The 288,358-nt window shown below is 40.4% G+C and overlaps 3 protein-coding genes, 1 non-coding gene and 2 pseudogenes across 7 annotated transcripts; 4 read left to right on the top strand and 2 right to left on the bottom strand.

The window, feature by feature from the left end:
* Window positions 1–3,390: 3,390 nt before the first annotated feature.
* On the bottom strand, window positions 3,391–34,854 carry Rp2 (RP2 activator of ARL3 GTPase). 2 transcript variants are annotated; one of them, XM_090325999.1, is made up of 6 exons: window positions 34,581–34,854; window positions 18,874–19,539; window positions 14,747–14,861; window positions 11,290–11,375; window positions 8,247–8,369; window positions 3,391–3,475 (listed from the first exon to the last, which is right to left on the bottom strand). In XM_090325999.1, the coding sequence occupies exons 1-5, from the start codon at window positions 34,851–34,853 to the stop codon at window positions 8,286–8,288; spliced, it is 1,224 nt and encodes a 407-aa protein (XP_090182125.1). In that variant the 5' UTR covers window position 34,854; the 3' UTR covers window positions 3,391–3,475; window positions 8,247–8,285. The 2 variants fall into 2 exon arrangements, with proteins under 2 accessions (XP_090182125.1, XP_090182124.1); XM_090325998.1 differs by having other exon boundaries at window positions 8,266–8,369.
* Window positions 34,855–44,637: 9,783 nt separating this feature from the next.
* Window positions 44,638–44,847, top strand: LOC150040648 (small nucleolar RNA U3). The gene has a single exon (XR_016533928.1). It is a non-coding gene; the product is annotated as a small nucleolar RNA U3 (small nucleolar RNA).
* A 46,611-nt stretch (window positions 44,848–91,458) lies between these two features.
* Window positions 91,459–225,606, top strand: Slc9a7 (solute carrier family 9 member A7). 2 transcript variants are annotated; one of them, XM_090326674.1, is made up of 17 exons: window positions 91,459–91,789; window positions 155,916–156,115; window positions 158,513–158,590; window positions 162,999–163,075; window positions 166,664–166,776; window positions 175,378–175,483; window positions 177,383–177,524; window positions 178,785–178,890; window positions 180,179–180,267; window positions 180,357–180,470; window positions 182,755–182,866; window positions 186,260–186,413; window positions 193,067–193,126; window positions 199,311–199,374; window positions 209,676–209,758; window positions 213,914–214,019; window positions 219,669–225,606. In XM_090326674.1, exons 1-17 carry the CDS (start codon window positions 91,459–91,461, stop codon window positions 219,918–219,920), a joined length of 2,187 nt encoding a protein of 728 aa, XP_090182800.1. In that variant the 3' UTR covers window positions 219,921–225,606. The 2 variants fall into 2 exon arrangements, with proteins under 2 accessions (XP_090182800.1, XP_090182799.1); XM_090326673.1 differs by lacking the exon at window positions 193,067–193,126.
* LOC150040647 (small ribosomal subunit protein eS27 pseudogene) lies at window positions 191,584–191,902 on the top strand (annotated as a pseudogene).
* A 1,968-nt stretch (window positions 225,607–227,574) lies between the features above and the next one.
* On the bottom strand, window positions 227,575–250,121 carry Chst7 (carbohydrate sulfotransferase 7). Of its 2 annotated transcripts, XR_016533800.1 has the most exons (3): window positions 248,440–250,121; window positions 237,238–237,324; window positions 227,575–227,992 (listed from the first exon to the last, which is right to left on the bottom strand). XR_016533800.1 is itself a non-coding variant. In XM_090326377.1 (2 exons), exon 1 carries the CDS (start codon window positions 249,926–249,928, stop codon window positions 248,474–248,476), a length of 1,455 nt encoding a protein of 484 aa, XP_090182503.1. In that variant the 5' UTR covers window positions 249,929–250,121; the 3' UTR covers window positions 227,575–227,992; window positions 248,440–248,473. The 2 variants fall into 2 exon arrangements, 1 of the variants encoding a protein (XP_090182503.1); XM_090326377.1 differs by lacking the exon at window positions 237,238–237,324.
* A 28,289-nt stretch (window positions 250,122–278,410) lies between these two features.
* On the top strand, window positions 278,411–278,764 carry LOC150040644 (small ubiquitin-related modifier 2 pseudogene; annotated as a pseudogene).
* Window positions 278,765–288,358: the final 9,594 nt, after the last annotated feature.

The raw sequence follows: 288,358 nt of genomic DNA, 5'->3' as shown, positions 1-288,358 counted from the left end.
TATAGAATTCAGCTGTGAATCCATCTGGCCCTGGGCTTTTCTTAGGTGGAAGTTCTCTTATTGCCATTTCTATTTCAGTGCTTGAACTAGGCCTTTACGATATGTGTTAAGAATAGATACACATTTTTATAATTTTAAATATTGTAGTCATAGACAAATTTTACAGGGGTGAAAGAAGGGCATTTTAAACTGAGTCCCTACTATGTGTCTTATGATTGGCAATTGTATATGTTAAATACTGGTATAAAGCAATCAGAACAGCACTTACCATAGTGCTGTCACACTTAATAGGAAGGGAACTATATAGGCCTTAAATACTGCCATATTTACAATATTCTCGTGTTTATTTTTTATTTCATTTTTTTTGTCAGTCATGGGGCTTGAACTCTGGGCCTGGGCATTGTCCCTGAGCTCTTCAGCTCAAGGCTACCGCCCTACCCTTGAAGCCTCAGCGCCACTGCCGTTTTTTTAGTGGTTAAGTAGAGATAAGAGTCTCTCGGTTTTTAGTGCCTGGGCTGGATTTGAACCATGATCTTCAGATCTCAGCCTCCTGAGTAGCTAGGATTACAGGTGTGAGCCACTGCACTCAGCATAAGTTTATTTTTCTACAAATATTTCTTTTACTGTAAAATGTATTATAAAAATGGATAAAGAAAGGTTGTCATATTTTCATTCAAGGGGTTGAGCCCTGGTCCAGTTCAGAAACATCTGAGTCTTCAAGTCTAAGCACATTTATACACATGGGTTTCTCTTTTGTTTCTGCTACCTTTAAAATTATAATGGGAACAGGAGTGGTCATAAGCCACAAGAATCCTGGTTTCCTTCTGCTACTGACTAAATGCCAAGAATGACCTCATGGGATAGAAATAAGTTTCATCTAAAGACATCAATGTAGTTTTGCACAGCTACTTGGGAGACTAAGAATGGGAGAATCATGGCTCAAGTCCAGGGTATACCCCAGAACAGTACATAACTCCTTGAAACATGTAGCTGGGCACAATGTTAGATGTCTAACATCCTATGGTGGATGAGCAGCTGAGATTAGGACTATGGCAGTTATGGGTTGGCCCAAAAGGAAAGGTCTGTGAGATGTCATCTCAATAGAGGGAAGCCTAAAATTCATTGTGCTTCAGGGACCTGATCTGAAAGAGAACTAGGACATGAGAGGTCTGGAGGGTTGGTTGATTCAGCAGTAGAGTGCTTGCCTAAAAGCATAGGATCCTGAATTCAAAACCACATTTTTGCCAACCAAAGGAAATAACAATATATTTATACTGAGGAAACCGAAAGAAAATCTAAATGAAGAGGGTGAATTTAGGATTTTACTTTTAAATTATATTTTTTCATGGAAAGAAAAATAGTCATATTTATCATCAAATATATAACTCCAAAGAACACACTCCCACAATGAAAGTTCATTGAAGCTTCAGGGAACACTTTTAAGGCCAATACTACATGATTTATTGGTAGTACTTAAGTTTGAATTAAATGTACAAAAAAAGGTATGATATCTGAGTTGATTGAGGGACCCAAATAGCTCACATTCCTTCCCACAAACCCATAGCAATCAGCTATCTGATTTTTATTTTACTTCTGTTCTTGCATGAATATATTTTGGTTTGGTGCAATGTGTTTTCTAAGTGGAAGAAAACAAGCTTATATATGAAAACACACCAAATGAGAATTTAAGTGAGAAAAAAAAGAAAAAAACCTTCTGTGATTTTACTTGTTTCCAGTGACCACCACCAGATGTTCCTAAGTTACCCCAGAGGCTTAGTGGGCAAATTGCTACTTCAATAGAAAATACAGAAAAAGAAGTTTCATATTTAAAATGGTTTTTTTTCATTCTAAACCCAATCAAGGAAAATATATGAAGGGAGGAATTCTACAAGTTTAAAGTCTTATTTAGTATAATGAAGCACTGGATTTAAAATATATATATAATATAGATATTACTAGACCCTAATCTCAGGGATATTGATCTCTGAACCCTGATTCTAGAGTTTTGAGACTAATAGAGGATGGAATTCTCACCCTTTCAATGTACACATAATTTAACTATGTTTCAGTAAATGCATAGTCAACAGATTGGAGTGGGGCACAAGGGTCCAATCAGTTTGTAGGTGATGCTAATGATGCAGGTCCTACTGTACAGGAAATGGGCCTTTCATCCTCTGCTCAAAAAAAAAGAATGCACAGAAATAGGACCCAGTTGGGGCCAGGAGTTTGGCCTAGTGGTTAAAGTGCTTGCCTAGCATGCATGAAGACCTGGGTTCGATTCCTCGGTACCACATATAGAAAAAAGCCGGAAGTGGTGCTGAGGCTCAAGTGGTAGAGCTCTAGCCTTGAGAAAGTCCAAGGACAGTGCTCAGGCCCTGAGCTCAAGCCCAGGACTGGCAAAAAAAAAAAAAAAAACAAAGAAATAGGACCCAGTGGTTCATGCATTTAATCCTAGTTACTTGTGAGGCTGGACCTGAGGATGGTGATTTCAAGCCAGCCTGGACAGGAAAATCTATGAGAATCTTATCACTAATTACCCAGCCACAGACTACAATTGTAGTTATAGCTCAAGTGGTAGAGTGCTAGCCTTGAGTGAACCAGGCAAAGGACAACAATCAGGAGCTGTTTGGGAGGAAAAATTTCTGTTGAGCTACTGTTTCTGAGGACTCAGTTTCCACTTGATCATCAGCCCACTGCTTTGTGAGATTTTTGCAGGTTAGTTGGAGATACAAATCTCATGGACTTTTTTGCAGGGTGAGGCAGTGTGGCTCAAAATAGATTCAGGCATGAAGAGCACACTACCAATGAGCTACCTCCTCATAAGACCCAGCTCCTGAAGATTCCCCACTTCCCAACAGTCCACTCTCTGGTGACCATGCTTTAACACATGGGCCTTTGCAGACCATCCTAGATCCAAACTATTGCACAATATTGTGCTTTGCATGAGCATTAGCTTTTCTATTTTTCTATTTTGAATGGAAAACTGCTTCTAGAATGGCTTGCTTCTGGATTTTGAAGACTTAACAGAATAGGATAAGCCTCTCAAACAAATGTATTAGCCAGATGCAGGTGGCTCCCACCTCTGAATCCTAACTACTCAGGAGGCTAAAATCTGAGTAGTCTGATTCTAATGCATTCCAAGCAGGGAAGTACATGAGACTCCTATGTCCAATAGACCAGCAAAAGGCCAGAAGTGGAGTTGTGGCTAACTGGTAAATTACTAGCCTTGAGCAAAAAAGCTGAAAGACAGTTCCCAGGGCCCAAGTTCAGGAACAGCACCAAACAAAAACCCCAAAGTGCCTTTTCATGTGTACATATGTCCCCTTCTCTTTCTATAAGAGAACCGTTGAAATATCCCTTCTGAGAAAAATAAATTGTAGACACCAAGAATTATCCAATAAGGAGTAATTTTATTATTGTGCTGTGAGTTCCGTTTTTTCCAGTGCTCCAAATGCTCTCAATGTACATGTAGAACCTTTATAAGCAGAAATAAAAACAATCCATGTTATTTACAAAGCATAAAACTTCTGCACTTTCAATACATTTGCTTTATGGGCTCAGAGAGTGAGAAGTTGGATACAAATTTTCTCAGAGCAGTTCTTGTTTTTAATATGGAGAAGATGCCTAATCTTCCTCATCTTGGCAAGTATTCCCTCAAAGAGAAATGTGACTCCTTTTGCAATGGAAATCTCATATTGGAAGTCTCTTAGGTTCAAATCTCTTTTTGTGTAGCAATACTGGGAAGCATGTAGATTGTTAGGCAAGTCCTCAACTCCCTAAGCCCTAAGGTTTTCTCTCACATTATTAGTAGCACATATTAATTGAACTGTGTATGGGGTTTCCTCTGAGATGTGGGGTGTGTGTGTGTGTGTGTGTGTGTGTGTGTGTGTGTGTGTGTGTGTGTTTGCGTGTGGGGGGACTATTGCTTGACTTAGGATCTGGGTGCTATCCTTTACCTTTTTAGCTTAAGGCTAGCACTATCACTTGAGCTATGACTTCACCTACTGCTTTGTTCTTAACTGGAGATAAGAATCTCCTGGACTTTTCTGTCTAGACTGGCTTCAAACCCCAGTCCTCAGATCCCTCCTGAGTAGCTAGGATTACAGGTATGAGTCATCAGTGCTTAGAAATAGATGTTTATTTTTTTTTTACTTGGTACCTCTTCAATCTCTCTTTTTCACTCTCTCTCAAACACATACACATACATACATAGAAAGCAAATAGCTCATTTCTCATAAGTAGAAGCATTTCTCATAAATAGAGCATTTTATTATTTTAACGTTAAAAGGAATCACATCATGAAGCCTTGGAATATTTTCCAGGTGCTGGTGGCTTGTGCCTGTAATGATAGTTACGGAAGAGACAGATCTGTGGGATGGGGATTTGAAGCCTGGAAAGTCTACAAGATTTCTATATCCAATAAAATACCCCTAGGGAAAAAAAAGCTGAAAATGGATCTGTGTATTAAGTAGTAGAGCTCTAGCCTTAAGGAAAATAAGCTCAGGGACAGTACTTAGTAGTGAGTTCAAGCCCCAGAACCAGCATACACACACACACACACACACACACACACAAAAAACTATCAAATTTTGGCACATACTATAGTCAATGTATGTCATAGAAGTACTGTTCAGAAATTAGAACTAAGCCATTTTCATTTTTTATATTTATTACAAATTACATTTTATAAACACTATATAATTTACATATGAAAGCTACACATTCATACATGGACATATAATTAAAAAACAGCAATCCTATTGTAAAAGAACAAAACAGGATTTTAAACATGTATATCATTATAAAAATCATTATTCATTGCTAATAATTTTTCATGAATTCAAAAGCTATTCAGAAATGTCATACATTCTGATTTTTACTACAGACATATAGAATTACAGAAACCATCATCACAGCATTACTTAATTTTAAAAAATCTACTGAACTTTTATCAGCCAAATGACTAACTATAAAGACAACTCACACTTGGGTTTAACTCATTCTAACTAAAGAATAGAAAATTTTATGCTTTGATTAATAGATACGAAATTTAGTGAACAAATTGGAACTCAATGTTTCTTATTCCTGAGTTTTTGTTAAAATACCATAGGAAAAATTAAAAACTCAATGTATAGCTTTGCATAACATTGTATTTTGGTTTGCAAAACAATTACTCTGATTATTTCAGCTGGCATCAGTGGTATTCATTAATATAATTTAGAAAGGAAGGCATATTGCTTAATTAAGAGAAAAGTCTACTCTGGCCATTATCATGTGCACAAATTACACAAAACCTGTCAGCACTATTTATTTGCACTTCAGGAAATCATATAGACTTTATAGAACAGAATTCTTTTCTGAACGTAATGGTGTAATGCTAACAGTGAATCCAAAGCCAGGCTCAGTGAAGTTGCTCAATGTCACAAGCCTTACCAAGGATGATTCTGTCCATGAATCTACAATTTAATGTAACAGTTACAGGTCTGATTCTAAATAACCACGGAACAATTTAACTAGGAAAATACATTTTAAATAACCATCATAAAAAGAAGTTTTAAAAGTGCCCACTTTCAGTGCTAGTTGTCAAAATAGAATTGCAGACTCCTTTAAAAATAGTCAGTCTCTAAAAGCTGTTTTCCCTATTAGCTTTCAGAATGGCATGCATAGTACCTGCGCACATGATCAACCTAGTGACATCTTCCAAATAGTTTACTTGGGATCACTCTGCTGGCCCCTTCCCCACCTCCGTTAGGCAGTTTCCCCTGCACACTGAGTGAGAGCAGGCCAGGGAGCAGCTTTAAAAATGGACAGGTGTTCTGTGCTTTCTTGTTTTTGTTTTTGTTTTTTTTGTCAGTCGTGGGGCTTGGACTCTGGATGTGGGCACTGTCCCTGAGCTCTTCAGCTCAAGGCTACCACCCTACCCTTTGAGCCACAGCACCACTTCTGGTTTTCTAATGGTTAACTGGAGATAAGAGTCTCATCGACTTTAGTGCCCGGGCTGGCTTTGAACCACGATCCTCAGATCTCAACCTCCTGAATAGCTAGGATTACAGGCGTGAGCCACTGCACCCGGCAAAATTGGACAGTTTTGAACAAGTAGTTCTCTCTCCTCTGACTCTGGCAAATTGCTGTCATTGTATAGATTTGAGAAAATAATTCCTTGAAAAAAATCAAAATCGTATACCAGAAATATATTTGATATAAATGAAAAATCTGATGATAATCAGAACTGATTATTTACTTATCATGTTTAACAAACTTCAGGTACTTTTAACCTAAAAGTCACAAGGTTTTGTCTAATTATCCAGTGTGTGTGTGTGTGTGTGTGTGTGTGTGTGTTGTGTGTGAGAGAGAGAGAGAGAGACAGAGAGAGAGAGAGACAGAGAGAGAGACAGAGAGAGAGAGAGAGAGAGAGAGAGACAGAGAGAGACAGAGAGAGAGACAGAGAGACAGAGAGAGAGAGAGAGAGAGAGAGAGAGAGAGAGAGAGAGAGAGAGAGAGAGAGAGAGAGAGAGAGAGAGCGTTTGAATTCACGACCAGGGTGCAGTCCCTTAGCTGTTTTGCTTAAGTCAGATATTCTACCCCTTGAGCCACACCTCCATTTATGGACTTTTGCTGATTAATTAGAAATAAGGAGTGTTAGGAATTTTTTCACCTGGGCTGTCTTGGATCTGATCCTCCAATCACAGCCTTCTTTGTACCTAGGATTATTGGTATAAGCCACGAGTGCCTGGCTCTATTCCTTTTGATAGCCACAAAAGTTGATGAAACAATAATCACTTTTGGAAAAAACTTTTGGTGATGGGTCTTCTGATGTTTTCATGTTGCATTCACTTTCCCTTTCCAGGAAGCAGAAGAGCCACCTGGTATTTTTTTTGCCAGTCCTGGGGCTTGAACTCAGGGGTTGATCACTGTTCCTGGGCTTTCTCAAGCCTAGAGCTCTACCACTTGAGCCACAGCACCATTTCCAGCTTTTTTCTATGTATATGGTACTAAGGAATCAAACCCAGGTCCTCATGCATGCTAGGCAAGCACTCTACCACTAGGCTAAACGCCCAGTCCCAATCTGGTATTTTTTTTAAAGAACTAAAACTAAATAGTGGCATGCACTGTTGGCTCGCCTCTATAATCCTAGCTAATTGGGAAGCTGAAATGGGGAGGATCACAGGCCAACTGAGGCAGAAAAATTTGCAAGATCCCTTCTCAATGAAGTGCTACATGTGGTTCTGTGAACCTGTTATCCTAGCTACACTGGGAAGACTAGCAGGGGTACATCATGCCCAAGTGCACATCCAGCCAGAACATGACATCTATCTCAAATAAGGTGTCTTGAACCTTGAAAATAGCCAGCAGAACACTGGGCTGGAGGCTTGGCTCTGCAGCAAGAACATCAACCTGGAAAGTATGAGTCCCAGAGTTCAAATTCCAGTACCACCAAAACAAATCTAAATAATGTGCAATGTATTCAAATAGCCATAGACTTCCGAAGTGGTCTTTACATAGCTACATCAGTAGAGGTATTTGCAAAACTCCCTGTCAAATGCTTATTTCTTCTTTCTTTTGAGATGTGGTTTACTTTGTTGCTCAGGCCGGCCCTGGACTTCTGGGCTCAAGTGCCCACCTGCCTTTACCTCAAAAGTAGCTGGAATGACAGGTGGATACCATCACAGCCAGCTGTCAACTACCTAAAAATTCCATTAATGGTGTGAGGTGTGGCTCAAGTGGTAACGTGTCTGCCTGGTAAACATGAGATCATGAGTTACATCCCTAGTGTAGCCCCCCAAAATTAGAGGTATGAAGCATGTCAACTCCATGTCTAAAATCTCATTAGTTATACAATAATGCAAGCAGGAAGCCATGATTACATATTCCTGACAAAGGTTGCATAGGTTTTCATTCTGATTATAATAAACCCAAGGAAAAAATAAGCAATGAGATGGATCCTCAAACAAACATGGAGAACTGCGGACAATTTGAAAGACCAAATTTTTAGATTTGAAAGACTATTTAATTAGGTTTAAACTCTTGAAGTGGCAGTCACTTCTATTTTCTATGAGTGTCCAATGAAAAGCAACAAAACTGTAAGCTAATTGGAAGTGGATTCAATAGTTTGTAAACTGAATGAAACTACTAAATTTAAATGAACTATTTTAATCAAAAATTTATTAAAATACCCTTTAATGACTTTAGCACTAGCAAAAAGTCAATGACGCACAAAAGCATATCATTAAACTGGTCATACAAACATTGAAAATAGCTGTGTACCAAGTCCTTGGTCCACTGTTTCACACTCCCATCTGAATATCTGCAAAGTTGTAGAAGCTGTCCACGTCTCCACATGCTGTGTCCTTCTTTTCCGACACAAACATCTATTTTAAATAGGAAACACATATTAACTTTTGGAACTCAGTAATGCCAAAGCCCATGTCTCTAGGCCAGAGCATTGTCACAAGCTTATTTATTTTTTATTTTCTATGTTTTTTGGTGGGTCATGGAGTTTGGACTCCAGGCCTGGGCACTATCCCTGAGCTCTTCAACTTAAGGCTAGCACTCTACCATTTGAGTCACAGCACCACTTCTGGTTTTCTGATGGTTAATTGGAGATAAGACTCTCATGGACTAGTGTGCCTGGGCTGGCTTTGAACTGTGGTTCTCAAATCTCAGCCTCCTGAGTAGGTAGGATTAGAGGCATGAGCCACTGGTGCCTGGCTTATTACAAGCTTATTTTTTTTAAAGAATTTCAAGTATATCATTTATACTATTTAATCTGTAGGATACAGGATTTTCTCATTTTCCCTACTCCCCCTGACCCTTTCTAATCAACAGCTTTCAGAGGTTCTTTATCTTCTTTTCATATGTGTTTGCAATGTTCTTAAATTTTTTTCACTCTCGCCAGGCGCCGTGGCTCATGCCTGTAATCCCAGCTATTCAGGAGGCTGAGATCTGAGGACTAAGGTTCAAAGGCAGCCTGAGCACAAAAGAACCTGAGACTCATCTCCAATTAACCTCTAGAAAACTAGAAATGGGGCTTGGCTCAAGTGTAGGGTGGTAGCCTTGAGCTGAAGAGCTCAGGGATAGCGCCCAGGTGAAGTTGAAAGCCCGATGACCCACAAACACAGAAACTCACTCTCAATCTTTTTGCTTTCCTTCCTCATTTCCCCTTCTCGTCCTGTGTTGTCTCTTCGATTCATGTTGTACTTATCCATGCATGCATTATGTATATGGATATTGTGCACACATAGGTTTTCCATAAATCAACATTTATAATGCAAATTGAGTTCTTTTTATTGGGGTTTTATTTTGTGATAGAATAGATGCCTGGAAAATGCAAAGGCCTAAATTCAAATGCCAACCCCGCTAAAAACAAAAAACTTTTTTTTTATTGTTGGGATACAAAAAAAAAACTTTTTCATGTGTGAACCAGGAATTAGAGGAGCACTGATTACTAGTCTAGCTTGATCATATACTAACTCTATGATGTTGACAACTTAATGAATCTCTTGGGGCTCAGGTTCTATGCTTGTAAAGTGAGGAAGTTGGGTTAGATAATCTTTTAATCAACTGTACGAAGTCTGAAGTGTACAATAATTTATGTCCCAATATCCTTTTCTACTGAATCTTATATTTGGCTTCTCAGTACAGTTGTGATAAAATGAGACAGAATATCATGTGATTTAAAAATCTGCAAATTAAGCTGGGTGCAGTGGCTCACACCTGTAATCCTAGCTATTCAAGAGGCTGAGAGTTAAGGATTGTGGTTCAAAGCCAGCCCGGGCATTAAAGTCTGTGAGACTCTTATCTCCAATTAACCACCAGAAAACCAGAAGTGGCACTGTTGCACAAGGGGTAGTGCGATAGCCTTGAGCAAAAGAGCTCAGGGGCAGTGCCCAGGCCCAGATATCAAGTCCCACAAAAAAAAAATCTGCAAAGTACGGCCAGTAGTGTGGCCTAGTGGTAGAGTGCTCGCCTAGCATGCATTGAAGCCCTGGGTTTGATTCCTTGGTACCACATACACAGAAAAAGCCAGAAGTGGTGCTGTGGTTCAAGAGGCATAGTGCTACATGCGCAAAAAGTGTCCAAAGGGGCCGGGAGTTTGGCCTAGTGGTAGAGTGCTTGCCTAGCATGCATGAAGACCCAGGTTTGACTCCTTGGTACCACATACATAGAAAAAGGCTGGAAGTGGTGCTGTGGCTCAAGTGGTAGAGCTCTAACCTTGAGAAAAGTCCAAGGACAATGCTCAGGCCCTGAGTTTAAGCTCCGTGACTGGAAAAAAAATGATCTAACTTATGGAGAAGTAATGAAACCAAATAAAACCTTACAGTGTATCATTTTTTAAAAAAGTGTCCAAGGACAGTGTTCAGGCCCTGAGTTCAAGCCCCAGAACTGGCAAAAAATCTGCAAATTTAACAGGCTACACTGATACAAGATAGATGGATAGATATCCTGTTTTTTTTAATTATTTATTTATTTTTTTTTGGCCAGTCCTGGGCCTTGAGCTCAGGGCCTGAGCACTGTCCTTGGACTTTTCTCAAGGTTAGAGCTCTACCACTTGAGGCACAGCACCACTTCTGGCTTTTTTTCTATGATGTGGTACTGAGGAACCGAACCCGGGCCTTCGTGCATGCTAGGCAAGCACTCTACCACTAGGCCAAACTCCCAGCCCAGAGATATCTTATTTTTAATAAACATAAACCAAATATGTTTTAATAAATATATTCTAATTTTCTAATTGTGTGTGTTTGTGTTTGTGTGTGTGTGTGTGTGTGTGTGTGTGTGTGTGTGTGTGTCTGTGTGTCCGTGTGTCTGTGTGTTAGTTTCAGTCCCTGGGGCTTAGAGATAAGCGTCTCATAAACTTACCTGCTGCCTATTTGTTTTTATTTTATTTATTTTTGTCATTTCTGGGGCTTGAATTCAGGGCCTAAGCACTGTCCTTAGGCTTTCTCAAGGTTAGTGCTCTACCATTTGAACCACAACATCACTTCTGGCTATTTCTTTGTATGTGGTACCAAGGAATCAAACCCAGGTCTTTGGGAATGCTAGGCAAGCACTCTATAACTAGGCCAAACTCCTGGCCTCCTAATTGTTTTTAAATAATTAAAAAAATGTTCATCTGGCAAGAAAAAAAAATCAAAGCTTTGTCTTCAACTACATACCAAATGTTTTAAAATCATGATGTGCTGGGTTAAGTAAAGGACACAGCCGAGATAAAAGTAGAAGTTGATGGTAAGGAAAAACAAAAGAGTAAGTAAATGAAAAGTGAGATTGAGATACATTGATACAATCTTATACCTTTGTCCCATTGAATGTCTCATTTATAATATATTGGCATCCTTCCACAGCACCATCGCCGTTAAACTCCAAGGCAATCACAGGACCTAGAAGCAAAATGAAGAAGTATTGATTTAGTATGGTCATGAATATCTTCTAAAAGTAACCTTTGTGTTCTCCCTGAAGAATAGGGTGCATCTTTACCTGGGGTGGGGGCAAGAACATAGAGAAAAAGTTAGAAGGCATATAGACTGGAAACAGCATCTCAGCTACTGCTTCTCATTATAACCACAAACAGATTCCTATCCTATGAGAAGACTTCAGGGCTATTGTATGGACTAGTGACATATTTTTAGAGTGCTGTAAATAGTCTGGCATTTCTAGCTTTTTTTTTCTATGAAACTCAAGGAATCTGTATTCATTTAGAAGTAAAAAGAATACTTGACAAAACAGCAAAATCAAAAGCAATCCACATCAGAAGTAGGGCTTGCCAGCCAGACAACCTGGTTTCCAAGTCATCTACTTACCAGCCAAATTCTGAACCAGCCACAATGGATCTGAGTCAACTAGGCCAGGAACCAAAGTCAGGCCTATCTTAAAGTATTTGCCTTGAGTGTGTCTTAAAGCTAGTTTCTATTAAGTCTTTTTTTTAGTCCTCCAAACAGAAGTATTTGTGACTCCTTTCCCATAAACTAACTTTAACACAAATTAAGGTGTAAATACTGATTTTTTAATTTTGTATTCAAATGTAATTTTGAACAGGAATTACAGGTGTGGGGAGCAAAACTGGATTGCAATTTTAAATCAGCCTGGGCATAGAAAGCTGGGTTAGTTATATGTGCAAGTGATAAAGTGCTAGTTGTAAGCAAAAGAGCTGAATAGACGACTGAGTTCAAGCCTTGCTACTGACAAAACAAAGACAAAGAGAAGAGAGTCTTGAAAAAATTATCTATGCATTTAACTTGGATTGTATTCTTTGACTAGAATATGATAAACTTCTGAAAAGTTTTATAAACATAAACAAAGCAAGTGGAAAAGTGCATCAGTTTAGACTAAAATAGGGATAATTCTAAATTTTGAAAATTTCAATATTAAAGATTCACACATTGTTTTTTTTGCCAGTGTGGGGGCTTGAACTCGGAGTCTGGGCACCGTTCTTGAGCTTTCTCAAGGCTATCACTCTACCACTTGAGCCACAGCAACACTTTCAGCTTTTTCTGTGTATGTGATACTGAGGAATCAATCCTAGGGCTTCTCAAATGCTAGGCAAGCACTCTACCACTAGGTCAAGCTCCTGGCTTGAAGATGCAGTTATTCTTTTAAACAGGATGTTGCTATATAGACAGGTTGACCTCAAACTCTCTACATAGCCCAGGCTGACCACAAACTTCAGATTGCCTTGCCTCTACTACCCACATAGTGGAATTACATGTGTATATGTCCATGCTCAACCTCAGATATATTTTATTTTTACATTTATTTTCATTAACATAGTAGCTATACAAGGGAGTGGAGTTTCACTGTGACATTTTCACACATGTACACATGTATTCCAATCTCATTCTCTGTCACTTTCTCTTATACCCTCCTACTCTCTTCTTAAAGGAAATTCACTAGGTTTCATTATTTTATTTTCATACATATAAACTTCTTAGAGCATATTCATCCTCATTTACTCCCTTGTTGGCCCAATTACTTGCTACAGGTACCTCCCTACCAACAGAACCCACTAAATGTATTTTTAGCTAAGTCAAAGACCAATATAACTTGTAAAGAGCATAACAGATATATTTTAGACTTGTGGTTTATACAATGTCTGTCCTAATCACCAACTAATCAAATCTGCTGCTATAGCCCAAAGAAGCAAAATATAATAGGTGAAAGAATGAGTATGGGCATGCTCCAATAAAACCTCATTTCCCACCTGGGAAACTATTGGAAATGCAGACTTTAAGAGCACATCATTTTTGTGCCAGTCCTGGGGGCATAGAAGTAGGCTCAGTGATGTGCATGCGTAAGCATGTGCACACAGAAACATATGCGCATACACCCACATACACCCAATAGCTGGCCTCTTGTGACTTGAACTCAGGGCCTGGGTACTGTCCTTGAGGTGTTTTTTTTCCTCAAGGCTAGTGCTCTACCACTTGAGCCACAGCTTCATTTCTGGCTTTTGGGTGGGTAATTAGAGATAATAGTTTCATAGGCTTTCCTGCTTGGACTGGCTTCAAATTGCAATCCTCAAATCTCAGCCTCTTAAGTAGCTATGATTACAATTGTGAGCCACTGGTATCTAGCAGTCATCACACTTTTTGAATCATTCCTTTGAGGATAGTACTTGGAAAATTATGTTTAAAGGGTGAACCAATGTAACCAATTGTGCAATACTCACAAGACAATATGTCGGAAATGAACTTGAACTTGACAACTTGGGGTGGGGAGAGAGATTAGGGGGGAGGGAATGTGAGAGAAAAACGTGGGAGGGGGTAACAATGTTGGAGAAGAAATGTACTCACTACCTAACTTATGAAACTGTAACCCCTCTGTACGTCACCCTGACAATAAAATTAGATTTAAAGAAAATAAGCACCCTAGATGAACTAGTCAGGTTTGGAAGTCTCAGAATGGAAATCAGTGGGTCCTCTCGCTAAGCAATCCAGTGGCTTCATTAAAAAACTGTGACTAGATTAACTGAAAGGAAAAATTTGGAAATCAGTTTCAAGCTGTAATAAAAGTAAATTTTCAAAAGGTAAGTCTACTCTTAGCATGATGGTTTGCAACCGGGAGAAATTTTGCCCGGTAGAAAATGCCTGGCAATATGTGAAAACTACCATTGGAGCAACTGGTCAGAAATGCTGCCCAACACTTTCAAATGCGCCCATAACATCAAATTCTCTGGCTTAAAATGTCAGTAGTGCCAAGATTGATGAATTCTGACTTAGAATGACTGGTGGCTGTCTTCGGACAAGGACTAAATCCTGCTAGGGGATCTCTACCTAAGTGCCTACTTATTAATCCACATAAGCCCATCTGGTAGGATATGCCTCATTACTCATAATCCTCGTTATTCATGAAGCTGAGATCTATCTGAGGATTGCAGTTCAAAGCCAGCCTGGTCAGGAAAGTCTTTAAGACTCTTATCTCCAATTAGCCCAAAATAATTCCCAAAGTGCAACTGTGGACAAGTGGTAAGAGTGCCAGCCTTGAGCAGGAAAAGCTCAGGGACAGCATCCAGGCCCTGAGTTCAAACCCTAGAAATGACATAAATTTAAAAAGAGCCAAAACTTAATAAAATACATAATAATGACAGGTGACTCTAAGTAACTAGAATACAGAACATGTAAATAACTAATACCCAATTTCTATATGGTTCTATATGACTTCTTGAATGATGTGAAATATTTGTATTTCTACCCAGTAACAAATGATATACAGATGATATAGAGAAATAGAAGTAAACCAGTCATTTAGAAGGTACCTTTGTTCAGAAGAGGAAGGAAATCAGAAGCTTTCTCTTGAAAAACCCTTTGAGCATCCTCAGGTTTCATGGACACTTCCTTTGTTTGAACTAGGGAAAATCCTTTACCAACCATCTGTTGAAAATAAAATTTCATTGAGATATTTAAATGAGCAACAAAATTAACATCTTCCTATTTGAGCACTTTTCTGTACAAAATTCAAAATAGCACCTTGAGTTTTATTTAGTTATGATTCTAATTCAGGACACTATAACACATTCTCACATACACAAGGTTCTTCCAGCTGGGTACTTCTGGTTAAGAATTAGTTCTATAAGCCAAGAATGTGGCCTAATGGTAGAGTGTTTACCTAGCATGCACGAAGCCATGGGTTCAATTCCTTGGTACCACAAACACAGAAAAAGCCAGAAGTTGTGCTCTGGATCAAGTGGTAGGTGTTAGTCTTGAGAAAGTTCAAGGACAGTGTTCAGGCCCTGCCAGATAACAGTCAAAAGTATAGGTATGGTTCCAATGGTATAGAGCCAGCCTTCAACATAAAAGCTCAGGGATAAGCCAAGGTTCTGAGTTCAAGCCCCAGGACACTCCACAGATTGAGCCAAATAGACCTTGGCATGGCGGTACATGCTAGGCAGTACATGGTGGACATGCTAGGATTCTAGCTCTCATGAGTCTAAGATAGGAGGATCACATGTTCCAGGCTACTTGGGTTATATAGGAAGACTTTGTCTCAGAAAGATCAAATAAATGTGATTTTTTTTGCCAGTTGTGGAGCTTAAACTCAGGGCCTGTGCACTGTCCTTGGACTTTCTCAAGGCTGGAGCTCTACCACTTGAGCCACAGCACCACTTCCAGCTTTTTCTATGCATGTGGTACCGAGGAATTGAACCTAGGCCTTTGTGCATGCTAGGCAAGCACTCTATCACTAGGCCTATAAATGTGAATTATTACTCAATTCAGAACATTCCTCAATTTTGTTTCCATGAAACTACCTGATAGAAGCTGGAAAGCGCTGAGTCTATGTGCTTTATAGTACATTTCCTCTCCACCAGGCTTCCCTGGCTATTTCTTCATCATAGAGACAGCCCGAGGGCCCCATGTTCAAGGTCAAGGCAGCCAGATACCCTGGGTATGAATCTGCACTATGCTGTTTACAAGGCTAGTAACCCTTTGTGAGTTAATTACCCTCTCTGTGCTTTATTTTTATCTGTAAATGGCACATCATTTATGAGGTTGTTTAAAACACTGAGTGACTCCATTTAAATTCTATTAACTGTGATTGACATATAGTAGACACTATTATGTGTTCACTGTTACTATTATCACTGTGGGGTGTTTACTTTCACATATCACACATCAAAGATCAAATGAAGACTGTCTGATGATTCATAAAAAGAGACTGTCTTCATGCTTTTCTCCATTAAACATGTTAAATATTTTTATGTCCATTCTAAATTATCCACCAAAAGAGTTTAACTGGAATAGTTAATTTCTTGAAATATTTTTGAAAATATGTATATTTTTAAAAGAAAAAAACCCTCCCTATTTATCTCCCAGTTATTGAGTTAATATCTCACTATATATAGCTCAAGAGCTAAAAATTCATTTTGCCAGATTTTTTTCATGGCAAGCTATTATGAGACTGGCATAATTCCAAAAGAAAATACCAAAGTCTTTGACTTTTGTTGTTTTGAAAACTGTACCTCAGATAGTCTTTGTAGATTTCAGGAGTGGAGATTTTTGACTGTAGATTCACAGCTGTAAAGAAGCAGGCATTTTCGTTTTTCCCTCAAATCTTCCCCTTTAATATGTCCTAACTGTGTATGTGTGTGTATTGATATATGTGCATGTGTGTGTGGTTATATATGTATGTGTGCCAGTCCTAGTGCCTGAACTCGGTGCCTGGGCAGTGTCTCTGAGCTATTTTGCTCAAGTCTAATATTCTATCACTTGAGCTAACGGGCCACTTCTGGCCTTTTGCTGTTTAAATGGAGATAAGAGTCCCATGGACTCTTCAGCTGGGGCTGGTTACAAACCACAATTCTCAGATCTCATCCACCTTGGTACCTAGGATTACAGGTATGAGCCATTGGTACCTGGCCCTGGCCCAACTTTTTTTGTGTGTGTGGGTCACGGAGCTTGAACTCAGCCTGGGCATTGTCCCAGAGCATTTCATCCCAATGCTACCACCCTACCTTTGAGCCAAGCCCTACTTCCCATTTTCTAGAGGTTAATCAGAGATAAGAGTCTCAGGTCCTTTTGTGCCCGGGCTGGCTTTGAACCTTGATCCTCAGATCTCAGCCTCCTGAATAGCTAGGATTATAGGAGTGAGCCATCATGCCTGGCCCAAAAAGTCCCTTCAAGCTAGGTAAGATGGCTTATACATATCATCCAAGCTACCTGAGAGGCAGAGATCAGGAAGTCTGAATTTCAAAGCCATCCCAAGCAAGAAGTTAGCAGAACTCTCATTTCAACCAATAGCTGGGCATGGTGGTGTGCACTTGTCATCCTAGCTATGTAGGACACAGAAATAGGAGGATCTTAGTCCAAGCTGGCCTCACAGGGAAAAATGATCTTACAATGCAAGTAAAATGGGTTGTGGAGTGTGGTTTAAGTGGCATAGCACCTGTTTAACAAGTGTTCAACTCCTAGTACTGCATAAACAGATAAACTGATAAAACTAACAAAATAAAGGATTAAATCCCATCAAAAAGACACTTGATACATTTTCCATTTACTTCTTCTGGGAACTTGATTTTAATCTTCAAGAAGATTTTTCCTGAAGAAATACTGGTTAATAGAGATCCAATATGTCCTGCTGCAGCTTGTGATCAAAACACCCCCCAACAAAGAAATTGATGCTGGTGGAGCCAGCAAGAATTATTTTTCAAGCAGAAGCTGCTACTAAGAGAACTCTTCTCTACTCATGAGCTCTCTAAGAGCTGTTACTCATAGCCCTGTAACTTTTACCATCTTGATTCACCCTCATTCCTTGGTTGTAACCTCTGACCCACAGCAACATGAAAATAGAAAATAAATTGCACAGTGGAGACAAGGCTCACAGTCATAACTTCTTTAAAAGCTGCATCTGGCATTCTTTCCATCCTTTAAGCAGTTAAAATGCCAAAGACATTTGTGTGGTAAATTATTATAAAAAGCTATGCTTTTTTTTTTTGCCAGTCCTGGGCTTGAGCTCAGGGCCTGAGCACTGTCCTTGGACTTTCTCAAGGCTAGAGCTCTACTACTTGAGCCTCAGCACCACTTCCGGCCTTTTTGTATGTATGTGGTACCGAGGAATCGAACCTGGGTCTTCGTGCATGCTAGGCAAGCACTTTAACCACTAGGCCAAACTCCCGGCCGAAAGCTATGCTTTACTATATAGTTCTGTTGTTGTGAGTTCCTCTGAAAGTCCTTCCTTATAGACAATGAAAAGTCTTAAGAAGGCAAAGAATTTTGTCTATGTGTCTCCATTTCTAGCAACATTGTTTTTTCTATTATTTCCAAGATGCAATTGATTACAAGCTATCTGTAAGATAAACAAAGGTGGGCACTGGCAGTTCAGGCCTGTAATCTTATCTACTCAGTAGGCTATGGTCTGATGATCCTGGTTTGAAACCAGCTGGGGCAGACAAATCTATTAGACCTTTATCTCTAGTTATCCAGCAAAAAGCTGGAAGTGGAGCTGAGACTCAAGTAGTAGAATGCCAGCGTTGAGCAGAAAAAGCTAAGGGACAGCAACTAGGCTCTGATTTCAAGCCTCAGGACCAGGGCATGTACATACATGCATGGGCACGCACGTGCATGCGAGCGCAGACACACACGCACACAGACACACAGACACTGTGTGAGAAACAAATAGGAATCATCTCGTAATCACTAAGATATATTAAGAGTAACTTGCATATAATCACTAGTTAATAAATGCCTACTGAGTGGAATTCTATTTTTTAAAGGATTCTTTGGGAAAATATTTTAAAGCCTGAGCATCCTGCTTCCAGATAAGTCTTGTGGGTTGAGGAGACAGAGGGTTACCAATATTTCTAACAGGCAATTTACAAAGAATAAATGCTCTCTAGAATACCATGTTTCTATACAGTTTCATGTCTGTTTCCCTCCTCTTTCTCCTTACCTCATCAATTAATTTCCTGGCATTTGCAATAGTATAATCCCCAGCAAATAACACCACCAAACATGATTCATCACTGTTCTTCTGTCTCTGACCCCGGGAGATTGGAACGATGCTTCTACTGGCTTCTGTGGAAATTCGAACAGCTTTGAACTCTTCCGTTGTAGGGACAGGAACAAAGTCCTGGACCATGGCATTTTCTGGAAGAAGGCTCCAGTTAAGCTCTCCTGCCACAGGGGTAAAGTCATGAACGTTACTCCATGTGTTATTGAAGATACTCAGCCCTGCATCTTTAAACTGGAATGCTAATTCAGGGTAGTACCACTGAAAGCAGCCAAACTTGATGTTTGTGGAAGACTCGATGATAGGTTGAGTAGCACAGCACAAAAAGACTTCCAGCTTTCTACAATCACGCACACGGAATTGTTGGCAGGCTAACAGGCACCTGCAATCTCTACAATTCCGGAAAAACACACTGGTTTTCACCGGCCCCAGAAAAATGACACAGTTTGTACAGTCATCAATGGTAACTGTAGCACTGTGATCAAAAATATAGATATTACAGTTCTCACAGTCTTGAATGAGAAATTGTTGTCCTGCCACCTTTCCAGGTAAACGACCCACTGTTTCATCCTTTAGCCCACTGAACATGTAGTCTTTCAGGTCAACCTGCAAGGACAAAACACAGATCTTGAGTATTATTAACAATAATCAGCAAACATAGGTGCTGGAAACAGTTCTCGGGGCTAAAATAGAAGTTCCTAATCTCGTTGAGTTTGTAACATAAGAAAATAACCCAGGACACTTTGTTTTTCTCCCAATAAACAGGAGGAAGGAACAGAAAAGGGAGCTATTCAGGATTCAAGGACATATCCAACAACTTTGTCTAAATTATGTTTTAAATGCCCAACTAGAATCATAATTTTTCCCCTGGCTGTTGGTAGCTCATGCCACCAGCTAATCAGGAGGCTGACATTTGATCATTTAAAGCCATTCTAATATGGAAAGTCATCTCTAAATAGCTGTACTGGAAATATGGCTTGAGCATCCAGTTCCTCTGGCAATTACAGCTCATGATAATAAAAAAAATGAGGATGTGAAAATACCTACCCACTTCACAGGAGACCTCACCCTGGACAAGTAACATCTTCGCAACAGTCACAGCCTTGGACAACTCTGGCATAGTGATAATCTGTTTTGGGTGTGGCTCTAGGAAATGCAGCCCCACCAGACTGGCTCTGGTCGCATTAAATATTGGTAAGTCTGAGATATATCTTCTACATCTCCTTCTATCTCTTCTTGTGCTTACTACAAGGGAGTTTCCAACAGTGGCTATAAATTCTTTACTGTACCAGGCTATAATTTTTTGCTTGCTTCCACTAAGCACTTGTGTAGTACAACATGAAGGATCCTCTCCGGAATCCTTACAGGATCACAATGTGTTACATTACCTGGGCTGCGCCTCGCCTAAATTACTAATAGCTCTAACTTTTGACTAGAACAGGAATTAAAATTAGGACATGTGTTTGGGGTCTTCCTTACTCCCCATATGCAAATCTCCATTAGATATACAAAACTGAACTATTACCTCCTCCAGCCAAATTAATAAACTTAATAAACCTCATACTATTGCTGCTGTACTCCCTCATCTAGTACCGTGACTATAAAAATGTCCCCGAACAAAGACATGTGTCACTTCTCCCTCTCCCATGAGAGAATTGGCCATGTCAACCCCACTGGCAATAAATTCCCTTTGCTCTATGTGCCTATGTCTGTGTGGTCTTCTGGGCTGGTTACTTTCTTTGTTGTTTTTATTATTGTATAGAGGGGTTACAGTTATATTCCCCAGATAGTAGGTGCATTACTTCTCACAATTCATACCCCTTCTCATGTTTTTGTCCCCATTTCCCTCTCCCCATGGGCTAGTTGCTTTCATTTAAAGTTTCCTCTCTCTCTCTCTTCCTCCCTCTCTCTGTCCCTCCCTCCCTCCCTCCCTGCTCTCTCTCTCTCTCTCTCTCTCTCTCTCTCTCTCTCTCTCTCTCTCTCTCTCTCTCTCTCTCTCTCTCTCTCACCTAAGACCTATTTTTAAAAAATAATTATTCTAGGCCGAGCACTGGTGACTCATGCCTGTAATCTTAGCTACTCAAGAGTCTAAGATCTGAGGACCAGGGTTCAAAGTCAGCACAGGCACAGTCCATGAGACTCATCTCAGCCTAACCATATATATCAGTCCTAATCTAAGAATGTATTATTGCAAGGGAGGTATAGTTCAGTGGTACAGTGTTTGCATAGCATGTGCAAAAATGTACTGTTCCAGGACCAGGAGTTTGGCCTAGTGGTAGAGTGCTTGCCTAGCATGCATGAGGACCCGGGTTTGATCCCTCGGTACCATATACATTTTAAAAGCCAAAAGTGGTGCTGAGGCTGAGGTGGTAGAGTTCTAGCGTTGAGAAAGCCCAAGGACAGTGCTCAGACCCTGAGCTCAAGCCCAGGACTGGCAAAAAATGTGCTGTTCCAGTCTTCTAATGCTTTTGCTTTCTCTAATATTACATATTCCTTTTTTTTGAGGGCTTGAACTCAGGACCTTATTGTTGCTCGGTAGGCACTCTACCATTTGATCCATATACTCAGCCCTTTTGTTTTAGTTTTTGTGTGTGTGTGTATGATAGGGCCTCATATTTTTGCTTGAGCTCATCCTGAATCTTCATCCTCCTACCTATGCTTCCTAATGCTGGGATTACATCCATATACAACCACACCTAGTTGCTGATAAATCACCTTTAATTCTCCTTTAGAGTCAAGCATGGTGGCTCACTCCAGTAATCCCAGCTGTGTGTGTGGTCTGAGGCGCCTACATGCAAAAGTATGAAATGCTATCTGACTAGAAACAAAAGCAATAAAAGAAAGCCCTGGGGGTGTGGCTCAAATGGCTCAGTTCTTGCCGCCTGAAGCAAGGGCCCTGAGGTCAATTACTAGTAAAGCAAAATAAATTCTAACCTGGCCTGTAAGCATTTGTGAATATATGTGTGTGTGTGTGTGTGTGTGTGTGTGTGTGTGTATTTTTAAAAAGTATCACAAAGCAAAAACAATGCATATGTATACTTTGTGCCATGCTCCACAGGTTTGATAAGACACTACTTTCACTTATGTGATTGGATATTGGGAGTGCCATGAACAAAAATGACAAATACAGGAGGCAAAACAGTCCTATGTAGGAAGAGCTACTTAAGAATTTCCATGTAGGGCCGGGAGTTTGGCCTAGTGGTAGAGTGCATGCCTAGCGTGCACGAAGACCCGGGTTCGATTCCTCGATACCACATACATAGCAAAAAGCCGGAAGTGGTGCTGAGGCTCAAGTGGTAGAGTGCTAGCCTTGAGAAAGTCCAAGGACAGTGCTCAATCCCTGAGCCCAAGCCCAGGACTGGCAAAAAAAATTCCATGTATAGGACTTTATGATTCCTAGACATAGAACACAAAGGAACAGTTTTCTCATTTGATCTCCACTGAGACAGTGAACCAGCACAACTGCTAGCTCCATTGTTTTGGATCAAGTCTAAGTGAACCAAATAAGAAAAGGACCAAGAAGAGACTGATTGGAATCTACTGTAAGTGTGTGGGGAACTGTAGCAACAAAACCTTGTTCTATATAACTCTATCATGTAGCCTAAATATAAAATGCTAAAAAAGAGGAAAAACACTAGAAAAGGAGGAAACTGTGACCAATCAGTGTGATAATGTGGAGGAGGATAAAACATAAAAGAAAGCCCTAGGATTTCTTTTTTTTTTTTGCCAGTCCTGGGCTTGAGCTCAGGGCCTGAGCACTGTCCTTGGACTTTCTCAAGGCTAGAGCTCTACCACTTGAGCCTCAGCACCACTTCCAGCTTTTTCTATATATGTGGTACCAAGGAATCGAACCCGGGTCTTTGTGCATGCTAGGCAAGCACTTTAACCACTAGGCCAAACTCCTGGCCCCATGCCCTAGGATTTCTGATTTTCCTTCTCCCTCAAATCTGGAGACAGTGTGTCGTTCACATTTTCTGTGATTCAGAACTATGGTCCAGGACAGTGAAGAAATATGTGCTGGTGGTGAGCTAAGTAGGTAAACACCAAGCAGGGGAACTGTTTATCCTCCATGAACTCTCCATGCACAGGCCCTGAATTAGATCTTGAGTTCTAAAAAAAAAAATGGAGGCAATGGAAGACTATAAGGAAAGGAAATGTATTCATTACCTGACTCATGTAATTGCAATCTATCTGTACATAATCTTTATAACAACGGTAAATTCTAAAAATAATTCATGACTACTAACATTCAAAAAACAAAATAAAACAAAATCTAAAATAAAAAAAGTAAATGTTTTTTTTTAAGTACTAGGATTTAAATACTGGGCTTCACACTTGTGCCCTACAGCCAGTCTTTTTTTTAAAATGGTTTTGAGCCGGGCACGGTAGCTCATGCCTGTAATTCTAGCTACTCAGGAGGCTGAGATCTGAGGATTGTGGTTCAAAGCCAGACCAGACACTAAAGTAGGTGAGACACTTATCTCCAATTAAATACCAGAAAACCAGGAGTGGTGTTGGGAGCCAGAGTGGAATCAAACTGTACCTTGATTTGCATCAGAGAATGGCTTTATTGTCTTATTGTTTTCTGGCCTTATTCTGTTTAAATGACCTGAGATTTACCATATGAATGTAACACCTGGAGGTTCCCTGGTTTCAAGAAGGGATAGAAGCCTGGAGTTGACAATAAATGAGGCGGCAGTTTTTACCTGGGCGGCAGACCTCCTGGACCCGGTGTGTTTGTCTCTCTTCTATTTTTTCCAGTCCCTGCCCCCTATTTCAGGAACCCCAATTTGCTGCTGGTACGCCCCGGCAGAGTGGCACTGTGGCTCATGGGGTAGGGTGTCAGCTTTGAGCTGAAGAGCTCAGGGCCAACACCCAGGCCCAGAGTGCAAGCCCCACAACAGACAACAAAAATCTTGAAGGCAGGTGGTGGTGGTTAACACCTGCAATCCTGACTACTAAGGAGGCTGAGAGGCTCAGATCTGAGAATCACACTCCAAGTCAGCCAGGGCAGGAAAGTCTGTGAGACTCTTATCTCCAATAAACTACTCAGATAAAGCCAGAAGTGGCACTGCAGCTCAAGTGGTAGAGCACTAGCTTTGAGCATAAAGAGGCTTAGGAACACAGCTTAGGCTCTGCGTTCAAGCCCCAGGTTGGGCAAAACCAAAACAAAACAAAACAAAAAAATACTAAAGCTGGGTGCTGGTGGCTCTTGCTTGTAAACCTAGCTACTAAAAAGGATCTGAGGAACCTGGTTCAAAGCCAGTCCAGGAAGGAAAATCTTTGAGAAAGTCTTATCTCCAATTAACCACCAAAAAGCTGGAAGTAGAGTTTTGGCTCAAGTGATAAGAGTGCCACCCTTGAGCAAAAAATGTCAGCACCAGGACTGGCACCAAAAAAAAAAAAACCTTCATCATCCATCTGAAAATATCAAATGTAATGCTGAATAACTCACAGGCTAAGGAAGAAATCACAAAAGCTAAAAATACCTTCAATTAAATGTTAAGATATCACATAAGAGATTCAGGGTTTACAAATAAAATGTAATACAAAAGATCAGAAAATCACAAAAATGTTCCAATAAAAAAAATCCAGCAAAAGGTTAAAAAGCAAGAAAACACAACGATATAATGAGGGAAAAGATGAATACAATTACAAATAGAGATTTTTTTAAAAAAAGATGGACAGTAACAAGTCAGTCACTAGTGGTTTACACATCTAATCTTAGAAACACGAGAAGTAGAGCTTGGAAGGATTGTAGTTCAAGGCAAAAAGAAATCTATCCCCATCTCAGCAATAAACAGCTGGGTGTGCACCTATGATTCAAGCTATGCAAGAAGTGTAACTAAGAAGATCATGGTTCATGGTCTATTCCAGCCTGGGCAAAATGTGAGACCCTATTTGAAAAATAATAAGGCAAAAAGAACTAGAATGGCTCAAGTGGTAAAGCACTTGACTAGTAAACTCAAAGCCTTAAGTCAAAACCATATGAACATACACACACGCACGCGTGCGTGTGTGTGTGTGCGTGCGTGCACATGCACACACACACACACACACACACACACAGAAAATATAGAATGTGGGAAACAGCTAGGCTCTTATGCCTCTAATCTAAACTACTCAGGAGGATCACTGAATCCAGTCTGTGCAGGAAAATTTGTGACACTTAGCTCCAGTCAACCACCAAATAGATGAAAGGGGAACTGTGGCCCAAGTGGTAGAGTACCATGCCTGAGTAAAAACAGTAAGGGACAGACAGGTTCCTGGCCCTGAGGTCAAGCTCCAAAACTGGCACCAAAAACAAAACCAAACCAGAGTATGAATACTATATACTGATATTTTTGAAAATATTTTGTTCATGAACAAATTCCTTAAAAATAACTTACCACACACCAGGAGTTTGGCCTAGTGGTAGAGTGCTTGCCTAGCATGCACAAAGACCCAGGTTCGATTCCTCGGTACCACATACATAGAAAAGGCTGGAGGTGGTGCTGTGGCTCAATTGGTAGAGCTCTAACCTTGAGAAAGCCCAAGGACAGTGCTCAGGCCCTGAGTTTAAACCCCACAACTGGCAAAAATAAATAAATTACTAAAATAACTTACTTCATATAGCTCCAGAAAAAATTAAAAGCTTAAATGAAAAGTTAATGAAAATTGAATATTTCTTGCTTTTCCAGTCCTGGGGCTTGAACTCAGGGCCTGATCACTGTCCTTGGGGTTTCTCAAGGATAGAGCTCTGCCACTTGAGCCACAGCACTACTTCCAGCTTTTTCTATGTATGTGGTACCGAGGAATTGAACCCGAGTCTTCGTGCATGCTAGACAAGCACACTACCACTAGGCCACGCTTCTGGCCCACAAATTCCATATTTTTTATCTGAAACTTTGGGGATACTGGGTGTTTTAAATTTCAGCATTTTTCAGGTTTAAGAATAATTGTATCATCTCACACTGGTGGCTCACACCTGTTGTCCTAGCTAATCAGGAGGCTGAGATCTGAGGATCAAGATTTGAAGCCTGCAAAGGCAGAAAAGTATAAAGACTCTAATATCTAATTAATCAGCAAAAGGCCAGAAATGAAGCTGTGGCCCAAGTAATAGAGCACTAGCCATAAGAAAATATGCTCAGTGACAGTGCTCTAGCCTTTACTTAGTTCAAGCCTTAGGACAGCCACCAAAGAAGAGGAAAAAGACACAAAAAAGGAAACAATTCTAACCCATGCTACTATCCTCCCTAAGAGAGAAAAGAAGAAGAATTTCTGCCTAGTTTGATGCATGGTCGTACATGGGGGAAAAACAAATTAAATTAATCCTTTTTGAAAGAAAATACCACACCAATTTGGACATATCCGAGATTGAGTGAAAATGGTTCAGGATTGAAAAATCTCTCAATGTAATTATCACTGTGTGATAGTTACTTAACCTACCTAGCCCTTATGAAAATATCATTGTTCAATCAATATGGAAAACTTGCTGAGACATACATGCTCTCTGATTCCTTTTTCCAGAAGGCCTCTCTTAGCTCTATTCTAATTGTCCAATATTTTCGGATTCCATCAACCAAAAACCACGTCCCTTTTCAGAATTACCTGTGGTATATTAAGTATGGTCACTCCGTAACAGCACTGTAAATGTTTGGCTGGAATCCTGTACCCAGTCTGTTGGAAACCAAAACATTTCTCCCAACATAATCTCTTTGCCTTATTTTTCACCAAAACACCTAGCTTTCTTAAAACTTACCCAGGTATGATTCAGTTTAGTCTGTCTATCCTCTCCACAAAGGAATCTACAACAGTGCCTGCCATCCCAGAGCACAATAAACGTGCCTGTAATCCAATCCTGGTTACCTATGGCAGATGGCTACAATTGTTTCGTGAATAATAACTAAGTTTGATAATCATTCATTCCATTAGGGAGAACTTGAGGCTTCTCTTTAGCCCCTTCTCCACCCAATCCCCAAAGAAATGGGACTCTGATAATGATCAAGAACAACATGCAAGCTGGACAGCATGTGCTCATATTCCCAGCTTCGTGTGAGTCTGAGATTGCATGCATCACTGTTTGAGGTGGGCCTAGGCAGAAAAGGTCATGAAATCTTTTCTGAAGTAAGAGCTGGACATGGTGGTATGTAGCCCTTTAGCTACACAGGAAGTCTATATGTGGATCATGCCCAGACAACCCTATCCCACAAATAATAAGGAAAAATCAGGGTTGGAGTAGTGACTCAGAAGTAAGAACATCTACCTAGCTTCCCAGGGACACAAATAAAATAACAAAATAGCACTGTGAGTAAAACCAAGTGGCAGAGCACTTGCCTGCCACACCCAAGGCTCTAGATTTGATAGCACTAAAACCAAAATTGTCTTCTTAGAGATATATGGATGCTGGCACTATTCAAGTTGGCCAACTTCTGAGTAGGAAAATAAAACAAATGAATATAAAGTCTGGCAGATGAATTCCTTTTCATCTGTGTTCTCAGTCATTTTGTTTGTTAATGGTACTGGAGTTTGAACACAGGACCCCTGAGGGGCTAGGCAGGTTCCACCATTTCAGCCTTGCCAAGCCCTCCATTTTTTCCCATATATTTTTTATTGTAATTAATAGAAGGGTTACATTATATTTACCAGATAGAAGGTGCATTACTTCACAAACATTGATACCCTTTTTCATGTCATGGTCCCCATTTCCCTCCCCTCCTCCCCCGCTCATCTTGATTACCCCCCTTCCCTATCCGATTTCAAATAACCAATTAAGCATATATACAATATATCCGATAACAAGATGAAATATTGTAACAATATGAGATAACCAAGGGACAGCAAAAGAGATGAGAGATAACATAGTACATTAAGGAAAACAATCACTCATTATATCCAAACCCTCCATTTTATATCATCTTCTTTCCCACTAATGAACTAGAAGGAGGCTAAGGCTCTCTCTTCCACTTGGAAAAGTCAGCTGAGGGGGATGGGAACGTAGTGACAGAATAGGCCATTAGGATCTTCATCTACTCCAGAACTTCAAGTTGGAAAAAGGAACAGGAAAGAGTGGTTTCAAGTCAGTTCTGCTTTAGACCTTAAAGAGGATAAAAAACATCTTCTGGTCATTTTCTGCTTGTCTTCCTGGCACCAATCCATGCCCCATAGTATGGGTGGTAAGATCAAAACTACTGTGAACAGGAGTAGGAGAGAGAAGCCTTGGCATTGACCTGTATCTACAAATGCCTTGTTCTGTGGTCTATCTCACTGTATCAAAAATTCTTTAAACTTTTTTTGTGCAATTCCTGGGGCTTGATTTCAGGAGCTGGGCATTGTCCTAGATTATTTTTGCTCAATGCTAATGTTCTACCACTTTGGCCACAACTTTGGTTTTTTGATGGTTAATTGACCATTAGAGTCTCATGGACTTTCCTTCCCTGGCTGGTTTTGAACTTTGATTCTCAGATCTCAGCCTCCTGAGTAAGTAGGATTACTTACAGGTATAGGCCACTGGTGCCTGGCTTCTTAAAACTTTGAAGCAAAATTATATGTCTATGTTCCTGGTGTTTGATTTGGGATTCAAGATTCTGGCTAAATTATCTTTGCCTAAAGCACATATAAATTTGAACATTTGTATGCATATTTATCTAAGAAGTGGGTAAAGAAATAATGTTTGAATAAAAATTAATCATTTATATTCTTAGCAGGGAATCACAATAGCCAAATCGCTAAGTGCATACGACTATATGTAATGAAGCATAGCAAAATGAATTGGAAACAAAAGATTCTAATTATGTCCTGTTTGCAGGACATAATTTCTATTTTTTGCTGTTTTAGTTTTCTGTACCCTTTGTCTTATATATAAATTTATCTGATCTGTGGAAGGGAAAGGGGATCACAGAAACAGCAAGACAAAAGCTGAACTAATGCAACAGTGATACTCAACACACTATAGACACTATGTTGGAAATGAACTGAACTTTACAACTTAGTGGGGAGAGGAGTAGGAAGTGGTAAGCAGGAGAAAATGAGAGAGGAGGTAACAGTGTTCAAAAAGAAATGTACTCATTTACTTTACTTATAGAAATGTAACCCCCTACTCATCACCTTTACAATAAATTTAAACAAAATTCTCAAAAAGTCATTTAATAGTTGTTACATATAAGAATTTAGCAAATATCAACATAGCAATTGATATAAACTATATTGTAAGATATATAATATTTAACTGATAAATTTCAACTATAGAAATTACTGGAAGTTAAGGCTTTTTGTTTCAAATACTAAAATAAAATTTATTACTTTTTCAATTATCCTCAAATAGTGGTACAAAGGAGTTTCAATGTAATACATCATTCAAGTCTACAATGTATCTTGACACATCTCACCCTAAAATCTATTGTGACCTTACTGAGCTGAGTTGTGTTATGGGTTAGTATTCTTACAAAATGCATAAAAGACGTGAGATTGTCTCTCTCTCTTCTTCTCCTTCCCCTAGAGCAACAGAACACTCATATAGAGGAAAGGTCATCAGAAGACACAGCTCACACCAGGAAGTCTGGTTCATTCGATTTGGTGGCATCCTGATCTTGGGATTTCCAGACTCTAGAACTCTGAGAACTCACCTTCTGCTATTTAAATTATCTGGTTCATGGTATTTCATTATGGCAGCCTATGTTAGCTCTGACTGTAGAAGTCTTCTCTTTGTCTTCACCACGACTTTCCTCTGTATATGTGTGTTCGAACTCTGGTGAGCCTTCTTACACAGACACTAGTCCTATCAGATCAATGCCCTATCCTATGACCTCATTTAATCTTAACTACTTCCTTGAAAGGCTTATCTCCAAATCCAACCACAGAAGAGATAAGACTTTCAACATATGAATTTGACGTCCATTACCTAATAGCTGCCAATGCTGAAGTTTCATGTAATGCACTATTCTCCCTGTTTTCTCTAGACATTCCAGTGTTCTTAGATCATAGGGAAAAATGACATACACAGTAAAAGATTCTACAGTTAACAGTTTTGTAATATAAAGTTATTTGGATTTTCAACCTAGCCTTCAAAGGAGAAAATCAGGATTTATGTTGCTCTAATTTCTCAACAATTCCTAAGAGTTCTTCAAAACAAAAAATAAGAAGCAATCTAAAACTTAGATCCATGACAATTCTGCAAAAGTTTATCATGATTAAAATTACAAGAAGGGAAAGTCATGATGGCTTCTTTTACACAAGAGCCATTAATGAAGTAAACTTAGTTTAGGCTGCATTTGGCTGGTTTTTTGTTTGTTTGTTTGATTGATTGATTTTTTTTGTGGTACAGAGGTACTACAAGGCCTTGTTTTTGCTAGAGCAATTCTCTAGCATTTGGGCCATGCGTTCAGCCTTCAGCCATGCCTTCAAGCAGCTTTTTTCCCAGTTACATTGGAGGTGGACTTTTCCATCTTTTCTGCTCAAGCTGACCTCAAACGGATCTTCTCCAGATCTCAGGCTTTTGAGTGAGTAGGATAACACAGGGGGACTTATTACAATTCTTATAAGGTGACGGATATATTTCAAAATTTAAAAAAATGTAGGGACTGGAATTCATCTGGCATTAACTTAATGTCCTACAGCTACTAAACTATGTTATGTTCCTAACAGAAGAAAAAAAAATAATCCCATATTCTATGGCTGAGCAGCAGTGCAAATTTATTTTATTAAAATTTATCTCCACAGTATGACTTCTATGAAAACAAGATAAAATCATGAAATTTATTCTTTGTAATAAAAGAAAGAAGCTGCTATTGCAGCTTCTGCCAAACTTCTTGGGGCCACTTAAACTTGGACTCTAGCCATAAGGCTGTAAGGAGGCCCAGTTACATGGACAGCCTGTAGCTCTCAGCTCCAGATGAGCTCTAAGCTGCAAGCTAGCATCCACTTGCCAGCTAGCTCTGTGTTTAAGCCATCTTGAAGATAGGGTCTTGTGTCTCCAGGTAAGCTACCTCCATGCCATATTGAGCTCTCACTCTTACTTAGCCTTACACAAAATATAGAGTTCTGAACACAATAAATACTTGCCATTGTTTCACAGGTTTTTTTATTAACTGACATTAGTTATACAGGGAGAATTTCATCATTACATTTCCACATATGCCATTGTTTTACACTATTAAGCTCTGGAGTGGTTTAGTATTCAACAATAAATAGATAACTTGACTATCTTGTATACCTAAAAAAATTAATGTAACATCTTGCCTCCTTCTCAGTGCAGATACTTTTTTTTTCCTAACAGGTTACTGTCTTAACCTTTGGACATTCTAACACAGAGATCAGTTCCTCACAAAGTTACCCCTTCTGTTGATGAACAACTCTGGGATTTCTTTGTGCCAGGGCTTGAACTCAGGGCCTTGTGTTCTCGCTTGGCTTTTTCAATCACAGCTGGAGTTCTACTGCTTGAGCCACGCCTCCAGTCCGGCATTTTGCTTGTTAATTGGAGATGGAATCACACAGACTTTTCTGTCCGGGCTGGCTTCAAACTGTGATCCTTCAAATATCAGCCTCCTGAATAGCTAGGATTATGGATGTGAGCCACTACACCCAGCTAATTCTGGGAAATAAAACCTGGTTAAAGCTCTGTCCTTGAAGATGAACATGGCCGTCTAAACTCTCCGCTTCAGGACAGGCCTTTACCTTATTCAACAGTGAAGAATTCTTTAGCACAGCCTCACTTGGTAGGCAAGGAACCTGAAATGCACAAATTTGTGGCTTTACCCAAAGTTAAACAATAGACAATTATATGTCCAGTACAAGATTTTTGTTAACTATTGTTTATAAAGTATAAGGTAAAAATTCAAGTATGAGACATAGATACAATTACATAGAAAATACAATTGTATCCTTCATACTCATATCACAACCTTCATAAATTAAGCCATCATTTAGAAAATCCTCATTTCTATTATTGAGGAAGAGGATTGGGATGAAGAACTTCACTTTAACTTAAATGTTTATGTGTGTGTGTGCATTTGTGAGTGGGTGCGTGTGTGTGGTGTGTGTGTGTGTATTGGTACCGGGACTCCAGGAATTGAACTCAGAGCCTCGTACTCTTGCCTGGCTTTTTGTTCCTTATTAGTGCTCTACCAATTGCGCCAATCCAGCATTTTGCTGGTTAAGTGGAAAAACTCTAACAGACTTTTTCTGCCCAGCTGGATTTGAACCTTGGACTTCAGGTTTCAACCTCCTAAGTAACTAAATATAGGTATGAGCACTGGTACGTGGTGAATATTTCTTACTTTAACTTTAAAACTCCAGTAAGCTCTTAGAGGGCTGGAACACGTTCTACAATTTTAGATTTTCCTTGGTGTTTGAATACACACATGTTAAATAAATTCTTAACAAATAAATGTGGAATATAAATACCAAGGATTAGAATATTTTCTCAAATGATTCAGTACAATAACCTTTTTTATTACTGTTGTTTGAACTCAAGTATTCTACCACTTGAGCCACACACCTACAGCCCTCCAAATGGTTTCAACACTAATCCAACATCTAAATGTACTTCTCATCATGTCAGTATAGTAATTGTAGAGTAAAGCTCTTTTCTTTTTGGAAGTTAGGAGCAACAAAAAATGAACTGCTTCCACTGTTGACAACAGTATATCAGTTGCCATGACAACACATGTCCCCAAACATTCTTTCTAATTGAGGCTTTTTCTCCTTCCTTCAGTCCCCTAAGGCTGACCCAATTACTCAACTGAAAAGCCAAAACCCAAGGGATTTCCCTTAATAAAGTTACTCTGGTAAAACCACATCAGGAATATTTAAACACTACTTTTCCAAGTTGCAAGGAATTTCATTTTGTTTTTACATCTAAAGTTTTATGGTTAAATGGTAACTGTCTGGTCTAGCTTTAAAACTGTATATGTTGGGCTATAAACGTAGCTCAGTGGTAAAGTACTTGCCTAGCACAGAGCACTGAGTTTGATCCTGAATACCACACACACACACACAAGACTATAACTTTTATTATACATACACTTAGAAAGGTGAGCTTTTTTTTTTATCTATTCAGTAACATCTCCTATGTCTCTACAACTTCAGTTCCTAGTGGTGTTCTCAAAAATGTTCCATATTTATAATAGAGAGTTTACTGTACACTCATATGGGGGAGAAAAAACTTGGTAGAGTACTCTATTTCTTTCAATGTTTCCTGTTAGAGGGAAAAAGAAATCACAGAACACATCCATTAATCTAAAAGACAGATTAATATGAAAGACTTCAAACTATACGGCCATCTATTGTAAAAAAAAATGAATCAGAGGCTTTAAAAATCACTTTAGCTTTAGCCTGCGATTTTTAAAACTAAAACTAAAACTAAAATGAAAACAGAACTTTCTCTGTGGCAGACAATGCATGTTTAAAGAGCATTGTCAGAAATCCTGAGGCTGAGTAAATAAAATTTTTCAAAACTCACCTGCTCAATAACTTTGACAGGTACAATCTCATACAACACAGTCATTTTCTTTCCTACTTTAAAAAGTTAAGCTACCAAGCTTGGCTAAGGGAGATTAAGTATCTCACATGACCTAAGAAGGGTCTGAGAATCAGAGATAGCTAGGCCTGAGAATTCTGCAGAAACGATCCAATTTATTAAATCCACACTTGGAGAAAGTCGTTTACACAAATAAATGTGCTGGGGCTTGGAATTCAGGTAGAGAGGTCTACAGGATTCAGTATTAGTAACAAACTTACTACAAAATTTTTTGGTTCAATATACACTGCATTAAGCAAGAGTTCAGTGTTCCTCTGCACTCGCTAGAAAATAAATCTCTCATTTTGTTTGGGAAAGAAAAATAGCTAAGTCTGTTTTTTAAAAAAAAGTAAACTGCAATTTTTACAAAGCTCAACTGAAGAACTATGTAGAAAGCGGAACCATTATGAAATGTATGACTAAGTATGTTTTGTGCAAGACTATGGGCTGTTTTTTAAAAAGGCTGTTTTTTTTCCCGAATAAAAGTAAAAATAAGGGCGTTTTCATTCATTCAAAGCAATAATAAAACATTGCCTTGTTTATGCTGGCTAATTAGACCGTACAGTCTTAACACAAATTTTAAGACTTGATTCTTTCATTATTCCTTTCGTGAAACTGGAGGAAGAGGGAGAGCAAAAGTGTACATTGAACAATCCACTTAGTAGCTGAGAAAATTCAGCATTGGAATCGACCACGAGGCAGCAAAGAGATTTGCCGAGGAGAGCAGACAAAAGAGAAAGAGTCACAGAAGAGAAGTGGCAGAAAAGATGTGAATCGGTCCCAATGGGTAATTCGACTACTGGACCAAACCCCGCTGGGCGCAGCCTGTGTGAAAAGAAGGTGATTTGAGATCCAGCTCATTCTCTCGGCTCCCTCCCTCCCTTCCTCTCGCCCGATCCATGGACAGGAAGTCAGCTCAAGTCTTGGTGCAGAGCTCAGGGAAAGCCTCCAGGATTCATGTACCTGGACAAGGTCCTGTTCACTACTGAAAAGTCCCCTAAAACGCCCCCCAAAGTCGTGCACCCCAACTTGAGCTACTCGCGTTGGAGAGAGAGAGAAAAGCCGTGTTACGTGGGCTACCTCGGCGATCGCCAGTCCGTAAGGTCCCGCACCTGGCAGCTAGAGAAGGCTGAGATTTTGGATGGGAGTTTACCTTCTCACGGTGGTCCCAGCTGTACTGCCTGGGCCGCTCATCCTCGCTCTCAGCTTGTGATTCCTTCTCAGCCTTCCGCCTCTTGGAAAAAAAGCAGCCCATGGTCCTGTCTAGCGGGTGTTGCTGATCGACACACTCTGTTAGACACTTTGAGGAGTGTGTAGTGAACCCCGGGTGCCTCAAACCCGCGGTTCTCCCGTCAGCCCAGCAAAGCTTCCCAGCCGCCCGCAGTCTGGGTTTGCCCGCCAGGCCTAACACCCCTCCTTTTCTCATCGGTCGCCCTGACAACCAATGATCGCTTAACAGCCACATAGCCAATCAAAAGCCAGAGAGCTGCTCTGCGTAATCCACTAACAGAGGCCTACGTAGTCTTACACCAATCACACCTACATCTATGTCAGCTCTTAGAGGCGGGGCTGCTGGGCAGGAACGAGAGCTGGGCTAGCCCCGCCCCAGTTCTGTTCTGTCCCTTTGCTAGCCCCGCCTCTCCTGGAACTTGGTGAGAAGTTAGACTTATCTGCTTGGCTATTTGCCCCTGGCTCTGTTTCCAAGCTTTAGTCCCGGAAAGAATGTCCAGTTGAATCTTAGACATATTTTGTGATGTCTGTCATGAGGGAACCGGAATGGCTGCAGATACTGTATGGCCTTGAAGTCCGTGTTCTTCCCTCCTTCTCCCTGTTATCACTTCTCTGGTTCGCATTGTATTTCCTGGCTTCAGAGCCCTTCCACAACCTTTCAGCCATAGCGTGTCTCATCTACTTCTATGCTTTCTTAAAGTTTTTACCTATAGATCTGAAGTTGCACAAGTACATAGTCAAATAATTAATTGGCACGGTCTCCATATTAGAAATGTGATTTTAATTCTTATTTTATGAACATACATTGCGCAAGTCCAATTCCAAATCGCATATGTACACGTGTATCCAGATCAACCATACTTTTGTGTCACTCTCCCTTAGCCCCTCTCCCTTCTTAAAACATTCCAACATGTATCAATATTTTGTTTTCATACATGAAAACAAACTAGATCATATTCATCCTCATTCACCCCTTTGTTAAAGCCCTCCTGCAGTTACCTTCCAGAGCCTGTTTTACTTTCCTGTCACTCATTTTAATGTGTATTAATTGCTCCAAAGGTGTTTTGTCATTGTTTTTCATAAATGCATATGTTATATTTTATTCAGAATAACTCTATTGTTTTCTTAAAACTGTGATTCCTCAAGACCAAAAAGCATACATTAAAATGGTATGTAACTTTAAGTCTCCTATTCTGTCTCAAATCCTTGATGTGTGCTTAATAAAATGTCAGGTAAATGAATGAATAAGATAATTTTTCCCCATCCCCCTTCCCTGAGGGGTGAGAGAACAGAGTTGTGGCAAAAGAGTTTTCAAAACTCAAGTTAGTTGTAGCCTAAAGGAAAGCATAACCATTTCCACATCAGATCTGTTCAAAGCAAGTGATATGATGTAAGGTTTGTCTGAGAATATTTTAAAAAATTACCCCAAACATTAATATGTATTCTACTGGAGCAAATGTTACTACAGCATGAATGTATTCCTTCCACAACAGAAAAAATAAGTTGGTGTTTCTGCAGCACAGTATTTTGATATTTCAGGATAATATTGAATACAGATTGTTTAAGCTTCAATTTTTTACTTTCCTACACTTATTCCCATCTACTGTGAATCCTAAATAACACTATTTTGAGCATTAAGAATGTACCCTTTTTTCCTTGGGAGGTTGAGATCTAAGGATCACAATTCAAAGCCATCCCTGGCAGAAATGTCCATGAAACTATTATTTCCAATTAACCACCTGAAAACCAGAAGTGGTCTTGTGGCTTAAAGTGATACAGAGATAGCCTTGAGCAAAAAGAGCTCAGGGACAGCACCCAGACCCCCCAATTCAAGTCCTATGACCAAAAACAAAACAAAACAAAACAAAAAGAAATGTTCCCCTTTTCACTTCTGGTGCTTTATTACACAACCAGGAAGTTCCATATATTAGGCAATAAAACATTTTCTTCTTTAAAGTGAGATGAAAGTTCTATAAGAGGATACATTGGGATTTTATCTCCATTCGACTTATACTTGTAGAATTTTGACATTTGATCACTACATACTGCAGCAAAGATTCAGAGAGGTCCAGAGAATAATCTGTGGTTACAATGCAAGTGACTGAGCGGGAACTAGGGGGCGGAAACAGAGCCAAATATTGGTGGTTCATGCTACTCAGCAGGCTGAGATCTGAGGATCATGGCTTGAAGCCAGCCTGGGAAGGAAAGTCCAAAAAACTTCTGTCTCCAATAAACTACTCAGAAGAAGCTGGAAGTAATGCTGTGACTCAAGTGATAGAGCACTATCCTTGAACAACATAAAGCTCAGGGACAATGCCCAAGCCCTAAGTTCAAGCCCTAGGACTGTATACACACACACACACACACACACACACACACACACACACACACACACACACACACACACACACACACACACACCCCTACCTTAGCCATTGTTGCCTAGTGCAACTTCCCTACTTTTAAGTTATTTATTCTTCTTTAATTCATCACAGATAATGAGATGGCTTTGGTTTTCTGATGCATAGGGGAGTTTTTTCCACAGTTGATAATGCTCTTCATTATGAACAAAGAATACAACATATTTGTGACCACCTTGAAAACTCTCATTGTTTTGAAATGGGTATTAATAAAGAAATCAAACCTGAAACAAACTTATACACAGCACTGATATTTTCAGGAATTCTTAAAGAGAAGATCAAGTCCCTTTCTGTTAATTACCATGTTAACATGTACACAAAATTAAATAAGAAAAAGCATAGCTAAAATTTTAAAGGGTAGAAAGTCCATGTATTTTCTCTCCCTCCTAACTTCCCCCTCATATGTTTTTCTCTCTTTTGATCTTCCCCCCATAAATTCTCCTTATTACTTTTTCCAAACTAGCTCTCTATTTCCTGGTCCACAAAGCTGGCAGCTGCTACACAACTTTAACTCTTCTTGGTTTTCGAGCCAAGTGCTTATACTACAGATCCTTTATATGTTAATTCAGACTCTCAAGGGACATAGTCAAATGGATTGTTGGTCAGTGGATATTGATAGCAACTTCAAGAGTGAGTTTCAACCATATACAATGAAGCATAGCAACATGAATCCAAGAACTGGAAACAAGAGGTTGTTTTTATGTCCCGTATGTATTCATTTCTTTTTTTCTGTTTTAGTTTTCTGTAGCCTTGTCTTACATATAAGTTTATGTGATCCATGGAAGGGAAAGGGAATGAGAGAAACAGCAGGACAAAGGGTGAACTAATGCAACAATGATTCTCACTAGACACTATTTTGGAAATTAACTTTACAACTTGAGAGAGGGAGGGGAGTGAGGAGAGGTAAGGGAGAAAATGAGGGAGGGAGGAGCAATGTTTAAAAAATGTATTCATTGCTTTTATAACTGTAACCCCCTGTTAATCACTTTTACAATAAATAAAAAAGGGGGGAAAAGAGTGGGTTTTAGATTGCAAAAGCAGGTTAAGAACAGGTCTTGAAAAAACAACAACAACAACAAAAAAAAACACTGTGCTAGCGGCATACTTCTGCAAACTCTAGGCAGTAGTGGGCAGATCCTTTTGCCCCCTTCTGACTACCCTCTCTTGCTACTTGTACTATGTGACGTCTTTACCATAGAAGAGTACCTTTCATGTCCAGTTTAATGGATTCAATTGGTGAGTTGTGGGTTTATGCCTGGTCACAAGCTTTCCAGGTGGTTCTAGAGTCCTTATATCTTGACCACATAATCAGTTCTCAGAAGGAAGTCCCAAAGCAGTATATCACTATAGTATAAATGAGTCAATTGCCATGCAACATAGGCTAAAATGTTTCCCATGCATGAGCTGGCCCAGCATGTCTTTGTGCACTTAGTAATCAGCAAGGGATGAGTGTTTTCTCAATTATCTATTGCTGCAAAATCACCAGAAACTTAAAATGGCCTAAAATGTACTCATGATTCTGCATTTTGAGTGTAGCTTGGAAGTATCAATTTAACTGTGTTCTATCCAGAGCCTCAGCTGGGTCCAGTGAAATAGCTGGGAGGGAATGCTATACAGCCTGTCATCTTTTCAGGGCAGTAGACACCATATGCTGTTCTCAGGAATCTAAGAGTAAATGTTTCAAAAGACAAGGCAGATCTGTGAGGCCTCTCATGGTGTAGGCTTCTGAAGCTACACATCACTTTCTCTGCATTGCATTGGCCATTGGGGACCACTCAGACTTAATGTGAGATCAAACAAGGATAATAAACAAGGTAAGTACAGACCTCCAAGACCATGACAGTCAGTTCTGCTAATATTAGTTACTTTCACACCAAAGCAGTTCAATGGAAGCTATACCAAATGGATAATTTCTGAACTACAACTTTTTTTCAATTAAAATTTCCATTTCTAAATACTTTTTCAGGAAAGGGATAATCAAAATAAAGCTCACAGAGTCAATCAGAAAGTGTTATTAAAATCTGTTTTGACCTTCAGGATTTTACTAAACAAGGAGCTTACCATTTCAGTCATTATAAATGATTCAGCTACTTCCATCATTCCCTATGTACCAAAAATTAGTGCCCCATCTTACATCTACAAGATCCCAAGTCACATAATCGAAACTCATTAACATTTATATAATATAAAAATAATTTCAAGGGCCAGGAGTTTGACTTAGTGGTAGAGTGCTTGTTTAGCATGCATGAAAACCTGGGTTTGGTTCCTTTGTACCACATACATAGGAAAAGCCAGAAGTGATGCTGTGGCTCAAGCAGTAGAGCTCTAGCCTTGAGAAAACCCAAGGACAGTGCTCAGGCCCTGAGCTCAAGCCCAGGACTGGCAAAAAGAAATAATTTAGAAATAGTATTGTAAGCTAGGCACCAGTGACTCATATCTATAGTATTAGCTATTTGGGAGGCTGAGTTCTGTGGACTGTGGCTCAAAGCCAGCCTGGACAGGAAAGTTCATGAGACTCTTATCTCAAATTAGCCAGCAAAAAAAACTAGTAGAGATGTGGCTCAGGTGGTGGTGCACCAGTGAAAAAGCTAAGGGATAGAGCCCTTCCACATAGCCCTTAGAATGAGCCAACTTGATCTTGACTTTCTAAACTTTAGACTTGGGAGGCACACCTTTCTGTGGTCTAAGCCACTTATTCTTTTGGGAAGCCCTAGCAAATGACCCCAGGCTATAGATGGGGGGGTGCTTTCCTTCATTCATACAGAATGATGGTTGAATTTTGTTCAGCTTGTGGTCACATTGCAACATCTTCATGGATGAAAAGCATTGTATACAGTTATCAAAGGAGCCTAAGACCCTTGAGATTAGACTTCTGTGTTTAACAACTTGCCCAGGGGACACAGGATATTTTCACAGTGGCTTTCAGCTTGACAAAACAGGGCCGGAACAAAACCTATCTAATAAGGACTCTATCTTTACTTTAACATATTTTTTTCTCTTTTGTAATAAAGAAATGTTTCCACAGTATATCAGCACTCTGTGTTCCTTGTGCCACCTCCAACAAGATAAGCTCATTTTTCTCAATGGACACCACTAATGAGATGACACGGGCCTTTGTAAGGCTGACAGAATATGATAATCTTAGTGTCGACTCGTGTTCCTGTTCCTGGGCCACTTTATGGCTAGGTGCCAGTGGCTCGTGCCTGTAATCCTAGCTACTCAGAAGGCTGAAATCTGAAGATCACGGTTCAGAGCCAGCCCAGGCAGGAAGTCTGTGAAACTGTTACCTTCAATTAATCACAGAAAAAGCCACAAAGGGTACTGTGGCTTAAGTGGTAGAGTGCTAACCTTGAACAAAAGAACTCGGGAGAGCACCCAGAGTTCAAGCTCCAGGATAGGCAAAAAAAAAAAATCTGATGCATAATGTTCAAGATATCCCTGACAACAAAGTAGTTGCAATTTTTATGAGGTTTATGTTGGTTTTCTTGTATATAGTGAAGAAAATGGCTTGTTGGATACTTAATAAAGTTTTCATAAGATTCCCAAGTTGAACAGAAAGGTCTATACAGAATTCTAAGACTTCTTCCCTTGAAGAGCAAATCAGGAGGGAATCACTCCACCATGATGAGCTAGAAATTTTGCATGAACCTAAGTTTTGACAGAATAGACAAGTATCCTTCCAGAACCTGGGAGCATGGGAGTTGTGGGAGGAGACATTCCTAAAAAGCTATCTCCTACTCATCTCTTTATTTTTTCTGGAAAGTTATCATGACACAAATACTTATAGATTTCTGGATTTTGATGAGGTAGTTGGTTTTCTTCCTCACTTCGTAGTTTTAGGCATTAAAACCATGGTGCTGTACTCTGGAATGGGCTCCACATACATAGGGTTTGGGGAAATTGGCATGTTTGGTTACCTTTCTTTTTTTTCCAGTCTCAGGGCTTGAACTCAGGGCCTGAGCTCTGTCCTTGGGCTTTCTCAAGGCTAGCACTCTACCATTTGAGCCACAGCACCATTTCTGGGTTTTTCTATGTATGTGATAATGAGGAATTGAACCCCGGTCTTCATGCATGTTAGGCAAGCACTCTACCACTAGGCCAAACTCTCAGCCATATTCTTCTTTATTTCTATTGGTAACCAACAACAGTCTGAATCTTAAAAGGGGTTGTTATTCTTCTGCCAATGAAATCTGACAGGCTGTGTCTGGCCATGGGCTTGTTATGTGTTTGAGCTGCTGTTTTGGTAGACACAAAGGTCAAATTTTTGAAAGAAGAAAGAGCATGGAAAGTTTCTCTGCAGAAAATCATAGTGTATTCTCCGAAAGGTTCTAGATCCAAAGCACTTCAAATCTACTTCCATTCAGTTCTTTAATGCTTTGTTTGGGTGTTAATTTACTAAAATTAGAAGCAATTACACAGGCCAAGGAAGTGAAGAAACAATTCACAACCGTGGAAATGTGCAGAACTAGTAAATGTTTTAAACATGATAATCTCCCTAGTGAGGAGAAAAAATAAGGCATATTAACATCATTTAGCATCACAATTTAGCAAAATCCTGGCAAGATATAAGGTGGAGCAAATAAGTAATACTTTGGTGAAAATAAAATGATGATATGTGCTAAGAACAATCCTTAAAAGTGTGTATTCTGCCAACGCCAATGGATCATGCCTGTAATCCTAGCTACTCAGGAAGCTGATATCTGAGGACTGCAGTTTGAAGCCAGCCGTGGCAGTAAAGTCCAAGAGACTACAAAAAAGCTAGAAGTGGAGTGTAGTAAAGCACTAGCCTTGAGCAGCAAGGAACAGTGCCCAGGCGCTGTGTTCAAGCTTCAGGTCTCTCTCTCTCTCTCTCTCTCTCTCTCTCTCTCTCTCTCTCTCTCTCTCATCTCTCTCTCTCTCTCTCTCTCTCTCTCTCTCTCTCTCTCTCTCCCTCTCTCCCTCTCTCCCTCTCTCCCTCTCTCCCTCTCTCCCTCTCTCCCTCTCTCCCTCTCTCCCTCTCTCCCTCTCTCCCTCTCTCCCTCTCTCCCTCTCTCCCTCTCTCCCTCTCTCCCTCTCTCCCTCTCTCCCTCTCTCCCTCTCTCCCTCTCTCCCTCTCTCCCTCTCTCCCTCTCTCCCTCTCTCTCTCTCTCTCTCTCTCTCTCTCTCTCTCTCTCTCTCTCTCTCTCTCTCTCTCTCTCTCTCTCTCTCTCTCATCTATTCCCCGACTGGAAGCAGTGATAGATTGTCTCATGACAGTACTATGAAAAAACGAATCCCTTCCTATTCCCTTTTAGAATTCATTGTTAACAGACAACTATAATTGCATACACTTATGGGGTGATAGTGTGATACTATGTGATACTATGTATACATGTATACTGTGTATACACATGTATATGTGTGTGTGAATGATTAAGTCAAACTGGCAACTCAACTTGTTTTAGTTTATTTTCTGAATCTCACACACAGGATGGTTTGGCTTCAGTAAAGACACTTGCACACCCATGTCCATTATGTGGGTAATCTGGAAGAGTATAACAGAGCTCCAGTTCCTTTGTCTTTCTTCTTTTTTTGCTTCCTGTCAAGACAGAGCAGCTGCCTTAGTCATGTGTTCCCACCACAATGATGTTCTGCCTTGTCCTAATTCTTAAAGCAATGGAGCTAGGCCAGCCATACACGGAACCCTCTGAAATCATGGACCAAAATGAATCTTCCTCCTTCTAAGTTGTTTCTGTCATGTATTTTGTTATAGCATTGAAAATCTGACTGACATGGGAATAGGTAGTAGAAATGGAGTTTTACTTGGTTGAAAATGTAATTGACATGTCCCTTGTATAAGCTGTGGGAAGAGTTTGGAAAAGCTAGTTAGAAAAAGCTTAGAATGTCATGTACACACACCTTAATGGGTGATTCTGCCAGGAACTTAGAAGACTAGAATGCTGATAGGATGTAAACGGTACAAACAAAACAAAAAAGACTGTGCACGTGGGATATCAAATGGAAAGGAGAAATTTATTGGATATTAGACTAGAGACCATTTATTTCACATTCTAGCAAAGAATTTGTCTAAATTTTGTCTGTGTTCTGAGTCTATGTGCAGTTACATAGGTTAAATTTAAAGGTGGTAGACTAGTTTATCTCACAGGAAATTTCAAAGGAACACAATGTTCAGGCTGTGGTATGGATAATGCTAGATGCTTTTAGATAGATTTACAGTGAGAAATAGGAACAAAAAAAGAAAGAAAACTGAGAAAATATTTCAAAAATGTGCTGTTTGGCTAGAAATCACATTTAAAAATAGGAACCAAGAAGATATGGTTATTAAACCTATTAGTACATTTTAAAAGAATTCAAGGCCAGGTACTAGGAGCTTGCTTTTGTAATCCTAGCTACTTAGGAACCTAGGATCTGAGGAATAAAGATCAAAAGCAGCTTGCATACCAATCTAAGAGACTCTCATCTCTAGTGAACCAGCCGAGGTATGGTTTAAGAGGTAAAACACTAGCCAGCCTTAAGATAAAAAGCCTGGTTCAACGCCCTTTCCTCCTCAAAATTTAAGTACTTTTTATAGTAGGGAAGATGCCTTGAGAGTATCTTAGAAATCAGTAAAACTTTGCATGCTCAGTCTAAAATGTAAAAGTGTAAACTTTTTATTTGAGAAGAGAGCCCCTGAGAGCCCCATTCCCACAGGAAGTTGTTTCGCCAGTAGTCATGTCATCATGTTTGGCTACATGAGCACTCAGAGGTCACTGTAGCCATAGATAAAGTAGGCCTTGCCAACCAGATTGTCGTATTATCTGCATGATACTGGTTTTGTAGGCATGTAGAATACAAGACTTGGGAAATTATTGAAGCCTCCATCCTGATTTTTAAAAAGGCCTAAGAGAGGCCGGGAGGTTGACCTATTGGTAGTGCTGGCCTAGCATGCACGAAGACCCAGGTTTGATTCCTCAGTACCACGTACATAGAAAAAGCCAGAAATGGTGCTGTGGTGCAAGTGGCAGAGTGCTAGCCTTGAGGAAAAGCCCAAGGACAGTGCTCAGGCCCTGAGTTCAAGCCCCAGGACTGGCAAAAAAAAGACCTAAGAGACCAGGCTGTATGACTAATTACTTACTCATTGTCACACAAATAGCCATGTCTTTTTGGTTTTGGCTTTCATGAATTGTTTTAGAAATTCTGGGACCAGGTGAAATGTTAGGAATAAAGAGGGACTGTAACCGGCAATAAAAAAGTTTCCTTTTGAATCTGAAGATATCTTCCTGAAGAACAGCTTTGGTTGTTGCCATAGGCAATACTTTTTCCTAGTCCAAAGACCTCCAATGACTCCATCTCTCTACTTTCTTGGTTCATGTTTTCCACCACAAGTAACATCTGTAAATTTCTCTTTGTAATTACAGCTGTATAATACAACCTTAGACCAAATGTCAGCAGAGCATAGCAATTACCATTTAGAGGTTTTGTTGGCAATATAGATAACTTTATTTTAATATATAACAACCATTTCATTTCATTTTATTTTTTTGGATTACTGAATTCCACTTTATTATATATAGTACAGTATGCAGACAAAAATTTCCTTGGAAGACTATACTTTCAGGGATCATTTCTATAGTATGTTACTAGAGAAACTCCACTGATTGTGTAGAGTACCGGAAACCATGAGGAGGATATACAGTGTCCTCTCCTGAGCGTGAAGCTGACATTTGGTGTTGCTTTGAGGTATCTAATGTTATCTCTCATCTCTTTTGCTGTCCCTTGGTTATCTTATATTGTTACAGTATCTCACTTTGTTATCTGATATATTGGATATGTTTGTATTTGGTTATTTGAAATTGGATAGGGAAGGGAGGAAAACCAAGATAGGGGATGGGGGTGGGCGGAGGGAAATGGGGACCAAGACATGAGAAAGGGTATCAATGTATGTGAATTAATGCACCTTCTATCTGGTGAATATAATGTAATCCTTCTATTAATTACAATAAAAATATATGAAAAAAATTTCCTTGGGCCAATTTTCTTCAAGTGGGATCCTTTGATTGACACTCAAGTACAGTAGGGGCAAAACACTCATCTTTCTGAAAACTGTTGGTAGAAATCCAGACAGATACAACTGAAATCCAGTCAGTACTTATTTGTTTCACTAAATATAGTTCTTTAGGGATACAATACATTGTATAAAATAGTGATTTACATGCTGCAAGAATTTTAGCATTTATTTAAAATAACTTATTGGCCTATGAAACTTATTTTAAGCATTTTTTAAATCACTCATTTTGCTATTGATTTGTCCTATTAGTGCTGTTGCTCGCATAAGTCATTTTATCACTATAGCCAACTACTGGAAATTTGGTAACATTTAGCTGAAAGCCAGAAGCACCTAATGAAAAGTAAACAAAATAACTACGAAGTGATTTCCTGGCTCATAATCATCTACCATGAATAGTTTCAAAACTGTAGGGCTATTATTATTCCTAAATTATTTTTCTATTTTAGAATCCATTGATTAGAATTCATTGATGGAATCCATTTTTAAGGTACTTTAGGTACATTTTAAGTTTAGGCTTTGGGTGTTTATTTGAACAGTGGCAGTTATCAGGCAAAAGAGATTTTAAATATTTGCTTGATCTATGTTATTGTCTGGGAAAGAGTTGAGAATTCAATAGAAATTAAATTTCTTCATTAAGGTTTCTATAAGTTTTCACTAAGCTGGGCACTGGTGGCTTACACCTGTAATCAAAGCCAGCCTAGGTACAAAAGTCTGTGACTTTTATCTCCAATTAATCACCAGAAAACCGGAAGTAAGGCTATGGCTCAAGTGGTAGAGTACTAGTTAGATTTAAATTGAAGAGCTCAGAGACAGTGCCCAGGCTGAGTTTAAGCCGTGTGATGGACAAAAAAAGTATTTTCACTAGTTATGGTCTTTACTCTTTTTTTTTCAACCATTTCATTTTAAAGTAAAGAAGTATTGACATTCAACTCTTCAGCACAAGTTGTTAATGAAAGAGTAGGGCATCTAATATATGCTACATGCTGTTGTAAGTACTGGAAATATAACAGTGGGCTATCGAAAATGTCTCTTGGTTTCATGTATGTTAGCCCAGTGGTGGAATCACCTGTGAGGAATTCACAGGTGGTGACAAGTGCTGTGGTATATAATCTGCAAGTGCAGGCATGGCCATCATCAATCAGTTCCTTCCCTCTCACATGTGCATGCTGTCTTTCCACCAAGAGCTGAAATTAAGTTCTCTCTATGCAAGACTTACCTTGTTACTTTCTTTATCCAATAAAGTGTTGCAAGGGCTGGAGGTGGTAAAATGCGTTCTTAGCAAGTGCAATGCCCTGAATTCAAAATTCAGTATGGGGGGGAGAAAAGAGGGAAGGGGGAAGAGGAAGGGAGAAGGAGAGACAAAAGGAAAGAAACAGAAAGTTGCAGGGTGCTGCCCTATGAGCTCTGGACCCAACTATTTTTTGTTTAATTGTGTCTGCCCTGGCGCTAGAATTCAGAACTTAGGGTCTGTCCCTGAGCTGATTTTGTGCAAGGCTAGCATTCTACAACTCAAACCACAGTTCCACTTCAGGCTTTTCAGTAATAAGTGTCTCATAGACTTTCCTGTCCAGGCTGGAACTGTGATCCCCAGAGCTCAGCCTCTTGAGTAGCTAGGGTTATAAGCATGAGCAAGGGGCACCTGGCTAAGACCTAACAACTGTTTTTTAAAAGTCTGACAATTCCTACTTTTACCTAAGGGAGAAGATGCCCACTATCTAAGAAATCCAACACTTTGAGACTACCTGTGAGGGACTTGAATCCAGCCACATTATGGAGTCTGTCATGGAGGGAAACTGAGTTACCAAATGTGAGGCACTAAATGTGTGTGGCTCATCCCAGTTCTCAAATCCTCTTCAGATGCAGTTTCAGAATGCCTAAACTTCTAGCCCACAAAATGTTGGATAAATAAATTGATATTTAAAGCCACTATGTTTTGGGTTGATTTGTTCCACAACAATAGAAATTGTCAGGAGAAAATTTAAGGCAAAGAGACAGACAGCCGGAAGAATATAGTGAGCATGATCAGGAAGGACCTTTCTGATGACTTTGAGCATAGATATGAGGCCAATAAAGGACCAGACCACATGCAGAGAAAACTATATCTGAAATACTGTCACTGAAAGGCAGGAAATGTTGACTTGTTCAAAGAACAACACCAAGACCAGTGTGGGTAAAGCATAGTGGATAAAAAGGAGATCAGTAGGAAATCTAGACAAAGGATTGACAGAGCCAGGTCAAGGGTGGACATGTATTAGACTCCAGATGTTTATTTTTTGTGCCAGTACTGTGGTGTGAACCTGGGCCTAGCCATTGTTTCTTAGTTTTTCATTTAAGGCTTGAACCACAGTTCATGCCTGTAATCCTAACTACTCAGGAGATGGAAATCTAAGGACCTCAGTTTGAAGCCAGCCTGGGCAGGAAAATTCATGAGATTCTTATCTCCAATTTACCAGCAAAAGTTAAGTGGTATAGTACTAGACTTGAGCAAGAATGCTAAGGGACATTGTCTAGGCCCTGGGTTTGATCCCCAGCACAATCCTGGGTCAGGAGTATGGCCTAGTGGAACAGTGCTCGCCGAGCATGCACAAAGCCCTAGGTTCTATTCATCATATATAGAAAAAGCCGGAAATGGCTCTGTGGCTCAAGTGGCAGAGTGCTAGCCTTGAGCAAAAAATGTCCAAGGACAGTGCCCAGGCTTGCAAAAAAAGGGCAATACAGCTTGTCTAATACACTTAAAATAACAGATATTTTTAGTGTTAAGATCTGTAGTTTCATTAGGAGCATTGTGCCAATGTCAATTTCCTGGGTCTGAATATATACTATATGAGAACTTGAATCTCCCTCTCTCTCTCTAAATGTGTGTGTGTGTGTGTGAGCTAGCTTTACATACATAGAGGACATAGAAATTTGCTGTAGTATTTTTGTAGTTTCTTATGAGTTTTAAATTACTACAAATAAGTTTCATGTGTCTTATTTTTATTTGCCTATATTAATTGTATGGAGTTTCATTATACTATTTTCATATACGCATATAAATTTAAATAAAATTCATCCCCTCAAGTCCTCTTTCTTATCTCTCCTTTCAAAGACAATTTTAATAAGCTTTATTACTTTATTTTTATACATGCATATAAAGTACTTCAATTATGATTACCCTCCCCATCATAATATAAAGATGTTAAAAGAAAAATAGAACACAAAATAGCCAGGTGCTGGTGGCTCATGCCTATAAGCCTAGCTTTTCAGGAGGCTGATGCCTGAGGAAAACAAAAAAAGGAAGTGGCTCTGTGGCTCAAATGGTAGAGTGCTAGTCTTGAGCTGAAGAGCTCAGGGACATTGCCTAGGCCCAGAGTTCAATCCCCATGATCAACCAAAAAAAGTGTAAAAAAAAGAGTGAAGCAGAAGAAGCCTGAGGTGAAAGAAGTGTCTGTTATATACACTGAAGTGACATAGGCTTTGGCTATGTGGAAGTGTTTGAAGACTTAGACATGGCCAGTTCTCCTATAGAAGTAACAACTGGAACCTAAGTAGAATTTGTTAAAGAGAAACTGGAAGGAGAGGAACTAGAAACAATAAATACAGTGTGAAGCAGTTAAGGTTCTCTTCATAAAAATAACAAAAAAAATGAAAACAGAACAACTCAAGAATTTCTATCTCAGTATTTTCCCCTTATGTTTTACATACTCCATGTTAGCTTGCAAGTCACCATTAAACTGGCAGCAGAGTTGATTAACTTTATAAGTGAGTGTTATCAAATGAATGTTATCAGACATAGGCTACTTTCCTGCCTTGTTTTGTAGTTTTGAATTGTGTCACTCCAAGGGCCTCTGGGGGATCAATTATCTTAGTTGGCAATAATCAGAGTAGCGAGGGACTATGTTTGAAGACAAGATGGAAAAATAATGCAGTAGATTAATTAATAATGTGACACATCTGGATGTTTTCAGCTCTTGGACTGCAGTAATGACCCTATCTCCTTGACTACACATAGTTATTAATTCTTCTCATCAAAAACAAAAACAGATTCTTGTAGAAATTTAGAGTCATCCCAGCACAGAGAAAATGGCCTCTTCTCTGCAAAAATAACTAAATAAAAAAGTTTCACAAAATGTCTTCCCCATCAGAATAATGCTTACTACAGATAAGTAAAAATAAATCCCTGACAAATGACAAAATTAATAGTTGAATGTGTCACTTTTTTTGCCAGTCCTGGGCTTGAGCTCAGGGCCTGAGCACTGTCCTTGGACTTTCTCAAGGCTAGAGCTCTACCACTTGAGCCTAAGCACCACTTCTGGCTTTTTTCTATGTATGTGGTACCAAGGAATCAAACCCGGGTCTTCATGCATGCTAGGCAAGCACTTTAACCACTAGGCCAAACTCCCGGCCCGAATGTGTCACTTTTATAGTAAAAATTTACTCAAATGTCATTTACAACAGCTATATTGGAATAAAAATGTCAAGATTAAATTCTATAATTGAAGTCCAACACTACAACCCTATCTATTCTGTAGTAAAAGGAGCTGATAAATACCTATGTGTCCTTAAGGAATGAGGTTAACATCAACCTCATATGTTTAGGGTGTGTGTGTCATACTTGCTTACTTGCTCAGCTAGCATTCTACTAGTCAGGCATTTTGCTGGTTAGTTAGAAAATGGAGCCTTGCCATATAGTATGAAGCTAATTGAAAGGACCTCCAGGATATTGAAACAAAAGCCATATAACGAATGATTGTTGTCCTTAATGTACTATGTTGTCTCTCATCTCCTTTGCTGTCACTTGGTCATCTCATATTGTTACAGTATCTCACTTTGTTATCTGATATATTGAATTTAGTTGTACTTGGTTATTTGAAATTTGATAGGGAAGGGGGGAAAACCAAGACGGGTGGGGGGGCGGGGGGTAGGGTAATGGGTACCAAGACATGTGAAAGGGTATCAATGTATGTGAATTAATGCACCTTCTATCTGGCAAATATCATGTAACCCTTTTACTAATTACAATAAAAAATTTTTAAAAAAAAGAAAATGGAGCCTTGCCACTTTTTCTACCTGAGCTAGCTTCAAACCTTGATCTTCCAGGTGTTAGCCTCCTGGGTGGCTTGGGTTAGGCATGAGCCACCAGTGCCTAGCCATGAAGGAAGTTTTTATAGGGGTATGACTTACAGCTGCATGTGTCTATAAGTGTTTACAGAAATTGAGAGAAAATTAGTTACCATTTAAAAAATAGGGGAGCAGGGGATGAAGGTGATAGATTGTAGGATTGTGCTGTATCCTGAACTGGTTGGAGGGAGAGGTCAGGAATTGGACTCACTTCCATGCATGGGGTGCACCCTAAGTATGTGACAATCTCTCTCAGCAAGACTAAAAATACAAATAAAAATATGTAAAAATTCTATTGTCCAAGGCCTAAGAAATTTGCTAAAACTTGGGAGCAGCAGCAAAACTATGAAGTGGGAATAAGATCAAAGTATTCACACCCATGCATGAAAACAGAATAATGGAAAACATTAAAATTATATTAAAAGGCTAGAAAGGGATAAAGGAGAGTAATGGAGTGAATTCCATCCAAGAACATTATATGCATGTATGGAAATATCACAATGGAACTTTTTTGTACAAATAAGATACACTACTAAAAATGTATTCTAAAACCTACTACCACCACAGTAAAAAAAGATTATAGTGGGTGAAGAGTGAGCTGATGCTGGGGGCAAAAGCATAAGGCTTTACCAGAAAAATAACTAAATCCAAAAATGCTGGGATCTGGCCCAAATGGTAAAGCACTGCACTAGCAAGCTTAAAATACTGAGTTCAAAACCCCTTATCACCAAACAACACAAAAAACAACACAAAAAGCATGACAAGTTGGGAGCCAATTTACAGATATTGCTTTAAAAGGTGAAATAATAGGTAACTGTAAAAACAAAGTGATTATAAGGGGATGTGACTCAGTGGTAAAGTCGCTTGTTTAGGATGTATGAGACCCTGGAATGCATTTCCCAGCACCACAAGGAAAAGAACTTATTTATTTTTTTCTGGTGGAATCTTGTCCTTTTGCCTGCTGCACCAGCCTGGACCAAGATCCGTCTACCCTATCCTTCCCATGTAGCTAGAACTGTAGGTGTGTGTCACCATATCTACACCAAACCACTAGAATCTTTTTTTGTGTGCATCATGGGGCTTGAACTCAGCCTGGGTGCTGTCCCTGAGTTCTTCAGCTTAATGCTACTGCCCTACCCTTGAGCCAAGCCCCATTTCTCGTTTTCCAGACATTAATTGGAGATGAATCTCAGGTCTTTTTGTGCCCGGGCTGGCTTTGAACCTTCATTCTCAGATCTCAGCCTTCTGAGCAGCTAGGATTACAGGCTTGAGCCCTGGCACACAGCTTCTTCCTCTTCCTCTTCCTCTTCTTCTGTTGGTTGTGGGGCTTGAACTCTGAGCCCAGATGCTGTCCCTGATCTTTTCAGATCAAGGCTAGCACTCTACCACTTGGGCCACAGTGCCACTTCTGGTTTTTCTGGTGGTTAATTTGAGATAAGTGTCTCATGGACTTTAGTGACTGGGCTAGCTGTGAACCTGGGATCTCAGCCTCCTGAGTAGCTAGGATTACAGGTGTGAGCCAACGGTGCCTGGCTTATAATATTTTTACATTGTGATGGTGGTGCTTTAGAATATATTTTTACTCATGTATATTAAATGTGCAAAAAGTTTCCATGGCAGTATTTCTATGCATGCATTTAATATATTTGGATGAAATTCAGCCAGTATAGATTGGATAGCTTTCACATGGAGAAGGTCATGCAATGCATTCATCTATGGCCATGTAAGCAAATGTCTTTGTTCAACATCACACACACACACACACACACACACACACACACACACACACACACACACACTCACGCACACACGCACGCACGCACGCACGCAGGCACGCACGCACGCATGCACACACCTTTCTTAATTCCCTGATGGCTGACTTGGTAATGACTTTGGACACTTAGATGTACTCTGCTGCAGAATGTCTTTCTATGGAATCCTTCCAAAAATCCCAGGAAATCTGAAGCACATCAGTGAATTCTCTCCTTCCACAGGTAGTAAGTGATGTCCAGAAGTACAAACTTAGCTGCACTCACAGGTTCCTGGGATTCAAACACCAGTTAGACACTGTTGTACAATACCGCCCTTCTGTGGCTGCTTTTTTCATGTATAAAACTTTAATACTACTTTTTCAAGTGTATTTTTTATTATTTCTTCCCAGTCCTGGGGCTTGAACACAGGGCCTGAGCACTGTCCTTGGACTTTCTCAAGGCTAGCACTCTTCCACTTGAGCCACAACACCACTTCTGGCTTTTTTCTACGTATGTGGTACCGAGGAATTGAACCTGGGTCTTCGTGTATGCTAGGCAAGCACTCTACCACTAGGCCAAACTCCCAGCCCTCAAATGTATTTTTAACTTATCTTTAAGTATTTGTACAAGAGATTCAATTCAACGTATCAATTTATGAGTACTGTGCATCTTGATCAATGTCCCTCCTTTCATCATTTCCCCACCTCTCTCTAGTGTCCTGGTTCCATTTGTAACATTACTGACAAAGATTATTCCAATACACTTCCTCCTTACTAACCTCACTTTGAAATAAGGCTGCAAGGCCCCAGAAGCCAATCTAAAAACCGGAAGCAAAAGGCAATACCAGCACGCCTGCCAGGGTCAGTACCTTGACTTTGGCCTTCCCAGCCCTGAGCTCTTTGTAAATAACTCCGTTGCTGCAGCTTTTTAATGCCACAAATGGAGACCATTTTTAAATGGATGAAATAAAATTCAGAAGGAAAAATCTCACCTGGTTCTCCTGCTAGTAGGGAACTCGTATTACCAGTTTTATTTTTAGAGTCTATGCAAATGCAAGCAAGTTTACAGCTATTTGTTTTCCTTTATCTCTCTTGATATAAATGCTAGTACACTGTACACGTTGTTCTGCATCTTCCTTGAGGCATCAAACAATATTTTGAAGAAATCTTTTCAGATGGGGATATAGCTTAGTGGCAAAGTACATGCCTGATGTGCAAAGCCCTAGGATATTCCCAGCAAAAGCTCTCCCTTTGCAGAATATTACTTCTGTTCATTTAGATCACTTAAAGATCTATTGCTATCATGTACTGTATGGCTCAATTTGTATGAAACTTGAAATATTTTAAGCTGTCTAGTGATGATATAAAACAGATTAGTGATACCTTGAATATTGGACTTCTCCAATCCTTTGAAAGCAAAAGAACATTACACTTATCAAGTCACTGAATTGTGAGGTTCGATATGGTGGCACACCGCTATAATTCCAGCTAGCTGCCATCTTGTGCTATAGAGATAAAGCAGTGATCGAAATAGTCTGGTTTGTTCCCTCCTGAAGGCATTGAGTGAAGTAGGTGAGACAAATAACAAACAAATAAATAAGCAAGTGAATACGTTTTTTTAATGTCATGCTAAAATTATTCTTTCAAAAATCAAGCTAGGCGCTGGCGGCTCACACCTGTAATCCTAATTGTCTCACTGGAAGCATGAGTCAATTGGTAGAGCACCAAGCTTGAGCAAAAAAGTCAAGAGCAAAAAAGTCAAGAGGGCAAGTCTCTTGAGTTTAAGGCCCAGTCTTCTGCACACATGTAGGCATACACACACACACACACACACACACACACACACACACACACACACAACCCTACCTTCACCATGTGTGGCACTGTAAATAGACCTTTCCAGGAGGGCAAGTTCCAACGCCATTGTTATTTAACCCAGCTTCTTCCAGATTTTCTGTCTCTCTTGCCCCTAACCTCAAGAAAGCCACTATTTTCCCCAAGATGGATTACCTAAAAATACGATGGGGACTCTACCAATAACCTTTTAACATTTAATTTTATTGTCAGGGTGATGTACAGAGAGATTACAGTTACATATGTAAGGTAAAGAGTACATGCCTTGTTGGAGATTGTTACCCTCCCATGTTCTCCCACTTCCTCCCCCCCAGTAACCTTACCATTGACTTTTTTTTTCAACTAAAGTTTTTATAATCTTACAAATTACAATCAGTTGGCTAATAAGACAGTGAAATATATCAACTGGAAAAGATCTTGAATTTGGCTCAATTTAGAAATGGCATATTTTTCAAAGATTGATTTTATGAGTGGTTAATCAAGTTGAGTACTTCTTATGTTAAACACTAGGGAACAAAAATGTTTTGGACTTGTTATTTATGTATTTATATATTTATTTATTTTGCCGGCTTGAACTCTGGGCCTACGCACTGTTCCTAAGCTCTCCAGCTCAAGGATTTGCTCTACCACTTGAGCCACAGTGCCACTTCCAGTTTTCTGGTAGTTAGTTGGGGATAAAATTCTAACAGACTTTCATGCCCAGGCTGGCTTTGAACCGCAATCTCAGATCCCAGCCTCCTGAGTTGTTAGGATTACAGGCATAAGCCACTCCTTACCATTAACTTTTATAGTCCTCTTTCTACCCAACATTTACAATGCCCTTCAAAATATAATTTACAGTGCCCCTGACTGTGTCACCTGTCATGACAAGATGTCATGATGGGTGGATGCCTGTCAGACATGTGCTGGAGACAATGAATTTATTATGAACTGTGAAGGCAAAGCAGGTACTTGGGGAAGTGAAAGAAGCATGTAATGAAATATAAAGATGTGGTCATCAACACATGATTGTTTTTGGTTGTACTGGGATTTGGCTCAGAGGCCTGTGCTTCCCAGGTGCTCTTTCACTGGAGTCATATTCCAGCCCTTTTGGCTTTTTAAAAATTTTTCCATGGATAAAAGGTGCTGTAATTTTGGGCTCGAGGCCTCTGGTCTGCACTCTACTGTCAGTGTGCAGAGACCCGTGCTCGAGCTCGTCAATAAACGACTCGTCAATAAACGACTCATTGCTGTTTGCATTGAAAAAAATTTTTTTTCCAGATAGGGTCTCAAATTTTTGCCTGAGGCTGGCTTTGGACTATGGTCCTCCTATGTGGTCTCCCACATAGCTGGACCCACCACACCTGGCCTATCAATTGAGATGGGGTCTTACTGACTACTTCTCTTGGGCTGGCTTCTAACTGCTACTTGTCTTATCTAGATCTCCTAGGCAGTTGAAATTATAGACATGCACTACCATACTCAGCTTACAGTATATGGTTTGCTTTTTGGTACTGGTAGTGGGCTTGACCTCAGGACCTGGCTGTTGTCCTTGAGCTTTTGTGCACAAACCTCATACCGTATCACTTGAACAGCTCCACTTCTAGCTTTATGGTAGTTAATTGGAGACAAGAATCTCATACTCTCCTGCCCAGTCTGGTTTTGAATCACAATCCTCAGATCTCAGTCTCCTGAATAACTAGGATTACAGGCATGAGACACCAGTGTGTGGCTTCAACGATCATTTTTTACTCTGTTGCTTTGAACTGATAACAGCACAGCACATCCTAGCAGGAGCACATGGAAGAGGATGGGTAGGATTGCAGTATCCACATCAAGGGCCCAGCTCCCGAATCCAGTGGCCTAAATTCCTCTGACTAGGCCCCACAGTGTTCCACTGTCTCTCAATAGCACTACATCCTAGTGACTAAGCCTTTGGCAAATAGACTTTTGGGGAAACATTTCAACCCAAACCCTATTACCCCCAAAACCAAAATCTACTCTCCATTTTTGGCTTTCTTTATTTTAAAAGGATCCATGAATACTTAATAATTTTTAAATATTGCTTGATTTTGAAAGATTTTCAAAAGTTTTTCTTTTAATCAAGAGTTTCAAAACTGGTATCTTATGGTGTCTATTATCTAGAATTCAACTTATTTGAAATACAGTATAACTGTCAGAACTAACATGCATTTGGGTACTCTTGTCCAATTGCAAATTGTAATGCTCAAATACAAAGATTTTTCTTTGTCTTTCAACAAGTATTATGAGATAATTTGCTCACAGATCTGCTACAAAGTCTTCACCAAAAAAAGAATGTGAATGTGCTTTAAGGAAAAATTATTCAAATATGAAACCGAAAGTCTGATTCCATAAGACATGATGGGCCTTAAGAGCTACTTCTTTCCAGTGGGTCCCTTGAATAGACCCCTGGAAACATTGATGGCTATAACCAGCAGGTGGCAGCAGGGAGACATGCTGGGAATTCACTGACTAGGAAAGGCCCTAGTCACTGAAACCTGAGCCTGGAAACCAACATCTGTGGGGATATGGCAGAGAATATGGTGTTTCCAAGCAGAAAAAGAAACAGTGATAGGGTCTTCCAGAAAACCAGGATTGGAACTAGGTATGTGATTCTCATTGTAGAGTGCCTGCTTAACACACTTGAGGCCCTGAGTTCAAACCCTAATATAAAATAGCAACAACAACAATAACAATAATAATAACAAGTTGAATGGTATTTCCAAGATCTGGGATGTGAAAAGTGGAAATGTTTGATAGGCACAAACTCGCAGTTTTCCAAGTTGCAATCATTTGAAGATGGATCGTGCTGCTAATTGCACAGTGTGAATATACTTGACTAGACTATATGTTTAGAAATTATTAATGTGAGGGACCAGGAGTTTGGCCTAGTGGTAGAGTGCTTGCCTAGCATGCACAAAGACCTTGGTTTGGTTCCCCGGTACCTCATATGAAGAAAAAGCTGGAAGTAGTGCTGTGGTTCAAATGGTAGAGTGCTAGCCTTGAGAAGCCCAAGGACAGTGCTTAGGCCCTGAATTCAAGCTAGGACTGGCAAAAAAAAGAAATTGTTAATGTGAAAAGAATGTCTTTTATATCAGTAGTTTGCTTCTTTTCTGTTAAAATTGAGAGAATTGTTCCTCTGAAGAGTTCCTGCTTTGACTAGTTGGCTTGGCCTTTGCAATTACATTTTTATTTACATCCTTTTCCTGCTATTCCTTAGTTAAGACATTCTGTTAGAAGCTCCTTGAATTTTACTTACTTCCTGTTAATCAAACCATGTTCTTTTGCAGATTGTGAAACTAAATACTGCCAATGGGAGCAGAAGGTAAGGAAGTAGGGGGCTAAAGAGGGAACGGCCTGCCTACTCTTGGTGCTTGCTTGCCACAATTTTGGCTGATGGTACACCCTTTGCAAAAGTAAACTTTGCCTTGCCAAGTACCTTTATAGTTGGTGTCCTTACTCCCATGCAACGGCCCCAACATCCCAAGCCATTTCTAACATTAAGATGGTAAATTTTGTGTCAAATGTACTTTGCTATAATTTTTATGTGGGCACTGGTGGTGGCTCATGTCTGTAATCTTTGCTACTCAGGAAGCTGAGATTCAGAGGATCACAAATGGAGACCAGCCCAGGGAAAGAAGTTCATGAGACTCCAACTCTAACCAGCAAAAAAACTAGGCTGGAGATGTGGCTTAAATGGTAGAGAACACCATCAAGCAGGCTAAGCAAGAGCTCAAGACCCTGAGTTCAAGCCTTGAATTCAACACACACACACACACACACACACACACACACACACAACCCACTTGATGTCTTGAAGGATTCAAGAGAAAGTAATTCACTACAGTGAGGAGTTGGCAACTTGGCTGTTCCACAAAGCTTGCAAGAGGTTAAGTGGAAATCTTAAGATGTCTTTTTGGCAAGAATCCACGACAATTTCCCTAAAACGTATAATTACAATGGTTTGGATGACATTATGGGTAATAAGGTGCATAATTTCAGATTGCTACCTACAGAATTTTAGCTATATTGAACAGTAGGAAAATTAGGCTGCAAAATTTCCTGTGGCACTGCTTCTGCTTGGTAGTTACATTGGGCTCATTCTGACTCAGAAAGATGGCCAATTTTCATTCTTTCCACTAGATGAGTATTTACATTATAAGTAAAACTTAAAGGAGAATTCCTCACTTCTTCTGAATGCTAACAATAAAAATGATCTCAGTGGCAATAAAAATAAGAAAAGAACTTCTACCTTTGGATTTCTCACATGTTCTGAGTATAGAAACATCTAAAAGAGATTATTTTATTAGGAGAGAAAATTCTTGGCTTAAAAAAACTATTTAAGATGGGTTGGTGGCTCACACCTGTGATCCTAGGTATTCAGGAGAATGAGATTTGCAGAATGTGGTTGAAAGCCATCCCAGACAGAAAAGTTCATGAGACTCTTAATCTTCAATTAACCACCACAAAAACTGGAAGTAAAGGTGTAGCTCAAATGATAGAGCATCAGCCTTGAGCCTAAAACATAAGGGATAGCACCTGGGCCCCTTCCTTGAAGCCCCAGTAATATCAAGTATACACACACACACACACACACACACACACACACACACCTACTGAAACATGATGACGTGATATATTCTCCAACTGAGTAGACTTGTATATCATGTTTGGTCATTGCATAAATGAACAAAAACTTAGTGCCAGCCAGATTGTATTTACACAGCATTTAGGACCAAAAACGAGACTTGTAGGCTTGATGCCTCATTCTGCACTTTACCTTCCACGAAAACTCCACTTGTCTTTTCCTTTCCTTTACACCAAAGCATATGGCAGACTCATAAAAATGATACTTGAAATCCAAATATGCTGCTTATTCAATCCTCCTTGAGGGAGAATTTCGGTGAGTCATTTCCAGGTTCCTCAGAGCCAAAGGATGCATGAGGGAATACTTTCTAAGTGTGCACAGATGGTCTTCAGCATTTATCACAATCAGTTTGGAATTCTGGGTATTCTAGTAACTATTGTTCAGAAACAAGTAATTGTAGATTGGGTGGCTCATAATAAGCACTTTTGGGGGCCTACTAATTATTTTTATGCCAGTCCTAGGATTTGAGCTCAGAGCAAGAGTGCTGTCTTTTAGGATTTTTCTCCAGGCTAGCCGTCTACCACTTAAGCTACAGTGCACTTCCAGCTTTTGGGTGGCTGATTGGAGATAAGAATATCACCTGGGGGGCGGAGTTTGGCCTAGTGATAGAGTGCTTGCCTAGCAGGCATGAAAACCCATGTTCAATTCCTTGGTACCACATACATAGAAAAGAAAAGCTGGAAGTGGTGTTGAGGCTCAAGTGGTCGAGCTCTAGCCTTGAGAAAGTCCAAGGACAGTGCTCAAACCCTGAGCCCAAGCCCAGGACTGGCAAAAAAAAAGAAAAACAATATCATCCAGGCTGTGAGTGTGGCCTAGAAGTAGAGTGCTTGCCTGGTATCCACAAAGCCATGGGTGCAATTCCTCGGTAGCACATACACATAAAAAGCCAGAAGCAGTGCTATGGCTCAAGTGCTAGAGGGAAAACCTGAGAAAGCTCCAGGACAGTGCCCAAGTCCTGAGTGTAAGCCTCAGGACTAGCAAAACAAAAGAATATCCCATATTTTCCTGTCTGGGCTGAGCTTTGAACTGTAATCCTCAGATCTCAGCCTCTTGAGTAGCTATGATTATAGGTATGAGCAACTGGCGCCCTGCTACTGGACTACTAATTTTGTGGGTCAGGACTTGAGACTCAGAGTAGCAGGTTGCCCTTTGACCCTGCTCTTCGGGGACAACTTAAGCTGGGAAGACTTGCTAGATGGGATGACTCAGCTGCTTAGAGCTCAGCTGGGTACTTTGGCCAGAATTCCTTTCTAGGACATTTCCATGTGACCTAGGCTGCTCACAGGATGATAGCCTCAGGATAGATGGTAGATAAGTCAGTCCTTACAATTTAGCAGCTCTTCGAAGTTCTCTCTATTTATGGACTATTTTGAATTATCTGGATGTTTGAAATGATGTGTGTAGACACCAATTTTATTACAAATCATTTTCACATCACATACATATATTAAAACATCACAGTGCATTTCATAAATATAATGACTGTGTGCTAATTAGAGTATTTTTTGCCAGTCCAGGGCTTGAGCTCAGGGCCTGAGCACTGTCCTTGGGCTTTTTCAAGGCTAGAGCTCTACCACTTGAGCCTCAGCCCCACTCCAGCTTTTTTCTATGTATGTGGTACCGAGGAATCAACCCAGGCCTTTGTGCATGCTAGGCAAGCACTTTACCACTAGGCCAAACTCCTGGCCCCTAGAGTAATTTTTTTTTAAGGTCTGCCCATCTTTTTTTTTTGCCAGTCCTGGGCTTGAGCTCAGGGCCTGAGCACTGTCCTTGGACTTTCTCAAGGCTAGAGCTCTACCACTTGAGCCTCAGCACCACTTCCGGCTTTTTTTGCTATGTATGTGGTACCGAGGAATCAAACCCGGGTCTTCATGCATGCTAGGCAAGCACTTTAACCACTAGGCCAAACTCCCAGCCCCCCTAGAGTATTTTTTTAAAGTTAGCTCCCAAGGAATAAGATCTAAGTGAAATTGCTTTTTCGAAATTGCTTTTTCTGACTTAATTTTGGAAGTCACCTAGAGTCACTTTTGTAAGCATATTTGCCCCATCTTAAGGTAACAGCCTTCATCTTGGGCATCCATAGGCTAGGCCATGCCACAGTTGGCCATTCCCACCAAAACTGCATATACCCCCAGCCCCAGTGCTGTCTCTAGTGTCCAGATGTAAGGTGCCTGGACTTGACTATGTGCCCCAATCTAGAATGTTTTCCTGGTGATCAGCCAGCTATAGGATGTTTGGCCCTGGCCAGCTGTTATCTCCAGGGTCCTGCTGCAACTTCAAAGATTTCCTGCTCCCAGCTCCTTCTCTGGTCTCTAGTCCCTGGCATCCTATAATTACCTCCCATGCTTGAGAGCAATTCCCTCTTCCCTCTTCCCCCCTCCCCCCCGGGGGATCAACCTGTCTGCTTTGGTGGTCATTAAATCTTGCTTTCTTCTTCTACGTGACTTGTGTCCTTATAGTTTTCTGGGATAGTGCTTACAACTTTTGCCTCATTCTGTTGGCTACAAGCCAATCACAATCTTGTCCTAGTTCAAAGAAAAGGCATATAAGTCATACTGCTTCTTCCCCCACTCCCCCCTGTTTTTTGGCAATATTTCAGCTTCAACCTTTCTAGAAAAACCTCTACATGAGTTGAGTCATACCCCCAGGTGTTTGTTTTAATTTGTGTTTCAAATACAATCTCACATTAATTTAGCCTAGGTTGGTCTCAGACCACAATCCTCAGTATCTCTACCCTCTGAGTAGGTTGGATTACAGGCATGAGCCATCATGCCCTACCCTAGTCTTACATTTCCTTTTTTTTTCTTTTTTGCCAGTCGTAGGGCTTGAACTTAGGGCCTGAGCACTGTCCATGGACTTTTATCAAGGCTAGTGCTCTACCATTTGAGCCACAGCACCACTTCCAGCTTTTTTCTACATATGTGATACCGAGGAATCGAACCTGGGTCTTTGTGCATGTTAGGCAAGCACTCTACCAAACTCCTGGCCCCAGTCTTACATTTCATGATGAAAGACAATAAAATCATTTCTGGACATGTTGATAAATTTTTACAACATGCTAAGCATATGTTTTTTGAAGTAGGGAGTCTGAGTCTTAATAACTTCTTACAGGTGCCTCTTGCTGGGTGGAAGAAATTCTCCTGCCCGGTGCTGTAAAGCCTAGATATGAGAGAGGACATTCATTGAATGTGAATTCCAAGCTCAATGTGAGCTAGGAGGACTCTGCTTTAGAGAAACACCAATGTCATAGACTTAGGTAAGCTTTGTACATAGAGAATTCTCTGATTCTTCATTCCTTAAATGGCTTGAATCATCAGCTTCTGAGTAGCCTCTGAGTATAGCCTATATGGATGGTGACCCCTATCTTCCTTAGATGGAAAAGTTCTGCTGGTACTTGAGTATGTCCTTTTAACATCTGGCATTCTTTTCTTCATGATGGGGGAAGGTGAAGCCTCCTCCAACGCCAACTGCTGGGTGTGTGCCTGAATCCCTAGAGATCTGGGCAGACACTGGACTGATAAGTTACTCAAACTATCAGTCCAGTGCCTGGGATGGGGAGCTTCCTGTGACTCACCCCCTGCCCTGATTCTCCATAGGTCCAGACCAGCTCAGGTGCCATTGCGGCATATCACTTGTCTCCCTATTTGCATCCTGTGTCCTGTCTCCTGTCTGTTATCCAGTCACTATGGTGTCCCAATTCAGCTCTCCATTGGAGCTGCATTGGCCTGCTGATATTGTTTTTGTTGTTTCTGTCCTCTCTGGCCTGTTTCCTAACTGTATTGAGTGCATTTTCTGGCTGCTGTTCTTTGAGACAGGAAGTGACCATGCAGTTGCTGGTGCTCTAATACAAACTCCAAAATTTGACCTCTCAAAATGTGGCTTGTCTAGATTCTCACCTTAGTAACATTTTATCACCGCAGAATTATATCATGATTTTCAAGCATTCACTTGAATAAAAATGATAGAACTGAGAGAACTCAACTTTGGAGATGAATTTTTAAAAATTACAACACAATCATTGTCAGAGACTGGGTTTTGAGACTTGTGCTCTACATTAATTAGGTAAATCTACAGGGTCAGGCTCCAAAGCCTGTTAACGTCTCAGGATCACAAACTATGATGGACACTGTCATGTGCCTCCCAGATCTCCCCAAGGAAGACTACATCCCAATTGCTAGGAGAGCTATGTATAGGCAGCTTTCTGTTTTCAGTCCATTTAGAGTTAGCAAAATTTTCCAGGTCCCACTCCTCCTAATGGCTCATCCAGTGACTGGTAGATGCAGGGATAGAAGGCTGGGTTGTTCTAGCCTAACCCAAGAGCAGCAGCGGGGGTCATTTTCCCTTACATCATTCCTCAGTGAGCCCATTTTACAGTATGATTCTCTTCTATGCCTCATCTCGCTTCTTTATCACACATGCCTTTTAGAGAAGGTCCTGCATTCTGAACTTTGTCTTGGAGTCTACTGTTTAGGGCATCTGACATTTGACATTATCAGGGTCCTGACTTTTACTTCTATGTTCATTCCAATCAATTTGCATCTGACTAGGCTCTCATTTGTTTCATGCTTAGTTATGCTATCTTTCTGTGTTAGTTAAGATTGCATTTGCTTCAGTCTCCACTCAACCTCTATTTCATCCAGTGATCTGGGAGGTTTTTTTCCAGGTTGTGGGCCTTGAACCCCAGGCCTGGGCACTATCTCTGAGCCTCTTTGTGCTCAAGGCCCTACCAAGTGCTCTACCACTTGACAATTCCACTTCCAGTTTTCCAGTGGTTAATTCGAGATAAGAGCCTCACTGGGACTTTTCTGACCAGATTGGCTTTGAACTGCAATCTTCAGATCTCAGCCTCCTGAGTAGCTAGGATTGCAGGCGTGAGCCATTGGCACACTGCTCAGCATGCAATCTTTAGAATTGCTCAGTATGCACTTTGGATGTGCAACTTGGAACACAGCAATATCCAATGTTCACTACAGACTGCAAGTAGAACCAGTGGCTTAAGGTAAGTTAAATGGAACTATTTGTGCTAATTAAGAGGGTTTTTAAGACCACTTGGTGGAATCATAGCTATAAGACTGACAAAATAATTTGTTTCATCTGAAAAGAGAGAACACACAGCAGGTGACTAATGTTCAGAATCTGAAAAGAAATTAGCTTGGTCAGATGCACAGTTAGACATCAATACTGTTTTCCAATGGCAAGGAACTTATTTGATTCCAGATCCTCAAAAGGACTGTACCAGTGGAAACACAGTTGGGAATAATAAGTCTGGGGGCAGCAAGGGGCAGCAAGGTCATATCTAAGCTTCTGGAAACTCAGTAAATAGGGCAACAGTAAAATTCAGATCAGAGCACTCAGGCATGAACATAGCAGTTATTTCTTAACACTTAACTCAATAAACTTTCCTAGCAGGAGCTACATAGAGATGTGAAATTGGGGGGAAAAACCCAAACAAGTGATATGGAAGTGGAGCAGTGACTCAAAGTGTAGAGTGATAACCATGAGCAAAAACGCTCAGGGAGGGCCAGGAGTTTGGCCTAGCGGTAGAGTGCTTGCCTAGCATGCACGAAGACCCAGGCTCTATTCCTTGGTACCACATACATAGAGAAAGCTGGAAATGGTGCTGCAGCTCACATGGTAGAGCTCCAGCCTCAACAAATCCCAAGGACAATACTGAGACCCTGAATTCAAGCCTCAGCACTGGGACAGGACCCAGACCCTTAGTTCAAGCCCCATGACCACCACCAACAAAAACAAAAAACCATGTGGTCCAAGTTAAACACCGGTGACTTACACCTATAATCTTAACCATTCGGGAGGCTGAGATCTGTGGATCACAGTTCAAAGCTAGCTCAAGCAGGAAAGTTCATGGGATTTTTGTCTCCAATTAACCAACAAAAAGCCAGAAATGGGTCTGTGGCTCGGGGTAGGGTGATCACTGTGAGAAGAAGAAAGGCTGGTACAAAACTCAGGCCTTGAGATCAAAACTGAGTACTAGCACACAGATGCACATTTTAAAAAGTCTGACACAGTGGTAACATGTTTCCATTACTGGTTCTGTTATCTACATCTCTGTGTATTCACACCCTTTGACATAGAACATTGAGGCTCCTCTCACTGAGCACACAATATACTTCTCTGCCCTTGATTCTGATTTCACCCCCTGTGAATTTCTTTGGCCAATGGGATGTTAAGATATGTGATATATGGGGAAGATTTAGGAAGCACTTGGAAGCCTGGTGCTGGTGGCTCAAACCTTTAATCCTAGCTACTCAGGAGGCTGAAGTCTGAGGATCATGATTCAAAGCCAGCCCAAGCAGAAAAGTCCATGAAACTGTTATCTTCAACTAACTAGCACAAAGCTGTATGCAGAGCTGAAGTTTAAGTGGTAGAGTGGCAGATTTCAGTATAAAAGCTAAATAAAGACCAGAACCAAGGGCCTGTGGCTCACATTTGTAATACTAGCTATTTAGGAGGCTGAGATCTGAGGGTCACAGTTCAAAGCCCGCCTGGGCATGAAAGTCCCTGAGACTTTTACCGCCAATTAACCAGAAAACTGGAAGTGCCACTGCGGCTCAAATTGTAGAGCACTAACCTTGAGCTGAAGAGTTCAGGGTTAGCACCTTGAGTCTAAGCCATATGACCAAAAAAAAAAGAAACAAACAAACAAAACCAAACTAAAGGCCAGGACTCAGCAGGACTCAGGCTCTGAGTTCAAGCTCCATATTGGCACACACACACACAAAAGGGAAAGAACTTGCAAGTGTCCATTTCTGTTCTTACACCTCTGTCCTCACCAGAAGAATAGATCCAGCATATCTAACTGAAGGACATAACATATGCAGAACAGAGACAAATCATTCCATTTGCAGCCCAGATTACTTGTGATATATTGACAGCTAGCCCCCAGAAAGCAAAGTCCAGATAAATTCCTGCTAGCTGAGTCTTCATTGTTGAACCATGTATCTGTCAGCTAAATAGATTCCAGTTATTTTATGCCACAAAGTTCTAAGATCATTTGTTATGCAGTAATATTGCAGAATAGGTTACTTAGTATTCTAGACTGAATACATTCAGATTGTGGCCAGAGAACAAGAGTACAGATGAACACAAACAGAGATAACTGTCAGAGTAATATCCATGAGATATGCAAGGGAAAGAGTTCTTCCCAAGAGTAGTAGAGATGGTTTGACAGAGGCTCCATACCTCACTCCACCTCCACTGTTATTCTCTCCACGTCTGTTTTCCAATATAGTTGTCTAGTATGCATGTATTGCATGTGCTTTGTTAGATTTATGTCTCAGTATTCATTTTTTGAGATTATATTAATCAATTTCTTATTTATGTGACACAATAGATAAAAATGTAATTTCTGGGAGGCAGGATTTATTCTGGCTTCAGCATCATGGTGGAAATGGATTTTTGTTTGATGATTTTGTATTTTAAATCCTATACCCACTAAATATGCATAAATGCTTTTTTTGTCCAAAACAGGGATTTGGACTTGATCTGATGGTTTTTGCTTATTGGCTGGTGATGTACCAATTGAGTCACTCTCACACACTTATGCATATTTTGTGAGTGTAAGATAATATGCTTAAAATATATATGGGTGCCAGTCTTGGGGCTTTAACTCAAGGCCTGGACACTGTCCCTGAGCCTTACTGCTCAAGGCTAGCTCTCTATCACTTTGAGTCACAGCTCCACTTCCTGTTTTCTGGTTGTTAATTGAAGTTAAGAGTTTTACACTCAGACTTTCCTGCCCAGGCTGACTTTGAAAACTGATTCTCAGGTCTTAACCTCTTGAGTAGCTAGGATTACAGGAACGAGCCACTAGCACCTGGCTCCTTGCTAACCTTTTACCAGGTCTGGACTTGAACAGTAATCCTCTTTCCAGTTCTGGAGTAGTTGGAATGACAGGTATGGGTCACTCTATACAGCTTCATATAGACTTGAAAATATGAAGGTTTGAACTCAAGACCTTGTACTTGTTAGGCAGGCACTCTTTCCAGTGAGCCATTTCTCTAGCTCCTTCCATACAGGCTTTGTACACAACAGGTCAGCTGCAGTGTATTCCTGCTTTGTATAAAGGAGATATGGAGCAAGGACTTTCTTCTGCCTCATCAGGCATTTCCGTGCATGCTCTTTCTTTACACATGAAAGTAGCTCCCACTCTTTTAGGTATTAACAGTGCAGACATTTTAGTGCACTCAGAAAGCTTTATGTGCATTATCTCAGCCACCATCACTGATGAGCCTATTAATTTACACACTTAGTTGACTCTTATTGGACTCAATTGCCCCTCCAGACCTGCACCCTCTGTTACTTTTGAGACCCTGGGAGTGCATGTAGGTTGGGGTGCAGGAAAGCAGTTTGGAAGGGAAGGTCTTATCTTGGGTTGCAGCTGTAACAGAGACATCTTCAAGCATGCCCACATTCCTCCATATTCCATAAGCCTTTGCAAAGTACCATGGGTCTGCATGCTGATGGCTCATGCCTGTAATCCTCACTATTCAGAAGAATGAGACCTACAGGATTGAGATGCCAAGCCACTTGGGCAGAAAAAAACTATGAGACTTTTATCTCCAACTAACCATGAAAAAGCTGTGCTGAAATCATGGGGTAATTGGTAGAGAACCAGCCAAATAAGCAGAGGAAGTGAAGACCTTGAGTTCAAACCTGCAACTTTAGCAAAAAGAAAAGAAAAACACCTATGTGTTACAGATGTAGATTCTCTTTAAAGGTAGGTAGGAGTCACAAGAAGGAGAAGCAACATGTTCATTGCCAGTTAATCCTTCTTTCTATCTTTTCCCTTGAATTTCAAAAAGGTTGTACAAGGGGTGAATTACAATTTGATGTGTCCACTACTTCTGGATCAGGGTCATCCTTTCCATCATTTCCCTCCCCCCAAAAATTATTTCTGTTTCCTCTTCCAGATTCATTTTCCACTTCCCATTTTGAGTGTTCTGGTTTACTTTTTTCCCCGTTCTCTTTTTCACTCATCCCCTCCCCTCCCAGTATACTTTCCAGCCCATTACAATCTTATTTTAGCTCTTGTATTTATTTTGTCAAATGGGTAATTTTTCAGATGGCTTGCTCTATGGAAGTTCATCCCTGGGTGTACTATACTTTAGTCAAGTAATTGTTTATATAAACACATGCCTCTATGTATAACTACATTTCCTCTAAGAACTTGAGATCCAAATTTCTTTTCACTCCAAATGGGGAAGAAGCAGATTTAGTATCTGAAAAGATTTATTCAAATTTTATCATTCTGGTGGCTGGAGGTGGTGGAGCAGAGACACTAGTGCTCAGAATACTTAGAGGGACGAAGAGCCCAGAGGAATTGTGATGTGGATGGTGGAAGGAGGTGAATCTCACAACCCTATAATACAGTATTTCTGAGGGGAGAGTATGTTGGTCCAGCCAGGACCCCTAACAAATACCACTATAGCTCCTTAGGCTGGGAAGTCCACAGTCAATGAACACCTCTCTGTTCTCTACTTGCAAATCTTACCTTGCACATGATTTTCTCTGTGTTTTTCAATGTCTTTGCCTTTCTTATAACATCAATCCTATTGAATAGATGTAGATTAAATTTGTGTGTGTGTGTGTATGTGTGTGCGTGTGTGTACTTGGGCTTGAACTCTCAGTACTAGCACCTGTACTCTCAGCGTTTTTGATTTTGGCTACTGCTCTGCCACCTGTACCACCTGAGCCACACTCCAGACTTCCTATTAGATTACAGCCCCGATGCTTATGACCTCATTTAAGCCTATTACCTTCTTAAAGAACCTTAAAGATGGTTAGTGCTTGTATTTCTAGCTACTGGGGAAGCTGAGATCTAAGGATTAAGACTCTAAGCTATCCCATGACATATCTCTAGTTACCTATCAAAAGATCAGAAATGGGGCTATGGTCTAACTGGTAGAGCACTAGTCTTGAACAAAAAGATCTCAGAAATGATGCCTAGGCCCTGAATTGAAGCCCCAAGACTAGTACACACACACACACACACACACACACACACACACACACACACACACACACACACACACACACACAACCTATCTGCAAATATAGTCCCATGTTGTTAAGACTTAAAGATATAGATGGTGATATGTGAGTGTGTGGTGTGTGTGTGTATACAACTCATCAATAACAGATAATCCAATGAAAGAAAAGAAAATATTCATTACATTTGGTAAAAGTTCACAGTGATGCTGAAGAACAATTTCTATGAGGTGGTAGAAGAATCAAGAATCATGGAGAATTTAGTAATGGAAAATTAATTGAACACACTTAAGAAATTAAAAGTAGCCACTGTGATTTTAATAGGGTTCAACATTTTCAGAACATTTGGAAAACTAGAATGTGTAGGGGAAAATGGTGAACAAATTCAAGCTGGAATTTTGTTGGAACAGGGTAGGGCAATGCTGGTGTGCCTTCTATAATTTAGGGGGTTTTCTTTTGTAAAAAGCCTTAGAAGAGATTTCTGGGGAACCTCTTTGTAAAACATAGTCAACTTCGCTTTCTTTTTTTGTGGATCATGGGGCTTGAACTTGGCATGGGCCCTGTCCCAGAGCTCTTCAGCTCAAGGCTACCACCTTACCCTTAAGCCAAGCCCCACTTCCTGTTTTCTAGAGGGTAATTGGAGATAAGAGTCTCAGGTCCTTTTGTGCCTGGGCTGGCTTTGAACTTTGATCCTCAGATCTCAGACTCCCGAGTAACTGGGATTACAGGCGTGAGTCACCGCGTCCGGCTCAGGGTCAAATTTTTTAACTCATGTACTGTGATGATTTGTTCAACCACTGAAATGAATTTCTGTATACTCTAGTGGGGTGGGAAAATAAAAGGGAAAGAAAGAAAATTCTCACTTTGAACTTTTATAGCATGTGATATAAAAGTATTCATTATGCCATGCCCCAGTGGCTTATGCCTGTAATCCTAGCTACTCAGAAGGTTGACATCTGCATAGGAAAGTCCAAGAGACTCATTTCCAATTAACCACCAGAAAACAGAAAGTAGAGCAGTGGCTCAAAGAAGTAGAGCACTAGTTGTCACGAACCACCAGGAGTGCCTTATCCTGCCACAGGAAGCATAGAGAATGACACCAGACTCTTGAGTTGGTAAGGTCCCATTAACAGGGTATTTATTGATTATAAAACTGGGGAGCACTTGCAGGGACCAAGTTAGCAATCTCTTTCAAGTTAGGGATACAGATAAGCAAAACACTCTTAGGCTTCTTTATCTGAGGAAGCAGAGGAAAAATAAAATAAATAAAATGATCTGATTTGCTGTCCTGAATGAATTTGTTTGAGAAATGATTTGTTTAAATGAGTAGCCAACTTTCCCTTCTTGATCTTGGGCTCAACTATAATTCTCATTGGAGAACATTATACCATCCTTATCACTCAACAATGCAGTCAGTGAGGGCCACCTCATACACGGTATGGACTATGTAATTCCCTTCCATATGGTACTGCGAGGACTGCTTAGTGAGTCAATACACGGCAGTTTCATTCATCCCTTTTGACTCCCATTTCAGCATCTAATGCTCCTTATTATTATCTTAACTAAATCACCTAACAATTCTGTGAGAGAGCTAGTAGAAGCTTGGTATGTTGACAAACCACATCCAAGATATACAGGAAACATAAATAGGATGATAACTGTCCTTATGGTTCTAGGGATAAATTTGAGAACTTAAAAAAGATAGAGGTAAAGGTAACAAATAAGCCTGCTTACTGTCACCTCACTAGAGTCAGCTAAGTAGGTTTTAAACTAGCAGTTCCGGTCAGTAGGTATTTTTACTTCCGTCCGTGGGTGGGAGATTTCCAGAAAGTCTACTCTCACTTTATACCTATTGACACTTTATACCTGTTGACTCTATTTTGCAAGTGGCTATCATTGAATGAGTATCTATTCAATTACATTTTAAGTACCTTTAAAGTAAGATAGGGACTATCTTGGAATAATACCCTGTTTTGTGTTTTACACATGGCAAAACGGAGTGTTGCTGAAGTTGACATTTTACCAAGTTTTAATTTGAATAAAGCTAGGAGTGAAAGAGTGATCAAAGGGGCTATTTATGAGTATACTTTCACCTAGACACTGATCATATCCCTGGACACTCATTTGGCAAAGCATTCTCCTCTTATCCTGATATTCTCAAGGTAACATATGTGGCCTAGGCATAAAGCAATCAGCATCACCTTCTCCCATCACAATGATTGGTTCAGAGTTTGACAAATGAACAAAATGGCTCACTTAGTGAGAAATTTAGGAATTCTGGGAATACTAGGACAAAGATATTTGCTCCTAATTGGGCAGGGTGGCACATCCCTACAATCCCAGCTATATGAGGGGTATAGGTAGGAGGACCTAGTTCTAAGATCAGACTCTACCTAAAATAGGTATATATATATATATATATATATATATATATATATATATATATATATATAATGTCTGGAGTGTGTGGCTCCAGTAATAGGTCTTGAGTTCCCAAAGATATACTTTTTTCTTACTGGATATGCAATTGGACATATATCATCTTAGAACCTACTGGTAGTCACTTCCAAACCATGGCATAGCCTTTAATTAATGAATGACTCCATATATGGATGAGAACAGAGTATTACTGAGAGATGGGAAATAGGGCTTGACTGTGTCTTTATGCCTGAGTCTTCTCATGAAGTCATGTCCTAAGCTGCATGAGTCCTCCAGAGGCAAATGCAGAGATGGAGATTGTGGAACAAGGCATTTATAAAGGTGAGGGTGAGGCATTGGGCAAGGTGATAATGAAGCAGATCTGAGCAAGCCTTAATCCATGTAGCATGGATCTCTGGGGCAAGCATTTCCTGTCAGACTTGTCCCAAGACAGGCTTTTCTGACTCATCTTCTCATTGGATATGGGTGACATAGGGAAAAAGCCTTGAGGGAAGTGGCTGTATGTCCCTGTGGCTGTCCTAGGAGGAAGAGATGACAGGAGACTGCCTGCTGACTTCAGTCCCTGAGGCTGTGTATACCAAGCCTTTTCTGTTCAGGGGATTTGGCGGCTCCGTTCTGTAATGAGTACAGTTATATAAAAAAAAAAGTATTATCATGTTAAATTAGTTTGAGATGAGTGTTCTGACACTTGCAGCCTAGAAAGTTCAAACTACTAGAGTGATTGTTTTGATAGCTAAAATCCCACTGCATTTCTTTTGTGCCAGATCTGTCGCTTGAACTCAGAGACAGGGCAATGTCTGAGTATTTTTGCTCAAGGCTGGCTCTCTATCACATGAGCGCTCTGCCCACGGCAGTTACTTTTGCTTAAAAGGTCCCAGTATACAGCTGCTATGCCCATCTGGCTTCAGAATATAAAGAATGAATCTCTTAGAGTATTCTTTTTTTTTTTCAGGCAGATGGGCAGGGTTTAAACCTGAGGCTTTGAATTTTCTAGGCAATTACTTTACCACTTGAGCCACACCTTCCAGCTCTGTTTTGCTTTACTTTTCAATTATACTTGTGATTATGCCCTGGGACCATGATCTTCCTACTTATAGCTTCCCTCATAACTGGGATGATGGGATTGTACCACCATTCCCAACTTGTGGTTGAGATAGGATTTTGTTAACATTTGGTCCAGGCTGGGTTGAATGTTCAACTATTGTTTCAATATTCTTTATTTTGGGAAAAATCAAAACTAAGGATTTTTTTCTCTTTTTTCCTTGCTAGGCAAGCAAGTCTTCTACCACTGAATCCATACTCCTACTCTGGGAATAATTTTTTGCCAGTCCTGGGGGTTGAACTCGGGTCCTGAGCACTGTCTTTGGGCTTTCTCAAGGCTAGAGCTCTACCACTTGAGCCACAGCACCACTTCTGCCTTTTCTATGTATGTGGTTCTAAGGAATTAAACCTGGGTCTTCATGCATGCTAGACAAGCACTCTACCACTAGGCCAAACTCCCAGCCTTGAGAATATTTTCTTACAAGTGAAACTTTTTCTTTAAAGGACATAGACAATCTTATTGGAGCTTATGGTATATTAAAGGCAGACATAAAATATTTGTCAGCTTCAGCTGGAGTTGGTCTTCTCATTTTGTGAAAGTGTCTGACTGAGGCTTTGCCATCCCACAGAACTGGTAGAAATAATAATTATTTTAGAATTTTTAAACTGTGATAAGAAAACATAATCCTAAACTCACATTTGTAATCCTAGCTACTCAGAAGTCTGAGACCTGGAGATTGAGGTTTGAGGCCAGCCCAGGGAGAAAAGTCTGTAATACTCAATCTCCAGTTAACCAAGAAAAGACCAGGCTAACGGCATGGCTTAAGTAGTAGAGCTCCAGCTGAGAAAGCAGGTTGAGCAAGAATGTGAAACTCCAATATCAACTCGCACAAAAAATAAATCTAGAACAATTACAAAACTATTATTAAGCTTCAGACCTCCAGAAAATTTTCATCTTATAAAAATGAATCTGTATCTCCCTTGAAAAACTGCCCATTCCCTTTCTTTCCAGCCATCCATAGCTACCTTTTATGCTTATTGCTGTACAGAATTGGATTACTTTAAATACTTCCTGTAAACACATAGTACCTGCCCTTTTGCATAATTCACTTCACATAATGTCTTCAGGGTCCATATATATTGAACAAATACTTACTTGGAGTATTTTTTTTGCCAGTCTTGGGGCTTGAACTCAGAGTCTGAGCACTGTCATTGTGCTTTCTCAAGGCTAACACTCTACCATTTGAGCCATAGCACCACTTCTGGCTTTTTTTCGGTATATGTGGTACCAAGGAATCAAACCCAGGGCTTCATGCATACTAGGCAAGCACTCTACCACTAGACCACACTCCTGGCCTTGAGTATTCATTTAAAATAATTGCTTTAAGCTATTGAGCTTTGGAGTGATGCGTTTTCTACAACAATAGATAACTGCTACAGTTCCACATAGCAAGGCCCCTTTTCCAAGAAAAGTAAACATTTGTATTTATCCATTTTCAGTGCTGGACTTAAATGGTCACAGGAGGCTCATAGTGGTATGTTGCCTCGGCAACACAGCAAAACTTCATGTAGACAAAAAAGAGCAGAGAGAGCAAAGAAAAAAAATCACTGGGCACTGATGGTTCACAACTGTAATCTTAGCTACTCAGAAGGCTGAGCTCAGAGGATCATAGCGGAAAGCCAGCCCAGGCAGGAAAGTCTATGAGACTCTAGCACAAAAATGCCGGAAGTGGAGTTGTGGTTCAAGAGGTGGAACACTAGTCCTGAACAAAAATGCTCAGGGACAGTATCTCAAGGATCAGAACAAGAACAACAACAATGAAATCAAGTTTTTTTGCTGATGTTTTATGGTTTTAAGAACATTGTTTAACTAATTCAAACATTTGGCTTGAGCTTATAGTTAAATTTTTGGACCTGTGTCTACGAATAATTCAAATAGACTAGCTACACACACACACACACACACACACACACACACACACACACACACACCACAAGAAGTGATGTTCAAATTTATTATAGGTTTACAAAACCTTTTTTTCATTTTTTATTGTAATTAATAAAAGGGTTACATGATATTTGCCAGATAGAAGGTGCATTAATTCACATACATGATTTACAAAACCTTTTATGGGTGGCCACACATTTAACTGTTCCACACAGGTAGGAGGCAACGTGATGGAATATTTACTTATTTTTCCTTGCAGATTTTATTAGATGACAGGCCTTTTAAAGGAACTAATTAGATCATTTTAAAAGGAGCTATCGAGTAATAGGAGTTTGGGCTTTACAACTGATCTGGCAGAGTTTAAGTATGTTCTCTACCATATACTGTGTGTGGAACCAGAGACTATCTACTGTCTTCTGGTTTCCTGTTCCTCATCTGTAATATGACACCTGTCTCACTTCCTCATACCCTTGCAATGAAGACAAAATGAATTTCCACATACAAAGGCCAGTGTAACTCTCAGTGCATATTTACTGTATTAGTAATGATTCCGGTGTCTAATCATGAGTAAAGATCAAAAACTTCCCAATGCCTTCCAATATCTGTTTCTAAAGTCAATTAAAGCATCTGGGCACCAGTGGTTTACATCTGTAATTCTAGCTACTCAGGGTAAGATCTGAAGGATCATAGTTTGGAGCAACCCTGGGCAGAAAATTCTCTGAAACTTTCAAGTTTCTCTCATCTAAAGGAAATCTAGATATATGCTCCCCTCCGTGCCTCTCTCTGTCTGTCTGCCTTTCTCCACCTCCCCCCACTGTTTCTGGCTTTATTTTGGTGGTAAATGGAGATAAGAGTCTCACAGATTTCTCTACTTGGACTAGCTTAGAATTGTGAACCTCAGATCTCAGCCTCCTACATAGTAGGATTACAGGCATGAGCCACTGGCAGCCACCTGGGGTGCCATTTTTTTTACATCACCATCTTCAGTGCAGGGTTTCCATCTTCAAAGGGTGCCTCATATCCCAGATTGCTTGGTGGCGTTCCAGCCATCAAATGTTTTTCAGGCTAGAAGAAAGGAAACGTGAAGTGACCAAAGGTCTTAGACTCTTAAGGATTGTAGCTGCAAGACTTGCTCAATGCTCCCACTCACATTTCATTTACCAGAGAGAGCTTTGTCCAAGGCCATACTTTGCTGCAAGATATGGCTGGAAAAGGTAGGTTTTGTTTTTTTATGTTTGTTGGGAACACTGACTAGTTGCTAAGGAAGAAAGATATACAAGAAGGGGCTACTTGAAAGTGATTAGTTGCAGATACATGGCCCTTATTAAGGAGAAATTTAGATAGCATAGCATTAACCATTTTAAAAATATTTGAGTTTGAATCAGAGCCTTGAACATGCACTACAAAGGCATTGTACTTCTTGAGCCATTCTGCCAAACTTTTTATTGCATTGGTTATTTTTTTTTCAGATAGGATCTTATTTATTTTATTTTATTTTTGCCAATCCTGGGGAGTGAGATAAGGGCCTGAGCGCTGTTCTTGGGCTTTCCCAAGGCTAGAGCTCCACCACTTGAGCCACAGCACGACTTCCAGCTTTTGCTATATATATATGGTACTGAGGAATTGAACCTGGGTCTTCGTGCATGCTAGACAAGCACTCTCCCACTATGCCAAACGTTGGGTTCCCAGATAGGATCTTATTTTATACTCAGGTTGGCATGAGTTATTATCCTATTTGTGTTTCCTTGCATTGCTAGAGTGATAGGTGTATTTTGATATATACTAGAAAACATAGAGACAGACCGTCATTCAGTTAAAGTAGCTAGAAGTCTTTAAGAAGCCCTGCAGTGATTACACCCCACTAGATAGAGTGCAGTGCCGGCTTTCCACTCAGTAGCTTAAATCATGTGCAGGTCACGTGTATGTACAAGAAAGCAAGAAAGCAAATTAACAGAAGAAATTAGCAGATAGTGATAGCAATTACAACCCAGGTATATGTCAAAATCATTAAGCAAAACAATTTTGGTGACCATTGCCGATCATCAAGCAGAATAAGGTTCACATTCTAGACCGTTCAATTTTCTGTATTTCTGGAAGCTAAGTGTAGTAATAAGGTAGTTATTCTTAGTTTCCTTCATTACTCTCTTTTTCTACTTTTTTTTGCAAGCAATCTGAGTCACAGAAGCTAAATTTGCAGTTGCCTTATCGTGAACAAATTCATAAGCAATTTTCATGAGAACAATTTCATGAGGTTATCTGTTGGAGTCATTACGGGTGGGGGTCTTCTGCAGCTGTCTCTGGACATCAGAGTTTCCAGGTAGTTGGGGGGGGGTCAACAATTGTGATCAGACCTGGGTGGACAGTATTCTGCTGGTGCTGCTGGAGGCTAGAGGTACATGCAGTTTCAAAACCAGGGGTGGGGCTAACACAGGTTACATCATCTGATTTGGGGAAAGGGCCAAGGCTCTAAAAACTATACCTAAAACTGGGTTCTTACAATTTCATCTCACCTAGCCCTTGGTTTAGGTGGAGTCTTTCAATCTTTTTCCTAAATCACTAGGATTAGAGATTTAAGTCACCACAGGCCTAAAATTAACCATTTTAATATATACAAATTATAAGTCTTTGGTACATTCACGATGTGCACCATCATAAATTATATTTATCTCCAAAAAAGTATCTAAAACAAAGTATTTTCAGGATCTCCCAAAGAAACCTCAAACCTCCTTCCCTTTCCTTCAGTCCGTACTCTGTCTATATAGATTTCCCTATCCTTTACATATATACTCATATATATGTATGTAATTTATATATGTATTATATCATTTATATCCATCTATATCTATATATGTTATATCACATACACACATATAGGGGCTTTACCCTTATTAGGCAAGTGGTTGGCAACTTAGCATATCTCTGCCCCTTTTTGCATGAACTGGTTTTTTTTTTGGTAGGGTCTCATATTTTTACTCAGGGCTGACCTCAGACAGTTATCCTTCCAAGTAGCTGGAAGGTGTGTGCCATTACCACTTAGTACTGACCTCAACCCATGATCCTCTCAATCTCTGCCTTCAAAGTAGCTAGAATTACAGAATAAATCATTCCAACTGACCCTATTATGGATAGTTCATGTAAATAAGATCTTGAAATATATGATATTTGTATATGGCTTCTTTCACATAGCATAATGTTTTTGAGGTTCACTTACATCCTTTTGTAATGGCTAAGGACGGAGAATCTTTTCTGCAAGCACACTAGCATCCCGCTGTGGAATGTTCTAAACAAAGGCTCTGGCACAAATCAGTTGCTATGTAATCGAGAGCAATGCTCCTGAGAAGTCTTGCGGAGGCAGGTCTTCTCCCTTGCCTTCACAGCTAATGAATCTTTGATTTTCTTTGCAACAACAATGTGCACCGCCTAGGCAAAGCTCCTCCTAGGCAAAACTGTACTAAGACAATAATAACCAATTTGATCATTATTTTCCAAGCTTCTCCTGCAGCCTGAAGCGACTACTTAATCAAACTCTGGACAATAAGATTTAAGCAGAAATCACCTGGGCCCTAGGGAGATAGACTAGGGAAGGCTTTGTCATCTTGACAAGGAAAGGGAGCTCTGCAGGAGTCCTTCCTGCTTCTTCCAGCACTGAAATTGGACCTGTTGTTTCTAGCTGCAGTGCATGTCTTGCTACCATAAGGGCTCAGCTATAGAGTCTTAGAGTCACAGAGCTGGTCCTGGCAACTTCTTACTGAGCCAACCCCTGCTAAATGAGCAATCTAATCTCCTATTTGTTTCAGCTACAAGGTGCAGGTTTTGTGCTACCTACAGCAAAAATATTTCTAATAAATTTGCCAAGTTCTGTTTATTTATTTTTTCTTTTTTGCCAATTCTGGGGTTTTAACTCAGGGCCTCAGCACTGTCCTTGGGCTTTCTTAAGGGTAGAACTCTAGCACTTGAGCTGCAGCACCATTTCTGGTTTTTTCTATGTATGTGGTACCGAGGGATTGAACCCAAATCTTTGTGCATGCTAAGCAAGCACTCTACCACTGTCTAGGCCGAATTCCTGGCCCTAGTCAAGTTCAGTTTAAGTGATCAGTCTTCCCATATGAGTCAGAGACAAAAGTTCACAGCCCTCAAGGGGAGATGAATGATGTGTATGGAAGGAACTCCAAAGGTAGCCAGGTCATTGATCAGAAACCCTCTGGTTTGTGTGTGTTTGCACATGCATGAAGGCAATGGTTTGTAGATCTTCATCTAGTCGTTCTCTCTGGCTAACCTTACGAAAAGACCATCTGTTTGTACCTATATAGTAGTCAACACCTCCAGGAGAGTTCCCCAGGTGCTGTCTGATCTTGCCTATCTTCAAATCATTGCGTGGTACATTGCAGTCCAAGCTCTGGATAGAAGCCCAGTCAGGAGGAGACTGAAAGGAGCTTAAAAAACTTGTAATACTTACATTTTGCTTAACGAAGTGAGACAGAAGCAGGAAGACAGATGGGACAAACTTAAACTACTTGTAAAATCTTTAAGGATATTTTGAACTCCTAAGAGGCTCTTCTTGGTTTTAAAACGTGTTAAACCAGTATTCGCTCAAGCACTTGCTTAACTATTGTCCAATGACTTTTAGAAAATGAAAAAAGAATCTGGAAGGTCTCAAATTCTTTGCTTAAGTGATTCACAGTTAGAGGAATCTGGATTTTATAATGAAAAATATAAATCAAACTATGAGTGTCTAGAAACAACTTAGTACTTAGAAACTAGTTCTAGAAAATCTGAATTGAACTGGTATTTTGTAGTTGAGTCAGGAGGGGATTTTGGTCATTGGAAATGGAATACAAAAACAACAGTTCTGATTTGGAGATAGTAAAGCATCTGAAAAAAAAACTTTTGCTAAGTTCCCATGGCTCATGGCTATTATCTTAGAAGTTCAGTTGGCTGAGATCATGATGCAAAGCCCGCTGGGGCATTAAGTAGCAATATATGTATATATATATATATGTATATATATATATCACAAATATATGTGTATGCATACCTATATATGTACAAACATTACATATTTTTGCCAGTTCTGGGGCTTGAACTCAGGTGCTGAGCACTGTCCTTGAGGTTTCTCAAGGCTAGCGCTCTACCACTTGAACCACAGCATCACTTCCAGCTTTTTTCTGTGGGTATGGTACCAAGGAATTGAACTCAAGACTTCTTGTATGCTAGGCAAGCACTCTACCACTAGGCCATGATCCCGGCCCCTACATATGTTTGTTTACTTCCCTTAAGAATATCTATTTTTTCCAGATTCTTTTTCAGTTTTTTTCAAATTTTCATTGGAAAGATGATGTACAGAGGGGTTACAGTTACACAGGTCAGATACTGAGTACATTTCAATTTGAATAGCATCACCCCCTCCTTCATGTCTCCCAGTTTTTCTCTTCCAACACCCTTCCCCCTAAGTTGTATACTTTATTGCTGGTACTGGGGCTTGAACTCTGGGCCTGGGTGCTGCCACAGAGCTTTTGTGCTCAAAGCTAGCATGCTACCACTTGAGCTACAGCTCCACTTCTGACTTTTATGGAGGGGTACTAAATTGGAGATGAGTCTCAAGAACTTTCATGCCCAGGCTGGCTTTGAATCATGACCCTCAAATCTCAGCCTCCTGAGTAGCTAGGATTACAGGCATGAGCCACGGGCAGCTGGCTCACTATAGTATTTATAGAGATTGGAAGAGAGAGAGAGAGAGAGAGAGAGAGAGAGAGAGAGAGAGAGAGAGAGAGAGAGAGAGAGAGAGAGAGAGACAGAGAGAGAGAGACAGAGAGAGAGAGAGACAGAGACAGAGACAGAGACACAGAGACAGAGAGAGAACGAACTTCAGCATCAGAATCTCCTGCCTGTCTTATCTCCCTGTCTGTCACACATCTATGGACAAAGACTGCACTCAGTTTCAGTGTTTGTAAAGCTATTATACTCTATTGCTAAATTCACAATGCTGCTGAATTGTCAGGCTTGTTGCAACAGGGTGATTCCATGTGTCATGTTGCAGGGCAGAGTAGTAGTCAGGTTGCATAGGATTCTGGGGAAGGAAGACAGTTAAACAAGTATGTGGTTTTCCCTGAAAAGGGAAAGATGACCAAACCATAGGTGTCTGAACTCCTCCTTGCTCCATTTGTTGTGTAGAAAAACTACAGACAATATATAGACACTTTAGGGTGTCACTAAAACCTTACTCACAAAAAAAACCTAGAAATTAGGGGCTGAGAATTTGGCCTAGTGGTAGAGTATTTGCCTAGCATGCATGAAAACCCAGGCTCAAGTCCTCAGTACCACATACATAGAAAAATCCAGAAGTGGTGTTGTGGCTCAACTGGTAGAGCTCTAGCCTTGAGAAAACCCAAAGACAGTGCTCAGGCCCTGAGCCTAAGCCTAGGATTGGCAAAAATAAAAAAATAAATTAATTAATTTAAAAAACTACAGCAGCCTAGGGCTACTAATGGCCCTCTACAACCATTAGCTACTGGGCTTTAGGGATGGAGCAGCAGAGACAAGCTCCTTTTATACTTAAAAGTATCTTTTGTTTAATCTGAAACATATTACAGTAGTACTATAGTTTTAAATATATAAAATGTACATAAACATTTTCAGTTACCCGTGATCGTAATAAATTCCAACTGAATATATTAACCAATACAGGCTAAATAAGCAAATATTGACAGCTGATATTACATAGAAAATGTAAGAGAAGATATATTAGACAAAATCAAATGTTAACTAAGAACTAAGTAGACTACCATGCTTCATATTGTTACCTTGGGAAAATATAGAATTTCTCAAAGGAGTTTCAATTACATTGCTTTATGTGCTTATAGTTAAGCATTTAAAAAGTATGTCTTCTACTTTGCATACATTTAAGCAATCTTTCAACAGCTATTTCTTGAACATCTCTTATGTGCCAAGCATTATGTTGAATGGACTGTTCTGCTCCAACTAAACAAAATGTAACAGAAAGACATAATCTTTGCATTTGAGAAGCTTAATACAAAGTGAGGACTTCACAAATAATCAGAGAAGCCTGGTACATTGGTTCATATCTTTAGATCCAGGAACCAGAGAGGCATAGATTGTGAAGATTGTGGTTTGAGGACAGTGCAGGCAAAAAATTAGTGAGACTCCCATCACCATCAATAAGCCAAGAGCAATGATATGTGTCAGTGATCCTAGCTAGGGAGGAGGTTATAGGTAAGAGACTTACTGTCTAAGGCCAGCAAGGGCAAAACCTATCTGAAACATAGAGCAAGAAAAGGCTACGAGCATAGCTCAAGTAGTGTAACATCTGTCTACCAATTGTGAAGCTCTGAGTTCAAACCTCAATATTTCTATTTTAAAAAAAAAAATCAACAAGCCAGGTGCTACTGGCTCAAAGCTGCTATCCTAGCTACTTAGGAGGCTGAGATCTGAGGATTATGGTTCAAAGCCAGCCCGGCACGAAAGTCCGTGAGACTCTTATCTCCAATGAACTACTCAAAAAAGAAACTGAAAGTGGTGCTATGGATCAAGTGTTAAGAGTGCTACCCTTGAGCAAAAGAAGCTCAGGAACAGTGCCCAGGCCCTGAGTTCAAGGCCCAGAACTAGCAAAAAATCAGATAATATGATATAAATAAAAGAAATATTATATTAAAAGCAAACATAGGCTGTTGAGGGAAAATATAGGAAGCATCCCCAAATCAGTTTCAGCTTCAGTAGCTTCTTGGGGTCGTTAGCATTTGTATTTGGCTTCTTTGAACAGCTAGCAGCAGATTTTAGGTCAAAATGATTAGCCAGAAAATAAGGAGGAGCCTTTGCTGTTGCCCAGAGGTATAGAGATCTTGGTCAAATTAGAGAGAAGTAAGAGAGCAGGAGTAGTGGCTGGAGATGAATCTAGAGAGGTAAGCAGGAGAAATCACAAACATGTTAGCATAGACTGCACCGTCAACTCTCCACATACATGGTTTCTGTCTCCATGATTCAACCAACCATGGATTAAAAAAATGTGTGTGGGGGGCACGTCATGGGGCTTGAACTCTGGCCTGGGCGCTGTCCCTGAGCTCTTCAGCTCAAGGCTACCACCCTACTTATGAGCCTGGGTGTTGTCCCGAGCTCTTCAGCTCAAGGCTACCACTCTACCCATGAGCCTCAGCCCCATTTCTCATTTTCTAGTGATTAATTGAAGATAAGAGTCTCTTGGCTTTGTATTGCCTGGGCTGGCTTTGAGCTCTAATCATCAGATCTCAGCCTCCTGAGTAGCTAGGATTACAGGCATGAGCCACCAGTGCCTGGGTTGGTTATCTTCTTAAGTCTCCAGAGGCTAGACTATCTGTCAGGGTTCCAGTAAGGGAAAGAGAGTCTCTAGAAGCTTCCACAAAGGAAATTTTATATAGAAAATCTTTTACCTAGGGGGTCGGGGCTTGGCTCAGCAGAAGCGCCCTTCCCTGGCAACCGCAAGGCCCTGGGTTCGGGCTCCGGCCCTGGGAAAAAAAAAAGCTATAAAAGAAAATCTTTTACCTAGGTAGTGGAGAACTGTGAGAACATAAAGGCAACTGTAAGAGAACCCAGACAATAACTACAAAAAGCTGCTGCCACTACTACTACTCAAAGAAGTATTAGGGCTTACTAAATCCAGGAATTCAGAACAGAATAAAAGCCTTACAGAATTGACATCCTGGTCCCTCAGGAGCTTTAGCCATTAATGAGGGCAACTATGGAGGATCCAATTGAAGCTTCAGTTTGGAGTAACAAAGACAGGAAGAACAAGAACCAGGAAGGACTCTCTTCTCTCAGACTGTCTTATTCTCTCTTGAGTCCTTCCCATGGGTTAGCAACTAGCATAACAGTAAGTTGTGGTGCCAGCTTCCCTCATGTGACACTCATCTCTGGTTTAAGAGATGGAAAGCAGAACAATCATACCCTGCTGTCTTTCCAGACAAGGGCCTCCCAGGTGCTACTATCTAGTAGTGCATCGTGTTGTCCCCTGCTTAGTGTCTCAACTCTTTATGTCATTTTTGGAGTCCATTACCCACATTGAAGGTCCTTTGTTGGAAATCAACACCGTGATATTCGTTTCTCTTATAAAATACTGCTCATGGGCCGGGAGTTTAGCCTAGTGATAGAGTGCTTGCCTAGCTTGCACGAAGGCCTGGGTTTGATTCCTCAATACCATATCCATAGAAACAAAAGCCAGAAATGGTGCTGTGGCTCAAGTGGTAGAGCTCTAGCTTTGAGAAAGCCCAAGGACAGTGCCCAGGCCCTGAGTCAAGGCCCAGGACTGGCAAAAAAAATAAATCCTGCTCATATGTGAGACTCTATCAGAGAGCCCTCTTTGAATATTTGCTTTCCAATATTTTTTCTTAAAAGGCCCCTAAATAGGTTTCTATTACTTATGCCTACAGGTTTCCTAGCAACCTGGGGTATGCCTAATATTATTATTTCAATTCTCCTTTCTTCCTGCCACATTTCAGGGTAGCTGCAGTCAAGATATAGCTCTAAGGGAGTTTGTGGGGGGAGGGGGTGTGCCTGTCACAGATTTGGGACTCAAGGCCTCATCATGGTCCCTGAGCTTTTGTACTTAAGTCTAGAGTTCTACCATTTGAGCCATGGCTTCACTTCCAGCTTTTGTTTTTGGTAGTTAATTGGAGATAAAATTTTCAGGGGTTTTTCTGCACTATCCTAGATAGCTTTTCACCCAGATCCTCAGATCTCAGATGTTAGCCTCCTGACTAGCTAGAAGCATAGGCATGAACCACTTGTGCTCAGCCCAGGGATCTCTCTCTCTCTCTCTCTCTCTCTCTCTCTCTCTCTCTCTCTCTCTCTCTCTCTCTCTCTCTCTCTCTCTCTCTCTCTCTCTCTCTGTCTCTCTCTCTCTGTCTCTCTCTCTCTCTCTCTCTCTCTCTCTCTCTCTCTCTCTCTCTCTCTCTCTCTCTCTCTCTCTCTCTCTCTCTCTCTCTCTCTCTGTCTCTCTCTCTATGTGTGTGTGCCAGTAATAGGACTTGAATTCAGGGTTTTCAGCTCTTGATTAACTTTTATACTCAAGGCTGGTGCTCTGCCATTTCAGCCATGTCCTCACTTGTGGCCTTTTGGTAGTTAATTGGAGTTAAGTCTAGTGGATTTATTTATCTGTCTGGCTTGGTTTCAAACCTTAATTTCAGAGATCAGCTTCCTGAGTAGCTAGAATTATAAACATGAGCCACTGACCTCCTGGTGAAGGACTTCTTGAAGGCATCACTGCCTCTTTATACACATACAAAATTGGAAATTCCCAAGGGCAATAAAAAGAGTTTATTAACACATGGTGGGGGACTTATTTGAATTAACTTATAGTAAAATTTTTTCCAATATATATTTCTATGAATTTATCACATGTACAGATTCATATAACCACCTCCACTATCAGATTCCATCACCCCTAAAACCTATCACTTTATATTATGTCTTCCCCCATAAACATCAAAACTGCTGACCTATTCTGCATGACATACTTTTGTCTTTTCAAGAAGACATTCTTGGAAGGGCGAGTGTGAGGAGGGAGAGAGAAAACCATGACTAACAAAATGGGAAATATGATAAAAGTACTTTATATGCATGTATAAAAATACATAAAATACAAAAATAAAATAGTGATAGCAAAAAGAATGTGATTAAAAAGGAAACCATATTCTATGTAAGTTTTGAGACTCTTTGACATAGAATAATAGTTCTGTCAGGTGCAGTGGCTCATGCCTGTAACCTAGGTACTCAGGAGGCTGAAATCTGAGGATCAAGGTTCAAAGCTAGCCCAGTACAAAAGGACCTGGGACTCTTCAATTAAACTCTAGAAAATGAGAAGTGGGGATTGGCTCATGGGTAGGGTGGTAGCCTTGAGCTGAAGAGCTCAGGGACTGTGCCTAGGCCAAGTTCAAGCCTCATGACCCACAAAAAAAATGGTTCTGTGCTTGCGCGCCCACGTGTGTGTGTGTGTGTGTGTGTGTGTGTGTGTGTGTGTGTGTGTGTGTGCGCTTTACTGGAGCTGTTTTCATGCATAAAATACATTAATCACCTCACTCTCTAGTACACTTTCTTATTCTCCTCTCCTATTCTCTCATATCTTCGTTGCATTGTTTTTGCACAGAAATAACTGATATGCTTTTAAAACTTTCTTTTTGTCAGTTATGGGGTTTGAACTCAGGGTCTGGGTGCTGTCCCAGAGCTTTTTTTTGTTCTAGGGTGGTGCTTTACCACTTTGAGGTACAGCTCCATTTCTGGCTTTCTGATGGTTAATTGAAATTAAGAATCTTAAAGACTTTTTGCCTAGGCTGACTTTCAACTACAATCCTCAGACGTCAGTCTCCTGAATAGCGAGGATTATGTTTTCTTGAATATGATTGGTTTTATGGACTAATCTTGGATTATGAGACCTCACTTAATTCATGTATTGATTTCTATGATCTTATAGATTCCTTGAGATTTATCTAAGAAGAAAATTAAGTCATCTTGGAACAGAAAAAAATGTCAATTATTCCTAAAGATCCCTTGTTTATTTTTTGTTCCCTCTGTTATTTTTTGTTCTATTTTGCCAACATTCCGTTAAAATTTATATATGGTGACTTCACTAAATCTGTATGCCCTTACTTCACATTTTTGGCTTGTACAGTTATTAGGACTTCAAATATAATTCTGAATTTTTTGCCACTCCTGGGGCTTGAACTCAGGTCCTGAGCATTGTCCTTGGATTTTCTCAAGGCTAGAGCTCTCTACTACTTGAGCCACAGCACGCACCACTTCTGCTTGTTCTAAGTATGTGGTACTGAGGAATCGAACACAGGTCTTCATGCATGCTAGGCAAGCACTCTACCTCTAGGACAAACTCTCGGCCCTTTCAAATGCTTTTCTATTTTGATCAATATATGATCCTGCTTCTTCTTTAGATTTTTAATATGGTGGATTTACTTGTGGGAAATAGCCTTACAATCTCACAATAATTATCACTTGATTTGTCTGTAGTTTTCTTTCTATAGCTTTCCATCTAAGTTTGCTATCAAGGTAATGCTGACATCATAAAATAGGAAATATTGGCCAGGTGCAGTGGTTCACACTTGTACTTATATCTACTTGGCAGACTGGAAGACTGAGGCTCAAGACCAGCCTGGGCATAAAAGTCTACAAAACTCCATCTCCAATTTACTAGCCAAAAAACACATAGGAGGTGAAACTCAAGTGGTAGAGCATCATGAGAAGAAAGTCATTGGAGCCAAGTGATAGTGCAAGGTACTGATTTTTTTTGCCAGTCCTGGGGCTTGAGCTCAGCGCCTGAGCACTGTCCTTGGATTTTCTCAAGGCTAGAGCTCTACCACTTGAACCTCAACACCACTTCTGGCTTTTTTCTATGTATGTGGAACTGAGGAATTGAACCTGGGTTTTTGTGCATGCTAGGAAAAGCACTCTACCACTAGGCCAAACTCCCAGCCCAAGGTACTGATTTTTAAGCCTAGATACCAATACGGTAAGAAAGAAAACAGGGAGGTATTCATTTCTCCTATATTGTCTAGAAAAGATGATCATATTGATGTTATTGTTTTACTCAGAAAGCTATTTTGCTGGACGTATTATTTTGGACTTTGAGCACATTAAAATATTTTTCACTTCTTTATAAGTTGCTTGGTTTCTGGTGAGAGATTTGAATAGTCATTATATTACAAATTAATGTATTCTTCATATCTTTCTGATTTAAGGATGGTTTTTTTGTTTTCCTTTTTATAGTCATAACAGATTTACCTGAGCATTGGTTCTCTTGAGAATATCCTATTTGGAGTTTGCTCAGGTTCTTGAATCTGAAATTCATATTTCTTGCTAAATTTGGAATGTTTTCAGTCATTATTTCTTCACATTTTTTAATGCACAGCATTCTCCTTTCCTTTAGATACTCCAAAGACAAAAATGTTAGCTCTTGTTATCCTACAGGTTCTTATGGTACTGCTTATGTATTTATCTTTCTTTTGTGTGAGAGTGTTGGTCCTGGGGCTTGAAGTCAGTGTCTGAGCACTGTCTGTGAGCTTTCTGCTCAAGGCTAGCACTCTAAAACCTGGACCATCGCTCCATTTCTGGTTTTTTTGGTGGTTAATTGGAGATAAGAGTCTTATGAATTTTCCTGCCTAGCTGGCTTCAAACCTTGACCCTCAGATCTTGGCCTTCTGAGTACCTAGGATTACAGGAGTAATACCACTGGCTCCCTGCTTATTTCTCATTTTTTCCCTTCTCTGTTGTTCAGATTCAATTTCTATTGACATATCTTCAAATTTACTATCTTTATTATCTGCATTCTTCATTTATGCCCACCCTGACACTCTAACAGTTTCAAATATATAGTGTACTTTCCAGTCTTCAGATTTCAATTTGGTCTTTCTTTTATGCTTTACTCCTTTGATGAGATTTATAATCTTTGCATTCACTTAAAATTCGTTCATTTGTCCTTACTTGATGGGATATTAATGTAATAAATGCTTTAACCTTTCATCAGATAATTAACACTTTGTCTTCTTAGCATTGTTGTCTACAAATTCCTTTGTCTCATTGGAGTTGAGATGTTTCATGGTCGTGGGTGCTAACTAATATGGAGTCATATCCTGAACATTTTGAGTATTATGATATGGGGCTTTCTTTCCTCTCAAGGAATTCATACACTCTTCTTGTGCTCTTGCTGCTCTTTTTTGCTTACAGCTGATGCCCTACCACATTTGAACCATGCTTCCAGTGTGGCATTTGATGATTAATTGAGAGTATGAGTCTCTCAGAATTTTCTGCTTCAGCCAGCTTTGAATCTCTATACTGAGATCTCAGCCTCCTCAGTAGGTAGGACTGCAGGTATGGGCCACCAGCACTTGGTTCCACTTTTATTTTAGCCTATAATTAATTTTAGACCTGTCAGTTAGATGTACCTTTTAGTTCCGAAGCCAATTCAATTTTCATAACTTTTCAGCAACGCTATTCAGATCTATTTTCAGTGCTATTCAGACATATCCCACAGGTGTTTGATCCAGCAGCAGTGACATGTTTCTTAGTTAAATGCTCACAATTTAGGGTCAGGCATAGTTATATTTTTGCCAGTCCTGGTACTTAAACTCAAGGCCTGAGCACTGTCCTTGGGCTTTCTCAAGGCTAGAGCTCTACCACTTGAGCCATAGCACCACTTCCCGGCTTTTTCTATGTATGTGGTACTGAGGAATTGAACCCGGGTCTTCATGCATACTAGACAAGCACTCTACCACTAGGCTAAACTCCTGTCCAAGACATAGTTATATACGTAGGAGTTCATTCCAAGAATCAGGTTTTATTTTTTTTTCTGTGCTTCTGTCTTTCTACAATCTTTTGCAATTTCCTGGAATTCCCCATTTGATCTAATGGCAAGAAATCTGAATCTTTACTCTTCTCAGGCATGTATGTCCTGCGAGTTTGCCCTTGTCTGTGGCCAATAGGCAGGAAGTCTGAAAAAGGGAGAAAAAATATCATCAGGGATTTGCCTCCACTATGTAGCCACCCCAGAGAGGAAAGTTCATCTCATTCCTAATATTCTGAATACTTCAGGGCACTGTTTCCACCATTGTCGCTGACTTCCCTGTCTTACTGGGCTTCCTGAATTGCTAGGGTATGGAAGAGTGAAGGCAGAGAAAAAATAGTATCTCTTCTACTTTCTCTGAAGTTTGGGAGGCCTATTTCCTGTTCTTCCAGGAGCTCTCTCTACGCACACCAATGCCCGTTTAGGTTGTCTTGAATTCAGTGCAGAGGAGATTGAAAGAAACAAGGTCAGTTTATCACCATTTCAGTTTTACTTCAAATTCTAGTGTTCTTCATAATTTTATGTGGCATAATTTAGTTTTCAGATTCCTTAGTTAGCTATCTTATGCCTTATGTTCAGGTTTATTTATTTATTTTTCTGAGCTTAGATCTTACTATGTTGCTCAGGCTGGAACTCTCAGACTCAACTGATAGTTTCATCTCAGCCTCTTGAGGCTTCACCACTGTATCTGGAAAGAATGAGATGAGTGTAATTATTCTACATTAACTAGAATCAGAACCTATACGGGGTATGAGTTCATTTGCAAATTATAAATATTTATAGATAATGTAGCATTTTCTTGGGTTTATATTTGTGGATAGACAGTTGAACCTTTTTATGGTTTACCTGAAGCAAGTAGTTTATAAAATAATAGTGTTCAGATCATTTATTGTAATAGAAGTAATCATCTTCAGACTTATACCATAACTAAAACATCATCATTTTATTATCACAGGGATTCAGACATTGACAAAGATCATCTAGGCATGTATAAGGGTCTCCCTTATATTTAAAACAAGATGGTGACTAAGATAAAACTCTTTGCAGGGTCATTCTTGTGTGTGTATGCCACTGGTTTGTGACCATGCAAAAACTTAGGGCTCTGACAGCATCTGTCTCTATTGCAAAATGATCTCCCTAATGGTTTCTCATGTGTAACAGCTTTTAATAACCAAATTGCTTTTTGAAAAAAGAAAGAAAGAAACGAAAACCCTCAATGCTCCAAAGTCAGTGGAAACAAAGTGAAAAAAAAATGAAATCACACAGGACCTGTCAGGGCATAGTGTTAGTACAGTAATCCCAGCTATGTGGGAGGTGGATATGGGAATGTCATAGTCCATGGCCACTTTTGCAAAAGGGAGACCCTATCTGAAAAATAAACTAAAGCACAAAAGATCTGGGTGTATGGCTCAAGTGATAGATTACCTGGTAAAGTGAAGCCCTGAGTTGAAAACCAAGTAACAGTCAAAATCTTCAAGACTTGTAGGAATTACATATGAATTGCCTTTTCTACCACAGTCTTGCAAGTTATGTTCCCAATGGCCATATTCAGTTGTTTAAGACACTTAACAAGATCCATTAGTTTCAAGGGAAGGGGACACAGGGGCCATTTCTGGATGGCAGATGGCAAAGTTGTGGGATTAGAAAGCATTTCCATTTTTTAGGGGAAATAAAAGCAATCATCCATAGTATTAAGAAATCTGTACTTTGAAGGTAGTTCCCATGTTGTCCTCTCTGCGTTAAGAAGAGAAGTTTTGTCATTGATTTGTGGAAACTCTAGTGGGAGGTTATAATATTATCATCAATATGACCCACTTTCAGCAAGCGTGGCTTATAGTGAGTTATCTGAATTTGGATCAAGTTTTTTCATTGTATAACTTTCTCTAGGACTGTTCAGGTTTTTAGTATTTGCTATGTCATTGGGAACTTGTATGGAACTACAAGGAATATGGATTCTTTTGGCAGGAGTGGGTGACAGGCTGGAGGAGTAGGCAAAGACACTAACTAAAGTCTAGATTAGGACATTTTTATTGTAAAGAAGGCACTAATGGTCACCCAGAAGGAAATCAGGAAGATGGGTTTTCTGAATAGCTTTCCTGACTTCGTCAATAGGGACTTTTCTAGGAGATAAAACAGATTGTTGATGGGATCTCAGAATGATTCTGTAAATATAATTTCACCAGAAATTTGGTGATTAGGTTGAGCTCTTTCCTTCACCTGGACCAGAGGAATAAAGTCGATGGAAATAGTCTAATTCCTAAGTATGTGTTCCACGAAAATTTATTGTCCAGGTCATTTCATAATTAGGTTCCATGATAAATTTATACCTAAGGTTCAACCAAAAAGTCTCTGGACATCTAAGTATGCTCAGGACAATCCCTCACTCTACCAACCCTGCCTTAGGACAGACCACCTACTGCATCTCCTTCAATAGCAAATGTTTTATTTCCTCAAATTTAAACTCTTCCTCAAGCAGGTGAGTCGTTGCTTCCAGATTAAGAAGTGTGTGTATTGTCTGTGTGACGAAGAAGTAGCTATTTTTCCTCCATTCCTTGAATAGAGGTCTGACTAAACCCTAGCGGATTCTTCGGAGTTCTGATAGATGGAGGGCTATCAGCCAAGTGAAGAAAGAGAAAGATAATGGATGGCCTCCCGGCTCCTCAGTTCCTTCGGACTCCCATTTCACTGGGCCCAGGGTGGATACGAAGTGTCATGACATCAAACTCTTCTACACGGTGGCGTCAGAGACTAGACTCCAGACCCCAGTGAGTGACTCCCAGCTGATGTTCCTTGCAGTAGCAGGCGACCTCTACTGTCCCATTCAGGCAGCGTGGTGGTTTACTGCCTGGAAACTGGCTCAGCGCCCCCAGAAAGCCTGACCAGGTAGGGCCAGACCGGATGAGGAGCGCTGCGAGGCCAGGGGCAGCCGATCTCTAGGTTCCGGTTGGCCCCGCCTCAGCGGCCGGGTCTGTGGGGTGCGGCTCTGAGTAGTGGGGGGGGGGGAGGAAAGAGCTAGGGTGAACAGGTGCGCGGGCGGGGGGCGGTGCTTGGGGATCCTGCGCACTGCGCGCGCCCCTCCCCCACGCGCCTCCTGGCGAGATCCCTGCCCAGCGTGAGCAGGAGGAGGAGCTGCGGCGGCCCCGGCCACTCAAGCAGGTCGGTGGCGCCTTAGGGACCCGCCGAAGGCGCGGGCTGTTGGTCCCGCTAGGAGAAGGCGCAGCGGTCCGGTACTATGGATCCTGGTGACGCGGCGCGTCCTGGCCCTGGTTGGGCTGTCCGAGTGCTGCCACCAAAGCTGCTACTGCTGTCCCTGCTGCTGCCTCTGCTGCTGGGTCGGGGGCTGCGTGCTGGGGCTGGGGCCTCTTCTTCTGGGGCGGCGGCGGAGGACAGCAGCGCCATGGAGGAGCTCGCTACAGAGAAGGAGGCAGAGGAGAGCCACCGGCAAGACAGCGTGAGCCTGCTCACCTTCATCCTGCTGCTCACCCTCACCATCCTCACCATCTGGCTCTTCAAACACCGCCGGGTGCGCTTTCTGCACGAGACTGGGCTGGCCATGATCTATGGTGCGTACCCCCAATAGTATCCCCCACCCCCACATCACTCCGGCGGCGGGGACCGTGCACCCCTCCTGTCGCTGCTCCCCTTCGGGTGCTGTGCCATGGTCCCCCATTCACTTGCCGACGTGTATCTTTTGCGTTTCCCGCTGCCACTGGGTGGGTTCCCAAGGTCACCTGGCCTCATTTTCTAGCCTTCCACGATCATGAAAAAGCAGTCTACCACCAGGAACCCAGGAAAATGAAAGACACAGAGGTGGCCTGCTTCCTTCCGCCCTGTCAGGTCTCTCTCGCGCCCCTTTCCATCAGCATCGTTCTCTCCTTCATCTCCCCGCCCCCCTCCCACCTGCCCCAATTCAGCTATGTGAAGAGTGTTTGTGCAGGGGCTGGGTGCTTTCCCCAGGGGCCACACCACCCCAGGGGACAGGCCACAGTGGGGGGAAGGATGAGCACTGAAGACGTCTTGGTTAGGGTACGCCCTGGCCTCTTACTACCCATAAGCAGCCCAGGTGGGTGTCCACTTCTAAGGTCTCTGTGCCAGGTCTCTTGTGAATTAAGTCAGAGCATGAAAATCTGTGAAAGGCCAGCGTGGTCAGGTATCTAAAGTGGTGACACCACTGGACAAGCCTAGACAGGGAGACACATACACTTGTGTCCTGCTCTGATGTCCCAGTGGGAAGTTCTATCCAGTTACTTGCTTTCCTCAGGGGCAAGAAGAGGTTTTGTATTGCTAAAATGGTAACAGAGAAACTCTGAACATACATTTCTGCTTATGTGTAAAGCATGAATAGGGCACTTAATTCTGGAGCCAACCTTCTTTTGTTGTTAGAGGGACTGATGGCACTATCCTTTCTGGATTATATGGTACACAGTGTGTAACATGGATGGTGGTCAGTGCCAATCTCCTGTTAGTACATGAAGAATAACAGCCACAATCTGAGTCATCTCTCTCCTCCTCTGCTCCTCCTCTCACTCCTCCTACTCCCATGACTCTACATGGGGCCAAGTATTCTTTTGAATTCAGTTCAGTGGCATGAAAGCCCACATTGGCATCCTTCAGTGAAATACTCCGGCCACTACACAACTGTTCCCCAAGAGGGCATGTTTTACTCCATCATTTCTGCTGGAAGAATCTCTCCACTCAGTTTCCATCCAGGGCTTCCTGATAGAGAATGGAAAGCAGCCACTTTAATCTTTAATGTGAACATGACTCTTGGTCTTGGGCTTCTTGGGCAATTGTTGACAGGTGGAGTTCAGGGCCATCGGGCCCTGTCATACAAATTTGAGTAGGAACTCCCTAGTTTTGAAGTAATGGTGAAAACAACTTGATTTGAAACTATCAGTTCTAAAATGGAGTTGGTTATTGTAAATCATAGGTCTCAGCATAGACCTTAGGCTCCATACCTGGCTGTTCTTCAGCTCTGTGATTTTTGTCTGTTGGTGACAAATGACTGATTCCCCCATCAGGCAGGTAAGCTGGGGGGTTTCCTGAGTGGATAGTGAATTTGGAATCAAAGCATGTTGTTATTTCAGGCTAACTAACTCACAACCATGTAAATGAAGATTGCCTTTGCATATATGTACATAGTCTTGATAATATTTTACTTTGTATGTCCTGGACCCAACTCTTTCAATATGAAATAAGAGGTCAATTTGATAAGATCAAAAATGTGTGTAAACTAAATAGGGGTTTCATTTAGATTATTATTATTTATATCTGAGGAATACTCCGTATTCTTAGGAAAACAGTCACCTTTATTTTAAGGCTTATAAACAACATTTGAATTTCCTTTACTGACATATGTTTTAAAATTTCACCTCAACTTTTTAGCCATTGGGGCCATAATCCAGTATATGGTTTTATTTTGTGGAAAGTCATGTTATTATTTACTATTTTCTTATTGAATTGCTGACTAATCAGAAGAAACAATCCCATCTCCCAATTTTCCTGTGTAATTTTGTTCTATATCTTTGGGTCTTGGTGTTATTCTTAAACGTATGAAGAAGCACAGGTTGATGTCATAAGTTATGTCAAATATTAATATTTTGACGTAGATTGTAATGATGAGAAAAAATTTCTCTTTTTCTCTTGAGGAGATTTGGTTTTCTGTTTCATCTGAATTATAAAGTCATTTGATTACTTAATATTTATTATATACGGAAAATTATTGGTGTGGGGATTCTGATTAAAAATTCAACTTAATAATGTTTCAGAAATTGTCTCACAGGATTCCAGTGGCTCATGTCTTAATCTTAGTTAGGTGGCTGAGATCTGAGGTTTAGGGTTTGAAGCCACCCTAGGCAGAAAACTACATGAGACTCTTATCTCCAATTAATAACCAAAACGCCAGAAATAAAGCTGTGGCTCAAGTGGTAGAGCACTAGCCTTAAGGAAAAAAATATCTCAGGTATAGTGCTCAGGCACTGAGTTCAAGCCCTAGTACCAGAACACATAATGAACTTATATTGCCAAGGTCCCTGGTGGCTCACTCCTATAATCTTAGTTACTAGGGAGACTGAGATCTGAGGATCATAGTTCAAAGCTAGACCCTGCAGAAAAGCCCATGAGACTTTTATCCCCAGTTAACTAGCTAAAACCTGAAAGTGGAGAGGTACCTCAGGTTGTAGACTGCTGAGGGATAGCACCTGGGCCCTGAGTTCAAGCCCAGTATCAACATAAAATAATTGTCTCTAAGGTGTACAACATGATCTTTTGATGTACATAGTGCAATGATTTCTACAGTGTAACAAATCTTAGCATATTTCAGTGAATGTAGTTCTGATATTTTTCTCTTCAATAGTAAGAAATAAGATTTTATTCTTAATATCAGTAGACGAAGTGAGTAAGTGACCTCTTGGCTCTGAGTAATGAAGGACAGAAAAAGCAAAAAACAAAAAAACCACCAAAACTCATTTGGGAAGTCTGCTTTGTGCTGGCTGTATACCTCCCTTTCTGGGGGGCAATTCATGTAACTTAAATGTTGCTAATTTTTATGAATGAGATTCTAAGACATTATTTTGAAAATTTTTAAAGTTTCATGTCTGCCACTTTTTATATTGAAATATACTTTCATTGAAAGAATTATTATTTTTTCTTTTTGGCAGTGCTGTGGCTTAAATTCAGTGCTTCAAACTTGCCTAGCTTGCTCACTGGGCTAGCATTCTATCATTTGAACCATATGTTTTTGCTTCTTAATTGGATATAAAAAAATCTCATAGGCCAGGAACTGGTGGCTCTTACTCATGCCTGTGGCTTACACCTGTAATCCCATCTCCTCAGGAAGCTGAGATCTGAGGATCATGGTTCAAAGCCAGCCCAGGCACAAATCTATGAGATTCTTATCTCCAGTTAACCACTAGAAAACTGGATGTGGTGTTGTCGTTCAACATGGTACAGTACTAGCCTTGAGCTGAAGAACTCAGAGACTAGCACCCAGGCTCAGAGTTCAAGCTCTGAAAGAGGGAGGAGAAGAGGGAGAGGGAGAGGGGGAAGGGTATCCAGAGGGAGAGGGAGAAAGAAAATCACATGGACTTTCCTTCCTGAGCTGACTTCAAAACTCCTTAGGTCTCATCCTTCTGAGTACCTAGGATTACAGGTTTGAGCCACCAGAGCTTGGTGGCTAGTATAATCATAAAATTGTTCTGAAAGGACAAGCAATATACCAGAAACATTACTTCCCCTTAGGAACAAAACTAGCTGGCCATGATGTAGAAGTGGGAGAACATGTCACTCTTTTGTGCTATTTGAGTTTTTGAACTGTGGAAGTGGAATCACATAAGAGGATGTCTGTGCCTCCTTACCGGGTCGTCCATGAATTAATTTAAAGGTATCCCTCAAGTCACTCAAGATGACTTCTATGTCTCCCTATTTAAATCACATTATCAGTTTTGGTGACCTTTCCAATTTTTGACTACCCATGGAACTTCAGGAGCCCTGTACCAGAGCCAGACAAAATAGGGAAAAGGTAAGAGCTTTTCTTCCCTCCTTCCTCTCCTCCCTCTTTCCTTCTTTAATGCCATTGTCCCCAGGGAAGAGTTGATTGCATTTAGAGTTATGAATATTGCATACTGATAGCAAGTCCTTGCTTGGATGCAAAAAAAAACCTAAGGATAATAAGAAAGAAATAGTGTATGTTTCGCATTTAAATGGAAAGGGACTGCCCAAACCACCAAGGCACCCTTTTAAGCATTCCTCTCTGACTTGGGGCCCAGATCCAGATATCTATAAGAGAAGGTGGCCAGAGATCTGATCCTCCAAGGTTAAAAGCAGCCCCCAGACCCTGCCATGACAGCTGCAAGCATCAGTTTGACTTGTTTTGTCAGGCCAGGGAGATCCCAGCTGGCTTTGTTTGTGGTGAAGTGCCATCCTCATGTTACTAGGCTGTGCATGACTGTACAGCAGAAATAGCAAATGTTTGAGGAAGGGAAAGGTAGCATAAACAGAGTGTGCTGGCTAACTGTGGTTCTTTTTCATTTGTATAGCAGTTCTACTTCCCCATAGTGTTTTTTGTGCCAACTGACATAGATCCAAAATACCTAACTGGGCTATGCCAGCCCACTACCTGCCTCACACTTTTCCTGTTTCCTCCCTATAGCAACCTGAGGACTTGTTGGTCAGCCCCTTGAGGTTCTATGTATCATCCGTGGATCATGGCTCATTGCAGATCTGTTGGTGGATTAGTATGGCTTGCTAAACACAGCTAAGAGTGGGCTTATAGTTAATATAATAATCTTGTAGTAATATGAAATTAACATTTGAACCTGTGTGTTAGTGAAAATTTTCATTGCTATGACCAAATACTTGTGAGAACAGCTTGAGGAAAGTTTATAATCTTTCATGGTTTCAGTCCATCATGGTAGGGTGGATGATATGGAATAGAGCAGTTCACATCATGGCTTTAAGGAAGCAGAAAAGGAGAAGAGGAGAGGGAGAATGTCTGTGGCCTTCATCCCCTTTATTTCATCAGGGTCCAAGCGAATAGAATGGTGTGATGCACATTCAGGATAGATCTTCCTTCCTCAGTTAATTCACTCCAGAAACATTCTCTCAGTAGTGTGTTTTACTAATCTCCTAGGGGCTTCTCAACCCAACAAAGTTGATAATCAAAATTAACCATCCTCATATTTTTAGGTAAGCATAATAAACATATTGTTAACTTGATAGGTAAACACTTCTCCTTAAGCTATAACACCCTACCCCTATTCCTCCAAAAGCTCAGGTCCATCTCAGATGCACACACAATGTATTCAGCCTATTCAATAGTTCAAGGATTTCTGTTGCCTTAAGACAATTTTTAGATGTGAGGCCCTGAAGAATAAAAAACAAATATACACATGTCCAAAATAGCAGAGAGTAAATGTATCCTTTTCAAAAGAGAAGAAAGGAACCATAGAAAGCCAGTACTGGATTGAGAGAAAGACCAAAATTCACTAGGTAAAATAGTAAATTTGAACTCTGTGTGTGGCATCCAGAGCATATAGTGTTGTGATAAAACTCTTAAGAGCTTGGGCAGCCACACCCTTCAGCCTTGCCAGTTGTAGCCCACATATACTCAGTTTCCTGGATTCCTACAATTTTCCTTGGCAGAGGTTTTATGTTTCTGGCATCTCCAACTTTATGGAGTCTTCATTGCATCTCTCATAGCATCATGCATTACCCTCTGAAGAGTTACAGGAATTCCAACCCTGCCATACATTGCCTGGCATTACCTAGGCCTGCCTTTGAAATCTGGATGGGAGCCTCTATGACTATAACTTTTGTGTTCTATCTTTAAAACCACCATTAGTTGGATGAAGCCAAGGTATGCTACCTGCTTTGAAGCAGTAGCTGAACTCCTTTGGTCTGTGGCTGCAGTAGCCTCTGAGTTCCTATATGGTATAATGGCTGTGTGAGAGCATGTACACAGGTGATGTTCTATTCTCAAGGAAAGCCTCTCCAATGCATTTACACTTTTATAATTTTAGTCTATGCAGTGGATAGGGTCTGGCTAATTCCTAATATAACCTTCAGGCATCTTTCCTACTGTGCTTGTACAGAGTACTTGGTTTCCATTTAATGACTGTAATCTTTTCAGAAAACCTGTTTTCCTTAGTCCTAATTTCACACTATCTTTTCTAAACACACTGCACGTTTTGCAAATCTTCCTTTTCTACATTGTGTTTCCAGTTCTCCCCATAAACCTGGCTAAAAGCTGCTGGCAACATTCATGCTGCAGCCTGGGCTGCATTGCAAGTTCTTCCTGCACACTACTTAGTTGGTCAGTCAAGCTACAGAGTCTCAGGATAGGGACGAAATTATTTTTTGCCAGAATTTGACATGAATGGCTTCTAGTCTAGTTCCAACCGAGTCCTTGTTCCCATTTGAATCCTCACAAACACAGTCTTAACTGCTCATATTTCTGTTGGCATTCTGGTCTTCTAAACTCCTAAAGGGATTGCCCATTAAATTCTGCTTATACATTCTGTGCCTCTGTAGCCTACATGTCAAAACTTTTCCATAATCCTCCTGTGAACAAATTCAAAGGCCTCTGAACCCCATTTTCAGGTAATCACCGGCAATGTCCCCATACTCTGGTACCAATTAACTATGTTAGACTTTTTCTCATTGCTGTGACCAAATACCTTAGAAACAACTTAAGGGAGAGAAGATTTATTTTTTAATTTATCATAGCCGATGAGGCATGGTAGAGCTAGGAAGAAGAGAGAAGATGTCTGTACTCTCTGGCTTTCTTCTCCTTTTACCCTTTTCATTTTGTGATTGCAGGGAATATGAGGAGATAGGGTTCTTCCCACATTTAAGAGATTTACCCCCAAGCACCCTCACAGACACCCAGAGGAGTGTTTTCCTGATCTCGTAAAGTGAGTCTCATTCCAATCTATTTGAAAATATTAACCATCACAGTTTAAGAGCAAACATTTGGAACCACTTAATTCATGTTTTATTAGGAGCCCTTCATCTTTGTTCCAGTTCAGGGTGGTCTTACCTTGGCACAAATAATCCTGGGTTTAAAGCTATTATAAAACTGTATGACATTAGGGCCAGGAGTTTGGCCTAGTGGTAGAGTGCTTTCCTGGCATGTACAAAAACCGGTGTTCGATTCCTCAGTACTACATACATAGAAAAAGCTGGAAGTGGTGCTGTGGCTCAAATGGTAGAGCACTAGCCTTGAGAAAGCCCAAGAACAGTCCTCAGGCCCTGAGTTCAAGCCCCAGGACTGGCAAAATAACTGTATAACAATGGATAAAAATCTCTGAGGCATAATCTCCTCTTGGTGAAAATGAAAATAATGTTACTTACCTCACAAAAATTGTTGTACTGCCGAGCTATTTTAAAGGGTCACAGGGTCTGGCATTTGGTAAATATTAGTTCCTATTCTCACTTTAGAACTTGTGACATCTTTGGCAAGCTTTGCTACTTAAGATTTGTTTACTAAGGGCATGCTGTAAGTTCAAAATGCATTAAGACACAGTTAGTGGTTGTGAGGAGAATCATATTTGCTAATACCTAGGATATAAATGTGTAGCTATCCTTCCTATTTATCCAGCAGCACCAATTTAGTATATAACATTACAGAGACAGCAGTGTTTGTTTTGGCAGAAAAAAGATTTGTATAGTCATCAAGAAGGGACTGCTAGTCTGATGCCAATGTTTTCTGCCTATAATCATAGCTACCCAGTAGGCTGAGTTCTGAGGATCACAATTTGAAGCTAGCCCAGCCTGAGAAGTCTGAAAGACCAGTAAAAAGTGTGAACTACATGTGTGCTTAAGTGGTGTAGCATTGTAATTGAAAAAAAGGGGGGGGGCGGAGAACATGAGATTCTTGAGTTCAAGCTCCAGTACTGGGACACACAGAGAAAGAAAGAGAGAAACAGAGAAAGAAAGTACAAAAATTTCTTTGGATTGTATAATAGTTTTTTTTTTTATTTAAAAATCTCTGTTGCCAGACAGTGGTAATTCACACCTATAATCTAGTTACTCTGGAAGCTGAGATCTGAGGATCATAGGTCAAAGCAAGCCTGGGTGGGAAAGTACATGACACTTTTTATCTCCAATTAACTAGGCAAAAGCTGGAAGTGAAGCGGAGATGTGGAACAGTGGTAGAGCTTAAGGACCGGACAGTGCCCAGGCCTTCATTTGAGCCCAAGACTGTAACACTCTCTCTCTCTCTCTCTCTCTCTTTCTCTCTCTCTCTCTCTCTCTCGATATGATTAATAATTTTACTTATTTGAAAATTATAAATGAACATGAGATATTTGTTTCTTAGAAAAATATTTTAAATATTCTTATAAACGTTTAAAATTAATGCTTGTAGAATGTTGTCAGTTTGGAGATGAGATCACCAGGTCTTTGAGGCTAACATTGTAATTAAATTTTCAACTCCCAGATGAGCAAACTCTGTTAAGATCAAGTTAGTCCACCAATGTCATGGGATGTTACTGATGTTTTTGTGTCTCCTGGTCACTTAAGGGTTAAGGGAAGTCTTTATTCAAACTAAAATAGATCTGACAAGAAACTGAACCTGGAAAACCAGGTCTTTACCATAACAAAACAAAGACCTAACACCTTGAACTATACTATAAAGGTCTCTCCCTAGGACTAACAGAGGTCACCCTTGCCTCTTGACCCCTTGTGACATCTGTTGGTCCTGGGAAAGCAAGACTCTAAACCTCAATACAAGTCTGTGCTGGGGCAAAAATCATTGACATTATTCTTACCCTAGAGATAACCTGCTTTCAGTCTGTTGAAAGTGTACCTCTCTCCTAACAAGCTTTCCTGTCACTTCCACTATAGAACCTCTAATGATAACTGATTTCAAAATGAATTTTCAAAAAATTTCAGACCATTTGTTGAGCAATGTGGTATTGCATGGTGCTCAGTATGATTCTATAGATTACTTGCTTACTTCAAAGGAAAGAACGTATCTTCAATAAATAGGTTTGGCTGGAGGCATAGTTCAAGTGGTAAAGTCTTGCCTTGCACATGAAAGGCCCTGAGATTAAATCTTGGACTGCTAGTCACTATTTTATAACCAAGTCATTAGATTTAGCCTTACCTATCATACAGTATGATAGGAAACATAGTTTTGCCTATATAGTATTCTTCCCGTAATATTTAAATTAAGGGATTTAAACATATTTTCTGGTTTATAGGAATTATAGAAAAGCAAGTTCTAAAACACAACAAAAGTAATCAGACAAACTCAAAGTCTGGGACAATCTTCACACAATGTTTCCCACTCCCAGAAAAGAAAAACTGTCAAGGCAGACAGAAATGTACTGTGAGCTGGGTGAGGTGGCACACGCCTAGCTATTCAAGGCTAAGATCTGGGGATTTTGGTTCAATGCCAGCCTGGGCACGAAAGTCCATGAGACTCTTATCTCCATTTAATTACCAGAAAACTGGAAGTGGTGCTGTGGCTCTAGTGGTAGAGCACTGGACTTGAGCTGAAGTGCTCAGGGACAATGCCCAAGCCTAGAGTTCAAGCCCCATGATCAACCAAAACATAACAAACAAACAAACAAAAGAACTGTACTGTGAGTATCGTAGAGTGAGACTAAAGAAGCCTAAGTAAGTATAGCACAGGAAACTAAATTGGCTTCTGATCCATGATAATGGAAACGAAAATATTTTGGGGGGATAGTTAGGGATATTTAAATATGAATGAGTATTAGATGATACAATATTAAGTAATGACTGTTAGTTTTCCTAGAAAACATCTTTGGAGAGATGCAGGCTAACATTTAGGGGTGACGTATATGAATATGTAACTTTTTACAAAGTTCAGACAGCATACACATCATATATAGGGAAGATAAAACTATGGTAACATACTAGCAATTGTTAGATCTAGGTGGTGTATAAGTGTGCATTATTATATTCAAGGGGTAGGGCAGTAGCCTTGAGCTGAAGAGCTTAGAGGCAAAGCCCAGGCCCAGAGTTCTAGTCTCCTGACCCACACAAAAAAATTGCCTGTGCTACACTTTCAAGAGAATATATGTTGGGAGAATTTTCTCCTTTTGTTGGCTTTCAATCAGTATGGATATTTGTGTTAGTATTAGACTAATGCTAATTATTCAACCATATCAACTCCAGTTTTCCATGACCTAACAAGAGAAATTCATTTTTTTAGTGTCAGTCCTAGGGCTTGAACTTTGGGCTTCATACTCTCATTTAGCTCACTTAAGCGATACATCTAGTCTGCTTTTTCCTGGTTAATTGGAGATGGAGTCTTGAGTGCTTTCCTGGCTTCAAACCTTAAACCTCTAGTTTTTAGCCTCTTGAACCTCACATACTTTCCTTCTCAGAATGGCTTTGAATCTCAATCTTCAGATCTCAGACTCCTGAGTAGCTAGGATTACAGATATGAGCCAGCCACTGGCTGGCTCAAGAAGTTCCCTTTTCACTTACGTAATAGTACACGGTGGTTATCCACATTATAATTCAGGAAACAGGTGCCTTCTGTCTCTGGCCTTCCTACTCCTTGTAATTGATCCTTGAATTCTCCCAGCTCTCGCAGATAAACAGAGAAGGAAAAGAAGATGTTATGGTCAATATACATATGATAAACATGGAAATAGCACCTATTATCTTTGCCAACTTCCACTGGACAGAACTTGCTCATGGGGCCGAATCTAACTGGAAGAGAACTAGCTGGAAGAAGAAAAACCTGTTTGGAAAGCAGCCAACCACTCTGGTTGCAGGATTTGATAAGTACTCTGTCATAAGTATTTCAGAAAAAGATAAGTAGATGGTAGGAACTGTGTGTGTGTGTGTGTGTGTGTGTGTGTGTGTGTGTGTGTGTGTGTGTGTATGTGCACGCTCACGCAAGCGTTGTCCACTTGGAAGACAATACTTTTTTTGGAAGAAATATTTTATTTGAGTTTGTGACATTGCTTCCTGGCAAATTTACCTAGTGCTACTCAAAGCTGCTTCTCCTATAACTAGAAGCTAGTGTCACCTGATACATTCTTTCCTTCAAAGTTCATTGTTAGTGCTGTACATTCTATATGTTTGGATAATGTCATCATTGTACTTTTACTACCCTAAAAATCCACTATGTTACTACCCCTTCATCCTTGCTTCTTTCATACCCCACCTCCTGGCAACCATTCATCTTTTTACTGTCTCCATAGTCTGGGCTTTCCCAGAGTGTCATTTAGTTGAAATCATGCAATGTATATCTTTTATGTTTGCTTTCTTTCATTTAGTGATATGCATTTAAGCTTTCTCATGGCTTTTCATGGCTTCATAATTCACATTAGCCTACGATGTGAATATATCACACTTAACACTCAGCCTACACTAGGATATGTTGGTTGCCTTCAAGTTTCAGAAAATTTGAATAATAGTATTTAAACATTTGTCAAATAGTCTTACTGGGGGGAGCTGTTTTTGGCAGCACAAAGGTCTGAATTCAGGGCGTCATACTTGCTAGGCAGGTGCTTTTGAACACTTGAATCATGCCCCAGCCCTTTTTTTCTTTAGTTATTTTGGGGATAGGGTTTATCTAGTGTTTTTTCCTAGGCCATCCTGAACCATGAGCATCCTAGTTGTACTATTTGCTGTTATGCTATTATGCTATATTCTCTATTTCTCCTTTTGCTTGGATTGACCTTTGTATGATACTGTAATAGTCCAATATCGGCCTTTCAGGAAGCTGGTATTACAAGTGTTAGCGCTACCATGCCTGGACTATGTGGTGTGTGTGTGTGTGTGTGTGTGTGTGTGTGTGTGTGTGTGTGTAGAGAGAGACAGAGACAGAGAGAGAGAGACAGAGACAGACAGAGACAGACAGACAGAGAGACAGAGACAGAGTCTTGATATGCAGCCCAAACTGGCCTAGAATTGATAACCCACCTGCTTCCATGTACCAGATACAGGGATTACAGGTATATGTGTATACTGTGCACCATGTCTGACCTTTATTATTTTGTTGTAAAGTAACAGTAGGAAAATTAGCACCTGTTTACTAGGCATCTACTAGGATAACCAGGTATCGTGTTAGTGTTTTGCATACACCAAGTTACTCAACCTTCATATCAAATTGTGAAAACCTTATTATAGATCCTATTTTACAAGTTAAAGAAACTGGATCATAGTTGAAGTACTCTGTTCAGGGTCACCTGTTTGAAATTGAGCAGTGAGGATTTATTTAGGGATGGAGGTAGAGGTCGGGAGGAAAGGAGGGAAAGAGAGGAAGGAAGGAAGGAATGAAGGAAGGGGAAGCAGGCAAGCAAGCATTTCCTTATAAGCTTTTCCAACATACATAAAATGTGAGCCTGGATGTGCAGATTTTCTGTTTGGTAGGTGCATGGGTACACACACACACAAACTTTAAATCACCATTTGAACCATTTTTACTAGGATGCTTCACAACATATACAGCATTTGCAAAGCCATAGTATGGTAACTGTTATCATTATCCATACCTAAAATTTTCTTGCCAAACCAAATAGGAAATATATATACTTTAAGCAATAACTCCCCATTTCCCCGTTTTCCAGCCCCGATAGCCTCTGATATGATCTCTATAAACACCCCTATTCTAGGGACTTCATAGAATAGATTCCTGTAATGTTTTTCATATTGTTTTCAAGAATGGTTCCTGTTATGCAATATGTATATAAGCACCATTTGGTTTTTGCCCTCTTTTTGCCAGTCTTAGGGCTTGAACTCAGGGCCTAGGCACTGTCCCTGAGCCTCTTTGTGCTCTACCACTTGAGGCACAGCATCACTTCCTAAGAGTCTCATGGTCTTTCCTGCCTGGGATGGCTTTGAACTGTGATCCTTAGAAATCACTCTCTTGAGTAGGTAAGGATTACATGCTTGAGCCACTGGTGCCCAAGTAACACCAACCATTTCTATCACCTGATGGGTCCTTGGATTGCTATAAATTATTCTGCTAAGAATATTCTCATACAAGTGTCTGTTTTGAATCCCTATTTTTTATATCTTTAATTTTTTTAATTTCAATGTATAGAGGGGTTACAGTTATATTCGCCAGACAGAAGGTGCATTACTTCTCACACATTGATATCCCTATGTTTTTGTCTCCATTTCCCTCCCCCACCCCCTCCCCTCATTTTTCCCCTCCTATTTCAAATAAACAGGCAGACATCTATATAATATGCCAGGTAACAAAATGGGATACAGTAATAATATGAGATTAACCAAAGGGAAACACAAGAGAAGGGAGAAAAACATAACACATAAAGAATAACAGTCACTTATAATTAAGCTTTTGTTTCCATGTCTTGGAAGTCCATATTTTTAATTCTTTTGAGAATTTACCTAGGAATGGAATTGCTGGGTAACATGGTAATTCTTTGTTCGATTTTTCTTTTTACTGTGCTGGAAATGAAACCCAGGATCTTAAGCATGCTGGGCCAGTGCCCTACCACTTGTGCCACACCCCCAGCCCTTAAAAATAATGTATATTAATTGTATGGAAAGACTGTTGTGATATTTCTATAAAGGCAGATAATGTCCTTTAATTTTATATACCTATCTACACCTCTCCCTCTTTCGTGTGTGTGTGTGTGTGTGTGTGTGTGTGTGTGTGTGTACATATGCTGGTACTAGAGCTAGAAACTCAAGGCATTTCTTTGTCATTTGACTTTTTCACTTACCACGGTGCTCCACCACTTGAGCCACAGGTTCATTTTTGATATTTTCTTATTAAATTGATATAAGATTATCTCAAATTTCTCTCCCCCATTGGCTTTGAATTATGATTTTCAGTTCTCATCCTCCTGAGTACCTAGGATTACAGGCCTGAGCCACTGGCAGGTGGCTCTTACACAATGTTTAATGGGATTCGTTTTAGTCAAACATTCATATAATATACTCATGTCATATTCAGCTCCTCACCTCCTCTTACTGCCACCTGTTTTAATATTTATATATTTAATATTTTAATATTTTGTTTTTTTATTTTATTTTTTTTTATTTTTTTATTGTAATTAGTAAAAGGGTTACATGATATTTGCCAAATAGAAGGTGCATTAATTCGCATACATTGATACCCTTTCACATGTCTTGGTACCCATTTCCCTCCCCCCCCACACCCCCCACCCGTCTTGGTTTTCCCCCCTTCCCTATCAAATTTCAAATATCCAAATACAAATAAATTCAATATATCAGATAACAAAGTGAGATACTATACCAATATGAGATAACCAAGGGACAGCAAAGGAGATGAGAGACAACATAGTACATTAAGGACAACAATCATTCATTATATGGCTTTTGTTTCACTATCCTGGAGGTCCTTTCAATTAGCTTCACATTATACGGCCTTATGTATCAAGATTTTGCTCTATTGCAGATCTCTGTTAGTAGATCCCAAGGTTTCTACTGATTATGACGAATGAGGGAAACCATTGAGCCTAAGTTCCTTTGAGTCTGGCTTACTTCACTTAATATGATTTTTTCTAAGTCTTTCCATTTCCCAACAAATGGGGTGATGTCATTCTTTCTGACAGCAGCATAGAATTCCATTGTGTACAAATACCACAACTTGTTGATCCACTCATCAACTGAGTCATGAGTAGTAGAGTCATGTTAAATTTGTCTAGACTGGCCTCAAACTTTCCATCTCCCTACCTTTACCTCCCAAGTCACTGGGATTACATACCATATCACCAACTCTGATCTGTTTGGCTAAGTGAGGAACTAGCAAACTGTTTTCCAAACACCCATTGCACTTTGTCTTCCCAACACAAGGAACAGAGATTCCAATGTCTTCACAGCCTGTCCAACACTTCAAATATTCCATTCAGAAAGGAGAACTAAGCCAGCCACCAGTGGCTCACACCTGTAGTCATAGCTACATAGGAAGCTGAGTTGTGAGGATTGAAGGTTTGAAGCCAGCTTTAGCAAGAAAGTCTGTGAGCCTTTTATCTCCATTTAACCACCAGAAAGCCAGAAGTGGAGCTGTGGATGAAGTGGTAGAGCACTAGCCTTGAGGGGGAAAAAAAAGCTTAGAGATGGCACCCAGGCCCTGAATTCAAACCCCGGACTGGCACAAAAAATTAAGTCTAGCCTGATGCTAGTGGTTTACACATGTAATCCTAGCTATTGAAAACCCTGAGACTTGGAGAATCACAATTTGAAGCCAGCCCAGACAGAAAAACCCTTGTGTCTCTACTTTCAGACAACCAGCAATTTGGTAGACTGTAGGTGTGGCTCAAGAGGAAGAGCCTCAGCTGTGAGCAGAAAAGCTAATGGACAATACTCAGGGCCTGAGTTCAAACCCCAATACTGGTCCACACATACACACACATACATACACACATACGGGCACACACCTACCTTGTGAGTAGAAAGTGATGTCTTGTGGGTTTTTATTATTGGGAGAGATTTTGAAATTTAATAATGTTGAGCATCATTTGCATGCTTATCTATTTGCATATCATATTTATTAGTTTTTACTATTGTTATAAGATGTTGTACAGAGGAGTTACAGTTACATAAATCAGGCAAAGAGTACATTTCCTTCTCGGCAATGTCACCTTGCTCTTTCCCAGATTTTCCTTCACTGCATATCATATTTAAAGAAAGTCCTAATGGATTAATTTCTTGCTTTTGTTAAGTTGTAAGACTTACATATTCTACATATTAATCTCTTGCCCAATAATGTAATTTGCAAATATTTACCCACTTGGGGGGGGAGGGAACAGACCATTTACCTTGTTCTTGGTAGTCTTTAATGCATACTCCTATTGCAAGGAAAGATTCAACCCAGAACTGGACAGTCTATTAACTCTGCTCCTGGACATCTCTTCCCTTTTCCTTTATACTGTTGTGGCCAAAATTATATATTTTTTTCTTTTTTCTTAAAATTATATTTTTTATACCATGTGTAACTATTATCATATTTATATAATTAGTTTTTTGCATTTACCTTTCTAATCAGAATAAAAGTAGCGTTATAGGACCGGGAGTTTGGCCTAGTGGTAGAGTGCTTGCCTCGCATGCATGAAGACCCGGGTTCGATTCCTTGGTACCACATACATAGAAAAAAGCCAGAAATGGTGCCGAGGCTCTAACTTTGAGAAAGTCCAAGGACAGTGCTCAGGCCCTGAGCTCTAGCCCAGGACTGGCAAAAAAAATGGCATTACAAACCAAAATTTTCACATTTACCTGTTTTCAAAAACCCCAGTATTCTTTATTTCTTCAAATAATTTTGAGTGTACTCATTTCAACTGGAGAAATCACTAAGCATTTCTTTTTTTTTCCAGTTCTGTGGCTTGAACTCAGGGCCTAGGCACTGTCCCAGAGCTTCTTTTGCTCAAGGCTAGTGCTCTAGTACTTGAGCCACGGCACCACTTTTGACCTTTTTAAGGTATGTAGTACTAAGGAATCAAACCCAGGACTTTATGCATGCTAAGCAAGTACTCTACCACTAAGCCATATTCCCAGTCCTCAAAACATTTGTTATAGAGTAAGTCAGCTTGTAATTAACTGCCTTAAATTTTATTTTCTGGAAATTCTTCTTTCTTTAGGAGGTAGTTTTGTTAGATACCGATTTTTTCCCTCGCAGGCAAAAATGTGATTAAATATGTCATTGTACTTTCCTTCTGGCTTCAAGGTTTCTGCTGAGAGTTCTTTGATATGGCAAGTCACTCCACTTGCTGCTTACAAGATACTATATTTATCTTATCTTTGATCAGTTTGATCATAAAGTATTTCAGTGTCAACCCCTTTGAGTTCATCCTGTTTGGAGAAAATAGAGCTTTGTGGATATTTAGGTTCATGTATTTCATCCAATTTCCAAATTTTATGTCTTTCAGTAATGTTTTTTTTTGTTAGTCCTGGACTTAAGCTCAGGGCCTGAGCACTGTCCTTGGACTTTCTCAAGGCTAGAGCTCTACCACTTGAGCCTCAGCACCACTTCCGGCTTTTTCTAAGTATGTGGTACCAAGGAATGAAACCCAGGTCTTGGTGCATGCTAGGCAAGCACTCTACCACTAGGCCAAACTCCTGGCCCCTCTTTCAATATTCCTTCTAAACTCTTTTCTGACTCTTCTGGAAATTCCAAATGTGTGTATTAGACTACTTAATGTCATCCAGGTCCCTTAGGTACTGCTCTGTTCCTTTTGTTGTTGTTTTGTTATTGTTACAGTTCAGTGGCTTGAACTCAGCCTGGGTGCTGTCCTTGAGTTTTTTTGCTCAAGGCTAGGACTCTACCACTTGAGCCAGACTCCATTTTAATTTTCCTACCTTCCAGTTTATTCTCTCTACTGTCTGCTCACATGTGCTGATGAACCCCTTTAATCTGTATTTCATATGTTACACATTTCAGCTCCAGAATGTCAGTGCTTCCTTTTATCATTTCTTTGCTTTTGGTGGTACTGGGTTTGCACTCAGGACTTTTTATTACAAGCTAGTGCAGTACTACTGAGTCATACCCCCCAGCCCCATTTTTCACCAGTTATTTTTAGAAGAGGGTCTCACTTCCTACCCGAGTACATCTGAGCTAAGTAAGATCTGCCTAGTTTTAGGCTTCCTGTCATCGTTGGGATCACAGGTATGCACTTTCCTCGACAGAGTGGGAGTTACATGGATTCTTCTGTCCTGGCCAATCTCAGCCTCCCACAAAGTTTGGGACAACAGGTACACACCACTGTACACAGCTATGGGCTGGAAAAGGACTCTTGTGAACTGCTTTTTTGCTGGACTGCCCTTGAAATGTGATTCCCCCATCCTCAGCCTCCCAAGTAGCTAGGATTTTAGGTGTGAGCTGCTGGTGCTGATCTCCCCTCCCCTTTAAAAATAATTCCTACAGATATTCCCACTTTATCCATACCATGTTTTCTTTTTTAATTACTTTTATTGTAATTAATAGAAGGGTAACAGTTATATTCGCCAGATAGAAGTTGCATTACTTTACACACATTGATACCTCTTCACATGTTTTTGTCCCCATTTCCTTTACATTGTTTTCTTGACTTAATTTCCTTTATGGCTTTTTCCATGGTTTTCCTTAGTTCATTTAGTACATTTAAGACAGTTGATGTAGGGCTAGGGATGTAGCTTAGCTCAAGTGGTTAAGCACCTTCCCAGCAAGCATGACACCCTAAATTCATATCCCAGTACCACCAAAAAAAAGGGGGAAGAAACAATGTTTTACTGGGGACAGATGACTCATGCCTGTAATCCTAGCTACTCAATTCAGAGCCAGTCCAAGTAGGAAAGCCCTAAAGACATTTATTTCCAATTAACTACCAGAAAAATGGGAAGTGAAGCTGTGGCTCAAAGTGGTAGAGCACTACCCTTGAGCGAAAAAGCTCAGAGACAGTGTCTAGGCTGAGTTCAACTCAGGATCAACTAAAAACAAAGAAACAACAACAACAACAACAAAACAGTTGATTTTTTTTGCGTCAGTAATGGGGCTTAAACTCAGGATCTGGGTGCTATCCCTGTGCTTTTCTGCTCTAGGCTAGCGCTCTACCATTCTGAGCCACGGAGCCACTTCTGGTTTTCTGATGGTTAATTGTCGATAAGAATCTCACAGACTTTTGGTCTCTGATCCTCAAATCTCAACCTCCTGAGTAGCTAGGATTACAGGTGTGAGCAACCAGTGCCCGGTGATGTCAAAATTTAAAATCTAATATATGTAGCATCTTGGTCTCCTCAGGGATGATTTCTTTCAATTTTCTTTCTTTGTAAGGGCTGCAATATTTCTTCTGCTTAACTAGGTTTTATTTTTATTTTTTTCTGTTGTAAATTGTCTTCAAATAATAACTTCTGCTTCTCTTCTGTGAATGAAAGAGATGATCAACTTGAACCATTTCTCTACAAAATTCCCCCACGCAGAGAAACAGAAAACATTTCAATATGGTCTGTTGTACTAGTATACATTGGGAATGCAGACTGCTGATCAGGGGATGGCGAAGCAAGGATAAGTAAAATCCTACAGAGCTTTTCTATTTTTGCCTACTTTCCTTTGTTCCTGATTCAATATTCAGTTGGTTGCTTTAAACTCTTGACTCTTTTCCAGCCAAAGGCAAAATTGTTTCTGACATTTTCTGCTTGTTTCTTGAAGCTTCTGGGGAGTGATGGGAATTTGGAGCCCTTTTGCTTTATCACTCCTTTCCACAGGGTACTTTTCAAAAATGAAGAGTTCATGTATTATTTGAGACACTGTTTTCACGGGGAAAAACAGTGCTGAGCCTTGTGTTTGTTAAACTTGTTCAACATGGTACTAAGATAGTAAATGTCCTGGGGTTAGTCTATTACATTTTATTGTTGGCTCCTTTCGTGTATTTTTTTGAAAATTTGGAAAGTGAGAGGGAAACTTTTAGTTGCAGTGTGTATAATCATATTCAATAAAATTTCTCTTTGCATCTCCCTCTGTGTTTACACCTAAGACACATTTTAGGTAAAGATACTACGCGCGTGCACGCACGCGCGCGCTTGTGTGTGTGTGTGTGTGTGTGTGTGTGTGTGTGTGTGTGTGTGTGTTCTGTGGCTTGAATTTTTGGGCCTGGGCACTGTCCCTGGGCTTCTTTTGCTCAAGGAAAGCATTCTACCACTTGAGCCACAGTCACACTTCTGGATTTTTGGAGTAGTTTATTGGAGATAGGTCTCACAGAGTTTCTAGCCCAGGCTGGCTTCAAATCACAATCCTCAGATCTCAGCCTCCTGAGTAGCTAGTATTACAAGTGTGAGCCACTGGCACCCGTGTAGATAAAGATTTGTTCAAATTGTATCAGATAATCCTAAGGACTGACTCTTTGGTTACTTTGTACTGAGAGAACTAAGTAGCTATAACAGATTGCAGGTACCTTCCATCTTTCCTTTTCCTTTTCCTTATTCCAATAGAATTCAAACTTTTAGCTCAGTATATTAATGTGCAATGCAAACTCATTTCTTGGTTCTCTTATACCTAGGTAGTATTCATGTGGTCAATTTCTTGCCAGAGGCAGAAAGAAACATGTCATGCAAAGTTTGTATAAAGTTTCTTTAGGAAGTGGTGCTGTGGCTCAAGTGGTAGATCTCTAGCCTTAAGCTGAAGAGTTCAGGGACAGTGCCCAGGCCCAGAGTTCAAGTCTTCATGGCCAACAAAAAAAGTTTCTTTAAAAGGAGGAACATTTCGGGGCCGGGAGTTTGGCCTAGTGGTAGAGTGCTTGCCTAGCATGCACGAAGATCCAGGTTTGATTCCTTGGTATCCCACATACATATCAAAAAGCCAGAAGTGGTGCTGAGGCTCAAGTGGTAGAGTGCTAGCCTTGAGAAAGTCCAAGGACAGGGCTCAGGCCCTGAGCTCAAGCCCAGGACTGGCAAACATTTCTCTCTTCTATCATACCTCCTATCTATTTCTTGAGAGCGTAGGTAGGTCTAATAGCTAGAATTCTACGAGTCATATTGGATGAAGTGCTGAATTACCTTGGGAATGGAACACACTTCTGGTAATGCAATAAAACAAATTACACTAAAGGTTCCAACAAAATAGAGTTCTTGTTCCAGGCATGAATTGCATACTTCTGCTTTTCATTGCTACTGAGCCTAATTGTAACATTTATACCAGGCCTGAATTTCTTGGATTATAAATGTGAAACCCGGGGCTGTTTAGGCAACCTGATGCAGATAATCATACCTACTGTGGATATGGCACTACCTGAAAGTGTAAGGGAGATCAGAGAGTAGGCATTAAGAGCTAGAGAAAAAGTCTCATATTTTAAGTGCCACTTACGTTTGTTAAGTGTTTGAGAGTATCTGTAAACCACCTACATATGAGGTGAAAAGATAACAGAATTCAGAGATGGTTTTACTCATAGCTCTGGCTTATTACAGAGAAAACACACATAGCCAGATATGGAGGGGGAAAAAGATACAATAAATGGAGTCTGGAACAGTCTTTTTCTCACATCTTCCCTACCTCCTTCCCTTTCCACCTTTTCTCTGTTGGCTATGCTGGGGTTGGAACTTTGACTTTTCAGAAGGGTAGGGGTGTATTCTATTGCATCAGACCTCTTGCTAAACTAAATCATATTTGCAAACCAATCTAGCCAGGGCAGTATGGCAGCCTTCATTGTTCCAGGCAAAAAAGACAACCTTATCACGTAGTAGTATAGGGAATATCTCATAGGCCAAGGGTTCAGCAGATCAAGATTCTGATGATCAGTTTTGCAAGAAGTCTGTCATAGAGACAGTAACATCAGACCTGTTACAGAACTTTTTTTCCTTCAGAATAACATGTGACATCAACTTGCTGGTCACTTTTTGAGCCTTTTATTTTTGGTGCCAGTCATGGGGCTTGAACTCAGGGCCTGAACACTGTCCTTGGGCTTTCTTAAGGCTAGTACTCTACCACTTGAGCCTCAGCATCACTTCCAGCTTTTCTATGTATGTATGTATGTATGTATGTATGTATGTATGTATGTATGTATGTGTTACTGAGGAATCAAATCTGGGTCTGTGCATGCTAGGCAAGAACTCTACCACTAGTCCAAACTACTGGCTCACTTTTTGAGCTTTTGAGGCTTTCTTGGGTTTGTAGTTGCCATAAGGGCTTTTCTTTTAAAGAAGAATTATATAACTTTTAAAATTATTGCAAGCAAGATGGACATTTTCTGCTTTGATATATGGTTGTATGAATTTTAACATGTGTATACATATGTGTAACTACCAGAAGAAACATGAACATCTTAGCATTCTCAGTAGCTAGGATGGTAGTCATGAGCCATAGGTGTTTGTCCCTAACATTTTGACGTTATTTTTTAATGTCATATACATATGCTTATCTCTCCTGCATACCAGAGAGATTCTCTATGGTTCTCCAGGATTCCCTGTGGAGATCTTCTTCCAGGTCTTTTAAATTTTAGGTGCCTTTGTATGCAGACTCTCACCATTCTTTTTTTCATATAATTTTTATTGTAATTAATAGAGGGGTTACATTATATTCAAATTCAGGAAAGCAGCTGGGTTTTACTTGAGTTTTTTCCTGTTTTGTAGTCTGAAAACTCAATGTAGTAAGCTGGGACATCAAAGGGCTCACCTCATGTTTCCCCATCTTTCAGGAACCACTGACCTACATTTCTCAGTGTCTGCTCTCTTAAAACCAATTATTTCATGTATTTTTATTGTTGTTTTAGTGATGAGGATAAATTAAATCCAGTTTCCTTCTAGTCTGGGAGTGGAAGCTTTAATTCTATAAAGAAGTTTTGATTTTGTATATTTGTAATCCTCACACACATACACTCTGTCCTTTGATATTTATTTTTCTGAAACTGTGTATTTATGGAGCTAAGCATGTCCATATGCATACAGACACATTTAAGCAAGCCTACCCTGGGCTATTTTTCCAGTCTAGGAGTCTGTTGGCTGCTGTACATTTTCACTGCTGGGAGAACTGGGGAAATAAAAGACTACATTCATTAAAAGTGTAGCTATGAATAAGCCAGAATGATTCTCTACAGTAGTATGACTAAGAGAATCATCTCTTTTTGAAGGCAGTGTTGTGCAGATTGTTTATGATGGCATCAAATGGAACCCAGACAAGATGTTAATACGGTAGGGAGTTTTATGCTTTGGGGGGAAGTCTTACAGGGTGGAGGCCTGATGTGGCAGACGATGTTCTCTCAAGTCCAGTCAGGAAGAAAGGAGCAGGTAGTTTAGTATGAAGTAACTGTTAACTAAGGCATTGGGCAAGCTGAGAAAGCAGAGAGATTTGTTGAAGATACCTAGAAAGGCACAACAGTAGAAAGACACTATCACTCCTGGGCGGACACAAGAAGGCAGTGTGTGTTACTGGAATAAGCAACGTGGTTGTCTGACCGAAACTGAAATCTTCTTGGGGGCCTTCCAGTTAGGCACGGGACCTGTATGGAGAATTGTGTGGTGAGCGGTTTAGCTGTAGAGTGCCAGAGAAATAGAGAGAAAGAGAATGGAGAAGGGATAGTGAAAGGACACAGAGAGGGAGGAAGGAAAAGAAGAAAGAGAAGAGGAGAGGGAAGGGTGGAGAGACAGTTATAGAGGGTGTGGGAAGTAGGAAAAAAGAGGGAGAAGAGGTAAGAAGGGAGAGAAGGAGGGAGAGGTAGCTACTTTGGCTTTTTCTTTTCTCTCACTTTCTAATTTCCAACTTGTACCTCTCCTATTGATATAGTTTTCCTGAATTCATGTGTATTATTGGTGGTGGTAGTAAATAAGACAGAAAGAAGGGCCCTTTATAGTGCCACTGACATTGTAATTCAATGGACCACATTAATCTTTGTAAGCCTACTGGTATTTTTGTAACAATTCCCTTTTCACAGGACCATATTTATAGTGATATTCTGGCGTCTCCAGACCCTTGTTGACTGAATTAAGCCTGGGAAACTGTACCGGGGAAATGGCACAGTTCTATTTAGATCAGTATTATTTGGTTTTAAAGGTGTTTTTTTTTCCAATTTGGGCAACATTTGAATGTTTCCAATGTAAGAGGTATCTCCAACAAAGGAGGGAAACTAAGCCCTGGCTGTGGGCCCAGTGGAGTGGAGGGCTTGGCATAGGCAGTGATATAAGCTCAAGTTATCATACAGATTTTAACCATTTTTTCTTTTTTTTATTATTTTATTTTTTTATTGTAATTAGTAAAAGGGTTACATGATATTTGCCAGATAGAAGGTGCATTAATTCACATACATTGATACCCTTTCACATGTCTTGGTACCCGTTTCCCTCCCCCCCCACACCCCCCACCCGTCTTGGTTTTCCCCCCTTCCCTATCAAATTTCAAATATCCAAATACAAATAAATTCAATATATCAGATAACAAAGTGAGATACTATACCAATATGAGATAACCAAGGGACAGCAAAGGAGATGAGAGACAGCATAGTACATTAAGGACAACAATCATTCATTATATGGCTTTTGTTTCACTATCCTGGAGGTCCTTTCAATTAGCTTCACATTATATGGCCTTATGTATCAAGATTTTGCTCTATTGCAAATCTCTGCTAGTAGAGCCCAAGGTTTCTACTGATTATGACGAATGAGGGAAACCATTGAGCCTAAGTTCCTTTGAGTCTGGCTTACTTCACTTAATATGATTTTTTCTAAGTCTTTCCATTTCCTAACAAATGGCATTTTTTCATTTCACAAAACCAGCTAAACATAATGTATATACATATTGCAAGATCATACAAGTTATAAATTGCATTCACAAACTGCTTTGTTTAATGGCAACTTCTTTGTACAACTACTTAAAGACAATAATTTAAAGAGTGAAAAGATAGAATGTTAAAAAAAGGTTAATGAAAAAGGCGCATGATATCCTTAATATGTGGCTATTAGCTCCAAACAGTATAAGAGCAATGACTCAATATTTATGTACCCAATCCTATGGACATGGTATTGGAAATATAAACACAACTACATCGATATAAAAATTTATGGCTCTACAGACATAATGTTTTATTACATAGATTAATATGTATCTATGGCATACAAACCCTCAGCCTAATTTTAATAATGTTCTAAATTCTAAGTGCCAGTGATTGTATATAGAGATTCTCTTCTTGAATATTTGTTTGTTAAACACGTCATTTGAAATATAATGTAAAATCAATGTTAATAAATTCTTTCAATAAAAAAGGTTAATGAGGGCAGTTGCTATCTTTTTTGTTGCTGTTGTTGGTTGTGGGGTTTGGATTCTGTGCCTGGGCACTGACCCTGAGCTCTTCAGCTCAGGACTGCCCTACCTCGGGGCATGGGTGTTTTCCCTGAGCTCTTCAGCTCAAGGCTATGGCCCTACCTCTTGAGGCTCAGCGCCACTTCTGGTTTTCTATTGTTTAATTGGAGATAACTCACTTGGTCTTTAGTGCCCGGGCTGGCTTTGAACGGTGATACTCAGATCTCAGCCTCCTGAGTAGCTAGGATTATAGACATGACCTACCATGCCAGGCACAGGTGCTTTCTTTAATTGGTCAGAATCCTTGACTCATACTGTAGAGATTTCCAAATTTGCTGCCTATGTCTGATTAAGAAAGTTTCAGTAAACTTTTTCTTAATATAATTTTCTTGACACCAACTTTTAGAATTTGAAATATTCAGTCCTTATGGGAAAGGGCTACCTTTAGTATACTTTAGGTACCAAAGTATTTATATTATCTTTAGGTGCATTTGAGAAAGGAATAGACTCTTAGTTTCCACAAAGATGTGGCAAATAGAACTCCCTCCCATCCTTATCATGAGAAAAAGCTGGACAAATGACAATGTAATGACTTTTCTTAAATCAAAGAGAACACTGAGGTTTCAGGGCACACAACAAACCCCAAATCAGTGAAACATTCACTACTGCAGGAAGAAACAGGACTCAAGCCTTTGGTTACCTAGAACGGATGCTGTTGAATGGTTCATAATCCAATAGGAAGATCAAACTAGAAGTTACTAATGAATTTCCAAAATTTGAGGGCTTTAGGTTCCCACATCCTTGTAGCATTTCCCCCTAGGATTCCCATCAGATGTTCAAAGGGAAGATCACAGAATATCCTGAACAAGTTTCCCTCATGTGCTGGCTGGAATAGCGAGCTAGGAACCATTGCCCAATTCTGCCTGGAGATAATTCCCAGCACCCTAGTCCTAAGGAACAAATGTTTCCATCTGTGAAATGAAGAATAACAAAAACTGAGGGCATTGGTGGAAGCCATTGAGGATAGGACAAGGCCATAGAGAAAAGCAAAGATCTACTCTTTGTCTTTGGAAAATCTAGCATTGTATGTGGAAAAGCAGGATGCTTGTCTGCTTAATTTTTTTTTTGCCAGTCCTGGGCTTGAGCTCAGGGCCTGAGCACTGTCCTTGGACTTTCTCAAGGTTAGAGCTCTACCACTTGAGCCTCAGCACCACTTCCGGCTTTTTTCTATGTATGTGGTACCGAGGAATCGAACCCGGGTCTTCATGCATGCTAGGCAAGCACTTTAACCACTAGGCCAAACTCCCAGCCCTTGTCTGCTTAATTTTAAAGACCAGTGCGAACATCAAAGAATGGCCCATCCACTTCCCCACATACATGCTAACAAACAACAAGTGAAAATAGCCAAACACTCAAGAGAGCTAGCTGATGGTGAGATCCAAGACTGAAAGCCAAGTAAAGGATAATTGAGAAAAACACTGTGGCAAATTACCCTTCTTCACAAAGACAAGATATAACTAGAGGCTTTTGTAGGCACTTGTGCCCTGAAGGTTACCATAGAATCAAGGACCTGCAAACCAACTCGACCTCCTAATTATATCAACACAAAACACAAAAGAAATCCTGCAAATGTTGAGATAGTCTTTGAGGGTTTAGAATGCATGTGTGGACCTTAGTAATATATTATTTGGTTTTGCTTGTTTTGGCCCTTTTTTGAATGCTCTCTCTTCTTATTTCAAATTATTTCTTTTGAGACAGGCTTTCATCATGTGGTCCAGACTGGTCTAGACTACTCGGTTTAGGGATTCCTCCAACTTTAGCTTCCCAAGTACCTGAGACTTCAGGTGTGTGCAGCCCCAAGCTGTTTTTGTTGCTGTTGTTGCACTTTTCATTTTACTTTTCTGCTTGAACTAGAGATTGAACCTAGGGACTCATGTCCTTGCTTAGCTTTTTCCCCTCAAGGCTAGTGCTCTGTTGGTTGTTAATTGGAGATAGGAGTCTCTTTGATTTGTCTACTGGGCTGGCTTCAAACCTTGATACTCAGATTTCAGCCTCTTGAGTAGCAAGGCGTTCAGATTAAGCAACTGCACTTGGCACAATTAATTTTATTTTTTGAATAAGTAATACATTTGCATGATCCATGTATTAAAGGAAATTTTAAAGGGATATATTTCTCCATTTATCCTTCATTTTGTTTTTTATTGTTTGTTATTTCAGCAAATAGAAATATTTGTGCCAATTCCCACAATTTCTGTCACAAGCTTTTTTTCCAGCATGGAAGTTCTCTTGGAGTTGTTACCCCACTAGTAAAAGGAGTTGTTTCTTATTCCTTTCTTACTTTTTTCTAAATGTAAAAATTAAGCTCTTGGTAAGTTTAGAACACTATTTTGTGAGAATAAATTGCATTTGTTAGAGAAAAAAGAGATTACATGGAGCCTTGGAGCTGCAGAATAGCTTTGATTTGGGGTAGAATTTGTGAGTCCACAGCTTTCTTATCAAATTTGCACTGCTCTGTATCTTATATTTCTCCTTTTTTATGCATTAAAGATATCATCTTCCTGGTGTCTGGGCTTCTACAACTTCTTATTCTTGAAGTAATTGTCAGTGGATGCTTGGGTAGGATGATAGCTATGAGCTGAAGAGCTCAGGGATAGTACCCAGGCTCAGAGTTAAAATCCCACAACTGATCAAAACAATGTACGTGCGTGTGCGTGTGTGTGTGTGTGTGTGTGTGTGTGTGTGTGTGTGTGTGTATGATATGTATCAAATGGTTTCTCTGGATCCTAACAGTGAACTAAAAAAATCTGTGTTGATCACGTGTTTGGGATGCCTTTTCTCTCCTGTGGTCTAGTCCAATGGTATCTTTCTCATTTTTAAATCTATTCTTAAATCGATACTTCATCATTAACTGTTGCAGCCCTTAGACTAAAACTGAAGTAATGCACTTTTTATCTGATGAATATAATGTAAACCTTCTATTAATTACAGTAAAAATATGTGGAAAAAATAGACCAAAAAAAAAAGAACAACAATCACAAAAAAAAGAATAAAACATCAAACCTAGAAGGGACAGTGCCCTCATATTTTGGGGGGGGGGGAATCATGGGACTTGCACTCTAGGCCTGGGCTCTTGAGCTCAAGTCTACCACCCTACCCCTAGAGCCTCAACCCCACTTCCAGTGCCCCATATTTCTCATCCTCATTCCCTCTGATTTTCTGGTTCTTGTTTGCTTTGGTATTTGATTCTAGAATTCATTTGTCTAGTTGCTATCAAAATTCCTTTTGGTATTTTTATTATGATAACATTAAGTTTATAAGTCAACATGGAAAGGATCATTTCATGATGTTGAGTGTTTCTAGCCAAGGACTTCCTATGCCTTTTCTTTGGTTCACACCTTTCTATCTCTTGGAGTATTCTTCTGATTTGTCCTCTTAAGCTTTGCACACTTCGCAAATTTAATCCTAAATAAATAATACTTTGATTGCTATTTTATTTTTGGTAAAATTACAAATAATACCAAATAATACACAATAGACATATAAATAGTGTGTCCTTTTTGTATTTTTTTTTGCCTGTACCAGGGCTTGAATTCAAGGTCTCATGATCTTTATGGGCTTATACAGTGAGGTAGCATTGTTCTCCTTGAGCCATACATACACTTTCAGCTTTTTGCAGTTAAATTGCAGGTAAGAGAGTCTTGGAATTTTTTATTCAGGCTGGTTTTCAAACTGTGATCCTTTATGTCTCTGCTTCCTGAGTAGCTAGGATTATAGATATCAGCCTGGCACAGATACTTGCCTGTCACAGAATGATGGAAGAAGTAACATTAATTAATATGAATTGTATGTATAAACTGACATGTTGAATTGATGCCCCTTTGTGCAAATGCTTAAAAACAATAAAAACTTGTTTTTCTTTTTTAAAAAATTACTTTTACTGGGTGCAGTGGCTCATGTCTGTAATCCTAGCTACTCAGGAGGCTGAGATCTGAGGATTGTGGTAAAACCAGCCTGGGCAATAAAAATCCTGTGAGACTCTTATCTCCTATTAACCACCAGAAAACCACAAATGGCACTGTGGCTTAAGGAGAAGGGCAGTAACCTTGAGCTGAAGAGCTCAGGGACAGCGCCCAGGCCCAGAGTCCAAGGCCCACGACTGACAAAAAAAGTGAGCACTCTGCAACTTGAGCCACAGCACCACTTAGGGATTTTTGGTGATTAATTGGAGTTAAGAGTTATCACTGACTCACTGCCTGGGCTGGCTTCGAACCATGGTCCTCAGAACTTAGCCTCCTATGTAGCTAGGAATACAAGCATGAGCTATTGATACCTAGCTTAAGTTAAAATGTTTTAAAGCATATTTTAATATTTATTCAGAATCAATGTATGTGAAGTAATGCACCTTCTATCTGGTGAATATAATGTAACCCTTCTATTAATTACAATAAAAATATATGGAAAAAAAGATTTATTCAGTAGCAAGTATATCCTTAAATTACTATATATTTGGAGAGAAGCATCTCTTAGACTTTCTTGACCAAGATGGCTTTGAATCTTGATCCTCAAAGTTCAGCCTCCTGAGTAGCGAGAAATATAGGTATATGTGATTAAGTCTTTATGAACTTTCATAGACCAAGCCTTCCTTTTGTTCCCTGCCTCCTGGCTATTACAAATCTGCCTTCTGTCTCTATAGTCTTGCCTTTTAATTTGTATTTCATTTTTAATGTTATTACAATGGTGATGTACACAGGAGTTATCATTTCATAAGTCAGAGGTAAAGAGTACATTTTGGACAATGTCACCCATTCCCTTGCTCTCTTCCAGTTTTTTCCTCCCATCTCCATCACAAGTTATATAGCATGGTGTCTACTGAGTACCACTGCTGCATTTGTTCATCCTTTGTCCTTCCATTTCTGTGCCTCCCCTTATATTCCCAAAGACAGATAAATGAACAAACAAGATAAAAAGAAAAGAAAAGAAAAACAACAACAAAGAAAAAAATGTCATTTCCATTTCCTGGAGTTCATTTCAATAAATAATAATCAGAGGCATATCGACATTGTGACTTTGTGTTCCTCTTCTAAGAATATCCTCCTTGGCCTCACTGAGTAGGACTGCCTTAGAGTCCTGTATAATCAATCATGTGCTATTTGTCTCTCTGAGCTTGGCTTACCTCACTTAACATGATTTAACCTAAGTCCACCCATTTCCCTCAAAATGATATAATATTATTCTTTCTAAAGACTGTGTAAAATTCCATTATGTATAGGTATCCCATTTTTTGCCACTCATCTATTGTAGGGCATCTAGGCTGTTACCATAACTTGGCTATTGTGAATAGTACAGCAAAGAACATGAATATGCATGTGTCTTTACAGTATTCTGGGTTTTTTTGTAGTAGTTTTGCCTTTTTAAAAGAAGCTTATATGAATAATAGGTAAATAGTAGGTATATTTTTGTGTGTGACCTCTTTTGCATACAATAGTGCATCGGAGAATCATTCATGCTGTATATATCAATAGTTTGTTCCTTTTTTGTTGCTGAGTCCCACATTTTTCATTTGTTGACATTTGGGTTGTTTTTAGTCTTGGGGTATTATAAATAAAGCTGTTGTGAACACTTCCGTACACATCTTTGTGTGGGCATGTGTCTCAGTTCTGTTGGATATATACCCCAGAATGAAATTTCTAGGTTGCATGGTAAGTGTATATTTAACTTTGTAAAAACCTGGCAACCTTTTTTCAGAGGGTCTGAAGAGTTTGCTTTCCTACCAGCAGCCTAAAGTATTTCCTGCTGCTCTGCATCCATACCACTGTTTGTGATTAAGGAATTTTTAATTTTAACCATCATAATGTCAAGTTGTATCTTACTGTTTAATATACTTTTCCTACTAATGAAGGCCATGGAAAATCTTATGCTTTTTGTCATTGTATGATTTTATGAAGTCTATTTGCATTTGTATCCATTTTTATTTATTTGTTACTTTCTTAGTACCTGATATGGTTTATATATTCTGATTTCTGGTCCTTTATCAGGTATCTGAAGTTTGTCTTCTCATTTCCTTACCACTGCCTTTTTCAGAACAGATGTTTTAAATTTTGATAAAGTCAGAATTTTCAATTTCATTCCTTTATGTTTTGTCTTTTTATGCTTATCTATTGTATTCTTGACAAGTGAACTGTTTCATATCAAGTGCATTGGCTCACTATAATCTTAACTACTTAGGAGATGGAGACCAGGAGGATTGTGGCTCGAAGCCAGACCATGCAAAAAGTTAGTAAGCCAATCATCAGACAATAAGCTGGCATGCTTGTTAGGCAAGTTATTTACTCCTTGAGCCATATCCTCAACGCTTTCTGCTCTGATTTTTTTTTCTGAGTAGAGTCTCACTTTTTATCCAAGCTAGCCTATACTGTGATCCATATATATATATTATAATTTTCCACCCAACTAGGGTAACAGACATACAACACCATGTCCAACTTTTTCCTATTGAGACAAGGATCTCAGGAACGTTTTGTTCAGGCTGCCTTGGAACTACAACCCTCTCAATCATAGCCTCTGGCATAGCTGGGATAACAGGTACACACCACTGCTCCCAGCTTTCAGTTAAGATGAGTATCTTATAAATTTTGTCTGTGTTTTCATATTAATTAAAAAACATTCCCCAAGATTGCTTAATATACATGTTTTCCAAATTAAGATGTCCATATGACCTGCTATACCGATCAATTTGAAAAATAGTATAAATAGAAAATATATTGAACTGAATACCCTGACTTAGGCTCACAGAGTACTGTAGAGGCTAGTTGTTGCTTCCCTCAAACCCCCCTCCACCACCATGAACATAGAGCTGAGTTGTGGAAACTGTCACCCAATATCATCTAGCATTGGGAAAGAGTATTAGTTTCACTAGCCTGGGAAAAGATTCCATTAAAAATTAAAAGTATATTTTCTGCTAAATATATAACACTTTTTGCACTATGGTAGAGTGAAAAGTTGTAAGCAGAATCATTGTAAATCAGAGAGACTGATGGTGTCCAGCCCCCTTTTAGGCATCTTACAAAGATGAACACATTTGATTCTTCATGACAGCTCAAGACTATTTAGATTCCTGAGGAGAAAATTGAGGCCCAGAGAAACCAAAGGGCATGGCCAGATCATGTGGCTTACTAAATGGTGAAGCTGAGTTTTACATAAGACAGTCTAGCTCCAGCTTTCCGGCTCACAGTACTCCTAATTCTGCAAGCTTCTGCCCCTTCTTTCCAGGAAGGGAGAGAATTAATAACCTTTCATTGTCATTGTTTATAACTCAGTAAGAATGGTCCAGCAGGTTTCAGGGCCAGGGACAACATCATCAAACTGCCTGAGTGAGCATCAACTCTGGCTTGTGTCTGGCCTCACCTCCAGGAAAGGCCAACACTATGGTTTTTACTATGAAGAATGCCCCTCCAAAATTCTTGAAATTACAAAGCCTATTTCGGCTTTCTCCTGGCCTCCCTTTCAGGGCTCTGACAGTCTCACCCCTTGCGTTTTCTTCAGAGAGTGCAGTTTCCTAGGGAGGAAATCAAGCAAGATGTAAGCTATGGATGTGTGCTTGGGGCTGGCTCAGGGGTTTACACTTTGAGGGGATACATTTCAGGGATACATAGGCCATACTGTTTAGCAAGTCCAGTGAAGGAAGCTAAGCATTCATTTTTTTAAAGTAAGCTGAACAATACATGCATGATTACAATCCCCCTGATCTTAAGCCTGCCAGTTGTATGTGGTGGTCATTGGCTTTCATCCATCTTTGCTGTGCCCAGTGAGTAGATTAACTGCAGCTGTTCCATTGTGGTTTATAGTCCTTGCTAGCAAGGCTACATTTGGTTTCCAGATCTGCATGGTGAGCAGCCCAATGTTTGGCACAACTCCCTAGCAACTTATGATGTGAACTGAGCAGACACAATGGTAAAAGATTGAACAAGTGAATTTTTTTCATTGTCATATTTTACACCAAATACAATAATCCATATCTCACTCTGTGACACAAGCTAGGAGTGCCAATGGATTACATGTGGTGGTGTACAGTGACAAAAAATCACCTGCTTACAAAGCAGACATTTCTGCAGGTTATTTTTATGCTTGGGCTTTGAGGCCATACGGTAGAACATGTGTGAGGCCTGTATAAATTGCAGTCCCAGTGGTATAGTGACATGCAGACACAGAAAGCAATAAAGTTGTCACTTATGTTTTGGCACTTCTCAGCTCATAAGAATTTTTTTTGACCTTTTTGTCCCAGTTCTGGGACTTGAATCTCAGAGCTGGGTGTTCTCTACCATTTACTTGAGCCACAACTTCACTTCTGATTTTTTTTGGCAGTTAATAGAATGTAAGAGTCTCACAGACTTTCTTGCCTAGAATGGCTTTGAACAATGGTCTTCAGATCTCAACCTCCTGAGTGGCAAGGATTAGAGGTTTATTGACATTTTAAAACATTGGTCTCTCATATGGTTGTTCTATTTCTTACTCTGTTTCCTTGTATGTAACACAGAAACAAAATCACATCATAAAAAGGTTTGATGAAAGTCTTTCCTCATTTCATGGAGTTTTTGCTTTTTTTGTACTAGCTTTGAAGCTTGATGTCAGGGCCTTGAACTTTTACCTGGTTTTAGGCTAGCACTCTACCACTTATCCCACACCTACCTTTACTTCTGGACTTTCCTGTGTAGGCTATCTTCGAACTACAATCCTCAGATCTCAGCCTTCTTGGTAGCTGGGATTGCAGGTGTGATCCACCTGTAATCCTAGTTATTCAGGACGCTGAGATCTGAGGATAGTGGTTCAAAACCAGCCTAAGCAGGAAAGTATGTGAGACTTTTATCTCCAATTAACCACCAGAAAACCAGAAGTGGTTCTGTGGCTCAAGTGGTAGAGCCTTGAGCTGAAGAGCTCAGGGAGAGTGCCCAGGCCCAAAGTTCAGGCACCGTGACCAAAATAAAATAAAGAATAAAGAATTACTTCCTGGGCTAAAAATAAAAGGGAAACTATTAGGAATGTGGAAGGAGAAAGTAGGGGGTGTGGAATAAGAAAGGTTAATAAAGAAGGTGAATGTGATCAAAGTATATTTTACTTACATGTACGGAAATGTCAATATGAGCTTCCTTCTTTGTACATTAATATGTTATTTTTAAAATAATTATTTCTGAAAATTTGAAGTTAACTCCAGGATAAACCAAATTCTATCTTCCAGTAGGGCCACAAAAATAATGAGCACCTAGAAGAGGAGTATTTTAAATCTATTAATAGTATCATCATATGTATTTGGGCCAGAGGCGATCACTTTGTGGCAATGCTGACTTGAAGTCTTTTGTTCAGGCCCTTTGTTCTGGGAAGCAGCACCTTCAGTTTCTACTCATGATGACTTAGCAATTATTTTAGAAATGTTGTTCTGGGAATTCAGGATATACTATTCTTGGCAGTGTAAATATGTCAGTGGCTTTGCTGAGATACATCTCTCCAGGATCTTCTGGTTTGTTGAATGCTGGGCTCCATTAGCTGGAGAACAATATTGCCAGATAGAGGAGGACAGGAAGTCATTCTGGAGAGTGAACATGAAGGTGTTTACGTGTTGGGACAGATGGTAGAGGAAGTGAACTTGGAGAGGTCAAAGATGCTAAGTCTCTGAGTGTCTTGAATACCATGTTAAGGACCTTGAATTTTTTTCCCCCTAGGACAATGAAATCGTGGAGAGTTTTAGGCAGGGCCATGCATGACTAGCTGCATTTATGATTCTAAGAGATAATTGTTGGTAGCTGTTAGAGGAGGGAAGGTCGGGACCAGTAAGTACCAGAGACAGTAGTTTAAAGAGTTATAGTTATTTGGGGCTGGGAGGTTGGCCCAGTGGTAGAAAGCCCTGGGTTCGATTCTTTGGCACCACATACATAGAAAAAGCTGGAAGTGGTGCTGTGGTTCAAGTGGTAGAGCCCTAGCCTTGAGAAAGTCCAAGGACAGTGCTCAGGCCATGAGGTCAAGCCCCAGGACTAGCAAAAAAGAATTATTAGTTATTAGTTATAAGACCATAGTTTATAGAATTTAGGCCAAAAGAAAAGACTTGAACCAGAATAATAGTAGTAAGGAGAGGAGTGAATGGCAAGAAAAATACTTGTGAAATAAGCTGATAGGACCCAGAAATGACAGGACTGGGGGGTGAGGTGGGGTGGGAAATGAGGTATTGCTAAGTGGTACCAAGTATCTGTACTTGAATCAAATAATTGAACTCAAGTCCTTGAACTAGAGGTGCTTTCTGAATAAAAAGTGTTTTTTTTTAAAAAAATGATTTCAGAATCTCTCTCCAACAGGCAGGAATATTCTAATGAAGACCTTTTTAAAAAATTTCCAGTATTTTTATACTTGAGATATATTTCAACACACTTTGAAGCTGTACCTTATCAAGATCTCATTATTGGGATCTTCAGTTATGACCTTATTATGTTTGTCATTCATTTTGCTCTTATATGACACCTGTCTGAAAAGTATGGTATTAGAGAGAATAATGTTTGTAAGGAGTATATTACTTATTAGTTCTTTCAAATATTATGCCAAAGCACGAGGAAATGACAGGTTTCATCTATTTTTGTCCTCTTGCCTTTCAGCCCTGAATTGTCCTTATAGAACTAAGTTAACATATGTCTTTAGTTTTCTGCTCAGCATAATTACATTTGGAATGCCTATTGTTCTAGAGAAAACTACTGAGAAAAAGCATAAAGTCCCGATAAAGTTTCTTCTCAGTGTACAAGACCAATAAAACAAGTTTTGGATTTGTCACACATGAGGCTAGAATGGGAAATCTTTTTTAGTTCTAGTATTGTGCATTTTGTTCCCCAGTTTTAAGATTTTTTGTATTGTTTCCTGTGAGCAATTTTTAATTATTATTATAACTTATCTTCTGTTTATTCGCTCACCGTTGTTTTAATTGTATTTGTGTTTTTCCTTTTACTTGTCTTAATTACTTAGCCACATAATTAGTTTCTAAGGTAAATGAAGATTTTGGATGATTGTACATTAGTATTTAAAAGAGATATTTTTAAGAAAGGGATTACTCAAATATCCTTATATTTTATTTCATTTCACTTTTTTATTGAAACTGGAGCTTAAACTGAAGGCCTTGTGCTCTTATGTGGCCTTTTTATGGTACTTTACTGCTTGAGTTATATCTCTACTTCTTGCTTTTTGCTGGTTAATTGTAAACAAAAGTCTCTCATATGTGTCTGCAAGGAGGCTGGCTTCAAACTTTGATCTTCAGATGTCAGCTTCCTGAATAGATAGGTCAGACTTTTTCCCAGTAAATCTAACCTAATAACTTTAAAATAACTTATGAAACATGAGAGAAATAATTAGTAACAGAAACATTGGGGTGGTTCTGTGATATGATGTGGCATTTATGGTCACCTGGATCCTTATATAATTAATGTCTATAGATGTGTTCATGTGAAAGAGTGTGAACAAATTTTGTCTATCCTCCAGGAATATATAATGTAGCTGCTACTTTGCTTTTTTTTTTTTTTTGCCAGTCCTGGGCTTGAGCTCAGGGCCTGAGCACTGTCCTTGGACTTTCTCAAGGCTAGAGCTCTACCACTTGAGCCTCAGCACCACTTCCGGCTTTTTTCTATGTATGTGGTACCGAGGAATCGAACCCCGGTCTTCATGCATGCTAGGCAAGCACTTTAACCACTAGGCCAAACTCCCGGCCCGCTACTTTGCTTTTAATTTTTTTAGTGCCAGTCCTGGGGCTTGAACTCAGGGCCTGAGCACTGTCTTTGGGCTTTTTCCTCAAAGCTAGCTCTCTGCCACTTAAGCCACAGCACAACTTCTGGCTTTTTCTATGTATGTGGTACTGAGGTATCAAACCCTGGTCTTTGTGCATGCTAGGCAAGCACTCTACCACTGGGCCAAACTCCCGGCTCTGCTACTTTGCTTTTATGACAGTTCCTGTCTGCCATGCAGGCTACTTGCTCAACAGTAAGGATTCTCTTCCCAAATGTTCTATTATTTCTTTAGAAAACAGAGTGTTTATATGCCTCTTGGCATATCCACAATGGAGAACTAAGTGTAAGGTACTTGTTTTGGTTTTATCCTGACTATATCAGAATTCTAGCATTATCCATAAGTTAGTGAACTTTCAAGATGCTTTTCCCTTCTTGAGGCAACAGGTAAAGAACTGGAATCAGAAATGGAGAAGAAAGGAGGAAATTAATAACTAAATTATAATCAAATAGGTTCCAAAATTCAGGAGGCTGAGATCTGAGGATTGTGATCAAATCCAGTCTGGGCAGGAAAGTCTGTAAGAATCTTATCTCCAATTAACCAGCAAAAATCCAGAAGTGGAGCTGTTGCTAAAGTGGTAGAGGTCCAGCTTTGAGTGGAAAACCTAAGGAACAGTATCTAGGCCCTGAGTTCAATTCCTAGGAACAATATGCGCACAGAATCAGTTTCAAAGATAATTTTAAAGCCATGTGGATAGAATTTGCCTGTTTCTGTCAGGTTCATCCCTGTCTGTATGGGATATATATCCTTTGGCTCTCCAATTTGCTTGTGGTTATAATGCACATTTTGAAATGGAAGTGCATGTCTTCATGACAGATTTAGAGTCTACATACTCCTAGAAGATATTCTGGGGCTGAAGCTGTGGGGCGGGCAATGGATTGTAGATCTGTGCTGGAGTGGTCCTCTACTTGCTTTGCTGATGTATCTCAAAGCTCAAGAGCCCCAAGTAAATTACAGCTTCTGGTCATCTGAAGATGTCCATCAGTGTTCTCCCCAGCCTGTAGCATGTAGTGATGGGATAGGCCCGTCGAATGTGTATGAAATGAAGGCAGGCCACAGTATTTATCTAAAGAAACTGGCTGCTTTGTACTCTGTGTGCATGAACACAAACATGCAGACACACATGTGTGCATTGGTATTGAGATTTGAACTCAGAGCTTGGGTACTGTCCCTAATCCTTTTCACGTAGCTAGTACTCTGCTACTTGAGCCACACCTCCACTTCTGACTTTTTTGGTGCTTAATTGGAGATAAAAGTCTCACAGAGTGTCCTGCCCAGGCTAGCTTTGAACTATAATCCTCACCTCTCAGCCTCCTAAGTAGCCAGGATTACAGTGATTTCTACTCTAATGAGGTATACCTTTAGCCTATGTTACTGAACCTCGGCCTTGTAAGGCCTCATGACCTTGACAACATACTGTTTAGAACTCTTAAGTTGAAATCATGGCTTCACATGTCAGTAAGGATTTGTACTTGAGAAGAACATTTAATACCTCTGCATTTACATGTCTTCAGTTGAAAGATGAGGTTATTATGTGCCTTGCCTACATTTGAGAGTTTTTGCCAGGAATCTAATTAGTAATGCATGTATAAAGACGTGTCAACATTGAAAAATACACTGGGTGTGACATTTGTCATTTTCATCTATACTAAATGGGTATGCATTCCCAAAATAATTGATTAGATTCACTGGATTAATTTTCCTTTTCATATAAATCATCATAATTTTGTTATTTACAATATTGGGACTTGAAGAAGCTTGGCCAATTTGAGATAGTATGAAGAAATACCTATTCTATTATTGTCACCAATAAATATTTCGAATTGGTCAAGAGCTAAGTGATTGTATACTGTAGAATTAGTACTATGCTGGTCCTTGTGATAAATATAATAATTTTATTTGTGAGCCTATCTCCTTAAGGAGATAGAATGACTTAAGAACTTTACTATTCAGGCACAGGTTGCTAACTCCTGTAGTCCTAGCTGATCAGGAAGCTGAGATCTGAGAACTGGTGTTTGAAACCAGCCTAGTCAGGACAGTCTGTGAGGCTTTTTATTTCCGATTAACCATCCAAAAACCAGAAGTGGAGCTGTGGCTCAAGTGATGAAACACCTGCTTTGTGTGAAAAAAAAAAACTAAGGGGGAGTACCGATGCCCTGAGTTCAATCCCCAGTAGTGTCACACACATTAAAAAAGATACAAAAAGAACTTTAGCTGGACATCAGTGGCTTATGCCTATAATCCTAGCTACTCAAGGGACTGAGATATGAGGATCGCAGTTTGAAGATAGCTTGGGAAGGAAAGGTCATGAGCCTCTTACCTCCAATTACCACCCCTTTCCCCTCAAAAAAAAACATGAATTGGAGCTGTTGCTCAAATGAGAGAGTGCTAATTTTGAGGGGAAAAACTCAAGGATAGCATCAAGGCCTTGAGTTCAATCCCCAGATTTTACTAATCTGTGATGCAAGTAGATATTTATTCTTTAAAGATTCTATGTAGTATACTTGTTAAGAAGAATGAATGATTCATGTGACTAGAGGGTGAAAGTTAAAACTGAGACGGTGATGCAAGTGAAATGGAATTTTTTTTGTACTGGGGATCAAACCCAAGATGTTGCACTTGCTAGGCAAGTGCTTTGCCACTGAGTTACATCCCAGCCCTAAAATGGAATTTTTTTGAAGATATAAAGGTGATCATTGTATTTAGCACAAGGACTTATATATATTAGATTCTCAAACAAAGTAACTACCTGCTTGGTGAATGAATGTTTTCATAAATTTGTATCATCTAGTGTGCTATTTCTCTTTTAGTGTGTCTAGTCTATTATTGTGTCTGAAAATAGAGTTAAAATCCTAAAATCATGTTTTTCTTTATTCTAGAGTTTCTTTTCATTCTTTCCAAAATTCCAGCATTCTGCACCACAGTATTCTCCCTCACCCTTTCCTTCTTTATTTTGTGTTTACTAAAGTATATAATCTTACTTTGCTTTTTAAAATTTCTCCTCATACTAGAAATGTACTTAAATTCACCAATATATGTCTCCAAATGCTAGAGCAGTGCCTAGGACATAGTAGAAGCTCAAGAAATTGTTGAATAAATGTGTTTTCTGTAAATGTACAGGCAATGAAACTTGCAGATGAGATGGGGTCATAGTCCTTTACACTCCAGTAGGAAATACGGGGTTTTTTTTGCCAGTCCTGAGGCTTGAACTCAGGGCCTGAGCACTGTCCTTGGGCTTTCTCAAGGCCTAGTGCTCTACCACTTGAGCCTCAGCACCAATTCCAGCCTTTTCTATGGTACCAAGGAATTGAACCAGATCTTCATGCATGTTAGGTAAGCACTCTTAGCACTAGGCCAAACTCCTAGTCCAGAAATAAGATTTTTGAAGAGGGCTTCATTATGAGTAGATTATTCTTAGTAGCTTGTATTGGGTGGAGGAAGGTTTAGGGCTGAAGGGACCCCTTTCTTGACTTCCCCAAATCCATCCACTCTAGGCATTTCCCATCTTTATGACAAAGGAGAACTTGACCTGAGGAAGGGGCTGCAGAATCTCTGATAACAGCTCAGATTACAAGAGCAGCTAAACCAGGTGGAGTTACCAGAATTCCTCCCCACCCCACCCCCCTTGGCCTGCCAGGGAATTCCCTCCCCTTCCTTTGTCGTCAGAGCAGTGCGCCTGAAGCCCACCAAAATGATACGTCAGTTCAAACAGCAAAGGTGTCAGTGGTTGCCCCAGCCATCAATCAACCATGCGGAATTCCATTGGCCACCTGTATATGGCCAGCCCAACCACATGGCTGGGGCCTATAAAAGTAGCCTGTAAGATCAGGCGGGGTCGCTCTCTCCCACTCACATCTTAGAGGCGGCCCTGACCGGTCAATATAATTCTCGATGCTGGGCGCGGAATAAAACTCTGTTTAACTTAACTTCCAAATTCTGCTTTTGTGTCAGACTCGTTCCTTTGGTCACGGATCCTAACAAGGGCTTCAACATAGTGTACATGTGTATTATTTACAAAGGTGAATAAAATTATACCCATAATTTACTTGTTACCCAGAATGAACAGAAAGAGCTCTGACTTTAGTTTTGGTGAATTTGAATCCTAGCTTCACAGTTTATCAGCAATGTGATCTTAGGCAAGCTATTTACTCTTTTTTGGGGGGGGAGGGGAGGGGGGAATGGATCATGGGGCTTGAACTCTGGGGCTATTTAAAGATCCTGTTTTCTTAAGTGGATATGGTGTTAGTAATTCTTATCTCATGAAGTCATCTTAAAAATTTTGTGATGATATTGTAAGTAAAATCCTTAGTATAAGTGGTTATTCAGTATTTCTTAGGCTTCCCTGATTAACTTGAGATTCTTTTAAAATACTAAAACATACTTTTTCTATTTGAGGCAACTTACTTAGAGTAAAAGAAAGAAGCAGAAATGAGAGTAATATATTAGGTTGAATATTTTTATCTATGGTTTAATTAAATCTTAATAAAATTGAAGCGTTAGAAATGTTAACTATCCTGACTTGATTGTTACACATTGTATATATGCATCAAATTATCATAATTCTTATCATTAAAACAGTAGTATGTATAATAACTGCCAGATGCAAGTGAAAATGAAAATGGAGATGCTATTTTGGGGTGTTTTATTCTTATGGAAAACAGACATAAACAGTGTCTTTTCACTTATCTAAAGTGGATTAAAATCTTTAGTGAATTATAGAAGAGAAGGAAAAACCCCTAACATATCAGAATCACTAATAGACTTTTCTCTGAAAGTCCCATACCACAGAGAAACCACAAGGCTTTGGAGGAGACTTGGCTCTTCCTCATGGGTGGCCCCTTCTAGGCAGAACTTTTAAAGTGACATGAACCTAGGAAGCTAAACATCAATACCCACTCCATGTGAAGCCCTCTGTTTGCTGAGGGTCAGCCATGAATCATTCTTCTAGAGAAGCCTCTGTTCCTTTTCTATATAACTAGTTGTTATATACAGATGTTATCCTTTCTTGATAACTGAACCTTTGATAAGGACTAATATGAAAGCTTGAGTTTAGAATGTAGGATTACACAAACATTTGTTTCTGCTGACTGGTGTGTTTCTTTTTATCAGATGAGAATTAAATGGCATGTAATGTCTCCATTTTATTTCTCTTGTCAAGCAACTCAGAACAGCATGCAATGCTGATTAGAATTATAAACAGAAAGTCTAAGAGGACCATAGATTTATTTCCTCCTTGTGTGTTGTTCAGTACTGTCAGTTTCTGTTTTAATTGGTTTGCTGTAGAGCACTTTAAAAGCTCTATAAAACAAACCAGAGTGTACCTGAAACTCAACTATGTAATTTAGCATTTAACTAATTTACCATTTCTCCTGATTTGAGTCAAACATTTTGTAAATATATTGTTTTTAAAACACCCAGGTGTCTAGCAGTATGGGAATGGTTTAACAAATTATGGTGCATTCATCTAGTACATTTACAACTGAAATAATAGATTGTGTCTAAAGTGAATTTTCCACCCAAGCTGTTGTATACAACTCGGAATGGCGTATGAAGCTGAACAGCAATGTATATGTGTGGATTTATGAGCTTCAGTAGGGAGAACTCTAAAAACTAGCATTGATGGGGCCAAGAGTGTGGTCTAGCTGTAGAGTGTTTGCCTAGCATGCATGAAGCCTTTGGTTGGATTCCCAGGTACCACATACACAGAAAAAGCTGGAAGTAGTGCTGAGGCTCAGGTGGTAGTAGAGTTCTAGCCTTAAGAAAGCCCAAGGACAGTGCTCAGGCCCTGAGTTCAAGGCCCAGGGCTGGCAAAAAAAAACAACCCAGCATTGTGTAAATCAAAGGGAAATGCTGTAAAAATCTGTCAGAAAATAGGACAGTAAATACTCCTTTTTTTCTCCGCATCTGTACCCCATTTCTTCCATGGTAGTGGAGAGTCCTAGAGGGCAAAGTAAAGTGGCCTCCCAAAAATACAACTTTGTCTCTTGCCTCTTTTATAGCCAGATGTGACCACATGACCAAGTGCTAACCAATAGGATATGAGCAAAGTAGTGTATGCAGTTTAGAGGGTATACTCTTTTTTATGTTTTATTTTTTTATTGTAATTAATAAAAGGGTTACATGATATTTGCCAGATAGAAGGTGCATTAATTCACATACATTGATACCCTTTCACATGTCTTGGTACCCATTACCCTCCCCCCCACACCCCCCACCCTTCTTGGTTTTTCCCCCTTCCCTATCAAATTTCAAATAACCAAATACAAATAAATTCAATATATCAAGGGAAAGTAACATCTTCCCAGGCTGGGAGTTTGGCCTAGTGGTAGAGTGCTTGCCTAGCACTCACGAAGATCCAAGTTCAATTCCTTGGTATCATATACATAGAAAAAACTGGAAGTGGTGCTGTGACCCAAGTGGTAGAGCTCTATCCTAGAGAAAGCCCAAGGACAGTGTTCAGGCCCTGAGTTCAAGCCCCATGACTAGTTACAAAAAAAGTAACATCTTCCCTTATTCCCCCCTCATTTCTCTACCTAAAACTTATGTCTGATGTTCACATGGGGAGCCCCAATTTTACTCTAGGAATGCTTAGGCTCTTTTATCAGAGAGAGAAAGAAAGAAACCCTGTCTGCCACTGTTTGATCTTTTTTTCCATAACTAAACCTACTTCCTAGTTCTAGAAGATATTTTTATAAACAAACAGAAGAATACTATGTATTTCTAGATGTGTGTATTTAGTAAACATTTGGCTAATAATTGCTTCAGAGATAGAAGAGAGGCTTTAAGATTAGAGGGGGAAGATGTATCCCCCTCCCTATCTGCTCTCAGTCATTTGGATTCTCTTTCACACAGGAAGCCATGTCAAAAAGGGTCAGTTAATGAAGTAACAAATTATAGAGTATATTTTTGAGATTTTTGTGATAAGACAAGCTGTTTTCTGGTGGCTTTTAGCAGTGACGTTTACCCCATATGAAATGATCAACATAGGATAAAATAGTAACTTTGTAGGTTAATCTTTTAACCAACCCCAGATGATGGAGTTCTAGTTGTCATTATAGGAGGGAGCTGGGAAACAGAACCGGGAAAATCAATGCTATTGTAGCTTGCTTTATGGCCAGTGACAACAGACTGCAAAAAAACACATAAAACAGCCTGGTAGGCACCTCAGCCCAGTCTCCAAACAATGACATTGCTGTCTTAAAAGCTGAAATTGACTCTCAGGTTCAGAAAGCCTGAAACTAAACAACTCATTTCTGATAAGAGATTTGCTCATTGAGATTCATTTTCTGTATGTAGGCAAGCAGCAGGCTGCCCCAGGCTACTGATACAGTATTGCTTAGAGAGGAGACAGGAAATAACACAGTTGATTGGTTCTGGTGTGCTCTTCCATAAACTGAAAGAGACTGATGGGTCCATCACTTTGTCCATGACCTTTACTTCTTCCTACCCCAGACTGGCCAAGGCCAGGCCTTGTGTCCTTAGATGGATTGCCTCCCTCCAACCTACCTTTTGGAGATTGCTTTCCTTCCTCTGTTTCACAGTATTTTTCCAAACTGGACACCACACAGTGGACTGAATTCCCTATGCGAATCTCAGGTACCTTCCAGGTGAGTCACCATATGGTTTGGGGATTTCCAGGCTCTGAAGGCCACACAGACATTTAAGCTTTTGGTTGATTCCCACGTTTGTCACTCACAACCAGTTTGTGGCAATTTGGCTACTAACCTTGAAGAAAGCTTTTGTTTTCTTACCTTTAGGTCTATAGGGCCCTCTCATTGTCTATTCCCTTATTTTGTATTCACTCCCCAGTGAATTTACACATCATATATTTTCATGACAGTACTGGGGATTAAACTCAGGGCTTTGCCCTTGCTGGGCAGGTGCTCTACCACTTGAGCTATGCCCCTAGCCCTTTTTACTTTTGTTTTTCAGATAGGGTTTTGTGTTTTGCCCTAGCTGGGCCTAGACCATGGTCGACTGTTTATGCCTCCTAGTTAGCTGTGTGATAAGCAATTGCCACCATGCCCAGCTTTATTGGTTGAGATGGGGAGGTCTATTGTAACTTTTTGCCCAGGTTGGCATCAAACTGCAATCCACCCAAGCTATATCTCCAAAATAGCTGGGATCAGAGGCATAAGTCCCTGTGAATAGCCTGAATGTTCTTCTCGAGCACAGTAGTCATGTCTTCTCAGCCCGCTTTTAGTCCACTGGCCTAAATCATTGTATATAGATAGCTTCCAAGTCTTTATATTCATTCCTGAATGCCATCCTGCAATGTATCCTAAAAGTTACTAGTTCTAAATTTTTATTAATAAAATTTAAATATTTTAACAAATAATATTATTCAGAGGTGGACTCTCACTATGTAACCCACTCTGGACTTAAGCTCTTGAACTTTATCATCGGCTCAACCTCCCAAAAAGTTGAGACTACAGATACGTGGCATGGCTTTAAAATGATTCTTGACAAGATAATTTCATACTGTAGTACAAAATTCAAGTCACAAGATCAGATAAAAATCAGCCTATTTTTCTCCCTGGAGAGTGATAATCTCATTCCTGGAGACAGATAGTCTCTTTGGTTGGGCCTTTCCATCTGGATATACCATCCTCTAAAATGGTATCCACATCGTGCTGGTCATCTGAGACCAAAGCCTTGAATGTTTCTTTTTTTTTGCCAGTCCTGGGCTTGAGCTCAGGGCCTGAGCCCTGTCCTTGGACTTTCTCAAGGGTAAAGCTCTACCACTTGAGCCTCAGCACCACTTCCGGCTTTTTTCTATGTATGTGGTACCAAGGAATCGAACCCGGGTCTTCGTGCATGCTAAGCAAGCACTTTAACCACTAGGCCAAACTCTTGGCCCCAAATGTTTCTTATTTTTTTGTAATGGTACTGGTCCTTGAATTCTGAGTAGAGTGCTGTTTCTGTTTTCTCACTCAAGGCTCATGCTCTACCATTTGAGTCACTCCTCTTCTGGCTTTTTGCTAGTCATTGGAGATAAGAGTCTTACAGACTTTCCTGCCTAGGCTGGCTTCAAACCACAATCCTCAGATCTCAGCCTCTGGAGTTGCTAGGATTACAGGTATAAGCCATCATCTCTCAGCTTGATTTTTTCCTTATACTTTTCTACGTTCATTTGGCTTACTACTATCTTCTTGATAACTGTATTCCATATCATCCCTCCTGGTTTGTGTTTATTATATATTCCTTCTGTAGCAGTAGACTGTTGTTGCATGCAGCCAGATGGTGGAGTGCCCTCCCCACATAGAATTCAGCTGTCTGATAGTTCCCTTGAGAATTTTGAGCATCCCATTGCTGAAACATAAACTAGAATGATGGTAAATGGAAATTCTTGAATGCTTTTTGCTCTTTTGCATAATTGGCCTCCAATGGGCTGTGGGCCCTCAGACAATGGTATATTATTTTTGGCCTATCCCTCTTTTGTACCTTTACACAGTATTAGGTATAGAGTGGGTTGTCTCCCCACTTCTCCCCTTCCCTCCCTTTCTCTCTTTCTCCCATATGCATTTTTGCATATATAGTCTCTTGATCCTTCTGTGTGTGGAGTGATGAGATGAACACTATCCTTTGTTCAAGTAATAGGTATGGGCATATTAAGTATGAAAACAGGTGATTGTGGGCAGAGAATGACATGGCAAGGTAAGCAGCCTATTTGCTGTTCTTTCATGGTCTATTGCCTTCTTTCCTAATGAACTTCATCTTTCCTGGTTTTCTGGTATTAAACTACTATCCTACCCTAGCTTCTCTCCTGGCACTTGCCCCATTCCTTCCCCCTCTTTACTCCCTACCTTGCTGCTGAGAAATGTACTGTTTTACCTAACCATTTCAATTTAATGTAAGGCCTATAAAGAAAAGTGAGGACTTTTTTCCTTATCGTTGACTGGTATATTCCCAGATTACTGTCACTTGACCTGGATTTCTCTTTGTTTGGTTGAGCATTCCTGGTACCTTTTCTATGAAGCCATCTCTCTGCAAATAGAACCTTTAGTTTGGAGCTGAGGGACAAGAGACACTCAGAAGGAAGAAATAAGGAATTCAGTCAAAGGCATTGCTCTCAACAGCTCATGCATCCTCTACATACTTCCCACCTGTACTTTAATAACCTATTTTGAGTACCTGTCAGAAAGATGATTCATGCCCCTATTTGCAGTTCTCATCTCAAAAAATGTCTCTTTCTATGCATGGCATAATGTTTCTGGGGTTTTTTGGTATGCATTCTATTACTGGGGCTTGAATGCAGGTCCTTGAGCTCTTGCTCAGCTTTGTTGCTCATGGCTGTTGCTCTACTAGTTAAACCATTACTCCAGTCTTGCCTTTTGTTGGTTGATTGGACATTGAGTCTTGAGATCTTTTCTGCTGGGCTGGATTCAAAGTGCAATCCCAAGATCTCAGCCTCTTGAGTAGCTAGATTTACAAGTGTGAGCCACCATTGCCCTATTCGTTTTGTTCCTTTGGCTTGGATACTGCTTCTCTGATACTTAGGAAGAGGTTAATGGATTGAATTGAAGTTGGTGCCTTCAATCAGCCACTTATTCTCACAGAAAAACATCTCTTTCACCCAACAAGTCAGGCAATTGCTGTGAATGGAAAGGACATAGATTCAGTCGCTTGAGGGGGCAACCAGGTGCTCCTTGGCATGGACAGAGCACTGCAGGGTTGCTGGCTGGTGACATTTGCTTTCCAGTATAAATTACCTGGCCAGAGATTCCTTCCTGTGACTGTGGATCCAGTAGGCACATTGTGTGTGTGTGTGTGCGTGTGTGTGTGTGTGTGTGTGTGTGTGTGTGTGCACACGCACACTGATGCTGTGGCTTGAACATAGGGCTTGGGTACTGTCTCTGTCTTCATTCAAGGTGAGGACTATATGACTTGAGCCATAGCTCCACTTCTGGCTTTTTGCTAGTTAATTGGAGATAAGAGAGTCTCACAGACTTTCTTGCTGAGGCTGGCTTTGATCCTTAGATCTCAGCCTCCTGGGTAGCTAGGATTACAGGCATGAGTTGCCTATACCCACTTCCACTTTCTTAATTGGCTTAAAAATGGTTTTCATGTCTTTTGTGACAATTGGTTGACTCAGATGTTATCAGAAAAATCTCAGTCCCTTGTAGACAGGAAAAGATCAGCAGATTTTGCTTTGCTGAGTTGGGATTTGGTCCACCAACTGGCAAGCCTTCAGGAGCCTTTAGCCAAGCTAAGATGTTGCTTTCCTAATTCCTGTCATAGCAGTGGTTTTGAGGTAGATGGCTGTGGAGGGGTAGCTGGATGCCGGGAGAAGAAAAGGCTTATGTTAGAAGAATGGCTGTCATTGTACAGAACCTAGTGACACCTGGGGGTGTAAATAAGTGAAGGGTGACTCACAGGCAACTAAGCAGCTGGCACTAGCAGAGACAAGGAACAGCAGAGAGGAAGGGAGAGAGGGAGAGAAAAAGAGACCAAGAAAGAGAGAGAGACAGAAACAGAGACTGAGGGACAGAGAAGTGAGACAGAGAGACAGAGAGCTCTGGAAGGGAGAAATGAGCTACCCCTTGGATCTGCTAAGTGGGAAATATTGTGACCAAGGTTCTGGACCACTGGGGGAAGAGATTTGTGCTCAACTTGTGGTTAATGGTCCCAGTTTTTTAAAGCTTTGGTTTATTTGGGTGCTTTTTACAATTTCCCTTTTTATTATGGAAAGTTTGCAGAACATAACCTAATATAGTAAATCCTATATGTGCCCACCACTCTGCTTGGTAATTTGGTTGGTCCATTTTACTTCATCTGGTCCACTATTTTCCTCTGCCTCAAGCCAACATGATGCCTCATACAAATCCTAGGCATTACAGCATTTCAATTTGAACTGTTTCAATATTTGTCTCTGCAAACTAAGGAATATTTTTGTTTACATTTTTTCCAGTGCTGGGGTTTGGACTCAGGGCCTGGGCATTGTCCTTGAGCTTTCTCAAGGCTAGAGCTCTAGCTTGAACCACTGTATCACTTCTGGCTTTTTCTGTGTATGGGTATCAAGGACTCGTGTATCTAAGGAAGCTCTATACCACTAGGCCACATTCCCAGCCCAGAAATATTTTTTTTTGCCAGTCCTGGGCTTGAGCTCAGAGCCTGAGCACTGTCCTTGGACTTTCTCAAGTCTAGAGCTCTACCACTTAAGCCTCAGCGCCACTTCCGGCTTTTTTCTATGTATGTGGTGCCGAGGAGTTGAATCCGGGTCTTCGTGCCTACTAGGCAAGCACTCTACCACTAGGCCAAACTCCTGGCCCCCCCCAGAAATGTTTTTTAAGAATAGGTACTTGTGGCTTAGGCTAAGGTCTGGAAACTTGGTTCATAGTCAGCCTGGGCAGGAAAGACAGTGAGACTCTTTATCTTCAAATAACCAGCAAAAAGGCTGAAGTGGAGGTGTGGCTCACCCTTCATCACAAAAACAAAAAAGCACTCAGGCCCTGAGTTCAGTCCCTAGTACTGACCCCCAAAATAATAGAACTATAATACCTACCACCCAATAAAGATCAGAGTGAATTCTGTTGTATTTCTCATATCCACAGTGAGCTCACCTTTCCCCGACTCACTTTTTTTTTTAATTTAGTTGGACTGAAGATTCAAATAATGCCCTTCAACCTCATTTGGGTGATACAACTTGTTGGCTCATAAATCCTCCTTTGGGAGAACTGGGTGGGGAGTAACTTTTCAGACCATTCTGGGATCTCTTTGTGTGAATTTAAACAGAATCAGCACTTGAATGAAAGAGAGATCAATGAGGAGAGAGGCTATCAGAAATCTCTGTTGGCAGGATGATTTGAATCTCTGTGATGCTTTTATATAAATCTGTCCAAGCTCTTGAACTGTAACCTGTCCCCCACTCAGTTCCTTCTAAAAACTGCTGCTACAGTATCTTCCAGAAGTATCTTAGCTTTGCCCATTCCTTAGCCAAGAAGCCTTTGTGGTCTGTTTCCTCGATGGGTAAAGGCTGATTTTGTGAATCTGGCTTCTTCTGCCTGCCTGCCTCCCTCCTTCATTCCCTCCCTCCTTCTCTCCTTCTTTCCTTCCAACTTCCTTCCCCCCTTAAGTAGCTGTACCATACAAAGAAACTTCAGTTCAACTTAACAGTTTCTAACCAACTTAACTTTCTGAAACTTGGGCTCCACCACCTCCCCTCCACCGTGGGCCTACTCTAGTTATGCTACTGCCCCCTGCTGGTAACTGTCTGCCACCTGGTAAGTGAGAGCTCAGATCTAGTCCACATCACCTTCCTCTTTCCCTCACATACACTATCCTGGTTTTTGTTTTGGTGACCATGGCAGCTTAGTTGGCTTTATCCTGTTAGGTGTGCCTAGGAGGGACAGGTGTATGTGTCTGTGGTGTGTCAATTTCTATGTCCCCTTGGAAACACCCAGATCAGAGCTGTTCATTCCTGGCACACAGGAACTACCTGTTGGGAACAAGAGTTTTTAAAATTACAGCAAATGTGCCTCAGGTTTATTTGAAAATAATTTTATCAACCAGTCTATTCAATATGACATAGTTTAGAGTTAGGATGAATTAAAGCCATGGTGATATTACATTTTCTTCTGCCATTTTAAACATATGAAGGGTTTTGTTGGCTGTAGGATGACAAACATTTCTCCTTGTATCATTAGTATGGTTCTGATTGTTGACTTTGGCTGCTTCCCAGCCATCAATTTTATGACTCAGGAAATTGCAATAAGAACATAAAACTTGAATCTTCCCAGATACTGTTTGGTTTTCTGCCAAAACCTGGACATGAATTGTAGGGTGGGGGAGCATTATGTTTATAATTTAGAAAACTGGAGCTTCCACATATGTGTAATCTGTAATCTGTTAATTTTATTTGAGGCCAAACTAAAGTTTTTAATTTTTTGTACAAGTACTGGGGCTTGAACTCCAGGCCTGTGTACTGTCCCTAAGCTTTTTTTTTTCCTTTGCTCAAAGCTAGCACTTTACCGCTTGAGCCACACCTCCACTTCTCAATTTGGTGATTAATTGGAGAAAAGAATCTCATAGACTTTCTGTCTCAGGCTAGCTTTGACCCATTATCCTCAGATACCAGTCTCCCGAGAAGCTAGGATTTATAGATGTGAGCCACTGGCACCCAGCCAGTTTTTATTTTTTATGATTTCCTGCTTTCAGTAAATAATTTATCAAAAGATAGCCGTGTTCTAGCCATTGTGCTGGGTTGTAGGGTAAATGTGCAAGAATGTTCTAGGTTGGTGGCAGCACTCAAGGGTTGTTTTCTCTTTCAGCTGAATCCTGTACTGTGAATAGGAACTGATCAGGTAGACAGGAGCAAGAAAGGCTGGGGACTGAGGGACACACCTTATACAGAAGACCATGTTTGTCAACAGTGGACAGGTTTACTTTAGCATTTAGCTCTCATTTGCATTTTCAGTAGGAAATACATACCACATATGCTATCCAACTCAAGTGACATGACAACGAAAGTTAAGTCCTAGGATTCCTATGATCCCCATGCACACATGTCTCCCTAAAGACAGCTCTTGTTAGCTTTTCTTGGGAATATTTATCCAAAGCATTGTGATGCTTTTGCAGACTGGAAGCACCTTTTATTTTCTCATGTCCCATGCTGAAGAAAGGTAGCATGCTACAAAGTCTGTTCTACATCTTGACTACTCCCTCTCCCAACCTAGTACATACGCCATAGAGTTGTCACATTCTTTTTTAATATAGTGTTGCAGACTTTTTATGTGAATGAGTTTGTTTATCTGATACCTTTAGAGGAGACATTTGGGCCTTTCATAATAATGGTTTCTTACCTGTCCTATGCACTAGGTCAGGAAAGTGAGTAAAAGCAATACAGTACAGAGTTGAGGGTTGGAACTACATTACCACTGTCAATTCAGATTCTGTTAACAAACAGAAAGTCAGACATAATAGGTAAAGGACCAAATAGAATTTAAACAAATGACCATACACAAGCAGCTCATGCCTGTAATTCTACCTACTCAGGAAATTGAGACCCAGAGGATCATGGTTTGAAACCAAGTCCCTGTTTATATAGTGTATATAGTGTGTTGTGTGACGGATAATAAGACTTGTATCATTCCTTACAATCATGACAATTTATGGTAGCATGAGATTTGAGTAAAATGAGTGTGGGGCCAGCACAGCCATACCTTAGGCATGAAGGAAGCACAGGGCAGGACTTCTTGGAAAGCAGGACTGTGGCTCTGGTTGTGATGGGCTTTGGAACTCACCCTCTGATGGGTCAGCACCAATGTGAATCACAAGCAGTTCTGAAGACTTTCTCTGATCAATAAAGGACAGACCACCTAAATTTAAATGACCTGAGTGCATTGAAGAAATTGAACAAGATAACTGTACATTGGTATAATTATACTCAGTGGCTTGTTTTTGTCACATCAGGTTTAGCCTATTATATGGCTGATCCTTATTTTCCATGCAAATGGTACTTTTATGTTTTAAAATGTTATTGTGAAGATGACATACAGAGGGGTTTCGGTTACATAAGTCAGGTAATGAGTACATTTCTTTTTGAACAGTGTCACCTTTTCCTTTGTTTTCTCCCTGTTTATCCCTGCCATCTCCCCTCCACAAGTTGTAGAGATCATTTTCAACAAAGTGTGTAGTATCACTGCTGCATTTGTTTACACTTCATCCAACCCTCTCTGTGCTTCCCCTTCCCCTCCCCAAATTAGATAAAAGGCAAAAGGTATAGAAGTCAAAAGGTACAGCTATAATAGGAGAAAAACATAGTGTGATTATTGACTTCATAAAACTTGGCCTTTTGCTGGTAAATTGGAGATAAGAGTCTCATGGACTTTCCGTCCTAGGCTGGCTTTGAACCACAATCCTTGGAGCTCAGCCTCTTGCGTATCTAGAATTACAGACATGTGCCATTGGCAGTAGACTTTTAATTCTTTTTTTTAATTAGGAAAAATTGATCATAGAAAAGAGGTTTTCATTGTGATATTTATATACATGTGTATAATGTACTTTTGTCCCATCTTCCCCACATATATTGTGCTTTCTTAACCTCCTACATTCTCCTTCCTTTGAACAGTTTTTAGTAGATCTCATTATGCTGTTTTTATACATGTATGTGATGTACTTGATCACATTCACTCTCAATACCCTCTCCTTTCCCCTCCCACTGGTTGCTCTCCAATGTTCACCCCCTTATAATATGTAATATTTTCTCTATATAGGTAGAAACATACTTTATTTGTCTTTCTGGGTTTGGCTTATATTATTAAACATGATTATCTCCAGTTCAGTTTTCCTGAAATTATAACATACTTTTATTCTTTTATGGGCAAATAATAGTCAATTATGTATATGCCCATACATTCTTTTTTTGCTCAAGGCTGGAGCCACATCCTTCACTACCATACTTTATCAATTCTTTGGTTCTTGGGTTATTGGACTGATTCCATAGCTTGGCTCTTACATAAAATAGTGTCTTATTTACTATTCTGAGAAAACTGGTAAGGTTGTTTAATTTTTGTTTATGGTCCTAGGGGGTCATGTGATGATACATCACATGATTTTATTGTTTTATTATTGACTGTTATGTATTTGGGTAAATTTCTGGAAGAATCTTCTAAAGTACAAATTGGCATTTATAGATAGTATGAAATATGTGTATCCTTGAAATTTTCCTCTGGTTAAACACTCTGTAACTGTAAATGTTCACATAAATATTCATTTTACTTGTGCCCAGGAAGCTGCAAGAAAGACAAGAAGGAAATGATGGCATTCTATCTCTGTAGTATACAAGGTAACTTCAGTAACAGAGGGTCTATAGCAAAGTTTCTGGAATATTCTTCCTGCTTTGCTCTTGCCCACACATCACTTCGCTTTCTTAATTCCCAATCCCCAATATGTGCTATTTTTAGAGTTTACAGAAATCAAAATAATGCAAGGAAAAAGAACTTTTCTGAAGGGCTTATGAAAAGTAGCATGTGTGCAGTGTTTGACACTTTCAAAAGTTTATTCTCACGACAGCCTAATTTTAGAAATGAGCAGTGGAGAGCTAAATCTTGCTCCTCATCACAACTAAGAGGAAAGTGAACTTCTATACTGGGCAGAATATAAATTGGTCAGCCAAACCTGGTAGGAAATGAGAAATAGTGCATTAGAATTCATTAGGTACAATATGAAAACGTTTTTAATAAACACAGTAAACTAAGTATGCAAAGACTCAGTAGTTTATGTCTATGTATGCAGCAAGGTGGATGGTTTATGTGGGACTTCTGGAGTGGTCATGTGAGACCTCAAACACTTTCCTCACAATATAGCAATAAATGGGACAAAACCAGCCAGGTTCTGATAGCTCATTCCTATAATCCTAGCTACTTAACAGTCTTAGATATGAGGATCACAGTTTGAAGCCAGCCTAGTTTGAAAAGTTTGTGTGACTCCAGACTTATTTCCCCATCAAACAGCCAGAAAAAAGCTGGGGTAGAGTGGGGCTCAACTGTGAGTGAAAAAGCTAAGCAAGAGCATGAGGACCTGAGTCTAAGCCCCAGTACCAGCACAAACAAAAAGGACAAAACCATCAAAAAGAATAAAAGTATATAAAAAGGATGGTCAAACAGCACAATTAACTTTTTAGCTGTTTGTGTGGGCCAGACCTGGAACTTAAACTCAGAGCCTGAATGTTATCTCTGACCTTTAGTGCTCAAGGCTAGTGTTTTTATCACTTGAGCCACAGCTCCACTTCTAGCTTTTTGCTGGTTAAATGGAGATAAGAGTCTCAGAGACTTGATTATCTGGGATGGCTTTAAACCACTATCCTCAGATCTCTGTCTCCTGAGTATCTAAGATTACAGGCCTGAGCCACTAGTGCTTGGCCAAGTAGAACATTTATTAAGAAAATTATACTGAGATTTGCTAAGAACAGTGGGTAAGATGTGCAGTGGTGGTTAGATGAGGGCCTGCACTCTTGTCCTCAATCTGTGTTGCAACTGATGGAATAGGTAATGACAATTAGGGTGTCAAGTAAATTCATTTGAAAAAGAATAGGCTTGTTTCAACAGCTGATCTGGGACTATTGGATTGGATCTCCAAGTGCAAAAAAAAAAAAAAGACGAATCTGGCCCCTAGCCTGAAACCATCCTCAAAACAAGTGATATCAGAGATATAAAATCAATTTCATTGTATGATAGTAAAAAAGGTTAAAAAAATAAAGTCAGCATCACCGAGCTTACAAAGAAAAGGCAAACATAAGCCTTCCAGGCACAGCACAATAATTTCAATGCTTTCCTTTTTGCCAGTCCTGGGACTTGAACTTTGGGTCTTGGTGCTGTTTCTAAGCTTTTGTGCTCAAAGCTAGTGCTCAACCTCTTGAGCCACAATGGCTTTCTGTGATTAATGGAGATAAAAGTCTCATAGTTGTTCCTGCCTGGGCTGGCCTTGAACTGCTATCCTCAAATCTAAGCCTCATAAGTACTTAGGATTACAGGAATGAGCCTCTAGCATCTGGCTCAATCCTATTTTTATTTGTTTTTAATAAGAATACATAAAGATCTCTTACAATTTAATAGGTAACTCAATTGAAAACATAACTAAATTTTGATTGGATAGACATTTTAGCAAAAAAAAATTATATACACTATGACCGGTAGGCACATACAAGATCCTCAGCATTCTTGGGCATCAGGGAAATGCAAATTAAAACTCTACAGTAAGGCATCACTTATCACTAAGACAGATGCCATCATATTTGAGCCTGTTAGCAGGTTATAATTCCCATACATCACTAGTGGGAATGTAAAATGCTATAGTTTCCTAAATGGAAAAGTCTAGTCTAGCAGTTTCTCAAAATCCTAAGCATGGATTGCCCATCTGACACAGTATTTCCCCTCTTAGATTATCTTCCCTAGAGAAAAGAAAGTTACTGCTGTGGGATGTCCATAGTAGTGAGGAATGAAGTACTGCTATATGTTTTCAGTATGGATGAACTTCAGAAACACTGTATTTAATGAAAGAAGCCAGACACATAAGACCACATTATATGATGCCATTTATATGAAATCCAGAAGACTAAGGGCATTGGCTCAGGTGTTGTAGTGCCTGTTTAGCAAATCTGAAGCCCTGAGTTCAAAACTTAATGCCATAAAAAAGAAAGAAGAAAGGAGTAGATGGAAGGGAGGAAGGATAAACAGAGGGGGGAGAAAAAAAAGGAAGAGAAGGAAAAGAAGAGAATAGGAAAGTCCAGAAAGTTAACTTTATAGAGACAAAAAGCAAACTTGTAATTGTGTGGGAATAGTAGCAGGAAATGGAATGAACACAAATGAAAACATTCTTAAATCAGATTGTGATTAGGGGAACACAATCTTGTGAATATACTAACAAACATTATTTTGTGGTGTATAAGTTATTCTTTAATGACAAGCAATAAAATTTGAGTGAATTTTAATATATCACTGAGTTAGCACTGCTCTAGAATAAGCAGAATAAAGCATTGGAAAGACCTGTAACATTCATTGTCTATCCTAAATTCATATAAACATGTAAATGAACCCAAAACCTGAAAAGTAATTGTAACTATGGACTCCACTGTACTTTGTAATTTGTTGAGATAGCAAATGGGCATCCCTAATGTGAGCATCATGAAATCAGAAATGCTCCAAAAACTTGAGACTTTTGAAGACCCAACATGACATACAATATGATGGATTTTGGACTCCCAAATTAGAGAAGCTCAGTTTAGTGAACATCCCCAAACCCCCAAACCTCTGAAAATTAGAAACATTTCTGTTCCCAAGCATTTCAAATGAGACATTCTCCATCTGTAGTTATCATTACCTTCAAAAACCTCATGAAATAGATATTTTCTTTTCTTATTTCACATGGATCTCTAGAACCCAGAACAATCCTTTCTATGCTCTGAACAATAGCAAAGTGGTGGCCAATACGATCTGGTGACCTCTGCCCTCAGTGGCTTCCATCAAGAAGGTAGGTGGAGACATGGCTCAAGTGGTAGAGCACCTGCCTTGCAAGCCCAAGGCTTATTTCAAACCCCAGTACTACCAAAGGGGTAGAGGTAAGGTCTCACTAGAGAACAGTATATCCATGCACCTGTTTCCATCCAGCTAAACGAAGACTTAATAACATTTACATGTTGCAGCTGGTAGTTGGCTGTGTAGAATTACATCTCACCCTAAGTCCACTCGTTCCACTCCCCTCCCAAAAAACTCAGTTGCACAAGGGAACTTGGCACCAGACTAATGGAGGTTGGTCTCTTTAATGAACTTCTGTAGGTTGGTAAGCCACACTTGGCTCGTGATTCCTCATACTACTTATTTTTGTATGTGCACATATATAAACAATATTCAGATTTTTATTCCTTCTTTTTGGTCGTGCCTTTTAAAAAGTAGAAAAGCTGTGGGCTGGGAGTTTGGCCTAGTAGTAGAGTGCTTGCCTAGCATACACGAAGACCCAGGTTCAATTCCTCGGCACCACATACATAGAAAAAAGCCAGAAGTTGTGCTGAGGCTCAAGTGGTAGAGCTCTAGCCTTGAGAAAGTCCAAGGACAGTGCTTAGGCCCTGAGCTCAAGCCCAGGACTGGAAAAAAAAAGTAGAAAAGCTGACAATTATATACCGCTAGGGCACTATGTTAATACAGTTGGTAAGTTATTTTTTTTTCAAACCCAGAAGGTGAAAAAGACTCTTGAAATTTTTTGTGCCTTTAAGTTCATCATTTTGGTTTTAGCCACATGAAATGTCAAATAAATTTCATCCATATTTGCTTTCCATAAAGGTTTCAAACGCAAGTTATTTCCTGATGTTAATCATAGATCTGGGAAGTATAACTTTTGCTATTATTTCTGGCTTACAGACTTAGTGGGTTATTTCTGTTTGCACTCTGGAGCACTGCACCGCTGCTTCTTTGAAATCAGTGCCTCTGTGGCTACCTATTGTTTTTTTCTCATTTTTTTGTAATTACTGAACTTTGTGAGTCTTTAAAAAAACTTAAGCTGCACCTGTGGCTCATGCCTGTAATCATAGCAATTTGAAAATTGTGGTTCAAAGCCAGTCTGTTCAGGAAAGTTCATGAAACTTGTTTTTACCAGTCCTGGGGCTTGAACTCAGGGCCTGAGCTCTGTGGGTTTTCTCAAGCCTAGAGTTCTACCACTAGAGCCACAGCACCACTTCCGGCTTTTTCTAGGTATGTGGTACCGAGGAATCAATCCCAGGTCTTTGGGCACGCTAGGCAAGCACTCTACCACCAGGCCAAACTCCTGGCCCTCATGAAACTTTTATCTCCAATAAACTGCCAAAAAATTTGGAAATTGAGCAGTGGCTCAAGTGGGTAGAGCACAAGAAGCTCATGAGCAAAAGAACCTCATGGAGAATGCCCAGGCCCTGAGGTCAAGCCACAAGACTCTTCAAGCATGTATGAATTCTGTTTAGTTATAGTCTTATGATTTCCTGTCACAGGATGCTTTTATGTCTTTATTATTATAAAGGTGGTGTACGAAGGGGTTACAGTTACATAAGTCAGATAAGGCATACATTTTTGGACAGTGTCACCCAATGTCATCCCTTCCCCCTCTGCCCCCCCCTCTGTTTTTCCCTCCTGTCTCTACTCTACCCACAAGTTGTATAGTTCATTTTCAATATAGTGTCTAGTGATTACCACTGCTACATTTGTTCTCTCTTTGTCCCTCCATTCTTTGAGCATTCATCTTTACTGGGGTGTTTTGTGTTCACATGTTTAACCCCAAAAGGACAGCCACATTATAACCCTAACTGTCTCCCATCTGTAATAGAGTTGCTTTGGACCCATGGTGGAGACTGAAAGGTTTCCTTATTTTACAAAAACAATATTCATCTATTAATAATTCTAGATGGGGCTAGAGGCATGGCAAATTGATAGAGGGCCTGCATAGCAAATGCAAGGCCCTGAATTCAAAACCCAATACCACCAAAAAACAAAACAAAACAAAAACATTCCAACAAAGATGATCATGATGGTTTGATGGTTATTGAGAAGGATTATAAGAGTATACATACTACTTGAAGGATTTGTCTGTAAATGTTTGTATGATTTAGATTTCCAATAGCTCTGCTATTATTAAACTTTGTAAAGTCAAAAATGGTCATAGAGCTTGGAATAAGGTCCTAAGTACTGTTCCTGAGCTTTTTTGCCCAAGGCTAGTGTTCTACCACTTTGAGCCACAGCTCTACTTCCAATTTTCAGGTGGTTAATTGGAGATAATAGTCTCACAGACTTTTCTGTTCTGGATGGCTTTGAACTGTGATCTCAGTCTCATAAGTAACTAGGATTGCAGTTGTGATCCACTGACACCTAGCCTGGGATCCCTTTTGTCATGTAAACTCTCAGAATATAACTCCCTACAAGGGCATGAAATTAGAACAAGAAGCATTAGAGTGTTTAAGCCATGAGTTCAAGCCCCAGGACCAGTACCGAAAAAGAAGCAATAGAAGCTAGGTGCCTATGGCTCACACCTATACTCCTGGTTACTCAGGAGGTTGAGATCCAAAGATTGAGGTATGAAGCAAATCACAGCAGGAAAGTCCATGAGACTCTTATCTCTAACCAGTAAAAGCCAGAATTGGAAGTATGGCTCAGTAGTAGAGTGCCAGACTTGAGCAAAAAAGCTAAGGAACAGTGCCCAGGACCCTAGTTTTAGCCTCAAAACAAGCACTACACACACACATACACACACACAAATCATTAGCATTCCTTCTGGAGTGCAAAGTAAAGCCTGGACATCCCTAAGTAGCCCTGTTGCCAGAAGCAACAAAGCTGATACATTCAACATGGCACAACTGGCAGAGTGAGTAAGTGAGTGGCAGCCCTCAGAATGGAAAGAGACATTTTGTGCAATGGAAGTTTGGGAACAGTAAAGTGATTCAATGTAAGAAACAGATATGATTTCCCCAGAGGAATGACAGACACTCAAGCTAAATGTATTTGTACACCAGATTTCCACAGAGAAGAATAACCATCAGAAAATGCATTCATAAGGAATAGGAGATACACTAGGCCTCCTTGGCACAGGTTGAAACTTTCTTAATAAGGACCAAGAATCACAACAAATCAGAGAAAGGCTGGATAAGTGGGACTGCATTAAACTGCAGAGCTTTTGTATGGCAAAGGACATAGCTAGTAAATTAAATAGGAAGCCTACAGAGTAGGAGAAGATCTTCACCAACCAAACAACGGACAAAGGCCTCATTTCTAAAATATATCAACAGCTCAAAATATTGAATCACTCCAAAACTAATCTCCAAAGAAACAACCATCCCATTAAAAGATGGGCCAAAGACTTAAAGAGAGTCTTCTCTGAAGAAGAAACAAAAATGGCCTATAGACACATGAAGAAATGCTCAACATCTCTGGTCATAAAAGAAATGCAAATCAAAACAACTCTAAGATTCCACCTCACTCCAGTTAGAATGGCCAGGATCAGGAAAACTAATAACAACAGATGCTGGAGGGGCTGTGGCCAGGAGGGATCACTACTACACTGTTGCTGGGAGTGCAAACTCATTCAACCACTATGGAAAGCAGTGTGGCAGTGCCTCAAAAGGCTAAACATAGAACTCCCCTATGACCCAGCAATTCCACTACTTGGCATTTACCCAAAAATCCAGAAACTAGGGCATACTAAATCCACTAGCACAACAATGTTCATTGCAGCATTATTCACCATAGCAAAGATATGGAACCAACCTAGATGTCCCTCAGTTGATGAGTGGATCAACAAGTTGTGGTATTTGTACACAATGGAATTCTATGCTGCTGTCAGAAAAAAACGACATTGCCCCATTTGTTAGGAAATGGAAAGACTTAGAAAAAATCCTATTAAGTGAAGTAAGCCAGACTCAAAGGAACTTAGGCTCAATGGTTTCCCTCATTTGTCATAATCAGTAGAAACCTTGGGCTCTACTAGCAGAGACCTGCAACAGAGCAAAACCTTGATACATAAGGCCATATAGTATGAAGCTAATTGAAAGGACCTCCAGGATATTGAAACAAAAGCCATATAATGAATGATTGTTGTCCTTAATGTACTATGTTATCTCTCATCTCTTTTGCTGTCCCTTGGGTATCTCATATTGTTACAGTTATCTGATATATTTGTTATCTGATATATTGGATTTATTTGTATTTAGTTATTTGAAATTGGATAGGGTGGGGGGAAAACCAAGACAGGGGGGAGGGTAATGGGGACCAAGACATGTGAAAGGGTATCAATGCATGTGAATTAATGCACCCTCTATCTGGCAAATATCATGTAACCCTTTTATTAGTTACAATAAAAAATACTAAAAAAAAAAGAAAATGCCTTCATAGGACAGGAGATAGAAAATCTATGGCATTCCATGTTGTTGAAGGGAAAGTGGTCCAGGGATAGCAGTGCTTGCAGGCCCTGGTGGAGTTCCAATGGTAACGATAAAGCATACCATAATTGTTTGATGTTGGGCCAGGAGCATGGCCTAGTGGTAGAGAGCTTGCCTAGCATGTACCACATACACCAAAAAAGCTGGAAGTTGTACTGTGGCTAAAGTGGTCAAGTGCTAACCTTGAGAAAGCTCAAGGACAGTGCCCAGTCCCTAAATTCAAGCCCTAGGACTGACAAAAAAAGAATTTTTTGATGCTATCTGCATCACAGGGGCCTGTCACCAGAACAGCCAGTGTGGTGGCTCACAACTGTAATCCTAGCTACTCAGGAGGCTGAGATCTGAGAATCAAGGTTCAAAGCCAGCCTGGGCACAATGGGACCTGAGACTCTTATCTCCAATTGACCTCTAGAGAAGGGGAAGTGGGGCTTGGCTCAAGGGGTACGGTGGTAGCCTTGAGCTGTAAGAGCTCAGGGACAGCGCTCAGGCTAAGTTCAAGCCCCATGACCCACAAAAAGGAAGAAGAAGGAGGAGCATGAGGAGGAGGAGGAGGAGGAGGAGGAGGAGGAAGAGGAGGAGGAGGAGGAGGAAGAGGAGGAGGAGGAGGAGGAGGAAGAGGAGGAGGAGGAGAAGGAGAAGGAGAAGGAGAAGAGGAAGAGGAAGAAGAAGGAGAAAAAGAAGAACCACCACCCAAGAAGTGACACCAAGGCCAGCAGCCACCTCATTGTAGGTATCCCACAGCTTTCGTTATGAGCACAGATGCCCACATAGTCCTAAACTACCCAAGGTGGCCAAGGAGCTGGATTCAGGATAGGGCATTGTTGAAACAAAAGCAAGGCAGGGGTGAGTAAATGTCAGTTGCCTGTGTCTACTATCATCAGATTTGTCAACCCACAAAAAGAAAAGGAGTGGAAATTGCGGTAGGGAGACCTGAGCACACTTAAGGGCTTGTGTTTTGTATATTCACCAAACAACTAGAATCACATCTGGATTATGGCATTTTTTATTTTTCCCTAAACTTCTCATTTTGGTAATAACAAACGTATTTTTTAATGTCTGATTTTTAAAATGTACCTTTAAAATGTTTCTAAGTGTTTCTTATGTGGTCAGGTTGAACGATTTAGAACCTCATTTTAAATTCATAGTAAAACTTTTACTGCCAATATGGGGCTTGAACTCTGGGCCTGGTCACTATCCTTGAGCTTTTTAGCTCAAGGCTAGTGCTCTACCACTTGAGCCACAGTACCACTTCCAGCTTTTTTCTGTGTATGTGGTACCGTAGAATTGATCCCAGGGTTTTGTGCATGCTAGGCAAGCACTCTACCACTAGGCCATGCTCCTGGCCCCAATAATTAACTTTAAATGAGAAACAGTGTATTTGGGTGATGATTTTGAAGGTTTCCATCTATGGCTAATTGGCTCTATTGCTTTGGCTTGTGAAAGCACATCATAAAAGGCGTGGGTGTTAGGGTGACCTGTTTACTTCATAGCTGGGGATGGAACAAAGGAAGAGGAAGATGCTGGGGTCCCTGCGTCCCCTTTAAGGGCATACCTCTAGTGACCTACGTTGTCTCACTGGGCTTCCAACCTCTTGAAGGTTTCCATCACTTCCCAATAGTCCCAAACTGGGGGTTAGTCAAGATCCATATTTCTGTATTATAGCACATAGAATAAAGTAATCATTCTGTTGTTTTTTTCTGTTGTATACCTTTTGCCCATGCATGGCAAATGAGATGGGGATGAGTAAGTATGTTATTCTTTTATCCTATTTTATTTCTAGCTAGTAACTGTATTTCAAGAGAAATGTGAGCTTTTCATTGTAAGGGAGAGGAATCGTCATAGGAATTGTCTGGTATGCATTTATGTCTTGGTTTTGTTGTTGCTGTTTTTGTTCTTTAGACTTCAGTCACTTTTGCTTTGGTACATCTAACTCGCATCCAGGACTCAAGAGTGCAACCCTTCTTCCTCATTCAAGGAATTGAAAGCCTAAACAAGATTTTTTCCCTGATTAAAAAAGCCGTGCTAAGAAGTGACTGAGAGTATAGGACTTGAAGTTGATTATCTTAGCTGTCTCATAGCCCCAGCCCTAAGAAGCCAGCTCTCTAGCCCCTGAATCATCGTTGCTCAAATTTACTCTGCAGCATTTGGCTTCCCAAGGGGTGTAATTACTTTCTCCATGATACCCAGTGCTTGAAATGACCTACGCAAAAACATCTATTTTATTTTCCTCCTTCCCCTGGAGTGTGGCAAAACTTGTGGCATTTATAGTAACTTGAAATTCCAGTGGCCTGGTTCTTGCTACAAACAGCAGCAGGACAGGACTGGCTTGAGGGACACTTGTGGTGAAAATCAGTGATTCAGCAGTCCTGCCTTGTGCTGTCTTGGGCATTAAAAAAAAACTCTTTTGAGCTGGCTGTTCGTGGCTCATTCCTGTAATCCTAGAAATTCTAAAGCAGTTGAGATCTGAGAATTGCTGTTCAAATCCAATCTGGGCAGGAGAATTTTTGAAACTCTTATTTCCAATTAGCTACCAAAAAGCCAGATGCTGTTGGCTCATACCTGTAATCTTAGCTACTCAGCAGGCTGAGATTTGAAGAATAACAGTTCAAAGCCAGTCCAGGCAGAAATGTTCATGAGCTGCTTATCTTCAGTTATCCTTTGTGGTTAAGTCAGAAGTGGAGCTGTGGCTCAAGTGATAGAGTACCAGTCTTGAGCAAAGAAGCCAAGGGAGACTACCCAGGCCCAGAGCTCATTGCCTACCATTCCATAGTCCTCCACCAAAAGTCTCAGTCATGAGACTTGAGAGGGTGTCCAAACTGCTCGTGGTACCAGTATAGCCATCAAGGTATTGTTGCCTCTTGTCCTTTTAGTGACTTATGTAGGACCACAATGGGTGATGCTAATCCTTTCTAAAGGACTATATTCTCAAATATTTGGTTTTTAACTTTTCTACATTTTGTCTTTCTTTCCTTCCCTCCCTCTCTCCTTTCTTCCTTTCCTTTTCTTTCTTTTTTATCGGTCATGGGGCTTGAACTCTGGGCCTAGGTGCTGTCCTTGAGCTCAAGGCCAGCATTCTACTCCTTGAGCCACAGTACCACTGGTGGTCTTCTGATGGTTAATTGGAGATAAGAGTCTCATGGACTTTAGTGCCTGGGCTGGCTTTGAACCTTGATTCTCAGATCTCAGCCTCCTGAGCAGCTAGGATCACAGATGTGAGCCACGTGTCTGGCTCTCCATATTTCTTATTGCTAAAAATTGGTAGTGATCTTATTTCCACACCCTTGATTCTTCCTGATATCTTTTTCTTGTCACTCCATTTCAGGGCTCATCGTAGGGGTGATCCTGAGATATGGAACCCCTGCAACCAGTGGCCGGGACAAATCACTGAGCTGCACTCAGGAAGACAGGGCATTCAGCACTTTATTAGTGAATGTCAGTGGGAAGTTCTTCGAATACACTCTGAAGGGAGAAATCAGTCCGGGCAAGATCAACAGTGTAGAGCAGAATGACATGCTGCGGAAGGTGAGCAGGCACATGATCCATTACATCCTTGGCCATGACATGGTTGTCCATGTTAACTCCCGCATTCCATGGTGACCTTATAGACCGCAACCCTTCCAATTGCCAATTGCAGGAACATTCCTGGTTTACAGCTTTACAGGTTCTCTAGGAAGCTTTGTGTCCATGATGAGGAAAAGAAGGAATCTGATTTTAACAAGAGCATTCAAGCTTTCTGATCTAGGCTTATTTGAGATCTGTGAATAAGGTGATTACTGATTGTCCAGTGGTTTGTACATCCCCAGTCAGTTTGTTTCTCCAACCAGTATCTCTTCTTTACTGATTTCTCTTGTCCTTTCAGTGGTTTACAGATGAGATTGTTTCATTTTTTAAAATAACACTGATTTCACTTTTAGCATATTCATGCGATGTTCAGAAAGTAAATTCTTAGTGCTTAGTTGCTATATTGCCATACTCTACAGATATTTAATAATCATGGGGTTGGTAATTTTTGCCAGTAGTGGGGCTTGAACTCAGGGCCTAAGCACTGTCCTTGGACTTTCTCAAGGCTAGAGCTCTACCACGTGAGCCACAGCACCATTTCTGGCTTTTTCTATGTATTTGTGGTGCCAAGGAATCAAACCCGGGTCTTCATGCATGCTAGGCAAACCCCAAGCCCTTTTGGGTTTTTTGTTGTTGTTGTTCTACTATTTAAACCCATTTCCACTTCTGGCTTTCTGCTGGTTAATTAGATATAGGAGTTGACACACTTTTCTGACTAGGCTGGATTAAAATAATGTTTCTCATATGTCAGCCTCTTAGTAAGGATTACAGGTGTGAGCCACCAGCAGTCAGCTCATAATTGTTCTTGAACAAAAGCCTAACAGTTTCTAAGGGGAAAACGGGGGGGGGGGCTTGTTATATAATTTGCACTTTTAAATTAATTTAAATTTAAAGTTGAGACAATCTTCTGTAGCTCAGGCCAACTTCCATTTCACAATCTTCCTAGAATTACAACTATACATTGCCATGCCCAGATCAAGCATATTTTTCACTTGGTGTAGCAAAAATGTTCCAGATTAAAAAGATTATGCATACATACATACATACATACATACGGATAGATAGATAGATAGATAGATAGATAGATAGATAGATAGATAGATAGATAGATAGATAGACAGACAGATAGATAGATATCCTTATGTGGATGACTTTCAGGATGAACAAGATATCTGTATTGATTCCTTTATCTTACAAGTCAGAGCTTATTAGCAAAAGGCCTCTGTATAGCAGTCTGGGAGATCTACACTGTGAGGAGCCCCCTTAATCTTTTAAGGGTAGGGTGGTAGCCTTGAGCTGAAGAGCTCAGGGACAGCATCCAGGCAGAGTTCAAGCCCCATGACTCACAGAAAAAAGAATGAAAGTGGAAAGTGGGGATTATTCAATGCCCTTGAATGCCAGGCTCCATAGTACATGGCAACATGGCTCTTCCCTTGCTCCATGCAGCAGAGCCTATGGTTGTTGTCCAAAGAGGTACCCCACACTCCCCTGAAGGGAAATGGAGGACAGGTGAACCCATGAGACTGATATTTCATTGAGGTTATAGCCCCAGATTTACAGACCCTTTCCTTATTTAGTTCAAGGTGATTTTCCTCTGTCAACTCTGCAGATGATTTCAGTCTCTTTAGAGTGAGTTAATTTATGTTGTCAGGAAGGCATAAGACTCACTGATGGCTTAGGTAGGCCAATTCAAGTACACAGAAAGGTGGTCACTCGAAACAGATTTAAACCCAGTGCCTGTAATCCTAACTACCTAGGAGGCTGTGATATAAGGGTTCCAGTTCATTCCAGTTGAGGCAGACATCTAAGACTTTTATCTCCAGTTAACCAGCAGAAAGCTCGGGGTGGAGAGGTGTGGCTCAAGTCGTAAATCACCAGACTTGAGTGAGAAAAGTACAGAGGCCCCGAGTTTAAGGTCTAGTACCAGCACACAAAAAGAGACTTAAGTTCAGTAGTATTATATCTGTGAAGAATCATTTGAGATATCTAGGAAGAATCATGACAACATTTTTAGTGCAGATAAGCCTTACAAAACTGTGAGAAAAATCAGGTTGTTTCGGTTTCTAGATGAAAAACACATTGGCCAGAAGCTGTCTTTGAATTCTCAAAATTGTTGTTAACTGTTGTCTTAATGTGTATTAAATCAACTACTAAGATTTAAGCCAGAAATACTGTGGGGAGAACAGCTTGCCAGTCTGTGAGGAATTTATGGCTTTTCTCCTGGAATGATTTGTCACATTGATGTTATTTGTTTTGTATATTCAAATTTTAGTTGGTAGCTTCCAATATTAAACAAAAGTTATATCACTGATTGGCATAAAACTAATATTTGGCTTGTTTTCTCTTTTAAACATTTAGGTAACATTTGATCCAGAGGTATTTTTCAACATTCTGCTGCCCCCAATAATTTTCCATGCCGGATACAGTTTAAAGAAGGTATGAAAGCTTTGACAGTAAAAATTTAAAACACACATGAATCTGTGTTAATTTACCTATATAGTCCTTTAGTTTTGCCTTTCAGATCAAATGAGTGAGAATAGCTTTGTATTTTGAATAACTAATCAATATATAATCAAAACCATAGTTGCTTTAAAATGAAATCAGTCCATTGGTTGGGAAATCCACTCTATTGACAGAAACCCCTTATTTTGTAGAACTTTCCTTTTACGGAAAATTTTCTTGAAAGGAAACAAATTACAGACTTTGCCAGTTCCCAGTTTAGGTTGTTTTCTTACATTCTTACTCTCTTTCCTTATAAATTAGCCCTAATCAAAGGCTAATTGTTCACGCCTGTAATCCTGCCTATTTAGGAGGCTGAGATCCAGAGGATCATAGTTTGAAGCCAGCTTGTGCAAAAAAAAAAAAAAAAGAAAAGAAAAAGAAAGAAGAAAAGAAAAAAAAAGAAAGACTCCCATCTCCAATTAACCAGGAAAAAGAAAATTTAAAGAACTGGGCTGGAGGTGTGGCTCAAGTGCTAGAGGCCCAGCTGTGAGCAAGCAAGCTAAGTAAGACCACAAGGTCCTGAATTCAAGCCCTGGTACAGGCAGAAAAAATCATGCTTATAAGTGTACTAAATAAATGGTCCTTGCTATGGTTGTCATTTCTGATTAAACACATTGTCAATTATATGTGTAATAATATTTTTCACCATGTACCTAATGATTTACAAGCAGATGTATTCATACCATTTGATCCATGTCCATATAGTTACCATGGAAACATGGGTCATTTTTGTTGACTTGAAAAATTTGAACACTGAGATTAGCTTTGATTTGGGGTCACCACTCAAGGTTTACTTATAGGGCACTGGCAAAGGAAAAGAAATTGCCTAAAGGAGGCTCCATTTTGGGTGATGTCTTGGACAAAGGAAGAAGACCCATGAGAAGGAGAGAGTAATAGGGACAATGGGAGAAAGAGAACGTAAATGGGGGGAGGTGAAAATGATCCAAGCACACTATATACAAGTATGAAATGTCATAATGAAATCCACACAGAAGAAGTCATTTTTGGTGAACTTCTATACATATGTGTGTGCATGCACATGCAAGTGCACACATACATACCACATACACTGAACCTTGTCTATAGGGAATAGGACACATAATGGGTATCCAGAAGCAGGAACATAAAGCTTAGACTAGTACACTGGAATTGGGAAGCCAATTAGATTTTCACCAATAGCAAACTTTCTTTTTCTGAGTTTTCTTGATCTTAGATTCTTGAAGGCTTTACTAGGGCATTCTGCTAACATCTTCTGTCTCTTTCTGCCATCTGTACCCGGAAGTGACACCTAAGGGAAACTGTAGCAGCCATGGCTGCAACCAAGTCAGAATAGGCAAAGCAGTGCAGCATTACATTCTCTGTAAGGAAATGGTGGGGATAGAGGAACTGGCTAGAAGGTGGCTTGTGTTGAGTGTGCAATGTACTGGACTCTCCAGTTCTGGGGCTGTGGTTCGGTGAAGAGAAGACTTTAGAAAAACTTAGAAGCTATTCAGTTTGTCTCACATAAAATGGTTCAAATAACAGCTTTATATAGTATGAACATTATGAGAACTGAATAAGCAAATGACGGTAAAAGTAATCAATGTAGTATGAAGTATATATTTAAATGCTAAATATAGTACACAAACAAATGATCTATCTCTTCAAGATGCAGAAAAAAATCCCATTCTCGTCAGTAGATTATGAATGGAGGAAGGAGAAAATTGTGTATGGAGTTCTAGAATAAGTACTGAATGCATTTTTAGTGATAGATATACATTTCTAATTTTATGCTTTGGCTAATACTACAAATATGAATTTGTCATATATATTTACATTATTCATGGTGATGGCTACCCAAAAGAATGCTGAGTGACAAGGGAGGGAAAGTGCACCTGGGATTGAAATTTGTTCCTTGATACTTCATGAGTGGCACTGGTCTCATGACTCATCCTCATTCACTAATGCTCTCTGATTTAAGCCCCAATGGAATTTCCAGAGGGAAGTTGCTCCCAGCAATTTATTTTTCTACATAATACCCTTTTATTAGCATGTATTAGGTAATGGGTGTGGCTTGTTGTGACATTTCCACACGTATTCAATGTATCCCAGGTAATCTCACCCTCTTTATCATTCTCTCCTATTCCTTTATTCCTTTCTTAAAAGAATTTCATTTTTCTTTGTTTTTATTGTAAAGTTACAAAAGTAAGGTAATGAATACATTTCTTTTTAAACATTGTTACCTCTCCTTTTTTTTTCTCCTGCTTACACTTCCAGACTCCTTTCCCCCATCCCCAATGTAGAGTACATTTCCAACATAGTAGCTACTGAGTATCATTGTTGCATCAGTCCATCCATTGTCCTACTGTTTCTGTGATTCCCTTTCCCTTCTACCCATCAGATACAAGACAAAGAGTACAGAAAACTAAAACAGAAAGAAAAAAATAGAAATAACCTCATACAGGACATAAAAGAACCTCTTGTTTCTAAGTCTTGGATTTCATCAGTTTCTTCGTTGTAGTTTCATATATGCAAACAAACTAATTTGACCACATTTATCCTCATTCTTCCTTATTAGCCCAACTCCAATTTTTTAATCTTCCTCCCTAAATATTGGTGTATTGTAGAATTATCTTTAAAAAGCTAATGACTTAAAAACCTCTTTAGCTTAAAAAGACGGGATAAGCAAAATTTTACTATGTAAACATAAGTATGTGCCCGTAATGTGTCCAAGCAGCGCCCCCACTTGGTGACTGTAGGCATGGCAAACCCCTGAAGGATTCAGGTACTGGATGTTGCTTAACATTTTTGCAGCCTCAGACAAAGACAAGCACTGTAGAAGCCTGAAGCCAAAGTCTCAGCCCCTCTGTGACCCAGCTGACAGAATACCAGCAATCTTTTGTCTTGTCATAGTTCATGTTGACTCCTGATGCTAGCCTGACTGTCCTTCTTGTACTCTTGTCTTTTCCCTGATACTGTTCAGCTGATAACTTGGAGTTCTAATGACTTCTTAAAGCACAAATTCAAAACTTAAGTGAAGTAGGTTGAGAGGGATGGGTGAGAAGTTGAAAAGGGAGGTCATTAAAGAAGATGTGTTATTTTCATAAACTGCTCTGTTCCGTGGCAACTGTGTAAGTACTTAAAACTAATTTTTTAAAAAAATGTAGCTAAAAACTTAGCTTAAATGTTTCTGGCACCTATTTGATTAGGATATTTGTATCTGTTTTTGTTAAGTAGTTCTGAATTTCAAAGGAGAATAATCTGCCTAGAGAAGTGAGAACCGTGGCTCAGGATCTCAAAAACAGACATAAAATAGCTTCCTATGCTCAGCATGTCCTGCAGGCCTCACACTGGGAAAAGTAGATCTGTGTGTTTTCAAGTACCAGTGATTGCATAGAAACATCAAGGAGATTGTTGCTTTGACACTGCTTGATAAATGATTGCTGAATTTTATGTTCATTTTTCTTCTTCATTTAAACTTGACCCATCTTTCAAAATCTAACCTAGGCTAGCTAACTCGCAATCGTCTGACCCTATCTTTTTGTGTCACAGGCCAGCAGATGGCAATAAGTGCGTATTCCTATTTACATTGCCATCTCTATCTGTCCTTCTTTCCCAGGTTTCCTAAATCCAGATGGATATATGGAGATGGGTAGCACTGTTTTCTGATACTGAATTAAGCAGGAACCCCATTAGGCGGCATTTTCCTCCCCTATTTGTTTCAAAGTTATCTACAATGGTCTTCTAAGATTCCTCTAGAACTGGAGGCGACTGGTTGAATCATGGAGTAAAATGATGTTAGTCAAATCTATCAAAAGGATTTATCTGCTGGGTACCAGTAGTTCATACCTGTAATGCTAGCTTCAAGATGTTGAGATGTAAGGATCCTAGATAAAAGCCAGCTGAGCGCTCTCTCTCTCTCTCTCTCTGTCTCTCTCTGTCTCTGTCTCTCTGTCTCTCTGTCTCTCTCTCTCTCTCTCATACACACACACACACACACACACACACACACACATACTTAATAGTATAGCCAGCCAGAGTAATTTTATCTGAGAATTTAAGCCCTTAATTCCTCACTTGCTCAGTGATTGACAGTGTAGAGAATATTTTAAAACCATGATGTTTAGGGCATTATTTAGGAGTCATTCATTACTTGTGGTAATAGAAGCACTAGGTAGAGTTTCAGGTATTTTTTTGTAGTGTTAAGGATGCCACTCAGGGCCTTGTGCATGCCAAGCAAGCACTTTACCAGTTCAACTATAACCTCAGCTGAAATTTCAGGTTTTAGAAACTCATGTGTTTCTTATGCCCACTATCAAAATCACAATATAATTCCTGTTTTTTTTCTTTTTGTCTTATTCAGAGACATTTTTTCAGAAATCTTGGCTCTATTCTGGCCTATGCCTTTTTGGGAACTGCTGTTTCCTGCTTCATTATTGGGTAAGTGAATCTTGGTCATAATAGTCTATCTACTCAAATTCCAAAAGGGATAAGATCCATGTGATTGCCTAGAGTCTGGTGTCCAGATGTTTCTGTGCCCGTACTGGAGCTCTTAGGCATGTGTGGCTATTCTACTGACAATTAAAATTAACCTAAATTAAATTAAATAGCTCTAATTCCCAGATATTGGTTTCTAATGTCATTCTCCTATAAAAAGAATGAGAGCCTCTTGTGGAAATGGCATATTCTAGATCCAGGACAGGAAATGTACATACAAATGAGGCATCTTGTGATTCAGGAAAGAAATCAAGTACTCAGAAGACATTTAGACAAGTGGAAGGGCCTTACATTGGCTGAAAACCAATGAAATAAATAGCTTTCTAGTAGATCATCACCCAAAATATACAATAAATACCCTTGAGGCCACACCGATATAAATGGTTAGATGAATAAATGAGTGGAGAAGAGATAGATGTCCTGTGCCACATTCCAAATATGGAGTTATTTGAGAACTTATTCCCTCCACTCCAGCCCCTCACACAACCTAGTTTTGAGTGTGAGCTGTGCATAGTGATTTCTTCAAAGAATACAGAAGGAGAGTGGTTTTTAAATGGAGGAAGCTGATCAAAGTGAGTAAGGTCAACATTGGTATCAATGAACCATGTTGATACCATGTACTGGATTTTTGAGGGGGGAGATAATAGGCTTTGAACTCAGGGCCATATGCTTGCTAGACAGGTACACTAACCACTGAGCATTGTTTCAAGCCCAGATTTTGCTGAGTATTTTTTAGATAGAGTCTCACTTCCCTGAGTACATGTTGGGACATGAGCCACCTATTTTAGACTACTTTCCTACTTACCTAGGGTAGCAGACATGCTACTATGTCCAGCCATCCATTGAGAAGGGGTCTCTCACACTTTTCTGCCAGGCTAGCCTCATACCATGGTCCTCCCAATCTCAGCCTCTCAAGTAGCTCGGATCATAGTCATTGTAGTATAGTCATACTAGCCTTGCTAGTATGTGCTCTCAATATTTGTGATGAGAAGGGCATTTTACCTCTCTTGTTTTCTACCCTAGAACATCACTATTATTATCTATGAGGAAAAAACAACTAAGGGCATTCTACAAAGTATCTTACCAATACTCTTCAAAATTGCCAAGGTTGTTAAACACAGGCTTATAATTCAGGGGAGAATAAATTTAGAAATTGGATAACTAAAGTCATGTTATAGCCTAGATGGAACCCTGAAATAAAAAAGAGCATTAAGTAAAAACTAAGGAAATATGAAAACTTTTAAGGACTTTAATTTTTTGTAGTACTGAGCCTCTATTTATTGAGCCATTCCTCCAGCTCTTCTTTTTGCTATAGTTACTTTTCAGATAGGATCTCACACTTTCTGCTTGGGCTAGCCTAGACCATGGTCCTCATTTCTACCTCCCCCTTGTAGCTAGGACAATGGGCAAGTGCTACCATATTTGGCTTATTTGTTGAGATGAGGAGAATGTCATTACCTTTTTGCTTGGGTTGGCCTCAAACTACAGCCTCCTGATCTTTGCCTGTTGAATAGCTGAGCTATCATGCCCAACCCAGAACTTTCATGCAAAATAATAATAATAATCAGAAACTTTTAGAGATAAAACAAGGGATTTTTGTTTATTTATTTTAAGTGCTTTTTATTATTTATTTAGTCATGGGGCTTGAACTTGGGGCCTGGGAGCTGTCCCTGAGCTCTTCATCTCAAAGCTAGTGCTCTACCACTTGGGCCACAGCACCACTTCTAGTTTTCTAGTGATTAATTGGAGATAAGAATCTCACAAACTTCCCTACCTAGGCTGGCTTTGAACCACGATCCTCAGATCTTAGCCTCCTGAGTAGATAGGATTATAGGTGTGAGCCACTGGCGCCTGACCTTATTTTATTTTTTAAAAAGCAGAGATATAGAGTTTGTTGCTTACAAGGTGATGAGTCTTGGAAGAGAAACAGTCTACCCAGCACACATTAGTGACAAGGGGCTGCAAGATGGGGAAAGTCTGGCAGAGAAGTCTGTTACCCCAGGTCTTAGATTGTGATGAAAGGAATTGTAGGGGAAGATCTAATTTCTGGAAATATTTGCAAGGTAGGTGAAAGAGGCCTTTGAGGAGCAACAAAGGCCAAATCAAATCAATTACTGCAAAGTTGCTATGGACTGAAATTGGACTGGTTAAGTGTCTGCAAGAATGCCTGGCTAACATGAGGGAAACATTTAATTCTAGCCAGTTCTCTTCATAAGGATTCCATTCTGCAGATCATTCTTGGGTTCCTTCTAGCTTAGCTAATCTATGGTGCCAGCGTCCAGGATATAAAGGTACCCAGTGAATGGTCCTTCCTCATCACGAGTCTCAAATTATAAAGGCTTGGCCGGTGGATATTAGTAAATTCCACAGTTGTTTTTACTTTCCTAACCTCTGTAGCTGCTGTTACTACTGCTATTGCCAACATACACACACACACACACACACACACACACACACACACACACACACACACACACACACACACTTGTAATATGTGCTAGGCCTTTAAAAAAATTAGCATCCCTCACTGTTCCCAGTTTCTAAGCTGTCATGTTTGAGCTGAAAAATTGAACTTTTCCAGGCACTGGTGGGTCACGCCTGTAATTCTAGCTACTCAGGAGGCAGAGAATTGAAAATGAGACTCAGTGCCAGCCCATGTAGGGAAGTCTGTGGGATTCCTATTTCCAGTTAACTATCAGAATACTGGAGGTGGAGCTGTCACTCAAAGTGGTAGAGTGATAGCCTTGAGCGAAAACAAGCCCAGGTCAGGCCCCAAGTTCAATCCCCAGGACTGAAAAAAAAAATGATCTTGGTAGCCCCTGTTGTACCAGGTTGTATTCCACATAACACAAAAAAGGCTATTGTGGATGTGTGCCCCTCCCCAGCGAAAGCAATTGGCCATATGGGTTGGTGGAACTCAAGGTTTCAGTAGGAAACCTCCATTGCAATCATTCTTGGCAAGATGATAAATAGATCAGTTACTAGGATCTTTGTGACCAACACATTCATTTCTCTCCAGTTTCTTCCCGCCTATTTATTCCTGTGATTTGAAATATACTATTCTGTGTTTTCTAGCATTTTCTTTTTTTTTACCTTTCTTTTTTTTATTGTAATTAGTAAAAGGGTTACATGATATTTGCCAGATAGAAGGTGCATTAATTCACATACATTGATACCCTTTCACATGTCTTGGTACCCATTTCCCTCCCCCCCTAGCATTTTCTTACACATTATTTTGAGGTTGATATTTCCTATTCCTTCTATTATCCAGTGGCTTCAGAGACCTTACTTTTGTTGCTGATCAAACACTGTATGTACTTCAGTGCTGCACTGGTTAGTGAGCATCACGGTGAAACTGAGGTAGCTATGTGTTTCAGTGTAATGGTGTTAGCTACAAGCCTTACTAAAGTCCTATTTGCTTACAATCCTAGTTAAGTTTCTAGACATAGCCACTGCCTATTATTCTCACAGATCTCCTGCTTGCATGCTTGCAAACAGTTCTCATGATATTCTTCACCTTCTTCCTTATAGAAACCTCATGTATGGCGTGGTGAAGCTAATGAAGATTGTGGGCCAGCTCTCTGATAAATTTTACTACACAGATTGTCTCTTTTTTGGAGCAATTATCTCTGCTACTGACCCAGGTATTGGTGTATTTGGCTTAATCACTATGATTTTCTAGTATGTAAATCTTACAGAGTTCAGAACAGTCATGAACTTTTTTTGCAGTAAGAAAAATCGAACACTGACAGACTTTTTAGACTTATTATTTTGTTATTGGGATAAAAATTCTTTTTTTTTTGCCAGTCCTGGGACTGAGCAAGGCTAGAGCTCTACCACTTGAGCCTCAGCACCACTTCCGGCTTTTTTCTATGTATGTGGTGCCGAGGAATCAAACCCGGGTCTTCATGCATGCTAGGCAAGCACTTTAACCACTAGGCCAAACTCTCGGCCCCATGGGATAAAAATTGTTAACATGAGACAGGTGCTGGTGGCTCCCGCCTGTAATTCTAGCTATTCAGGAGGCTGAGATCTGAGAATCACAATTCAAAGCTAGCCCAGATACAAAAGTCCGTGAGACTCAATTCCAAATAACCACCAGAAAACTGGAAGTAGTGTTGTGGCTCAAGGGATAAGGCAGTAGCCTTGAGCTGAGGAGCTCAGGGACGGTGCCCAGGCCCAGAGTTCAAGTGCCATGACCAACAAAAAAAAAGAAAAATAAATGTTTTTGGGGTTTGTTTTTTTTTTGGAGTGGGGAAGTCATGGGGCTTGAACTCAGTCTGGGTGCTGACCCTGAGCTTTTCAGCTCAAGGCTAGCGCCCTACCCTTGAGCCAAGCCTCACTTCCCATTTTCTAGAGGTTACCTACCCTTGAGCCAAGCCTCACTTCCTATTTTCTAGAGGTTAATTGGAGATAAGAGTCTCAGGTCCTTTTGTGCATGGGCTGGCTTTGAACCTTGATCCTCAGCTAGGATTACAGGCGTGAGCCACTGGTGCCCAGCAGTAAATGCAATTTTATAAAGTACTTAGAGCTGTTCCTTTCTCTGTAGATTCCACACCCACCAATTTTCAACCAGCTGCAGATCAAACGTTTTTGTTTGTTTGTTTGTTTGTTTGTTTGTTTTTGCCAGTGCTGGGATTGAGCTCAGGGCCTGAGCACTGTCCTTGGGCTTTCTGAAGGCTAGAACTCTACCACTTGAGCCATAGCACCACTTTCCACTTTTTTCTATGTATGTGGTACCAAGGAATCAAACCTGGGTCTTCGTGCATGATACACAAGCACTCTACCACTAGGCCCAACTCCCGGCCCACATGGTTTTTTTAAATTGCAAAAATGTAGACATCTTTTTTCTTGTCATTATTCTCTAAACAATACACTATACCCCTTGTATAGGATTTATATTGTATTGAATTGTTATAAGTAATGAAGAGGTGATTTAAAGTATACAATAAGTCGTTCTATGCAAATCCTGTACCAATTTCTATAAGGGTCTTGGGCATCATGAGTCAAGGAGGGTCCTATAGAACTGACTGTTTACCTTGGGAAAGAATGTATGGAGAAAGGACTGGTCCTTCCTAACTGTAGAGAGGGAAAGTGCTTTGTGATGGCTGCAATGCTCAGTAACATTATATACAATGATAATCTTGAAGTTATCATTATTTTGCACTCACCCATGCCTCTTTGGGATCCACTGGATTTGTGTTATCTCGTAGATCTTCTGTAACATAGAAGATTGTATAATCGTCTCCATTTTGGCAACCACTAATCACAGGCCACTTTTTTAAACTTTTGTTACTTGTGGGGCTTAAACTCAGGGCCTGAGCACTGTCACTGAGCCATTTTACTCAAGGCTAGCACTCTACCAGATCCAGAGCTCCACTTCTGATTTTCTGGTAGTTAATTAGAGATAAGAGTCTCAAGGATTTTCCTGCCCAGGCTGGCTTTAAACCTCAATCTTCATATCTCAGGCTTCTAAGTATCTAGGATTACAGGTGTGATCCACTAGTGCCCAGTTTTCAGGCTGATACTAAACACTTGAAATGTGGTGTAGTACAAATGGAATTCTGATATTTAGGTTTCACTTAGTGCTAGACAATTTTAATTGTGATTGATGTCTCAACGTTGGACAACACAGCACTGAAACAGCTATATGGTCCTGAAGAATCTCGGTGTGCCAAAAAATGGACTTTTCTCACCTGTATATTTTCTGGCAAACACACCCAAATAAATTAGCATTCTGGAGGTGTGGTATTACCTGGGTAGACACTCTCTTTCATGAAAGAGGAAAGATAGAATGTGGAGTCATAGGTCTCAGTTTAAAAGACTAGCTCTTCTACTCACTGAACAGGTAATCCGGCCTTCTTTCTCTCCTCCTATCAGTTTTTTCCTAAGTAGGTATAATTGTCCCAGCTTCCTAATACTTTTGTGACAATCAAATGCCATATCACATGTAAAGCACTGGGCATGGCATCTGTTAGTTATGTTGGCCCTGGTATCTATCTGATGCAGGCAAAGGGGTTGTTTTGTTGTTTTTCTATGTTTCCTTAAAAGATAAATAACTGACCCTCACTATCCAAGCATGTTTCTAAACAGAACTCTGAAAAGTAGCTTTGTGATTTTAAGACTGTTCTGTGATTGTCTCCAGGTGAGAGTCTGTTGAGAAACAGATACTTCATAGGTGTGAGAAAGACATTTAATCTGCCTGAAAACTTACTAATTATGTTTTTCATTGGCTCCATTACTACCTTTTTAGTAGTAGTAAAGGGAGTTTCATGTCACAAAGATTATTTTTTTGCCAGTCATGGGAATTGAACTCAGGGCCTGAGCACTGTCCTTGGGATTTCCTCAAGGCTAGCGCTCTACCACATGAACCACAGCACCACTCCTGGCCTTTCTATGTGTGTGGAACTAAGGAATCGAACCCAGGTCTTCATGCATGCTAGGCAAGCACTCTACCACTAGGCCAAACTCCCGGCACAGATTACTAATACAGTTTTCTGAGCTATTAGTTGCTTCATTTAGTTGGATACAAATTCTTATTTTTTCAACCTTATCTGTGTAATTGTTTACTTCCCTTTATTGTGTCTATCCTATGAGAGAAAAGAATGGAAGACATTAACATGCTGCATCATTTTTATTTAGCCTGTAAAGTTTGACACAGTACAGCTTTTGTATAAATGAAGGTTCCAGAAAATTGAACATTTTAACTTGTTAGCCATCAGGACATTAACTTTAAGTGCTTTTTAAATGGAAATTTTTTTCTGAAATGTAAAATGTTTTTTTTGTTAAATTAAAAGTGTTTTACTAGCCTTCTTTAAAAAATTGTTATTTGAAAACATGGGTCATAAAATAGATTAAAACTTCAGTGTAGAATTGGAGGGTGTTACTAAACCAGGCCCATTCTGTCGGCAGCTAAGTATGTCAATCACTGAACAAGTTTTGGAAAATCAAAGAGTTTATTTACTAGACATCTGAATGTGGAGGTGGTAGACCTAGGTCTCGAATTTACCTCCCTCAGCATAGGGTTTGGAACTGTTTATGAGATTTAGAAAAGCATAGTGATTTAAGCTATGAAGTTAGATGATTGGATGCAATTAGTGGGTCTTCAAATGCAGGAAAATCTTCATGACTATTTGTGGTACATGTTCAGAAAATGATGGCATTATCAAGGAAATGGAAATGAAAACTTTACTGAGATTTGACCTTACTTTGCTCAAAATGGCTATCATCAAGGAAAACAAACAACAGCTAATGCTTGTAAGGGAAAAAATGAATCCTTAAACAAGGTTGGAGGAAATGTAAACTAGTGCATTCACTAGGGAAGTCAGTACGGATGTTCATCAGTAACAAAAACAAAAACAAAAAATTAAAAATATAAGCCAGGCACTGGAGGCTCACATCTGTAATCCTAGCTACTTAGAAGGCTGAGATCTGAAGATCATAGTTCAAAGCCATCCTGGGCAGGAAGGTCTGTAAGACTCTTATATCCATTTAATTCCCTGCGATTCCCCCCAAAAAAGAAAAAAAAAGCTGAAAGTGAAGGTTTGGCTCAAGTTGTGGAGCCAAAAGAAACAGCACCCAGGCTCTGAATTCAAGCCTCAGGAGCAGCGCGCGCGCGCGCACACACACACACACACACACACACACACACACACACACACACACACACGCACGCACGCACGCAAAACTAGACCTACTATACAATCATGCCATGCCAGGACTGGATGTACAGTCAAAGCCTAGTAAGTCCATATACAATTGCTATTTGTAATGGACAAATGCCTTCTGTGGCAACCTAAGATAGATACATGATAGGAGTGAGGAGTGAAACTTCTCTTTTTCCCAGCCACTGACTTTTGCTGTAGTATAGAGCCTGAACCTCTAAATTGGGAGAGGTAATAATACTACCCTCCTTATAGGCTTTCTTGTGGACTAATGAGATTTTAAACTACTAAAGATTTTTTAATATCAGAAGATACAAATATTTTTCGTGTACAAATAATCCAGAAAATAACTTTTTAAAAAGCTTCATTGCTACAGATTTGTCTCTGTTGTACAGTGTTTTAAATTGTATTTGAAGTTATCTTTCATTAATGCTGTGTTGTGAAAATGGCATATCCTGAAAGAATTATAGCTGATAGGTAAGCACCTTGTTGATGTCAGGTTATATTGTGATATAGCAAAAATGTTCCAAATCTATTTGGGGGGGTTGTTTTTGTTTTTTGTTTTCTCCAGTCCTGAGGCTTGAACTTTGGTCCTGGGTCCTGTCCCTGAACTCCTTTTGTTCAAAACTAGTGCTCTACCACTTGAGCCACAGTGCCACTCCAGCTTTTTCTGTGATTTAATTGGAGATAAGATTCGCTCATGCCCAGGCCAGCTTCAAACCATGACCCTCAGATTTCAGCCTCTTGAGTACCTAGTATTATAGGCATGAGCCACTGACACCATGCTTCAAATCTGTTTTTTGCAAATTCACAATAAATGTATTAAACTTTGAAAAGGAAGTCATGTTGGAGGCAGTGTCATTTTGAAGTCTTTCTTAACCCCTAGCAAATTTAGAAAAGCAGGACAGGATAAGAAAAAATGCAGACTTAAAACCATCTAATAGAGTATCTCAGTGGCAGCATGGGACCTGGAAAGAAGAATAGTGGCTGTGTAGGGAATAAAAGGGGGCAAGTGATAATTTTAATCATTTGACTGGTTGGAACCCCGAATGCCCCCAGCCTTTACAGCTTAAAGAAACAGTCTCTACTGGGAGTAGAGATCTGTGGGCCTATCTGGTTATAATTAAAAGTGAAAGGCAGTTTCCTTGCTCAAATTTATGGGTGAATGTAAGGAGACTATAGGTGGTTGGAAGCTACTTTAATGATCTGGGACTTCAGGGCTCTTAGAAACTTCCAATCAAGATCTCTCTGGTCAGTCACACTCTAAAGAGGAACTTCTCAGACTATAAACTTGATTGATGGCATTAAAAGGAGGAAAACAAATTACAGTAGATACTAATGGAGGAGCAGGCCTGGCAATCAACGACTCCCAGAAACTATTGGGAAGGAGCCCAGGTTTTCAATAGTTCCATTTAGAACCAGAAGAGGGCGCCCTAGAGCCACAAAAGTAGGAAATCCCTTTTGAACCTTTTTTTTTTTAACCTCTCACCTTAGATATAAATAACGTTTGAGATCAAACGTTATGTAAACATATCATAAGGAAAAAAATGAAGCAACTCCAAAGGAAGTTAAAACAAATGGAAGTTCTGGGGGAAAAAAGCCCACATGAATTAGGGTTAGAAAATTCAGAAATGAGACTACTGAACAATAGGCTATTCTGAGCAAAGTGTTGAGAGGAGAATGGACACATATATAATTGACCCCTTTTCTTTAAAAAAGGAAAACTTAGGGACCAGGAGTTTGGCCTAGTGGTAGAGTGCTTGCCTAGCATGCACAAAGACCCGGGTTCAATTCCTCGGTACCACATACATAGAAAAAAGCCAGAAATGGTGCTGTGGCACAAGTGGTAGAGCTCTAGCCTTGAGAAATCCCAAGGACAGTGTTTGGCCCTGAGTTACAGGCCCAGAACTGGCAAAAATAAAGGGAAAACTTAAATGATAGTATCCAGGGAATGTACATTTGGGCAATTAAACTAAGGAAAGGCAAATAGTTACTTTAAAATCCAGATGTGGTTCCTTTTGAGGAAGGGTTTGAGGTTGGGATGTGGCATACAAGGATGGGTGGCTATTGGGGAGGCTGGCTGATACTTAAACTAGGTGAGGCAACATGATTAACTGGCTTATAATAACTCAATTGCAAATGCTGATGGCTCATGCCTGAAGTCCCTGTGCTTGAACTCAGGGCCTGAGCACTGTCCTTGGGCTCTTACCACTTGAGCCACAGCACCACTTCCAGCTTTTTTTTGTACGTATGTAGTACCGAGGAATCAAACCAGGGTCTTCATGTATGCTAGGCAAGCACTCTATCACTAGGCCAAATTCCTGGCCTAGTCATAGATTATCTTCAATTAACCACCCAAAGGCTATAAGTGAAGGAATAGCTCAGTGGTCAAGTACTAGCCTTAAGTAGAAAAGCTAAGAGAAAGCTCTCTGGCCCTGAGTCAACTCACAATACAGGCTGGCACTTGCATGTGTGCATGCATGCGCACGCGCGCACGCACGCACGCGCACACACACACACACACACACACACACACACACACACACACCATCTCATTTACCTAAGCTTTAATTCGGTTTGGTTTTCTTATTATATCAGTTAGTTGTACTTTTGCTACAAATAACAGAAAAACCTAACAAATACCTGCTTCAACCAATAGATATTTATCTTGGTTCCCATTTGTGGGTTGGTACCAGAGTTTCCATTGCAATCAGGCATTTGAGTACTTGTTCTTTCTACTGTACTTCCTTTGGATTTCAAAGCATGTCAGTCATTCCAAGCTGCCTGCATATGTTGGCCCTTCTGCAATCCTCTGCATAGGAAGAGATGACATTCTTTTCAAGGGAATGTGAGTTTGTGGGGGTTGTTTGTTTGATTTTATGCCAGTACTAGGATTTGGAGTCAGGACCTCATGCTCTACCACTTGAGCCATGCATCCATTTCTGGCTTTTTTTTGCCAGTCCTGGGGCTTGAATTCAGAGCCTGAGCACTGTCCTTAGGCTTTCTCAAGTCTATGGCTCTACCACTTGAACCACAGCACCACTTCCAGCTTTTTTTTCTATGTATGTGGTACCAAGGAATGGAACCTGGGTCTTTGTGCCTGCTAGGCAAGCACTCTACCACTAGACCAAAATCCTGGCCCCCATTTCTGGCTTTTTTTACTGGTTATTTGGAGACAGAAGTCTGACATATTTGTCAGACTTGTATATTGAGCCACAATCCTTAGATATCAGCTTCCTGATTAGCTAGGATTATAGGAGTGAAACAATGGTGCCCAGCTGGGAACTTGAGCTTTTAACTTTTACTCTGCAAAATAACTTGTTAGCCATCAAGACATTAACTTTAACTGCTTTTGAAATGGAAATTTTTCTGAAATGTAAAATGCTTTTTGTTAAATTAAAAGTGTTTTACTAGCCTTCTTTTAAAAAAATCTGTTGTTTGAAAACGTGGGTCATAAAATAGATTAAAACTTCAGTGTAGCATTGGAGGGTGTTACTAAACCAGGCCCATTCTGTCGGCAGCCAAGTACGTCAATCACTGAACAAGTTTTGCAAAGTCAAAGAGTTTATTTACTAGACATCTGAATGTGGAGGTGGTAGACCTAGGTCTCGAATCTACCTCCCTCAGCATAGGGTTTGGAACTATTTATGAGATTTAGAAAAGCAGAGTGATTTAAGCTATGAAGTTAGATACATATCAATCTATATATCAACATATGTCTATAGACTATATATCCCATCATAAACTCAAATGTCTACATAGATATATTTATATCTCCAAATTCATGTCAATGACTTGGAGTGCCTGAGTATTGAGTCATCACTCTTGTATTGTTTAGATCTAATATCCGCTTATCAAGGAGATCAAGTACCTTTTGTTCCTTTGGTCTTGGCTTAGCTCAACAGGATTTGCTCTAGTTCCATCAACTCCCCAGAAATGCCATTTATCTTCTCTGTTGGCTATGTAGAATATATATATGTACCACATTTTTTATATCCATTTATCTGTAGTGGGTCATTTCAGTTGTTTCTATCCCTTGGCTAGTGTGAACATGGCTGAGAGCAGCTAATTTTTAAATACATAACAAATATTATCATTCTGAGAAGTATAGTTATGGCCCTGGCATAGTGGTGCACACCTATATATCCCAGCACTCAGGAGGCTGAGGCAGGAAGATGCAAAGTTCTAGGCCAGCCAGGGATTCATAGCAAGTTCCAGGCCAGCATGGACTACATAGTAAGACCATGACTCGAAAAACCAATTGCATATAATCTGTCACTGATGAAGATTTCCATTATTTCCCACACCTTGTGTCTGAGCCTGCTGGATTCTGGGTACAGAATGCTCAGCAGAAACCCAAACCATGTGAATGATGATTGGTTTTTACTTATCTGTACTGAATCTTCTCTAGGTGGGAAGCTAGGTGTAGGTGTAACCAACTGGCATCCAACCTCATGCCAGTGGGGAAGATGGCCAGTTTCTTTCTGGCAGACACAAACAGCACATCGTTGACTCCATTGCTGTCTGCCTATGATAGGCAGAAACCCAAACTAATTTCTCTGCTCTGGACCCACTTTTCAGTGACTGTGCTGGCAATATTTAATGAACTGCATGCTGACGTGGATTTGTATGCACTTCTGTTTGGAGAGAGCGTCCTGAATGATGCTGTTGCCATTGTACTGTCATCGTAAGTAGCAATGATCCTGCTGGAGTAGAGAGACTTTGGGCTCCTGTGTGCTTTAGGCCAAATACGGAGGGCTGCCTTCAAAGTGTTTCATATTGAGTTAGGCTTTATTCTAAATGAGACTTAATGGCCTTGGTAATAAAGCCCAGCTTTAATCTGCTTAGCTGCAATGAGAAGGCAGACACCCGCCAAATACAGAAGCTGCAGATTAAATTCAGTGACTTTACCCTGGGCAGTGTTTGTCAGAGGATAGATTATCTAGATTTGTTTGTATTTTTCGCTCATAGCAGTCCTTTTATGCAGCTGTGGATACCTAAAACCACAGAGAATACTGAATGTTATGGGTTCCAGAGACTGGCAGCAATGAGACCACTCAGAATATGATGGAGGAGTTAAAAATTTGTTGAACAAGGGAAGGACTAACAAGCCAGGACTACACCTCAAGGTCGGGATCTCAGAGCATAGCCCCAAGCTTTAGCAGGGTTAGGTCTATAAAGGCAAAAACTACATGCAGGTTGCCAGGCAGATTTTGCTTGAGCAAGCAAGCAGTGACAGAAAGAAAATTTTGTGGTTAGCCTTGTAATTTTGTGTAATATAACCATATTTTTCTCAGGATGTCCTGATCTTAGTTATATTAGTGCAGCTAGAAGGCCAAATAGCAAAGAATGTGTTCTTTCCTTGAATCATCTCACATGGCCTTCAGGGTCCCTCTGTCCTTGTTGTTGATGTCCCTAATTTCTCAATTTTTACTAATATGGATAAACTATTTACAATAAATGTTTATGTTAGAGTTGGTGAGAGGTAAAAATAGCTTTTACTCTTCTACATGAACACTATATATACTGTAAGTTTTCATATTCATACATATATATGACAAAGAGATTAATACTGGTAATAAAATTAAATGATTGTTACAAAAATTTTTATGTATCACATATACAAAAAGTTATGCCAGTGTGCCAATATGCCAATATACAAAAATTTTATATCCTTCCCTCTCCCTCCTTTCTTCTCCTCTCCTCTCCCCTCTCTTCCCCTTTCCTCTCCCCTCCCCTCCCCTCCTCTCCCATCCATTCCCTTTCCCTTCCCACACTCCCACACTTCCCCTCTTTTATCCTCTCTTCTCCTCCCCTCCCCTCTCATCTCCTCTTCCTCTTCTTCTTCCTCTTCTTCTTCTTCTTCTTCTTCTTCTTCTTCTTCTTCTTCTTCTTCTTCTTCTTCTTTCTCTCTCTCTCTCCCTCCCTCTCTCACTCACTCTCTCTCTCTCTCTCTCTCTCTCTCTCTCTCTCTCTCTCTCTCTCTCTCTCTCTCTCTCTGTCTCTTTCCCTCCCTCCCTCCCTCCCTCTCTCTCTCTGTGTATATGAGAAGCATATCTTGTGTGTGTATATATCTTTTTGTGTGTGTACGTGTGTGTGTGTGTGTGTGTGTGTGTGTGTGTGTGTCTTACTGTACCTTTACCCTTTCATTTTCACTCAAAGGAAAAACACTTTATGGCTTCTCTGGCATATTTGATTTGCAGCATCACTATTCTTCTCTTTGGACCATTATTAACTAAAATGAGGGTTATTTGAACACAGGCACTGCAATCTAATAATGTGGATAGCCACATAAGGGCAACTAGTAAATATAGCCTGTATGCACTGGACATGGAATGATTCATGTCCTGGGTAGGATAAAGCTGGGTGGATTGACATTTTATCATGATCTTTAGGACAGCACACAATTTAAAACTTATGAGTTATTTCTGTAATTTTCTGTGTGAACTCTTGGATAAATGAAACTGAAAACTGAGATTATGGATGAGGGGCTACTGTAGCATGATGTAAAACCAGTGCAGTCTGTTTTTTAACTTTCTCTCTCTCCCTTCCCCCCTCCTTCCTCCCCACCCCCTGTCACCTTCAGGTCTATTGTTGCCTACCAGCCAGCAGGACTGAACACTCATGCCTTTGATGCTGCTGCCTTTTTTAAGTCAGTTGGCATTTTTCTTGGTATATTTAGTGGCTCTTTTACAATGGGAGCTGTAACTGGTGTTGTGACTGCTCTAATATCCTTTTTGATAGTTGCTGCTGCTGCCTGGGTATGTAGACACACACACACACACACACACACACACACACACACACACACATTGTGATATTGTGCACACACATATATATGTGACATTGTACAAAAAGGAAGTTTAGGGTTCCCTTTCATCTTAGAATCTTAAATACATTGTTTTCCACCCTGATATTATGCTCTCTGAAAGTCCCATTGGTGAGGCCTGTAGCTAAAAGGCTGAGAATATAACTAGACTCCACTTGCTTTGCAGCTTTGCCTTTGCTCTCCTCCCTTATGAACCAGTTGGAGCCTCCATTTTAGGGGAATGAATGTAACTGAGGAATCTAGAGGAGGCTAGGTATCAGGGACCACTAGCTGGGAAGTACTTCAGCCCCAGGCTGCGGCTGTTGCTGCTGCTGCTGCTGCTGTCTGCTCTGCTGGGCCATTTGGATGTTATGTGGCCATAACTAGCTGGAGGCTATCCATGGGAATGTCTGCACAGAGACCTTCCACTCGCAAACGATAACATATTTAGTTTAAAACAATCAGCTGGGCACTGGTGGCTCACCATACTTGTAACCCTAGCAACTGAGGAGGTTGTGTTCAACCCTGGACAAAGAAGCCTATGAGACTCTTATCTCCAATTAAGCATGAAAAAGCCAGAAGTGGAGCTGTGACTCAAGTTGCAGAACACTAGCCTTGAGCAAAGAAAGCTCAGAGACAGTGCTTAGGCCCTAAGTTGAAGCTGCAGGGTTGGCTAAAAAAATGTTTTTAAAATCAAGAACAACCAGTTGGGTGCTGATAGCTCACACTTGTAATCTTAGCTACTTAATACTCAGGAGGCTGAGATCTGGGGATTGAAGTTTAAAACCATCCAGGAAGACACATCTTCAAGAGACTTATTGCCTGTTTGCCACCAAAAAGCTAGAAGTAAAGCTGTGGCTTAGGTGATTAAGTGCCAGTCTTGACTGAAAAAGTTAAGAAACATAGCCCTGGCCCTGAGTTCAAGCTCCAGAACCAACACACACACACACACGCACACACACACACACACACACACACACACACACACACACACACACACACACTACAATACTTGGGCTAAGGTCAGTGGTAGGGGGCTTGTCTAGCATGTGCAAAGTCCTGGAGTCTATCTCCAGCACCACAAAAAGAAGGGCATCCTTAGGGCTTCTAGATGGAGGGGTCCTGTGCTAATGATTTCCATACTTATGTGTGGAACTGTGGTCCTTGACGGGATGCTGACGTGACCAAATTTACAAAGCTGCACTGCTTCCCCCTACTCGAGACCGCACTCTTCTTCCTAATGTCCTGGAGCACATTTCTCTTGGCAGAAGCCTGTGGATTTACAGGTGAGTTCTCTTCTCACTGCACCTGGTACTGTGGGAGCCTGACGGGGAGAAGAAAGACTTTCTATAACAGCTACAGAGAGGTGATTAACTATGCGTGGATGTTTGCAGAGCCAAAATAGTGTCTTGTCTTCATGAAACATTAAACTATAAAAAAAACCTTTTTTTTCCTTTTGTGCTGGTCCTAGGGCTTGAACTCAGGGCTTAGGCACTGCCCCACACTGTTTTTCTCAAGTATAGCACACAACCACTTGAACCGCAGCTCTACTTCCAGCTTTTGGTGGTTAATTGGAGATAAGTGTCTCACAGACTTTCCTGACCAGGCTGGCTTTGAACGATGATCCTCAGATGTCAACTTCCTGAATAGTTAGGATTGCAGATGTGAGCCACCATTGCTCGGACCTTTGTACTATTTTAAAGATAATCTTTACTATTATGAATCACTTTTTTTGTTTTTGCATCCTCATTCTAACTATAAAGTAAATGTTCAGTTGTCGAGGTAACTGAATATGTTTAAATGTTAATGTCTATCCTCCCACAATTTATGCTTCACTATAAACATTAGCAATAACCCACAACATGTGCCCTTTAAAGGTCACTTTTTTGCACCTATTCAGATGGTGCAGAACACAACTTTTCATTGTTTTGTCTCTGGGATAATCACTGTTTTTCATTACTATGCTTTCTTTTGTGTGAACTTGATCTAGATACTATTCCTGAACATTTTTGCTCAAGAATAGGGCTCTACCAATTGAGCCAAAGCTCCCCTTCTGGTTTTTGTTGTGGTTAATTGGAGAAAAAAAGTCATGAACTCCCTGCTCCCCTGGCTGGAGCATGGCTTCAAATTTGATTCACAGATCTCAGCCTCCTAAGTAGCTAGGATTACACGCTTGAGCCACCATTGCCTGGCAATATCATGCTTTTATAGTGCCAGTTTCCCATAGACTTGAGTGTCCCTACCCAGAAGTGCTTGGAACTATAAGTATTTTGGATATCAGATATGTGTGTGTACATGTGTACGCACATGCGTGTGCATGCTACAACTGGGTCATGAACTCAAAATCATGCACTCTTGCATGGCATTTTCTTTTGCTCAAGAATGGTGCCCTATCACTTGAACCATGCCTCTTGTTTAAGCTTTTTGCTAGTTAATTGGAGATAAATGTCTTTCAGATTTTTTTTCCCCTCAGGCTGGCTTTGAATCATGATCCTCAGAGCTCAGCCTCCTGAGGAGCTAGGATTACAGGTGTGATCCACCAGTACATGACATTTATTTTAAATCTCTTCCTAGGTGTAGTAGCTGTCCTTTTCTGTGGAATCACACAAGCACATTATACCTACAACAATTTGTCTGTGGAATCAAGAAGTCGAACAAAACAGGTGAGTAGGAATTGGTGCTGACTGTTAGCCTGGTGTGGCACAGTGAAAGAGCTCAGTGTTTATGGCATCCTCTTACCTTCTCTGTGCAGCTCTTTGAGGTGTTACACTTCCTGGCTGAGAACTTCATCTTCTCCTACATGGGCCTGGCATTGTTTACCTTTCAGAAACACGTTTTCAGCCCCATCTTTATCATCGGTGCTTTTGTATCCTTTTCTGGCTCTACGGTTTTCCACAGAGGCAAACACTGCTGGAAAAGCTATGTTTCTCCTTCTCATTATTTTTTATGATTATTTCTGTTTTGGATAAATGACAAAGCCAGTGCTATCTAGTTCATGGTAGTTTTGCAATGAGAAAAGGAAGGTCTGAGTGATGTTTCTGAGTACATTTAATGATTTAAATGGATGCTGTTCATGCTTGGCCCATCTTTTCTACTGTTTTATATTTGGCTATTGATGTTTTCAAGAGTTCCCTCCTGGGCACATCTAAAAATCAGCACCTCTATTAGTCCCCAGAATTCATGAACTACTAACCAAGATGTTCTCTGAGTTAGGCAGCTGAGAGGTTCTAACTTTTCTTGCCCTCAACTTCACAACCAAAATAGCCTCCCTTCCTCTTGGTGCCAAGGGATGCATGAGGTACCGGCAGAAATGAACACTTGCAGCTGCCCTGAACACTGCAATGGATCACAATGAGAAAGACTCCTTTATTATAAAAGAAAGAAGGAAGGGAAAGGAAAGGGTGAGTGCTGAGCAATAGATCAGTATCTGAGGGCTTAACTAGCATGGCCTTTGATACCACTGTTGTCTTTAAAATAAACTTTCAAGATCCTGAGCAGAAGTTCCCATTCCTTTTCACTAATTCTGGAGTCTTGTGGGAATCCTTAGCTCTTGGAATGTTGGCGGAGGAGTGTTTTTGTTTCTGAGGCTTTCCAGTCCCTGCACAGGAATGGCTGGCCCTCATAAGCTATCAGGCAGTGCCAGGGCTGGCTTCCTTCTAGTTAGAGTGCTATATGTTTAAATGAATGGCTTTGCATACTTGCCAGACAAATGGCTCAGAATCTGCAGGCTGAAGTGTTTTCTTCTTTATTCAGAAAGACCTGGCATGTTCTTCTGATTTATATTCCTAGCACAACACCCTGGAAGTGATAGGGAGAGTACAGCTCTTGTTTACAGAGCAGGGCCTGTTCTTGGGTGTGGGATGAGCTGGGTCTCCTGGGAATCCTTAAGGCTACAAACCACTTGTGGACTTTCTTTCAGTTCTGGGATACAATGTGCTTTATAAGTACAACCTGACGCCTTCTGTTAGAAACAAAACATTACAAAAAGAAAAAAAACATGAAGAAACAACAATGTTAAGAAGAAAAGAACTCAATGCTCTTCTACCCTGGAGAAATTAGAAGATAGTTCAGCCCTGGCTTCTGTCTGAAACAGCTGAGCTCCTGCAGCTGGTATATTGCCTAAACGGAAGCTGCCTGTTCCTGTGGCTCCCATGGGGGTTTCCCTCTCTGACCAAGGGACTGTGCAGCTCTCTCTATTGGGCACTGTCTAAACTTGGCAAGTGAGAGATGACCAGTTTCCCTGAATTCTTTGTTGCCCACAGTCAAGTTCCTTTTCCTTTGCCATTTCTTAAATGTCCAAAGAACATGCAAATTACTTAAGTAGGCAAGTCTCATTGAGTTGATTCTTGTTTTTTCATGGTTTGAATGCTTTGTTTCCCTACCTCTTATTTGCAGGCTGTTCCTGCAAAATGGAGTCTCTGCGGTGTATTTATAAGTGAAGCTTGCAGGCTCTTTTCTAGAAGACATTCTCTGTAGAGTTTGACTCCAGTTTTAGTCATTTTTTCATTCTTATGATTTTTCTTCAAGTAGAGCCTGACACACTGTCTTCCCTCAGTTCCCACTGCTGTCATGGAACTTTAGCTTATCTCTGAACTCCTTGGACATTGAGAAGTTGGTCCATACCAGTTGAATTAAAGTCAAAAGTACACTGTGTTTACTCAGCTAAAGCTTATCTTCGTAAACCAGGGAGTAGGGAAGTTAGCCAGATGATTTCCTTTCTATTACTGAGAGATTTGTCTAGAGAGAAACTTGATAGCCTGGCTTTTTGGGGTAGCTCTCTGAATCATAGCATTCCTAAAATTCCCTGGTCAACCCAGTGTCAGAGGCTCATGCCTGTAATAGTAGCTATTAATTAGGCTGCGACCTCAAGCTCGTAATTTGAAGCCAGCCTGTGCAGGAAAGTTTGTGAGACTGTCATCTCCACTAAAACGTTGGAAGTGGAGGCATGGCTCAAGTGGTAGAACATCAGCTTTCAGTGAGAAAGGTAAAGGACGGTGCCCAGGCTCTGAGTTCAATCCTCAGTATTGGCATGCATGTGTGCCCACGTGCACACGCTCATGCATACACCCATTTCCTACTCAAGTCGAATTTGTGTAAACATGCTATTCTGGAATGATGTTGGCCCCCCTTAACCTTCACCTGGTGGTCAGGTTGCCATCTTCCTGGGCAGAGCTGCACATATCTACCCGCTGTCCTTCTTTCTCAACTTAGGCAGGAGGCACAAGATTGGCTGGAATTTCCAACACATGATGATGTTTTCAGGTAAAAATAAAAGTGTAAATGTAAAGCAGATTAGTTTTATTTAGCAAACAATGATAGGATGATTAAAATACAATCAGTAAAGTTCATAAAAGATACTCCATTTTCTGGCTCTTTGGTATCCTGTATAGTACTGATTAGACAGATGCAGACTTCAACTGAATTAGTATTGATGTGTAAGCCATAGTACCAAGGGAACAGTCTCCCCTGAAATGTTTGCATATTTATTTTTGTCAATGAAGGGGCCTGAAGATATATGAGCATTCAAAATGCTTGATTGTTTTCTAGTAGATATTTATAATCTTTAGACATCTGGAAGGGCTCCAGACCAAACTTTACAAAGATCAATAGCTCCTAAGGAGAAAAACCTCCAGCTATATCACTTAACCTCTCCCCAACTGTAATATCCTCTCTTGTAAAATAATGAATTTGAACTAATTACCTGAAGTCATTTTAGTTGTGACTTTCTGGGGAGCAAAAGGAACAAAATATACTCACAAAGCAAGATGAGCGCAAAACCAAAACGTAACAACTGTGACAACTTGGTTCACTTTTCCACTGTCACCCCCATGCCCTTCATTACACTCACTATAAAGCAGGAAGTTCTAGAGAAGCCAGTGAGGGGAAGAAGATAATAAAGCAAGTTGTGGAAGTGAAGAAGGGTGAGATCAACTAGCACAAATGTCTGAAAGAATGAAACCCAGGTTATAGCACCTCTGTAGATCAGAGGTGCTAGTGGTCCCCCTGACCTGTGAGGAGGGGAGGGGTAACCAGAAGGAAGAGTGAGTAGTAGTTGCCCTTACTGCTTTTACAGTGGTTCTGGAGAGCCTCACACCAAATGGCATTGCTCTGTAAAACACTTACCATTTGGGGCATAATCTTGGATCTGCACGTCCACATCATCTTTTTTTGTATGTGCCCTTCCTAGGGCTTGAACTCAGGGCCTAGGCACTGTCTCTGACCTTCTTTGCTCAGGGCTAGCACTCTACCATTAGAGTCACAGCTACACTTCCACTTCTTGGCATTTAATTGAAGATAAGAATCTCATGGGCTTTCTTGCCCAGGCTGGCTTCAAACTGTGATTCTCAGATCACAGCCTCCCTACTAGCTAGTGTTACAGGCATGAGCCACTGACACCTGGTGCACATTGTTTTCTTAAAAAGTCACAGTTTGTAGAAGATGTGACTCAAGTAATAGAGTGCCCACCTTGAATAAAATGGCTAAAGCAAGAGCTTGTAGCCCCGAGTTCAAACCGCAGAACCAGCATACACCCTCCCCCAGAAAATCCATAGTTACAGACTGTAGACAATAAAAAGACTGGCCTCCTTCAAGGAGCCCACAGTCTATTGGGTGCATAAAACTACTTTACTCTTAAGAGATGGCAGTTGCACAAAAAGATATAAGGGACAGAGCGACAAGAAGAAGAGGGCTCAAGGCTGTCAGCACAGAGAAGACTAGTCTTTAAACTATTCCTGGAAGAAATGGCACTCCAGGAAGGAACTGGGTAGAAAACATAAAAGCATAGTCCAGGTCTCTTTTTGGGTCAGAGTTAGCCACAGCCTGGTTGAAACTAGGTACATGCAACAATCAGGAAAAGGGAGATAGAACTACAGCTGTGGCTCAAGTGGTAGAAAGTCATCCTTGAATGCAAAAATGATGGGACAGTACTTAGGCCCTCAGTTCAAGTCCCCGTACTGGCACCAAAATTAAGTAAATAAATAAGTAAGTATGTAAGTAAGGGAAAGATGAGAAAGGAAAATAGTGTGGAAATGGCTTCAAAACATTTTGGTTGTAACAAAACCACCTGTTGGACTTGTCAGAGCACAGATTGTAGGCCCTATGGCCTCCTTACAGGATTCTAGGGTGTGTGCCCCTCTAAAATTTGCATTTCTAGCACATTCTCACAGGCTGCAGCTGCTGTTTTAAGAACAACAGTTTGAGAACCACTGTTTTAGAGCTAAGACCACAGGGAAGTTCCAGGGCTCTGTCAGAGAATTTGAGTTTTTAAACCAGGGTCAGTGGGGAAACACTGAGAACTTGATAAGGAAGGGTCCTGGCTAGCACTTGTGTCTGCACTAGGAAAATGCTGACAGATAAGGCAAAGATAAATCAGAGATGTCTGTCTAAATTTAGGTAAACATCAAGTGCAATCAGCATTTTCTTTACCAGAAGGCTGAAAAATATACAATACTATTTAAAGCTGTCACCAACACAGTTATTTGATGTTGGAAGAAATCTGGCCATTGAAAGAAACCCATTATGCAAAGCTTCAGAATACCCGAGGCTCCAACTTAATATTGCTTTAAAGACATGTATCATACATTCTCTCTCTTGGACACACAAACTCTCCTTTTTGAGACTAAAGGCTTCAGTATTGGTCCTGAGGACCTCATTGGCCATTACCAGTCTAGATGAATAACATGTCAGTACATTTCACTAGGATAGGCTAATAGGAAATGTTAATTGTGCTGTTTTTTTTATTTGTTTGTGGGGGGGTGCAGCTTGATCTCTGGGTCTGGCCGCTGTCCCTGAGCTCTTCAGCTCACGACTACGGCCTTACCCCTTGAGTCACAGAACCACTTCTGGTTTTCTTATGGTTAATTGGAGATAAGACTAGTGCCTGGGATGGCTTTGAACCCCCATCCTCAGATCTCAGCCTACTGAGTTGCTAGGATTACAGGCGTGAGCCACCATGCCTGGCAACTATGCTGGCTTTTTTTTTTTTTGCCAGTCCTGGGCTTGAGCTCAGGGCCTGAGCACTGGGCTTTCCTCAAGGCTAGTGTTCTACCCTGAGCCACCACACCACTTCTGACTCTTTCTATGTATGTGGTACTGAGGAATCAAACCCGAGTCTTTATGCATGCTAGGCAGGCACTCTACCACTAGGCCAATCTCCTGGTCCCAACTATGCTGTTTTTTAATGTAACTTTTTTTTGAGGCAATCTCCTTTAGTGAATGATAGTGACACTCACAGTTTATGTTGATAATGATAAAATTGTTGAGAAAGGGAACAGGTATAGACTAGACCTAGCTTTCCATTCTTATGTTGGGTGAGAATTTATATTTGTTATACATTAAACATGTTGGATTCTGTTTTTACTACAAAACAAAGTATAGGGCCAGGAGTTTGGCCTAGTAGTAGAGTGCTTGCCTAGCTTGCACAAAGACCTGGATTTGATTCCTTGGTACCACATACATAGAAAAAGAAAGCTGTAAGTGTTGCTGTGGCTCAAGTAGTAGAGCTCTAGCCTTGAGAAAGTCCAAGGACAGTGCTCAGGCCCTGAGTACAAGCCCAGGACTGGCAAAAAGAAAAGAAAAGAAAAAAAAACAAAGTATAGAAAGGAACTAATAAAAAGCATACAAAGATAAACTGGTCTTTCTGTTTGGTCCCTGCAGGCCTCAGGGGAGCAATGGCATTTGCTCTGGCCATCCGTGACACAGCCTCCTATGCTCGCCAGATGATGTTCACAACTACACTCCTCATTGTATTCTTTACTGTCTGGATCATTGGTGGAGGGACAACACCCATGTTGTCCTGGCTTAATATAAGGTTAGTGCAGAACCAAGTCCAATTTTGTATCTAAAATGTTTTGGAGAATGTTCAATATACTGTATAGGGTGTGTGACAACATAGTTCATGTAAGGTTTCTAGACTTTTCTGGTTTTTTGTTGTTGTTGTTGTTAGGGGGAGAGATTAGAATTTTTATTAAAAACTTGAAGCATTGGGGTTTTCTAGGAGAAAAAATGTTTTCATTATTTTTTTCAGAATACACAGGAAATTAGAAACACCTGGGTCTTGCTAGCTAGCACAAGGACATCAGGGCAGGAAATCAAAAACTCTTCAAGCTGCAGGAATGAGATCAGACCTGTTTGTTCTTGCAGCTTCCAATATTTCACATTATTTCTATACTGGTATGGGGCTTGAACTAAGGGCTTCTCACCTTTGCTTGTTCACAACTCTACCACTAGATGAGTCATGCCGCCAGTCTGACATTTTGCTGGTTCATTGGAGATGGAGGCTTGCAGGATATTTTGTTCAGGCTGGCTGAATGGTGATTCTCAGATCCCAGCCTCTTGAGTAGCTAGGATTATAGGTGTGAGCCACCAGTGGCAGGCTTCCCATTCCCTTTTGATGAAACTTAGGCCCCTCAGCCAAAGATTTAAAAAAAGAACCGTGTATAGCTTTGCTTGAGCATGAAGCTGCATGCTGAGTGTTTCCTTCCTTGACTATACTGAGTAGGTGACACTTCCTGTGGAAGCTTCATGTGTTATACTTGTGGTTGCCTTTTGCCTTTCTGTGTTTCTTTTCCTAAACAGAAGTCCACTCACCTGAGTTTGATTTTTAAAAAGCATTTCAATTTCTAATTTTAAGAGCTCTAGCTCATAGGTCAATAGGACATAAAAATAAGACTCTAGGATTCCCCCTCACCCCCTATCCCATCAGCCCATCTCTAGCACTGGCTCAAGACACACCCCTCACATCTTTGGGCCCTTAAGCATTAAATGAAGGCTGTCAGACTCCTTGTAGGGTCCTGTGGCTCCATATGTTGCTCTTGGCATCACTGGATGCGCTCTGGCTACCTGTCATAGTGAGTGTCAGGTCCCCATAGGGTGACCTGAAACCATTAAGAAGGTACTTGTATGGGGTACTAGTGGCTTACACCTGTAGTCCTAGCTACTCTGGAGGCTGAGATCAGAGGACTGAGGTTCAGAGCTAGCCCAGGCAGACAAACACATCAGGTTCTTATCTCTAATTAAGCAGCAAAAAGCTGAAGTAGAAAAGTGGCCCAAATATTAGTGTGCTAGCTGTGAGCAGACAAATTCTGATGAGATGAGAGTGCAAGGCTCAGAATTCAAGCCTCCGTACCAGCACACACACAAAGAAGGAAGGGAGGGAGGGAAGGAGGGAAGGAAGGAAGGGAAAGAAAAAAAAAAAAAGAAAAGGCCCTTGGGCAGTAAAAAAAAAAAAAAAAAAAAAAAGTATGTGGCACCATTCTCTGACAATCCACCATTCTCTGACAATCCACAAGGTGGCGACATTTGTTTCTTTACTATTTTACTTTATATTTCCCTCTATAATTGTGAGTCAGCTGCAGTCTGTACCTAGCTCAAAGATAAGGAAATTAACCAGGATCTCCCAACCATTCTTGAAGTTGAGAGAATACTCTCTTCCATCTGAGGTTTTTGTATTAGTGGGAAGCAGGAATTCTTGGGCTTCACCGCTGCCAGCTACAACATTTCTGGACTGGTGCTTTAGAGTAACAGACAGGGACCTAAGTAAAGGCTTTTTGGTAACGGTCAACATTAACACTTGGGTTGCAGGTACTACTCAAGAAAATTCTTATAGAATTCCTATAAGGGAGATAACAGTTAGGGAAAATGGCACATAGAACAGAAGTTTGCCCAAAGTCTTAGCATCTTAAGTAGAAGAGCTTGAATTGGAAACCAGAAAGTCTTATGGAGTTTCACAGGCTTTCCCCACTGAGGACTCTAAGAAGATTGCTATGTTCAGGCATGTTTTCTTCGTCTGATGATTAGAATTTCTACTTTCTGATATGAATCCCAAGTGTGTATTAAGGAAAATAATGTCACTGTTAATATAAACCTAAAGAAAAACTTAACAGTTCTGAAATTCTATAAAATGTGAGATAGGCTAAGTATGTGGAGGCTCACACATTTTAGCCTAGCTACTCAATAGGCTGAGATCTGAGAATCATGTTTTGAAACTAGGCTGGGCAGGAAAGTCTGTGAGATTCTTATCTCTAAGCAACTGCTACTTCCAGAAGTGGAAGTGTGGCTCAAAGCAGAGTGCCAGTCTTAATGAAAAAGCCAAGCAAGAGCATGAAGCCCTGAGTTCAAGCCCCATTACTGGCAACAAAACAATCAAGTAAACAAGAAAAAAATAACCTTGAGACAGGATGAGGACAAGAAAGGAGGCGGACCTTCCATATGCTAAGATATTTGCATTTAGTGACCTCTGAGGTTACTTCCACCTCAATTTATCTGGTCACCTACTCGGTTCCCTCACCACTTAGTGCCCAATGAAATCATACCTACTTATATGTTTTTTATAAACCCTTTTCTGTTGTACATCCCCCAAACACATGGAAGACCATGCTATTTTTTCAGAGAAGTAAGAATTGACTTGTTGGCACTGCTTTAACCTTGTAGAAAAGGTAGGCATTTAAGACAGTCCTAAGCCAGGCACTGGTGGCTCACACCTGTAATTCCTAGCTACTCAGAAGGGTGAAATCTGAGCATCATGGTTCAAAGCCAGCCAAGGCAGGAAAATCTGTGAGACTCTTATCTCCGATTAAACACCAAAAAGTCAAAAGTGGAGCTATGGCTTAAGTGGTAGAGAGCCGTTCTTGAGCAAAAACACTGAGGGACAGTGCCCAGGCCTTGAGTTCAAGCCCCAGGACCAGCACCACATACACACACACCCACACATGCCCACACATATGCATTTTGCACTCAAGTGCACACATACATACATACACAGTCCTAGACCAACCTGAGAGTAGGGACAGCTATCTTTGAGGCACAAGACAAGGATGCCTAAACTAAGCTGAGGACTCATTGGAAGGAGAAAGCAAGAATGGTTATCGAAGAGGCAACCAATAGTGCTGCCCCTACCTTCAGTTTCAGCACCACATGATGAGAGACATTGTATGCTACATGCTTTCTGAATATAGTCAACCCTATTTCTGTTTGACTCCATCCATTTATGTGTCTATTCCTTCAATAATACCATACTGGTTTTTTTTGATTGTGCCAGTACTGTGCCTTGTACTCAGGACCTCTTAACTTTTTCCCTCAATCACTTGAAACATGTATCCAGTTCTGACTTTTTACTGGTCAAGTAGACTTTCCTGCCAGGACTGGCTTCAATCTTTAATCTTCAGATCACAGTTCCTGAGTAGCTAGGATTACAGCTATGAGCTGCCAGTGCTTGGCTCCACACTGTTTAACTCTATGCAATAATTTGGCATAAGTTAATCCAGTAAATGGATTCTTCCCACTTCATTCTTCTTCAAAACTATTATAGTTACTCTAGTTCTGCTCCATATACATTTTAGAATAAACTTATCTGTATCTAAAATAAAGTCTTTCTCTGGCCAAGCATGATGACTCACCTCTAATCCCAGCACTCAGGAGATTAAAACAGGAGTTTGTAGACAGCTTGGACTATACAGAGAGTCCTTGCCTCCAAAAACAAATAACTACATCTTTGTTATATTCTGGCTTCCAATTCAGGAACAGAGTATATTTCACAATTTATTTAGCTCTTCATTGATTTCTTTCATTAGTATTTTGTTGTTTTATCATGTACTTTGTTAGATATTAGATCCTGTCACTTTACTAAAATAATTAGTTCTAGGAGGAGCACTGATGGGATGTTTTTGTTTTAGTATATTGTTGGGGATTTTCTACATAGACCATTGCATCATTTGCAAATAGTGACAATTTTATATCATCCTTTCCAAACAGTGTGCCTTTTTTTTCTTACCTTATTCCTGACTTTTACAACTATGTTTAATGACAAGAATATGAATGGATACCTTTGTCTTGCTCTCTATATGAAAAAGGAAACATTCAGTCTTTTGCCATTAGGCCTCATACTAGCTATAGGATTTTTATAGCTATTCATCATCCCATTGAAGAAATTCCTATCTCTTATTTGGATTTTTTTGAGAGTTTTCTTTTTTTATCATGAACATGTTATTGTCAAATTCATTTTCTCCACCACTTGATCATATGTTTCTTTTTTCTTGCCTAGCCCTTTACTATGGTGGGTTACATTGAGTAGTTCTCAAACACTGAGCTGGTTTTGCTTCTCTGAAATAAATGCTTCTTGGTTGTGGTACATAACTGTGTATATTGCTAAATTCATGAGCAATTATTTTTGTTAAACTTTTTGTGGCTATACATCCTTTTGGATTTCTCCAACTTAAAGGGACACCCACGAAGTGGCAGTGTTGATGAGGTGGGGAACAAGTGGAAGGACACACAGCCTGCCGGCTGAATGAACAGGTTACTTTCACACACTAGAGGGCAGTGATATAATCACTGAAAAACACAGTAAGAACACTTTGCTAGGTATAAAAAGTTTATGATGAATTGTTTACAAGAAAATATAAAGGATAAAGTTGGAGAGAGGACTTTAGGTAAGAGCAGTGATAACAGGATATTTGTTTTTTAGTACCGAGATTTAAACTTAGGGCCTTGAAGCACTTCACCACTTTAGCCATGCTTCCAGGTCTCTTTGGTTTGACCATTTTCACATCGGATCTTGCTTTTCTCCCAAACCAGCCTGGACTATGATCCTCCCATTTATTCTTTGCCCACAGAATGGTAGGTGTGCACTACCATGCACTGCTTTGTAACTAAATAGTTTTAAGAGTTCTAAAGTACATTACTAAGGCACATTTTTTTGTGGGTCATGGGACTTTTACTCAGCCTGGATGCTGTCCCTGAGCTCTTCAGCTCAAGGCTACCATCCTACTCTTGAGCAAAGCCCCACTTCCTGTTTTCTAGAGGTTAATTGGAGATAAGAGTGTTAGGTCCTTTTGTGCCCAGGCTGGCTTTGAACTTTGATCCTCAGATCTCAGTCTCCTGAGTGACTAGGGCTACAGAGGTGAGCCACCACGCCCAGCTCTAAGATACATTTTTAAGAATTTTATAATACAGCTTTTCCAGCTGTGAGGACTCCTAAAAACATGCCTCTCGCAAAGGATCTCCTTCATCCTTCTTCTGAAGAAGAGAAGAGGAAACACGAAGAAGTGCTCAGTGCAGAGCCCTAATTTCCTACTTCATGGATGTGAAATGCCCAGGATGCTATAAAATCACCACGGTCTTCAACCATGCACAAACAGTAGTTTTGTATGTTGGTTGCTCCACTGTTCTCTGCCAGCCTACAGGAGGAAAAGTGAGGCTTACAAAAAAGGATGTTCTTTCAGAAAGAAGCACCGTGAACCAAGATATGTGGGAAATCATCCCAATAAACACAGTTTGGATATTAAAAAAAGAATTTTATAATATATTATTTTGGAAGTAGGTTATTTTTTTCACACTTGTAGTATTCTCAATATCCTCTGACACTCATGAAGAATACCATCAAGAATACTTGCACTTGACATATTCTAGGTAGTTTTTCCAGATATGTTTTTGAAAAGCAGTTTGGGGAAAGAATTTCATTAAGTAGGTGGGTCAAAGTGTACTTTCTTTTGATGAGAGCTAGGTACTTCCTCAAACAGTTCTTAAGCTCTGAAAATTAATGTTCCCGCATTTTCATTTGGCTCTTGTTAGTAAGAAAGATAGCTTATGATGTAGGTTTTGCAGAGCCTTCATATCTAAAACTTTTACACTGCTCTTTTTAAAACATTTATTTTGAGGCAATAAAAGGGTGTTTGTCTAAATACATACTTGAGGTGTATATATTTTCTGTCATTCTAAAACAAATTTGTGAAGCAAAGTTTTGCTGAATGTTAAAACTGGAAATTCAATATTCCAAATTATTAAACTATTTTCTGTTAATTAGTTCATGTTTTAAAATAAAATACTTCAGACTGTTAAAATACATGTAGAAAAAACCTTGGCTAATTACAATGAAAAGAAAGTTAAGATATTAAAATGAAAATAAAAATATTACTTCCCAGTGAAAAAGAAACAGTTTAAAAATACCACTTGGGTCCAGGAGTTTGGCCTAGTGGTAGAATGCTTGCCTAGCATGCACAAAGGCCTGTCTTGGATTCCTCTCTACCACATACATAGAAAAAAGCTGGAAGTGGTGCTGTGGCTCAAGTAGCAGAGCTCTAGCCTTGAGAAAACCCAAAGACAGTGCTCATACCCTGAGCCCAAGCCCAGGACTGGCAAAAAGGAGAAAATAAATAAATAAACTTAAATGTAGCCACTTCTGCAATTGACTGTAGCCACAAAGCTGAGAAGCAATTTTTTAACCAATTCTGGATCTCTTTGAGTCTTAGAGAATGGAGACAATTTACAATGGCTATGTAGCTTAGAGATTGCTTAGCATGCATGAGACTCTGGGTCCCATTCCCAAACAGAAATAAAAAAAGAGAATTTGAATTTACATAGAAAGTAAAATGGCCTCTTCGTGGACATGGTTTGGGTTATTGGGGCCAGGGTTCCTGTCTCCCCTGTTGTTCCCATCATACTCATGGACCCTTTTCTGCTGCCCAGAGTTGGTGTGGAGGAGCCCTCCGAAGAGGATCAGAGCGCACACCGCTGGCAGTATTTCAGGTGACACAAGAGCATCCTCAGAAAACAATTAACTGGGCCTAGCTTTTCTCCTCTTTCTAACCTGATATATTTCTCTTCATATGATTTGTTTCTTTCCTGTGTGCACTAGCTCTCAGCCCTTCTAGCAACAAATTAAATTAATTCTAATCATTTTTTCTACATTTACTCTGGGTTCATTGGTGGGGTCATTGTTCCTGGAATCTCCTGCTTCCCGCTATTTCCTTGTTTTGGATCATGTGTTGTCAAATCCAAAGCCTGTGTTGGCAAATATCTTCTCATACAAATGAGCTTAGGTGGTTTTGTTTGTGTTTTTTGTTTGTTTGTTTGTTTTTGTTTTTGGTGTTGGTCTGGGGTTTGCACTCAGCCAGGAAGCTATCCCTGAGCTTCTTTTGCTCAAGAATTGTGCTCCTCACTTGAGCTACAGCCCTACTTCCTGCTTTTTTGTCGTTTTCGTGAAGATAAGAGTCTCACAGAGTTTCCTACCTAGGCTGACTTCAAACCACAGATTTCCACTTCCTGAGTAGCTAGTATTACAAGTGTGAACCACTAGTGCCCCCTTAGGAGCAGCCTAGCTTCAGAGCCAGAGATGTTGTCTGTACAGGTCTGCTTAAGACCTAGAAAATAAGGCCTGTAACTCATTCAGAGAACCAAAATTTCATATTCCAGCCATTATCTCCTTAGAACTTACATCTTTGTAATAAAGTAGCAGTGCTGTTCTAATTTTGAAAAATGTATGTTTGTGCAGGGTGCTGGAGGCTTATGCCTGTAGTCCTTGTTACTCAGGAGGCTGAAATCTAAGGATTCAGGTTTGGAGCCAACCTGGGTAGAAAGGTCTGTACATCTCTTATCACCAATAAACCTGTAAAAAGCTAAAAATTGAGGCGTAGGATAAGTGGTAGAGTATGAACCTTGAGCAAAAAGGCCAAGCAAAAGCTCAAGGTCCTGAGTTCAAGCCCTAGTGCCAGAAGTCAATCAGTTATGTATTTGTACCTTCTCATGATGATTCAGGAGATACAGTGAATGTTTTAAACAAAAGGATAAATGAAATTTGTTTCTCAGTATCCAGTTATTTTATGATATACTTCTATTTGTAAGTGGTGATGTAAGAGCAAACAAAGTGAATCATTCTATTTCTTCTTCCCTTTCTGGGTCTCTAGGTGGCATCAGCAGTGCTGATAGGATATGTCAAATGCAAAATAGGCACTAACTCTGTTCTTGACACTGGGAAAATATTTTACTCCCTGAGGACAGTGACAAAAACCTGAATGGAGCATGGGGTCTTGAACTATCATGTCCCAGATACACACTGTAATGACATAAAAGAAATTAATTTTAGTCAGGCTCTGGTGGCTCATGCCTGTAATCCTACCTACTCAGGAGGCTGATATCTGAGGATCATGGTTCAAAGACAGCCCAGGCTTGAAAGTCCATGAGACGTTTATCTTCAATTAACTACAAGAAAACAAGAAGTGGCAGTGTGGCTCAAGAGGTAGAGTGCTAGCCTTCAGCTGAAGAGTTCAGGGACAGCGGCGAAGTCCAGATTCCAAGCCCCACAACTAACCAAAAAAATTAATTGTAGTGTTTGTCTTTTGTTCTCTTTTGATGATACTGGAATTTGATCTCAGGGCCTTGCTCCCAGCCCTAACCGAAGTACTCAAAGAACTCAAGGAGTTCACACATTTTTTTCTTACTGCACAAAACTAACACACTGTCTTTCTCTTTCTCTCAAAATTTCATGTTTGGAGATGTGACATTAAGTACCAGTTTTGTAGCCCACCTTCAAGAAGGAAGGTCTTTTAGGGAAGTGTTAAATTCTAACACTTGGGAAGAGACTCCACTTAGAATATGATGATCACGGTTTTATATGAACAAAGGTGTGTGTCTCAATTCCTCAAAATGGGCTGTTCAACTCTTTAAAAAGTTATGGGTAGCTAGGGATAGAACTCAATGATGATGCACATACTCAGTATGTACAAGGCCCTGGTGTCCCTCCTCAGCATCTCCACAATACTGTAGAATCAAGGAGAACAACACATCTAAATTGTCTGAGATTTCATGACACTCATCCATTAATCAAAATGGAAAAATTTACTAAAGGGGAAATGGTTCCTTCCAGAATGAGCATATCATTTTGATTGCTTTTTTCTCATTAAGTATGGGGTTTTCACATTTGTCTCATTTGTCATGAAAAATAATGATCATCCAATTCCTTCTTGAAGGAAAGAGCATTGTGTGTATATTCCAATGAGCTCAAGTTAAACTACAATCGAATAAAGCAGCCCAACACCTCCAGACTTACATACAGTGTTCTGGATTGGAAGCATTATAGCAGGAGAAATAGATATTCTGGACAATTGTCTGAAGCTAGAGATTTCAGAAAGTTGCTAGGGGACTACATCAAGTCTTCTTCAGCCTCAAATTTGTGCCTGAAATCCTGTCAATGATCTTTTCTTGTTGCCGAGCACCACACCAAGGTCTCTGGCCCATTGTTTTATCTCTTGTTTCCAGAACACTAGTTTGGTTCTGGGCTCTACCCCAAGGGTGGAGCCTTTTGTAGAGAGAGCCCAAGGTTTCTATGTCATCCTTGGGGACTGGTCCAAGGAGCCCTTGAGCCTGCCAGAAAAGTAATTATGAAATCACCCTAACGGAAACAGCCTTGAACTGGAAAGACATTGCAGAAGAACATAATATTTCTCATGGCCCTTGGTTTGTTTTCTTCGGGAGCACTTACCAAATAGTAGCAAGCTGGGAAGCAGGTGTCTGTGTCTTCTCTTGAAATTCTCCTATTAAACATGTGTGCCCATAGTAGGCACCTTTAAGAGACCCAACGGGGCCTTGCCACATCCCACTGTGTGGGAAAAGCACAGGATGTCCTTTACCTTCTGTACTGTCAAGAGCTTGGACTGTATTTAGAAGGATGTTTGATAACAAGTGTCTACAGAGAAGGCCACTGGGTGGTACTGTCTTCAGAAGAACAGCTTTGCAGGGGATATACACAGTCAGATTTGAATACAGCTGCATTGTCTGAAATTTGACTACAACATGTCTCATTTAACTAGCGTTTTTATCCTTGCATTTGCTGTTTTTCCGTGGTACAGGATTTCGAACTCAAGGTCTTGTGCTTATTCCTCAGGTGCTCAATCACTGAGCCATAACTCCAGCCCCTTTGCAAATTTATTATTGTTGAGATAAGGGATTACTTCCTGCCCAAGTGCCTGCCTGGAGCTGCAATCTCCCTATGTCAAGCAGTTTCCTGATGTAGGAGAGCTGTGTACCACCATACCCTCCTAGGCATTAGCTACCTACATCTGGCTTCCTTGCCTTATGATGAATAGAAGAATTCCACTGATGTTTCTAGAACTTAACTGAAAATAGTCCAAGTCTAGTATTCTTATGCAATTCTTGTTAAACTGAACTTATTTTTGTTATACAGATTTTCTTCTCCTAGCAGAGATGAGTGTACAGAATTTATGGAGGTAAATTTCATGTGTGACTATGTTGGTTATACCTGTAAGTGTTCTCCGCTATCTATAGGTCCCCTATTTCATCTGAGCTGATAAAGTTAGATTGTTTTATCATTACTTATGTGAAAGCCATTTACAAGAACTAAGGCATGCACCTCTTTCAAATCTCACAGTGCAGAACAGAGGGATTATCAGTGATAGATCTGAAGTGACATAGTCTTGCCATACTATACTTCATGTTCTCAGTAGTTACTGTGCTGGGGACAGCTTTGCCTCCTGGTGGGTTTCTGTGAGTTACTGTTGTTATTGTGCTCTGCCTCTCAAAATTTGCACCTGACAGCTCATCCTCAGTAAATTAATCTAGCATGAAGTGGCCTAATATTGGATTCTTGGCTATTGGTCTTAGAGAGTCTAACAGCATGTAGAACACAGATTAAGAGACGGTTAAAAAAAAAGGCTGTGGGTTAAAGGTCAGCAATGAGGAATTCAATATGTGGCCTCTTTTTTAACCACTTGTATGCATTACATACTTTGGCCCTATAGCTATCTTGTGATCTTCGTGGTCAGTCCTTGAACCTCTGAAATAGAAGGTTTTTCAGGTCCAAATATCCCTGTAATGCTACCGATTCCTCGGTACCATATACATAGAAAAAAGCAGGAAGTGGTGCTGAGGCTCAAGTGGTAGAGCTCTAGCCTTGAGAAAGTCCAAGGATAGTGCTCAGGCCCTGAGCTCAAGCCCAGGACTGGCAAAAAACAAAACAAAACAGAAAGATGGGAGGAGAGGAAGAGGAGAGAACATGGGACTTTCTGTGTCCAGTGTCTGCTCACTGGATTCAACAGAGACAGCAAAGACATCCCCATTGAAGCCCACTTGGCACCTCTCTTCCTGTTCAAACACAATGTAATCTGTTAAACACTCCAGTTTCTCTTCCTTCTCTTTTGACCTTCTATGACACCTTTCATTTCTTTTTTTTATTTTTCTTTTCTTTTTGTCAGTCATGGGTCTTGAACTCTGGGCCTGGGTGATGTCCCTGAACTCTTTTCCTCAAGGCTAGCGCTCTATTACTTTAGCTCCACTTCCGGTTTTCTGGTAATTAATTGGAGATAAGAGTCTCATGGACTCTTGGTGCCTGGGATGGCTTTAAACTGAGATCCTCAGATCTCAGCCTCCTGAAGTAGCTAGGATTACAGGCCTCAGCCACTGGCACCCAGCTTATACCTTCTATTTCCTTGTAACAAAGAATAGAGTGAGGATGTCACTAATATCTTTAAGATTCCCCCATTGTTCTTTGGTACCCAGTGTTCATGTTACAATTCTATGCTTCAGAGACTGGAAGGTGCAGGGCTACATGATTAACAGGTACATAAAGCAACATGTAACATATGACTATGCCAAACAATTGCCCCAGGACTTTTGGGGAATTCATTGTAAGTGCATGTTGCCACTTTCCCTTTTCTTTCTTCTAGTTCTTGTTCTGCAGTGTGTGTCTCAGGTCATTGTTGATGCTGGGGGCAGGGCATGAAGAGTCCAAGCAGTTCTGGTCCCTAACATGACAGTGACACTGATTAATGGGTAAGGCAGACTCCATTCGGGATCATCATGTTTAATATAGGGACTGTTCTGATGGATTGTGAAAGTATATGTGAGAGAAACCAATAGATAGAAAGTGGCTGAGACGAGACATCAGAGGTAATGGGGATTCTGGCTAAATCCACCTACCAGTGTTCTTGCTGAAGGCAGGCCAGAGTGATGGATCAAGCACTACCTGGGGATGATGGAGGAAAACTCCCATCAGAGATTGAGGGAAATCAGCTATCAAGGGTAGAGGGTTGAGGCTAAACAGTTTAAGAAAGCTCTTGCTAAAATCCAGTGTACCCACAAGACAGAGACAGAAGTCAGGGCCTAAGTGGGAAGAAGATTAAGAGAAGTCTCTCTCAAGTGTGATCAAGGAAAAACTCTTGTCACTACCCATGCTCAGATCAGGAATGTGTACTTGATATCTGTTGCTTTGTTTCAATATATCCTCCAAATAACATGAGGGATGGAGAGATTTATAGATAGATGGGTAGTGAAGAATGTGCTGAAAAAAACGTTGGCTATTCACACGTGGCTCACACCTATAATCCAAGCTACAGAAGGCTCAAAAAGCCAGGCAGGGCAAGAAAGTCTGTGAGACTTTTTTTTATCTTTTATTAAAAGTGGAGTTGTGCTAAAAGTGGTAGAGTGCTAGCCTTGAGCAAAACAAAAAAAAAAACCTCAGGGACAGTACCCAGGCTCTGAGTTCAAGCACCATGACTGACTATATCTTAGCAGTAGACATATAGGCGTTTCCTATAGATTTCTTCAATATTTCCCTGTGTATCTGAAGGAATTTCATGACAAATGGTAAGGATATTAAAGTAGGTCAGGGCAGAAGTGAGGACATAGCTAAGCAGGAGGGACCCACATTTTGGTAATGAGGATCACCTGGTACAGGAAGGCAGCTGGAAAGTTGTCCGCCATTGCTGTTTTCCCAGAGGCCTTGCTTAGTGTGTGAACACACAGGCTCTATTACCCCTGGCTGTCAGGGATCTGCTGTGGAGTATCACCTGACTTCCGCATGACAGCCTTCCTTTCCTTCTGCTTTGGAAGATGGTGGTGATTTTCAGCCTACAAGGCTGCTGTGGACTGAGCTAATGCTTCTGCTTTTCTCCTTGTCTTTCTCTGTGGCAACTTTTAGAGTTGGTGTTGATCCAGATCAAGACCCACCACCCAACAATGACAGCTTTCAAGTCTTGCAAGGGGTAAGTCATAAGAAATGCTTCTTTTCAGGGAAGAAATGATTTTTATTTTTGACAGTCCTGGGACTTGAACTCAGGACCTGGGCACTGTCCTTGTACACTTTCTGCTCTATGCCACTTGAGCCACAGCACCACTTCCGGCTTTTTCTGAGTATGTGATACTGAGGAATCAAACCCAGGGCTTCGTGCATGTTATGCAAGTACTCTACCACTAGGGTACGCTCCAGGCCTAACACAATTGTTTTTGTTTTTTTTTTTTAATGTTAAAATTGATGGATGCTTGTGGCTCACACCTATAATTATAGCTACTCAGGAAGCTAAGATCTGAGGATTGTTGTTTGAAGTCTAAAAACTAAATGGGATTATTTTCAGTTAAACAGCAAAAAGCCAAAAGTGGAAATGAGGCTCACGTGATAGAGTTAGTGTTGAGTGAAAATGCTTAGGGAGAGTGCTGAAGCCCCCGAGATCAAGCCCAGTACTGGCACAGAACAACAAAAAAAGAAGTTACCAATGAGGGATCCATTGCTCCATGGGTGTACTTTACTTGGACTCCCTCATTGTCATCTGGACCATGACTTTCTGAGGTCACTACAGTTACCTCTGTTTTCCAGGGTAGAAGCTGAAGAGGGAGAATGTTGGGGAGTTATGTGAGACTAAGGGATGAGAAAGACTGACATTTTAAAAGTAAAATACCCAGGAGTAGCTGGATATCAGCATAGAGAAGAGAGTTCATCTGGAAGCTTCCTGACCAATCGAAATAGCATGCTGTTACTTGTGGCTCCTTCTTCTGTACTCCCTCCCCTGCTGAAGGAAGTGAAACTATTTGCTGGGTTACTACAGATCTTATTATATACCTAGTAAAACCTTGCACACTAGAAATGCTTTGTTTGGAATTAGATTTAATAATGAACTTTCTGACACTTTTCTGTGAAAATATTTGAAGAACAGCAGATCAGAAGTTCTCAAGGCTCTGGAATTTACTCTAAGCAATGATTATTAAAATAGCCCCCCTCTCCAAAGGAATGGGACCCTCCATTTGTTGTCTACACACACTGGATGGGCTGGCAGTGACTTCTGCTACAGTCTACATGCCTCTCTCTGCCCCTACCATTTACCAGCCTGGAGCTATGTCACAGCTTTTCCCTGACCTCCTTTCCAGTCTCTCAATCATGAAGAAGGGCCCTTAAGGTTTGTTCCCTTGACCTTTGCAAAGCCCTTAGGATGGCTGCCAGGCTTGGAGAAGCAGGCAACCTTCCAACTTTATTCCCCAGGCTCCAGCAGTGACTCACGTCCTTATTGCAGAAAGAGCTTTCTCAGACTCTCCACATCCTCACAGCCTGACCTTGTCCTTGGGAGTCTCCTGCAGCAGGACTGGGAGCGCTCAGCTATAGTGGGGAGACAAGGGAGATAACTGTGGATGAAATCTTGACTCCTGGCAGTCTCCCTTGAAGGAGGTCCAGATCACGTATGAAATTGAAATCATAGGCAGAGACAGTTTTATTGGTTGTCCACCACTGGGAAAGAAAGAATAGCCCTTTCTCTTGACCTCTTTGTTTCTACATGATCAACTTAAAAACATCAAGCAGACAGCAATCGAGATATCTGGAGGGAAAGCATTTCTTCTTGCAAGGATGATTTTTCCTCACTACGTCTAGAAGCTTGAAATTGTAAACAGCGTCATGGCTACAGAGCTGCCGACCATTAGCTCATGTGGGACCAGAAAAGGCGCTGTTGGTTGGAACTTTAGGTTCTGAGTGAAGAAAAGCATAAGAGTATTGTGAGCAGACTTCAAACTTTGTGTCCCAGGCAACTTTGACTCATTAGAACAAACAAGAGCAGAAAAATGCTATTGCTTTATTTCTCAGGAGGTCTTGGTGACTCTGCAACCAAAACAAAAACAAGCCCAGCTGGAAGTAAGCTAGCTGCCCAGCCCCCAGGGGTGACTTCTCACCCCATGAAAAGGGGGAGAACTTTTCATGCCAGACCAGACACAGCTGAGATGTCTTTTGGCCGGACTTACAGACACTTCACTTCCTTCCTCATGTTACCAGAAAAGTGCTCATTGATGAAGCCCCCTTGGGAACACTTTTAATGTAGCAATCTGACCATCCCACAGGATCCACCTTAATGGAATGTGAAGGGAAGGAAATCGTGTGTGTGTGTGTGTGTGTGTGTGTGTGTGTGTGTGTGTGTGTGTGTGTGTACCATAGGAAAGGAGCTGTTTATAGTTGCAAGGACCTAGGACATTGTGAGTAAATTGCCATCATTTGTTTCTGGAGTCTTCCTGCAAGCTGAAATCTGATACCCAACCACCTACATTTTTAACTTTAAAACAGTTGGTGAAATGACTTAGCTCAAATGACTATTATCTGACCTCCCTCCCCACCCCTCAAAACTTTCCCTTTATGCCTTGGAATTCCCTTCTTTGGTCCCCTTGATTTCCCGTTCCCTGGTTTTGTTTTCTAAAAACTGAAATTTTTAAACTGTTCATGCACTTGACAAATACTTATGGAGCATTTTTATATATCAGACTTTCTATCACGTTTTAGGAATGTGCCTGCAAAAGATAGACAACTCTCTGTCCCTAAGAGATTGGTATACCAAGAGAAGAGGGATCTCAAACCCATCCTGGCTACTCTGAATGTGCTGACAGCCCAGTAGAGAACTTTCTAGAAGTGTAAACTCACACTTTACCCTATCAAGCAAAAGCAGAGTCTGAAAATACTCTTTCTCTTCCTCCCTCCTTTCTTTCTTTCCTTCTTTCTATTTTGCCATTTCCCCAGGTCATTTGTGTGTAAGACAAGAAGTAGTCCTGGGTTAGGTAAGATGAAGATCTGAAGAGTTTTAAGGGAAAGGAAATTAACAATGTAGCACCTTCAGGGACTTAATTCCTAGTTTTATCAACTTTGTTACAAGCACTGAGATTAGGTCCATGACATTTTGAAAAAGTGCCAATCAAGTCACATAGTTTATTTGTTCCATTTTAGTTGGGGTGGGCGGCTAAAGTAAGAAATTACCACAAAGTTCACAGCTGTCTGAGAGTTCAGTAGGTCAGAAGAGTACAGCTCAGTTGGCTTCTCCATGTGTGGGTAGAGCTGTGGTCTAGAGATGAAAGCCACTTGCAGGTTTGTTCAGGTTGTTGAGAGAATTCACTTCCCTTCAGGAAGAAGGTCCCATATCTTTTCTGTCTGTTTAGAATTGTGCCTAGCTTCTAGAAGCCACCCATATTCCCTGGCTTGTGGCCCTCTCTATCTTTAAACCAGCATCATCAGGACAAGCCTTTGCTGTGTTTCTATTGTACCTCTCTGCCTCTTTTTTACACTCCTGTCCACTTTTAAGGGCCTCTGTGATTAACCTGCACCTACCTAGATAACTATAAATCCATCCATGAGGCCTTTTTGGGGGATATATAACATAGACTCCAAAGAATAGAATGTCAGACTCTTCGGATGAGCCAGGCACTAGTGGCTCATGCCTGTAATCCTTGATACTCAGGAAGCTGAGATCTGAGGATCATGGTTCAAAGATAGCTCAGACAGTATCGTTCGTGACATCCTTTACTGCCAATTAAACATCAGAAAGCAAGAAGTAGATCTGTGGCTTAAGGAGTAGAAAGCTAGCTTTGAGCAAGAAAGCTCAAGCCCTGAGTTCAAGACCAGGATTTTTTTTAAAAAAAAAAAAGTCTTTTGGTGGACATTGTTCTACCTGCCACAGGCTCCATCCTGGGGGGAGGGGAGAAACAAGCTGTTTAAAAAACAAAACATCATTTTTAGAATAGATTAAATATAATTGTAAATACATCATTACCCATTATAATGTTCTAGAAAATTATTTCAAAAATAGTGCTACTTGACTTTTTGTGGTAGTAAGGTGTTGAATTTAATCTACCACATCCCCAGCCCGTTTTGCTTTCATTTGTTTTGCAGATACAATTTCATTTGCTTCAGACTATGATGTTCCTCCTTTGGCCTCTCAAACATTTCTCAGTTTGTTGGGGTTTTTTGCCAGTCCTGGGGCTTGAACTCAGGACCTGAGCACTGTCCTTAGGCTTTCTCAAGGACAACACTCTACCACTTGAGCCACAGTATCACTTCTGACTTTTCTATGTATGTGGTACCAAGGAATCCAACCTGGGTCTTTGTTCATGCTAGGCAAGCACTCTACCACTAGGCCAAACTCTTGGCCCCCTCAGTTCTTTTTTTTTCCCAGTCCTGGGCTTGAGTTCAGGGCCTGAGCACTGTCCTTGGACTTTCTCCAGGCTAGAGCTCTACCACTTGAGCCTCAGCATCACTTCTGGCTTTTTTTTTCTATGTACGTGGTACTGAGGAATCAAACCTGGGTCTTCATGCATGCTAGGTAAGCACTCTACCACTAGGCCAAACTCCCGCCCCCCCCCTCAGTTCTTTTAATTAGCTTTCTTTATCTTTGTGGGGTGTGTGTGTGTGTGTGTGTGTGTGTGTGTGTACGCAATTTCTTTTTTTTGGAAAGGGGCAGGTGCTGAGTCTTGTTTCTCTGTCTTTCTAACATCCGTCATGGAGCCTAGTACATAGTAGGTACTTAATGAATGCAAAAAAATAGACCCTCTGCTATATGCTCAAAATGACAATGAGCTGGTTGGCAGTATTTATTTATTGCCAGTATTGAAGTTTGAACTCAAGGCTTTGTACTTGCTCGATAGCATTTTTTAAATTTTATTTTACCTTATTTTTTGTCTGTTATGGGGCTTGAACTCAGGGCCTGGCACTGCCCCGAGTCTCTTTGTACTCAAGGCTAACACTCTACCATTTGAGCCACCATACCACTTCTGGTTGTTGAGTGGTTAATTGCAGGTAAGAGTCTACCTGGGCTGACTTTGAACTGTGATCGTTAGATCTCAGCCTTCTGAGTAACTACAATTATAGGAGTGAGCCTCCAGCATCCAGCTTGTTGAATTTTTTGATGGGAGAGTCTCTCAGACTTTTCTGCCCCACATGTCTTTAAATCATTATCCTTTGGATTTTACCCAGTCTTCTGACTAGCTAGGATTACAGGCATGAGCCATGGATTCCTGGCAGTAATATTTAGTTTTTGAAAGAAGTTCTTTAGCAATACTATTAGCTAAAAAAAAATCTAGCAAGAGTCATTTGCATAAAAAGATTCACAAGATGGCCAATGAGGTTAATGGCCATGCATTTTTTGCTTTGTAGACGTGAAATGACATCCAGTCTTTGAAAATTAATTAACAATATGAGCTCTAACTACCCTTTACTATGCCTAATGTTTTACAAATATCAAATCATCAAAAAGAGTCACATTGCTAATAGTAATAATTTGTGTTGAATGCATGCCATATATAAATCAGCATCCCAAGTTATTGAAATGTAAAAATTATTTATACCTCTAAAACTGCTTTTCTTATGTATTCACAGTAGTTTTTATTGGTTGTACTGGGCTTCAAAGTCAGGACCTTGCACTTGGTTAGGTAGGCGTTCTACCATTGAGCCACTGCCTCTACTCTTTGCCTTTAGTTTGTGTATCAAGTAAGGTTTCATGCTTTTATCTGTGCTAGCCTCACACCTTGATCCTCTTTCTCTTTAGTAGCTGAGACAGTGGGCATGTACACCAGAGCCAACTTGCTTTGGTGACTGGGTCTCATTAACTTGTTCAAACTGGCCTTGAGACTTGATCCTTCTACCTTCCAAGTAGCTGAGATTGCAGATGTATGCCACCAGTCCCAGTCTGTACACAGTATTTCCAGCTTGAATATAAGCTGGGTGTCCTCCAGTTGAACTTGAGTCTAAGCACAAATGGACTGGGGCTAGCCTAACAAGAATGACCAACTGACAGACTTTACATGCCAGTTGTGAGTCCCTGAATGATGGGCAATAGACCACAAACTCCCACAATTCCCTTCTCAAGTTCTCTGCTTTACTACAACAATACACAGAACTCAGGATGCACTATACTTAGCAGTACTGCTTTATTGTAAACAAGACAATTCAGAAAAGGCCAAATGGAAAAGATGGAGGAGACAAGGTGTGGGGAGGGGAATGTGAAGGGGGGAACAGGGCCTTTTCCAGTACCTTATTATCACCTTCTCAACACCTTATCACTTATCACCTTACACATACACACACACACACACACACACACACACACACACACACACACATGTACATGCGCATGCGCCAGTGATGCAATTACTGTGATTGACATACTCCTCCGTCCTCTTTCTCCTCCCTAGAAGTTGGGAATGGAGCTGAAAAATTCCAACATTCTAATCACATGTTTGGTCCTTTGACAGTTTGTTCCCAGATTACAACAGTGACCATAACCTCATTAGCATAAATGGAGTATAATTGAAATAGACTTTATTATGAGTAATAAAAGATGTTCCTCTTACCCTATCTGCAAATTCCAAGGTTTTTTTTTACCAAGGATTGAGGTGAAATTCAAATATGAATTTCTTATTATATCACAGCTCCATAATGACCCTACAAGAAAAGTATTTATTAGTATCTTAAGTAACTTCCACAGAGTCTCACTGCAAGGCAGTGGAAGAGTCAGAGTCAGGACACAAGTGGTCTGTAGCATGCTTGTGTGATGTTCACATCACAGCCTCTTATATGCCCTGATGCTTTTGAACTATTTCATAGAAAATCCAGATATGTACTCACTAGAGGAGAGAGGGGAGAGGAAGAAGGAGTGTGGTAGGCCCCAAAAGTGCCTGAGATGAAGACAGGATTCTGGAAACCTTTCTGGTAGGAAAGAAAGTAGATTTGGAAAGAATGTGTAGAGAGACTAAGTCCCTCCTTTTCCGCTGGCAGCCTGGGAATGGGAATCCCCGAATCTCCAAGTACATAAGAAGGAAGCCACACCTGTCTCTACAGTGACCCCACATCCCTGCCTGAGCTGAACCCACAGGAAGGCCATTATGACTTCTCCATAGGAAAATAGTTGTTGGTCACCTGGGTTATCTTTTTAAAAAATCAGCCCTGTTGTTCAGAACTGCCCTGATTTCTCCAAAGCCACCGTATGTGAATTTACCTAAGCTCTGCCTGTACCTAATCATGCTTCTGGCACCACATTTTGGACTAATAAGTTGTTTACCATCCTTTTTTTTGCAAAGATAGCACCTTGGACTTGTCCTGAGTTTACCCTTGTAGCCTGTCAGGGTTATCTCTGTTTCTTACAGCTTGGTTTTTGAAAATCCAGGTTACTTTATCTTACTTGTGGATTGTAAGCATATTGCTCTGTAGCTGGAGAAGAGCATTGGTTAGTTTGTTGTTATATGAAAGCCCTAGTCTTGTTTTATTGCTTTTAATTGTCCTTTTGGGGACTTGTAGAAGCCTCTTGCTGCTTCTAAGGGGTGAGAAGATAAGAATTGAAGAGTTTCAGGGGCTAATAAATGCGTTGTAGGAGTGACACAAAATAGGAGTTGTTGGGAGTTTTTTGTTATTGTTGATTTAAGAGAAGTAGAAACCACTCACCATGGGAGACTTAATATGCCCCTGATGGTTTATAATGCCTCTTAGTTGGTTCATTTTTTTCTTTAGTAAAAGTTCTTCAGGCACTTGAAATAGAGCTTGGCCAGATGCTGATAGTTTACACCTCTAATCCTAGCTACTCAGGAGCCTGAGATCTGAGAATCAAGATTTTTATACTAATTTTTTTTTCCAGTCCCAGGGTGCAGGGCTTGAACTCAGGGTGTGAGACCTGTCCTGGGGTTTTCTCAAAGCTAGATCTCTACCACTTGAGCCACAGCACCACTTCCGGATTTTTTTATATGTGTGTGGTACTGAGGAATTGAACCCAGGTCTTCATACATGCTATACAAGCACTCTACCATTAGGCCAAAATCCTAGCCCCTAGAATTAAGATTTAATGCCAGCTCAATCAAACAAATCTCTAAGATTCATATCTCCAGTTGCTCATCAAAGTGCTGGATGGGAGGTATGGCTCAAGAAGAAGTAGAGTACAGGGGCCAGGAGTTTGGCCTAGTGGTAGAGTGCTTGCCTAACATGTGCAAAGGCCCAGGTTCGATTACTTGGTACTACATACATAGAAATAGCTAGAATTGGTGCCGAGGATCAAATGGTAGAGCTCTAGCCTTGAGAAAGTCCAAGGACAATGCTCAGGCCCTGAGCTCAAGCCCAAGACTGGCAAAAAAAAAGAAGTAGAGTACAATCCTTGAGGAGAAATTAAAAACAAGCAAGAGCCCAAGGACCCTGCATGCACTCACACAGCAAAAATGAAGCTTGAAACCTATGCTTTTATAAAAAAAAAACCTTTACAGTTTCTATTAAGACATAATATGCCTACCAGAAAGCTCACCTACCACTTTGTTACTCATATGACATTTTGAACACTTTCTAGCTTTATCATTAGTTAACAATCTATTAGCCAAAGAAATGGTTATCAGTAAATGGAAACATTTTTCTGCCTTTTTTTTCTTCCACATGTTTTATAAAAATAAAAATAAAACAAAATTTCTCTCTGAAGTTTCTCCCTATTTACATTTCCCAAGGCACAGAAGGGCACATTTAACCAAACCATTTCCATAACTGGCTCTAACCTAACATTCTTCAATTACCATGGGGACTTGATTTTTAAAAATAATCTTTGCTGTTAGGAACTTTAGGAATCTAAATAGCCCTTGCTAAGGCTCCTCATCTATATGTTCATAGTCTCAAAGATCTTGGTTAACATTTGCATTGCTTTTATGGATAAAATGGGTACTCTATATGATTTAGAATTCTTTGTGATTAGGGTTCGGTTTTCTTTGGTTATTGTGGATTGTTACTCTCTTGCAGGGTTGCCTGTCCCTATGGTGTAAAAGAGAAGTGAAAGATGAAATGGACCTTTCATTAGTAGTACTGCACAAACTATTTTTCCAGTCTTAGGGCTTGAACTCAGGACCTGAGCACTGTCCTTGGGCTTTTTCTCAAGGCTAGCACTTTACCACTTGAGCCACAGCACCACTTCTGGATTTTTCTATGTATGTATGTGGTACTGCAGAATCGAACCCAGGTCTTTGTGCATGCTAGGCAAGCACTCTACCATTAGGCCAAACTCCCAGTCCAAAACTGCTGATTTATCATTATGAAAAAGTAATACTTTTAATATTTGCACAGAACAGACTTCTTAAATATTGAAAAAATATATAATCATGAAACTTTAAAACATTAAATGACAGGCCGAGAGTTTGGCCTAGCATTCACGAAGACCCAGGATCCATTCCTTGGTACCACATACATAGAAAAGTTGGAAGTGGTGCTGTGGCTCAAGTGGTAGAGCTCTGGTCTTGAGGAAAAAGCCCTAGCACAGTACTCAGGCCCTGAGTTCAAGCCCCAGAACTGGCAAAAAAAAAAAAACATTAAATGATGAGGATGTTTGAGTTGGAATAACTTCACAGGAACTTGCTACTTCAGGATAGATAAAGTAACAAGGATTGCTAATGACTGTTTTCCTTACCCACTGACTCTGCTTTCCTAAAGCTGACAGGGAGACAGCAACAGTGTCACTTGGTGCCACCTAGGCAAGGATGTATTTCTCAGAAAATGCAACATGGTGGCCTGTCTAGGTCAACTTTGGGGGAACATGAGAAGTTGGTTACATAGAAACTTTCTTTACTATTCTTTGCACATCATTGTGTGAGCATCTGTGCACACACTTACCAGTCCTGAACTTCAGCTTTTTTGTTCAAAGCTAGTACTCTACCACTTGTGTCCCAGTTCCACTTCAGACTTTCTTTTGGAAATTAATTGGAGATGCTTTTGGACTTTTCTGTCCAGGCTGGCTTGGAATTGCAGTCATTAAATCTCAACCTCCTGAGTAGCTAGGATTACAGGTGTGAGGTACTATAGCCCAACTTGTATACTGATTTTGACCTGTAAGTATCGAGACTACCTTAGGGTAATTAAGCCACAGAAAGGTATTTTGAGGAAAATGATAATAGGAATGCCAAAAGAAAATTTTGCACTAATGCTGGGTTAATCTGCCCATAAACATAACCAAACCATTTACTTTGGAAATTAATTTTTCTGCCTGTTGGGGTTTGCTCTGTGTGTGCTTGATGTATTTTTGCAAACTTGGTAACATCAGGTATTGGAAAATAAGCTCTAGATCTATAAAAGTTATAGCTTATGGAGCTGTGGTGTACTTCAATGTTGCTGTGGTTTTCTAGCATGCATAAAACCATGGGCTCCATCCTAGCACTTACCACAAAGAACTTATAAGTTAAAAAAGAAAACCCTACTCTCCCTCACCCTTTCTTTCAGATAATTTTTCTGCAAATAATTATGTGTTCCCTTGTTTGTTCCTAGGATGGATCAGATTCTGCTGGAGGAAACCGGACCAAGCAGGAGAGTGCATGGATATTCAGGCTATGGTACAGCTTTGATCACAAGTATCCTTTTATGCAGTATCTTCTGTGTTAAGATGTAATCTGCTTGTTGAGTTGTTGGTGAATAACTCCTGATAATCAAGGAAAGATGTGTGCTCAGGACCGATATCATCCATCCTCTGTTGGGACTCATGTATTATTATTTAACTATAAGTGGTCCTGGTAAGCATCTCTCCAGCCAAGATAAATGTTTTCATGTCATTAAAATAGGCAACTGTAAACTGGAATACTACATAGCCATGAAGAGTTCTGTGTCTAGGGGAGCTATGTCTTTGTGAATTAGTTAAAATCACACAGTGATCCATGCTGTGGTCAGGAAGGAAAGTGAACTTGGGCAATTCATCCATGTGGGAAGGATCATTCCTATTAGTTCAACTTTGCCAAATCTGATTTTAACACTGGCATAATGGAACCACACACAGAGTACATCCTATACTGGTAGATTTACTTGTTAAAGTTAAAAAACATTAAACCCTAATAATTTTTAAAACTGGTATGATAATCAGATAAGCCAATGGCTCATACCTATAAACAAAGTTGAGGTCTTTGAGGATCTCCATTTGAAATTACTCTGGATAGGAAAGTGCATGAGACTTATCTTCAATTTCTACCAAAAAAAGCTGGAAGATAAGGTCTGACTCTAGCCACACCTGATCTAGAGCACTCGCCTTTAATGAAAAAGCCAAGGGATATCACCCATATCCTGAGTTCAAACCCTAGTATCAGTACAAAAACAAACAAAAAAGAAAATGTGAAGACAATTTTTGAATAGGTATAACCATTATACAATTCATAGTGTTCTGCATGTTACAAAATGAGCACATTCATTTAACAGCTAACTGATCAAGAAATATCTTTTGACTTCTAGCAACATTTTAAACTTTACTCGGTTTTCAGTTTTATATACATGAAATTACATAGTTATATGTATTTTAGTGTCTAAAATACATGATTCATCCATCTTTTGTGTACGCTACTTCATTTGTTCTCATTGTGGCTCTGTATTTCATTGTGTGAATGCATCACAATTTATCCACCCCATTGCCAAAAAGCATATGCCTTATCTATCACATGGAGCTACTATGAAAATTACTGCTATAAATATTATTGTACCTGGCTCTGATGCACTATGCAAATATTTGTGTTAGTTTTCCAAAATGGTGATACATGAAAGTTCCAGTTGCTGTGCATCTTTACCACCAGCTAATGTTTTGTTTTTTACTCTAGTTGTTCTAATGGATTGGTAGAGGCATCTCACTGTGCTTTTCATTTGTATTTCTCTGATGGCTGATAGTAGAATACCTTTTCACATATTTGCTGGCTATTTGATATGCTCCTCTATGATTATGTATTTAAGTTTCTTGCCTCCTTTTCTATTGGGTTATTTACCTTTTCCATGCTGATTTATAAATATGCTTTCTGTGTCCTATATAAGAGTCATTTGCTGATTATAGGAGATTAAAAATCATCCTTGTAGAGATGCCACCTTCCCATACCACTTTGACTGTAGGTCTCAGAAGTTGTTCAACTGCTATCATAATGGGATAGGTGGTGAGTTTGTTGTAGGATGAACATTTGACAGCATAGATATTCATCATTTGACAACGCCTGTGCTCTCTGTTAACCATCATCATAAAACAGTGATCCCAACCAAGAGCCAATTTTCTTGTTGGGGGACATTTGGAAACTTTTCAATGATGTATTTTGGGAGTGGGGATGGGTGCTGTGCCATCCAATGGTAGAGGCGAGGGATGTTGTTCAGCATCCTTCCATGCATAGATAGTGGACCCAGGTTAATCTTTAAGGCCACTATATATACCATGCACCCTCTACATAAAGTGATTTCAAAAAGCAAAAACAGAAGGTCCGTGGGCTGCAGCTCTCCACTCCAAGGACACAATTTCCTGTCCAAGACCCGAACTACTTTGTCAAAAATTCAAATGCTAATGGCTACTAATCCAATGTCTTGTTTCATTTGCTGTAGTTTTGAATCTTACTTATGTAGCCCAGACTGGCCTGGAAATTGTGATCCCCTTGTGCCTCAGCCTTCCAACTGGGGATATAGATACATGTGTGCCACCATATCTAGCTTAATTATTCCAATGTCGTTTTTACTGACAGAATCATCACTAATATGAGAGGTTCTGATTATCATATAAATTGATAGAGCATATCTTTTTTCATATATTTTATTGTAATTAATAGAAGGATTATATTATATTCACCAGATAGAAGGTGCAATACTTCACAAACATTGATACCCTTTCTCATGTCTTGGTCCCCATTTCCCTCCCCCCAACCCCTCATCTTGTTTCCTCCCTTCCCTATCAGACTTCAAATAAACAAATAAGCATATATACGATATATCAGATAACAAGGTGAAATACTGTAACAATATGGGATAATCACGGGACAGCAAAAGAGATGAGAGATAACATAGTACATAAGGAAAAAAAATCACTCATTATATGGCTTTTGCTTCTATATCCTGGAGGTCCTTTCTATATGGCCTTATGTATCTAGGTTTTACTCTATTGTAAATCTCTGCTAGGAGAGCCCAAGGTTTCTACTGATTATGACAAATGAGGGAAACCATTGAGCCTACATTCCTTTGAGTCTGGCTTACTTAATATGATTTTTTTTCTAAGTCTTTCCATTTCCTTACAAATGGGGCGATATTGTTCTTTCTGACAGTAGCATAGAATTCCATTGTGTATAAATACCACATCTTGTTGATCCACTCATCAACTGAGGGACATCAGGGTTGGTTCCACATCTTTGCTATAGTAAATAGTGCTGCAATGAACATCATTGTGCTAGTGGATTTAGTATGTCCTTGTTTCTGGACGATTGGGTAAATGCCAAATAGTAGAATTGCTGGGACATAGGGGAGTTCTATGTTTAGTCTTTTGAGGAACTGCCATACTGCTTTTCATAGTGGTTGAACAAGTTTGCACTCCCACCAACAGTGTAGTAGTGATCCCTCCTGGCCACATCCCCTCCAGCATCTGTTGTTATTAGATTTCTTGATCCTAGCCATTCTAACTGGAATGAGGTGGAATTGTAGAGTTGTTTTGATTTGTATTTCTTTTATGACCAGAGATGTCGAGAATTTCTTCATGTGTCTATAGGCAACTTTTATTTCTTCTTCAGAGAAGACTCTCTTTAAGTCTTTGGACCATCTTTTAATGGGATGGTTGTTTCTTTGGAGATTAGTTTTGGAGTGATTCAATTTTTGGAGCTGTTGATATATTTTAGATATGAGGCCTTTGTCCATTTTATGGTTAGTGAAGATGTTCTCCCATTCTGTAGGCTTTTTAGTTAATTTGCTAGCTATGTCCTTTGCCATATAGAAGCTCTGCAGTTTAATGCAGTCCCACTTATCCAGACTTTCTTTGATTTTTTGTGTTTCTGGGTTCTTATTTAGAAAGTTTCAACCTGTGCCAAGGAGACCTAGCGTATCTCCTATCCCCTGTTGTAAAGTTTTCAGTGTATCTGCTTTTACCTCAAGATCTTTGATCCATTTGGATTTAATCCTAGTGCAGGGTGACTTTAGTTTTCTGCAGGTGCTTAACCAATTCTGCCTGCACCACTTGTTGAAGAGGCTGTCTTTCTTCCATTCTATTTTTTATGCTCCTGTATCAAAGATTAGGTGGCCGTAGGTCTGTGGGTTAATATCGGGGTCCTCAGTTCTATTCCATTGGTCTTCAGGCCTATTCTTGTGGATAGAGTATATCTTAATATTTCATCCCTGATTCGGCAGGTGGCAATTATTTCCTCTGTGTACCCTGGTACAATGAGAGGAAAGGGCTTCTTGTGATTACAGAATGTCAGATAATTTACTTTTCTACTCTCTGGGATTTTTAAACAGATATTTTATTCTAATACTAGGTTTTGAATTCATAGCTTTGTGCTTTTGCTTAGATTTTTCATTCAAGCCACTTGAGTCACACCTCCACTCCCAGCTTATTGATGGTCAGTGAATATAATATTCCTGTATGTTTTCCTGTCTGGGCTGGCTTTGAGCCATGATCCTTAGATTTCAGCCTCTTGAGTAGTCAGACATACAGGCATGAGCCTGTATCACATGGCCATAAACACATTTTGTTATGTATGTGTTTTCTTTGTAGCCATTTTTTCCTTAATTCTTTTTTTAAGTTACTTGAAGCCTATCCTCACCCACAGTGGTCCACCACTAACCACTACTCTTCCAGCCTGGTGTGGTTTGCTAGCTCGATGTCTGACCAGTCCCCAGGTATATGATGTAAGTACTGTACACGAGAATTGTATTTATGCTCACCATGCCAAGATTGTCTCTTCCTTAGAAAAAGAAATCCATCATACTAAGACTCCAACCCCTTAAGTTTTGCTTGTCTAATAATATAATTAGAAACAGCCAGGTTCCATATATTTATAGATCTTACAACAAACCACTTGAACCTTTTACCAGGGCTATAACTTCCCAACATGGGCCATTGTGGTATTAGAAAGAATGCTGAGTTGAGAATCAGAACAGACTGAAGTCTAATGCCTGTGGTTCATGCTTATAATCGTGGCTATTCAGGAGGCTGAGATCTGAGGATCCCAATTCAAAGACAGCCTATGCAGAAATACCCAGGAGACTCATCTCTATCAACCAACAAAATGCTGGAAGTGGAGGTGTGGCTTAAGTGTCAGAATACCATCCCTGAGTGAAAAATATAAGCAAGACCCTAAAACCCTTGCATTCAAACTTCAAGCCCTAGTACTAGTGCACCTGCACACCCCTTTCACCTCCCCCACACACCAAAATTGAAAAATAACAACTGATTGGAATTCAAGCCATGCCAAGCCTTTGAAGTGCTCTAGACATGGAAGTAGAGGAGGTTGGCTGTGAGCATTGTACACTGAATTACAGATCATTTAAGATGTAAGGGTTCTTTTTGTAAATGGTTTATTTCTGTTGATGTGGCCATGTCATTACTCTCCATTTTCTTATGTGAAAAATAAATACTGCACAGCAGAAATGAGTAGCCCATTGTGGACAGGTCAGTGCAGGACCAACTTGAGCTCATTGATATGGGTTTCAGGGGAGAGGTGGTAAGAACAAGCAGCTGCAAATGACATGGAAGGAGTGAAGGGAAGGCAGAGGCTTCCCCCTTCCCATCACTTCACCACCTAATCATCTTGGAATCAAAACAACTATTATGCCCTAGGAGAAAAGAAATTCGTAGGTTTGTGTGCAGCTAACAGTCCCCAAAGGCCATAAAGAATTCTGAAGATACTTCAGTTGAGCCTCCAGTATGGTATGAGTTGCCCATGAGCCCTCACTTAATAACTGACAGAGCTGAGACCCTAATAAAGGTCTTCAAAAAGCAGATAATCTGCAGTTTACCTGCTAGGTGGTGTAAAAACATACCACTAAGTCTGGGTCTGTGGAAAGAAGAGACTTCAACAAGTAAGTTCCGAACAGGTGGGGGTGGGGAAGTGTAGTGGGGAGATCTGGCATGTGTTCACAAAGGGACACAAAGAGGAAGAGATGTGGATACAATAGCAAACAAGGGGCATAGGGGCAGAGGGGAAGGCCAGCCATATCAGACCAATAGGATGAGCTGGATACTGGTAGCTCATGCTTGTAATCTTATCTACTCAGGGAAGTTGAGAATTAAGGATATCAGTTGGAAGCCAGCACTGGCAGAAAAGTCTGCAAGACACTTTATCTTTAATTAACCAACAAAAAGCTGGAAGTTGGGCCTGGAGTTTGGCATAGTAGTAGAGTGCTTGCCTATCATACTCAAAGCCCTGGGCTTAATTTCTTGGTACCATATACACAAAAAAAGCAGGAAGTGGTGTTGCAGGTCAACTGGTAAAATGCTAGCCTTATGAAAGCCCAAGGACAGTTCCCAGGTCCTGAGTTCAAGCCCCAGGACTGGCCCAAAAACCCTGGAAGTAGAGATTTGGCTTAAGTGGTAGAGCAGCAGTCTTGAGTGAAAAATTAAGGGGCAGTACTCACTGCCAGGGTTCAAATTTTACTACTGGCATGTAAATTAATTAATTGATTAATTCATAGAGTGAAGTTCCTGGGCAGTATGCTAATTAGTGCAAGGACTGTGTTATGGCTTAGTGGTAGAGCACCTAATTAGCACATGCAAGGGCCTAGGAACTTTCCCCTGGAGAATGAGACCTAATAGAAGGATGAGATCACCTCTAGAATGTTTCCTCATTTGTAACAGAATTTGTAATATTCACAGTAACTTTTTTTGTGTACCAGTACCAGGGCTTGAACTCAGGGCCTCACACTTGCTAAGCAGATGTTCTACCATTTGGACAATGTCTCCAGCCATGATAACCTTTTAATCTAGTATCTGTCAGCCTAAACAATTATATTTTATAAGAAAGATACAAGCCAGTAGAGAAAAGTTTTGTAGTTTACTGTCTGCTACTTAGCTTTCTTTAAAAAGAAAAAAGCCACTTGAACCAGACCCTGGTAGCTCATTCCTATAATTCTAGCTGCACAAGAGACTGAGATCTGAGCATCAAAGTTTGAAGTCAGCCCAAACAGTAAAGTCCACGAGACTCTTACCTCCAATTAATAAACAGAAAAGTGTGACCTGTGGGTCAAGTGGTAGAACACTAACCTTGATTACAAAAACTCAGAGACAATGCCCACACCCTGAGTTCATGACCCAGGTCTGGAACACACACACGCACGCACGTGCACACACACACACACACACACACACACACACACACACACACACAGCATGCACTGTTGTGGATGCTGAACAGTTTGCTCAATCTGGTTCCTTTCAAAGTGGTAGTGTGAGCCACCTCAAGACATGTCATCAGTGATGACTGTCTACTGTCTCTTTTCCCAGTAATCAAACTCCACTTAATTACAGCTTCAAAAACCCAGAACCAGTCATGGTGGTGCATATTTGTAATCCCAGAACACACTTGCTTATAGATGAGGAACACGTGGAATAATTTGAATCCGCATAAACACAGAGCTTCTAACAATCCTGTGAAGACTACTTGAAATTTGCTTGCTGGAGTGATATCTGGGCTCTAAATAGCCAACCTGAGATGGGCTGACTTAGTCACCCAGGGTGCTCAGTTGTTGCCTGTTTGGTCTGGGGTCCTGCCTAGGGTGTCAACTAGCTCCTGGTGATCCTGTCTGCTAGAAGCTGAGGGAGGGACTGGATTTTACCATCTGCAGTAGCACTCACTCATTAAGCTGTGATTGAGTTGCTGCTTTCCATTGGACTCTAAAATGTCCTTGCTTTTGAATGACCTAGGCTGCTAAGCTCATTCTATAGGTGGAACAAATCAATATCCAGTCTTCATATCTCCTGCTGGCTAATTGTAGCCATGTGATCACCCAACAAGAGTTCATGTCCTGGTTCTATGTGAACTCTTCTCCATTAATAGGATGACCCTATCTGTCCCTTGGTGGTTCCAAACCTTGGAAATAGTAAAAAAAAATAAATAACAAAAAAATAACAGTATTAACCATCTTGGGAGCTGAGATCTCTGGAAGAGATACTTCAGCAGAGACAAGCAAAAACATTGCTTAGCACAAGGTGAATAGAAGAAGCAGATTGAAAGGATAACTTGTTTGCAGCTGGAAACTCAGTAGGCTGCATGATGTCATTTGCTGTAAAGCAAATTAGCATAGAACACATGCAGAGTTTCAGGACTTGTTAAACACCACAGGAGGGCACTGGGGAATTTGGAGGAGTTTTAATCTGTGTTGTTTCTGCCTAAGGGTACGATTTGCATATCATCAAGTCTCGAACCCTGCCTCATTCCAGTGGGCAATTGAGAAGAGTTGCTTTGCTCACCTGTTGAAAATGCCTGAACAAGCATTGGTTAAGTAGAGTCAGACTGTGGACGTGTGGAGAAGCTGATATCACTAACAAACAATGTAGAAAACAAGCATGTGCTTGCCATCTGAATGAATGCAAACATGGGCTGAGAGAGAAGTGATAGAAGCTCAACCCCAGGACTCTCCCAGCTTGGGGGCATGTTCCAGGCCTTTATGTAGTACAGCTCCAAGTACAGGCAGAGGCCCTAATCCAAAATGCTTGGGATCAAAAGTGTTTGGATATCCAATTGTTTTGAGATGTTTAATGTTTGTATATACAGCTTTAGATATCCCGTAACTAGATCTAGACTCTAAAAATACAATTTACTCATGTTTTCTATATACTATGTACAAATAACCAAAAGTTAACTTATAAAATATTTATAATAATTTTGGGCACAAAAACAAAAGTTTGTGTATATTGAATGACCAAATTTGGGTCACATTAGGACTCAAAAAGTTTTAAATTTTAAGCTGGGTGCCATTGGCTCATTCGTACCCATAATCCTACCTTCTTTCAAAATGCTGAGATCTATGAATTGTGATTTGAAGATAGCCAGGGGAAAAAAGTTCATGAAAATCTTATCTCTGATTAACCAGCAAAAAGCTGGAATGGGAGCTGTGGCTTAAGTGATAGAGTGCCAACCTTGAGCAAAAAGAAAGAAAAACTCTAGGACAGTGCCTAAGTCCTGAGTTCAAGCCCCAGTACTGGCACACAAAACAAAGTTACATACTTTATTGTTAGGATTTTTTTTATTAATGCTGCTTGACCTACATGAGGTGAACAGTTCTGAGGAAGGTAATTATCTTCTTTGGATGCTTAGTCACCTAGAAGGAGTGTCCATTGTCTCCCTGGTCCATTCCTATGGTCTTGAAGGCATGATGGAAGGAAACAGAACAAAACAGAGCAGTTTTCCAGAGCACAGTGTTCACACTGTGTGCGTGCACCATTTGAACGTCTGATACACCTCAGAACAGTGGAGGAGTGAGGTCACAGCCCTCTGCATGTTGTACTTGTGAAGCTCATTGGACGGTGAAAGATTCTATGTGACTTCCTGCTATCTATCTCCTGGCATTCTCCCATCTGGTAGAAGTTACAAGTGACCATGACCTTGTTAATGACTGCTTTTGTATAACTTTTTTCTACAAGTACTTTTAGCCTCTGCTGCTATTCCAGTCCTTTTCCCACCAGGCACTTCTTCACATCCAATATGTGAGTCGAAACAAACAGGCAGCACACACTTGCATTGTACTTCCTGTCCGTGGGAGCATCTCAGGATCTCTCATAGAGCTTCCTTGATTCATTTACTTACCTGAGAACTAGAGAGGAGGACTCATTTGGGTTTTCTGTAGAGACAGCAAAGGGGAAAGGGAAAGGATCCTAACCCTCCTCATCACTAAAGCTGACCCAGGCCATATTTATTTTGGACAGTCCTAGAGCTTGAATTCCGGTCCTGGGCACTGTTCCTGAGCCTCTTTGTGCTCAAGGCTAGAGCTCTACCACTTGAGCCACAGAACCACTTCCAACTTTTTCTGAGTGGTTTATTGGAGATAAGAGCCTCATAGACTTTTCTGCCTGGGCTGGCTTTGAACTGTGATCATCAGATCTCAGTCTTCTCAGTAGATAGGATTATAGGCATGAGGCACCAGTACCTGGCAGGACAGATATTTTTTCAAATGTAGTAAACAAGACCTGCCAAGGGCCCTCTGTCCCTGCCCCCCCCACCTCCCTGAACCTTCTCTAGGTTCCCATGCAGAGTAGGAAGCTGAAATCCAGCCAGTTGCTTTTCCTTCCTTCCTTGAACACTAACCCTACTCCATCCCCAAGCCATCAGACATTTGAAATCCTACCTGTTTCCTTAATTCTAAATCCTGGATCTAGTAATAGCACTTGCATTGACACACTCTCCTGTTACATTCAGGGTTCATGCTGGAAGCTCAGCACAGGCAGGTTTCATACAATCCTCGTTTGGGATGAGGCATTGGGTTGAATTAGAGTTGGGATTGGCTATAGCCCTGGAAGATCTTAGTCTCCTATCTTTAATGTTGGTTGGTTGTATCTTTTAGAACCAAGAGCCACTGCGAGAAGAAGACTCAGATTTCATCCTCACTGAGGGTGACCTCACCTTGACCTATGGAGACAGTGCAGTTACTGCCAATGGCTCCTCAGGCTCCCACACAGCCTCTACCAGTCTGGAGGGCAGTCGGAGAACCAAGGGCAGCTCAGAAGAAATGCTGGAGCGAGAACTGGGAGTGGGAGACCAGAAGCTTTCAAGCCGGGGCACCCCTCTTGTGTTTCCTCTGCAGGAAAATGCATGACTTTCAGCCATCCTTAAACCCTGAAGTGATAGGGCAAGGCCCTGGGGGGTGAGGATGGCTGTACCCCCTCTAATGTGTTTGAGTGGGGATGTTGACTGGATTGAACAAATGCTTCTGTTTTATTGAGATCTGAAGCTATCGTAACATTCAAAATTTAACTCAAGGCACAGATGGTGAAGCTAAAATGTCTCTAGACAAACACAGACCATACTCCCAGTTTTTCCACATAGTACTGCTGTTTTCTGACTTAAGCAAACAAAATAATAGCATGCTTTAAACAGTCTCTTAATTCATCCACCCGCAGCATCTGAACATAGGGTGATGGAGTAGAGACAGGGCTTCTGCCTGGCCACCCATGAGACACTGTAAGGTGTGCCACCGTGTGTCTAGCTGGCTCTGGGATATCAAATTATGGGAGAACAGGCTACAAGAAAGTCTTGGAGAAAGGCAATTGAATAGGCCCTCCAAGGATTCTGAGATGCTGCTGTTAAAATAGGACAGAAAAGTCTACTGGATTGCAGGCTGTGCTGTGAATGTCTCCTACCAGAAGTCCTAGCCTTAGGCTTCCTGTGTTTCTCCTAACAAAATGGTCATTACAAAAAGTATCCATGAGCCATTGCAAAGCAGGGGCAAAAAAGTAGTGTTCCTCCTCTGGAAATCTCCATGAAAAAGTCACTGAAATATTTAAAACCAAAGGCAAATAGTATTATACTGGTGGGTTTTTAAAAGAACAATCTGAGGACAGGAGATATTTCAAAAATGATAACGGTGTAATTGCAGAAATGGTTCAATTTTTGAGGGCTGGCTGTCTGGGAAATGGCTAAAGAAGACTAAGACTAAGGTATTGTCGGTGGGGTTAAAAATATCACCATGTGTAGGATGCTTTTACCTAGGGCAGAGAAAGCAACAAGGAACTAAAGACACCACAAGCTAGTTTCTGAAGGAAAAAAATTAAAAATCTGCAAAGAAAATACAAGCTAGGAGTCTTGGCTGGATAGAATTGCAAATTTTGAGTGATGTGTGCATGGGAATTTCAGTGTCCACATGAGAAATGAGAGGCAAAGCTATGAGCCATGATGCATTAATCAACCTAATAGAAAGTTTCTATCTTCTATCAGATTAGGAATCCACGTGTCTTGACACCAAGTGCTGTGTACAGAAGAGTCATTTTCTTGGTATCTGAAGAGGCTGGCTGCTTTACGAGGTTAATGAGGGTGTGGCTTGAAATCTAGGTTTGTAGATTGAGATCTTTCTGGATGAGCCGTTCTGCCTGTCCATACATGCAACCAACAAAATGAGAACTGCTGGGGAAAGCTTGAGTTTCTCTCTGTCTCTGTGCTTTAGCATTTGGGGCCACCAGTTTCTAAAAACAGGCTTTTTCTAACGTACGGGCATTTTTCTTCTTGTAGACAAGAACCTCTAGTTTTAGAGGCCCCACTCTAGAAGATCATAATGAAATCACTTCCTTAACCTCCTGAGGTAACATTTTTTAATGTTTCTTTTTTTTCCTCTTAGAGTCTCACTGTGTTGCCCAGGATGGCCTCAGACTGGACTCCAAGAGTCCTCCAGTCTCAGCCTCCCAAGTAGTTTGGACTATAGTAGGTACCACCTAGTACCCCGCTCAATGTTTGTTTCCAGATCAAAGCTTCATAACTTTATGTCTGAATTGACAATGTGTGCCCTTAAAGAAAAAAATATTAAATGTTCAGCCATATGAAATTGCTGATATTCAAATCTTTTTTAAAAAAAAATCAGAAAAGGAACTTTCATATCTTATCAGTATAAATAAAACAAGATGTACTTTTCCCCCCACTTCTTTCCTTCCTAAAAAAGGAACCTGGAGGGGAGGCTCTGAGGAAGTGGGGTTAGATGGGAGACAGTAGCTGCCTGGCTTGCAAAGGTTGGCCATGTACATGTGTGCTCCAGCCTAGCGCCAGCACAGGAATATGTATTTTAACAGTAATTTTCTCAGTAATGATCTGTCATAATGTAAACTTTAAAAAAGTAGAATTTAATTTTTTTTAAAGATGTACTTTTTTCTATATTGCCCCATAATGGCCTTGAACGTGCAATCTTCCTTCCCCAGTCTCCCAAAATAGCTGGAATTATAGGTGTACATCATTGCCTCTAGCAGTTTTCAAAGAGGAGGAATAGGCTAATTGATTCTGACTGGGGCTCTAAAGCCTTACTTATGCTAATTTCTTAATTTTCAAGAGAAAAAAAAAACGAATAGGAAAATTCTGCTAGTAGTCATAGGGAAAATCCAGGCAAGCAGGCTACACCCTGTCTTCATTCATTTCTGGGTCTAATTGCCAGTTATAAAAAGTCAAAGCTGGGCTCTAGCTCAGTGGCAGATGTTTAACTAGCATGTAGGAGACGATGGCTCCAACCCAGCAACACACAGACAGACAGACAGACAGACAGACAGACAGACACACACACACACACACACACACACACACACACTGCAGTTACATTACCATTGGAAATTTGGGTTCAGTAGTTTCAGGGTAAGGCCTGGCTTTGTTTTGTTGTTGTTGTTTTTATTTTGGAACTTCAGGAGCTCATTTGCAACCAATGTTTAGAAAAGCCTTTTGGCTAGAGCTGTTAGCCCTCCTGTCACCTTAGTTAAAAGAATGGCCTAGCAAGTTAATTGTTATGTTAATTGTTAGCAGTGGTTACTCAGAGGAACCTACAAAGTAGCAATCAATAAGTAATACAAGCTAGGTAGCTGTTGGAGAGTTTCCTGCTAATCTTTGGGGGAACTGAAGAATATTGTCTGTAAAGTACTAGAGAGCCATTAAGGGTAGAGAAGGATGACTCACACGTAGGTGTGGGTAAAATTTAAAACTTGTCTTTATTGTGGTTGTTTTGCAGAGAGGGGCTATTGTCTTAACTGGACTGCTATCTACTCAGACCTGAAGCTTTTCCATTTAACATGGAATTAGGAGTCCCTTTTATGGTCCAAATTTGTCCCTTTTTTTGTTCCCAAGCACGAATTTGTGTTTCATTCTTCAGAATAGGGAGGACTTGCTACAGCACAGGTGGAGAGAATCAATTTGTGGTCACATGAAGACACAGTTTTAGCTCCAAAAGAGGCAAAATAAGAATCCCTGCAGTTCCTTTTATTAATACTTTGTGGGAGATACAAGGCAATTGAAGCTTTCCTAGAGAATTGTGACACTAAAGGAAGATTGCATGGCTTCCCAGGAAACAAGCACAAGAAGAGCAACCAGGGACAACCTGGGATGACCAGGCAAATGGATGTCTATGCCTTGAAGCCAAAATATCACACGGTGACATCAAATGTCTTTTCAAGCAAACAGCAAGGAACGTCTTAGGCTATGTCCTTTAGACTCCAAGTGCCCTGTGATTTGGTTGACAAACGAACTCTCAAACTATTATCTCAACTATACATAGACATATCCATAGTCCAAGGCAAAGAATAGAGTCCCTTCCAAAACCAAGGCCTGCTCTCCACCCCATCACCTCATCCTTTTGTCTTCCGTGGGAGTTATTTTAATCATGTCAATGAATTTAAGTTAAGCAGTGATTTCCAAGGACAGGAAAGAAAGTGCCACAGGAAGAGGCATCTAAGCAGCTCATCAAAGGTGCCAATTATGTGCACACCTGCCTTGTACCTGGGCTGAGTTCTAAGGGGTTTGTCCCTACCTGATACGAAATGCAGCCTGCAGTGGAGGGTGGCTGGAAGGCAGCTTCCTGATAGGTAGGTAAGTTAAGTACTTCTTTATTCCACAGGAATGGGCACTTAGCACATTTGCAACTACCTTGTGATGATGTCCAGACTTAGAACAGGGATGAAGCTTCCAGGTACATTAGACTTGTAACCCTTGACCTTTGATGCCTTCTGCAGTTTTGAAGTGATAATCTGGTTTACTGGTACCAACTGGTACATTCTGATACCTTCAACAAAATGAACCTAGTAAGTGGTCAGGAGTCCTAGTTTGGAGACCACCTCTAGAAAAGATTTCATTACTCCTCCTTTAAGCATACTGAGAAGAACTGTAGAAATCCTGGCTAGTTGACTAATCAGGAAAAGAACCAGGTAGACTATGATAATCCTTTTAAAGTAGGACCTAGAAACCAAGTGCTGGTGGCTCACACCTGTAATCCTAGCTATTGAGGAGGCTGGATCTGAGGATGGAAATGAGCCAGGGCAGGAAAGCCTGTGAGACTCTTATCTCCAATAAACTTCTCAGAAAAAGCCAGAAGTGGAGCTGTGACTCTAGTAGTAGAGTGCTAGCCTTGAACAAAAAGAGAGAGAGAGAGAAGCTCAGGGACAGCACCCAGGCCCTGAGTTCAAGCCCCAGGACCAGCACAAAAAGTAAATAAAGTAGGACCTAGAAACAAACCATTTTATTCCAGTTTCAATTCCCATGAACGTAAAAACAAAATAAGTAGCAAAAGCATCCTGTCTTCTCACTCCAATACTAGAAAAAACTTGTAAAAAGCAAAACCAAAGTTTTTGATGTTCATTTATTTTCCTAAGCAGGGTATACTAGAACCATGGCCCAAATGGCACCCCGGGGAGAACATGAGCGATGGGTGTGGCTGCTGGGCTGCCTTTTGCAAAGGACTCAAATGGACACGAGTGTGTGCACATGTGGCAAAAGCTCACTTCTTGTTCTAGCAGCCACTTTAAAAGATGAAAAGGCTGAATTGCCAAAAGTCACAGGCAACTCTCAACTGGGAGCCAATCAAGATTGGTCTGGGCCTCTATGTGGGAGGAACTCAGACTGAAGAGAACTTGGAAACGGCATTCAGCATTTTGGCTGTCTAAAGCACTTTTGAAAGTTCCCATCCAGGTGTGACTGGGTGGCCAACTGCATGGACGTTTTGGGGGGGACTTTGTGATTATGCTCTACTCGTAGGCTTTGGAAAACCAGGAGTGTGTTTCAGTTCAGTGGGTGTTAAGTGTGTGCGTTTGTAATTTAGTATTGAAACTGCTCATTGTATGACTTCATAGGAGGGTCATCTCCTCTTAGGCTGTCTTTTGTTTTTCTTTTTCTTTAATTAAAATATTTTCATTATCTTTAAGTAGTTGTACAAAGGAGTTTCAATTCACCATGTCAGTTTATGACTACAATGCATCTTGATCAATGTTACCCCTTCATTGGTTTTAGTTTTTACATAAAATACACATGAAACTTCTTATGTGGAATGTTTTGCTATGTGCATTATTAGAGTAATTAAGTGGAAAAGCTGCTAAGATTTAATTAGCTGCAAAGCAATTTTTAAAAAGTAGAATAGGATGAATTCACGTGGGGGAGTTTTTATAGAGAGTTTACATACTGGGTTTGGGGAGAATTTTGTCTTGTATGTCCATTAGACATTAGCAAACTGGTGGTTTTTTTTTTTAAAAAAATAAGATTACATTCTAGTATGTAATAGAAATGAACATGTTCTATAAAAATGACCTCGAAGTATGTTCTAACTGTGAAAAAAAATCAAAGGCTTGGAGCTTTGTGTAATTTCTATGTGCAATAAAGAAAACTGAAGTAAGTCCCTAAGTGCATCTTTCCCTAACCTTTTGCTTAAAGTTTGCCGCTGTCTACATGTTCAGATTGTTATTATAAAGCTAGCTACTGTTTTCCTGCCCTTTACTTATAACCTAACACATTTTTCTCAAAGCTTTTTTTTTATAAAACTGAAAATAAAATGATTAACTGGCTGAGCTCATCTTGTTTTGTATTTTGAATGTATTGTCTCATCAAGAAGGGGCTTGTGTGATCCTATTCTTTGTATCTTTCCCTCACTGACAAGTTACTTCTTTTCTGGGTATAAGCTCATTTCTCTTTAATGGAATTCATTCAGTCCACAGTTGCTAAACTAACTGGCCTCTGAACCAAACCTAGCCCACAATCATTTTTACAAATCTTATTGACATCCATTGCTTCCATTCATTTGCACATATTACTGCAGTAGTGAAGCTAAAGTGTCAAAACAGAGGCTGTATAACTTATAAAGCCACAACTGGCTTTATTATCTGGCTTTTTACCAAAAAATATTTGCCAACACAATGTAGATGTTTGAAAAAGTTCAGCTTTAAAAGGATGTCCCTATGGGCTGGGAGTTTGGCCTAGTGGTAGAGTGCTTGCCTAGCATGCATGAAGACCCGGGTTCAATTCTTCAGTACCACATAGATAGAAAAAAGCTGGAAATGGTGCTGTGGCTCAAGTGGTAGAGCTCTAGCCTTGAGGAAAGCCCAGGCCCTGACTTCAAGCCCCAGGAATGGCAAATAAAAAAGAAAGCTAAACTAAAAGGATGTCACTGGGTATGGTGGTGTATGACTGTGATCCTAGCACTAAAGGATGCTGATCTAGGAGGCTCTCATGTTCCAGGCCAGCCTGAGCTTCAGTGAGAACACTGTCCCCCAAGAAAGTGCATGGAGGCAGTGGTGAGCAGAATACCAGTGGCTCATACTACTCATCCTAGCTACTCAGAGGATCACAGTTTGAAGCCAGCCAGGAAAAAGTTTAAAATACTACATCTCTAGTTAACTAGCAAAAAGCCAGACTAGAGGTGTGGCTCAAGTGGTAGAGCACTAGCTGAATAAGCAAACCAAGTAAGCATGAGGTCTTGAGTTCAAACTCTAGTACTAGTACCAAAAGAAGGTATAAAAATAATAATAAGCTGGGTGGCTCACGCCTGTAACCCTAGCTACTCAGGAGGCTGAGATCTGAGGATCATGGTTCAAAGCCAGCCTGGGCACAAAAGGACCTGAGACTCTTATGTCCAGTTAACCTCTAGAAATTGGGAAGTGGGGCTTGGCTCAAGGGTAGGGTGGTAGCCTTGAGCTGAAGATCTCAAGTTCAAGCCCCATAACCCACAAAAAATAATAATAATGACAATGGATTTCTGAGAATTTTTTTTCCACTCCTAGGGCTTGAACTCTGGGCTTGGGCACTGTCCCTGAGCTTCTTTTGCTCAAGACTAGCATTCTACCACCTGAGCCACAGAGCCACTTCTGTTTTTTTTTTCTGTAATTGAAGATAAGAATCTCACAGACTTTCCTGCCAAGGCTAGCTTCGAACTGGGCTGGCTTCTAACTGTCATCCTCAGATCTCAGCCACCTAAGTAGCTAGGACTACAGGAGTAAGTCACTGCCTCCTGGTTTCTGAGAAATTTTTAATGTACCTTAGAATTTAAATAAATGCTTTAAACTTAGTCTCTGCCAGAAATTCCTCTTGTCTTGTAAAATTTCCACAACCTTGGGGTATAGAACCATGAAGCCATCACCCAGATTGGCTACAGGAAACTAAATTTGACATTGCAGCTGCTTTGGTTCTCACTGAATGACTGCTAAAATTCCTAAACCAAACATAGAGCTTCTTTCACAGTCTTCACTTTTCCTTTTAATATAGATTAGCTTGTATTTGAACCATACAATTGAACCACATGCTACAATTTTCTTACATGCAAAAAAGAAATCTCATCCTAGCGTGAGTCCAGAGTCATTTGTCTAAGAAGAAAACATCAGATTGAACAACTTAAAAGAAAAACAAAACAAATATTCAAAATTGTTTCCATTCATTGTAGCTGGTCTACCTCAGGAAAAATTACTTTTAAGAAGGGCACGGAGCTATTTGAAAGAGAGATAAATAGGTCAGTTTAAAATAATACCAACCAGACCTTTAGTTTCACATAAAGTAGTTTAATGAAGACAGACAGTACTTCCCTTAGCCTTGTTCACATTGATTCTTTTGTCCAGACATCTGCTGATGTGAAATGGAACCAAATCGCATCTCTTCTTTGTTGTGGAGGCGCCTTGTTGAAATGGTTCCAGTGGAGGCGAGTTCTGCCTGGGAACTAAGCTCTTCCTATTTTATGGCCATAAATATCCACATTGTACTGTCACTTCCTCTCTGGAAACCTCATCTCAATCATTGTGTCTGTCATTACAGAACAGCTTGTGATGCTCTTGCTTAGCAGACTTGCACAGCAGTTGGTCCCAAGTCATGCCAGTCTGTGACAGGGTGATCGATGGCCTCCAGTGAGCCATTTCTGCAGAGCTAAGCCAGCATGCCGAGAGTCCAGTCATGGTGTTTGGCCTAAAAGGGAAAGAACAAAGGACGTTTGAACTTGAGCCCACAGAAATTCACAAAATCTGTTGCTCTCTAATGATGAACTATTACTTTTCCTTATCTAAGCTTTATTATGAGGTGCTGGAAATCCCTCTGGAGGCAGTACTGATCATTTCTAGTGTGAAGATGGGTCAGGGCAAAAGTGTGTCCTACGAGGTTCCCCGGGGTGGGGGGAAGATGAATATGGGGGACCCATCTAGGGGGAGTCCCTCTATACAATACTGTGCAATTCTGTAGCTGTGTTTTGTGCAGCTACTGTGGTGGGGTACTTGGTGAGGAGATCGGAGCTTTCTGGGGCCTTCTGGGTTGATAACAGGAACTGCGAACGAAGTCAGAGCTTCAGCGAATGACCATGTCACCATCCAACCCTCCCATGTGTATATTTATGTCATTCTACTCAAAGTGAGTCATGCCAGCCACTGTCAGCTGTATTGTGTTCTGGAATGGGCCCTGAAGAAGTCAGTAGGTCATAAACAACCGTGGTCATAGATAACAGAAAAGCCTGTTGTTGCTAGCCAAAAGATAGGAAAAAGGTTAGTCTGAAAAGATAAAAACGAAGCACCACAGGAAGAACTCCCTTCTGTTAGCAGAGGTGTAATGCAAACATACTACTTTTGTGTCCGGGATACAAAAAAGAGCATTTATCAAACCAAGAACTAGGAAAATTAAAACTTGAAAAAGAAAAGAAACTCACAGACAGTGATCTTGAAATCATGTAAAACAGGGTTTGTTTTATTGTTGTTGTTGTTGCCAGCCATGGGGTTTGAACTCAGAGCCTGCGTACTCTCCTTGAGCATTTTGCTCAAGGTTACTGCTCTACCACATGATCCACAGCACCACTTCTGGCTTTGTCTGTGTATGTGGTACCAAAGAATCAAACTCAGGGCTTCCTGCATGCTAGGCAAGCACTCTACCACTAAACCATACTTCTGGCCCATAAAACAGGTTTTAAAATGTCTCAACAGCTATAAATGTACTTGAAACAAATGAAAAAAACTCAATAGAAATTTTCAACAAAGGGTGTGTGTGTGTGCGTGTGTAATGTCAGTCCTAGGGCTTGAACTCAGGGCCTGGGTGCTGTCCCTGAGGTTTTTGGCTCAACACTAGTGTTCTACCACTTGAGCCACAGCTCCACTTCTGGCTCTTTGCTTCTTTACTTGGAAATAAGAATCTCAGAGAATTTACTGTGCAGTTGTCTTTGAATCATGATCCTCAGATCTGAGCCTTCTTAGTTGCTAAGATTTTACAGATGTGAACCATTAGCATCTGGCAGAAAGTATTTTTAATTTAAATATTTTATTGTATTTAAGCACTTGTACAAAAAAGTTGTCATTTAACAAAGCAGTTTATAAATACAATGCATCTTGATCAATGTCCCACCTTTTTCATCATTCTTACTGAGCCCTCGTAACCCACCTCTTCCTTCACTTTTCTTAATTTTGTAGGATATACATTAATTTTTTTGTCGGTTGTGGGACTTGAACTCTGGGCCTGGGCGCTGTCACTGGGCTCTTCAGCTCAAGGCTACCGCGCTACCCCTTGAGCCACAGTGCCACTTCCGGTTTTCTGGTGCTTAATTGGAGATAAGCATCTCACCGACTTTAGTGTCTGGGCTGGCTTTGAATAGTGATCCTCAGATCTCAGCCTCCTAATTAGCTAGGATTATAAGCATGAGCCACTGCACCTGGCTATACATTAAATTCTTGACTGAGTTTAGTCAAGAAACAAATGTAAAACCAAGGTTTGATGTGGGACAGGGTTTTGCTATGTGGCTCAGGTTAATCTCAAACGTGCCATGCTCCTGCCTCAGCTCTTAAATGCTGAAAGTATAGGTGTATACCATCATATCTGTTAATGAAATGGGAATTTTAGAAGCATAGAGTACAGTTTCCAAAATTTGAATACCACCTTGGTGGAATCAATAGCAGAACAGATATAACAGGGTAAAGAATTACTCAATCTGAAAGTAGAACAGACTACCCAGCCTCAGCAACAGAAAATAAACTGAAAAAACATAGCATCAGGGACTGGTGTTATGACAATAACTGATTTACCATCTGTGTCAACAGAGTTCTTCAAAGAGTAAAGTCGGAAAAGTATATGAATAAATATAGCCAAAAATTCCCCAAGCTTGGCAAAAGACATAAACCCACAGATTCAAACTCTGAAAACTTCAAACAAACTCAAAGAAGTCTACCGCAAGATAAAACACCATTACATTTCAGAAAAGCAAAGTCCTTCGCAGTACATGCCTAATTATAGGCACTTGAGGGTTACATGCAAGATAGTGAGGCCAGCCCAACTACACATTGAGACCCTGTCTCAAAACTAGGGAAAAATAAGACATTCTAGGAAAAAACACTTGATAGCAATTAGCAAGAAATGATGCCCATGACTTATGGGGATAGTGTGAATGTGAACAGACTCCGTATCTGAACTCATGCAAGTACCAAGGAAGTCATACATTTTTCAAGCTCTGAAAGAAAATAACTGTCAGTCCAGACTTTGATATCCCGTGGTATATCTTTCAATGAAAGGACCTCCAGGATATAGAAACAAAAGCCATATAATGAATGATTGTTGTCCTTAATGTACTATATTATCTCTCATTTTTTTGCTGTCCCTTGGTTATCTCATGTGGTTACAGTATTTTACCTTGTTATCTGATATATTGTATACGTTTATTTGATTATTTGAAATAGGATAGGGAAGGGGGAAAACAAGATGGGGGGTGGGGGTAAGAAAATGGGGACCAAGACATGAGAAAGGGTATCAATGTTTGTGAAGTAATGCACCTTCTATCTGGTGAATGTAATGTAAAACTTCTATTAATTACAATAAAATATATGTAAAAAAGAATGAAGGGAAAACAATTTCCAAAAAGAAGAAAGGTAAAGATAGTTTGTTGCGAACAGAACTGCTGTACAACAACTGCTAAGGGAAGTTCCTCCAACACAAAGGAAATGATAAATGAGGCTTAAAATACCACAAATGAAACAAGAAAACAGAAAAGATGAAGATATTAGTAGATTAATAGACTCTTGAATTTTTAAAATTATATTTGATGGTTGAAGTAAAATTACTATGTTTGGTTGGGTTCTCAATATGTGAAGAAAATATATCAGATAATTAAAAGGAGCAGGATGAAAGCTTTCTATATTTTACTAGTAATAGTAAAACGTTGACACAAATAGACCATGATGAAGTATGCACGTATTATCCAAAGAAGCCATGAAAATAAGTCACGAGGAAATTTGAAAAATGATCAAATAACACACAAAGATTATCAGAAAAGGAAAACGGAACAAAAATGAGGATTCAGTAAATCAGCTCCTAAAAATATCAAATTTAAGCCCTAAGGTACAAATATTGACTAATTTATGTTAAGCAAACAAACTAAACATGATTCACATTAATGTGCATATATTCCCTGAAGTGCTGGGAGTAGAAGCCAGGTTGACAAGTGCTCTACCACTGAGATACACCTCCATCCTTAGAATAGATTTTTTTTTGCCAGCCCTGGGCTTGGAATCGGGGTCTGAGCACTGTCCTTGGGTTTTCTCAAGGCTAGAGCTCTACCACTTGAGCCACAGCACCACTTCTTGTTTTTTTTTCTATGTATGTGGTACTGAGGAATAGAACCTGGGTCTATAGAACCTAGTGCATGCTAGGCAAGCACTCTACCTCTAGGTCAAACTCCCAGCCCCTAGAATAGATTTTTAAACAACCTAAACATGCTGTCTGTAAGAGATTCGATTCAAATATAATGATGTATGATGAAAATAAAAGGATTAAAAAGATATACTATGCAGGCTGGGAGCATGGCCTAGTGGTAGAGTGTCTAGCATGCATGAAGCCCTGAGTTCAATACCTAGGTACCACATTAACAGAATAATCTGGAAGTGGTGCTGTGGCTCAAGTGGTAGAGTGCTAGCTTTGAGAACGTCCAAAGACAGTGCCCAAGCCCTGAGTTCAAGCCCCAGGACTGGCCAAAAAAACAAACAAACAAACAAACAAACAAAGATATTTGAAAGAAAGGGAAAATAGTTATATTTACATAAAGAAAATTTTCAGGAACAAATTCATTATATAAGAGTTAATCTATCAGCAAGACACAGTAATTCTAAGGATGAATATGCAGTAAACAACAAAGCTTCAACCTTCCACAGGCAGAAAAGGAGAAATAGATAAGTCCATATTTGTAGTGTGGCTCTTCATTACTTCTCTCTCAACAATTAATAGAGTCACTAGACAGCAAATCAACAAGGATATAGAAAAAAAAAACTTGAAAACTTTCAACCCAGCAAGATTAAAGGACATTTATTGAACATTCCACTTGCTGACAGTAGGATATACAATCCTTTTAAGAATACATGGAACATTCATCACGTACACCATATATTGATTCACATAACAAAGTTGAACAAATTTGAAAAATTAAAATAATAATAATAGAACTGATTTTCCAGGTGCTGCTGGCTCATGTCTATATTCCTAGCTACTCAGGAGACGGAGATCTGAGGACTGCAGTTCAAAGCCAGCCCAGGCAGTAAAGACCATGAGACAATTAACCGGAAAAAAGTAAAAAATGGAGCCATGGCTCAAGTGGAAGAGAGCCAGCCTACAGCAAAAAAGCTATATGAGGGCATGAGACCTGAGTTTAAGCCTTTGTTGTCAAGCATACCATTTGCTCTAGCAAATGATGTTGGAGCATGTATACATCTGTAGGCCCAAATAATCCTTGACCCAAACCTCACACTTCACTTAAAAAACATAAATAAACTCAAAATGAACAGATACAAGTTCTGGTGGCTTCATGGCTGCAATGCTAGCAAAATGTTATACTGGAGGCATAGCTCAACAGATTAAATATCAGCAATGAGCAAGAAGGTCAGATTTCTTTCTCCAAGGCTCTGAGTTTAAGGGTCAGTTCTATCACAAGTTATTGAATTAAAAAGTGAATGCAGACAAGCTTATTTTAAAATTTATGAAGAAAACCAAGGTAAAAGTTATAAAAAAAATTACAAGAAAACATAGGCGGGGTCGGGAGTTTGGCCTAGTGGTAAAGTGCTTGCTAAAGCATGCACAAAGACCCTGGTTCCATTCCTCAGTACCCACATATATGGAAAAGCTGCAAGTGGTGCTGTGGCTCAAGTGGAAGAGCACTAACCTTGAAGAAAGCGCAAGTACAGTCCTCAGGCCCTGAGTTCAGTCCCCAGGACTGGCAAAAAAATAGAGAGAAAATATAGGTGAAAAATCGATATATACTTTTTGATACACAAAACATTCATAAGCCCCAAATGCGCACCATCCACAAAAGGGAAAAAAAGATAAACTGGACATAGGCAAAGTTAAGCAACTTTTAGAAATTTGATATGCAGAGGTTTCCTCCATTTTTCTTAAAGCCATAACCCTATTCCTTCCAAATATTAACTTCAGTCACATAGGTATTTTTTTTGTTTGTTTTATTTTGTTCTTTTGCATGTCCTGGGGCTTGAACTCAGGGCCTGGGTACTGTCCTTGGGCTTTCTTTTTTGTTTGTTTGTTTTTGTCCTTGCGCTTTCTCAAGGCTAGAGCTCTACCACTTGAGCCACAGCACCACTTCTGGATTTTTCTGTGTATGCAGTACTGAGCAGTCTTCCTGTGTGCTAGGCAACCACTCTACCACTAGGCTAAACTCCCGGCCATCACCTAGGTGTTTGATAGGACAATGAATAGGAATACAACTGACATTTCTGAAAATGTTCCAGCCATATGGGGTCTTTTATTTTTTTTTGTAATTCTAGACCACTAGAAGGTCGATCTCTTTCTTGCCTCGGTCGCAAGTCTTGAACTCTGGGCCTGGGCACTGTTCCTGAGCTCTTCAGCTCAAGGCTAGAACTCTTCCACTTTGAGCCACAGCACCTCTTCAGTTTTCTGATCGTTAATTGGAGATACATAAGAGTCATAAGGACTTTGGTATCTGGGTTGGCTTTGAATCACAATCCTCAGATCTCAGCTTCCTGAGTAGTTAGGATTACAGGTATGAGCCACCAGTGCCTAGCTTATTTATTTTTAAAGGTCTTTGCAAACTGAAATAGAATAAGAACAATTCAGGTTGTGGATGGTGTTTCTTGTGGCTCAGTGGTAGCTAGCTTGCCCTAAGCTAATAAACTTCTTGGTAAAGCCATTTTTCCTTATCCACAATCTGGAGAAAATGAAAATATTCCCTACTGTCGAGAGTAATTGGAACTACTTAAAGATCTTTGCTAGGTGCAGTGGCCCGTTTTGGTAAAAACTAAGTACCGGGGAGGCAGAGATTGAGAGGATCAGTTCTAGACTAGCCCAGAGAGAACATTTTTGAGACTCCATCTCAAGAAAAACCCTGGCGTGGTGGGACATAGTATCCTGTGCCTGTTATCCCAGCTATAATGAAGGCTGTAGGTAGAAAGATCTCATTCCTAAAGGAGCCTAGCCATAAAAAAAATCTATGGGAGTGGAGGATGGGCTGGGGATGTAGGTTAAATGGTAGAGCCTCTGCCTAGCAAGTGCAAGGCCCTTGGTTCAACCCCATACTGCTAAAAAGACCTATCCAGTCTGATAATAGAAGATTAAAAAATGTAAAGCTGTGTAAATCATGTCAAGAATCATAAAAGTTTCTGTTTATCAATATTTTGAAAACATACACAAAAAGAATTGTTAAAAAAACAAACAAACAAACAAACATGTGACAGCCAGGTGAGGGTGGCTCACGCCTGTAATCTTAGCTACTCAAGAGGCTGAGATCTGAGGATCTTGATTCAAAGCCAGCCCAGGCAGGAAAGTTCATGGGACTCTTATCTCCAATGAACCTCCAGAAAACTGGAAGTTGTGCTGTAGCTCAAAGTGGTACAGCTCTAAGCCTTGACCACAAGAGGTCAGGGACGGAACCCAGGCCCTGAGTTCTAACCCCATGACTGAATACAAAAAGAAAAGTGACACTGTAGTGTTGGGCAATTCAAAAAATGAGCTTTCTCTTTCTTTTTTTTGTCAGTCCTGGGGCTTGAACTCAGGGCCTGAGCACTGTCCTTGGGCTTTTTCAAGGCTAAGGCTAGAGCTCTACCACTTGAGCCACAGAACTACTTCCGGCTTTTTCTCTGTATGTGATACTAAGGAACTCAACTTGGGACTTCGTGCATACGAGGCAAGCACTCTACCACTATGCCAGCTTTCATTTTTTTAAATCATTGTTTAAAGATTCAAAGTTATACTATAATGAGCTGGAGTATGTTATCTCCTTGGCTACAGTTCCCGAGTGTTTAAATTACCAGGCAGACCCTAAATGTAGCTGCTTGTTCTAACAGTCTTGGCCTCACCATCAAAGGGAAATCTCTCCCAAAGTGGGTTCAGAGTGGTTGATGTCAAAGGCCCTGTTTGCTGGCATTTGGCTCCAAGGAGCCTCCAGGGCTGTGACTGAATGTTACAGGAAGACACTGTGTGGTTTTGTTTTTTGTTTTTTTTTGCCAGTCCTGGGCTTGAGCTCAGGGCCTGAGCACTGTCCTTGGACTTTCTCAAGGCTAGAGCTCTACCACTTGAGCCTCAGCACCACTTCCGGCTTTTTTCTATGTATGTGGTACCGAGGAATCGAACCCGGGTCTTCGTGCATGCTAGGCAAGCACTTTAACCACTAGGCCAAACTCCCGGCCCGACACTGTGTGTTTTAATCATATTTTTTTTCAGCCTTTGAAGCCAGTATGATGAGAAGCTATGAGGAGAATCAACTTCCTGCTAACTTTAAACTTTGGATCAACTCAATGAACTTGCAGCTTTGCCTCTGTCAGTGTCCTTCCAGATCAGATAAGAAGTGTGATATATTGTTCTGCATCATCCCCATCCCCCCACACATACCCGCACCTGGGTCTCCTGTCTCCCAAGTGAATCTGGGCACTCACTGCTCAGGTTCACTACTTGTGCTCTGGGCATTACTATCAAAAGATGCTGGCAGATGGTGCTAGCTGGTATTTCTGGGTATTCAGCTGGTCCCATAGCTGTGTTACTTCCCAGCATGTGTGACAGCTTTCCTCCTGGGCCATAAAGGACTAATGGGCTGATGGGAACTGCAGTGACCCCTTTGGTGGTTTTGTATACTTGTGGGGTATTCTCCCAGCTCAGCAATCCAATCCACACTACAGATGGTGTTAAGATCTAAGCTTATCTGTCCGCCCAGGTTAAGCTTGCTTTACCTTCCTGTTTGCACATGGAATCACTACAGTGTGTCCAGGCAAACGGAAATGACTGACAGTGCAGATGACAATAGAGCCATTAAACTGTTATGTTGTAAGGGAGCTGCTTTGGGCCAAAGGTAAAAGAACCCATGAAATCCTTACAAATATTCATTAACAGGGACTGTAAAACAAAACATCATTTTAAACAGCTAGTTTGTGAGTAGAACCATTCCATCTTCCCCCTGCTTGGAAATGTACTGTATACATTCAACATTATGAATGTATAAATACTTTCCAAACGTTTGATCTGAAAAATTAAATCTCAAAGGATACTGGTCAGTAGCAGCTTCAGTTCTATCAGCAACTTTTAGGTTAAAAAAAAAAGCCAGGCATAGCGGCTCACACCTATAATTCTAGCTACTTAGGAGGCTGAGATCTGAAGATCGCCATTCAAAGCCAGCCTGGGCACTAAAGACTGTGAGATACTTATCGACAATTAACCACTAGAAAATTGGAAGTGGCACTGTGGCTCAAGGGGTAGGGCAGAAGCCTTGAGCTGATGAGCTCAGGGACAGCATCCAGGCCCAGAGTTTAAGCCCCACGACTGACCCCCCCCCAAAAAAAAGAGTCTCTCAGATTTGTCTGCCCAGGTTGGCTTCAAACTGTGTTTCTCAGGTATCAGCCCTTTAAGTAGCTAGGTTTACAAGTGTGAGCCCACTAGTTGTAGCACAATTTTGGGTTTTAATGTATCAGTTTAAAAATAAAATAAAAGTGTGCCAGGCACTGGTAGCTCACAGCTACAGTCCTAGCTACCCAAAAGGCTGAGATCTCAGCCTAGTTTGAAGCCAACCGTGGCATGAAAGTCTTATCTCCAATTAGCCACTAAAAAGCAGGAAGTAGATCTGTGGTTCAAGTGGTAGCACACCGGCCTTAAACACAAAATCTCAGGGACAGCACCCAGACCCTGAGTTCAATGCCCAGGACTAGCACCAAAAAGAAAGAATAAAAGCAGGAAACAACTGAGCTTACCTGTTACTTTTTTTTCCTTTCAATGAGTTGCTTGAGATATTTGCAGTTGGCATGCTTGATGGCTTTTGTGAATAAAGTCCCTCTCAACTGCAGTAAAGGAACTGAGTCAGTATTTTCTAATATCCATTCAGACAGACCACATGCAGTTGTTTGCTACACTCAAGTGGACCTGGAAAATTTGAGATGGGATGGGCCTGGGAAGTGACTAGAGCTGAGACCTGCAATTCAGGCAGCCACTTGAACCCCAAGGGGCTGTCAAATGAGTGCCTAAAGAGGGGGAAAGAGTCCTGAGGTTGCCTATCAGGACTTGTTCTTTGCTTTCAACCAGCTTTAAGATGCAGGGTGAAGGGCCGGGAGTTTGGCCTAGTGGTATACTGCCTGCCTAGCATGCATGTACCACATACATAGGGGGAAAAAAAGATGCTGGGTGCTGGTGGGTCATGCCTGTAATCCCAGTTATTTAGGACACTGCATTTTGGAGGCATATAGTTCAAAGTTAGCCGGAGCAGAGAAGTCTATGAGAACCTATCTCCAAAAAATGAGCTAGAGGAATGGCTCAAGTTGTAAAATGTCAGCTGTGAGCAATCGAGTTGAGCACTCTGAGTAAGCTTCAGGCTCTGAGTTCAAACTCTAGGATTAGAGGGAGGAAAATGACCAGATTGGAATTAGAACTCAGTATAGACCCAGTATAGTGACTGTGGTCCAGTCACTGTGGCACAACACTTTAGGTATCTCTCCCTGTAGAGGGAAGCTGTTTGCTTTAGAATTTCCTAGTCCTTCCTTTTTGTGTTGTTGTTGTTGTCAGTTGTAGGACTTGAATTCTAGGCCTGGGTGCTGCCCCTGAGCTCTTCAGCCCAAGGCTACCACCTTACCCCTTGAGCCACAGCGCCACTTCCGGTTTTCTGGTGGGTTAATTGGAGATAAGAGTCTCTGGAATTTTTGGTTCCCCGGGCTGGCTTTGAACCACAATCCTCGGATCTCAGCCTCCTGAGTAGCTAGGATTATAGGTGTGAGTCACCACGCCAGGGTGTCCTTTTAAACAATCCAGTAAATATAAAATGGCCCTATGGTCAAGAGCAGGTTCATGTGGGCCATATCTCCTTATATTGTTAGGGAGTCGCACACCTAACATCAAGTACTGCCAGCCCAGGCTGAGGGTGTGGTTCAAGTGACAGAACACTTTCTTTCAATGTAACAGGCTCTGAATTCAATCTTTTACTGCATACACAAATGCAATGAATGCTGATTTTGTGATTCTCAGCCAACCATATCCCTATTGTAAAATTTTTTGGTATTCTTATTTTCTTATTTGTTTTATGTTAATTGGACATATTTAGAGTTATGGTGTAGCAATTCAATACGCATATACATACACCAAGTTATGATCAATTTAGGGCTGTTAACATTTCCTTCTTCTTAATCATATTTTAAGTAAAATCCTCTTTGGCGTATGATGACTCACATCTTTCATCCCTTCTAGTTAGGAGGGAGAGTTCATGGGAAGATCCTGCTAGAAGAGGCAACAATTTAGTAAGATTCACAGTCCTGCTTCTCAACAAACAAAACTCCTTTCACATGCCTGTCATTCCAGCAACAGGAGGCTGTAGATAGGAGGATGAGGCTCAGTATTGCTATCTAGGCCAGCCCGGGGCAAAAAGTGAGACACTATCTGAAAAATAACCTAAAGCAAAAATAACAAGACAATTAGTGTTTCCTTCTTGCAAGTCCAAACAATAGTGGTAGAGGGAGGGACAGACAAGAAAGCATACCGTTTTGGTTTAGAACCAGAAAAATATGTACAGTTTTCCCTGATTACATCTGTGGTGATAACATTCTTTATTACAGTAAGATCTTCCTTTTGCTTTTTTTGGTGTCAGTACTAGCTTGAACTCAGAGCCTTACAATCTCACTCCTCTTTTTCCACTCACAGCTAGTACTCTACCATTTCAGTCACATTCCTACTTCTGGCTTTTTTTGCCAGTCCTGGGGCTTGAACTCAGGGCCTGAGCACTGTCTTTGAGCTTTCTCAAGGCTAGAACTCTACCACTTGAACCACAGAACCTCTTCTGGCTTTTATTTTCTATGTATGTGATACGAAGGTATCAAACCCAGATCTTCGTGCCTGCTAGGCAAGCACTCTACCACTAGGCCCCCTACTTCTGCTTTTCTATATCTAATTGGACATAAGAGTCACAGAGATTTGTCTTCTCTAGGTGCCTTTGAATCACAATCCTCAAATATCAGTCTCCTGAATATCTAGAATTACAGGCATGAACCCGCAGTAGCCAACTTCATTCATCATCTAATTATATTGCTCCTAAAATCTGTACATTTCACATACACCAGCCCTTGGCTGGTCATAAGGAAGTCCTATTTTTTAAAATATGTTGATTTTAAGTATTTTTGACTTGCCATTCTCTCCGAATGGCTTACCATAATCTCTCTGAAGAAATAAAGAACCTTTTGTGATAAAGTATGGTCTTAGGGGAAAAGTACCCTCAGAATTCTGAAGCATTCTTCCCTAAAGTCTGCCTAATCTGTGTGCCATGACTTCTTCAGTTAGCCTTTCAGCACCATCCTGGGAGATGTTGGGAATCTCTCATCCTATCAGCTTTACTTGAGGATTCAGTGTTCTATACCACTTCTACAATTCCTCTGCCATCCCCTACCCAGCATGGGCTCCCCTGGGTTCAGAGGTCCCTGGGCTATATGTCAGGGAAGAAGTCCACATGGTCAGATGGCCTGCTTCCTCTGACTCAATTCTTCCTGAGACAATGATCATGCCTCTGACCCAAAGATATTAAGCAAACAGTAGTCTTTGGAAGTGTTTCCTCTAGCCCCTTGGATTTCAGGTCAGACTTGAGCTTGCTTGCTTGCTTGCTTGCTTCCTTCCTTCCTTCCTTCCTTCCTTCCTTCTCTCTGTCTTTCTCTTTCTCTTCCTTTCTCATTTCATTTTATTTTTTACTTTTTTTTTTGCCAGTACAGGGGCTTGAACTCAGGGCCTGGGCACTATCCTTGGGCTTTCTCAAGGCTAGAGCTCTACCACTTGAGTCACAGTACCACTTCCAGCCTTTTTTGTGTATGTGGTACTGAGGATCAAACCCGAGTCTTCATGCACGCTAAGCAAGCACTCTATCACTAGGCCATGCTACTGGCCCCTTTCTTTCCCATTTCTTTCTTTTCTTTTTTTTTTCCTTTTTTACTATTTTTATTGTAATTGATAAAAGGGTTACAAATATTGTGCATTAATTCACATACATTGATACCCTTTCACATGTCTTGGTCCCCATTACCCTCCCCGCCACCCCCCCATCTTGGTTTTCCCCCCTTCCCTATCCAATTTCAAATAACCAAATACAAATATATCCAATATATCAGATTACAAAGTGAGGTACTATAATAATATGATATAACCAAGGGACAGCAAAAGAGATGAGAGATAACATAGTACATTAAGGACAACAATCATTCATTATATGGCTTTTGTTTCAATATCATGGAGGTCCTTTCAATTAGCTTCATACTATATGGCCTTTTGTATCAAGGTTTTGCTCTATTGCAAATCTCTGCTAGGAGAGCCCAAGGTTTCTACTGATTATGACAAATGAGGGAAACCATTGAGCCTAAGTTCCTTTGAGTCTGGCTTACTTCACTTAATATGACTTTTTCTAAGTCTTTCCATTTCCTAACAAATAGGTCTAATCTGTTTCTTTTTTTTTTCTTTTCCATTTTCTCCCTGCCCCTCACCAACTCCCCTTCTCCTCACCTTCTATATCCTTTCTTTCCCTTACTTTTGCAGTGTAGGGGATGAAACCCAGAGCTTAGAGTATTTGAGGCAAGTGCTTCTATCACTGAGCTACCTCCCCAAACTCAGATCTGAAGTTTCTTACTGACCAAGCCCAAAGAATACCCCACATACTTTCAGTGTCCATAATCACCCCTACCTGAAGGTAACCTTTCCTTCAGAGAGCTTCAGTTCCACAACAACAACAACAACAAAATAGCCACTGTGTAAGTCAATGCTGTAACTTCTCAGCTTCCTTCAGGATGGCCTTTGGTATGAACAAGGCCAGTGGCAGAAATGTCAGCTCAGCTGCTGGCTTGATGCATAGGGCCAGAGGGGTGGGGTAGGAAGTGAACCAAGCTGAAGGATTCTAATTCTCAGGAAGATACCATATCACTGAGCCCTACGACCTTTTTCCAGTTGATATGGCTTCCTGTTTAGACATTTCTCCACATTCCGGGGTTCTTGAACTTGGGCCAAGGTTGTGTATTTGTCCCTACTGTTCCTTACTCTGTGCTGCACTTGAGCCCAATATTGCTTTCAGTAAAGCAAGCCCCTTCAGTTCCATTGGAAAATCTGAGGATGAGAAACCAGGAGACCTGAAGGAGAGCAGGAACCAGGAGGGGAGAGAAAAGAAAGGAAGAGGAAAACAGAAGGAGGAATGACTTTTTCAGAATGGGTTGGTAGGGACTGTCTGGTCATTTCTGTTTCTGTTTCTGTTTCAATGAATTCCTTAGTAAGAAAGTTTCCTGATTGCTAGGGCTTAAGTTACAAGACCTCAGCCACTTTGCTAGATTCTTCCAAAGGATGCAAATAGCTTGTCTAGAATAAAGATGTCTTATGTGACTGTAGGAGCCCATCTACAGCACCAAAAGCTACCAATAGGAATCACAGGTTGAAATAGACAAGATAGACATCAGTCTGTTTAGGCCATGAGTGAATAGCATATGTAAAATGACAGACTCTTACAAAAAGTGCAACAGATGAAAGAATTAATGGCATGTGAGAGTGGGATAAATGGACTGAATAATTTGTCTTTCTGTAACAACACCCTCTATCTGCCTGGCTCTTCATAGCTTCCAGTGTTTTCCCATAAATCACTGGTGTAGACCATTCAATTCTCACCAACAGACTCGATTCCCCATTTTGACCTTATTCCCCGTTAGTGCCCAGGCCCAGGGGATAAATCATTGAATAATCCAATAGAATCACCTGAGCAAGTTTCAAAACTACCAGTGCTTGGAACTTGGTACCTCACACCAGACTAAATAAATCAGAATTTCCTGGAAATATTCTGGGGATGTATGTAGGTTGGTGTAGAGCACCTGCCAAGCATATGAGGCTCTGGATTTGATCCAACACCAAGCCAAAATTATCTTCTGGGGTACAGCTCAGGCATTGGAACTTAAAAAAAAAACTCCTCAGTCGGAAGTAGCCTTATCCTCTCTCTTTCTGAGTTTTCAGTTAACCATTGTCAAGTACCACCCAAGGATATTAATAGAAAATTGTAACAAGTCAACCCACAAAAATCTATAGCCTTTCTGTATACCAACAATGTATAAGCAGATAGGGAAATAAGGAAACAATCCCATATGCAATAGCCTCGAAAAATACTTAGGAATAAACCTAACCAAAGAAGCAAAAGACCTCTACAATAGAAACTATAAAGTGCTAAAGAAAGAAAACAAAGATAACAGCAGGAACTAGAAAGACCTCCATGTTTTTTGGATAGATAGAATTAATATAGTAAATGTCCATACTGAAAAAGTTGATCTACAAATTTAAAACAATCTCCATCAAAATCCCAATGGCTTCCTTCACTGAAGGAAATAATCCAAAAATCCATAATGAACAACAAAAGACCTCAAATATCCAAAGCAGTTTTAGACAAAAAAAAAACAATGCTGGAGCTATCACAATCCTAGACTTTTTTTAAATTATTTTTTATTGTAATTAATAGAAGGTTTACAGTTATATTTGCCAGATACAATCCTAGACTTTAAACTTTACTATAGAGACTCAATAACCAAACCTATTTGGTATCGACACAAAAATAGCTCAAAGATGAATGAAACAGAGTAGAAGACCTCAAAATAAAATCATATATTACAGAAAAATGCAGAAATCATTTTTCATTGGGGTTCTAAGTAACCTGATAAAATGCCATGCAGTTCCACTCTGTCCTACCTTTATTTTTAAATTTTTTTTATACAGGGCTCAAACCCAGGACATTGTGCATGCTAGGGAAGCATTTTGCCACTGAGCGATAGCCCAGCCCTGTCCTACCTTTATCTAGCATATCTATACCATATACACTACTATTCACTCCATGGCAGTTGAGAAAAACTGCATTGAAACTTTTATTATAATATATTATTATAATTGTTCTATTTTGTAAGTATTGTTGTTGATCTCTTGCTGTGCCTAACCTAAAGCAACAGGCTGGGAGTTTGTCCTAGTGGTAGAGTGCTTGCCTAGCATGCACAAAGACCCGGGTTCAATTCCTCGGTACCACATACATAGAAAAAAGCCGGAAGTGGTGCTGAGGCTCAAGTGGTAGAGCTCTAGCCTTGAGAAAGCCCAAGGACAATGTTCAGGCCCTGAGCTCAAGCCCAGGACTGGCAAAAAATTTAAAAAAAACCTTTAACAACATCATAAATGTGTATGTATGGAGAAAAAACAATACACACACACACACACACACACACACACACAGGTTTGCTATTCTCTGTGTTTTATATATTCACTGAGGACCTTAGAACATAAAGAGGGTTCTAAGGATAAGAATAAGAGGGGTAAGTACTGTAATTTCTAGCAAGGGCTTGGATTGCTGTTCTGAGATATTCAGGAGGTTCCCATCCCCTTATGCCATATTATTGCCCTAGGGCAAGCCATGTGTCTCAGTTCTAGCCAGTGACACATAAGAATAAGTCAGCTAGGGTGGGGAGGTTCTTAGAAAAACATTTATAAGCACATTAACAGAAAGAACATTATACCTACAAAGCACCTTGTTTTTCCTTTCCATCTTTAGTTTGTGTCAGTGCTGGGGCTTGGACTCTGAGCGTCATGCTCTTGCTTGGCTGTTTTGCTTAAGGCTGGTGCTCTACCTCTTGAAGTACACTACCAACTCCAGCTTTTGATAGTTAATTGGAGATAACAGAATTTGTCTGTCTGGGCTGGTGTTGAACCTTGCTCTTCAGACCTCAGCATCCTAGGATCACAGGCATGAGCTATTAGTATCTGGCTCTTCCTTCCTGCATTTTAACAACCTTTGTTTAGTTGAGAAAGGATGTGATGCTGGGAGCTGTGGCTGCTGTCTTGTGACACTAAGAATATAAGCTAGTGTATGAAATCAAGATGTTAAAGGTAGAAAGAATCTGAGACTATGGTGATGATACAGGATGTTAATATTCCCTCTTATCCCCGAGGAAAGCTCACCTATTTCCTCTATACCAAATTCTGTCTGTTACATACAGTCCATCTTGAAGTTGCACCAAAAGCATGTGAGCTCAGGTGGCCCCTAAAGAGTATGGTTACAGTGTCCTTGGCTTCTTGTTGAAAGCTAAGCGGTATTTTCTTTATTCAGGCTAATGGTATTTTGTATCCCAAACTAGCCTGTAAGCACCCAGCTAGGTTGCCAGAGCGAGTGCCTGGGAATGCTATGAGAAAGCCAGAAGATGCTAGATTATGAACATTGAAGTCTAATACCACTGTCCCACCTTCATCCAGCCAAGGGTGACTTTCGGTGCATTACATGAATACATACACACATACACACACATACATACATACATACATACATACATACATACATACATACATACATAAGTATATGGAGTGCTTACCACAATGCATGGTGAACAGCTCTTCTGTAAAAACCTTTGCATTTACCCTATCCATCTGTCTGTCCCTCCCTCCTTTCCTTCTTTCCCTCCTGTCTCTCTTCCTTTTCTTCCCTCCTATTCTCTCAGCTGAATGTTTCAAACTTTTAGAAAATCCATTCATGGATCAGTAGCAGGAATATAAGAATTGTAATAATACAGGCGCCGGTGATTCACGCCTGTAATCCTACCTACTTAGGAGGCTGAGATCGGAGGATTGTGGTTCAAAACCAGCCTGGGCATGAAAGTCCATGAGATTCTTATCTCCAGTTAATCACCAGAAAACTGGAAGTGGTGCTGTGGATCAAGTGGTAGAACACTAGCCTTGAGCTGAAGGCCTAAAGGACAGTGCCGAGGCCCAGAGTTCATGCCTAATGACTCACCACCCCCCCAAAAATTATAATGAACTCATATGTTGAAAGTTTGCAATTCAAGAGGAAGGGCTGTCACCAAAGTCTAAAGAGCCTAAAGCTTGCACCCAGATGTCACTGCAGCACTGAAAAGTCAGCCCTATCAGCCTTCCACACAGCAGCATCAGTGCCTTTCTCCCTTGTCACTGTCACTCTACAGACTTGCTCTTACTGGAGGGGAAAATCTTATGTCTGCTACCCTATACTCCAGACTGACTCTCATTTTTTCTCTCTCTGTCTATGTCTGTCCCGTGGCTTATACTCAGGGCCTGGACATTATCCCTTAGCCATTTTGCTCAAGGCTAGCCCTCCACACTTGTGTCATAGCTTCACTTCTGGCTTTGTGCCAGTTAACTGGAGATAAGAGTTTCATAGACATTCTTACCGGAGCTGGTTTTGAACCATGATCATCAGACCTCAGATCTTGAGTAGTTAGAATTACAGTAGGCATGAGCCACCAGCAATCAGCTTCCAGCTAGCGTTCCGTAAGTGCTAATAAAAGTGGGGAGGAACTAGCAAAATTTTCCAGATCATCATGTTTTAAAACGATCAAATCTACAGCAGTAGCCCAAGTGGTTCTCTGAGACCTGTGAAGGGAGGTTTAGGAATCATTACACAGACGCTGTGGAGGAGGTTCCATTTAAGGAGACAGAAGAGATTTCAAGGGCCAGGTGGAAACCTGAGGTGAATCAAGTTCAGGAAATGGGCCAGATGGAATGCAGATGTACAAATTGAGCTCTTGCTAGGCACTAATTGCTAATGCATGTAATCTCAGCAACTCAGAAGGATCAGATCTGAGGATCTTGGTTCAAAGCCAACTGAGGTAGACTAGCACTTGAAACACCATTTCCAATTAACCAGCAAAATGCCAGGCTGGAGGCACGACTCAATTGGTAGAAAGCCAACCATGAGCAAACAATCTGCATAGAGGCCCTGAATTCAACCACTACCACCAAGAAAAAACACTCCTGCGCTCTCAGGATATTCTTTACCTGTAAAATTCAAATCATATTCCCCCCCAATAAAAGATAGCTGGTCAATGGGGTGGATGGGAAGGGAGACTGTCCACCAGAAAAATCCCAGCAAGACATAGAAAGGCCTGCCACCAACTCCATATTGGCACAAAAGCAATAGTGTGTTCCTTTGCCTAGCTGCTGGCTGTGTTTGTTTTGTTTCGATTTTCTAATAAATCTTTGCTTTCTCTGATTCTCCTGTCTTCTTAAAAACATTTTTTTGCCAACCCACAGCATCAGTTCTCCGACCCCACACTTCATCCCTAAACACAGGCTTAGCAACTGGAAAGGATGTTTTTGTTAATACATGACCACTTGCTCTGTACATCCCTTCCTTCTCTCTGGCAATCAGGAAAAAACACAGACTTCCTAGCAATTACAGAAATTAACTTGATTACTTAGAGAAAAACTAGCCAGCTTCTAAAATCACTCTGAAACCCTTGCTCCATTAACTACAAAATCTATCCTCATTAACATCTTCAGCCTTTGACCCTGGGAGCCCATCCCAGGGGACTGATGAATTACACTATAAAATAATGGAGGAAACTTTGGCCACTTCCACCCACACTGCCCTGCGGCTCTTCCTCTGGCTCTTCCTCTGGTCTGCCTGATGCAGAAGGTGGCATTCTTCCAACTCATACAATGTTGGGGGAAATGCTTTTACATGCACCTAACTAGACTTCTAAGGTGGGCAGCATGCAAACCATCTATCTTTTCCCTGCAGTCCAGTGTTACATGTACCCTTTGACCTGGTACTGAACATATTTGGAAACCATTTTTCCATCTTCTAAAATCACTTTACAGAAGAATTACAAAAAAAAGAAGAGATGACTTTCTGAAAGGGATGAAGTGGATAGCTGTCATACATGGCTCATGCCTATAATCCTAGCTTCTCAGCTTGAACCTGAGGATTGTGGTTCAAAGCCAGCTGGGGCACAGACTACAAGAATCTTATCTCCAACTAACTACCAAAAGAACTGGAAGTGGAGAGAGCTATGGCTCAATTGGTAGAGCACCAGCCTTGAACACAAAAAGCACAGGGATGATATCCAGGCCCTGAGCTCAAGCCCCAGGACTGGTATACACACATAAAAGGGGATGGGATGGAATAGGGGGGATGGGGAGAAGGCAGCCCTGAGGTCTTATCACACTAGAGGAAGCTGACCAGGCAGCTTTTGCCACCTGATGCTAACGGGATGTGGTCAAATATCCTGCAAACACAGAGAGAAGAGGAAGGGGGAAGGGTAGGAGAGGGGAAAACCAGAGCCAGGGCAAAGCAACATCTGTTCCATTCCATTATAACAGGGCCTGAGGTACACAAAAGTAAATACACTGTTCAAAACCCTCCTGCTTGCTTGCTACTTGGGAGGAAGCCCTGGAGTTCAAGCAAAAGAGAAATGCTGCATGTAGCAGAAACAGTAAGAACAGGTAGGCTCAAGGAATCGCTATCTTTCCACCAGGGTTTTGGCTTTCTCTGTGCCAGCAAGTACCATAGCAAAATTGACAAATTGGAATCCGGTTTTTCTTTCATTTATTTATTTGTTTGTTTGTTTATTGCCAGTCCTGGGCTTGGACTCAGGGCCTGAGCACTGTCCTTGGACTTTCTTAAGGCTAGAGCTCTACCACTTGAGCCCAAGCACCACTTCCAGCTTTTTTTTATGTATGTGGTACCCAGAAATCCAACCAGGGTTTTCGTGCATGTTAGGCAAGCACTCTACAACTAGACCAAAATCCCGGTCCTGAAATCTGTTTTATAGCCATCCAGCCCAAAGTGTGCCTTATACCCATACTCTTCATGACAGTTCTCAAAAGTTAAGTTCCTTTACTACCTTGGACAATATCTGCTGTCCCCAGGGGTTTTGCTTCTTCCTACTTTATAAAGGGGGCTGGGATTGCAGAGGCCTGTGCCCTGCCTTAGCTCCATTTAAGTATACACTACCCTTAAAGTGGACCTGCCAAGGCACAGTGGCTAAACTGGTGAAATCAGGCAATTTACCCAATTTTACAGGCAGGACTTCCCCCACTCCCTGGGACCAGATTTCTACAGTATGGAATTCTGGATGGCACAATCATCTCCTTGCTTCCTCTCAGGTTTCAGGGCACAGCCATCTTACCCGGATCCGCCCCTCTGGGGGAGTGGGTGCGGGGTTACAAGGCACCATAATCCTCAGTCTCCAGTGGCGTCTCCCCTTCCCTGGATGGTTCCAAATCGCCCTCCTCTCCACTTTGAGGGTAGGCTAGCAGACGCATGGCTGGCGCACAGGCAGCCTCCACCTGGCGCACCTGCTCTTGGCTCAGGCGCTCGCGCCAGGCGTGTACCGCCTCGCGGGCATCCCGTGCAGATAAGTGAAAGGGCCGATCTGCATTGTAGGCTGTACCCCGAGTCATGTTGAGTGCAAAGGCGTCCAAAGCGGAGAGTGCTCGTAGCCCAGAGAAGCGCAACAGGCGACGCAACTGAGCGCGGGGCTGTCGCACCAAGTCCTCATAACGCAATCTTAGGTAGCGTCGCTGCAGCCAGGCGGGAGCACCCCGAGCAAACAGTAGGTCTCGCAGCCAGGCCTCGCAAATCACCTCAAGCGCTCCAGTCAAGAAGAAATCAGAGCGCGCCGAGGGCAGCGATCGAGACTGACTCCCAGGACGAGCGCCCACCCCATGAGCCAACAGCACCCGGTGGAAGCGATCACCCCTTTGACGGGTTCGCAGCACCTGGATGCTTTCTCGCAACAGCCCCTGCCTGGACTTGAGGCGTGAGTTGTGCACAGCCCTGGGATCTCGGAAAAGCTGCACCACCTTCAGGTTGAGGCCCGGATCGCGTAGCAGGGGCACCAACACGCCCAGGTCCAGCAGGCGTACGTCTTTGATGACCACCACCGGGTACTTGCGGCACTCGGCCTCCAGAGCGCGCAGTGCCACGGGTGGGCAACTGCGTTCACAGGCGGTGTCCTCCACGAGACCCACGTCGTTGCGGGCACGGGGTGCATCAGGACACAGTGGTGGCGAGCAGATAACCTTGTTGGTTCGCCAACGGAACAGGGCAGCCGTGGTGAGATTAGCTGCATCCGAGGCTCGTGCGGCAGGGTCCCCGGGCGGGGCGTAGAGCCGCAGCACGGAGAAGTCACAGCGGAAGAGTGAGCGCAGCATGTCGCGCAGTGCGCCCTGCAAACTCTCTGCATCGCCCGGATATAGCGCTTGCCACAGATGCCACATGGGTTCATACAAGTAGAAAACGTCCGGATGCTGGTTAAAGAGCTCGCCCAGGAACGACGAGCCGGTGCGCCAGGTGGCGTGCACATAGATGTGTTGTTTCTCACGGACCACAGCCTCCCGGAGGACGCTGAGGTTGCTTGGGGACCTGAGCGACTGATCTGAGCCCACTTCGGGGACGGATCGCACCTCCGAACCTTGCTCACGTTCGCCAGCTGCCGCTGCCTCCAAGCTCCACACTCCCAAGCTGTGCTGCAGGCCAGAGCAGTGGCCGGTGCCCTTATCCTGGTCTCGGCCGCCGTCCAGCACGGAGGGGACAAGCAGCAGCATGAGCGTGTACAGCACCAAGAGCAGCGCGAATTTGCAATACTCACGGCGGCGGCGGCGCCGGCCCTTCATCTTCCACCCCCGTCCCGAGAGCTCTCCTTCGGCCTCTCCGGAGCCCTCTGCGCCGGGAGGAGCGACGCCACCGAGGGAAACTTGGGAGGCGATAAGGCTAATGACCGCCCCCCCCCCACGTCCTCCTGGCTCAGCCTCTGCTGAGGCGCCTATTGGTGGGCTGGGCAGCTGCGTGCCCCTCCTACAACCCCGCGGCTTCCTTTGCCGCCTCTGCCTTTGTACTCTCCGTGGTTCATCTACTGCTCTGCCGCTCTGGGCGGAGCTGTGGCGCGCCGAGGGCGTGTCAGCCAGACCCCACCTCTCCCCTAACCACTCCTAGAAGAAATCAAGTCTCTATGAATGCTTGGGGGGCAAGGGAGGGCCTCATGTGTACAAAATGCGACCCGAGAATTCGACGTAGACTCCACACAGATTGTCCCTTCTGTATTATGTCCCCATCTTGGTCATCTCTGTCCTAGGCAAATAACTAATTGTCAGAATCTGAATTCTGCACCCCTCTTTATTAGCCACCGTGTGGATGTTACAGAACTTTGGATGTCCTTCCAGCCATGTGCTCATATCCTCCGTGTTGGTGAAGCTCCTTGACCACAGTCCTCTCCCTTTTTCGTATTCAATTCTGAGATGTCAAGTCATTATTTTATCTTTTCGTGCTGATATAAAGGCTTAACCTCAGCCTTGTGGTCTCACTGGGCTTTTATCCTTTTAACACCGGTGCTCTACCACTTGAGCAGCACCTCCACTTTGGGTTTTTGGCTATTTAATTGGGGATAAAAGTCTGTCTGATTTATCTTCCTGGGCTACTATCAAACCAGATGCTCTACTACTTGACAAGCTCCCATTCCTGGCTAGGCAGTCTGTGTTTTGTCCCAGGGAACAGTCATTACAGCTAGGGTAATAGTAGCAATAAAGAAAAGTAACTGGGTTGGAGGGTTTTTGAGAGCAGTCAGGATACGCAGACAAACAGGACAAGGACAGTAAAGGTGTCTGGCAGATATGGGCAGTGAGAACTGGAGACAACTAGGTTCACCCTAAGCTAGTATGAAGCCCTTGGATCAAATCTCAGTATAGCGAAAAGAGAAAAGAAAAGGAAACTGCCTGACCAGCCTCTGGTTCTGAAGCTGCATTTGTAGACCCCATGCCAAGTCTATGAGTCCCAAATTAAGGGGTGTCCACTTGCCCCCCCATAATGCTAAATAAACAAACATGGGAAGGACAGAGGAAAATTTATTCGCTGGCCACCATAGGAAGACAACACTTTAGTACATCTTCAGTCATCTTCAGAAATTGTTTTCAGGTTAAATAGAGAGATTCGGAGGCAGGGGAAGACAAAGGTATAGAAAGCTTAAAAAACAGTTCTAAGTCAAAATTATGGCATAGCCCACCATCAGCTGTCTTTGGCTATAGAGGAATCCAGACAAGTCATCGGTTTATTGCTGGAACAAAATAGGAACAAGTTGCCTGATGGATAATCTCCTGAGTTTTTTTCCTTTCCTTCCCTTTAAGAAGATAAGAAGGCACTGTGGGTGGAGCAGTTGGCCTTTCACAATGGGGCTTATCAGAGTGAATCTTCTCTTTCCTGGAACCCAAGGTGATTGCAAATGAAATGCATCAGATAACAGCTCAGATGAAAGGGCACAGATACAAACTTGGGGAACTTTAAGTCACAGGACTCATCAAAAATGTCTTTTAAGTTGCTTCTTTCAATTGTAATTTCCTCTCTAATTTTTGAGTCAGTGATGTATTTTATTGTATTACTCCTTTGCTCAGAACTGGCTTCCAATTGGCCATTGGATGAAGATCCAAATCATTAAAGCTTGTGAATTGGCTAAGTGCCTTTGGCTCACACCTCTAATCCTAGCTACTCAGGAGGCTGAGATCTGAGAATGCAGGTTCAAAGCCAGCCTGAGCATGAAAGTTTGTGAGACTCTTTTCTCCAATTAACTACCAGAAAACTGGAAGTGGCGCTATACCTCAAGTAGTTAAGTGTTAGCCTTGACCTGAATCGCTCAGGGACAGCACTCGGGTCCAGAGTTCAAGCTCCATGACTGACAAAAAAAAAACCTAAAGTAGCTTGTGAATTATGTTATTAGGGGTCTTGATCACCAGAACTTATCCTAATGTCAAGCACATAGTAACTCATCAGTACCCATTTGTTAACCTTTACTCTTTGAAGGCAAACCAGAGATGCCCCCCACGAGATTAAATATTAGCAGAAATGACTTTCAAATATTATCTTGCTGGAGTTGAGTGGATTGGGATGGAAGCAGATACTTGCTGAGACAGAAGATATGAAGAATTTAAAGTGGTTGGTAACAAGAAAAGGATGGGAATTGAGGGACAGGGTTGGGAATGTAGAGAATCTCTAGGCTGAAGAAAAATTGCAACCAAGATTTGTGCTGGAAATAAATTAGTCCTTGTGGGGGTTGTTTTGGCTATGGGGCTTGAACTCATTGTGTAGATGGTGACTCTGAGGGTTTTTTTTTTTTGCTCAAAGCTAGCACTCTACCACTTGAGCCACAGCTCAATGTTTTGCTTTTTGGTGATTAATTTGTGAGAAAATTCTCAGCCTCCTGAGTAGCTAGGATTTCAGACATGAGCCACTGCTGCCAATCATTCGTTTTGATGAGTCTATTGTGGTACTTTTTTGTTTATACATGAAGTTTCCAGAATTTTAAAAAGGAATGTTAAAATCATGCCTTTACTGCTTTCAAAACCCTGGAAGTGAAAGTTCCAGCTTGAAAAATAAAAGACTGGACCTTCTTAAAGCTGTTTTTATATCTTCATATCTATTTATTTAAAAATATTTTAGGAGAGCCAAGGCTGTAGCTTGGTAGTAGAATGATCAACAAGCATGCTATAGGCCCTAGATTCCATCCCCACTACCACAAAAATGAATTGGTCAAGTGCCAGTCATTTGCATGGGCATGTCCCTGTCTCATCTTTCTAGCTTTAAGCAAACTCATTGCTCAGTGTACGTAAATTGTAAATGACCAAAGTTGATGTGAAAGAAGACTCAGTTCTTATGTGTTGTTGTTTTTCTTTGTGGGGGGGCGTGAGTGTGGGGAGGGAGTGTGTTTGAGTAGAGTTTGAAGCCCTAAGGCTTCCAGTTTGCTGGGCAGGACTTCTACTCCTTGAATCATAATCTCAGCCTTTTTATCCTCTGGTTAGTCTTGAAATAGGGTTTCGTGTTTTACCCTGGGCAGCCTGGACCACAATCCTCCTATTTTATGCTTCCTTCTGTAACTGGGATGACAAGCAAGTGCTATGTGACCCATTGGTTCAGATGGATTCTTGTGATCTTTTTAGCAGGAACTGCAATGTTTGACTCAAGTAGCTAGACGTACAGGAGTGAGCTACTGGCACTGTGCAAGGCTATTTTGGTTGTTGTTTTTTGTTGTTTAAAGACAAGGTCTCATTGTACAGCCTAGGGTATCATTGAACTCAAACAGCTTCTACTGCAATCCCTCAAGTTCTGGGAATATAGACATATACTACCACATTCAGTTTTGTAAGAGTAACAAAAGTTCTGCTATTGTTTCCCAGAAGGGCTGCTAAGCCAAAACCTAAAGGTGCAGGAGCAATTAGAGAAGGTGGAAAGGATGGAGTAGAAATAACATGACCATTTCTTGTAGACATTCTTGCATGTTTAGTTTTCATATGTACTTTACTATTCACTTGTGCTATATAGCTAGGGCCTAGAATGTCCCTGAACATAATTGTGTTAAGATCTTGGTCACTAGCTTGATATTATTGGCTGATAGGGGAAAGTTTAAGAGGGAGAGAGTCTAGAGGGAGATATCCTAGTCAATGGAGATTTGCCTTTAAAGGGGATATTGGGACCCTATCCTTCCCTTTCCCTCGCTCCCTCTCTCCATCTCTGTCTCTGTCTCTCTCTCTCTCTCTCTTACACACACACACACACACACACACACACACTACTCTCTTTCCCTGGCCATGAGTGACCACTCCCCATCTAACTTGGATTATTCAAGGAAAAGCATGTTTTTGCATTTGTAAAGATTGAGAGAGAGAGAGACTGAGAGAGAAAGAGAAAGAGAAAGAGAGACAGACAGACTGAGAGAGAAGAGAGACAGAGACAGAGAGAGAGAGAGACAGAGACAGAGACAAAGAAGTACTGGGGCTTGAATTTAGGACCAAGGTGCTGTCCCTTAACTTTTTCACTCAAGGCTGGAGCTCTACAATTTAAGTCATAGCTCCACTTCCAGCTTTTTGGTTGTTAATTGGAGGTAAGAGTTTTACTGTCTTTCTGCTTGAGCTGGCTTTGAACCACGATCCTCAGATCTCAGCCTCCTAAGTAGTTAGGATTAAGTTAGAATTATCAGAAGAAGCCACTGGTGCCTGGATTCAAGATTGCTTTGCCATCATTTGCATATTTCTTCTTAAATTTGTTCTTTGGAGACTAAAGGTTTAGCTCAGTGGTAGATCATATGCTTAGCATGCGTGATGCCATTTGTTTGACCCTTATTCACACCCAGAATTACTCTCAGGTATCTTATCTTCATTGTTGCTGTTGAAGATGAGTTTTTTCCTAAGTGTACTTTAGTTAACTGGTTATTACGTACATAAAGAAATTGATTTATTTATGTTGATTTTATATTTTATTAACAGGTCTAATTCTGTCATTAATTTTTATTGTTGACTCTTCAGAATTCACCTGTTTACTATATGCAAGTAATAATAGCTTGCTTTTTCTAAGTACTCCTAGCTTAATGTAAAATAGTGGTGGAGATAATGAGTATCCATACCTTGTTTCTGATCTCAGTTCTTTCTTTCATTTTCCTTTCATGTGCCAATTCTGGAGTTTGAACTTAAAGCCTGGGCCCTGTCCCTTAGATTTTTTCCTCAACAATAGCATTCTACCACTAAAGCTACAGCTCCACTTCTTGCTTTTTTGGTAGTTAACTGGAGATAAGAGGCTCACAAACTTTTCTTCCCAGGCTGGCTTCAAACAAGGATCCTCAGATCTTACCTTCTTGAGTAGCTAGGATTATATTTCCTTTGAGTAAGATTCTGGAGTCAAGGTATATGTGCGTGTGTGCACGCATGCGCGTGCATACACACACCACATAAATTTGTGATATTGTGCAAAGGTAGTATCCATCAAATTAAATTTCTTTGGTGCTTTTAAAATTAGCAGTGAGTGTTTAATTTTCTCAAAGGGTTTTTCTTCAGCGTTGATAGAGACAATAGAATAATTTTTCTCCTAAGATATATTATGGAACATGAATGAATTTCATAATATTGATGCAACCTTTCATCTTATTGGTAATCTCCAATGAGAAATGGAATAATATTTACTTAGCATCACACTGGACTGTGTTTGTGTATTTTTATTCAGTGTTTTTGCAATAATAGTACCACTTTAGAATTGTTTTATATGTCCTCTGTCAGGCTTAAGCATCGATACTATATTTTCTTCGTAAAAAGATGGTTAGAGATGGACGCGGTGGTTAATACCTGTAATCCTAGTTACTCAGAAGGCTAAGATCTGAGGATCTTGGTTCAAATCCAGCCTGGGCACTAAAAAGCCTGTGAGACTCTTATCTCCAATTAATCACCAGAAAACCAGAAGTGGCACTGTGGCCCAAGGTATAGGGCGGTAACCTTGAGCTGAAGAGCTCAGGGACAATGCCCAGGCCCAGAGTTCAAGTCCCACCACCAACTGAAAAAAAAGATGGCTAGAAGTTTGGCTCAGTGGTAGAGCACCTGCCTAATGAGAGCAAGGCCCTGAGTTCAAATCCGAGGACCAACAAGGAAGAAAAGAATAAAAGGAAAGAAAGTAAAGGGTTTTCTTCATTTTCTACCCTGTGGAGTAATATATGTTATGTTTGGATATTCTTGACAGTGAATGTTTGACAAAATTCCTCTGTGAAACTACCCGGGGCAGATGTTTTTCTGGAATATTTGTTTTAACAATTTTAAAGAAAGTGATTTTTTAAGCTTTATTTTCTTGTAATAGGATTCATGTAGCAAAATGTATTTTCCTAGGAAATTACCCATTCTTTCTAGGTTCTTAAATTCATTTGCTCAGAGGTTATCAAAAGGCTTCTTAAGACTTTTTTTCTATTTCAATGCTTCTTTCCTCTTGTCATTTCCTTAGAAATGACATTTCTCTTGCCTATCTTTTTCCTCAGGGCTATCACTCCATCACTTGAACCATATCATTACTTCTAGCTTTTTTCTGGCTAACTGGAGTTTCACAGATTTATGTGCTCAGGCTGGCTGTTTTAGTCCATGGTTTCAGAGGTTTCAGTTCATGGTTCCATTCCCATGACTCTTTAGTGAGACAAAAGCATCATGACAGCAGAAACAGGTGCAAAAGGAAGCTGCTCGCCTCTTGGCAACCAGGTAGCAGAGAAACAGACAGGAAGTTGCTACAGACAAGGTACTGCTCCCAAGGACTCACCTCTATTGATCTACTTCTAGGCTCCACCTTTAAAGGTTTTTATTACCTTACAGTAATATCATTAAATTATGAATCCATCAGTGGATTACCCACTGATTAAGTCAGAGCTCTCATGATCTGATTGCCTATCAGTGAATACATCTGCCAGCTGGAAATCAAACTTTCAGCACATGAACTTTTTGGAGGAGTATTTTATTTCCAAATCATAACACATTTCCTACAATGGCTTGAACAAAATGGCCAATACAGCTACAGACAAAGTTTTAGAGTGATTGGAGCATTCAAATATATCCCATGGCATCATATTACAGCTTAGTCACTTGGAAAAAATATTAGGGAATTTCTTTCTTCTTTCTTTTTTTTTTCTGTCAGTCATAGGGCTAGAACTCTGGGCCTGGGAGCTGACCCTGAGCTCTTCAGCTCAAGACTAGCCCTCTACCACTTAAGCCACAGAAACATTTCCAGTTTTCTGGTGTTTAATTGGAGATAAGAGCCTCACAGGGGGCGGGAGTTTGGCCTAGTCGTTAAAGTGCTTGCCTAGCATGCACGAAGACCCCGGGTTTGATTCCTTGGTACCACATATATAGAACAAAGCTGGAAGTGGTGCTGAGGCTCAAGTGGTAGAGCTCCAGCCTTGAAAAAGTCCAAGGACAATGCTCAGGCCCTGAGCTCAAGCCCAGGACTGGCAAAAAAAAAAGAGTCTCACAGACTTTAGTGCCCAGTCTGGCTTTAAACCGTGATCCTCAGATCTAAGCTTCCTGAGTAGCTAGGATTACAGGCATGAGCCACTGGTGCCCAGCTAGGAAGTTTCTTATAAAGGCAAAAATAAACTTAAACTTAAAGAAATGAACCTAGGGCCAGGAGTGTAGCCTAGTGATAGAGTGCTTGCCTAGCATCCACAAAGCCCTGGGCTCACTTCCTTGGTACCACATACACAGAAAAAGCTGGAAGTAGTGTTATTGCTCAAGTGGTAGAGTGCTAGCCTTGAAAAACTCAAAGAGAGTGCCCAGGCCCTGAGTTCAAGCCTCAGGACTGGTAAAAGAAAAGGAAAGAAAAGAAAGGAAAGGAAAGGAAAGGAAAAGAGAAGAAATGAACATCTATATTCACATAGAAGCTGACTTGTAAATGTTCATAGCAGCATTAGTCATGTCTTTAAAAAGTAGGAAGCAAGTTAATATTGTTTAACTTGTAAAGGAAGAAACAAACAGCAGTGATGCATACAACAGAATACCACCCCCCAGAAACATTTTGTTCACTATTCATACACCTGACCTTGATGCAACTCAAAGGTGTTACTATGTATGAAAGAAACCAAGTACAAAGAGTAAACAATTTCATGTATAGAACATTCTGGAATATACAAGCATTTATTGATTAAGTGAAGAACAAGCTTGGCACTGGTAGCTTACACCTACAATACTAACTACTCAGGAGGCTGAGAGCTAAAGATCCTGGTTCAAGCTAGCCTGATCAGTAAAGTCCATAAGACGCTTATCTCCAATTAACCAGCAAAATGATGCAAGTGAATCTGTGGCTTAAGCGGGAGAGTGCCAGACTTGGGCAATAAAGCGAAGGGACAGTTCAAGCCACCAGAAACACACAAAAAAGAAATAAAGAACAGACTTGTGCTCTCCAGCTATTAAATAGGAGAATTAGCTATGAAGACATAGTATGAATGTGGGTGCTTTTTTGTGGGGAGGGGGTGATTAGAACATTAAGCACCTTTAGCATCTTAATTTTGCAGTACTAGGGTTTGCGCCCAGAACCTCGAGCCCCTGCCCTCTTTTTGCATCTTGATTTTGGTATTATACATGACTTGTTGTACTTGTCAAAACTCAGAACACTTTACCCAAAAGACTGAGATTTACTGTAGATAAATTTAATTAATAAAATTTAAAGCCTACGTAGGTTGGGAATGTAGTTTAATGGTACACTTCTTGAGAATAGGATGGTCAAGGCCTTGGATCCCCACTACCACATATACACACAAAGTAAAATCAGAAGAAAGTATGTGGATAGTCCTGCCTTGATTCCTATTCAATAACCAAACCTGCGATGAGCTGTTGAACTCAAATAGATGAAAAGTTGATTAAGGGTAGCCTGCAATCTATGTCCAGGACTTAACTCAAATAGGTTGCATTCTTTGGGAAGATGACTCTGAGATAGACATTAACACGAAGAAGATTTATTAGGAAGGGCCCTTGAGATCAACAGCCGTTTAAAGGAATGAAGGAATGGTAAAGGAAAAAGACGGGGAGCGGAAAAGAAGGGAAGGAGAGAAATGAGAGGAAAGGAGGGAAGGGAACATTAACTGTGGAAATTTCAGCCTCTTAGCAGAAAGGAAAAAATATTCATGACACCATGAAAACATACGCATCATTCAGAATACTTTCACTTCTTCATATTCACAGATGTTAGTGGTTTCATATGGTAAAGATTAAACATGTTCCCAAGCCCTGAGCAAAGTGGGACGAAGATTATTTTAGAAAGATTATTAGCATAACACCACAAACAGAGGTTGCATTTGTTGCCATCTTTCATCTTTGTTTTTTTTTAAGTATTTCACCACATTTTTTAGCCTTTTAAATACCATGTTATTTTTAAAAATTAATTTACTTTAATGCTATTATAGAGGTTATGCACAGGGGGACTGCAATTACATGAGTCAGGGAATGAGTATATTTCCTTTCATACAGTATACAGTGTCTTCTGTTCCCTCATTCTTTCCCATTCCTTTCCTCCCCTCTCCACCCACGAGCTGTATAGTTCACTTTCATCAATGACCAGTGAGCTCCTCTGCTGTACTTTTCCACCCTTTTTTCCTCAAGTTCCATGCCCTCCCCCAATCCAAAGATATACACATGAATACACACATGAATTTACACATCCGTAAGATAAAGAAAATAGAGTTACCAAAACCTAAAAACTAAAATAAAAATGACTTTTGTTTCCATATCTTGGAGTTTGTTTCAGTATGTACATTACTTTATATAAATGTAAAGAGGAATTTAAGCATTGTGCCTTTGTGTTTCTTTCCTAGGAGTATCCACTTTTGATCTCATTGTGTGTATCTAGAATCCTGTATACATTGTCTTATCCCAGTGCATTTTAGATCTAACTTTCACATATCAGAGAGTACACATGCCATTTCTCTCTGAGATTGGCTTAAAGGCTTACTTAACTTGATGTGTTCTAGTTCCATCCATTTCATTGCAAATGACTTTGATTTTGTTCTTTCTAATGGTGGTGTAAAATTCCAATCTATATCATATTTTTCTGGACCCACTCATCTGTTGTGAGGCATCAGCCTCTTCCCATGTCTTGATTATTGTGAATTGTGGCAATGAATATTTCCCCCACTTTTTTGCCAGTCCTGGGCCTTGCATTCAGTGCCTTAGCACTGTCCTTCGGCTTTCTTAGGGCCAGAGCTCTACCACTTGAGCCACAATACCACCTCCGTCTTTTTTCTATGTATATGATACCGAGGAATCAAACCTGGATCTTCGTGTATACTAGGCAAGCACTCTACCACTAGACCAAACTCCTGGCCCCCCTACATTTTTTAATGCCAATCCTAGAGACTGAACTTGGGGCCTGGCTACTATTACTTAGCTTTTTTTGTTCAAGGCTAGTACTTTATCACTTGCATTAACAGCTCCTCTTCTAGCTTTTCTTTCTTTTTTTGGTAATTAATAGAAGGCTTACATTACATTCCCCAGATGGAAGGTGCATTACTTCACATACATTGATACCCTGTCTCATGTCTTGGTCCCCATTTCCCTCCCCCCCACCCCCACCCTCATCTTGTTTTCCCCCCTTTCCTATCCAATTTCAAACAACCAAATATGCATATATCCAATATATCAGATAACAAAGTGAAATACTGTAACAATATGGGATAACCAAGGGACATCAAAAGAGATGAGAGATAACAGTACATTAAGGACAACAATAACTCATTATATGGCTTTTGTTTCCTTATCCTGGAGGTCCTTTCATTTAGCATCATGCTGTATGGCCTTATGTATCTAGGTTTTGCTCGATTGCAAATCTCTGCTAGAAGAGTCCAAGGTTTCTAATGATTATGGCAAATCAGGGAATCCATTGAGCCTAAGTTCCTTTGAGTCTGGCTTACTTCACTTAATATGACTTTTTCTAAGTCTTTCCATTTCCTTACAAATGGGGAGATGTCATTCTTTCTGACAGCAGCATAGAATTCCATTGTGTGTAAATACCACATCTTGTTGATCCACTCATCAACTGAGGGACATCTGGGTTGGTTCCATATCTTTGCTAGGGTAAATAGTGCTGCAATGAACATTGTTGTGCTAGTGGATTTAGTATGCCCTTGTTTCTGGATGGTTGGGTAAATGCCAAGTAGTGGAATTGCTGGGTCATAGGGGAGCTCTATGTTTAGTCTTTTGAGGAACTGCCATACTGCTTTCCATAGTGGTTGAACGAGTTTGCACTCCCACCAACAGTGTAGTAGTGATCCCTCCTGGCCACACCCCCTCCAGCATCTGTTGTTATTAGTTTTCTTGATCCTGGCCATTCTAACTGGAGTGAGGTGGAATCTTAGAGTTGTTTTGATTTGCATTTCTTTTATGACCAGAGATGTTGAGCATTTCTTCATGTGTCTATAGACCATTTTTGTTTCTTCTTCAGAGAAGACTCTATTTAAGTCTTTGGCCCATCTTTTGATGGGATGGTTGTTTCTTTGGAGATTAGTTTTAGAGTGATTCAATATTTTGAGCTGTTGATATATTTTAGATATGAGGCCTTTGTCTGTTGTATGGTTAGTGAAGATCTTCTCCCATTCTAAAGGAGCCAAAAAGATAGAATGGAAGAAAGACAGCCTCTTCAACAAGTTATGCTGGCAGAACTGGTTAAGCACCTGCAGAAAACTAAAGTTGGATCCTTCTTTGTCACCCTGCACTAGAATTAACTCCAAATGGATCAAAGACCTGGAGGTAAAAGCTGACACTCTGAAAACTACAAGAAGGAGTAGGAGATACACTAGGCCTCCTTGGCACAGTTCGAAACTTTCTTAATAAGGACCAAGAAACACAACAAATCAGAGAAAGGCTGGATAAGTGGGACTGCATTAAACTCCAGAGCTTCTGTATGGCAAAGGACATAGCTAGTAAATTAATCTGGCTTTTTTCTGGAGATAAGAGTCTCAGATTTTCTTGCCTGGGCTGTTGCTCTTCTGATCTCTGCCTCCAGAACAGCCAGATTACAGGTATGAGCCACTGGCACCCAGTTCCCCATGTTTTTTATTAACATTACTGAGTTTTACAAGGTAGTTTGATTTTGGCATGTCTATGTATGCTATCTTTCTTCTGTTAACCTGACTGGATTCCTACATACTTTCTACCTAACAAAACACTGGGAATCCCAAGGATCTATGTTGGCAATGTTCTTGTACTAAACCACCTGAGGTGTTCCATGCCCATTGATATGAGTAAAGGCAGAAATCAGGGAATTGTACTGTATACAGGATGTGGATGATAGGACAAGCTGATGAGCGAAAACTTGCCTTGAAATGAACTAAAAGGAAGGGAACTACAAAAGAATGAGGAAGACAGTTGTTAGTAAGGATGGATGAATGAGAAAATAAAGATGGGTACTAAATATTTGGCATTACAATCTTATACGGAACAGAAGGACAATCCAAAGTCCAGAAAACCATCTTCAAGGACGTCAATTCCACCGCCCCCCCCAAATGATCCAAGATTGATAGGAAAATGGAGGAGAAAGGAAAAGGACAAAAACAAAACAGACTCCATTCTCAACAGGCTATGACTGTTTATTGAGGTACAGCAACTAGGGACAACAAACCTTCCCATGGGAATGGAGATTTGTCTATGGAGGTAGGGCAAGAGTGGGGCTTTTATGGGTTTGAGTAAGGAGACAGAGGTTGTTTGAGTTTTGTGTAAGGATCAGGGGTATGACTGCAGACATGGGCAGAGAATAGTGTGTTTTCTTTTTTTAAAATAATAATCATACATTTTAAATTACATGTTTAATACCAATTTGGCTAATATAGAACTATTCTGAAAATTGCTAAGGCTTAGCACAATGCATTTTTTGTGCTTATTAGTATCCACAGGTATCTTAGTAATGGGTTTTGTCTATGTTTGTCACTCATAGGTCTGTGTAATAATGACTCACAATGTGTTGGTATAAAAATTTGCAGAGTAGCAAATGAATCTGAATGTATTTTGAATATTAGAGGCATATTCGTCATCATGTGTGATTTTTAACAAAGAATCAATTGCATTTGCATTTTATCTGTTATGCTTTAGACATATATATAGCTTTCATTTTCCATTGCCTACTGCCACTTATTCTTTTTTTTTCCAGTCCTGGGCTTGAGCTCAGGGCCTGAGCACTGTCCTTGGGCTGTCTCAAGACTAGAGCTCTACCACTTGAGCCTCAGCACCACTTCTGGCTTTTTTCTATGTATGTGGTACTGAGGAATTGAACCTGCGTCTTTCTGCATGCTAGGCAAGCACTCAACCACTAGGCCAAACTCCTGGCCCTACTTATTCTTTTATTAATGAGAAAATGCCTTACGGACCATATAATGCCAACTGGAGAAGACTCCCATTTCCCACCTACTTCTTAGAAAGTTTCAAACAAAACTAGGATAATAAAAGTAAATATTTTTCACTCAAATTCACTATGAATGGAGTGTTTAATTAAACCCTCCATTAAACTGTGAATAGGAAAATAGTGTATTTTCTTTTTTTTTTTTTGCCAGTCCTGGGCTTGAGCTCAGGGCCTGAGCACTGTCCTTGGACTTTCTCAAGGCTAGAGCTTTACCACTTGAGCCTCAGCACCATTTCTGGCTTTTTTCTATGTATGTGGTACCAAGGAATCGAACCCGGGTCTTCATGCATGCTAGGCAAGCACTTTAACCACTAGGCCAAACTCCCGGCCCAATAGTGTATTTTCTTATCCAAGGTCTCAGGCCTTTTTAATGTTCAAATAGCTCTTGTTTGAACATTAAAAAGTCTATTGGCTTTTACCTCTATACCTGTTAACAAAACAGCAACAATAACAAAATCTAACAGCAACTGATGAAATAGAAAACAGAAACAGAAAAATCAGTGAAACTAGAACTTGGTTCTTTGAGGAGGTTAACAAAATGGGAGACTTATATCAGACTGCTCAGTAATAAAGACTCAAATTGCTAAAATTATGGTGAAAGGGATCATTTGAGGTTACTATGAACAAATAAAATAGATAAAATTCACACATTCCTAGAGGTCTCTTGGTACCAAGTATATGCTCTCAGCTGTCTTGCTTGTCTATGAAACTATCACATGGTAACAGGAATCACAATTAAGACTTCTGTCTAACCCTTTGGGTAGCACATGCATTTGAGTAAGGCCATGGAAGTTACTTGAGTTTAGTATAAGGGGAGGGGGGTCACTGAAGGCACACATAATCAGAGAATAGGGTATTTCCTAGATGGTTTGGCCTTCACAGGTTCAGTTCTGTTTTCCAATCTCTTTAATGCTTTCCTGGCCTCCACAGCCCAGTCTCAGAGCCTTACAGGTGAGGCCCACAATGGAATGTTTACATCTAGGCTCAGGTCAGATTGCCCTGTCTGTGTCAAGAACATCCATTTATACCTGCAGTAATAGGGTGGGCAGGTAAATCCTTCAGAAATGGTTGAGATGGGCTGAAGTACTATATTCCTGTGCCATGTGTATGCCATGTAGTCTCTTTTTTTTTGCCAGTCCTGGGCTTGAGCTCAGGGCCTGAGCACTGTCCTTGGACTTTCTCAAGGCTAGAGCTCTACCACTTGAGCCTCAGCACCACTTTCGGCTTTTTTCTATATGTGGTACCGAGGAATCGAACCCGGGTCTTCATGCATGCTAGGCAAGCACTTTAACCACTAGGCCAAACTCCCGGCCCCGCCATGTAGTCTCTTACTCTGCCATATTTCTATTAAGCATTTCTAGGGCCAAGAAGGCAGCTCAGTGGTAAAGTGCTTTCCTTGCATGCATGAAGCCCTGGGTTTGATTCCTCAGTACCACATAAACAGAAAAATCCAGAAGTGGCACTGTGGCTCACGTGGTAGAGTACAAAAGAAGCTTGAGCAAAAAAAGCTCAGAGGTAATGTCCAGGCCCTGAGCTCAAGCCCCAGGACTGGCAAAAAAAAATGCCATCACCTTTACCATGTTCAGATCTTGCCTGAATTTTCTTGCCAGTTGCAAGGACCCCAGATCAATTTAGCTGTCCTAAATGTGCAGTGTTAAATTTTATTTCCAAATTTCTCTCCTCAAATTCTAGTTGGTCTCATTTTCAATTCTGCCTCAGCACTCCACCTTGATGCCCTCCAGGAATCTTAAAATTTTATATTTATTCCAAGCAAAATAATTTATAATCCTCTAACACTCTGCTATTGGGTGGAAAATCATAGATTTTCTGTTTTTAATAAAACTGTCACTGTCTCCAAGATGCCAGAATTAGAAGGCTCAGTCACCGCTCTGTACCTTTCCCTTTTTTCAAGACCACATCCCATCAGTTGCCTCAGCCCATTAATAACCTTGAGGCTGTTTCTTAGATCTGCTTTCATTATTCACCACTTAGCAATTTACAATGCTACCTCTCTGGCTTGTTGTCACCTGTCATCTCTTAATTGATCTGTCAGCTTCCATCTTCTACTGCCTCTAGGCCTTTATCAGTTAACTCTCGGGCCTACAGGACTGAACTCATCTCAAAAGGATTATACATTTCAGAAGGATTTTTATAGTACTAACCTTTCTTCTCAGCATTCCGTCTAAGGATTTCCAGTCTGACCTTCATGTGCCTCCTGTTTCTGAGTTTAAGCCCCACAACCAACAACAACAGTACAACAACAAAAGAATTTGCCTGGGCTGGGAGTTGGCCTAGTGGTAGAGTGCTTGCCTAGCATAAATGAAGAACCGGGTTCGATTCCTCAGTACCCCATACATACAAAAATGCCGGAAGTGGTGCTGAGGCTCAAGTGGTACAGCTCTAGCTTTGAGAAAAATCCAAGGACAGTGCTCAGGCCCTGAGCTTAAGACCAGGACTGGCACACAAAAAAAGAATTTGCCTATATTAGTGTTTTGAACTGTTGGTACTGTTTTGGTAAGTAGATTGAATGATGTGGCTTGACATCAGATTAAATGACTTAAAAAATCTGTGCAGACTAGAAATTCACAAGTTTAAATGTTCTTTTTCTTTATTTCCTTTATTTTGTGTGTGTAAGTGCTAGAGATTGAACTCAGGACATGGACCCTATCCCTTAGTAGTATCATTCAAGGCTGGCTCTCTAACACTTGAGCTACAGCTTTGCAAGTGTGTGTGTGTGTGTGTGTGTGTGTGTGTGTGTGTGTGTGTGTGTGTGTGTGGCTTAATTGGAAGTGAGATTGTCATGGATATTTCTGCCCAGGCAGGCTTTGAACAGTGATCCTCAGATCTCAGCCTCCTGAACAAACAGGATGACTAGTATGCCCACTGACACCTGGCTAGAAGTTGGAATTTTCTATTTTATGTATTAGTTATGCCTTTTTTTGCAGAAACTTATTTTTCAGATTAGATCTTCAGTTTCATTTTTGTTTATTTTTTTCATGAGCCCGCCTGAAGTTTGATAATCCTGTTACAACCCCCTGGTACCTGCACTCACAGGTGTGTATCACTATTCCCAGTTTGATCACTGAGATGGAATCTTGATAATTTTATCCAGGTTGGACTTAGGTGAGCCTCCAATCCTGAGCATCCTGATTATTAGCTCCTAGGTAGCCAAGACTACAGGTATGGGCCACCATGATCCACCTAGTTATGCCTTATATAATTATTTTTAGTGTCCTTTCATAAGGGTCACTTCTTGATCAGTGTCATTTTGTAAATAAACTGAAGATACAGATAAAGGAAAAACAAAATAGAGACATTTCTTTTAGTTCCTTAGCTTACTTAGTGTAGGAATATTTATCTATAGTCTATAAAATGTCGTCCTCTGCTGGAATAAGTGAAGATGTACAATGTAGCTCTTTATGAAGATCAGATCATGTACATCTTACACATCACTGTTAGAGGTATGCTTTCTCAAGTGGGTAAGTCAGATCAAATACCCTTCAAAATGTTCTAGCAATTAGCTAATTCCCAAGACTACTCATCCTCTGCTTTCAACTCTTTTCAGTTAGCACTTAGCACAGAATTATTAAATATTAATATCATCTACTAAAAGCCAGATGCCAGTGGCTCACTCCTATAATACTGGTAATTTAGGAGACAGAGACCTATAAAATCTAGATAGAAAAGTCTATGAGACTCCATTTTCAATTAACCAGAAGAATTTCAAGGCTTAAGAATTGGCTCAAGTGGTAGAGCAACAACCATGAGCAAGAAAACTGAGCAAGTTCAAGGCCCTGAGTTCAAGCCCCAGTACTGAAACATACATAAAAATCAGCTAATAGAAGTGGGACTTAGGCTTAGTGAAACTATCAACAGATCCTCTCTTCAAAAAAAAAAAAACAAAGATAAACCCAGCAGGACTGTAAAAATCTTAGGACACTGGAAGTTAACCAGGAGCAAAAGGAGAGAGAAATTGGCAGAGAACAAAACAGTTTCAGAAATAATAGCTGGAAATACCCAATTTTGATGAGAAGCATTAATCTACATAATAAAATTTAATACATTCATTGTAGGATAGTCACAGAAATCTATGCCTAAAAATATTATGGTGAGACCATTGAAATTCAAAGAGGAAATACCGAAATCCACAAGAGAAAATAACCTATCAAGTACCACATTCAGTTGAGAGAAGTACAATGAATTCCCATCAGTGACAATGGAGGCCAGAAGCTAATGGGATGACACACTCATAGTATGAAAAGAAAAAGATAACTCAGAATCTTATGCCTAGGAAAAATATCTTTCAAGGTACAAGGCATAGTTAAGAGGGAGAGTGCTTGCCTAGTATATCCAAGAGCCTTGGTTTGCATCATTAAGCACGGAAGAATAAGTAAATAGATTAAATAAATGACGAATAATGAAATGTTGCTATATGCTACACCATGAATGAACATTGAAAACATTTTGCTAAGTGAAAGCAGCATCAACAAGCTGGAATAGGGGGCAGTAGGTAGTTAAACAAAGAAAAAAAAAACAATGCCCCCCAAATCTTACTGAAAATTAATAGTCTCTCTTTTTTTCTTCTTTTCTTTCCAGTCATGGGACTTGAATTTAGCGCCTGAGCACTGTCCTTGGACTTTTCTCACCTAGAGCTCTACCACAGCACCACTTCCAGCTTTTTCTTTCCCTATGTATGTGGTAGTGAGGAATTGAACCCGGGTCTTCATGCATGCACTTTACCACTAGGCCAAACTCCTGGCTCCCCTTTCTTTTCTTTTCTTTTTTTAATCAGTCACTCATTCGCTTGTGTTTTCCTTTTTCCATGCGGGAGATGGACTAAACATGGAGTTATACTATGATTTAGCAATCTCACTGGGTTTTTTAATGTGCCAGTTCTAGGGCTTAAACTCAGGGTATAGGCACTGTCCCTGAGCTTTTATTGCTCAAGCCCCAACTCCATTTCTGACTTTCTGGTAACTGATTGAAGAAAAGAATCTCGTGGACTTTCCTGCCTGGCTGGCTTTAAACCTTGATCCTCATAGTTCAACTTTCTATGTAACTAGGATCACAGCTACTAGCTACTAGTTGTCTCACTATTTTTGAGATAGGCTCTCACTTTTGTCCAGAATGGGTCTAAACTGTGATCCTCCTATTTATACTTCCTGCTATAGCTGGGATAACGGGTGCACTCCATTATAGCCATCTTCTTTGTTGAGTTAGACTCACTCTGTACCTTGGCTGTCCTGGAACTACAATCCTCCATATTTCCACCTCCTGAATAACTAGGATTACAGGGAGGAGCCACTGCTTAGCCCTTGCTTTCCTATTTTGACAATGTTGTACATTACAATCTTTATAAAAATAATTCTTTTACGTTACCTCTCTTTGGTAACATTACATATCTGGTCCTGATGTTGTGTCAGTTTTCCACTACCGTCTTTATTATTGGAACTTTATTTTGTGTATGCGCTGGTACCAGAGCATGAACTCAAAGCCCTGCACTCTCACTCTTCTTTTTCAGCTCAAGGCTGATGCTCTGCCACTTGAGCCATAGCTCCACTTCTGGCTTTTGCTGGTTAGAAATAAGAGTTTCTTGGATTTCTTTTTATTTATTTTTTTTTGTGGGGGTCATGGGGTTTGAACTCAGCCTGGGCATTGTTCCTGAGCTCTTCAGCTCAAGGCTACCACCCTACCCTAGAGCCAAGACCCACTTCCCATTTTCTAGAGGTTAATTGGAGATAAGTGTCTCAGGTCCTTTTGTGCCTGGGCTGCCTTTGAACCTTGATCCTCAGATCTCAGCTTCTTGAGTAGCTAAGATTACAGGTGTTAGCCACTGGTGCCTGGATTAGTTTCCTGGATTTCTTTTTGCCAGTCCTTGGATTTGAATTCAGGGCCTGAGCTCTGTCTTTGAGCATTCTCAAGGCTAGCTCTCTACCACTTGAACCACAGTAACACCTCTGCCTTTTTCTATGTATGCGGTACCGAGGAATCGAACCTGGGTCATCAAGAATGCTAGGCAAGCACTCTACCACTAGGCCACACTCCTGGCCCTTCATTTTTTTCTGCCCCGTATGGCTTTGAACCTTGACCTTCGGATCTCAGCCTCCTGAGTAACGAGGATTGTAGGTATGAGCCACTGACATGTGGGTCACTGAACCTTGTGTGATTAGTCTTAATTAATATCCTAAATGGAATGAGGGGCCTAAAGTACAATTATTTGTCATTATATTTGGCAGAAAAATACACGAGAAGCACCAGAGCTTTAATAAATGGGAAAGCTAGAACACGAGTGGCACTTGCCTTTTAAGCATGAGCTTACCCCTTGGCATAAGGGAAAATCTTTTTTATTTGGACAGTCCTGGGCCTTGAACACAGGGCCTCACCACTGTCCTTGGTCTTTCCTCAAGGCTAGGGCTCTACCACTTGAGTCACAGCACCACTCCCGGCTTTTCTATGTATGTGACACCAAGGAATCGAACCCAGGTCTTCGTGCATGCAAGGCAAGCACTCCACTCTACCTGGAGGCCAAACTCCCAGCCCAGAAAATCTTTTAAGGTAAGGCTAATGTGAATCTCAGATAGGTGAGTGCCTTATCTGTTCACTGACTCAACTGAGAACAGTGGGTGGGTTGTGGCTACCTTATCTACTTCATATAGGCTGTTGAGATTTGCAATGCAATGACTCTACAGATGACTCAAAGGACTAAAGTTTCAATTCTCATTAAGGTGGCTTGGCTCTGTCTTTTTTTGTGGTCAAGCACTCTTTCAGGGGGTGGCCTAGTCTCTTAGAATTAGGGGGTGCTTGGGAAGTGAAGGTTTGTATTCCTGGCTAACTTCAGAGTACAGTTAATGTATAAAAGATAGACCCAGTAAGCAGCTAAATCTTAGGAGATAGAGCAGGCAACCAAAAGAGGAAATTTCTAAGAATTTGGTCTTGATGGGTGGGTATTTTTTGTACATTTCCTAAACTGCTTTAAATTCATTGATTTGGGGAGAGGCAGGGATTGGAATGAGGATCTGAGCATTGCCTTGAGCTAGTGCTCTACCACTTGAGCCAAAGCTCCACTTTCAGCTTTTTTTCTGGTTAATTGGAAATAAGAGCCTCATAGACTTTCCTTCCTAGACTGGCTTCAATCTGTGATCCTCAGAGCTCAATCTCCTGAATAGCTAGGACTACAGCCATGAGCCACTGGTGCCCAGCTGGAATATTTTTTTTTTACATTTGGAATATTACTGCTTTTCTTTTGTATAGATGATGTGTCATCTTCTTAGCTTTATTGACAGCTGTGTTATCATTTTTTAAAGAATTTATTAAGGTTGATTTTTACATCATACTTGTTTTTTTTCACTTTGAAAGTACTGATTTTTTATTTTCTTCTCTTAAGGTAGAAAATATTTTGTTAAATGATGGTGGAAATTATGTACTTTGTGACTTTGGCAGTGCCACTAATAAATTTCTCAATCCTCAAAAAGATGGAGTTAATGTAGTAGAAGAAGAAATTAAAAAGTAAGTGTTTCTGTTGTATTTTGTTTCATGGGAACTTTAGCTAACGAGTCTGGGACCAGTTTTGTTAATACAGATTTCACATTGTTTTATTTTTAGTTATCACCAAATGTAGTGTTTTGTTTTGTTTTTTAAAAGAATTTATTAATGTTGATTTTTACATCATATTTTAAATGACAAGTTTAACATACAAGTGTTCAAGGAGGGACTCTCTATTTACAATCACTGGGACTTAGTATTTAGAAATCTCACCGAGAGTGCCAGGTTCTGAGTTGAACACCAGAGGTAGAAAAAAAAAGCCACGAGAAATGATAAGACTCAAGGCAAGGTGAAAATAGAAGAGAAAAGAAGAGAAAGAGAAGAAAGGACCAAGTGAAAGGAAGGGGATGGGAGTGACCAAGCCAGGTAATGTTCCCATTAACCAGCTGCATCCTGAATAGAACTGCCCACAGGAGTTCATGGAAGGGCAGGTTGCCCAGAGGACTCCAAGCCTTTCTTTGGTCAGGCAGTTGGGTGGAAGACACAAAGTGAGGCACTTTGTGCCTCATAAACAAATTTTCCTGTATCCATTAGGTCAGTAATACAAATACTTATGGAGGTTAAAACTGGACATCATATTTTTGGGTAAAAAGTACCCAAGCTTTAAGTTTGCCTTCTCAGAGCTTTCATAATTACTCACTTTACTAAATCTAAAGACCACATAATTTTAGTGTTTCATTTTATAGGCTATTAAAGATGAAAAGGCTCCCAATTTATTTTATGAATCCACTTAACTTTAAATTTGAGAAAGATATAGCAAAAAAGAAAATTATAGACTAATCTCTAGATGCCAGAATTCTAAAAGTTTCGGTCTAGATTTTAATTATTCAGTCAAATATTCTAAAATTAATGCATGCATATAGTAAAATTATATTTCTTCAACAAAGGGTAAATTATATTTCCTCCTCTCCCTTAAGATACCTTTGTTTTTCATATATCCTTCCAAAGATCATATATACATATCTATTTCGACATGCATATATAGATCTCTATTTTACTTTATCTCTCTGTCTTTTCTCAAAAAATGTAAAACCATTCTGGTCCTTCTTCTCTGTCTCTGTCTCTGTTGGTCTCTGTCTCTATCTCTCTGCCTTTCTCTCTCTCAAAGGGAAAGACTCTGGTGCCAGAACTGGAGCTTAAACTCAGGTCCTCCAGCTATCACTTGTCATTTTTCAATCTAGTCTGGCAATTTAATGCTTGAGCCACATCTTTTCAAAAAGGCTTTCTGCTGGTTAATTGGTAATAAGAGTCTCACTGACTTTTCTGCCTAGGACTGGGATCCTCATGTCTCAAGCTTCTTGCATAGCTAGAATTACAGGCATGAGCCATCAATGCCTGGCTGTTTTTGTGCTTCTCTTAATGAATATTTCCCCTCACTGGTGTGTAGTGTGTCTCAGGGCTTCTCAATGACAGTACTACTGGTGTGTGTGTGTGTGTGTGTGTGTGTGTGTGTGTGTGTGTGTGAATGAGCTCTTGTCATGTCCAAATGAGGGCCCATCCTACCACCTCTTTATAGTTTTAATGTGCTTTTCTTAGCCTTCAATCAGAGGGCATTTATGTCTACACTTCAGCCCCCTGCCTTACTTGTTATACTCATCCTCATTCTTTCTTTTCCTTTCTGGAAGCTTTTAGAACGCCTCTCACAACCCCTTCCTTTGCCATTTGAGTTTTCTACCAGTACAGATGAGAGAAAACAGCAGTTTCTTCCTTATTGAGAGTACATGCCATGGACTCTATGAGAAACTTGAAGTCTTGAAGGGTAGATAAGCTTTTGTGCACTTTTCAAACCCTTTATTGTCCTATTCATGTCTGTTTCTTGTCTTTGTAACTCAGATATTAATGTCAGCTTGAGTTTCAGTTTGAATCTTGTTTTAGCTTTTCACCTTGATATGCACTTGGGCTTTTTTCCTGCACACATAGAACCTGCATGAACTCAGTACTCACTAGGGACTGCTCTTGGGTCAAAGTCTTGAGATGAAATGCAATTCTACTGATAGATGGATTGCCTCTCCAGTTTTAGACTCACTAGTTTTCCTAGTTCATTTTAGCACAGGTTTATAGATTTTTATCAGCTTTATGAACTTCTCTTGTTGTGATTGGTTATATGGCTTGAACTCGGGCCTGGCCACTGTACCAGAGCTCTTTTGCTCAAGGTTAGCACTCTACCACTTTGAACCACAGCACCACTTCTGGTTTCTAGTGGTTAATTGGAGATAAGAGCCTCAAGTATTTTCTTGCCTCACTTGTGTCCAAATCAGGTTTATGGATTTTTATCTAGAATTTTTAGTTGTAAAAATTAGTAAGAGAAGCTATAGAACTATCCTTTACTGTACTGTGGGCAGAAATAGAAACATCAAGGGCCAGGAGTTTGGTCTAATGGTAGAGTGCTTGCCTAGCATGCGCAAAGACCTGGGTTTGATTCCTTGGTACCACATACATAGAAAAAGCTGGAAGTGGTGCTGTGGCTCAAGTGGTGGAGCTCTAGCTTTGAGAAAGCCCAAGGACAGTGCTCAGGGCTTGAGTTCAAGCCCCAGGAAAAATAAAAAGAAATAGAAACACTAGTTTCATTCATTCATTTCATTTCATTTATTATTTTTACTTTTTATTATTATGAAGTAATTATACATTGATCATCCTTCCTCCCTCCATTCCCATGCTCCTCCTTTGCCTACTCACTAATACATGTTTGCACTTTCTGATGTTTGTTATGTCTTTGGATTCCTCCCCTAAGTATACCGTCCTTTAGTCAGTTTGTTTGTGTATAAACGTGCTAAGGCTTTCATTTTTTATCTTGCCTAGTTGTATTTTAGATTTAGCTTCCACATATGAGAGAGAACATGCACCATTTGTCTCTCTCCGACTGGCTTTCTTTACTTCATTTATTCTTGCTTTTATCTTTGTTATTTCTATTCTTTGGCTTGTTTGAAGTTAGTTGGATCTTTAGTTTCATTAAGAAGCTTAAATCATTAATTTATGATTTTTATTTTTTTAAGAAGAATGTTATGACTATCTCTAAGTATTGATTTGGCTGTTTAAATTCATTGTTATGGTTTAATTGGCATACAAGAGATTGCATATTGTCAAAGTGAATAGTTTGGTAAGTTTTGACAAGTATGTACTATGATTCCATTACCACAATCAAGTTAATAAAAACACAGATAGATTTGGGGAATATTCCCTCTTCACTCATTTACTTGGAAGAATTTTTGTGGAATTAGTATTATTTATTCTTTAAACTTTTGATAAAATTCCTTAGTAAATTCCTCTGGGTTTGGAAGTTTCTTTGTCAGAAGATTTTAAACTACGGCTTCAATTTGTTTAATAGATATTCAGAAGATGTGTTTCTTCAGATGAGTCTTGGTAATTTATGTCTTTTAAAGAATGTGTCAGTTACATCTAGGTTGTCAAATTTGTTGGCATAAATTTGTTATGCTTTCCATTTCTGAGCAGTCATGTTAGTTTCATTGTAGTTTAAAAAATGGAAACTAGTGGTAGAGTGCTTGCTTAGCATGTATGAAGCTCTGGATTTGATTCCTCGGTATCACATACAGAGAAAAAGCTTGAAGTGGTACTGTGGGTCAAATGGCAGAACACTAGCCTTGAGCAAAAAAAATGCCCAAGGACAGTGCCCAGGTCCTGAGTTCAAGGCCCAGGACTGGCAAAAAGTAGATGGTAACTACAATTGAGGAGATGGTGCCATTAACTTGATCAAAACAATCATTACATAATATACAAATGTATCAAAGCACCATGTAATAGCCTATTAATCCATATCCTTTCATGGTTTTACACATCAGTTAAATTTTTTTATTATTTTATTTTTGTTAGTATATATTAATTGAACAAAGGGATTTCATTTTTCTATTTCCATAGATATTTAATATGTATGTTGATCATATTCATCCTATGTATTATACTCCATTAACCTTCTCCTTCCTTGTTACTTTTTCAAAACTAGCTAATTATAAAAACTATGTACTTCATCTAAAAGTACATTTTCTTTCTACTCTCAGCTAATTCTTAAGGATTAAGCTACCTTTGGCTGCTTAAGTAAAGCAGATAAGTAAAAGAAAACAAAATACTTAGAACTGTATGCTTTGTACTCATTTCAGAGTTGAATCCTTCCAATGTCCCTGTAAAGCAAGCTGTTTGTTATACTTATTTTAGAGATGAGAAAACTGACGCACAGAAAAATGATATGACATCTAGAACTTTTATTATCAAGTCTGATAATTACTATATTTTGAAAGTTACCTTTCACTGAAAGTTCCTTTTCTATGCTAAATGACTGTTACTCACAACTGTAATCTAGAAACTTGGAAGGCTGAGAATAAGATGACCATTATTTGAGGCCAGAATTGACAGCTGAATATTGCAGTGTACACTTGTCACGACAGGCTACACGGGAGGTTGACACTGGAATGATCACAGTACCAGATCAGTCCTGGCAGAAAAATCCACTTGACTCTGTCTCCATGGAAAGGAAGCTGGATGAGATAATCTTCAGCTGTATCCCTGCAACAATAGTAAGTCTATAAGTAGGCAGATTTCAGCTCTTGGTGGGAACTGTGACTCTAATTCTAAAAATAAATAGTAAAATGGGATGCTGGTGGCTGATGCCTGTAATGCTAGCTACTTATGAGGCCAAGACTGAGGATCATGAAGTCAGCCCAGGCAAACAAATCCAAGACACTCTTATCTTCAATTAACCAGCAAGATGCAGAATTGGAGTTATGGCTCAAGTAGTAGAGTGCCAGTAAAGTGTGCTGCACAAATATACATACATGCTCACACAAAGGCATAAATTCCATTGTCTCACACTCACTTTTTCTCTTTTTTTCCATGGCTGCTGTTTCAACTATGAAAGTTTAATTTCTTAGTGAACACCATGAATAATACTTATGGAGTTTTTATCTTACAGGAGCAATGTCTCTGTCCCTGTAAATGATTTTTCTGTGTATTCCGAGTTCTTGACTACCTTCTTCCTCCTGTGTTTTCTTGTCTATGAGCACAACTTGCCACAGAGGTTTGTCCTGGCTTTTCTTTTTTTTTTTTTTGCCAGTCCTGGGCTTGAGCTCAGGGCCTGAGCACTGTCCTTGGACTTTCTCAAGGCTAGAGCTCTACCACTTGAGCCTCAGCACTACTTCCGGTTTTTTTTCTATGTATGTGGTACCGAGAAATCGAACCCGGGTCTTCATGCATGCTAGGCAAGCACTTTAACCACTAGGCCAAACTCCCGGCCCATGTCCTGGCTTTTCTTGTGGTTATCTGTTTACTCATCAACCTGCCAGAGTTCTAGGAAAAAATCATCACACCTGTAAATCCTTCAACTCTAATGTAGATAACCTTGATCTGCACATGCACTGTGGTGAGCCCCTGTCACTATGACTTGATCTGGTGCACATACATGCTCTCCATATCCACCACTCCCATCTCTGGTACAAATGCAGAGAGATACTGGACTAAATTTATAAGCAGTATAATATGGTTGCCATGCTCTAAACCAAGATAGATTATGACAGAAATGAAGAGGAAAGTTAAAATGAGAGGATAAGTAAAAACTGAATCTCTGTGGCTTTGAAGTCCGCAGACAAGGTCTAATAATTATGGTACAGTGAATTACAGGCCACAGGGCCCAACTGTGCAGATAGAACTAAGCTCTGAGTTTTGAGCTTAAAATCGCAAACATCATCCATTTCAGTTTGTAAAGTAAGAATTAGGATGATGTTACTCACTATTTAATATAACAAGTAAGAAGAACCAGTAGTTGTTTAGAAGCACTCAGAACCCTATCCTACACCACATTTGGAAATGAATTTGAGTGGACATTCACAGCATAATACAAATCCCTCAAATTATAATATGTCCCTAAACTTGGTCTTGCATTGCTGAAATTTGTGAGACTCTATTTAAATTATTCCTTAGTGTTGCTTCCATTATGGTGTACAGAATTTCCATGGAAAATAACTCTTTGGAAGAGAGTTCACACTAAAAAGTAGATACTTCAAAAGGAAATAAATCACAGAAAAGTCTGCATGCAATTTCTATAGCAGCTTCATTCATAATGACTCCAAATTGGAAGCAACTAAGATGCCCTTCAATAGATAAGCAAATGGGTAAATCTATATAACAATAAAAATTTTATGAGCTGTTGAGTTATGCACAGACATGTAGGAAAAGAAAATGTGTATTGTTATTTGAAAGAACAGTATTAAAAGCTACATATGGCATTATGTTCTCAGAAACATAAAATTATAGAAATAGTAAAAAAGATTTGTGCTTCCCGGGAGGGAGGGGAAGAAAGGAAAGAAGGAAAGTTCAAGGAATTCTTAAGGCCATAAAATTATTCTGTATGATACATTAATGTTGGCTTTTTATGCCATTGCCAAAATCCATAGAACTGAATAGCACAGAGTGAATTATGATGTAAAATATGGGCTTTAGTTAATAATACATCAACATTCACACATGAATTGTAGTAACTGTACTGTACTAATACAAGATGTTATTATTAGAGAAAGATGGGGTTAGGGGAAGAGAAGAAATTATTGACACTGGTTAGTCTGTTTTACTATAAATCCACAATTGTACTAAAAATTAGAGTCTACTAATTTTTTAAATGTAAAGGCATCAATGTAATGCCCTGAAAACCTAGCTACAAGAAAGTTGGGACAACTACATTAATTTCAGACAATAACTTCAGAACAAAAAAGATTTATGAAACAATGAAGGGTATTATAAAATAATATAATGGTTAATTCTCCAAAAAGGAATAATAACCCTAAAAGATTATGTACTTAATACAATACTTCAAGATAACATGAAGCAAAAATGTATACAAGTGAAAGAGAAGCAGATAAATCCACAATTCCTGTTGGGGTTTCAACGTTCTTGCTCTCAATAACTAAACAGCACTAACAGCCAACTCCACCTAACTGTATCTAACAGCAATAGAACATACGTTTTTTTCCAAGTGTATGTGAAACATTCACCAAGATTAATATGTATCTATGACATACAAACCCTCAGCATAATTTTAATTATGTTCTAAAATCTAAGAGCCAGTAATTGTATATACAGATTTCCTTCTTGAATACTTGTTTGTTAAACCTGTCATTTGAAATATGATGTACAAATCAGTATTAATAAATTTTTTAAATAAAAAAACAAATGTAACAAATTTAGAAGAAATTATATTATATGCAATAATGGTATTATGCCATAAATCAATAGAGGAAAATGGGAGAAAAATAGTACCCTCAAATATATAGAAATTTAAAAAATACTTCTGAATAAATCTTAAAAAGAGACTTTAAAACATTTTAACTTAAGCCAGGCACCAGTGGCTCACAACTCTAATCCTAGCTACTCAGAAGGCTGAGATCTGAGGATCATGGTCCAAAATCAGCCCAGGCAGGAAAGGCTGTGAAACTTCCTGGAAAAGCCAGAAGGGGCACTGTGGCTCAAAGTGGTAGAGCACAAACCTTGAGCAAAAGCAGCTCAGGCTCCAAGTTCAAGCCTCAGGATTGACTAAAAACAAACAAAAAATTCAGCTTAAAAACTGATACTATGTAATTTTGGGACACAAATAAGAAGCTTTTGGAAGAATGTGCACAGTAGAAAGAAGATAAAGCAGAAGATGGCTAGGAGTTTGGCCTAGTGTTAGAATGCTTGCCTAGCATGCACGAAGACCTGGGTTCGATTCCTCTGAACCACATACAATAGGAAAAAGCCAGAAGTGGTGCTGAGGCTCAAGTGGTAGAGCTCTAGCCTTGAGAAAGCCCAAGGACAGTGCTCAGGCCCTGAGCTCAAGACAAGGACTGGCAAAAAAAAAAGCGGAATAGATATTAAGAATAGATATTGGTGAAGTGACATCTGGGAAAACTCGGGCGCTTGCGATGGCCGACAAAAAGCCCAAGGAGGGAGTTAAGACTGAGAACAAGGATCATATTAAGATGAAGGTGGCGGGGCAGGATGGTTCTGTGGTGCAATTTAAGATTAATAGGCACATACCACTTAGTAAACTAGTGAAAGCCTATTGTGAACGACAGGGTTTGTCAATGCGGTAAATTAGATTCCAATTTGATGGGCAGACAGTCAATGAAACAGACACACCTGCACAGTTGGAAATGGAGGATGAAGATACGATTGATGTGTTCCAGCAGCAGACACGAGGTGTCTCCTACAAAAGGGAATCTGCTACTTTGCTCCAGAACTTTGTTCTTATAGACCAAGAATACATTCTTAATTAGAAAACTGCAGTTTGGTTCCACTATATCCTGACTACTACAGTATAGTGTTCTCTATTCTTTCATTTTCCCCTTCCCCATTCATTTGTTGTACATAAAGTAACTGTGTACGTGCACAAGCATATTGCTTTTCTTTTTTTTTAAAACTAAATGGCCAATGGTATATTTTGATTGACATCAAATGGAGATGGGATGGGGAAAAGTACTGGTTCTGTGAAAATACCTCCCTTCTCCATTAGTGGCATGCTCATTCAGCTTTTATCTTTATATTTCAGTAAGTTATTTTGCTCTCCCTGTTTTAACCAAAAAAGAAAACAAACAACAAAAAATTTTGCATAGCTTGTTTGATTAGAGAATTTTAATGTTTTCATTTATCATTATAAAACCAAGCACAATTTTATAACTTTTTTGTACATAGCTGTTTCATGTAGGGCAATCTGTCTTTAAGTAGGGGTAAATTACTCTTTAAAAAAAAAGAATCCTAGATAGTTTTCCCTTCAGGTCAAGCGTTTTGTTGTTTAAGTAAACCTCTTGTTTAAAATGAAAAAAATAAAGATATTAAACCACAAGCTTTTTCTTCCTTCCTTCCTTCCTTCCTTCCTTCCTTCCTTCCTTCATCCCTCCCTCCCTCTCTTTCTCTCTCTCTCTCCTTTCTTTCCTTTCTTTCTTTCTTTCTTTCTTTCTTTCTTTCTTTCTTTCTTTCTTTCTTTCTTTCCTTCCTTCCTTCCTTCCTTCCTTCCTTCCTTCCTTCCTTCCTTTCTTTCTCTTTCTCTCTTTCTCTCTTTCTCTCTTTCTCTTTCTCTCTTTCTCTTTCTTTCTTTCTTTCTTTGTCAATCATGGGTCTTGAACTCTGGGCCTGGCTGCTGTCCCTGAGCTTTTCAGCTCAAGCCTACCACCATACCACTTGAGCCATGCACCACTTCCGGTTTTCTGTTGGTTAATGGAGATAAGTGCCTCCCAAACTTTCATGCCTGGGCTGGCTTTGAACCAAAATCCTCAAATCTCAGCCTCCTGAGTAGTTAAGATTACAAGTGTAAACCATTGGTGCCCAGCTGAACCAACAAGTCTTAAAAAGTGATTTGTCAAACCAGGGACTAAACAAAAGAAAGTATTTGTGCATACAATGGGATGAATCACCAGAGAATTATGTTGAGTGAAAAGATCCAATCCTATACAGTTTCATACTGATGACCCTATTTGGGTAATATTCTTGAAATAACAAAATTATAGATATGGAGAACATATTAGTAGTACTTTCAAGAATTTAAGGAGGAGCTTAGGGTTGGGAAGAACAGGTATGACTAAAAATGGCACTATTTTTTTGTAGTGATGGATGTGTTCTGTATCTAGACAATAACAATATTCTTGCTGTAATATAACTGTAGCTTTGCCAGGATGTCACCACTGGAGGAAATGAGTAAAGGGTATGTGAAAATTATTTACCTAATATTTCTCAAAAGTAAATTAAATTTAAAAAGAAAGAACAAAAACAAGAACAATATAGTATGCCTAAATCCAATAATATTACTTATATAAGGTGCAATAGTCTAAAGCACAATGGGCACAATAAAATCCACTTATCTATGAAAATCACCTGCTACAATCATGCATGATATAAAGCTCTCAGGCAGCCAGTATTAGAAAGAAACAACCTTTATTAGGTTATTAAAAAACCAACTTACCAATAAAAGTATACCTAAAGGTGAGAAGAAATGCTTTTATCATATGATCATGATTAATATAAGATGTCCATCTACTTTGTATCAACAACCTGAAGATCTAAGCCAGTAAAATAAGGCAAGAAAAAAATGGACCAGATGAAAAAGAAACTGTCCTTATTCATACTATATGACTATTTGCGTAGAAAATGCCAATCCACTTATACAAGAGCTGTGAGCTTTAATGAGTAGGCTTAAGAAGGTCCTGGATACAAAATCAATTTAGGAAAATCACATATTTCCATGAATTAACTAGCAAGGACCAAGGAGGAACGTAAATATATAATAAATCTATCATGCATGTATACATATACATATATGCACGTTATAATAACATAAAACATAGTAGTAAATTAAACAAAATATTATAAGACCTGCCTGTCAATTCAAGACTACAAAAAACTACTGAGAGAATTTAAAACACCTGTTTAAATTGAAAAATATACCATTAAAAGACAGTATCATTAGCACATTGATGATTTAGATTCAATGCAATCTCAAGCAAAATTTTTTGCAGATTTTTAAAAGTTGAAAGGTGAATTCTACAAGAACTACTAGCAAATACAAGGGATCTAAAAAAGCCAAAATATTATATAAAGGGAAATGAAAGTTAGAGGACTATACAACCTGATTTGACCAGTTAATGTAAGGCTACACTAATTAAGATAGCATGGGTGCTGGGAGCACGGGCTAGTGGTAGAGTGCTTAGCTAGCATGCACGAAGCCCTGGATTTGATTCCTTGGTGCCATATACACAGAAAAATCCAGAAGTGGTGCTGTGGCTCAAGTGGTAGAGCAGTAGCCTTAGAAAGCTCAATGACAGTGCCCAAGACCCGAGGACTGGAAAAACAAACAAACAAGCAAAAAAACAAACAAACAGGATAGCATGGTACTGGCATACACTGATGTATCTATTTCGATATAGTTGTCTATTCAAGTAAGTTTTAAATGCATACCTTTAAAAGATAAGAAAAATAGCCTTTCAAAATATTACTGGAACAACTGGAAATGCATTTGCAAAAAATAAAAAATGTTGACCCTTAGTTACAAAAATCAACTCTGTCAGTTATATACTGATATGAAAACTAAAGGGATAAATCTGGAAGAAAGCATATGAAAAAAATGTTTGTTACTTTGGTTAGAGATGTGTTAACTAGGACACAAAAAAGCATGATTATAAAAGCAAATTTTGATAACTAGGCTCACTAAATATAAAAACATGTTTTTCAAAATACTGTTAAGAACAAAGTAAGTCTCAACCTTAGAGTAAATACTTAGACAACATTACTAATCAAGGATACAAACACACACACTGTGTCTCTCCCTATCTATCTGTCTGTCTGTCTGTCTGTCTATCTATCTCACAAATTAGTAACAAACAAAATAGCCAAAGATTACAAGTCTCATAACCACAGAAGATGTATGGCAGGCAAATACATGCCTGGAAACATGCTCAATGTCAATAATTAATCATAGAAATGTAAATTTAAATAATAATGGAATCCCCCTCTTAAACACCTACAGAGAAATATGTCAGTGATCTGAGCAGTTATGCATTAGAGGCTTTGGTGATACATGCAGTAGAATAGGCTTGGTGAAGAATAAAACAAGCCTTTAGAGTCCATTGGGGACATCTGATAACTGAACTGGTCTTTTGTCACCAGAGCATTGGAGACAAATTATGGGAGGCAGCCAGTCGGAGGCTGTCTTGTAGTTCAATAAGTCTCATTCTAAGAGTTGAATGGGACACTCAGGAATGTACAAGAATGGATACCTTAAAACCTTTTTACTGAGTATGGGGCCAGAGGCTCATACGTGTAATCCTAGCTACATGGAGGCTGAGATGAGAAAAATCTGTAAGACTATTATCTCCAATTAACCAGCAAAAAATTACAAGTGGAGATGTGGCTCACAGGGTAGAGCAGCAGCCTTAAGCAAAAAGCTAAGGGACAGTGCGTAGGCCCTGAGTTCAAGTCCCAGTATACATATATACATACATGCGTACATACAGCAAAATTCCTTTTGTTCTTTTCGTTTGGAGCTAATACATTTGTAAATGACAGTTTCATTATGATATTTCCATATATGCACATAAGGAACTTGAGAGTTTCATTATGATATTTCCATATATGCACATAAGGAACTTTGAATAAATTCATCCCCTCCACCCTATTCCCACTCTTCCTCCTCCCGGCTACCCAAGTTTTCAGTCTCATGCTAGCACGTGTATTTTCATGTGACTACTCAAAGCAAAGGATGAAGATGGCCACATGGGGGCAGCAGATACCTGACTTTGCTAGGTTTTTCTCTTCTCCCTCCCCCGCCACCCCAGCTCTAAGTGGAGAGAGGGATCTTACATACAATACTCAAAATGCTTTCCCAGGCTTCTAAACTGGGAGAAGTGAATATCTTTAAAACTCAACACCAGAAATCTCATGTGCTAGACGTTGGGAAGAACGAAGGTGTGTGTGCGTGTGTGTGTGTGTGTGTGTGTGTGTGTGTGTGTGTGTGTGTGTACTGGGGCTTGAACTCAGGGTTTCTTTCTTTTTTCTTTTTCTTTCTTTTTTTTTGGTCCCACATGGCCTTTGTCTTTTGTATAAATGCATGTAGTTTTAATTTTTTTCTATACAAATTTTACCCTCTCCAGAATTGGCATGTATTTGTTTGCAATGCACATCACATTCTGGCAAGAAAGGCTTTCTTTTTTTGCCAGTCCTGGCCTTGAGCTCAGGGCCTGAGCACTGTCCTTGGGCTTTCCCAAGGCTAGAGCTCTACCACTTGAGCCACAGCACCATTTACAGCTTTTTTCTGTGTATGTGGTACTGAGGAATCGAACCAGGTCTTCGTGCATGCACTCTACCCCTAGGCCAAACTCCGAACCCCAAGAGAGGCTTTCTTGCAGTGTAATTTTTAAGGGGTTCTGCTTATTCAATTCCCCTCGTCTTGTTACCAGATTTTTTTCTTTTTCCTTTAAATTATTTTCAAGGTGATGTACAGAAGGGTTACAGTTACATAAGTAAGGTAGTGAGTACATTTCTTGTCAAACATTGTTACCTTCTCCTTCATTTTCTCCTACTTTCCCTCTCCCCTTACCTCCCCCACCCAAGTTGTGAAGTTAATTTCAACATACTGTCTTGTAAGTGTTGCTGTTATATTTGCTCAAGGCTTGGGTTCTACCTCTTGAGCCACAGCTCCACTTAGTGATTAATTGGAGATAAGAATCGCATGGTCTTCTCTGACTGAGTTGGTTTTGAACTTCGATCCTCAGGTCTCAGCCTTCTGATTACAAGCATGAACCTGTATCAGACTAATAAAAAGGCCCAATTTAGAGCTTGGGTCTTTTTTTAATATATATTTTTATTGTAATTAATAAAAGGGTTACATGTTATTTGCCAGATAGAAGGTGCATTAATTCAGGTACATTGATACCCTTTCACATGTCTTGATCTTGGGTCTTTACCAATTGAGCCACAATTCCACTTTTGGCATTTTGCTAATTAGAGATCAGAATCTCATGTACTTTTTCTGCCTAGGTTGGTTTCAAACTTGAGTCCTCAGATCTCAGCCTCTTGAGCAGCTAGGATTACAAGTGGGAAAAACTGGCCCCTGACTCCTTGAGTGCTTTTCATATATGATCTCATTTAACATTTGTTTTTGGAGGAAAACTAGCTCATTCCTCTGTTTGCAGATGCTGTACTGTCTACCTGATCATCATTTACTTCTTCCACACCCATATGTGATTCCTGTGAGTGTTTACAATCCATTTCAAGGCCAGACATATTTCACAAGGTCCAGTGCAGCTGCACTGGAGTGAGGCTGCAAGGAGTTCATCTAGCCCCTGGTCTTACTCCCGGCAAAGTGCTAGAATGTCAAGCTTGTTCATCTCCTTCTCTTGTAGAACCCTAACTTCCTCACTTTGGCCGAATCCTCAGAATCTAGCAGCATTTCTGGCCCATTTGGAAGCACAGCACAATGATGACTGAATCCATCCATTTATCCCTGATGAGTTGTTTCTCTTCCCTTCCTTTCTCCAATTAAAATGATTTGGTGTTATTAAAATTTCTCTTAGGAGATTATTTTAAAACTAAGCAGCCAGCTCCAACCTCCTACACAAGGAACATCAGAACCGTCATTTGTGAGTGTGACATGCTGAAGGAGAAATTTTGCAATATGGACATTACAGGCACTATCAATTCTAGCAGGGACATAGCCAAGCTCCAGGCATGCAGCTCTAAGAGCTGCTCTGCATCATCAGTAGCCAATATGGTGGTTTCCAGAAGCTTCTCGGGGTGCTAAGGAGTCTGTTCATCAATTCCCTCTGCAATCCTGAAGGAGACATAGAGTATTCCTTTCTGTTTCATCTATACCTCCTCTCCTCTTCTCTCCTCTCCTCTCCCCTTCTCTCTTTTCCTCTCCTCTCCTCTCCACCACTCCCTTTCCCTTCCCTGTCCTCTCCTCTATTTCTCTTTCCTGCTCTCCTCCCCTACCCTCTTCTCTCTCTTTCCCCCCTTTTCTTCACCTTCCCTCCTTCTCTCGTCCATTGCTCTTCTTTGTCTCTCTGTCTCTTTCCTCCTTCTCCCTCTCTCCTCACTCTCTCTCCTTGTAGATAGTTAGAACACAAAGAAAGATTAAGCAAATTGCCTAGCATCACTTGAAAGAGAACAATCAAGCCAGGACTCAGTCTGGGGCTCATTCCACAAAGCTGTACTTCCTGTAATTTAAATAAGTCTGTGTTTTAATGAATTTGTGGCATATGGGTCATAATAACTAGAATGCCTGGCATTTCTTGGAATTTATGATCTAGTGGGGGATATATTGTTTTCTCTTTTTTGAATGGATTCTCATATACCTAACTTGGGAGTTAAAAAACTCAGCATAAAGGACAGTCATTTCTGGAATAAGTAATATTTACCATTAATTCATTTCACTACTTCAATTCCTATCTTCTTTATCTGTCCCCATGAAATATCCACAACCAAGTGGCGCTGTAGCTTAAGTGGTAGAGTGATAGCCTTGAGCTGAAGAGCTCAGGGACAGTGCCAAGGCCCAGAGTTCAAGCCCCATGACCGACCAAAAAAAAAAAGTAATTGTCCACCAGCACTTCTTCCTTGGCACTGTAAGAATGGCAAGGTATTGTACTCAAATCTTGCCTCATAGGGGAAGATTGTTTAGTAACTTCTGAGAACAGAATTCAGTCTATGACCATTCATCCTGCTGACCCATAGTTTTTGAATATTAATCTGTGCACAAAGAACATTGGTGCCAAGTACTGGTGTCTCATGCTTGTAATCCTAGATATTCAGGAGGCTGAGATCTGAGGATCATGGTTAGATGCTAGCCCCAGAAAAAACTTCATGATATTTTCTTTTGCCAATCCTAGGGCTTGAACTCAGGGCCTGAACACTGTCCTTGGGCTTTCTCAAGGCTAGTGCTTTACCACCTGAGCCATAGAACCACTTCCAGCTTTTTTCTTTTTTTTTTTTTTTGCCAGTCCTGGGCTTGAGCTCAGGGCCTGAGCACTGTCCTTGGACTTTCTCAAGGCTAGAGCTCTACCACTTGAGCCTCAGCACCACTTCCAGCTTCTTTCTATGTATGTGGTATCGAGGAATAGAACCCGGGTCTTCATGCATGCTAGGCAAGCACTTTAACCACTAGGCCAAACTCCCGGCCACTTCCAGCTTTTTTTCTATGAATCTGGTACTGAGGAATCAAACCCAGGTCTTCGTGCATGCTAGGCAAGCACTCTACCCATTATGCCAAACCCCGGCCCCCAAGTCCATGATATTCTTATCTCTAATTAACTACCAAAAAGTTGGCAAGGGGGGTAGGTAGCTCAAGTAGTAGAGTGCCAGTGTTGAGTGAAGAGCCTAAGGAACAGTCTCCAAACCCTGAGTTCAAGCCCCAGTATTGGTGCACACACACAAGATAAGAATTGTCCTTCTGACCTGGCTTCATGTCTCTGATTTTCAATACAACTTCTTCAGCCATGTGTTAGTGAATATCTGGGTATGTAGAAGAAGCCTGGCTGAATAAGATGTATGTAGCTCAGATGGTAGGATGCCTGCCTAGAAATGCTTAGGCCCTAAGTTCAAACCCCAGTACTGCCAAAGTAAATTATTAGAAATAGCCTGACCAATGTTCTTTATCTTTGACATAGCTTTCCTTAGTATGAGGGTGGTATATTCAGAAGACCCATTTGACACCATTGGCTGCCAGAGTGGCTATTATGTATTTGTTGTGGTATTTAATCTCAATGAATGCTATACCAATGGATGCCTGTGAGTTTAGGTAAACCCACATTGATTTACACATCATATTCCTAAAGTGAATTTAAGTTCCCTCATATCAGGACCTTCTCTTCTTGATAAAAAATCTCTGGCTGCAGGCTGGGAGTTTAGCCTAGTGGTGGAATGCTTGCCTAGCATGCACTAAGACCCAGGTTCGATTCCTCGGTACCACATACATAGGAAAAAAAAAGCCGGAAGTGGTGCTGTGACGTAAGTGGTGGAGCCCTATCCTTGAGAAAGCCTAAGGTCAGTGCTCAGGCCCTGAGTTCAAGGCTTAGGACTGACAAAAAAAAAACCTCTGGCTGCACTGGTGGTTATTTAAAAATCTTTATTTGAGCTTCTCAGAAGTTGTCTTTGAAAGATTTCCCCATACTTCCCCACTCTTATTATAATCTCTTGTTGTGCAGGTTTTGTTGGCTTATAAGAACTCTTTAAAATGGAATCCCTGAATATTTCTGTGAAATGCATTCTTTTTCTGAGACAAACTGTCATGGGAGCTATTTAGAGCCTACATCATTTTGCTTGGGAGCTGAAGGATGCACATTTCCAAGCATATTCTTAACTCAGGCAACAAAAGAATTCAAGTTTGCAGAGTCTTTCCCTACCTGGGCTGCATGAGGGATCTGTAGAACTTCAAGATCCCTACAGAAGTACTGCCAGAAATTCTAGAATGTGTTCTCAGCACATAGAAGCCACTTGCTATGACCCTGAGTTCACTGGCATCTGAAATGAACCTTCTCCCTGTCTTAAAATTACTCCTGCCAAAGCAGGGCACTCATTGCCCATGCCTGTAATCTTAGCTACTCAGAAGGCTGAAATCTAAGAATCATGGTTTGCAGCCAGCCCAGCCAGGAAAGTCCCTGAGACTCTTATCTACAATTGACAAAAAAGCAAGTGGAGATGTAGCTCAAGTGGTAGAGCTCTTGCTTTGAGTCAAAAAGATAAAGGATAACACCATGGTTGAATTCAAGCCCCAGTACTGGCACAAACACAAAAAGTTACTCCTAAAATCCTGAGCTAAAATATGAGGAATTCTAAGCTAACAGAATAACATGGAAACCTCTAGATTTGGAAGATCCGGGATCAAATGAAAACATCTGGAAAAGTAGTGAGTAGGTGTCCTGGGTTTAGAATTCACTACAGAAGTGCAAATTTTGGGATGCATAGGGGGCCAAACCAAGACCCCCTGTTGTTGAGACAGGTTTGAAAAGGAAACTCCCAGGATCTCAGCTGGGCAAGTACTTAGAGTCTGCTCTGGATCTCAGGATGGGGCAACTGTGTTCCCCTGGTATTTTTTCAAAGTTACCTGGCTATGACCAGGAAAAATGATAGCTGCATGATTCATAAATATCCTGGGTCCCTTAAAGACCAGTGTCTGAGATAAGGTTTCAAGTTGCTACATTCATTACCCCTTAAGCAGAAGGAAAGACAAATAGTGTTGATTTGAATAACATATTTATGTAGAGATTTAATATAAAGAAGTGGAGTTTTCTCTCATTTCTGTCACATGAGAGCAAATTAGAGGAACAAAAGAGAAAGAAACCTTATTGTTTTCCTTTGCCTTTGTTGAATGAAGATTGGTGTTATTTTAT

The sequence above is a fragment of the Megascapheus bottae genome, chromosome X (genome assembly GCF_031878675.1).
Source record: "Megascapheus bottae isolate mThoBot1 chromosome X, mThoBot2.hap1, whole genome shotgun sequence".
Classification (NCBI taxonomy): domain Eukaryota; kingdom Metazoa; phylum Chordata; class Mammalia; order Rodentia; family Geomyidae; genus Megascapheus; species Megascapheus bottae.
The sequence above is the reverse complement of the archived record's forward strand: the minus strand, read 5'-3'. Positions and strand labels throughout refer to the sequence as shown.

What these genes read in the sequence shown, in the direction of transcription:
- Rp2 (XM_090325999.1), bottom strand. Translation starts at nt 34,853, where the DNA reads ATGAGAAAAGGAGGGGTGTTAGGCCTGGCGGGCAAACCCAGACTGCGG. An exon ending in GCTGGGACCACCGTGAGAAG is followed by an intron (nt 19,540 to 34,580) that starts GTAAACTCCCAT and finishes TTGTCCTTGCAG; the next exon opens with GTTGACCTGAAAGACTACAT. An exon ending in AGACATTCAATGGGACAAAG is followed by an intron (nt 8,370 to 11,289) that starts GTATAAGATTGT and finishes TATTTAAAATAG; the next exon opens with ATGTTTGTGTCGGAAAAGAA.
- Chst7 (XM_090326377.1), bottom strand. Translation starts at nt 249,928, where the DNA reads ATGAAGGGCCGGCGCCGCCGCCGCCGTGAGTATTGCAAATTCGCGCTG.
- Slc9a7 (XM_090326674.1), top strand. Translation starts at nt 91,459, where the DNA reads ATGGATCCTGGTGACGCGGCGCGTCCTGGCCCTGGTTGGGCTGTCCGA. An exon ending in GTTGCCATTGTACTGTCATC is followed by an intron (nt 175,484 to 177,382) that starts GTAAGTAGCAAT and finishes TGTCACCTTCAG; the next exon opens with GTCTATTGTTGCCTACCAGC. An exon ending in CACCGCTGGCAGTATTTCAG is followed by an intron (nt 193,127 to 199,310) that starts GTGACACAAGAG and finishes GGCAACTTTTAG; the next exon opens with AGTTGGTGTTGATCCAGATC.